The sequence below is a fragment of the Rhodamnia argentea genome, chromosome 2 (assembly GCF_020921035.1).
Source record: "Rhodamnia argentea isolate NSW1041297 chromosome 2, ASM2092103v1, whole genome shotgun sequence".
NCBI classification, from domain to species: Eukaryota; Viridiplantae; Streptophyta; class Magnoliopsida; order Myrtales; family Myrtaceae; genus Rhodamnia; species Rhodamnia argentea.
This window is the reverse complement of record NC_063151.1, coordinates 5,377,418-5,657,894: the sequence shown is the minus strand read 5'-3', so window position 1 is coordinate 5,657,894 and position 280,477 is coordinate 5,377,418. Positions and strand designations below refer to the sequence as shown.

At 41.0% G+C, this 280,477-nt stretch overlaps 33 protein-coding genes and 2 pseudogenes across 40 annotated transcripts; 19 read left to right on the top strand and 16 right to left on the bottom strand.

The window, feature by feature from the left end:
- Window positions 1-43: 43 nt before the first annotated feature.
- LOC125313925 (G-type lectin S-receptor-like serine/threonine-protein kinase At4g27290) lies at window positions 44-1,132 on the top strand. Its single transcript, XM_048275163.1, has one exon. The coding sequence runs from the start codon at window positions 44-46 to the stop codon at window positions 1,130-1,132; it is 1,089 nt and encodes a 362-aa protein (XP_048131120.1).
- LOC115732326 (G-type lectin S-receptor-like serine/threonine-protein kinase SD1-1) lies at window positions 1,124-27,634 on the top strand. The gene is given in 15 exon segments (XM_048275161.1): window positions 1,124-1,327; window positions 1,397-1,525; window positions 1,611-1,726; window positions 10,512-10,722; window positions 10,863-11,100; window positions 11,187-11,337; window positions 16,156-16,419; window positions 17,348-17,435; window positions 24,462-25,757; window positions 25,958-26,171; window positions 26,173-26,287; window positions 26,361-26,571; window positions 26,726-26,963; window positions 27,049-27,199; window positions 27,329-27,634. Coding segments are annotated over 15 exon segments (3,915 nt in total). The 5' UTR covers window positions 1,124-1,140.
- A 7,735-nt stretch (window positions 27,635-35,369) lies between these two features.
- Window positions 35,370-38,803, top strand: LOC115731835 (G-type lectin S-receptor-like serine/threonine-protein kinase At4g27290). The gene is made up of 7 exons (XM_048274294.1): window positions 35,370-36,739; window positions 36,962-37,087; window positions 37,205-37,327; window positions 37,402-37,605; window positions 37,780-37,972; window positions 38,054-38,204; window positions 38,344-38,803. Exons 1-7 carry the CDS (start codon window positions 35,455-35,457, stop codon window positions 38,650-38,652), a joined length of 2,391 nt encoding a protein of 796 aa, XP_048130251.1. The 5' UTR covers window positions 35,370-35,454; the 3' UTR covers window positions 38,653-38,803.
- Window positions 38,804-39,698: 895 nt separating this feature from the next.
- Window positions 39,699-40,407, top strand: LOC115733028 (calcium-binding protein KRP1-like). The gene has a single exon (XM_030663701.2). It carries the CDS (start codon window positions 39,922-39,924, stop codon window positions 40,264-40,266), a length of 345 nt encoding a protein of 114 aa, XP_030519561.1. The 5' UTR covers window positions 39,699-39,921; the 3' UTR covers window positions 40,267-40,407.
- A 727-nt stretch (window positions 40,408-41,134) lies between these two features.
- On the top strand, window positions 41,135-45,624 carry LOC115731417 (G-type lectin S-receptor-like serine/threonine-protein kinase At4g27290). 2 transcript variants are annotated; one of them, XM_048274288.1, is made up of 8 exons: window positions 41,135-41,423; window positions 41,552-42,910; window positions 43,022-43,135; window positions 44,039-44,193; window positions 44,277-44,487; window positions 44,587-44,824; window positions 44,913-45,057; window positions 45,144-45,624. In XM_048274288.1, the coding sequence occupies exons 2-8, from the start codon at window positions 41,638-41,640 to the stop codon at window positions 45,447-45,449; spliced, it is 2,442 nt and encodes an 813-aa protein (XP_048130245.1). In that variant the 5' UTR covers window positions 41,135-41,423; window positions 41,552-41,637; the 3' UTR covers window positions 45,450-45,624. The 2 variants fall into 2 exon arrangements, with proteins under 2 accessions (XP_048130245.1, XP_030517938.2); XM_030662078.2 differs by having other exon boundaries at window positions 41,135-42,910.
- A 2,922-nt stretch (window positions 45,625-48,546) lies between these two features.
- On the bottom strand, window positions 48,547-50,194 carry LOC115731416 (G-type lectin S-receptor-like serine/threonine-protein kinase At1g11330). The gene is made up of 2 exons (XM_030662077.2): window positions 49,581-50,194; window positions 48,547-49,159 (listed from the first exon to the last, which is right to left on the bottom strand). The coding sequence occupies exons 1-2, from the start codon at window positions 50,150-50,152 to the stop codon at window positions 48,547-48,549; spliced, it is 1,185 nt and encodes a 394-aa protein (XP_030517937.1). The 5' UTR covers window positions 50,153-50,194.
- Window positions 50,195-72,171: 21,977 nt separating this feature from the next.
- Window positions 72,172-78,075, top strand: LOC115749970 (probable disease resistance protein At4g27220). Its single transcript, XM_048275160.1, has 4 exons — window positions 72,172-72,328; window positions 72,987-73,593; window positions 74,564-76,512; window positions 77,416-78,075. Exons 2-4 carry the CDS (start codon window positions 72,993-72,995, stop codon window positions 78,073-78,075), a joined length of 3,210 nt encoding a protein of 1,069 aa, XP_048131117.1. The 5' UTR covers window positions 72,172-72,328; window positions 72,987-72,992.
- Window positions 78,076-81,921: 3,846 nt separating this feature from the next.
- On the bottom strand, window positions 81,922-85,589 carry LOC115749939 (organic cation/carnitine transporter 4). Its single transcript, XM_030686988.2, has 2 exons — window positions 85,020-85,589; window positions 81,922-83,180 (listed from the first exon to the last, which is right to left on the bottom strand). The coding sequence occupies exons 1-2, from the start codon at window positions 85,468-85,470 to the stop codon at window positions 82,015-82,017; spliced, it is 1,617 nt and encodes a 538-aa protein (XP_030542848.1). The 5' UTR covers window positions 85,471-85,589; the 3' UTR covers window positions 81,922-82,014.
- Window positions 85,590-87,691: 2,102 nt separating this feature from the next.
- Window positions 87,692-91,170, bottom strand: LOC115749938 (scarecrow-like protein 21). Of its 2 annotated transcripts, none has more exons than XM_030686987.2 (2): window positions 91,023-91,170; window positions 87,692-89,970 (listed from the first exon to the last, which is right to left on the bottom strand). In XM_030686987.2, exon 2 carries the CDS (start codon window positions 89,817-89,819, stop codon window positions 88,068-88,070), a length of 1,752 nt encoding a protein of 583 aa, XP_030542847.1. In that variant the 5' UTR covers window positions 89,820-89,970; window positions 91,023-91,170; the 3' UTR covers window positions 87,692-88,067. The 2 variants fall into 2 exon arrangements, with proteins under 2 accessions (XP_030542847.1, XP_048130270.1); XM_048274313.1 differs by lacking the exon at window positions 91,023-91,170 and adding an exon at window positions 90,894-90,996.
- A 5,806-nt stretch (window positions 91,171-96,976) lies between these two features.
- LOC115749940 (protein DESIGUAL 3-like) lies at window positions 96,977-98,982 on the top strand. Its single transcript, XM_030686990.2, has 4 exons — window positions 96,977-97,023; window positions 97,104-97,202; window positions 97,295-97,497; window positions 98,700-98,982. The coding sequence occupies exons 2-4, from the start codon at window positions 97,107-97,109 to the stop codon at window positions 98,911-98,913; spliced, it is 513 nt and encodes a 170-aa protein (XP_030542850.1). The 5' UTR covers window positions 96,977-97,023; window positions 97,104-97,106; the 3' UTR covers window positions 98,914-98,982.
- Window positions 98,983-103,380: 4,398 nt separating this feature from the next.
- On the top strand, window positions 103,381-104,311 carry LOC115750012 (probable histone H2A.1). Its single transcript, XM_030687100.2, has 2 exons — window positions 103,381-103,668; window positions 103,861-104,311. Exons 1-2 carry the CDS (start codon window positions 103,480-103,482, stop codon window positions 104,071-104,073), a joined length of 402 nt encoding a protein of 133 aa, XP_030542960.1. The 5' UTR covers window positions 103,381-103,479; the 3' UTR covers window positions 104,074-104,311.
- Window positions 104,312-105,248: 937 nt separating this feature from the next.
- Window positions 105,249-112,207, bottom strand: LOC115749971 (formin-like protein 5). 2 transcript variants are annotated; one of them, XM_030687026.2, is made up of 7 exons: window positions 111,378-112,207; window positions 109,742-110,450; window positions 108,945-109,647; window positions 108,644-108,846; window positions 107,618-107,853; window positions 105,816-106,678; window positions 105,249-105,714 (listed from the first exon to the last, which is right to left on the bottom strand). In XM_030687026.2, exons 1-6 carry the CDS (start codon window positions 111,555-111,557, stop codon window positions 105,836-105,838), a joined length of 2,874 nt encoding a protein of 957 aa, XP_030542886.1. In that variant the 5' UTR covers window positions 111,558-112,207; the 3' UTR covers window positions 105,249-105,714; window positions 105,816-105,835. The 2 variants fall into 2 exon arrangements, with proteins under 2 accessions (XP_030542886.1, XP_030542887.1); XM_030687027.2 differs by having other exon boundaries at window positions 105,249-105,717; window positions 105,821-106,678.
- A 2,844-nt stretch (window positions 112,208-115,051) lies between these two features.
- Window positions 115,052-117,326, top strand: LOC115749917 (21.7 kDa class VI heat shock protein). 2 transcript variants are annotated; one of them, XM_030686953.2, is made up of 2 exons: window positions 115,052-116,250; window positions 116,541-117,326. In XM_030686953.2, exons 1-2 carry the CDS (start codon window positions 115,944-115,946, stop codon window positions 116,831-116,833), a joined length of 600 nt encoding a protein of 199 aa, XP_030542813.1. In that variant the 5' UTR covers window positions 115,052-115,943; the 3' UTR covers window positions 116,834-117,326. The 2 variants fall into 2 exon arrangements, with proteins under 2 accessions (XP_030542813.1, XP_030542814.1); XM_030686954.2 differs by having other exon boundaries at window positions 115,555-116,250; window positions 116,544-117,326.
- Window positions 117,327-118,040: 714 nt separating this feature from the next.
- On the bottom strand, window positions 118,041-119,874 carry LOC115749916 (photosynthetic NDH subunit of lumenal location 3, chloroplastic). The gene is made up of 3 exons (XM_030686952.2): window positions 119,523-119,874; window positions 118,710-118,996; window positions 118,041-118,321 (listed from the first exon to the last, which is right to left on the bottom strand). Exons 1-3 carry the CDS (start codon window positions 119,806-119,808, stop codon window positions 118,223-118,225), a joined length of 672 nt encoding a protein of 223 aa, XP_030542812.1. The 5' UTR covers window positions 119,809-119,874; the 3' UTR covers window positions 118,041-118,222.
- A 1,024-nt stretch (window positions 119,875-120,898) lies between these two features.
- LOC115749912 lies at window positions 120,899-122,188 on the top strand. The gene has a single exon (XM_030686948.2). The coding sequence runs from the start codon at window positions 120,968-120,970 to the stop codon at window positions 121,970-121,972; it is 1,005 nt and encodes a 334-aa protein (XP_030542808.1). The 5' UTR covers window positions 120,899-120,967; the 3' UTR covers window positions 121,973-122,188.
- Window positions 122,189-122,203: 15 nt separating this feature from the next.
- Window positions 122,204-125,903, bottom strand: LOC115749911 (probable galacturonosyltransferase 12). The gene is made up of 6 exons (XM_030686947.2): window positions 125,578-125,903; window positions 124,521-124,576; window positions 124,239-124,394; window positions 123,472-124,062; window positions 123,095-123,397; window positions 122,204-122,741 (listed from the first exon to the last, which is right to left on the bottom strand). The coding sequence occupies exons 1-6, from the start codon at window positions 125,786-125,788 to the stop codon at window positions 122,457-122,459; spliced, it is 1,602 nt and encodes a 533-aa protein (XP_030542807.1). The 5' UTR covers window positions 125,789-125,903; the 3' UTR covers window positions 122,204-122,456.
- Window positions 125,904-131,429: 5,526 nt separating this feature from the next.
- On the bottom strand, window positions 131,430-135,393 carry LOC115749968 (annotated as a pseudogene).
- A 5,740-nt stretch (window positions 135,394-141,133) lies between these two features.
- LOC115749967 (ankyrin repeat-containing protein At5g02620-like) lies at window positions 141,134-144,332 on the bottom strand. The gene is made up of 3 exons (XM_030687023.2): window positions 143,623-144,332; window positions 141,845-142,374; window positions 141,134-141,760 (listed from the first exon to the last, which is right to left on the bottom strand). The coding sequence occupies exons 1-3, from the start codon at window positions 144,221-144,223 to the stop codon at window positions 141,134-141,136; spliced, it is 1,758 nt and encodes a 585-aa protein (XP_030542883.2). The 5' UTR covers window positions 144,224-144,332.
- Window positions 144,333-150,846: 6,514 nt separating this feature from the next.
- LOC115749966 (protein ACCELERATED CELL DEATH 6-like) lies at window positions 150,847-155,536 on the bottom strand. The gene is made up of 4 exons (XM_048275156.1): window positions 154,837-155,536; window positions 152,483-153,012; window positions 151,591-152,369; window positions 150,847-151,402 (listed from the first exon to the last, which is right to left on the bottom strand). The coding sequence occupies exons 1-4, from the start codon at window positions 155,534-155,536 to the stop codon at window positions 150,847-150,849; spliced, it is 2,565 nt and encodes an 854-aa protein (XP_048131113.1).
- Window positions 155,537-159,900: 4,364 nt separating this feature from the next.
- LOC115749964 (protein ACCELERATED CELL DEATH 6) lies at window positions 159,901-163,054 on the bottom strand. The gene is made up of 3 exons (XM_048275155.1): window positions 162,454-163,054; window positions 160,613-161,135; window positions 159,901-160,528 (listed from the first exon to the last, which is right to left on the bottom strand). Exons 1-3 carry the CDS (start codon window positions 163,052-163,054, stop codon window positions 159,901-159,903), a joined length of 1,752 nt encoding a protein of 583 aa, XP_048131112.1.
- Window positions 163,055-178,079: 15,025 nt separating this feature from the next.
- LOC125313924 (protein ACCELERATED CELL DEATH 6-like) lies at window positions 178,080-180,222 on the bottom strand. The gene is made up of 3 exons (XM_048275150.1): window positions 179,571-180,222; window positions 178,800-179,329; window positions 178,080-178,706 (listed from the first exon to the last, which is right to left on the bottom strand). The coding sequence occupies exons 1-3, from the start codon at window positions 180,169-180,171 to the stop codon at window positions 178,080-178,082; spliced, it is 1,758 nt and encodes a 585-aa protein (XP_048131107.1). The 5' UTR covers window positions 180,172-180,222.
- Window positions 180,223-183,978: 3,756 nt separating this feature from the next.
- LOC115749963 (protein ACCELERATED CELL DEATH 6) lies at window positions 183,979-190,877 on the bottom strand. Its single transcript, XM_030687019.2, has 6 exons — window positions 190,277-190,877; window positions 189,499-190,028; window positions 188,795-189,409; window positions 185,857-185,942; window positions 184,695-185,106; window positions 183,979-184,605 (listed from the first exon to the last, which is right to left on the bottom strand). Exons 1-6 carry the CDS (start codon window positions 190,875-190,877, stop codon window positions 183,979-183,981), a joined length of 2,871 nt encoding a protein of 956 aa, XP_030542879.2.
- Window positions 190,878-194,057: 3,180 nt separating this feature from the next.
- LOC115749918 (putative multidrug resistance protein) lies at window positions 194,058-200,033 on the top strand. The gene is made up of 7 exons (XM_030686955.2): window positions 194,058-194,240; window positions 195,245-195,299; window positions 195,419-195,606; window positions 195,768-196,225; window positions 196,365-196,905; window positions 197,309-199,272; window positions 199,473-200,033. The coding sequence occupies exons 1-7, from the start codon at window positions 194,058-194,060 to the stop codon at window positions 199,846-199,848; spliced, it is 3,765 nt and encodes a 1,254-aa protein (XP_030542815.1). The 3' UTR covers window positions 199,849-200,033.
- Window positions 200,034-200,874: 841 nt separating this feature from the next.
- On the bottom strand, window positions 200,875-201,684 carry LOC115749914 (protein NDR1-like). Its single transcript, XM_030686951.2, has one exon. The coding sequence runs from the start codon at window positions 201,668-201,670 to the stop codon at window positions 201,050-201,052; it is 621 nt and encodes a 206-aa protein (XP_030542811.1). The 5' UTR covers window positions 201,671-201,684; the 3' UTR covers window positions 200,875-201,049.
- Window positions 201,685-202,768: 1,084 nt separating this feature from the next.
- LOC115749962 lies at window positions 202,769-206,199 on the bottom strand (annotated as a pseudogene).
- Window positions 206,200-207,896: 1,697 nt separating this feature from the next.
- Window positions 207,897-210,906, top strand: LOC125312451 (polyubiquitin). 2 transcript variants are annotated; one of them, XM_048274326.1, is made up of 3 exons: window positions 207,897-208,001; window positions 209,159-209,283; window positions 209,512-210,906. In XM_048274326.1, the coding sequence occupies exons 2-3, from the start codon at window positions 209,159-209,161 to the stop codon at window positions 210,758-210,760; spliced, it is 1,374 nt and encodes a 457-aa protein (XP_048130283.1). In that variant the 5' UTR covers window positions 207,897-208,001; the 3' UTR covers window positions 210,761-210,906. The 2 variants fall into 2 exon arrangements, with proteins under 2 accessions (XP_048130283.1, XP_030542794.1); XM_030686934.2 differs by having other exon boundaries at window positions 209,159-210,906.
- Window positions 210,907-211,993: 1,087 nt separating this feature from the next.
- On the top strand, window positions 211,994-224,345 carry LOC125313816 (2S seed storage albumin protein-like). Its single transcript, XM_048274387.1, has 2 exons — window positions 211,994-212,491; window positions 224,226-224,345. Exon 1 carries the CDS (start codon window positions 212,046-212,048, stop codon window positions 212,469-212,471), a length of 426 nt encoding a protein of 141 aa, XP_048130344.1. The 5' UTR covers window positions 211,994-212,045; the 3' UTR covers window positions 212,472-212,491; window positions 224,226-224,345.
- On the top strand, window positions 214,478-214,930 carry LOC125313922 (2S seed storage albumin protein-like). Its single transcript, XM_048275146.1, has one exon. The coding sequence runs from the start codon at window positions 214,478-214,480 to the stop codon at window positions 214,928-214,930; it is 453 nt and encodes a 150-aa protein (XP_048131103.1).
- Window positions 220,633-222,807, top strand: LOC115749909 (polyubiquitin 11). The gene is given in 3 exon segments (XM_030686942.2): window positions 220,633-220,885; window positions 221,749-222,612; window positions 222,615-222,807. Coding segments are annotated over 2 exon segments (948 nt in total). The 5' UTR covers window positions 220,633-220,885; the 3' UTR covers window positions 222,699-222,807.
- On the top strand, window positions 223,769-224,221 carry LOC115749961 (2S seed storage albumin protein). The gene has a single exon (XM_030687017.1). It carries the CDS (start codon window positions 223,769-223,771, stop codon window positions 224,219-224,221), a length of 453 nt encoding a protein of 150 aa, XP_030542877.1.
- A 4,185-nt stretch (window positions 224,346-228,530) lies between the features above and the next one.
- On the top strand, window positions 228,531-230,437 carry LOC115749960 (sugar transport protein 8-like). Its single transcript, XM_030687016.2, has 3 exons — window positions 228,531-228,701; window positions 228,831-229,777; window positions 229,917-230,437. Exons 1-3 carry the CDS (start codon window positions 228,569-228,571, stop codon window positions 230,364-230,366), a joined length of 1,530 nt encoding a protein of 509 aa, XP_030542876.1. The 5' UTR covers window positions 228,531-228,568; the 3' UTR covers window positions 230,367-230,437.
- A 6,514-nt stretch (window positions 230,438-236,951) lies between these two features.
- LOC115749992 (AP-5 complex subunit mu-like) lies at window positions 236,952-242,996 on the top strand. 2 transcript variants are annotated; one of them, XM_030687067.2, is made up of 8 exons: window positions 236,952-237,167; window positions 237,711-237,854; window positions 238,398-238,712; window positions 239,378-239,658; window positions 239,768-240,663; window positions 241,260-241,316; window positions 241,926-241,973; window positions 242,690-242,996. In XM_030687067.2, the coding sequence occupies exons 1-8, from the start codon at window positions 237,100-237,102 to the stop codon at window positions 242,756-242,758; spliced, it is 1,878 nt and encodes a 625-aa protein (XP_030542927.1). In that variant the 5' UTR covers window positions 236,952-237,099; the 3' UTR covers window positions 242,759-242,996. The 2 variants fall into 2 exon arrangements, with proteins under 2 accessions (XP_030542927.1, XP_048130263.1); XM_048274306.1 differs by lacking the exon at window positions 236,952-237,167 and adding an exon at window positions 237,207-237,621.
- Window positions 242,997-245,037: 2,041 nt separating this feature from the next.
- Window positions 245,038-245,532, bottom strand: LOC115749959 (2S seed storage albumin protein-like). Its single transcript, XM_030687015.1, has one exon. It carries the CDS (start codon window positions 245,530-245,532, stop codon window positions 245,038-245,040), a length of 495 nt encoding a protein of 164 aa, XP_030542875.1.
- Window positions 245,533-252,064: 6,532 nt separating this feature from the next.
- Window positions 252,065-272,461, bottom strand: LOC115732367 (abscisic acid and environmental stress-inducible protein-like). Its single transcript, XM_048275144.1, has 5 exons — window positions 272,212-272,461; window positions 272,058-272,118; window positions 265,143-265,238; window positions 259,947-259,967; window positions 252,065-252,392 (listed from the first exon to the last, which is right to left on the bottom strand). The coding sequence occupies exons 1-5, from the start codon at window positions 272,411-272,413 to the stop codon at window positions 252,065-252,067; spliced, it is 708 nt and encodes a 235-aa protein (XP_048131101.1). The 5' UTR covers window positions 272,414-272,461.
- Window positions 272,462-274,867: 2,406 nt separating this feature from the next.
- LOC115749923 (protein N-terminal glutamine amidohydrolase-like) lies at window positions 274,868-277,241 on the top strand. Of its 2 annotated transcripts, XM_030686966.2 has the most exons (6): window positions 274,879-274,974; window positions 275,005-275,289; window positions 275,650-275,778; window positions 275,975-276,046; window positions 276,152-276,222; window positions 276,845-277,241. In XM_030686966.2, exons 2-6 carry the CDS (start codon window positions 275,147-275,149, stop codon window positions 276,934-276,936), a joined length of 507 nt encoding a protein of 168 aa, XP_030542826.2. In that variant the 5' UTR covers window positions 274,879-274,974; window positions 275,005-275,146; the 3' UTR covers window positions 276,937-277,241. The 2 variants fall into 2 exon arrangements, 1 of the variants encoding a protein (XP_030542826.2); XR_004016406.2 differs by having other exon boundaries at window positions 274,868-275,289; window positions 275,587-275,778; window positions 275,975-276,222.
- The last annotated feature ends 3,236 nt before the right edge of the window (window positions 277,242-280,477 follow it).

Below are 280,477 nucleotides of genomic sequence, written 5' to 3'. Positions count from 1 at the left end.
AGATTACGAGGAAAAGGTAGTCAGGCGTTAAGGCTTCAACAAAATGCAAGCTCCTTTCTCTACCTGCTTTTACTGTTCTATCATCTTTGTGTCGTTTGTGGGGGGCTTGTCATTTGGAGCTGACTCCTTGAGTTCAGGTCAGTCTATGAAAGATGGAGAGACATTGGTCTCTTCCGGCCAAAGCTTTGAGCTTGGCTTCTTCTCTCCTGGAAGCTCCAAGAGCAGGTACTTGGGGATATGGTACAAGATCACTCCTGAGACAGTAGTTTGGGTGGCTAATGGAGGCAACCCGCTAACTGATTCGAGTGGTGTTCTCACGTCTGGCCATGAGGGGACTCTAGCTCTTCTGAACCAATCGAAGGGTGTTGTTTGGTCTTCGAATTCGTCTGGGGTCCTAACCAATCCTGTTGCATGTCTCCTGGAGTCTGGAAACCTTGTTCTTTGGGATAACATCAGTTCAAATCCCGGTGATACCTATTCGTGGCAAAGCTTTGATTACCCGTGCGACACGCTTTTATCCTATATGAAACTGGGGTCGAACTTGAGAACCGGTTTCAAATGGTATCTGACCGCATGGAAAAGCGTGGATGACCCTTCCCCTAGCGACTACACCTGTGGATTAGACGACCAAGGGCTGCCACATATTGTTATACTCAGGAACGGTTCGACAAGGACATATCAGAGTGGTGTGTGGAATGGAGTCGAGTTCAGCGGTCTCTCAGTGGCTGCGAATTCCATCTCGAGGCAAATGTTGGTCAACAACCAGACGGATGTCTATTTCGCTTATCAAGCTCCGGGTGATGGGATTATCACCAGAGTCAGTCTGAATGAGTCCGGGTCATTACAACGACTTGTGAGGAAGAAAGAAAGTGCTAGTTGGATTGTCATGTACTCGCTTCCCAATGATTCATGCGACAACTACGCATTATGCGGAGCTAATGGTTTCTGCAGAAGTAACCTCTCCTCGAAATGCCAGTGCTTGCAGGGTTTCATACCCAAGTCACCGGAAGAATGGCAAATGCTTTATTTTTCTGGTGGCTGCATGAGGAAGGTGCCTGTAAATTGTTCGAAAGGAGAAGGGTTTTTCAAACTTTCAAGGGTAAGCTGCCTGATCTGGTTGACTACTGATTGAACAAGAGCATGAGCCTCAAGGAATGCAAGGTTGAATGCTTAAAGAATTGTTCTTGTACTGCTTTTGCTAATTCAGATGTTAGAGGAGGAGGGAGTGGGTGCCTCATGTGGTTCGCAGAACTAATTGATGTTTGGGACTTCGAAGATGCTTCTTATGAGCAGGATCTATATATATATCTATCCGAATCAGAATTAGGTACAAGAGCTATCGCTCGATGTATCGCTTTCTTCCTAATGTCATGTGAGGCACGAGTACGTATTCCAGATTCCTTTCGTAATCCAACCAAGAAGAGAAAGCTGGTCGCCACTGCTGTAGCTTCAGCCATTTCTGGATTGCTGTTGCTGGGCATTACCCTTGGGATTACAATCTGGAAGAGAGGAATGAAAATAGGAGGTAAAACAGTTTGTAGCCGCATAATGAGCCAGTTTATTTCTCTCAACTGTATAAGGTCTACTAACGGCAATGATTGTGTTACTAGGCTTGAGGAATGACATTGACTTACCACTTTTTGATCTTGATACCATTACTGTTGCTACTGACAATTTCTCTCCGAGAAATTTGCTTGGACCTGGAGGCTTTGGTTCAGTCTACAAGGTAACATGACCCGTGGGGCGTTAAATTCAGTTTATACACGAAGATGGCCTATTCTTAAGGAAAATTATGCAGGGAACTCTTTCCACAGACCAAGCAATAGCGGTGAAAAGGTTGTCAAAGGATTCTGGGCAAGGACTTGAAGAGTTTAGGAATGAAGTAGGCCTGATTGCCAGACTTCAAGACAGGAATCATGTCAGCCTTCTTGGCTGCTGCGTTGACAGAGACGAAAGATTGTTGATTTACGAATACATGCCGAATAAAAGCTTGAATAACTTTATCTTTGGTCAGTGCCTCTGAATTCTTTTTGGCTTTTGCCTTCATGTGTTCTGTTTGTATAGATTGATACCTCTCATAAGTCTTACAACTATGTGGTGCCTATATCGGAGGAAGGGATCGAACGCTTGAAGTTTATATGGGGTTGTTGAATGTCCACAGCTCATGACAACCGCATCTGGTTGGCACGGCATAGGCGCTTTGAGATTATCTTTGGAATTGGACGCGGAATTCTTTATCTCCACAAAGATTCGAAGCTTCAAGTCGTCCATAGAGACCTTAAAACAAGCAACATTTTGCAGGATGCCAACCTGAATCCCAAGATTTCCGATTTCGGATTAGAAAGAATCTTTGGAGGTGATAAAAAAGAAGCAAGAACAAGAAGAATAATCGGAACTTAGTGAGTTGATTATCTTAGTTCATATATTCAACAGTCAATGAGATTGAACCGATGGGCTAACTGAGTTATGATTTTCTTAATGCAGTGGATATATGTCCCCAGAGTATGCCTTCGATGGAAAATTCTCGGTTAAGTCTGACGTGTTTAGCTTTGGAGTGCTCTCATTGGAGATAGTTAGTGGGAAAAGAAACAGAGGATTCTACCGTCCAAGCCACCACCACAACCTTCTTGGACATGTTAGTTAAGCCTGTAACTAATAATGCTGCCTGCTATTTAAAATTTACTTTGATAAGCTGGAAGTCTGAGATTTCATTTCGATTCTGTTGCCATGGGTGGTCGAGCAAATTGGTTGATCCGCTATTTTGTTCCAGGAATGGTTCCTTTGGGATGAAGGCAGGGCATTGGAGCTTATGGATGATTCTTTGGCTGACTCCGCCATTACATCTCAAGTAGAGAGGTGCATACATGTGGGTTTGTTGTGTGTCCAGAAATTTCCTGGTGATCGGCCAACTATGTCTTTTGTGGTTTTCATATTAGCAAATAAAGAAGCAATTATGCCACATCCTAAACTGCCCGGTTTCTTCATGGAAAGAAGTCTTAACAAACTCAGGTGCAACTTCACCAGGGGAACTCTATACAGGCAATCTCATTACCATAACAATGCCAGAAGGCCGATAGCGACACTAGAGATTGGAATGCCGTCCGGCTCCTTCTCCCAAGTGGTTTTAGCGGGGAATTTCTATCACTTAAAACTCAGAACGCAGAGGATGACACCAGATGATATCAAATGACCGAAGGGACGTCTTGGCACAAGGAGGTTTGAACCTGTCTGTGGATGACGAAAGTATCTAATGTGGGTTCTTACAAGTGTATGGACAGATGATATCTATGGCAAATTTTTTATCAAAGGACTCGACGTTTTCAAGTGTTCACTAGACCCGGCTTCATTCAATGAGTGTTGAAAATCTAGTACATGGTAGTGTTAACCAACACGTGCAACAAAGGTAGAAGCATGATTGCCCGTTCCGATAGTGGCTGTGCCACCAGCGTATGCCTTTGATGGGAAGATTTCGCGTGAAACCGGGTATCCAGCAACAAAGCCATATGGCGACTGTGAATCTACTGCTTCGACAGCTAATGGGCACGGACCAATTCAATGTTGGCCATCTCTTGACACCTAAATTTTGATTTTTCTAAAATCATTCATTTCAAGCAAAAAATGAGAACTAGTCATAGTTCTCACCAAAAATAAATTTCTCATGCATTGCATATTTACTTTTCGTCAGTCGTGCGTATCATTGTATTCAAGCCAGAGAAAGTAGTTGAGCTTAAATTGACAAGCGATCGAATTAGGCATCACATGAAAAATTTGGCTAAGCATGGAGAGATTGCCGAAAATTCTAAGAGGGCTTGAACCTATTTTCTGATTTAATTCAGCCCATTTATGCTCATTTAAATGTTAAAGGCTCATAGTTAATTATTCATTTAATTAATTAAAGCCTAATTTGAGCCCAAGATTGTACGATTAAGCCTGCAAGAGTGGGAAATTGAGCTAGCACATGACAATTCCTCTTGTGGCGGAAATTATTGAGGAGTTTTAATGAGATTGGACTCTTAAAGATCAGAATTTTAATCCGATGGCCATTAAAGAATCCTACTTCAACTAGGATTATGCAACTCTTTAGTCTATAAATACCTCATTGTACCTTAGGGTTATGGGGCCGAAAAAAAATTGAAGACACGGCCATCGTTCATAGAGGGAGATATCTACGTAGAGAGAGAGAGGGGGGGAAGAAAGTGGTTTTTTCTTGGGAAAAGTACACTAGAAGTGCCATAACTTTTGTACGGCGTTCACTTGAGTGCCATAACTTTCAAAACGTTCACTTAAGTGCCATAACTTTTAAAAATCGTTCACTTAAGTGCTACGTCGGAGCAAAATTGTTCACTTAAGTGCTACAGTAACTTTTCCGGCGAGCCATGTCATCTTTCCGACGTGCCACGTCAGCTTTCCGGCGTGCTACAGTAACTTTTCCGGCTGCCACATCAGCTTTTCCGGCTGCCACGTCAACATGGCACTCAAGTGAACGATTTTTAAAAGTTATGGCACTTAAGTGAACGTTTTGAAAGTTATGGCACTCAAGTGAACGCCGTACAAAAGTTATAGCACTTCTAGTGTACTTTTCCCTTTTTTCTTGGTGCCTTCTCTGTGCACGTTGCAAGTGGGAATTATGGGTCAAGCTTATTGACTGTGCTTCACGTTGGCTGCCCAACCATGATCGCCACTCAGCTCCAGTACTTCTCTATTGATGATTGCAAACTCGAAGGCAAAACCAACAATACGGCCCTCACTGTGAGCAACACTAGCAAAATTTCTACCACACCGACGCAAGGTCCAATGAAGCACTGATCCGTATGCCACCGTCACCGCAAGCACCCATAGTTGCAGTGGTTGCAAGCTCGAGACCACCACCTCGCTGACCGACACACCCCCCTGCTGTCCAGCGTTGTTTAGCTACGATTCAGCCCTATTCGAGGTTGGTTTAGCCTCGTTTTCAATTGATATTTGATGGCTAACTTTTGTGTTACTTGGTGCTAGAATCCTTAGTGATTCGGAGTTCGATTCAACCTCAAATAAGCTCAAAAGGGGACTGTTTTAAGCGAAAATTCCGGCTTGCGCACGTGCAGAATTTTTAGCTTGGAAAAGGTAAAAATTCTCAACTTTTGATTGTTAATCTATGCTTGTTAATTTGGTAACTTGCATTGTTGTCCTTAGATCTCTTTGGACACACTGGTTTTGCAATTAAAACTAAAGAGTTCGAACCTTTTCCTATCAAAAATGGCTAAACCGAAGATCACAGTTTAGTTGCACAAAATTCTGATTTTTTCTAAGAAATTCAGTTTGTCCATGAATTGGCCGAATCTCACATGCACCCTTGAGGATTGATTTATTTTGATTGGGAAGTATCCTTTCTTAAGGTAACAAATCGTTTGGCATTTTTTTAATCAAGATTGAATTGGAAAAGGAATTGACTTTCGGTACCACCAAATTCGTATAGATGGATGATCATTGTTTTGATTTTTATCTCAATTGGTTGAGTTGATGTTGTCCCGTTGGTTGTTCAATCTTATCTCATGTGAATTGGATAACGATCATGTGAATAAACTTTATCTACTCTCTGGGAGTTTTCGAACCGGATAACATTTAACTTGTGAATAATTTTTTGCTTCGGATAGTTATCTCACATTCATTCCATTGGTTATATTGCCTTATCTTTTATGGATACTCATGTCATGGATAAGTTTTGTGTTTAATTGGATTTTATCTGGTTGTTGTGGATGACCTTCTTGATCTTAATATTTATATCTAACTTTTGAGTTGGCTGGATGGTTTACTATCCTATCTTATCTCATGTGGACTTTTTTGAAAACATTTGATTAGAGATAATATTTGTGTTCGACTGGATAATTATCCCATTTTTCGAGAATTATCTGAAATTAAATTTTCAAATCCCAAAGATAATTTCTCAAGTTAAAAGTGGGTCAATTTTTTTAGATGAGGGAATATGGACCCCAATGTCATATTTTTGGCCACCCCTCTCATATTTTCAAAATATCCAAAATAAATTGATTCATTTTATTTTATTTTTGTCGTGCTTGTTTGTTTTGATTTGTTATAAAGTTTGCACAATTTTAAACAAACATGCCCATAATATATGCCCCCTATATGCCTAGACCCGTCGAAAAAATAAATCACACACCTTAGCCACGATCTCGTGAAATGGGATGGTGATTTAGTATAGAAATTAGTGATTCGCCATTTGGCAAAAGGGATGTTGTTTTTCTATACACATATCCGCATACTAGTTCGAATCCTCGAGGATGTAGCAGATAAAATCTCGCTCTAACCCGGATCTTTGGGCATGAGAGGATTTTCGGAAAAATTGAAAATTAAAAGGTATATTATGGGCATTTTTGTTTATTTTTGTTCAGATTTTTGATTGCTTTTGAATGTTTTCTTTTGTTACCGAAAATAGCAAAAAATCATCCTTTGGGCGCATAACATATGGTCCTCATGTCACATTTTTCCAATTAATCATCAAATTCACATCGATCAATCAAAAAGGATTTTTCATGAAATTGGTACCGAAATGGCATTAATTTTTCCAATTAATGTAACCAAGTCTCCGAACCCATTTTTCTCTAGTGCGCAGAAATAAAATAGTTCTCCCTTTATTTTATTAAGGTTTCTAATCAGCCTTCCGTAAATGATTAGTGGCGGCTTCAATTGAATATCTTTTCATGAATAAACCTAAGTTGTGATTCAGTAGGACTTGGGAGGGTCCGAATTAGGTTAGTTGATTCAATTGACCTAATAATCTGTTAGCCTAGATTTTAGGTCGCGACACCATCTCGACACAAACATGCAAAACGGTTTCTCAATTTGGCGATGATTTATTCGTGTTCATGTCCGGCAAAAAGCGGGCCATGAGTCCAACTTGGAGATTCCGCTGGAGTTGGGTGGCATTGATCCATGAAAGTCTTTATGGAAGTTGAATGGAGATTGGCAATTCGAATTGCATGATCCCTCTTGTGTGATGGCTATTACAACATGATAGTAATAACTATTCTCAACATGTCCATCTCTTTTTCTCCCACTCACTCCAACAACTTTAGATTATCAATTCGGATTAAAATCGTATAAATTTAAACTAAATATATTTATACTATCTATACGATGATAACACCGATTCTACTTATTTCGGTATAATCACACGTTAGATTATTCATAAATGAAATAACAATTAATAATTACGTTATTTTGGTAACGTAATTATTATCCATAACTCGATAGTTAACATAATATTATTTGCCTAATGTTTGGGTCGATTACAAATGAAGGACCATCATTGAGGGTAATAAATAAGCATGCGTGCCATCACTTATCATAATTATAGAATAATTACGTAAGTGTATAATTACGTAAGTGTTAACTTTCTCATATTTTGTTCTCATAACTACATTTATAGTAAGAATAAATTATTGTCTACATGTGTAGCCGCAACACGAAGACGGCAAGTGAATTATTACCCACAAAAGTAAGCTACCGACATAATTTTTTTTTATCATCTATTGTATTTTCGTGGTATTAATCTTTAATTTACTAAGATTAATTTTTTTTAACGGTTGAGATTGACGTGAGGGACAGAAAAAGCAGGCATCTTCCATGGAGCAATACCTGAACTGGACTGGAGCCTCCAAATTACACGAGATACAAAAGAAAAAGGTCAGATGGACCGACTCTAGTTCCAAAACGGCAAGTGAACTGTGAAGTGAATAGATGACTCACCCCCCTCTCTCAGCTGCCTCCTTGAGTCGACGCGGCTTCAAGACTTCTTGGCGTCGCCCGTCACGTTCTCTCCAGTGAAACTCCAAGGACCGGCGATCCAGTCTCCATGATCTCAAGGGCAACTTGCAAAGATGGAAACAGACCTCTGACTTTACCCCTTCTTCCCTCCTCGAGTTTTTTGACCGTGAAGAGAAGGAAAGAGTAATCATGAGTGAATTACGAGGACGAGAGAGAGAGAGAGAACAGTGAAAGCTTTCGTGAAATGCAAGCTGCTCCTTTCTTGCCCTGCTTTTACTCGTTCATGATCTTTCTGTCATTCTTGGGCTTGTCATTTGGACCCGACACTTTAAGGTCAGGCCAGTCTATGAGCGATGGTGAAACACGGGTCTCTTCAGGCGGAAGCTTTGAGCTTGGCTTCTTCTCCCCAGGAAGCTCCAAGAACAGGTTGTTGGGGATATGGTACAAGATGACCCCTGAAACAGTTGCCTGGGTTGCTAATAGAGACAGCCCACTCAATGATTCAGGGGGTGTTCTCACATTTAGCCATAAGCGGAATTTGATTCTTCTCAACCAATCGAAAAAGTGTCATTTGGTCTTCGTATGCTTCCAGGGATCTAAGAAATCCAGTTGCACAGCTCTTGGAGGCTGGGAATCTTGTTCTCGGAGAGAGTGCCGTTTCGAGTCCTGACGATTATTCATGGCAGAGCTTTGACCATCCATCAACACCCTTTTGTGGGTTTTTTTCGGATTTTTTCCAAATTAATTTTTTTTAAAAAAAATATTTACAAAATTATTTTTTTAAAAATAAATATTTACACATTTATGCCTCGCTCGGTGATTGGGGTGCCGAGCAAGGCCCATACTGGGCCTTTTTTTTTTTAATTTCATATTTTTTTAATTATTGATACTTATAATATTATAATTTTTTTCTTGTGAAGCTTATCTTTATAACATAATTAGCAATAATTAATGTAAAAATTCATTAAGATCTATAATTAATAAATAATGTTGTAATTATGTAATTAATTTAAAACATTCATAAAATAAAATTTGTAAGATATATGAAAAAAAAATGAGATTTTCGTGATATATTCATCTATTGGAGAGGCAGAAACCCAACCGGAAGGCGAAACGGTGATGTGTCAAGAACCGGCGGATCGGGTCAACGACATCGGATCGGGTTCAAATTCGGTCGGTTGAAACGAAATGGCGTCCTAATCAATATTTACTGCCATTGGCAGTGATGAACGATGAATTTTTGCGATTCGGGATTGACACCCTAACCGCCGAGCGAGGCCCAAATGTGTAAATATTTATTTTTAAAAAATAATTTTGTAAATATTTTTTTAAAAAAAATTAATTTGGAAAAAAAAAACCCGACTTCAGAAGCGATACTGAAAGGTACCTGACCTCTTGGAAAAGCAGGGATGATCCGTCTCCTAGAGAGTATGCTTACAGGTTAGGGATTCATGGGTTGCCCCAATTCGAAGTAATCAACAATGCTTCGGTCTTGAAATTTCGTAGTGGTTGGTGGAATGCATCCAATTCAACGGTTTCTCCATCGGAGTGAACCCCATTTCGCGGCAAACGTTTGTTTATAACGGGACGGATGTGTATTTTGAGTATAACCTTTTAAAGGATGAGATCGTCACCTGAATCGTCTTGAATGAGTCGGGTTTGTTGCAGCGTCTGGTGAGGACAAAAGAAGGCGTTGGTTGGACTGTCATGTACTCCTTCCCTGATGATCCTTGGGACGGCTATGCGCTATGTGGAGCCAATGGTTTCTGCAGAAGCAACAGATTTTCTAGATGTGATTGCTTGCAGGGTTTTGTACCAAAGGTACCAGAGCAGTGGCAAATGCTCAATTGGTCTGGTGGTTGTGTGAGGGAAGTGTCTGTAAATTGTTCTAAAGGAGAAGCATTTTTCAAGCTTTCGCGCGTGAAACTACCTGATCTGATAGACTTCTGGCTAGACAAGAATATAGGCCCTGAGGAATGCAGGGTCGAGTGCTTAAAGAACTGCTCTTGTACAGCTTATGCTAATTCAAATGTGGGAGGAGGAGGGAGCGGTTGTCGAATGTGGTTTGGGGACCTAATGGATATCAGTGAATTTGAAGATGCCATCTATGAGCAAAACTTATATATATGTCTATCTGCTTCAGAATTAGGTACATGAATTTCATAACTGGTTGAGCTATTGCTTTTACATTTTGCTGTCTACCCAGGCTGCATCATAGAGAATCCTCCTCAATGCCAGATTGAAGTTGTAGTCTATTACATGTTTCTCAGTTTATAGGGATAATATCTAGTAGATACATTAAAAGTAGTTGTCATTTGGTACTCCAGATTTGAGCCAAATACCCACCAAAACCAAAAGAGTGGTGATTATCGCGGTGACTTCAGCCATTTCTGGAGTGCTCTTGCTGGGAATTATCCTCTGGACTGTAGCAATAACCTGGAAGAGAGTATCGAAAATATGAGCTAAACAAATGGATATTTCCTTCACATAGTGAAAATACACTGCCTGATCATTAGAAATTCTTTTTTTTTCATTCAATTTCTTCGTGTTCTGTTTGTAGACTCGAGGCATGCAAAGGATGACATTGAGCTTCCATTATTTGAGTTGGATACGATTGCTGCTGCTACTAATAATTTCTGTCCGACGAATATGATTGGATCAGAAGGCTTTGGTTCAGTCTACAATGTAACATGATTTTAGTACAGTTTACAGAAGATGATGGCATACGCTGAAAGTTATTCATGTAGGGAAACCTTTCAACGGACCAAGAAATAGCAGTGAAAAGGTTGTCAAAGAATTCAGGACAAGGTCGAGAAGAGTTCATGAATGAAGTAGCTTCAATTGCCGGACTTCAACAGAAGAATCTCGTTGGGCTTCTAGGCTGCTGCATTGAGAAAGAAGAAAGAATGTTGATTTACGAATACATGGCGAATAAAAGGTTGGATAATTTTATTTTTGATTCGATCCTCTTCATTCTCTCAGTTTTTTTCACTGCACGAAGATATTAGCCTTTCAAAATTGATTCCTTCCAGGAGTCATACATATAAAACAGCAAAGGAACAGACACTTACGCTTATATAGAGTTTGAATGTCCGCAGATTGCAACAGACCCTTTTCCTTGGAATGGGAAAAGCGCTATGACATTGTAATTGGAATTGGACGAGGGCTCCTTTATCTCCACCAAGATTCCAAACTTCAAGTGATTCATAGAGACCTCAAGACAAGCAACATCTTGTTGGATGCCAACCTTATTCCAAAAATTTCTGATTTTGGATTGGCAAGGATTTTTGCAGGTGATAAAAAAGAAGCGAGAACAAAAAGGATAATTGGTACTTAGTAAGTTAGCCGTCTTACTTCCTGAGTTCCAAAGTTCATACTTTGCACGGCATTAGTAGAACTGAAACGTGATTCTCTTAATACAGTGGCTACATGTCCCCAGAGTATGTCATTGGTGGAAAGTTCTCGGTGAAATCCGATGTATTTAGCTTTGGCATGCTTTTGTTAGAGACAGTGAGTGGGAAAAGGAACAGAGGATTTTGCCATCCAAGTCACCACCACAACCTTCTTGGACATGTAAGTTGAAGCTTACGATGAGTAATGCTATCGTCGTAGCACTTTAATTGTCTCGATGTCCAAGTCATTTTGTTGTTTTCTCAAAGAACAAAAGAAGAATTGGCAGCAAAAGCTGTGTATTTGCAGCAAGCAGAACGTATGGAAAGGAAAAACTGCTTCTCTTCATTCAGAAAACTGAAAAATACTTAAGTACAGACTAAAACTTTGTTTGTTGCCCACTAAACACACGTTACCCACTAAGCAACAGATTACTTGATTCATAAAAATCTGCAACAAACTAACAAAATAAATCCGCAACAAACTAACGGAATAGATAACATGCAACTAAACAACCCTACAAAATAGGACTCTAACAAAGCGACTCAACAGAAAATAGATCGTGCAGCCTTGATGCATCAACACTCTCCTCCTGGATCAAGTGCTGCACACTCCTAACTTTGCCCTGAGAAGTTCGAATCGACCAACATGAAACGACTTAGTGAATATATCTGCAATTTGATTTTCTGAACTGCGGTACACCGGGTTCACCTCTCCAGCCTTTTGCACTTCTCTCAAGAAGAAATACCGACCCATGAAATACTGGATTCCGTGAAATGGCCAGAGTAGCTTGATTGTCCACAAATACTTCTATGCCTTCTTCTTGCTCCAAATGCAGATCATCCATTAGCTTCTTCAACCATAATGCTTGATTCACAGCTGCAGTAGCTGCAATAAACTCAGCTTCTGCAGTTGATTGTGCTACTATTTCTTGCTTCTTTGAACACCAGGAAAAGCATGTCGACCCAAATGTAAAGCAATAACCTGAAGTGCTCCTCATATCATCCACTGATCCCGCCCAATCACTATCAGAATACCCCCGCAACTTAAACTCCTGAATTTTGTAGAACTTAATTCCATATGAAAGAGTACCTTTCAAGTACCTCAACACCCTCTTTGCAGCTACCATATGCAACCGACTTGCACAATTAAGAAATCTAGACAAGACACTTACAGTAAACATGATGTCCGGCCTAGTTGCGATGAGATACATTAGACAGCCGATCAAACTTCTATAAACTCTTTCATCTGCGGGTTCTAATCCATCCTTCTTTTGAAACTTTTCCTTCTGACCCATTGGAGTACTCACACTCTTGCACTCCTCCATGTTGAATCTCTTCAGGATCTCCTTCAAGTACTTCTTCCGACAGATAAAAACTTCATTCTGATTACGCCTAACCTCCATCCCCGAAAAATATGACATCTCACCAAGATCGGTCATTTCAAACATCTTCATCATCTCTTGCTTAAATGCAATAATCCGAGCACTATTATTTCCTGTCACCAGCATATCATCCACATAAAGAGACACCACCACTAAGTCGGATACTAACCTCTTGACATATAGAGTGGATTCACTAAGACTTTTCTTGAAACCTAGACCCAGCAAGTGCTCATCCATCTTACTATACCATGCTCGGGGAGCTTGCCTCATGCCATAGAGAGCCTTTTTCAGCAAATAAACTTTCTCCTCCTGGCCTGGTGTGACAAAACCTTCTGGCTGCTCAACATAAATCTCCTCCCGCAATACTCCATTCAAAAAAGTAGATTTCACATCTAACTGATACACCTTCCATCCTTGTTGAGCTGTCAAAGCAAGAGTCATTCTAATTGTATCTAATCTTGCAACAGGAGCAAAGGTTTCTGAGAAATCAACTCCCCAAACCTGTGCATATCCCTTCACCACCAACCTGGCCTTATGCTTATTCACCGAGCCATCGGGATTGAGTTTGGTTACGAAAACCCATTTTACTCCAATTACTTTCCTGTCTTCAGGCCTCTCCACTAGCTCCCATGTCCGGTTCTTTTCTATCATGGCCAACTCTTCCTTCATTGCATTCATCCACTTCTGATCACTTTTAGCTTCCTCATAACCAGCGGGGTTCCAAAACAGCCACACTACACCTCTGATATATATCGGTTAGAGATCCGGTACCTCTAACTGGAACATCATCTACCAGCTCGTCGGGTTCCAGTGAGAACTCCTTGTGCTTGTCTTGTGACTCATCTGTCCAATCCCATTGCTCATCTTCCAGGAACCGAACATCCCCGCTAGTGATCACCTTCCCCGTTTGTGGTTGATAGATCCCGTAGGCTTTTGACACTAAACTGTAGCCAACAAAAATTCTAGATTCAGCTTTCTCCCCGAGCTTGTCTCTCTTGGCCTGTGGAATATGAGAAAAACATAGACAACCAAACACCTTCAAATTTCTTAGAATTGGCTTGACAACAAACCAAGCTTCAAAGGGAGTTTTCTTCTCCAATACCCTTGTAGGCGACCTATTCAGCAAAAAAACTGTTGTGTTTTTTACTTCTGCCCAAAATTCTTTTGGCAGATTCTTTTCATGCAACAGACACCTAGTCATCTCCATAATAGTTCTATTCTTCCTCTCACTTACTCCATTTTGTTGTGGAGAGTAAGGAGCGGTAAGGCGATGCTCAATTCCAGCCTCTTCACGTAAAGAGTTAAACCTTTGCGAGGTGTATTCTGTTCCATTATCAGATCCGATGACCCGAATCTTGCAGCCACTTTGGTTCTCAACCCATCTTTTAAACTTCAGAAATACCTCAGCAACTTCTGACTTTTGCTTCATGAAGTAAATCCAGCACATTCTGGTATAATCATCAATGAAAATAATGAAATACCTGTTGCCATTTAGTGAAGGAGTCACTTGTGGACCACAGAGATCTGTATGAATCAGCTGCAGCTTCTCTGTAGCTCTCCAAGTGGATTCCTTGAAGGGAAGTCTTGTCTGTTTGCCCAGCAAACAAGCCTTGCACTTTGTGATTTGCTCCTCCAGGCTTGGTAACCCGGTTGCCATTTCATTCCTCTGCATGAACAGCACGCCTTTGTGATGAAAGTGCCCCGACCTCTTGTGCCATATCTACGAATCAACGGCCCGGCACTTGAATGCCACTTGCTCTTTCTCGAGAGGATTCGGAGAAAAAATCTTCATTTGCATCTTTATCTTGAACAGCTCCCGACCACTAGAGTCAAAGATTAAACACTTCCCCTCTTCAAATATCACCTTAAATCCCTTTTCTACCAACTGTCCCACACTCATCAAATTTTGATCAATCTCGGGCACATACATCACATCAGAAACCAGTTTAGTTCCAGCACAACTCTCTATTGCTACGGTCCCTTTACCTTTCACTTCTAAGTACTCCCCATTCCCAATCCTCACTCTTGACTTCAATGACTTGTCAAGGTCTATAAATAACTTTTCATCACTTGTCATGTGGTTTGTGCAACCACTATCAACAAGCCAACTTTCACATGGAGTACTAGAAGAGAAACAAGAAGCAACAAACAGTTGATCTACCTCTTGTTGGGCTGCGGCATGTGCCTCACCTTGCTGTTGATCTCCCTTCTCTTTGCGGAACTTCTCAATATGTCCAAGTTTATGACATTTTCCGCACTTTACATCTGGCCTCTTCCAACACCTAACGTGCGGATGATTTTGTTTTCCACAGTCTTGACATGAGGAATACCTTCCCCAATTGTTCTTGGAGTTACTGTACTTTGTTCCCTCTTGCGGTAGCTTCCGAACCACTCTTGCTATTCCATTTCTTCCCTTTCCACTTCTTGTCTTTCCCTCCTACATTCTGTTGTTCTTTGGCCCGCAAAGCTCCTTCCGTACTTCCTTCCAGCCTCATTAACCTCCTTTGCTCTTGTGCTTGCAGAGCACTAAGCAATTCTGCCAACTTGATCCGAGACAAATCCTTGGTATTCTCCAAAGAGGCAATGGTTGCCTCGAACCTTTCGGGCAAAGAGACAAGAATTTTCTGCACTAACCTATTTTCGGAGAGGTCGGTGCCGAGAACTCTTGCCTGATTTGCAATGCTTATCAACTTATCAGAATACTCCTTAATTGTCTCAGACTCCTTCATCCGCAGTCTCTCGAATTCTGTGATCAGATTTAGCCCCTTCATGCTTCTGATCCTCTCATCTCCTTGATACTCAGCTGTAAGGAAGTCCCAGATAGCTTTCGCTGATTCACAAGCCATAATTCTGCTGAAAATAGCAGGTGAGACAGCAGCATATAAACAAGACTTTGCCTTTGCCTTCCTTGTCGTCCTCTCCTTGTGAAACTTGATCCGATTGATGGTTGGATTGTCGGGAAGGGGAGCAACTTCATAATCTTGTTCCACAGCTTCCCAAAAATCACAACCCTCTAGATAGGCTTGCATTCTCACTGCCCGGGCTTGATAATTTTCTCCATCAAACACTGGTGGAGCCATTGAAAAAACACTCGATCCCGCCTCCATCTTGTCTCCGGCTTCTATGGATGCAGACACTCCTCTCAATCAATCTCACAAGTCACTCACAACCCCTTAAGATCAAGAAGGCTCTGATACCAATGTTGTTTTCTCAAAGAACAAAAGAAGAATTGGCAGCAAAAGTTGTGTATTTGCAGCAAGCGTAACGTATGGAAAGGAAAAACTGCTTCTCTTCATTCAGAAAACTGAAAAATACTTAAGTACAGACTAAAACTTTGTTTGTTGCCCACTAAACACACGTTACCCACTAAGCAACAGATTACTTGATCCATAAAAATCTGCAACAAACTAACAAAATAAATCCGCAACAAACTAATAGAATAAATCTGCAACAAACTAACAGAATAGATAACATGCAACTAAACAACCCTACAAAATAGGACTCTAACAAACTGACTCAACAAAAAATAGATCGTGCAGCCTTGATGCATCAACACATTTCATATAAGTTGAGTTGTCTACTGTGATTGGAGAGTGAGCTCCTGTTTGTGTTCTCAGGCATGGTTGCTGTGGAATGAAGGCAAGGCCTTGGAACTTATGGACGATTCTTTACCCGACTCCTACATTGAATTTCAAGGAGAGAGATCTATACATGTGGGTTTGTTGTGTGTCCAGAAATTTCCCGGAGACAGGCCAACAATGTCTTCTGTTGTTTTCATGCTGACTAATCAGGAAGCAATCTTGCCACAGCCTAAGCAGCCTGGTTTCTTTATGGAAAGAAGTCCAACGAGCTCAGGTAGGGACCGAGAGAACTCTATACATGTAATCTTGTGACGGGAACAATGCCAGAAGGTCTATAGACACACTATTGATTCGGCATTTTTGTTCATCTCCTGGAATTCTTTTTTAAGTAGCTTATCAAGGAAACCTCCAATTTAAATCCAAAACAACCAGGATGATGCTTGATGATGCTCAATGATCACAGGGATGTCTTTGCATAATGAGGTTCGCATCTATGTGTCGGATGGAATCTCAAATACGAGTACCGAGTGAGTCAACGATATATGCAAGGAAAATAAAATCTAGAACCCGTTCGATTGAAAGTGGAATCAGTTAATTGTCTCAAATTATTAGAGCGTAAGCAAATAATTCTAGTTATAGGCTTGACGCAGATGTCGAACATTAGTCTCGTTGAAGCCTTAACCAGCTGGAGAAATCATAATTTATGTGTTTGACAAATGAAATGATCTGAAAATAGGCACCACATCCTCTCTGATTAGCACTTCCCAAGTTCGTATTAATCGCAGTTTTTAGTCTTCTCTGTAATCTTCAGTCTTGGAAGTATATCGATGAACCAAAATCATCCATCGAATTTCAATTTCGGATGAATGTGTTCCCAAGAATTCTCAGGAGTATCTTCTGTTTCTGTAGTCCCTAATGAGAAGCTAATCGATACGTGCGATTTAGTTACAAAATTAAAACTTGAGAGATTTATAAGCGCATCTCTTGTGGGTTTTGTGAATTTTTGAGTCCATGATAATGTCATACAGTTCTTATTGAAATCAACAAGAGATTGCACATACAATCCCGAGTGGAAACTCGTTACACATTGTGCCGATCAAGATGGGTTCATAGACTTCAATTGGGGATATTTTGGACACGGAAATGGTTGACCATCTCCCCTCAGCTGCTAAACAACAAATAGTCATCAACACGTTCCTTCAGCATTCATTGCATTTTCGTCTGGCAGCTGGAAGAGCATTCGTCGGTCTCCTCCATGAGCATGGCTCAGTTTCTTCACATGCAGAAAATTCATTGGCGTGGAATGACCGGACCAGGTGGATCTAGAAACTCATGTTATGGACACAGTGCGCTTGTGCTAAACGTCCATTTGGGTAGTTGATTCAAAGAAGCAAAGTGGGATTTGACTTCAGACGCGCCATATCGCCCATATAATTTGACATTTATTTTGTCTATTCTTCGCCATTTGTGACATAATTTCTCCCTCGAGCGTTGCTATCAGCTATGCACAAATCGACACGTAGCAATGACTTATGTTGGGTTTCCTAATTGGTGAAAAGAACAAAGAAAAAAATTATGTCATCACTTTTTGTCCTTTCTAGCCAGTAGATGATATTTTCGGGGGGGTTTTTTGTAAAGACAAATGATAGGCAAATTGAAGAGAGAGAGAGAGAAAAAGTTTCACAGAACGTATCCGAACGAGTTGCAGCTCCAGAAACGTCAAGATAGGAACTATACTTAATCAAACCAAAACAAGTTTACGGAAAACCTGGTAAATCTACTTGAGCCCGAGGAAGCAATGTTTTTTCCATTAGGCCATCAAATTACATGATAGAGAGTGTTAAATATGTCTCAATTTTGAATCGTTTACGGATATAGATCGATTTGTTAAAATTGCAAGATTTTGACCGATTAAAGATATGCTGTAGTGGACTTCTTGATTTTGGGCAAAGAAGGTCAAATCTTTTTTCGTTTGACCGATTCTTGGTGTGGCGTCCAAGAGGAGATAATTCTTCTTTGGCGTTGAGAAGAAGGGTGGGGACCACGTTTGACCATTCATCAAGATTTGGGGACATATCTTCAACAGAAAAGAGATTTTGGTGGGTCCCAATCCAAAGAAAGCCTTCGTCAGAGAGGAAAGTAATAAATAAAAGGAAAGAAGGGTTTCTTTTTTTCTTAATGAGCACCCAAAAGAAGAGACCCCACCGTGCCGCACAAAATTGAAGAGAAGTCGCGAACAGGGGAGGCTCTGAGAAGGACGACTCGCGAAGACGAAAAAAAGGGTGAACGAAAGGTGACGTGCTCTTGATCGCGCGAGGAGCGTTGAGTGCAATAGATTTGTGCGTGAGTTTTCATATATCCAATTAAGTTTTATTTGTAAATACTTAGGGTTTGGGTATAATCTAGGTGCGGGAAACACGAGCGTATTAAGCGATTGTAATCGCGATTCTCCGATTATAGTGGATTGTTCTTGCTGGCTCTCCCGTGGATGTAAGTACCGATATTCGGACCGAACCACGTAATCTCCGGTGTCCTTTATTGTTCATCGTTATATACGTGGGGCTTTTCGCATTGATTTATTTGCAAGATCTGGATTAGTTTCCGCGCGTTATATTTCAACAATTGGTATCAGAGCCGGGTTCGGATACTCTAGATTGTGATTTGAGGCTTTTGCTTATCCGATTATTATCTGGATATCCTGTGATTGCAATTATGTCCGGAGTGAAAGCTGAAATTGAGAAGTTTAACGGGAGGAACAACTTTGGGTTATGGAGCCTCAAGATGGAGGCGTTATTGACAATTCAAGGTTTAGCAGAAGCATTGAAGGGCAAGGCTGAGTTGCCCGAAACAATGACAGATCTTGAAAAGGATGTGGTAATGAGGAAAACTAGAAATTTAATCTCGTTGAATTTATCGGATGAAGTGTTAATATAGGTAGGCGAGGAGAAGGATACCACAGCATTGTGGGCAAAACTTTAGGCGCTCTATGTAACGAAAAGTTTGAACAATCGCTTATATATCTTGAAGAGGATGTTTCGGTTCGGATACACCGAAGGTACGTCTATTAGAACCCATCTAGATGAATTTAATAAACTCATGATGGATTTGAAGAACGTCGGTAAGACACTTGATGATGAAGAGCGGGGCATGATATTGTTAGCTTCCCTACCAGAGTCATGGGAGCACTTTACCGATTCATCATTGTAGGGGCGTACTACGATTACCTCGGAAGAGGTAAAGTCCGCCTTATTTTCTAAAGAGTGGTAGAGAAAGTTGCGAGATGATAGTCTAGCGCAGGATGTAGCACGAGGACTAATGATTCGGGGTAGAGAACAACAGAGAGGGTCTAGTAGCAAGCGAGGTAAAAGCGGATCTAAGTCACTCCATAGAAAGTCCAAGGGACGCATAAAGTGCTTTGAGTGTCACGAGGAGGGGCACATCGGGAGAGATTGTCCTAAGTTGAGAAACAGAGGTGATAAGCAGAAAGCCACAACCAGTGTGGCGAACCTTGTTGAAGAGAGCACTAGTAATGCAGAAGCTGTCTTGTGTGTAACTGCGGGTTCGTCGGGAGATGAATGGGTGCTAGATTCGGGGTGTTCTTATCATATGACGCCTCATAAGAACTAGTTTACTACTTACCGGACTGCAGATGGTGGTAGAGTTCTATTGGGGAATAACGCGGCCTGCAAGGTTGTGGGGATAGGGACAGTTCGAATTCGGATGCACGATGGCGTGGTGCGCACATTGACGGACGTGAGGCATGTACTGAAACTCAAGAAGAACATTATTTCTTTGGGAACACTCGATGATATGGGGTGTAAGTACACCGCTGAAGGTGAAGTGTTGAAGATCTCTCGAGGTGCCATGACAATGATGAAAGGGAAGAAAGTAAGTTTTCTCTATCATCTACTGGGAGAGACCGTGACAGGAGCTGCTGCGGTTTCATCAGATGAGTCAGATTCTGATTTAACTCGTTTATGGCATATGCGTCTAGGGCACATGAGTGAGGCATGTATGATAATGCTGAGTGATAGAGGGTTGTTAAAGGGTCAGAAGACAAGTAAGTTAGACTTATGTGAACACTGCATCTTTGGAAAGCGGCGCAGGATTAAGTTTGCTACAGGTATTCATTCGACCAAGCAACCGGTAGAATATATTCATTCAAATGTCCTGGGCCCGTCTTCGGTTCCTTCGAAAGGAGGTGCTCGTTATATGCTGACATTTATCGACGACTATTCCAGGAAGATATGGGTATACTTTACGAAGCACAAATCTGATGTGTTTGATCGGTTCAAGAAATTTAAGGCATTGATTGAGAAGCGATCAGATAAATAGATCAAGTGCCCGAGAACCGATAACGGCATGGAGTTACGTGGTAAAGATTTTACCGAGTTCTGCGATAGAGAAGGGATTGTGAGACATCGCACGGTTCTCGGGACACCACAGCAGAATGGCGTGGCGAAACGGAAGAACGGAACTTTACTTGAGCGGGCTTGGAGCATGCTTTCGCATGCTGGAATAAGAAGGGAATTTTGGGCCGAAGTAGTTAACATGGCATGTTACCCGATTAATCGATCTCCATCATCTGCTATCGAGTGGAAGACTCCGGAGGAAGTATGGTCGGGGAAACTCGTTGATTACTCCGGATTACGAATATTCGGATGTCTCGCGTATGCTCATGCGAGTGATGGTAAACTTGAGCCGAGGTCGAAGAAGTGCATATTTCCGGGTTATGCACATGGGGTGAAAGGCTACCAGCTATGGTGCACAGATCCCAGATCACCCGATTTTCTAATCGGTAGAGATGTGATCTTCGACAAGACTGCAATGCTTCAACAGAGGAGTTCGGAGACACAACCAGCAGAGCGGACGGATCATGGTGTTAGTAGTGAGGTGGAGCTTCAGGTGGAGACTCCGGAGACCTCGGAGGTGACAGATGTTCAAACCGCAGATGAGGCCGCAGTTCCTAAAGTCGGTGATAGTGAACAACCGGTACAACTGCAGCGTAGTATAGCCGCAAACAGACAAAAAAGGCAAATTAAACCACCGGTACATTATGGTTATACAGATATTGCGTATGCTTTAACCGTAGGTAACGAGGTGGAGACAGATAAGCCTTCGTCTTACTTTGAGGCGATGGCTAGTTTTGAGTCGTCGCAATGGCTAGGGGCTATGAGTGAAGAGATGGAATCACTCCATCGAAATCGGACGTGAGAGCTAGTTAAAGTACCAAAGAGCCAGAAAATTGTTGAAAGTAAATGGGTCTACAAACGGAAAGAGGGCATTCCCGGTGTCGAGGCGGCGAGATATAAGGCGAAACTTGTTGCGAAGGGACATACCCAATGGGAGGGCATTGACTACAACGAGGTGTTCTCTCCCGTGGTAAGACATACTTCTATTCGTGTTTTACTTGCCTTAATTGCTGCACGGGATCTCGAGTTGGAGCAGCTTGATGTGAAAACGGTGTTTCTTCATGGTGAGTTAGAGAAGCAGATTTACATGAGGCAGCCGGAGGGATTTGCTATTCCGGGTAAGGAAGACCATGTTTGCTTGTTAAAGAAATCATTATATGGGCTAAAACAATCTCCTAGGCAGTGGTATAAGCGTTTTGATGCTTTCATGGCTAGTCAAAACTATTCAAAGAGTCAGATGGATAGCTGTGTTTATTTTAGGAGATTGGAGGACGGGTCTTTGATATATTTGCTATTATATGTTGATGATATGTTGATAGCGGCAAAAAATATGTCCGATATTGATGTGTTGAAGAGGCGGTTGAGTGCTGAGTTTGAGATGAAAGATTTAGGTGCTGGGAAGAAAATATTGGGTATGGAGATTTTGCGTGACAGGATTGCGGGATTATTACGTTTATCTCAAAGGAAATATATTGAGAAGATTGTAGCACGTTTTAATATGCGATCAATGAAATCCGTGAGTACACCATTAGCGAAGCACTTTAAACTTTCGGTTAAGTTATCGCCGCAGATCGAGGAGGAGGAGGAGCATATGTCTCGTGTTCCTTATTCTAGTGCCGTGGGTAGTATTATGTATGCTATGGAATGCACTAGGCCCGATATTTCACAAGCTGTCGGTGTAGTTAGTCGTTATATGAAGCATACGGGTAAAACTCATTGGGAAGCAGTGAAATGGATCTTCAAATATTTGAAGGGGACAGCAGACGTCGGTATAGTGTACCGGAGGGATAGTAATGGCGGTGAAATCACCGGTTTTGTGGATTCCGATCATGCGGGTGACTTGGATGAGTGCAGGTCTTTAGCGGGGTACGTGTTTACGCTTGCGGGTGGTACGGTTAGTTGGAAGGTGTCCTTACAAGACCACGTGGCCTTGTCGTCGGCTGAGGCGGAGTACATGGCACTAACCTTTGTAGCAAAAGAGGCGATATGGTTACAAGGTTTGCTCTTGGACTTTGGGTTAGAACAGAAAAGTGTTGATATACACTGTGATAACCAAGGTGCGATTTATCTAGCATATAATTCGGTTTATCACGAGCGGACAAAGCATATCGATATCGGGTACCACTTCATCCGAGATGTCTTAGCGAAGGATAAAGTTATTGTAAAAAAAAATAGCGACAATGGAAAACCTGCGGACTTGATGACTAAGCCTGTTTCTTTGGCGAAGCTCGAGCTCTGCTTGAACACTATTGGCGTCGCAGAAGAGTGATCGCCCATCGGGGCGATGAGAGAGCGACATGGATAATAAGCATTATTGATTTGGCTTCAAACATTAAGCCAAGGTGGAGAATTGTTAAATATGTCTCAATTTTGAATCGTTTACGGATATAGATCGGTTTGTTAAAATTGCAAGATTTTGACCGATTAAAGATATGCTGTAGTGGACTTCTTGATTTTGGGCAAAGAAGTTCAAATCTTTTTTCGTTTGACCGATTCTTGGTGTGGAGTACAAAAGGAGATAATTCTTCTTTGGCGTTGAGAATAAGGGTGGGGACCACATTTGACCATTAATGAAGATTTGGAGATATATACATGGGAGAGCAGCATGGATAATAAGCATTATTGATTTGGCTTCAAACATTAAGCCAAGGTGGAGAATTGTTAAATATGTCTCAATTTTGAATCGTTTACGGATATAGATCGGTTTGTTAAAATTGCAAGATTTTGACCGATTAAAGATATGCTGTAGTGGACTTCTTGATTTTGGGCAAAGAAGGTCAAATCTTTTTTCGTTTGACCGATTCTTGGTGTGGAGTACAAAAGGAGATAATTCTTCTTTGGCGTTGAGAAGAAGGGTGGGGACCACGTTTGACCATTAATGAAGATTTGGGGATATATACGTATCTTCAACAGAAAAGAGATTTCGGTGGGTCCCAATCCAAAGAAAGCCTTCGTCAGAGAGGAAAGCAATAAATAAAAGGAAAGAAGGGTTTCTTTTTTTCTTAATGAGCACCCAAAAGAAGAGACCCCACCGTGCTGCAGAAAATTGAAGAGAAGTCGCGAACAGGGGAGGCTCTGAGAAGGACGACTCGCGAAGACGAAAAAAAGGGTGAACGAAAGGTGACGTTCTCTTGATCGCGCGAGGAGCGTTGAGTGCAGTAGATTTGTGCGTAAGTTTTCATATATCCAATTAAGTTGTTTTATTTGTAAACACTTAGGATTTGGGTATAATCTAGGTGCGGGAAACACGAGCGTATTGAGCAATTGTAACTGCGATTCTCCGATTATAGTGGATTGTTCTTCTTGGCTCTCCCGTGGATGTAGGTACCGATATTCGGACCGAACCACGTAATTTCTGGTGTCCTTTATTGTTCATCGTTATATCCGTGGGGCTTTTCGCATTGATTTATTTGTAAGATCTGGGTTAGTTTCTCCTCGTTATATTTCAACAGAGAGAGCTCCAATTGCACTGAAAAGGATTGAAGTGAACATGCCAATTTTTTATGACTTTGTGGAGGCTCCAAGTCAGACTAGTATCGCGTGATGTAGACCACCAAGAGCTACTATAAGAATTTTCCTTATTGCTACAGTGAATCGGATGCTCGAAAACAGATGGACATCAAAAGTTTTCAGCAAGGAAATGAGAAAGACGAGCGGGGATAAAGATGGATTTGTCTGAGAGACATTTAAAGTAATGCAGAGACTCTTGCACTGACCGTAGTCTGGTGTGAGCCCGAACAAAATTATGAGAAGAGTTGATCTCTGAGTCAAACTTGACGCATACGTCATCATTCAAGGCTATTGAATTTAGCTTTGTTAATACCCCCGGCCAGTGACATTCCGGGAACCTCAGTTTGACAATATCACTCTTCTTGATCTGTGCCATCGTTCAGCTTGGACTTTACACCCATCTTCCTAGTCTGTCTTGAGGCTTCAATAAAATGCAAGCTCCTTTCTCTACCTGCTTTTACTGTTCTATCATCTTTGTGTCGTTTGTGGGGGGCTTGTCATTTGGAGCTGACTCTTTGAGTTCAGATCAGTCTATGAAAGATGGAGAGACATTGGTTTCTTCAGGCCAAAGCTTTGAGCTTGGCTTCTTCTCTCCTGGAAGCTCCAAGAAAAGGTACTTGGGGATATGGTACAAGATCACTCCTGAAACAGTAGTTTGGGTGGCTAATGGAGACTACCCGCTGACCAATTCAAGTGGTGTTCTCACGTTTGGCCATGAAGGGAATTTAGCACTTCTGAACCAATCGAAGGGTGTTGTTTGGTCTTCGAATTCGTCTGGGGTCCTAACCAATCCTGTTGCACGTCTCCTGGAGTCTGGAAACCTTGTTCTTTGGGATAACATCAGTTCGAATCCCGGTGATGCCTATTCGTGGCAAAGCTTTGATTACCCCTGCGACACACTTTTATCCGGTATGAAACTGGGGTTGAACTTGAGAACCGGTTTCAAATGGTATCTGACTGCGTGGAAAAACGTGGATGACCCTTCCCCTAGCGACTACACTAGTGGATTAGACGATCAAGGGCTGCCACAAGTTGTTATACTCAGGAACGGTTCGACAAGGACATATCGGAGTGGCGTGTGGAATGGAGTCGAGTTCAGCGGTCTCTCAGTGGCTGTGAATTCCATCTCGAAGCAAATGTTGGTCGACAATCAGACAGATGTATATTTCGCTTATCAAGCTCTGGATGATGGGATTATCACCAGAGTCAGTCTGAATGAGTCCGGGTCGTTACAACGACTTGTGAGGAAGAAAGAAAGTGCTACTTGGATTGTCATGTACACGATTCCCAATGATCCATGCGACAACTACGCATTATGTGGAGCTAATGGTTTCTGCAGAAGTAAGAGCTACTCAAGATGCCAGTGCTTGCAGGGTTTCATACCCAAGTCACCAGAAGAATGGCAAATGTTTTATTTTTCTGGTGGCTGCATGAGGAAGGTCCCCGTAAATTGTTCGAAAGGAGAAGGGTTCTTCAAACTTTCATGGGTGAAGCTGCCTGATCTGGTTGACTACTCACTGAACAAGAGCATGAGCCTCGAGGAATGCAAGGTTGAGTGTTTAAAGAATTGTTCTTGTACTGCTTTTGCTAATTCAGATGTTAGAGGAGGAGGGAGCGGGTGCCTCATGTGGTTTGCAGAACTAATTGATGTTAGTGACTTTGAAGATGCTTCCTATGAGCAGGATCTATATATACGTCTATCAGCATCAGAATTAGGTACAAGAATCTCATAACTGGTTGAGCTATTGCTATGATGTATCGCTTTCTTCCTAATGTCATGTGAGGCGCAATTACGTACTTCTCTTTTTATTAGAGCTTCTCTAGTACAAATTTTAACAGGCCACCAAGAAATTTGGGTTAACTGCTACAGAATATTAATTGAAGATATTTGAAGTCATCATCATTTGCTATTCCAGATTCCTTACGTGCTCCGACCAAGAAGAGAAAGCTGGTCGCCACTGCTGTAGCTTCAGCCATTTCTGGATTGCTGTTGCTGGGCATTACCCTCGGGATTACAATCTGGAAGAGAGGAAAGAAAATAGGAGGTAAAACAGTTTGTAGCCGCATAATGAACCAGTTTATTTCTCTCAACTATATAAGGTCTACTGAAGGCAATGATTGTGTTTCTAGGCTGGAGGAATGACATCGACTTACCGCTTTTCGGTCTTAATACCATTACTGTTGCTACTAACAATTTCTCTCAGAGAAATTTGATTGGAGCTGGAGGCTTTGGTTCAGTCTACAAGGTAACATGATCCATGCGACGTTAGATTCAGTTTACATGAGAAGATGGGCCTATTCTGAAAGCAAATTATGCAGGGAAATCTTTCCACAGATCAAGAAATAGCAGTGAAAAGGTTGTCAAAGGATTCTGGGCAAGGACTGGAAGAGTTTAGCAATGAAGTAGCTTTGATTGCCAGACTTCAACACAGGAATCTCGTCAGCCTTCTTGGCTGCTGCGTCGACGGAGACGAAAGAATGTTGATTTACGAATACATGCCAAATAAAAGCTTGAATAACTTTATCTTTGGTCCGTGCCTCTTAATTCTCTTAGGTTTTTCCCTTCACATGTGATTAGTTTGTATGGATCGATAGCTCACGTTAGTCTTACAACTATGTGGTGCATATATTAGTGGCAGGGATCGAACACTTGAATCTTATATGGGGTTGTTGAATGTCCACAGATCACGACAACCGCATCTTGTTGGCATGGGATAGGCGCTTTGAGATTATTATTGGAATTGCACGTGGAATTCTTTATCTCCACCAAGATTCGAAGCTTCAAGTCGTCCATAGAGACCTTAAAACAAGCAACATTTTACTGGATGCCAACCTGAATCCCAAGATTTCCGATTTCGGATTAGCAAGAATTTTTGGAGGTGATAAAAAAGAAGCAAGAACAAGAAGAATAATCGGAACTTAGTAAGTTGATTATCCTCGTTCATGTGTGCGAAAGTTAATGAGATCGAACAGATGAGCTAATTGAGATATGAATTTCTTAATGCAGTGGATATATGTCTCCAGAGTATGCCTTCGATGGAAAATTCTCGGTTAAATCGGATGTGTTTAGCTTTGGAGTGCTCCTAATGGAGATTGTTAGTGGGAAAAGGAACAGAGGATTCTACCATCCAAGCCACCACCACAGCCTCCTTGGACATGTAAGTTAACTAGTAAGATGCTGCCTGATATTTAAAATTTACTTTGATAAGCTGGTATTCCGAGATTTCATTTCAATTCTTTTGTCTTGGGTGGTCAAGCGAATTGGTTGATCCGCTATTTTGTCCCAGGCATGGTTGCTTTGGAATGAACGCAGGGCATTGGAGCTTATGGATGATTCTTTAGCTGACTCCTCCATTATATCTCAAGTAGAGAGATGCATACATGTGGGTTTGTTGTGTGTCCAGAAATTCCCTGGTGATAGGCCGACTATGTCTTCTGTGGTTTTCATGTTAGCAAATGAAGAAGCAAAATTGCCACATCCTAAACCGCCCGGTTTCTTCATGGAAAGAAGTCCGACAAACTCAGGTGCAACTTCACCAAGAGAACTCCATACGGACAATCTCGTCACCATAACAATGCCAGAAGGTCGATAGAAGTAGTCTGCAGCTTGTTCCTTGGATGCTCGCTAGTCAACTTCAGGATAGTTTCGAGATATGATTGTTTGATAGTGGCTATGCCACCAGCGCATGCCTATGATGGGAAATTTTGCATGAAATCTGACGAATGTGGATAGGGATTGCTTTTGTTAGAGATGGTTAGTGGTAAAAGGAATAGAGGATATGGATAATCGAAGTCACCACCGCAACCATTTTGGACATTCAAGCAGAAGAATATGATAGTAATGTTCTTTCTTCGATATGTCCATTTCATGATTTTGTTAACCTCTGGGGATTCATTCTCAAGCTATAGCTTCTGCTGCTGATTTTGAACTGAATGGAACAGGATTAAATGCGAATATAGGAGAAAGAACTGTTGACAAAAATATGGTCTTCTCTGTAATATTCAGTCTTGGAAGTACATCAATGAAACAAAATCGTCTATCGAAATCCAATTTCAGATGAATGTATTACCCAAAATTCTCAAGACTATCTTCTGTTTCTGCAGTCCTCTAATGAGAAGCTAATCGACTAGTCGTACCAGACGCCTAATTTAGTTACAAAATGAAAACTCGAAGTATTGATAAGCGTATCTCTTGAGGGTCTTGTAAAATTCAGTCCATGATAAGGCCATACAGTTCTTATGGAAATCAACAAGAGATTGCACATGCTGTTGGGAAAAACAACGGATAAATTTCCCTCTTTGATTGAACTTGTGAGAAAACAAATCGAACATAACCAATGGAAATATACGAACCAAAAGAAAAATGACACAATAATTTTTACGTGGAAAACTCCTCCAATGTGAAGGACAAAAACTACGAGACTGTTCGGAGAGTCCACTCGAATCTCCACTATTAATAGTTTAGGTACAAGACCTCACTGATTTCAACAACACTGAAATCCCAAAACTATAAGTAAAGAACAAGCATCAACATCACCTTTAAGAGAGAAAACGGATAAAAAAAACTCCAAAAACGTGATCTGAAACCACCCACAAAAAGCTGTAGTAGACACCTTCAAAACACGATCCAACCGTTCAGAATCAAGACCAATAAGTCCTAAAGCCGCTAATAAAACTTCAGCCTGATCGGACCACGGGTGGACTTCCTATCATCGAGTTGATCACTGCTGAACAGATTCGCTTTTCCCAGAAAAACTACAACTGTCCCACGTCTTTTGCTGCTGTCTTTTCACGTTTTTGGTGCTGATGTGTGTCACTAGGTATAGCCTAAGTAGCACCGACACCGACACGGGACACGACACGACACGACACTCCGACACGTCATTTTTAAAATATAGAGATTTTCGACACGTTAGGGACACGTCGTATATTAAATATATTTTTATATATGTATGATATATTATTATTTTTATATTTTTTTATAAAATAGAAAATTTATCAAAAGAGTTCTTATAATCAAAGGAAGCTCACACCATGAATACTCCAGTAATTTGATCCTAACCAGCCTAGAAAATAAATAAATAATAAAAAAAATCCTGTTATCCGCACACTTCCCCTCCTCTCTCACGTCTCCTCCCCTTCTCTCTTTACTTTTTAAAAAATCTCTGACACCTTTCTCCTCCTCTCTCTCTCTCTCTCTCTCTTCTCTGTCTCCCCTTCTTTTCTGTTTTCAAACTTTCACGTTCACCGAAAACCTCTCTCTCCTCTCTGCTGCACCCCCTCTGCCTCTTTTACTTCCCGAAAAAATCTCCCCCCCTTTCTCTCTATCGGTCCTCTCTGTCTCGCGAAGCCAACTACGGCATCGACCACCATGATTTGTGCTACTGGTTCTGTCCTCCGGCTCGTTCGCTCTCTCTGCTCCGGCGCACATGAAGGCCATGCTCTGCTTGGGCGCTCGCGTCTCCGGCTCCCTCCCTCATCTCTCTCATGGCCGGAAACGCTCCTCCCCCTTCCCCCACCGTTCTACGCCCTTCGGATCTGCTTTTCCCCGCCCTCTTCCCTCACGGACTGGCGTGTCCCCGGCGTGTCGCGGGCGTTGACTACGTGTCGGACCTCCGACACGCGTTGACCACGTGTCGAACGCGTGTCGGACCGTATCGGACGCGTATCCGGGTCCGACACGTGTCCGACACCGACACGCCGAGGGGTTTGGCGTGTCGGTGCTTCATAGGGTATAGCAGCCCTCTCCCACATAATAAGAAGGTAAGAGCTTACATAAATGGGCTGGACCAACTTAAATGGTCCAACAAATCTTCCTCTCCAGCCCATTGGGGGAGATTTTGATACAAAAAGAAACTCAACAGAAATCCATGTCCGCTTGGCGCCGGCAAAACTCATACTTCTCTCAAGTGAGAGCCTTTGTCATCATATCCGAAGCTTTATTTTTTGTGTGTACTTTCTCAAGTTCCAACCTTTTGGATTCTAAAGTTTCTCGTATCCAATGATACCTCACATCAATATGTTTTGATCTAGCATGAAAAGTGGAATTCTTCGCAAGATGTATAGCACTTTGATTATCACAAAGTAAAACATACCTTTCTTAAGTTAATGTGTGAACTCTTTCATCCAAAGCAATTCCTTGCATGCTTTGGTTGCTCCGATGAACTCTGCCTCTCTCATCGACAATGCAATACATTTTTGCAACCTTGACTGCCAAGTCACGACTCCCCCCGAAAAAGTAATCAAATAATCTAAAGTAGATTTCCTTGTGTCAACATTCCCTGCCATGTCTGAATCAGTATACCCAACAAGAATCGACTTCTCACTCCCAAATGAAAGTCTCAAACTAGAAGTGCCTCGGAGATATCGTAAGATCCACTTCAATGCATTCCATTACTCTCTACCTGGATTTGTCATAAAACGGCTAACCACACCAACTGCATGAGCTATTTCTGGCCTTGTACAAACCATTGCATACATCAAACTACCCACTGCAGAAGCCTAAGGAACCTTTTCCATGTCTTTCAGATCTTTCTCATTGGACGGACATTGTTTATAACTAAGCTTAAAGTGTGTAGCAAGAGGCGTACTCACCACTTTAGCTTTATCCATTTTGAACCTTTGAAGTACTTTCTCTATGTACTTCTCTTGAGATAACCATAACCTCTTCGCCTATCTGTCACAAGTGATCCTCATACCAAGAATTCGATTAGCCGGCCCCAAGTCTTTCATCAAAAAAGACTTGCTCAAATCTCGCTTTAGCTGGTCAATCCTTGAAGCATTCTGACCAACTATAAGCTAATCATCCATGTAGAGCAATAAAATAACAAAGTCATCTTCAAAGAATTTCTGCACAAGCACGTAATGATCAGAAGTAGTCTTCTTATAGGCTTGCTCGCCAACTCGAATTTTCTATACCATTGCCTCGGCGCTTACTTTAAGCCATATAAGCTTTTCTTCAATTTGCAAACATAATTTTCTTTACCTTTCACCTGGAAACCATTAGGCTACTTCGTGTATATATCTTCCTCCAAATCATCGTGAAGAAAAGTAGTCTTCACGTCCATCTACTCAACCTCAAGATCAAGACTATTTACTAGACTCAGAACAACTCAAATTGAAGACATTTTCGCAACCGGCAACAAAATTTCATCATAGTCAAGTCCCTTTTTCTTATTGAAGCCTTTAACAACCAGTCTGGCTTTATATCGAGGACGCGAAGTGGTCTCATCCTGCTTCAATCTATAAACCCATCGGTTCTTCAAAGCTCTTTGCCCTTAGGTAGTGCCACCAACTCAAAAGTATGATTGTCATGCAATGACTTCATCTCATCATGCATTCCATCGAACCATTCTTTTTTATTCTTATCTTCTTTTGCTTCTTCAAAATTTTCAGGTTCACCTACATCTGTCAATAAAACATATTCACGAGAAGAGTATCTATAGATAGGGTACAGTCTATGGTAGACCTCCTCAAAACAGTGATTGGTGGAGCTAATGGTGCACTCTCTTGAGTATCGGTGCCATATGAATGTTGCTGATCACCCTATATCCGATCTTGAACCTACTGATCATTACGAGTCCGACCCCGAACTTGTTGATCCGGAGTTTGACCTTGAACACCATTTTCAACCTAATCATACAAATGTCCCTACAACTCAAAAGATGGGACCGACCCAGTATTAACCGAAATATCATAATCATGGGAATCTGTCTTCTTCATCTTCTCAATATCCCAAATGTTCTCATTCTCAATGAATACCACATATCAACTTCTGACAATTTTCTTCGCAACTGGATCATAAAGTCTGTAGCCGAATTCATTAAAACCATAACCAAGAAAGATGCACTCTCGTCTCTTGACATCTAACTTGGACCTCTCATCCCCGAGAACATAAACATAAACAAAAACTTGCAGCCAAACACCTTTAGATGGTCATATGAAATATCATTTCTAAACCAAACTCTATCCGGAATGTCACCATCCAAAGCAATAATGGGAGAAATGTTGGTAACATGTACCACTGTACTCGAAGCCTCACCCCAAAAGGATTTTGACAATTTTGCATCCGAAATTAAATATCAGACTCTCTCAACCAATGTTCTATTCCTTCTTTCTGCTATGTCATTTAATTGGGGTGTTTTAGGAGGTGTCTTCTGATGTAGAATCCCCTCTTGCCTGCAATATTCATCAAATGGTCCGATCTACTCACCACCATTATCCGAGCGAATGCATTTTAACTTCTTTCTAGTCTGTCTTTCAACTGAAACTTGAAACTGCTTGAATGCACCTAACACTTGATCTTTTGTCTTCAAAAAATAAATCCATAATTTTCTTGAATGGTCATCAATGAAGGTTATAAAGTTGGTTGTCCCACCAAGTGAGAGTGGTTTTATTGGACCACAAACATCCGAATGCACCGGTTCTAGCAACTCTGATTTTCTCGAAGGCAATCGACTCTTCAATAGACTCTTTGTTGTTTTCCTCCTAAATAATGTGCACACTTCTCAAGTCTTGCACTCTTCACTCCAGAGAATAAACCTTTTTTAGCCAACAAACCAATAAATTTCTTACTTGTGTGACTAAGCCTCTTGTGCCATAATGCGGTTGCATTCTCATCTTCCACAACATTACACATGTCCTTAGAAATCTTGGCCTGAAACAAATACAAAGAAGATTGCTTCATGCCTCTAGCTACAACAAATGAGTCTCTCGTGAGTTTCCACCGTCCATTATCAAAAGCACTATAAAATCCTACATTTACCAATCGAAACCAGAATCAAACGAATATCCAGTACATGAACATGTTTTAGAATTAGTTTTGCTCCATTATTAGTCTCTAAGCACACGTCTCCTATACCCACAACCGTAGCCAAGCCGTCATTGCCCATCCTTAAGGTGCCAAAATTTCCCGACTTGTAGGATGTAAAAAACTCCTTCCTGGATGTGATATGAAGGGAAGCTCCACTATCAATAATCCAATTCGAATCATCGCAGGTAAAATTAACATTGTCATCATAGCAAACAATAACAAGTTCCCCAATAGCAGTAGCCACCCGATCATCATTACTGTTATCTCTTTTCTCATTATTGTCATTGCTATTTTTCTTCTCATTTTTCAGCTGAAAATAATTTTTCCTAATATGACCCATCTTACTGCAGTGATGATACTCAATAGTCTTTTTCCATGATCTTGACTTGCTCCAATTCTTGTTTCTAGCTTTTGGTGCTTTACTTTGACTTCAAACCCTGTTTTCAACAACTTAACTTTCAGAATGAGAGAAAGAGCCATGTGTTTTTCTTCTCATCTCTTCATTCAGAGCACCACTTTTTTACAAAATTCATGTTAACAATACCATCAGGTGCGCATTAATTAAAGACATACGAAATTTCTCCCAAGATTTCGGTAAGGTACACTGTAGCCAAAGTCCCCGCACTTCATCATCAAATTTAGTATTCTTGGCGAAAAGTTGGTCTATCACTCCCCGAAGCTCATTCAAATGGTCCGATATAGATTGGCCATCTTTGTAATGCAACTCCATAAATTGTTTAATCAAACATATTTTGTTGTTGCCATTCTTCTGTGCATATAATGACTCAAGCTTGTTCCACAAGGTTCTAGCATGTGATTCTTTGTTGATGTGATTCAAAACATTATCATTGACAAATTGTCGAATAAATCCACTCGCAATTTTGTGCTCAAGATTCCAATTGGCATCGGTCATGTTATCGAGTTAAGCAACGGCAAACACTAGTAAATGCCAGCACTTCACATATAGAAGATCTTCCATTTTTCCTCTCCATACATGATAATTCTTTCCATTCAAACCGACCATCCCGCTCCATTCGGTTCCATCGTTCGATCAAAAACAACGCTCTGATATCACTCTATTGGGAAAAACAACGAATAAATTTCCCTCTTTGACTAAACCCGTGAGAAAACGAATCGAACACAACCAATGGAAATATACGAACCAAAAGAAAAATGACACGAGAATTTTTACGTGGAAAACTCCTCCAATGTGAAGGATAAACACCACGAGATTGTTCACGGAGTCCACCCAAATCTCCACTATTGATAGTTTAGGTACAAAACCTCATTGATTTCAACAATACTGAAATCCCAAAACTATAAGTGAATAACAAGCATCAACATCACAAAAAACACCTCAAAAACGTGGTCCGGAACTACTCATGAAAAGCTGTAGTAAACACCTTCAAAACAAGTTCCAACCGTTCAGAATCAAGACCAATAAGTCCCGACACTGCTGACAAAATTTCAGCCTAATCAAATCACGGATGGACTTCCAATCGTCAAGTTGCTCGCCGCTGGACAGATTCGTTTTTCCCAGAAAAACTGCTGCTGTCCCACGTTTTTTGCTGCTGCCTTTTCACGTTTTTGGCGCTGATGTGTGTCACTAGGTATAACAGCCCCTCTCCCACATGATAAGAAGCTAAGAGCTTAGTTAAATGGGCTGGACCGGCTTAACGGCCCAGCACATACAATCCCGAGTCGAATCTCGTTACCCATTGTGCCGATTAAGATGGATTCATAGATTTTTTTTTTTTTTTTTGGTTTGTGTGTCTCGGGGGGAGAGAGGCGGGCGGTGGTGTGGTTGACCATTTCCCCTCAACGTGTTCCTTCGGTGTTCATCACCTGTCCGGGCTAGCAGATGTATGAACATTAGTCGGTTTCCTCCATGCTCACAGCTCGGTTTGTCCATACGCAGAAAATTCATTGGCATGGATTGCGGTGCAGAAATTGAACGGACCGGTCGATCTAGAAACTCATAGACATAGTGGGCTCGTGCTAAAACATTGACCGAGGATGAACAAGGTTTTTTTTAAGGAACTAGGAACAGGGATTTGACATTAGACATATCATATCGCCCATATACAATTTGACATTTATTATATACTTCACCATCAATGATACACTTTCTCCCTCGATTGTTGCTACCAGCTTTGCCCTCCGAATGAGTTGCACCTCCAGAAAATATACTTAATCAAACCAAAACAAGTTTATGGAAAACATGGTAAATCCACTTGAGCCCGAGGAAGCAATGTTTTTTCATTAGGCCATCAAACGACATGCTAGAGAGCCCCAATTGCACCGAAAAGGACTGAAGTTGACATGCCATTTTTTTCTGACCGTGTGGAAGCTCCAAGTCGGGCCGACATGACATGATGCGGACCACCGGTCAAAAAAGGCTACCATAAGAAACTTCCTTTTGCTACATTACCTTATCTGTCCCTAAAGTAAATGGGTTTAAGATGTATCGTTTACTTTCTCACGTATCTAAACAGTGTTCACAACTAAAGCAATCATCCTAAAGTTGCCCCGAAAACTTGCGTCGGTGAAGGCGTGGATACGGGGAAGAAGAGCAAGACAAAGTCATTGGAAGGCATTGAAATGAGAAGGCATCCTCTCTTCACCTTCTTGTGCCCTTTCATGGTTCTTCTTTCGGTTCTAGGCCCGTCATATGCGGGTGACACGTTAAGTTCAGGCCGATCCATTAGCGATGGAGAGACGCTAGTTTCCTCGGGCCAAAGCTTTGAGCTCGGCTTCTTCTCTCCCGGCAACTCCAACAACAGGTTCTTGGGGATATGGTACAAGATCATTCCCGAGACGGTCGTGTGGGTGGCCAACGGGAACGATCCGCTCGCCGATTCGGATGGTACCCTCACAATTACTAATGATGGAGCACTTGTTCTTCTAAACCGGTCGAAGAGTGTCGTTTGGTCTTCAAATTCATCGGGGATGCTTAGGAATCAGGTTGCTCAGCTTTTGGACTCGGGAAATCTTGTTCTTAGAGGAAATAGCAGTTCGAGTTCTAAGGAATATTCATGGCAGAGCTTCAACTACCCATCTGACACGCAATTTGCCGGTATGAACATCGGGCGGAACTTGGCAACCGGTTTAGAGAGTTACCCGACTTCCCGGAGAAGCGCAGATGATCCCTCCCCCGGAGGCTATATGTTCAGACTAAGCAATCGGGAGTTGCCACAATGGGAAATAGTCTCAACAGATTCGGGAATAAAGTATCGGACGGGACCGTGGAATGGAGTTCAATTCGGTGGTTCTTCCATGGCACCAAGTTCATTCTCCCGGCTTGCACTAATTTACAACGCGAGTGAGATATATTTCGTCTACGAGCCTCTATCAAATGGAGTCATTACGAGAGTCACTTTAAACCCGTCCGGATTAGTACAACGCCTCATGTATATGAATGGGAGCGCTACATGGGATACCATGTACTCGGCTCCAAATGATATATGTGACAATTATGCTGAGTGCGGTTCCAATGGTTTCTGCAGAATAAACGAGGCTCCGGTATGCAAATGCTTACAAGGGTACACGCCCAAGTCTCCGGAAGAATGGGACCTGCTTAACCGGTCTTCGGGCTGCGTGAGAATACTATCCCTTAATTGTTCGAAAGGAGAGGGCTTCTTGAAACTCTCCGGGGTGAAACTACCCGACCCGATAGATTTACGGTTGGACAAGAACATGAGCCTCGACGAATGCAAGGCCGAGTGCTTGAAGAATTGTTCATGTGCTGCTTATGCTAATTCGGATGTTAGAGGAGGAGGTAGTGGCTGCCTAATGTGGTTTGGCAACCTAATCGATCTTAGAGAATGTATTCCTGGAGTTGACTACGAACGGAACCTATTCATACGACTACCGACTTCCGAACTAGGTAGGTGCATCTTCAAACCGGCAGAGCTGATCTTGGTGTAGATTTTTTAGTCTAGTTGGATTGTTATTTGTGGGTGTTTCATACTCTTGTCACCTGCAATTGTTCCGGCTTCGGTTAATTGTTTTTTTTTTCCCTCCCAAATGATCATGAATCCGGACCCTTAGCTTATGGAACGTAATCTTAGGTAACATTACGTAATGTCCTCCATTCTTCTCTATCTAGATGCAATCCGAAGTACCAACAAGAAGAAAAGATTGATCATCATAGGGATTCTATCCATTTTGGGACTGTTCATTACGGCCGCAGCAATTTGGGTTATTTACGGGAGAAGAAGATCGAAAGAGAGAGGTAAACCTATTTATCAACCAAATCCAGTTTCCTTTCATTGAAGAGGATGTGATCTATTTACGTCGTAAGCCTATGTCATATTGTAGTTCCGTTGTGTCTGATTTCCATGTTAATTAGGTTGGAGAAGTGGAAAAGACGAGTTGGACTTGCCATTATATGATTTTGCTACGATTGCTGCTGCTGCTGACAATTTCTCTTGGAGGAATATGATCGGCGAGGGTGGCTTTGGCCCCGTCTACAAGGTAACTTGTGTACATCCGTAGCTAAGTGTTCGTGCAAAAGAGGCAAAGAAATAACTGGAATAATGATTATGCAAGGCAATCTTTCGGTGGATCAAGAAATAGCAGTAAAGAGGCTGTCAAAGAATTCGGGACAAGGTCTCAAAGAGTTTATGAACGAAGTAGTTCTGATCGCAAAACTTCAGCACGGGAATCTTGTAGGACTAGTGGGCTGCCGCACTGAGCGAGACGAAAGAATCTTAATCTATGAATATATGCCTAATGGAAGCTTAGATCATTTAATTTTCGGTATGACCCTCTTCATCTCGATCTGTTCAAATGAGATCTATTGCTTGAACAATAAACGGACGTAGCAAGTAGTTCAAAGATCGGTCATTTGAAGCTTTTGTGTCATTTGGTGACTTGCAGATCGGGCTAAAAGCTCCTCCTTGGCTTGGAAAAGAAGATTTGACATTGTTATGGGAATCGCGCGAGGACTTCCGTATCTACACCAAGATTCGAAACTTCAAATTATTCACAGAGACTTAAAGGCAAGCAACATTTTGCTGGACGCCAAGCTAAATCCTAAAATCTCGGACTTTGGCTTGGCCAGGATCTTCGGTGGTGATGAAAAAGAAGTGAAAACTAGAAGAGTGATAGGAACCTAGTAAGTTCATACCATCTCTTCTGAGTGCTCGAGTTAGTGCTTTAGAGAACTAATACATGAATGACGATGTGCTTCTTGCGGCGGCTACATGTCCCCGCAGTATGCTTTCGATGGGAAGTTTTCCGTGAAATCTGACGTATATGGCTTTGGAGTGCTCTTATTAGAGATTATAAGCGGCAAAAAGAATAGAGGGTTCTCCCATCCGAACCACCACCACAACCTTCTTGGGCACGTAAGTTGTGCTAGAAGAGAACATTGCTTGGGCTGTCTGGTGCATGTAACTATGTCTTTGTCTGATTCATACTAATACATTAATATAGTTTCTTCTTTCAATGACAAGCAAGCTAGTTGTGTAATTTGATTTGTCACAGGCATGGTTGCTTTGGACACACGGCGGGGCCTTGGAACTTCTTGACAAAACATTGTGCGACTCTGCCGACGAGCCTCAAGTAGAAAGATGCATCCATGTCGGGTTGTTGTGCGTCCAAAAGTTCCCCGCAGACAGGCCGGCCATGTCCATGGTCGCTTCCATTCTGGGAAGCGAAGGAACGGTTACGCCTCAACCTAAGCAACCGGGTTTCTTCATGGAAAGAAGCATGGAAAACTCAAGTTCAGCTTCAACAGGAGAAGATCATTATACAAACAATTCGATAAGCATCACAATGCCGGAAGCCCGGTAGATGCTCCATCGACTGTTATTGAGGTTTCATCCCGGACATGAGAAAAACGTCACCTAATTCGCATTTCAATGTCCTACAAGGTCATTTACGCATGTCTAGATTTTCTTGCTTGCATACTAGATCGAAGGAAAAGGCCTCTTGTCAATACTGCTACAGTGGGATTATGTAACCAATAGAGCAATGATAGAAATGAAGAGTGGATAAATATTAAATACACTGTTGGAGAGCTGGCCACCGAACTAAAGTCTGATACAATGGTCCGTACAACGGTTTCCGCAAACTTTAGTGATTCTCTTCCCTTTCAACTCTTCATGCTCCTCGCAATTAGAAGAGGAGATGTTAAAAGAAGACCATCTGCGTTAGTGCCGCTAAAATCAAGATCACAAAAGGTCTATCTAACCATGTGATGAGCCAGCAGAGCTCTCCGACCGCCAGAACAGTACTGCTCATGCACCACATATGGTCCAAACACCAGTATTCAATTGCAAGAAGTGGTGAAAAGACTCGAAATATGTACTAATCCCAGGAAATTGCAAAGAAAAGAATGGAACACAAAGGGCCACTGATCTAAGAAACGTCAAAGAGTAATTTGTTCTCATAGACATTGCACTTCAAATTCAAATTTGCCTCCTCGTCAAGGAAAAGAGTCAAGATAACAACGTCGCCCAAACCAAACGAGCAGACAGGGTAAAAGTCAACCATTGACTTTTCAATGAACGAGTTCCCACCAGGCCATCCCTCCTTGGAGGGCACGTGAGCTTTTTCCCTCATTGACCCATTAAAACTCCCGGGCCCACTTTTGAACAGCAATTGAGACCCCATTCCCATTACACATCAACTAAAAGAAGAAGAAAGAAAGAAAGAAAAGAAAAAAAAAAAGAATAAGGGCCGGCAAAAAAGGAATGGTTGGTCATGTGATGAATGCGAATACGACATTATGACATCATTAAAACCCAAAGTAAGTAAATTAAAATGCTTATTTTTGGCCGCCGCGTGAGCTCGCCAATGGGCAAAGAAGGCAAAGGAAGGAACTTCCCCTTCACTTTCCAAGAAACCAGTTCCTCAAAACCTAAATAGACCGACCTGGACCTTAGTTGTCTTCCATGGCCGCTCCCTTCCCGGAACTTCCATTGACCACCCTCTCTACTATATCTACACCCGCTCCCACATTGCCTCCTTCAACACCCATCTTCCCAATCTCTCGAAGTATCCACCTTTCTGCAGAAAGTTCGAATTTTCATCTTCAAACTGTTTTTGTTTCGATCTTCGATGGCGTCGCAAAGAACCGAGTCGAGCTTCCACGACTTCTTGCCCACCATGGCCCACAAACTGGGCGGCGAGGGCCTGATCGGGGAGCTGTGTAACGGGTTCAAGCTCTTGGTGGACGGCGACAAAGGGGTCATCACGTTCGATAGCCTCAAGAAGAACTCCGCTCTTATGGGCTTGCAGGACTTGAGCGACGATGATCTGCGGTGTATGCTGAAGGAAGGCGATTTCGACGGCGACGGCGCGCTCAATCAGATGGAGTTCTGCGTCTTGATGTTCAGATTAAGCCCCGAGCTGATGGAGGAGTCGGAGTTTTTGTTGGAGGATGCTCTTCGGAAGGAGTTCTGAGGATTTTCTTGATTTTCTTTTTGTTTGTCTGACTCTTATTGACATTTATATACTGCTCTTGTTGTATTCCTAATTGCTCACCGATTCTTGATCTGGAATGGAATTGTTCAGAGGTAAAACAGAATAAAAGGAATTACAGTATGCTTACTTTGAGCAGCTCCTCTCTTTCCCTTGATTTTGTTTTGTCTGCGCGTGGATGCCTGTGTGATCGTTTGGCGGCACATGATTTGGACATCCTTCACCTTGAAATTGAGTTACTATTTGAACTTGGATTCAGCTATTGGACTGCAGTTCATACGAAAGATCAATGAGCAATTGAGCCATTCGAAAGTGCCAATTCCTGGATGGCGAAGGAGACAATTCTAAGGTCCAACTTAGTTTATGAGACAGAGCTGGAGCTGGTTTGGCATCTAATAAGTTGCTGCAATTTTGCAAACAGCAATTGTCATTTCTTTAGTTGCCTCGAGTTTGCTTATTTTTTGTTGATTCTCGGTCATTCTGAAGGAAAAAGGGGCATTTTTTCATTCTTTCAGCCAAAAAGATGATCCTCAGATGAAGCTAAAGTCCTTAACTTGTTGTGCATCTTGTTGTTCCTCTTTTAGTTCTCGAACAATCTAGTTTACTGCTAAACAGTCCCTAAGCATTCCTTAGGATTGTCATTACTCCCTTCTGGCAGTGCCACATCCATAACCATAAGTAATGTTTAGCTCCACGAAATCCTCAACCACCTTAAATATTATGGGCCCAGGAAGAAAAATGTGCCATGGTATAGTCCTCATGGCGCCATAATTATTAGTGCAAGTGGGAACACAAGCATTCAATGACCAGTTGGACTCTATCTACTTGTTGAGGAGGACAAAAGCCAGAGACGAATTATTTCTTCTCTTCATTAGGAAAACTAAACATTGTTTTATTCATTTTAGGCCATTATTGTTGACTTTGGTCCTGGGTGATGCAATTACGGACATCCCACTTGACCATCTCTGAACGCGCGTTGACTCCTCTGGCGTGAAACGCGGTTAGAAAGTCCAAAACCTGAGTAGGCCACAGTCCATTTGCTTTCCCTTCTTTTGAAGAAAGCAAAACCTACCAAAAGATTCAATTTTTCAACACCAAATCAGTAGTGGTACCCGTACACACTGCAAATTCGTATTAAGGTATTAATATGTGCATCGTGGTGGAGGAATTCTGTCAAACCTGTCGTTATCCGGTGACCCTCTTTGTCAAGGGTTGATCTTTCTTTTTGAAAGGAGACATTCTGGTCCATTTTATTATCATTTGTCAGGTTTCCACTCAGTTTCTTTCTCTCGATTAATTGCCATGAAGATCTCTGTTCTTCTGAAACAGGGCTTAAAGCTGTAAGCGGGGAACATGGGCATCCTCTGTCTCCTGCTTTTCACAGAAAGCTTGATCTGGTTCTCGGGCTTCTCGGTCGCAGTCGACACAGTAAATGCATCTCAATCAATCAGTGATGGGAAGACACTAGTTTCGAGCGGCGGAACCTTCGAATTGGGATTTTTCAGTCCAGGTAATCTCCCGGATCGGTACTTGGGAATTTGGTATAAGAATGTTCCTGTGCGAACCGTTGTCTGGGTAGCAAACAGAAACCAGCCAATCCATGACTCTTCAGGCACGTTGATGGTTGTCAGCACAGGCAATCTGGTCCTCCTCAACCAGAATAGGAGCGTCGTTTGGTCAACTAACTCTACCGAACAGGCCCAAACTCCAGTTTTACAGCTCTTGGATAGCGGAAATCTTGTGCTGAGAGATGATGGAAATGACAGTCCGGATACTTATTTATGGCAAAGCTTTGATTACCCATCTGACACATTTTTGCCGGGCTTGAAGATTGGATGGGATGCAAATAGCAGTCTAGAACGGCACTTAACTTCTTGGAAGAGCCCCGATGACCCGTCTCCTGGAGATTTCACTTGGGGGATGGAGAGAAGTAACTACCCTGAGCTCGTCGCATGGAAGGGATCAAGTAAGTACTTCAGAAGTGGACCTTGGAATGGACTCCGTTTCAGCGGCGCACCACAGTCAGGATCCAATCCTGTCTTTTCATATGAGTTCATAAACAACGGAACTGAGGCGTACCATACATTCGCTGTGGAGAACAAATCTGAGCTCGTTAGGATTGTCGTGAATCAAACTAGCTATCTATGGGAACTCTCCACTTGGAATGAAGATTCTCAAAGCTGGATGCTCTTCCTTTCAGTTCCGAAGGACTATTGTGACAATTATGGCCTTTGTGGTGCCTATAGCAAATGCTTGACCGATAAGTTGCCGTATTGCCAGTGCCTGAAAGGATTTTCGCCCAGGTATCCTGACAAGTGGAACTCAAACGATTGGTCACAAGGATGTGCCAGGGATAAGCTTTTGGGTTGCAATGATGGTGATGGATTTATTAAACATACCCAGATGAAATTGCCAGCTACAACAAATACTTGGCTGGATGGCAGCTTAAGCCTCAAGGACTGCAGAACGAGATGCTTGAAGAACTGTTCATGTACAGCTTACTCAAACTCAGATATTAGAGGGAAAGGAAGCGGTTGTGTGTTGTGGTTTGGTGATCTTATTGATATGAGACAGTATCCAAGTGGCGGCCAAGACATATACATTCGGATGTCAGCTTCTGAAATAGGTATGGACTCTATGTGGCCACTTAAAAGATCTTATCAGGGAATGGATGGTTATAGTAAGTTCTTGATTAGTTTTGACGTATATGCTCTTCATGTGCAATTCAATGGAGCAGGGAAGAGTATGCAAAAACTGTTGATAACTGTCATTGTCGTACCGGCAATTGGATTACTCGCTGCCATGCTCACTGCCCTCTATTGTGTTTTCAGAAGCAGAATGAACTATGGAGGTACACGTGCTTCTTAAGTTGTCTGCAAGTTAACATTACTGCAGCCTTTTGTTTTACTCAATGTCTGAACAGATGAATGGCGACTTCAATATGTTTACTTCCCTTAGGTTACGAACAAAAGAAAGACCTATAGCAATCTTTGAGTTTGATTAGCATTTACAGAGTTCCATGATGCCCCATTGTGACAGTACTTTAGATTTTTTTTTGTCCCTTTACTAGGTGAAGTGTTTTTCTGGACATTTTACATAATAGAGAATAGTTGAGACATATTGAGCTGCTCCACTTATTGCATTACAGCAAGCAAATCTGAGGCAACAGTTGCCAAATTGCAAGAGGGTTCATCCTAGTGGCGGGACTTTCCTGCCTTACAGAAACACTCTGACTTCCATGCTCTGCAGATTACAGATTTTCTTTTTTATTTTTTAATTTCGGCGACATGAGTATTGGATCTTCAGTTTGCTGCTAATCAAATGTGCTTTAATGGAGTTTTCATACTTCCTCTAGTGAATATACTATGCAACCAGTGCATTTGTGTAACATCTTCCAATCATAGAAGTCAGGGTTGATTTGATACGTTTTTGGTTCTTAATCTACTGATATGCCAAAGGCACGTAAAGTGGGAACAGAGAGTAAAAATTGAAAAACGGAGCCAAATAATAATACCCTAAGATCATCTGCTGACTCTTTTGATTAATATCATGAATTGAGTGTTTATTCCCAACATAAGCTTCCCTGTTTTGCATTGATCAGTTAAAAAGCTGCCTCATTTAGGTCGTTAATGGGTACAAACTGCAGATCATGTTTTGCTAAATGAAATGGAGTAATTAGTGTTAAAATTACCCGAACTATTTATCAGCCTTCTCTTGTTTCTTGCATTACATAAATGAATCTTTTCCATTTCAGAGAGAACCGAAAATGTGACAGAGGTTATAGAAAAAGAAGGCCCTGAGGATGACCTGGAGCTCCCACTCTTTGATCTAATCACACTTGCCAAATCCACAAATAATTTTTCGACCGAAAACAAGCTGGGTGAAGGTGGTTTTGGACCTGTATATAAGGTAACTGGAAATATTTTGATTCGATGATCTGAAACACGGAGATGTAGTTACTATTTTAGATCTTGTGGTATGTGACATTTCAGGGTACCCTGGTAGATGGACAAGAAATCGCTGTGAAGAGACTTTCAACTCTCTCTAGACAAGGACTGAAGGAGTTCAAAAATGAAGTCACATTGATTGCAAAACTCCAGCACCGAAACCTAGTGAAGCTCCTTGGTTGTTGCATTCAGGGAGAAGAGAAGATGCTTATCTATGAGTATATGGCAAACAAAAGTTTGGACGCCTTTATCTTTGGTAATTTATTAACTATATTTGGTTCAAATTTGAATTTGTTGTTTTCTTTATTGTAAACATACTTGGAAATTGGACTGAAGTTGAATGACAACGTGCTAGATCCCACAAGAGGTAGACTATTGAATTGGAGTAAGCGGTTCCACATTATCTGTGGTGTTGCAAGGGGCCTTCTTTATCTTCATCAAGATTCAAGATTGAGGATAATACATAGAGATCTCAAAGCGAGTAATGTCTTACTTGATGCTGAGATGAACCCGAAAATTTCAGATTTCGGCCTGGCTAGAATATTTGGTGGAGATCAAACAGAAGGGAATACAAGTAGAGTGGCAGGCACCTAGTACGTATTGTTTCTGCTCATTTTCTAGTGTGGAAAAGTTATTATGCTTCCGTATTTAATGCTGTCCAATTTCGATTGTCCCCCTCAGTGGCTATATGGCACCTGAATATGCAATCGACGGGCTGTTCTCAGTTAAATCAGATGTCTTCAGCTATGGCATTTTGGTCCTAGAGATTATAAGTGGAAAACGAAATAGAGGATTATATCATTTGGAGAGCAACCTCATTGGACATGTAAGTTTTAAGTACTTGAGTTTATTGGTTTATCTGCTGACCAGAGTTGCCTAAAGAATGATTGATTTATCATTGGTGTGTTTTAGGCCTGGGAAATGTACAAATCAGGCAGATCGATCGAACTGATTGATGTGGACTCGGTAGATACATGCACTCTATCCGAAGTGTTGCGATGCATTCATATTGCTCTCTTGTGTCTGCAAGAGCACCCCGAGGATAGGCCAACGATGTCGTATGTCCTAACAATGTTCAGCAGTGAGAATGCACTGCCTGTGCCCAAACAACCTGGCTTCCTCGTGGACAGATATCCACGTAAAGAAAGTTCCTCATCCAGCAAGGTTGAATCATTGTCAGCTAATGAAGTTAGTTTTACACTTCTAGAGGGTCGATAGAAGACCCCATCGACGTGGTTCTGTAAATTCTTGTCGAGATTTATGACCTTGCTCTGATCGTTTTGATAATTTATAGTGTCAGAGAAAAAAAAAGGGGAAGAAACTGTGTATCTTGATGGTCAATGCATGACAGTAGCCGTATGCCTTTAGTTGATGGAAAAGAACCAAACTTGTGCAGAATGATGTGTTCCCTCTTCTCTCAGTAACATAGGAGTTATACAACACAATGTTTTGTTATTGAAGATCTCAGTTGGCAGATCAGATCAGAGGGTGAAATCCGAATCAAGTAAGCAGTATTGCTGGTAGTGCTTTATCAGAGTACAGTTGAGTTGCACCATGAAACTATTGAATTACTATCAAGACCTAAGAGCTGATCGTTTTCTTTAATAGAATTACGGAAACTACCCGGTTTACATCATATCACAAGTTTGTCAAGTGGTTTGGCCTGTACAAACCATTTACAGTTGGACAGGGTCAAATAATACCATGAATACTGAAGAAGTCATGTTGCATGTTTGCGAACTAAACAAGAACAGAAAAATGCAAAACTATGATGTGCTCCCGTCTTCTCATTGGGCCTCTGGAAGTGCGAAAGTGATTTCATTGACTCCTGACGAGTCGACACCAGAACGAGGAATTTCCTCTCTGCGGATTTCTCTCCGCAAGGAAACCTTTCTGTTTAGGCACAACCAAAGAGTTGTCACTACCCAAGTATTCGTAGATCAGCCCTTTTTCATCTCCCTGAATTTAACTCCCTTAGTCCTTGCCTAGAGCTACTTGAAAGTCTCTTCACAACGATTTCTCATCCATCAACAAGTATACCCCGAACCAAAAAAAAAAGGGAAGATTCAATTTCAATTGCAGGATCATTATGATATGCTTCAGATTATCCAGTCCAAGTTTTATTCTACCATGTATACAGGTCCTAAACCGCCTTCACCTAGCTTGTTCGACATCGAAAAATTATTTGTGGATTCATCAATTGAATGTAGGTCGAATAATGGGAGCTCCAAGTCATCGTTGGGGAGGTACTTTCTGCTATCTTCGAAATGGAAAATGGGGGAGGTACTTAGTGCAAGTAAAGAGAAGGCTTGGAAACATGTGATACTGTACGTTCCAATTCTAATCAAGCCAGCAAACAAGCTAATCTATGTGGTATCACCGTATCATGCAACTCTCTGACTATGCCAAATTTGTAGTTACCAAATTCAGACGTAATAACTCTCGTATTCTTTTCTCTTTTCCTCAACCACAATTTTGTTTTTGGCATGAAAAGTACGAATTGTAAGGAGAGTCATGAGAAGACGGTCCTCGAGAGCACAGATTTGTTGGTGACGCGATACATATAGTAAATTCGTCTTCACTACCAGAAAATGGAATTGGACCCTTGCGGAGGCGCGCCACTGCTAGATTTGTCCAATTTGGCACAAAGCTAAGCACAAATCTGAGCAATCGAAAGCAGAGGCGGAAGGATCAGTCGAGCGAGGGAGAGCAAAGCAAGGAGCAATCGATGCTAAACTGAGCGAAGCCAACCAGCAGTCGAGTGAGGGAGAGCAAAGCAAAGAGCAGCCGAGCAGGAGCGAAGCAAGAACGACGAGCGAAGGCGGAAGGAAAGGTTGAGAAGTGTAGGGTTTTTTCAAGGACGAAAAAGGCTACTGAGAAATTCATAAATTGATGCTTCTGTCGTTACGATCACGCCCCCTCGACTCGACGAGCAAGGAGCGAGAAATTCTCTCCCGGGAACCTCAGCGCAGGGATGATCCGGTGTGGTGCGCTCCACGATTGCTTCCGTGGAACCGCCAATCAGCTCCGCCCATTTCCACCGTTTACCTCGATTGAAAGGAAAATGGACGGCGAGGATCCGCGTGCTTATGGGCTCGATTCCACTCTTTCTCCTCCCTTCACTGCATCCCCTCTTAATTAAATTAACTGCACACTTCTCGCTCTTTCCTTCATTTCAAATTTCCCTCCCTCCCTCTCTCTCTCCTCTTTGAAGAGAACTTGAGTTCTTGCGTGACCCGCCCATAACGCGACAAATACTTCAACCGACGAGTTTCCATTTCATTGACCGTCCGTCCCCTGAAAAACCGATCCACCTCCACCCTCACCGCCTTCACCACCCCAGGGGACGCGTTTGTAAAGCCCATCTATATCGCCGGACCAAAATCTGCTCGGACAGAACCTTAATTGCGGTTCATAATCTTAAGAAAAGTTCATAAAACATCCAATATTTACATAGCGTTTAATAAATAAAGGAGCGTATTATTTTTCCTATACTCATGTTACGAGTTTGAAAGTTATTCAAGCCTAGCGCAGTCCGAGGATGATTAAAAAAAAAAACTCTAAAGACGATCGCCACCACAAGAGTTGTCTTTGTTCGGCATAATCATAGAACTAAAGTGCCGATTGAGCCGAAGCCTAGCACATTAAACAGAAAATATATTGTATGCTCATATTCAGCATAATCATAAGTATTGCGACTGGCAAATTGTATGATGGATCCTGGCTCTAGTGGTGAAGTGCAAAATAAAAAATGAAGGAAAGGAAGAAACAGACTTCTTGGCTAGAAAGAGCATTTTGCTTCTAGTGCACAAGGGCTGTTGTGCTCTGCAATAAGCATGCAGAAACTACAAATCAAATTGAATATGGCTTCACAACATCTTCGGTTACTTTAAACGCCTTGACTAAACAGGACATACTTAATACGCGTAAATCTCGATCATTGAGGTATAACCTGTCTCGGGATGTTCCCGAGGGCAAAGGAGACCCACATGGACACATCGTAAACCCTGAGATAAATTGGATGTGTTCGTCAAGCATGAATCAATCAATGGCATATTCGGTTGCCATATAGCCACTGAGGAGTAGAAGAAAGTATTGGAACGCGCATTAAAATGGAATGCAAACCACCCATTTCACTCTATACAGAGGATGCTGCAAGATACTTACTATGTCCCAACCACTCTGCGTTTCCTTCTCTCTCGTCTGCTCCGAATATCCTAGCCATGCCGAAGTCTGAAATTTTGCGGTTCATTTCGTCATCAAGTAGGACACTACTAGCTTTGAGATCCCCGTGGATTATCCTCGGAATTAAATCTCAATGAAGATAAGGTAGTCCCCTAGCAACACCACAGATGATATCGAACCGCTTGTGCCAATCCAACAACTTATGATTTCTTTTGTCTCCAGGCAATGGCTGCATTTTAAATCTAAACTGAAATACATCATCTAGGTTACCTATAATAGAGGCATCCAAGCTTTTGTTAGGCATGTATTGGTAGATCAGCATTTTGTCATCTCCCTGAACGGGACAACCAAGAAGCTTTACTAGATTCCAGTGCTGAAGCTCCGCAATTAGTATGACCTCATTTTTTAACTCCCTTAGTCCTTGGCTAGAGCTAATTTGGAAGTAGTATAACGTGAAAAATAAAACAATGGGAAGATTCAATTCCAGTTGCAGGATCATCATGCTTTGTTTCAGATTATCCAGTCCATCCAAATTTTGTTCTACCTTGTATACAGGTCCAAAACCACATCGCACATCTGTTTCCTCGTCCTTGGATATCTGAATGAGGCTCAGGGTACTACCCACTAAACAATGAGTTGTATCCAGCAATTTGATGTTCCAATACTTTATGATTCCAGCGGTGGTGCTGCAGTTCAGAGGCTTGCTCCGAACGCATCCTTTCGACCAATCATGGAGTTCCATTCATTCGGAATTTTAGGTGTGGCGGCAGCTGGTTAGTTCTGCATTTGCTGCAGGCATCACAAATGCCATAGGTGTCGCAGTAGTCCTTTGGAACAGTTGGGAAGAGCCCCCAGCTTTGAGTCACTTCACTCCACGTGGACCGCTCCCACAAGTAGTTTGCTTGATTCAAGACGGTCCTCGCGAGCACAGATTTGTTGGTAACGTGATACATGTAGTAAATTTCGTCACCATTGGACACGAAGTCATCCCAGAAAATGGAATTGGACCCTTGCTGCGGCGCGCTGCTGGAAGGCCATTCCATGGTCAAGTCCTGAAGTACTTCTCGCCCGGAGCCCTTCCATGCTATGACGTCAGGGACATAACTGTTGTCCATCCCCCAAGTGAAATCTCCCGGAGACGGGTCATCTGGACTCTTCCAAGAAGATAACTGCGGATCGAGACCTATCTTCAAGTCCCATCCAAGCCTCATTTCTGGCAAAAAAGTGTCGGTAGGGTAATTGAAGCTTTGCCACGCATAAGTATCCAAACTGCCATTCTTGTCATCTCTCAGCACAAGATTCCCATTATCTAAGAGCTGTAAAACTGTATTCAAGGCCTGTTCGGTTGTGTTAGCACACCAAACGATACTGCCGTTGCAGCTTAGGAGGACTATATTGCCTGTGCTATTGATCATCAACGTGACGCTGGGATCATTAATTGGGTTGCTTCTATTTGCAACCCAAGCAACAGTTCTAAACGGGACGTTCTTGTACCAAATTCCCAAGTAGCCGCCCATCAAATGGCCGGGACTGAAAAATCCAAGTTCAAAAGTTCCGCCACTCAAAGCTATAGTCTCATCGTCACTTAACGGTTGAGATGCATCAATTGTGTCAACTGCTGCAATGAAGACCAAGAAGCACAAAACCAAGTTTCCTGTGACCAGCAGAAGACACAGGACATCCATCTTCTGTTCAACGTTTAAGCTTTGTGTTTGGAGAGATAAAGAGACTGCCATCTGCGGTGATTAACGTAATTAATGGCCAAAAAAATAGAAGTGCAGACTTGGTGAATGGTTTTTAATTGAACAGAATTGCGTGTTTTCATCATGAAATATCAGCATTTGACTAACAGTAGCGGAAATGAGAGTGATGGTCACTGGTAAGATGTTCATTCTCTGGGCTGGACAGAGAATTCAAATTGCCCTTTTGCATCAGTCTTCGCACCGAAGCCTAGGGAGGAATGCAGTGTGTTCCAACCACCTTGCAATCCTTACAATGTCAAAACTAGTTCCCTTTAAGGTCTTGTTTAAATGCTTTCGGACATGTCAAACGACTACATATTAGAAAAGTCGTTCATAAGCAGAGAAGTTCAATCAGAGAAGTTCCGGTCCTGGACCCAATTCCCGGCGTGTTGACAGAGAAAAGTTGCTCATAAGCAGCGAGAAACTTCTTCACGTCGCCAAGAAAAGAGATGCGCAAAAAGCGCAAACAGTTCAGTTCCATTAAACTACATTATCTCATGTCTTTGTTCCTGTTTTTTTGGTCATTGATTAAGAAATACATTATGGAAGTCAAGCGGAAGAAAATATCGAGGAGGTTGGTCGCAGAGGTACAGGAAGCATTTCGAAAGCGGTCCGCGTTGAGCGATTGCACCGGCATTGTTGACCTCGAATGGAAGATTCTTTAGGAAATTTTACGTAGGATGAGTTATGTGTATGCTCCTCCAATTATTGGAGCTGGTTACTGGCCGGTATGGGCCGAGTTTGGAACAGATTCAACAGAACTTTTGAAGATAACTATTTATCCGGCCCAACATGACCAGTTAAGACATTGTGAGTTTCCTAGCACGTTCCTAGGATTACGAAAGCTGGACAGCCTAGCCTATTTATCTTATTGGACCAAGCTGGACATTTTTTAATAACTTTTAAATAATTTTTTTTATTTTTTCCCTCTTTTCTTTAGGCAAAAAATAGCAGAAACTTTACACAAATCCCCGATTTGAGATTTTCTCTTCTTACTCATTACCGGTTTAGTAATATTCTATTCATCTATTAATTGGAGAAATAATTCATAATCATCCGACTAGGATCAATCGAAAGCAACTCATTAATTATGTATACAATACAACATGCCAAGTACTAAATAACTTGCTAGAAGCACAAGACGGCCAATCAAAAATGTCAAGAAATCCCCAGCTCTAGGGGGATGTCATGTATTAGGATATATGTGGGACTCGAAAGAAATTTTCCAATACCACCAAGAAGAAAAGAGGAAAAAAAAAGAGAAACTGTAAAAAAAAAAATTTTAAAAATGCAAACGTCAATATTATTCATGCCATGTAGGAGAACCGGCATCCACAATAGTAATTTTTAGCTTAAATTGACCGATTAGGCTGAATTGGTGCCTTGTGAAAACGAACTAAATGAGTTCGATCGAAAGGTTTAAGATTGAATTGATACTAATATAATATACTGAGGACTTATTTTGTACTTTTCCCCATGATCAAACAGAAGCCCTAGACAAAGAGCACTCTAAACTCTAACGTGGTTATAAAACCCGAGCTCGCCTTCTTCAAAGGCAAGATCTCGTCAATTTCGCAGAAAGTTGCACCAAATTTTGGCAAAACAAGATTCAGGAGACACATATTTGCAGCATCACGATGACTCATAATACAAAACTTGTTACGAGTTGATAGGTTTGGAGCCCTCTTTCTTTTCTTTTCTAATAGCATGTCTTAAAGGCACCTTATTATCACAGAATTCAGACAAACATCAATTGTTTCTTCGATTTAAAGAGCATAGACTTGAGGGCAGACATTTTTCAAGCAGTGTGGCTTCAAATGCTCTGTTGCCTCGGCTGATCCTCGCACCATACCTCCAAAAAGTACAATACATGAGTTCATTCCAAACAGATCATATAGTTATATTTTGCAATGCAATTACTTTAGTTGCAAAAGGGCATCAACAAGATAACTATCATTTTACCTTACCAAAAAAAAAAAAAGATAACTATCATTTGACCAACAGAATAATCACTACAATCTTGTGAGTGAATAAGTAGTATCTTCTGATGAATGGCAAGCATCACCGAGTGGAAACCTAAATTTGGATGGGAAAACAATGAGGAAAATAATTTCTTGTTTCAGCAGGCATGACATATGCCTGCAGGAACGCCAAGATGCTAATGTGAACCATGACTGCCTTCGGAGCATAATAACATAGTTTGACATTGATACAGAGACCCAACACTCTCTTGTCATCCTTCAAACTAATTAGAGCAAGTAACCTTACAAGCTTTAGCGGGGCCACATGGGCGAGTATCGATTTAATTGCTCGGTTATCTGCACGAACTTCGAAGTCCATGCATGTCAATGAGCATTTGACTTGCACCTGACATTACAAATCACAACGCATGTAGAAGGCTGGTTCATCAAGCAATTAAATAATTATTGTATGAATTAAACTCACCAGTGCAACCCAATTACAACACAAAGGAGAGATAAGCATCATTTGTTCCATATCTTCACAAAATTCAAGTTTTTCCCGCCAGATTCATAAATAAAGATAAACTCTGAAGGGGGGATTAGAAAAGTCTCAAAATCCTTTAATTTGTTCGGAAATCATTATTCAATCACAGAGTGGTAGCGTGCCATTAATATGGTCTGTCCTTGTTTTAAAGCTTCTGAAAAAAGAAATAAAAAATAACAAAGTGGTGCTTCCCTACAATTTAAGGTTGGATAGGGATTTTATTCCCCATCCATAGTATGAATCTCCATCATGAACGTACTCTTTTCAGGAGCTAATGTGAGATATGACTGTACTTCAATAAAACTATGGATGCCATGTATCACTTGTGGCAAAACTCACTTACAGTTAGTTCAGTCGATACTACTTTTGAGGGCGTCAAAAACTAATAGGTCGTTCATCAAGTTTTCCATCCATGTTGCTCACAAACTGCAAAGCCGCGTAAGCAATCCAATCAAGTATCCAAAGCCACGTTAGCACCATGGAAGGTTAAAAATGATATATCAAGACACAACTGTACTAAAGATGACCGTCTAAGAGTTTCATTAGGAATGCTCCCACCACTGAAAGAACATTATCTCGTTCAAGTAAACCAAGGGATCTATCTTATGACGAAAACAATACTGCTAGACTTAGTAATACTTACTTTGTACAAAATTCACATCCGACTGTACTAGCATAGGTTACAAGGGATAATCAAATATCATTCTTGGGCATGAAATAACCATTACATGTTCAAAGTTTCAACCCATACCAATCACATGCTTATGTTAAGATGCATGTGTAAGTTGTGTTAGGGAATATCCACATCGGAGAACTAATATGGTGTGGTGTGGAGCAATTAACATATCCTAATTGGTCCATAACTCATTGGCTTAAGCTTTTGACTGAAGGTGGGTTCAACTGAATATGTTGACGAGCTAGGACTTGGTCTTCCAAGAAAGTGGGCGTTGTGGTGTAGCAATGCCATTCCGATGGTAGACTTCATGGTTTGGTCCGGAGATTTGGTTATCTCCCCAGGTGAAGGTATTGAACCTTCAACCCATTATTGTTTTATTAATTTAGATAATAAATCATGCTTTCACTTAATGATTTAAACCTTTTAATATCTTTGCTAGCCCCATGTATGAAATTTCACCCTTTTATTCTTTCAAAAAAAATTTGGTATCCTACTTCATTTATTTTACGCAGACCATATGATAGCTCTACTATTGTCATGATGGAAATCTTTAAACGGTTTTCAATTCACACTCTATGCATATCCCCATGCAGGAGTCTGGTTAAATTTGGCTTGCATATCGGGATGTAGTAGAAGCAATGCAATGTGGGATTGGAGGGATCTTTGTTAAGCTGAAACTCCCACCATTCACCCCATGGAAGCACAATAATAATATCTTCCCCGCAATGATAAAAACAACACAACAGTTAGATTATCTCCAACCATCCATTGTACTTCTGCAGCACCTGACCCCTTGCCAACATAAAGGAACAGAGCACTGTTGACACCTAAATTTTGACTAATTTATTTTTTGCATAAAAATTATAAAAAATCATCTCACATATTTATTTTTAGCGTACATTGCATTGGCATATAATTGGGCAAGCAGAACACTTAATTTAGCATGCGTCTAGACTAGGCACGGGATGGAAAAATACACCGAGAAGATTTGAAACTTCAGGGACTGTATTGCAAATACTTAAAACTTCGGGGACTGTATTGCAAATACTTGAAACTTCAGGGACTGCATTGCAAATACCAAAAGAAGATGGAGAAAGGAAGATGGTGAAGAGAAGATAATGAAAGGAAGATGGTAAAGAGAAGATAAAGAAGAGAAGATAATGAAAGGAAGATGGTGAAGGGAATATGAAGAAGGGAAGATGAAAATGGAAGGTGAAGAAATGAAGATGAAGAAGAGAAGATGAAAATGGAAGGTGAAGAAGTGAAGATGAAGAATGAAGGATGGAGAACTTTGCCTATAAGAGTGGAAGAGAATGGAGAGAGTTAAGGGGGGGGAGTGGAAGAGAATTGAGAAAGTTTTGAGAGAGTTTTTGAGAGGAATTTTTAGAGAGCAAAAAGAGAGTTCTTGAGAAAAATCAGAAGAGAAAATTCGAGAGTGAAGAAAAGAGTTTTAGTCGAGCATCATCTTCGACGAGTCCCGACACATATTTCGCCTCTCGCCACCCAACAACGCCATTGCTTGCCATTTTCGACGACAGCCGCGTTCTTCCAACTCCGAGATCTTGAAGGGAACTATAACGTGTATGTGAGTAAGATTTTGTGTAATAGAAGGTAATCATTTCCATTTCGATCTACAAAAATGTAATCGTTTGGTTTGAACATTTGTTTGTTTATTTTAGACATGCCACGTGTTCCAAATTTTAGCATTATTACATGTTAATTTATTTTTGTAAATACTCGTGATTGGCTGCGTTTTCTTTCTTTCTAAATCACCCATGGTGCATATCGTACAAAGTTCAATGTTTTACATCCCCATAAAAAAGAAGAAAAAACCAAAAAAATTGCATCTTTGAATTTCAAGTAAAATCCATCAAAATTGCCAAATCAGATATTTTTCATGAAAATGGTACCGAAAGGGCGTTAGAGTAATCTAGCGTAACCAAATCCCCGAATTCAAAATCTCCGGTTTGCGGAAATAAGATAGTTTTCTCCCGCTATTTTATTTAGGTTTCTAATCAACCTACCGAAAATGATTAGTGGCGACTCCAAATTCAAAACACGTTGCATGTTAATTATTTGAACCTTAAGTTGCGATTTGGTATGGACTTGGGAGAGTCCGAGTTAGGTTAGTTAATTAATTAACTCGATAATCCATTAGCCCGAAAATTAACTTGTTTATTTTTCTAGGTTGCGACAACTTGGCGACTCCACTGGGGATCCAAAGAGGACTTAGGCCAGATAATTTCATGAAAAAGAAATCACTTGATTTGGTAAACTTTGGTTGAATTCTCATTCTTAGGTGTTAAATGTTTTTGCAGATTGGGAGTTATAAGGGGAGGAGTGATCGGCTAACCCTTTGTTTTGCGAGCTTGGTGAATTGGAATTGTGATTTAACTTTTGAATCATTGAAGCGGTGTTTGCCTTTAATTGTTGTGCATGATTTATCGTATTTGCACTACACTGCACACAACCCGTGACCGGACCTGGGTCACACTAATAGTTTTAAGATGGTATTTAGATGGTTCTTTAACCTTGGCGGTAAGGTTTCGCTAAAGGTTATCCCATCTGGATCCCGAAAATTTTTTCAAAAAAATGGCTCAAGGGTCGTTCTCATACACGTGAGGCTACGATGCATGAGAATTGCCCTTGTCGACCGAACCAAGCCGAAGTGATTGGACCCGACTAGTCATGACTATTGTACGCGAGGTTGCGACTAGTCATGATGATTGCGCGCGAGGCTGCGACATGTCATTTCGTCCATCATTTCACTTTGCAAAAGCCTTTTGGATAGATAGAATAAGATTTAAACTCACGATTCATGCGCATGTCTTTGTGATTGACATTTTTTTCGTATGAGAGGTAATTTCTTGTCTCTTGTACCCTGTTATCTCATTTTTATTTTGGGCCGGTCCATGGTTTAGGTTGATTGTTTAGAAGTTTCATTGTCTTATTTCCAATTTCGCACTTTGCTTCCGTAGCTTTTACAATTTCATCGGTTGTCCTCAATTCTGATTTGGCTTATTCCTGCTGTGCGATTTTTACTAAATTCTACGATCGAGCTTTGAATAAGTGCCAAACACAAAAGTTGTAGACCTATGTTTCAACTAATATCTTGCAAAATTTCAGAATTAAATTCATAATTTAAGATGGCCCTTCGTTTTTTCAACAACATGCGGTTATAATAGTTTTCTGAACATGATTTTTTTGGAAAGACACATTAAACTGATTTGATCCACGCATTTCTAGTCCGATTGGCCAACATAAAAGTTGTTCATCATCTTCTCAACTACAAGCTCGTAAAATTTGGACATGTTTTGATCAACGTGCGAATTAATACGAATTTTTTCGTAAAAGCGAACAAACTGAAAATTACATGTTTCAATCCTTTGGTCATAATCACTTTGTTCGTTTGAGTCTAGAGAGATGTCATGGGCCGGCTCGCTATTCTTGCTCCCTGTACTCATTTTGGGTTTGTTACTGCGTACGGGTAATTTATCACGGATCCTCCACATATTACTCGATCGATCGCAAAGAGGATGGCCGACATTAACGCTGCCGTTAGTGCTGCCCTAGACGAGAAACTTGGCTCCTTGACCGAGCGCTTTGAAGGGATGATGTCCCGAAAGATGGAAGAAATGATGGCCGCCTTCACCACCAAACTTCAATCATCCGCCGCCAGCCCGCCGCTTCCTGCTCTAGTTCCTCCTACGGACAACTTTGGTAAAGCCCCGGAAGCTACTCCCTATCCGACAATGCCGCTAGAGGATGTGATCATCACAGGCGCAAACTCGAGCACGCCGCCCATAGTCCCAATCCCCCAAGCCAACCCTACGGCCCCCGGATTGAATGGTGATACGGCCAAGCTGTTGGCCCAAATGGAACAGAGGATCCGAGAGGTTGAAGGGACTCACAACATACCCCAGATTGACCTGTCTGTCTTTTCAAAGGTCACAAGGTCTGGAGAAGTTCAAGATGCCCGACTTTGAGAAGTATGATGGAACTTCCAACCCGGTTCAGCACGTCCGGATGTACCAGGCAAGAATGAACAAGTATGCGATCAACGGCCCCCTAATGGTCCAGAATTTCCAGGCTAGTTTAAAAGAAGCTGCCATGAGATGGTATACGGACTACGAGATCTACCGGATGGATGATTGGGAGAAGGCAGCTAATGCTTTCATCAAACATTTTAGCTTTAACTTGGACGTGCTGACCACTAGAGAAGATCTTAAACAGCTTGAGATGAAGAGAGGAGAAACAATCAAGCAGTATGCTACCGGGTGGAGGAACGTGGCATCTCAAATGAAACCGGTCCCTCCCGAAAGGGAGCTCATGAAATTGTTTGTTTCCACTCTGCCGCAAGTTATGAGAACCCGAATTTTGGGATCCGCTGCCACGTCATTCAGCCATCTCATCGCAATGGCTGAAGAAATCGAGAACGGTATGAAGAAAGGCTGGTACGATGATATCACCACAACGAATAAGAGGTTTGCGGTAAGAAAAGACAAGGAGCCGGCCCCACAGGTCAACATGACCTACGGCCAAAAACCCACGACCCAAACGCCGGTCGTACGGGTTCCAAATCAGCAGCAAGCCAATTTCGGCGTGCAACGACAAAGAGAGAATCAATGGTCCCCTCGGCGGTTTACCCCTCTACCAGGAACCCCGTCGCAAGTACTTGCGGTTCTACGTAAGAGAGGTTTACCGACTTCCGAGCCTCTACGACCCAGTAACACGAGCTCGCCAAGATATGATCCATCAAAGAAATGTGATTACCACTGCGGGGAGCTTGGACATGACACCGACAACTGTTTCGTGTTGAAGCATCGGATCCAAGATCTTCTTGATTCTAAGGCATTCTCGTTCCAAGGCAACAAACAGCCAAATGTCCAGAATAATCCTTTGCCAGATCATTACGGTAAAATTAATACCGTATTCGGGCTGGGAATCAGACAGGTTGATGCTAGTAAGGATGAAGGAGTCTTCGATATCGCCGGTTGTTTTGATGATGTAACCATTGCTGTTATATCTGAAGACGGAGCGCATAAGGAGGAACCTTACCTGGCGCCTAAACCTTCCAAATCATTCATTAATGCCATATGTGATGATCCACTGGAGGGTTTAGATTCGGAGTAACATCTTTATGTTTATGCAATCCCCTACGTGGGACATTTTCTGTTTCCTTTAGATTTTTGAATTGCATTTGGATTTCTATTCTGTCTTGCACTCTTGGATTTTCTTTCCTAGAAGATGTAATTTCATATCAATAAAATTGCACCATTTTTCGAATCTTGTTGAAGTATCCCAAACCAACCCGATGACGATAACCAACGACCAACAAGTTTGTCATCATGGTAAGAACCGAGGGTTGGGCTTCTTCAAGAATTCATGTCCCACGGTTTTGAAAAAAAAATAATAACAAAAATAAATAAATAAAGTTCCAAAAAAAAAAAAAAAATCACACCGCAATTAAACCTTGTTTGTTTTTCTGATTTTGTTACTTTATGTTTTAGGGGGATACATGAGGAGGGAAACCTAGTGGATTTAGAAGTATACGACCTAGATGAGTCCAATCCAGATTATGAGGAAATTCGTCGGGATTTCAAACGACATGAGGAGATCAAGCCCTTGACAGGTGAACAAACTATCTCGGTCAACCTAGGCGATGCGGAAAACCCTAAAGAAGTTAAGATCGGGGCAAACCTGTCCAAAGAGATGACCGAGCGCTTGATTAAGCTCTTGAAGGATTACCGGGACATTTTCGCCTGGTCCTATGCGGATATGCCCGGTCTTGACCGTTCTATTGTCGAACATTATTTGCCGATCGATCCTTCGGCTAAGCCGATAGTGTAAAAGTCAAGGAGGGCCGGACCGCAATTGGTCCAGAAGATCAAAGAGGAAGTCATGAAGGCGCTTGACGTCGGATTCCTTGAGACTACAGAATATTCTGATTGGGTTGCCAATATAGTCCCAGTCATAAAGAAGGATGGACGTATTCGAGTCCATGTCGATTACCGAGATTTGAATAAGGCCAGTCCTAAAGATGATTTTCCCCTCCCACATATTGACATGCTCGTTGACAGATCTGCGGGGTTTGAATTATTTTCATTCATGGATGGTTTCTCCGGGTACAATCAGATCCCGATGAATGTCAATGACAAGTTGAAAACCACTTTCACCACACCATGGGGAATGTTTCATTACCGGGTGATGCCGTTCGGTCTCAGAAATGCTGGAGCTACTTACCAACGAGCCATGGTTGCCCTTTTCCACGACATGATGCATAATGAGATTGAGGTTTACGTTGATGACATGATAGCAAAAACAAGGCATGGAGAATTCCCGGGTGATACCGTTCGGTCTCGGATTGAGGTTTACATCGACTCCAAATTTTTTTGCTTGGCGATCCAGTATCGGTTGAAGTTTTGGCCCGGATGGTTACGTAACCTGGCGAAATAACATCCCGGACATACAATCCGATCCAGATGAGTTGATATTTTCAATTCAAAGTTCGCAAGGAATACGTACAAGGGTAAAGCGGTATCGTTTCAACTCGTTTAGGACATGAGAACGTACATTGATGCTTTCCCTTTTGATTTTTACGGGGGTCACTGCCTTTCCGGATACGGAAGTATCCATTCTCCCCGAAAAATTAATGAAATAAGAAATTCCTGGAGCCTTTGACAATCTCATGTCTCGAACCAGATAATGAAGTTTTGCAACTCATTTGCATGAGCAGGGGCAACTCCCAATCCACGCCCCTAAGAAGTTTCTTATGTGCTTGCGAATTCTGTCCACCAAGATAAAAAGTTGCTGCATTTTATATGCTCAAAAACACTCATACATTGCATAGTTTGCGCATGACTGTTCCTCATATTTAATTTACCAACTCTGAATAAGAAACATGAACTACATAAGATACATCGAATGTATGGAATGGGACAGGGCGGGATGATGAAAGGCAATCCTTTCCCAAACACGTCCCATTTTTTCGGGAGAGTTGAACGGTGGCTAAGTTCCGCATTTCACAAGGTAAAAGGTTTTCTCGTAAAAGGTACGATAGCCGAAATGACAGAGGCATTTAGTGTTCTATCCCAAACACTACAAGTTATCCATTGATTACCCCTTTTGAGCGGTGGTTTCATCTCTTTACCCCTGTCAAGAACCACCCCACATCGGGGTCCAGGCGAGTTAATTCTAGCAGCAAGACGAGGTAAATGGTTAGAAATTTTCTTGCTCGGACTAACATTAATCTTCGGGTGTTTCTTTGCATTTATACTCGAATTTTAATTCAAGTGCCTTAGGATGATGAAGAGCATTCATTTCTCTATCCTATGCACTTCGTTCTTTGCATAGCCCACTTGAGCCTGCAAATTCATTTCTTAAACCCCCGTTGGTGATCATTTGCTCATTCCAAAGACGAAGATAGCATTTTCCCAAGGATTAGAATTGGAGATGGTCGGGTCAACAGAGAATTCCCGAATGGACTCATTTCTTGTATGCTAGATTTTTTATGTTTACATAATTTTTCTTTGTAAATGTTTATGTTTGTTGTAATTCCTGGTTCAAAATCATAGGATTGTAAAAAAAAGGAGAGGCAAACTCAGCTTAAAGGAGAAGGGCCCGCTATCGAAAAAAAAAAAAAAAAAAAAAAGCAAAATAAAGAGATGTCGAAGAGCTCTCAAAGAAAAAGGAAAAGAAATCTCTTCTCGAAAAAAAGAAAAAAAAAGAAAAATGAGAGTCGAGAGTAAGAAAAGCAAAGGCCGATCTCATATGAAAATTTCAAGCATAGCAAAAGCAAAGTGCCTACCAAAAGTAAGGCTAATGCACATTCATTTGTAAAGTACTTCTGAATTTTGAATGTACATTTTTCCATGTTAAGTTGTAAATTCCATGTACATGTTTGCATTGTGTCTCTTACAAATCCTCGACAGACACTTGTTGTGAAGAAGACTCCCCAAGAAATCGGTTCGCAAAGTGCAATTTTCAGTAGAAAACTACCATCCCTCATTCAATGATGGTATTCTTTACGAAGACATTTCCAGAAGACCAAGATCGGTGACTAGTCAACGATGATCACCAACGTCAAGCCCCTTCTCATTTAATTTCCGAGCCAAAACGAGCCTTTTCGTTCCTCGGTCCCCAATCCTAGCCTACGTTATAACCCTCCAAAGTCTCTTCTGATTAGGGCACTTGAGTTAACGTATAGTTAAATGATTTTAAGCATCACTCGAAGAAGTTCGAGCAAGATTATTTCTCTCTCATTTTTGCGGGGCTCTTGAGTTGTAAATCCGGAGCAGATGATGAAGAAATTCATTTCAAAGACCTTAACTCAACTAGAGTCCCCTTTGTAAACCTTTGACCTATCTCTCATTACGGTCCTAATCAAGACCTCCCGATCGGCTCGATCGTATCAATTGCGAGATTACTTGGATCCTTATCGAATGCGATGATGGAAAGATTGAGTGATTTCTCTTGAATTCTGCAGACAGGATAAATAGCTTTTCTCGAGAGTGAGAGAAAGCCCTTTCGGATCGAAGTCCCCCCATTCAACTCACATTCGAGGTATTCGTAATGTGAGAACCTCCCTGGACAAAATTGGTAATGCAAACTTGACAGAATGGTTATGCATAGTATGAGTGATTGCATTATACTCATTGTTGAATATGTTTGTGTGTGTTACCTTTGACATTCTATGATAGGTAATACATTCCCGATGTTCGAGTTCCCTCCCAAGGTCTCGAAATTCATCCAAGGATTATTGAATGAGCAAGTTTTGCTGGCAAATGCCTACCGGTGCGATACGACAACTGTTTCGTTCCTTGATTAATCGTTTGGAGAACCCGGGTAAGTTTTCCGAACCCATTTTCAAATTAACAACTCTTCGATGATAGTTGTTATGATTCAATTCGAGCAATATGCCCCTTTTGTACTTATCGATTCCATTCGATGGTGCTCCTATCAAATATTGTTCAATTCGGGCAATATGCCTCTTCTATCGGGACGTGAAGACATATGCACTGGCGATCTTGACATCTTATCAAATCATAACGACATAGCTCTTATGATTTCGGTTTCGAATCACGAAGACGTATGCACCGGTGATCTTGACCTTTAGTCGGCTCATAATGACATAGCTCTTATGATTTTCGGCTCCTTTATCAAATCATGAAGACATAAGCACCCATGATTTTGATCCAAACCAAATCATAACGACGTAGCTCTTATGATTTTGGTTCCCCTTTGTCGAATCGTGAAGATATATGCACCGGCGATTTCGACATTTAATCAACTCACAACGACGTAGCTCTTGTGAACTCGATCCCACTTCTTTCGACTCACAACGACGTAGCTCTTGTGATTTCGAAGGGCACACATATCTCGCGCTGTCTCGCATTAGGAAGAAGTCTCCGATAACAGATAGGCCAAATACCTTAAGGTCCTCGTGTTTGCAAGAAACTGGGAAATTAAGAGAATCAGCAGCTTATGAGGTATTTGGTAAAACAGGTATTCTCATATGCGATCCATGTGCGGGTTTCTCTAACATGGAAAAGAGAAGTTTTAGCACATCATGCATCACTTCATAAAAAATGGGATTAAAACTCCCGCCAAAAAGTTCATCCATAATTTGCATCGTCAAAATTTAGGATTCAATTTTGTCTTTGAGCGGAACCTCTACGAGCCTCCACTCAAAGAGGGGCAGCTGTTGACGCCTAAATTTTGACAAATTTATTTTTTGCATAAAAATTATAAAAAATCATCTCACATATTTATTTTTAGCGTACATTGCATTGGCATATAATTGGGCAAGCAGAACACTTAATTTAGCATGCGTCTAGACTAGGCACGGGATGGAAAAATACACCGAGAAGATTTGAAACTTCGGGGACTGTATTGCAAATACTTAAAACTTCGGGGACCGTATTGCAAATACTTGAAACTTCGGGGACTGCATTGCAAATACCAAAAGAAGATGGAGAAAGGAAGATGGTGAAGAGAAGATAATGAAAGGAAGATGGTAAAGAGAAGATAAAGAAGAGAAGATAATGAAAGGAAGATGGTGAAGGGAATATGAAGAAGGGAAGATGAAAATGGAAGGTGAAGAAATGAAGATGAAGAAGAGAAGATGAAAATGGAAGGTGAAGAAGTGAAGATGAAGAATGAAGGATGGAGAACTTTGCCTATAAGAGTGGAAGAGAATGGAGAGAGTTAAGGGGGGGGAGTGGAAGAGAATTGAGAAAGTTTTGAGAGAGTTTTTGAGAGGAATTTTTAGAGAGCAAAAAGAGAGTTCTTGAGAAAAATCAGAAGAGAAAATTCGAGAGTGAAGAAAAGAGTTTTAGTCGAGCATCATCTTCGACGAGTCCCGACACATATTTCGCCTCTCGCCACCCAACAACGCCATTGCTTGCCATTTTCGACGACAGCCGCGTTCTTCCAGCTCCGAGATCTTGAAGGGAACTATAACGTGTATGTGAGTAAGATTTTGTGTAATAGAAGGTAATCATTTCCATTTCGATCTACAAAAATGTAATCGTTTGGTTTGAACATTTGTTTGTTTATTTTAGACATGCCACGTGTTCCAAATTTTAGCATTATTACATGTTAATTTATTTTTGTAAATACTCGTGATTGGCTGCGTTTTCTTTCTTTCTAAATCACCCATGGTGCATATCGTACAAAGTTCAATGTTTTACATCCCCATAAAAAGAGAAGAAAAAACCAAAAAAATTGCATCTTTGAATTTCAAGTAAAATCCATCAAAATTGCCAAATCAGATATTTTTCATGAAAATGGTACCGAAAGGGCGTTAGAGTAATCTAGCGTAACCAAATCCCCGAATTCAAAATCTCCGGTTCGCGGAAATAAGATAGTTTTCTCCCGCTATTTTATTTAGGTTTCTAATCAACCTACCGAAAATGATTAGTGGCGACTCCAAATTCAAAACACGTTGCATGTTAATTATTTGAACCTTAAGTTGCGATTTGGTATGGACTTGGGAGAGTCCGAGTTAGGTTAGTTAATTAATTAACCTGATAATCCATTAGCCCGAAAATTAACTTGTTTATTTTTCTAGGTCGCGACAAGCACGTTGGAAATAACCCACATGTGAACTTAAGTTTGTTAATCAAAGTATGCCTCAAGTAAAAGACATCACCGCATCGAACTCTTAACAGTATCAACATCATCGAGTTGCCACATTGAGTATAATGATCGTCTTGAAGTTCAATAGAAACAGTTCAGACAATGTCAAAAGTTTCTATGGGAGCACATAAAGGAATGACCTATTAAAATAGAGAAGATAAGATAAGCAACAGACATAGGGGTGTGACTAAAGCACAATTAAGATGCAAAATTGGACTATCTCAATGGGAACCATATATGTGAGAGAAGTCCATGATGTTACAAAAAGACAGCGGGGAGCCTAGTCGTCTTGCTCAATTTGTACAAGATGACCCTAGGATTAGAGAACATATAAGAGTGTTGTATGAGTATCTTTAAAATTGAGTGATAGATAAGCAAAGGGACATAAGGAGGAGTTGCAGAAATAATAACTCAAATGGGGTTTCAAATGTTTGAACGTTTGTCCGTCGGATGTCCGCATACGGGAACAAGGTGGACTATTCCAGTGAAAAATAAACATCAACTGACAGCCATGTTAATATTGTGTCTATGCAATTGATGTAGAAACTTGGATGAAAGGTCAAAATTCAAACACACACATGCATGTGCGCACACACCAAAAGCAATCTTCCAATGTACAACAACATTAGCCATTTATCTCAAATCATAGCCTCTTCGTTTGCTTGTTGCTTTGGCTCTGTGAGAGCGAAATATCTCAGCCGTCGGCCAATCATCTTCACAAAGCTTGATCTCTTCCTACTCTACCGAAAAAAAAAAAGGCTTATTTCTAACAAATTTGCCTATTGTCCATTTAAAGCCCGAGAGAGTCTTCAAGTTCTTTGATCAAGGCTTGTAGTTCCACTATTTTCTCTGGTGGCAAAGGTGCTCCATCTCGAAGTGATCTCATCACAAAATTGTATTATTGCAACATCTTCTCCATTTGGCGGTTAATGTTCTTCACCTTCTCTTCTCTTCTCTTGGCCACCAAGGATAAGTTGCTTCATTCTTCTTTGGAGAAATATAATACCTAGTAGATACTCCTATTAGGGATGGAATGGAGGCATGTGAAACAATGAAACCGAATGCAAAGAAAGAAGCTTTGGAGCCTGCTTGTGGAGCAGTACGGTCTCTAGCTGCGAAAAGATGCTGCCAAAAATAGAAGAAAGGTTGTGCAACCTATACTATTTTTCAGTTTCCATCTAATCAATCATCACATCCATTTCCAATACTTCAGCTACTAGATCCACAACTTTTATAAACTTTCGAATCATTGCGATTAGATTTTTAATAGTGAAATTAGTATGGCCACTCATTCGGTTCGATTATTTCGGAATAATTGGGATATGAGCTTTCTGTAGATATGAAAATCGAGTAAATGGGGCCTCTAACGAAAAACTTATGCTCGATTAAAGTTTGGTCAAATTTTGAAAAAAAGAACATAAATGAATATCATTTTGAATGTTTCTAATGATTTGAAATAACACTTTTCTTTTAAGTTACATTTTTTGGGATTAAAGAGCATTTTAAGTTGCAAAAGATTTAATTAATCTTGCAAAACCTTATCAAATGGTTCGATGGCCTTGATGTGCAAGGTGATTTTGGTCTTTTACCATGCCTAGCTTGTGTGGCTCCATCTACATTTTCTTGTTCGAGGTTAGTCAACTCAAAATTGCGTGGGTAAATCGATCATTTTAATTTCGACAACTTTTGAAAAATTATATCTATGTGCCTTTTACTCAAATTTAACTAAACATAACTATTCCTTCGAACCTCCCATTCATTCGATTTTTGCATCTACGGAAAGTCCTAGATTCAATTGTTTTGAAAATGTGATTCTCTTCTTTAAAAATAAAGTGACAATCAAGAATTTTCGAAAATTGGACCAAACCGATAGCATAGTATCGGTGAAAGCCACCTTTGTAAGGCAATCCATATCTATATCTGTATTTATATCTATAAACCAAGTTGAATAAGCAACTGGAGCGGTGTTCGCTTGAGCATGTACAACCAGCTGTGGAGAGCTGGATATGGGGATCCGATGGAGGCTGTGGAGCGGGCTGTGGAGTAGGCTATGGAGCCTTTGGAGCTTGTTGGGGTCGCGCAAAGAAGAGGAGCCTGTACAACCCACGAATCCTAACGCTGTGGAATCTCAAGTAGTGGAACAGTTAGCTGGAATTTAATTTGGTATCGATTTTTTGTTTCATCATTTATATGTGAGTAATTTTGTATATCTCTAGCTATCTGGCCCGTCCCATCAAGTGCCGAATAATTCTCCATGTGGCATTCCTGTTTACTGTAGAATATCTCCGACACCAAGGACACAACCATCTAACAACAACAACACGAACAGATTCCCACACTCTCTTTTTCATTGCCATCTTGGATATATTAATATGCAATCAAGACAGGGCGATTAACCAAAGAAAAATTTGGCATTCAAGAGAGCGCAATTAACCAAAGCAGATATAGTTTTGAACTATGTGACTTTTTACTCAAATTTGACTAGGCATAACTATTCCCTCCAACCTCCCATTCATTCGATTTTTGCATCTACGAAAAGTACTTGACTCGATTGTTTTTAAAATGCGATTCTCCTATTGGACCGAACAATAGCGTAGTACCTTCTTCCTTAAATACCAGTGATTGTGATTGACCTAAGTAATCTAGATGATTATTGGAGTGGACAAATGGAAATATTCAATTTCTCTACACCACTCCTTTTAAAAAAAAAAATGCAAACCACATTTTCGGAGTAATTGGGATATGGGCTTGCCATAGATAAAAAAATCGAGTAAATAGAGCCTACGACGAAAAAATTATGCTCAAGTAAAGCTCGGTGAAATTTTGATAAAAAATAAACGAATATCAATTTCAATGTTTTTGATGATTTGAAATAACACTTCTCTTTCGACCAAAAAAAAAAGATAATACTTCTTTTTCAAATTTATATTTTTTTGGGATTAAAGAGAATATTAAGTTGCAAAAGATTTAATTAATCTTGCAAAAGCTTTATCAAATGGTTCAATGATCTTACTAGCCTGAAGGAAGTAATATTACTACTCGCCTGAAGGACTAAAGCTAAGTAATAAAATAATATGGGCGAAGGACTAAAGCTTAGATAAAGGAAGTAATAAAGCTCGCTTGCCTATTGAATGACGAACTTATATATACAAGCCAAAAGGGCCATGTGCAAGGTCATTCTTTTACCATGCCTAGCTTGTGCGGCTCATCCCATTTGCCTGTCAAAGGTTGGTTGGCTCAAAATCGTGTGGGTAAATGGATCTTTCTTTTTTTCAAAAACTTTTGAAGAACATTATATCTATGTGACTTTTTGCTCAAGTTTGATTGGACATAACTATTCCCTCCAACCTCCCATTTGTTCGATTTTCGTATCATTCTTAACTCGATTGTTTTGAAAATGTGATTCTCTTCTTTAAAAATAAAATGACGGAATCCAGAATTTTTGGGAATTGGACAGAACTGATAGCGTAGTATCTTCTTCATTAAATACCAATCATCCTCATTAATCTAGATGATTATTGGAGTGGACGAATGGATATATTGCCGGAGAGATGGTTAGTCAAGTTTGCGCAATGATTCTTCGTCTATTCAGCATCTCCTGGTGACAATCCAAGAGTTTGATGGTTTGTTTGCTTGGTAAACTCGTTAGAAATCAACCAATTTTTTTATTTTTGGACAATAGGAAGAAATCAAGGTTTATGAAAGTTGTTTAGGTGACGAGTTAGATGTTTGGCTCCCACAGAGCCAAAGAGCCAAGGAAGTAAATAGACTATGGTTTTGAGATAATTGAGTGATGTTATTGGACATCAGCAGATTGTTTTTATGTTTGCGCTCATGCGTGTGTTGAATTTTTTGACCTTTCATCCAGGGTTTTTGCCAACATGCTGCCTCTGCAATTGTAATTGCGAAGTATAATTTTAAATCACTGCATCACCCATTGTGTCCACTTCCAACGCTTTAGTACGGGTTCCACAGCATCTTCCTGTTTCCACTGCATCAACCATCACATCTACTAATTCAAAGCGGTTGTGGATCTAGCTACGGAAGTGGATGCAACGGGGATCCGATGGAAACATAGGAAGAGGAGCTTGTACAGCCTGTGGAGGCTATGGAAGCTGAATTAGTGGGTTAGTTACTTGAGATTTTTTGTTTGGTCATTTGTGCTAGAGCAATTTTCTATATTTCCACCTTGCAGCGCCGTCTTCACCGAGTGCTCAATGATTCTCGTCGGGTATTCCTATCTACAGTATGATTTCTCCCACACCAACGATAGAACCTTGTGGCTAACAACATGAATTGCATTCCACAATGTAGCCTTATCCACCACCATCTTGGTTATATTAACATGCAATCGGGATAGCACAATGTGGTGTAATTTCTCCCAAAACTGCATGTGACCAACAACATGAACTCCACACTGTGGCCTTATCCACCACAATCTTGGTTATATTAACCTTCAACCAAGAGAGCGAAATTAACCAAAGTGGAGATCGATGATCTTTTACAAGATATTTAATAATATTAAAAAGGCAAGCAAACAACTTTCAATCATCAATCAAGCAAATAAAAGTACTAATTATACTAAAAAGGCAAGCAAACAATCATCAATCTAGCCACATTTTCAAAATAATTGAAATATGGTCTTTCTATAGATGCAAAAATCGAGTAATGGGGCCTCTAATGAAAAAAGCATGAATATCATTTTCAGTGTTTCTAATGATTTCAAATAACACTTTTCTTTCAAGTTATATTTTTCGGGATTAAAGAGAATTTTAACTTGCAAAAAAATTTAATTAATCTCGCAAAAGCGTTATCAAATGGTTCAATGGCCTTGCAACCGATCAAAAAGGGCCCTGTGCAAGGCCATTTTGGTCTTTTAACAAGCGTAGCTCGTACAGCTCCATCTCCGTTTTCCTGTCGAAAGTTGTTTGGCTCAGAATAGTGTAGGTAAATTTATCCTTTTTTTTTTCCGAAAAATTTTGGAAAACTATACCTATGTGACTTTTTACTCAAATTTGATTGGGCATAACTACTCTCTCCAACCTCCCATTCAGTCGATTTTTGCATCTAAGGATTTTAATATCTAAGGAAAGTCATTGACTTAAATGTTTTGAAAATGTTATTCTCTTCTTTAAAAATAAAGTGACGGAATCGAGAATTTTTGGGAATTGGACCGAACCGATAGCATAGTAACCTATTCGTCAAATACCAGTTATCGTGATTGACCTAAGTAATATAGATGATTATTGGAGTGGACAAATGGACATATTGCCGGATGGATTGTTAGTCAAGTTTTCATCTATCAATGTTCAAGAGTTTCTACATTAATTAAGAGTTTCAAATATTTTTTTTCTAAATTGAATGAAGCTCAAGGTCAATGTCAGTTTTCATTATGACCACCAGATCTTCAAGTTCTTTGCTCCATTCTTCAAGCTGAACTATTTTCTTGGGTGGTAGAACTTCTTCATCTGTAATTGCCCGCTCTAGAGTCAAAACTCTTCCCTCAACATCTCCACCTTAGATAATAAGGTGTCAATCTTATGTTGGGCAACAAGTGGGTTCGTCCACTATCTTTTTCACAATTCACATACCTTGTCTTCTCAAATCTTAGGCATAATTTGAAAATTCAGTGTTCTTTATACACCGTTTACGAAAATACTCACATTTGTTATGATTCCTTTGTTAAAAATGATGATTCTACATAGCATAATGTTTACTACCATTAAATACAACTTACTAGCGGACGGAAATTTTTTACTTTTCCCGTCTATACTTTTACGCTTTTTCTAATTATGGTACCTTTAATTTACCTGACTAAGCCCATGTACTATTACAAACTTTCTAATCTCATTGAACTAAAATAACAAAAATAAATCATTACTTTCATAATTTAGATGCATGTCAAATGGGCCACCGACAAAAGTGGATCCAAGAGCTATTCAATTAGGTAAATTCAACACTTAAAAGTTCAAAAAATATAGAGTTAATTTGTAAATTCTACTTTATTAGTTGGGGGAGCTTAAGAGAGCATGTTAAGATATATATATTTTTTCTTCTTGTTGCCTTTTGTGCTCTGACAAAAGACTCAGACCGTTGCAAATTAGTCTTTTCCTTTTTGAGAAATGAATACTTATCTTGTGACCAGCAAAAGATACAGGACATCCATCTTTTGTTCAAGGTTGAAGCTTTGCTTTCGGAGAGACAAAGTGACTGTCATTTGTGGTAGTTAACGTAATTAAAGGCGAAAAATATGGCAAAGTGTAGACTTGGTGAATGGTATTATTTTAATTGGACTAAATTCTTCGTTTTCAACATTAAACATCGGCATTTGAAGTTGTGAACTTTGAGACTAATGGGTTCCTTCTTTCCGCTTCTCTAGGGGTCATTATCTTATCTTTTTTCCTGTTCTTGGTCATTGATTAAGAAATACATTATGGAAGTCAAGTGGCATAAGATATCGGGCAGATTGGTCGCAGCGACAGGAAGCATTTCAAAAGTGGACCGCGTTTGAGCGATTGCACACAATTGTTGACCTACGATAGAAAATTTTGGAGGAAATTAGCGTAGGACAAGCTATGTCGATGCTCTGTGATTGTTGGTGCTTCTAACTTACTCCGTTAATGTGGGTAAAACGTGGTGAGTTTCCTAGCACACTCCTGTGATTATGAAAGCGGAACAAATGAACCGATTTGGAGAATTCCATGAATAAAGAATGGATAGAGCGTGTGTGTGTGAATGGGCCACACGTGAGTGAGGCTTGATAAACTAGACTTATTACCTTTATTTGACCAAGCTAGGCTGACTCTTCCGACGCGTAACTTTCGTGTCTCAATCACATCAATTGGTAAAGAACATATTAAGGGGGGATTGTATGATCCCTCAAAGAGGACGTCACGAAAAGTTTCATTTTTCTTAGGTGCATGTTGTGTTTCTACGCAAATGGGTAGGATCATTTTGATCATGTAGCCTAATTTGAGTGACTTGATGGCCAAAAGTCAAGGATCTAATTAGGCCGCTATAAAATATTACCCTTAAAGATATTCATTGCATTTCCAGATATGCTTTTGCTTAATTTAAGGGGCATGAGAATATCCTTTGTTTTCGATTATCTAATAAATCGCTTAATACAATGGTGGGTTAATCGGTCCGGGTTCATTTTTCGCCAAAAACCACATCTTAAAATCCACCATCACTTCCGACCCAAAAAAAAAAAATCCATCCTCGCTTTTCCGACCCAAAAAAAAAAAAACTACCCTCGCTTTGACCTATAAATATCCACCCCGCAAATAGGGTATGGGTAAAGAATTTTCCCTACATGCAAAAAAGGGAGGAGGAGGAAGAAAGAAGAGGAGGGAGGAGGAGGGGGTGTACCCAACTCGGACCAGAAATTTCCGAGTTGCTTCGGGTCAACCCACCTTGAGCCGACATGCGAATAATCCCTTTTTTATGTGCTTGAATCCTGATGGAATTTTGGAAATTAGGGGGTTGAAGTCGGCCGGGAGGGACAGAAGGAACCCATCAAGCAAACAATTGGAATCACATGGTACTACTACTACTTACCTTACCCAAAGGAAGGGGAGAAAAGGGTCATTTGACCCCAAAAATCCGCTGATGAAAAAGTAAATCAAAAAGATGTTAATTTATGTTTAGATGGGGCTGTGCATAAAGTTGCCTTGCCGCCAATCTTGACTTTGCACCATTGCCGAGTCTTCGTCCTCTTCAGCAGACCACCCGCAACTTCTCCCCACTTTCCTCTTCGTTTCCTTCTTTTATCAGAAAGGTTTTTTATTCATTTTTTCTGCCTTCGTTTGTGCAGCAACTGAACCAGAGCTTTAGAGTCCTCCTCCCGGGTATGTAACTCTTACCCTCGTGATCTTATGCTTGTCTGAATTTTCTGTTGCAACTCGTGATGCTCTATTGTAGGATTTTAACCTTGCTAATCTACTTAATTTCCCAGATATTCTGTATCCGTAAGAAACGAAGAACACCTCGGTTGTTTAATCGGCCCAATGCGGAACAGAAAAATAAACATTAACTCTTACCAAAATCATGTTTGGGTCTTGTTTCGGAAATCACTTGTTCTGGGTGTTTATTTTCTGGAACGCGTTCTCTATTAGATAGGATAGTTCATTTTTCGTGTGAGCAAAGAGCAAAGATCAGAGACTTTTGTTGCTTTATCGAACACTAATTACGTAATTAGCTGAGTGGTCAGTCAAGCGCTTGGTCCCTGATGCTATAGATCCATGTCTGAACCCCATCGTAAATCTCAACTCAACCTAGCTTTTCCAAAGAGAGGAGAACATTTGTGAGAATCATAAGAGAATTTGGCCAGCAATGATGGAGGGGTCACTGTAGTAGCCCTGACGCTATACTTTACCCAAAAAAGAGGTCGTCTCCCCTCCCATAAGCTCCTAAGTAACCGTGAAACTTCTGGTAGGATTCAAGATCTTCCTTGTTGGTATGTTGTCCTTTGGATGATTTATTGCTCTCATTCTTTGTGGGATACAGGGGAAAATGCCCAGAGAGAAGGACCCCTTTCGGGATTATGTAGAGTTCCTGCAGAACAACAAGTGGAAGTGGAAGTGTAACTTCTGCAACATTGAGTATCGTGGAAGTGTGACCAGGATCAAGGCACACTTAGCCGGATTTGGAGGATATGGGATCAATGCCTGCAAGAAGGTCGACCGCCGAGTGAGATCGAAAGCCCGAAAAGCATTGAAGGACAAAGGAGAGGCAGAGTCGAGCAACGGGTCGGAAGGCAATGTTGAAGAGTGTGCGCATCAGCCCGTGACTACGAACAATGAAGATGCTCCAAGAGAGACTTCAGTCCCCGCCATGACACACCTGAGCTTCAATGGTGCAAGTTCATCAGCCTTTCTTCCACTTCCTGGGACGAATTTGCCCAATCTGTCTCTTCCTGCTCAAGTGCCGATCCCGCAGATGGAACATTCGCTGTGGACACTGCCCCCTCAACATCATACTGGTGATTCTTACATTCAGCCGCGGAATTTGAGTGATCGCAGCAGCGGTGGAGACCTCGCACCTGAAGCTTGGACTAACATGCCAGGCCCAGTGGATGCCGGAGAGGGGGAACCCAATCCAACGTTTCCACAAGGTATGTGCATCTCCAGATTCACCATATATTAAAAGCTCGTGCAGGATGCTTAATTTGTCTCTAATCTTTCCCTAAGAATGGTGATTTAGGCAGGACTCTCAGATTTCTAATAGTAATAGAAAACACAGAATACTAGGTGTATACCCGTGCGTTCCCCGGTAACCAAGTAGAAAAGTGAATACTTTTGAAATCGAAGTTTTAATAACAAAGCTTTAAATCAAACTATGATAACTTGCCAGCTCAGTCCAAATGCAAACTGGATATTTCATCTATGTTTACCTAACCAATTACCAAATGTGTTTCCAAATCAAAAAAGAGGATGCATCAAAAGAGCAAGCATGTATTTGGTGAAGCACTTTTTCAGTTATTACTTCTTTTTTCCTCTTAAGAAAGAAAATCTTACATGTAGTGTCACATCATGTGTTACTAACTTTGGAAATTTTAAAAGTACTAAATTGGACAATTGTGTTGAAATTTGAGAACTATTTTCTTTTGAAGGAACTATTCACACTTAAACATGTATCCATATTTACACAAGTGGCTAATGAAGCTCGCATGAGGTTGGGCTACGCGGCACAGTCACGTGCGAACTTTACACTTTAGTTTATTTTTCATACTCCCTTTAATTTATATTAATATATAAAACGAACTTAGAATTCGACCTTGATTTTGTTTAGAACATTAAGATTCACGTGACATATGATATCCTTTTGAACGACTGATTTATGCTAAAATACGTACTTCAGTTTTTCCACATTTGTATATCAATGCAAAATATAGGTAGAACCGCTTTTCATACAGGCCCAAATATCAGTTCAACCTTATACTTTATCTAACTTTTTTTTTTGGTCGGATATACATTATCCAACTTTATTACGACATAATTGTTGGTTTCTTGTTTTCATAAACTCATTTTGTTTTATGAACATTATGTTTCCAGAAAATGACATGAGTAATTCCTTGATGTTAGATGCGAGGACAGATTATGCACTCATGGATAGTCGACCAAGTACTTGTGGCCTTGTCGGCAAGAATATGCCAACTCGGAAAAGAAAGCTGGAAGAACCAAGCAATGGAGAAGGAGACATGGATGAGTCGGAGACATGTTGTAGGAAAAGTTCACCCTTGGTAACAACAGAGCTAGTAGGCAAAGAAAGTAAGGAGGCAATCAAAAAGATTTGCGACTATTTAATGGATGCTGAGAGCGTCATCATTGGCATTTATGGAATGGGGGGAGTTGGCAAGACAGCCATTTTAATGCACGTCCATAACAGAGTACTCCTTGAGGATTCTGCCTTCAGCAACGTATTCTGGGTCAGTGTGCCTCAAAAGTTTAGTGTGTATGAATTGCAAGACAAGATAGCCAACGCGGTCGGACTTGACAGTCTCTCGAAGGATAAGGACGTGAAGAGGAGGGCGAGCATAATGCATAGGCATCTGGAGACGATGAAGAGTTCTATTTTACTTTTAGATGGCCTGTGGATGCACTTCGAGGTTAAGGATGTGGGAATTCCAATAAAAAAAGGTGGCCTTAAGTTGGTACTGACAACTCGATCACTAGATGTGTGCCATAAAATGCTCTGCCAAATGAAAATCAAAATTGAACCTCTATGTTGGGAAGAAGATTCTTGGAGCTTATTTCTAGAGAAACTTTGTTCTGCAAAAGAACTCCCTTCAGAAGTCGAAGAGATTGCGAGATCCATTTTGGAGATGTGTGGGGGTTTGCCACTTGGTATCATTGAGATTGCAACTCGCTTGAGGGGAGTAGAGAAAGTGCACGAATGGAAAGACCTGTTGCAGAATTTACAAGAATCGAGGATGGAACTTGACGTGTTAAAGGAATTGAAACTCAGTTACGTGGACTTGGGTAGTCCTCAAGTGCAGCGGTGTTTCCTGCATTTAGTTCTTTGTTTTGGAAAAGACGATGATGGAACTGACGAAGAGGAATTGATAGAGTCTCTCATAGATGAGGGGTTGCTAGGTGGAATTGCCACCCGGCAAAAACAGCACGACCAAGGTAACACCATATTGGACAAAATAAGAAACTCTTGCCTCTTGGAAGAAGCACCGTTTCGGCCTGTACAGCCCTTGATAAGGGACATGGCATTGCAAATAGCGACGAGCACGACTCACATGGTCAAGGCCCATATGAGTTTGGAAGAATTCCCAGAGGAAGAGTTGTGGACCGATCATCTACAGAAAGTCTTTTTACAAGGCAATGATATAAAAGAAATTCCATGCAGCTTATCACCGAATTGCCCTAAGCTTACAAGGCTGTCGTTGAATGAAAATAACAATTTGATAGCCATCCACGGATCTTTCTTCGAGCATCTGAAGGAGCTGAAGGTATTAGATCTCAGCCGCACCGGAATCATGGAATTACCGGACTCTATTTCCCACTTGGAGAGGTTGGAAGCACTGTTACTCCATGGGTGTGAGGAATTACATCATATACCTTACGTATGGAAGTTGGAATTCCTAAGAAAGTTGGATCTGAAGGGGTGTAGGAGGCTTGAAGTAGTGCCGGATGGGATGGAGATGTTGGTAAAGCTGACGTACCTCGACCTACGTGGCACACGGATCAAGACGTTACCAGAAGGAGTGTTGCCGAATCTGGTGAACTTGCAATTTCTAGCGATTGAAAAGGTGAGGGCAGGGGAAGAGAGAGAATTAAAGAAGGTGGAAGCGCTCTATTGCTCTGTTCCAAATGTGGAAACATTCAATGCATGCGTGAGGTTTCTCGAGCAAAACAGCTCCCGACAATACGATCTGACTTTGAATTTATCCGAAGAATCCTTCCCGGAGGCTGTTTACGAGAGGCGTATATTCATCGAGAGTGGCCATAGTATCAAGGCATGGGAATATGGAGGAATTGGTGGGGATGGCGGCGCTCTCCTACTTCCGAACAATGTACAGGAAGTGGAAGTAAGAGGGTGCGGTGGGGTGAGAAGATTGTGCGAGGTAGGCCGACTTGAGAATCTGGAGGTGCTGAGGATAAATGAATGGGAGAATTTGGAGAAGGTGGATAGCGTCAAATTCCCTCGCCTACAGAGTCTGACAATCACTGGGTGTCCCGGACTGAAGCGTCTATGGGACTGGGAGGACGGGCAGCGGTTTCCACGTCTGACCACTCTCCGGGAGATAACAGTCTCAGACTGCAAGGGCGTAGAGGTGATAATAGGAGGCACCGTTGCCAACACCACGCACTTCTCCTTCCCACATTTAATAGAGCTGACTCTATCGAATCTTCCGGACCTGAAGAGCATATGTGATGATGGTGGGGCCGTGAGTTGCGATTCCCTCGAGGTGGGTAGTGTCGACTTCCCTCGCCTAAAGAGATTGAATATCACTGGGTGTCCCAGACTGAAGCGTCTCTGGGACTGGGAGGACGGGCAGCGGTTTCCACGTCTGACCACTCTCCTTCCAAATCTGGAGAGTATTAAAATAAACAGTTGTGAGGAATTAGAGGAGATAATACGTGGGTCATTGCCAAGCGGAGCCCTTTGTGGCCTTGCATGTCTGGAAGTAAGTGGATGCAACAAGATGAAGAGGGTAATGCTGACGCGAGACACTTTGCTCCAGCTCCCTTCCCTCCGGGAGACAACAGTCTCAGACTGCAAGGGCGTAGAGGTGATAATAGGAGGCACCGTTGCCAACACCACGCACTACTCTTTCCCACATTTAATAGAGCTGACTCTATCGAATCTTCCGGACCTGAAGAGCATATGTGATGATGGTGGGGCCGTGAGTTGCGATTCCCTCGAGAAAGACGGAGGAATTGGTGGGGATGGCGGCGCACTACTACCTCCGAAGAATGTACAGGAAGTGGAAGTAGGAGGGTGCGGTGGGGTGAGAAGATTGTGCGAGGTAGGCCCACTTGAGAATCTGGAGGTGCTGGAGATAAAGGAATGGGAGAATTTGGACCCTCGCCTACAGAGTCTGACAATCACTGGGTGTCCCAAACTGAAGCATCTCTTAAAATGGGAGTGCCTGACCCCTGCTAGACTTCGTAACCTGAAGAAGATTAAAATAAGAAATTGTGAGGAATTAGAGGAGATAATACGTGGGCCATTTCCAAGCGGAGTCACTTGTGGTCTCACGTATCTGGAAGTAAGTGGATGCAACAAGATGAAGAGGGTGATGCTGACGCAGGACACGTTGCTCCAGCTCCCTTCCCTCCGGGATATAAGTGTCGAAGACTGCAAGGGCGTAGAGGTGATAATAGGAGGCACCGTTGCCGACACCACGCCCTACTCCTTCCCACATTTAATAAACCTGACTCTACGGAATCTTCCGGAACTGAAGAGCATATGTGATGATGGTAGGGCCGTGAGTTGCGGTTCCCTCTTTTCCCTTGTTATAGGGAATTGTCCGAAGCTGAAGAGGAGTCCTGAGCAGCTGCTCCTACTTGACAATGACAATGGCCTCCTCCTCCGTTCTACTCACCCCTTCTTCACTTCAACACTGGGTCAAATTTCATGATTGTAAGTCACCCCGAAATTTTGCTTTTCTTTTATCCTCTCCATCTCCCAACTTTACTTATAGTCGCTGAAAATTAGTTGCCATGGCATTGTTCAAAATGTTAAAGGTAAGATAATAATAATAACAAATCAATCCCTTCGCTTTCAAAGAATAATGACGGCGATGTTCAAATGCTTCTTCTTTTCTTTTTTTTGTGTCTTCCTTTTCCTTTTGTCCTTTTCTGTTTTACTTCATCCGGTACTTTTATATTTTCGATTTCAATCTCCTTTCTTATTTTTAAATTAACTGCTGTACAATCACCATAAAATTTAATTCAATTGTAAATTAGTCTCTCTCTTTTTTAGGGGCATTTTGTTTCGCGGAGAGTGAATGATTTGCAAAATAGTTTCTTAAAATAATCGTTTGCATTGTTTGCAAAAATTAAAGGACAAAAACTATTTAGACGTAAATAGCTATCGATGATGGAAGTCGCTGATTATCTCCAACGATTGCAACCTTTTAGATAATATTTTTCAAATCGTTCGTTTTTCGCAAAAGAATAATTACATATTTGCACGTCTTGAATTTTTCTTCCTTTTTAATTTGATTAAAGTTCGATTGGCTAGAGAAGTCCCTCTAATTTCTTGGGATTGTCTACATTCTTTCTCTTTAGTTTGATTTGCCAAAGAAGTCCCTAATTTCTCTCGATTGTTTTCTTTGGAACTCAGGAAAGCTTTGAAGGCTGAGATTTCTGAAGCGCGAATCTTGGACAACAATCCGGCAGAGGTTGGTGTCATCAAGCGAATGGGCCGCACATCATTTTTTTTTTTCCGTTAATAGTCTGGTGTATTGTGTAGCATGTGTAATGAGTACGTTTATTTCCATTGACATTGCTCGACTTATGATTCCTTTCTTAAAAAGGACGACTTTACGTAGCATGATGTTCGCTTCCATCATAAACAACTTGTCGGTCTGATGAAGAACTTCCACGTTCCGCCTCTGTACTTTTAAGCCTTCTCGAATCCTTGTCCTTTTGATTTATTTGATTAACCCCTTCTTGTCTCCGACATTGGATACCGCCGAATCCAGCTGAAGTGCCCTCGAACACGTCCTAGTATGGTGTGGATATAATGTTTATACTATACACGTCCACGTAAGTGTTTAAATTGGTTAAATTTCATCCATATTAAACTCTAGCGTTGTCTACATTGGTTATATGTTTCTTCTCGCACGAGAAGGAATATTGATTAGACCAATCTCCATTTGAATTGTGTTCACCATTTTGCTACCATTTATCATTCGACACTCGAGTCTCGAGATTGGACAATTGCCCTTAGGAAAAGGATGAAAAGATGTATTGCAAAAAACGCTAACAAATGCGTGAATTCAATCGTGAAATAGCGAAGGATGAAAGTATAAAAAAAAAAACGCACGAAACACGATATACGTGAAAAATCCAAAATGAAAAAAAGGAGAGAAAGAGAGGGAGGGGATTTCATTATCTTCAATAATGAGTACAAGCATATAATCAAATATCTAAAAATCTAACAAGAAAAAGTGAAAAGCAAAAGATTTCGGAGCAGAAGCGAAAGCGAGCGTTACAATGTAATATACAACATGCAACATATCCCTTTTATAGCCCCTCTAGAAAAATCCTAAAAGAAAAGTACATGGTCCAAGCTACCTTTATCTTTTATTTGAAAGTCAAAATATAACAAATCTCCACCTTGATTTCAAATCTCCATAAGAGCGTTTTATCAAATGCCACAAGACTTCTCTCTCTCTCACCACCAAGAGTGACCACATAAGGCCACCCGCCAAACGGCGTAATCAACAACTCACACCCCTAAGCCTATGTGAGCGTACACGATGTAGGAAGCAATGGATGGAACGCCACCAACTCCGCATAAGTAACTCAAACGGCGAAAATGTTAATCAAGTCCAAACAATGCTTGAACTTAGTCAAAGGAATTGGTTTGGTCAACATATCTGTTGGATTATTCGCCATAGGTACTTTCTTCATCGTAACGGTACCCTTAGCAACCTCATCATGCACAAAATGATACCGAATACGGATGTGTTTTGTTCTCTCGTGATATGTCGCGGTCTCGGTCAATTGGATCGCACTTTGGTTATCACAAAAGAAGGCTCCCTCCCGCTTCATCCCAAGTTGTGTAACCAAGCGCTTCAGCCAAAGAGTTTATTTTGCTGCTTCCGTTGCTGCTACGTACTCTGCTTCGGTTGTAGATAAAGCAATCGTACCTGCAAAGTTGCTCTTCAACTAACCATGAAACCACCAAGTGTAAAAACATAACTTGTCAAAGATCTCATTTTGTTGAGATCACCTGCATAGTTAGAATTAAATGAAGCCAACAACCAAATGCCCTATATCACAACCTCTATCAAAGACCAAACCAACATCCGAGATACCTTGGATATACCAAAGAATCCACTTCACTGCTTGCCAATGAGCTTAACCCGGATATGCTATGTACCTACTCACAACACTAACTGCTTGGAAAATATCTGGATGAGTGCAAATCATAGCGTACATAAGACTACCCACAACACTAGAATATGGAACTTGATACATCTCCTCTTCCTCTTTTTTCGTCTTAGATGAAAAAGAAGCGAAAAGTCTAAAATGGGATGCCCCGACTTTACAAAAAGAGTTGTCCTAATTATACAAAAATCTTGCAAAGACCGATTAACGACCGGAGAAAATTTTCACTTTTATGTCTATCATTTCCCCTAAAAAAAAAAAGAATGATATACCATTGTATGAAAGATGCTAAAGCCTAGAAAGACAAGATGTATATTTTCTTACAGTGTGTTTGGTTGGGGAAAATTTCCATGAAAAAGAAAAGTGATTTTTTGAAAATCATTTTTCCGAAAACGATTTGTTTTTCTTTGTTTGGTGATATGTTACCGAAAACATTTTCTAGTGTCTGTTTCACATTTGCAAAATAATTTCAATCTTATGACTTTTATTTGTAGCCAAAAAAAAAATCGAATTTTCAAATAATTTATTTATTTTTATGTTATTTCAATTATTTTTATTTTTATTTACTTTTTTCTTTTCTTTTTCTTTTTGTCTTTTTCTTCTTTCTCCGCCAGTCGTCAAGCCTCGATGAAAGCCAGCCACATGAGACACCCGGCGAGCTCAAACTTATTAGGCTATCGGTAAGGTCAAGCCTCGTCGGCCTCAAGTAGGCGAGCTTGAGCTCGTCGAATATGGCGAGGATCAATCTCGTCGTGATCTAGCAAGGCTCGACCTCGTGTGGCGACTTGCAGCTGAAGAATAAAAATAAAAATAAAAATAAAAATAAAATCAAAAATATTAAAAATTTGAGAGGAGTAATTCCACTTGTTTAGATTGGGGAATTCACTTTCTTAATTGTATGCATGAATTTTCTATTAACTAAAAAGTGTTTTTCATTAACTAAGTTATTTTCAGCGAACCAAACATGTGAAAGTCCATAAAATTAATTACAAAAAGACGCTTTCACTCAAACGCACTCTTAAATTTCATTTACCGCCATTGCTAAGGCATCATGCTCGATTAATGTTTAAGGTACCTCCTATACCTGTAATAACATGTCTTAATTTAAGACTGCTATTTTTTTTTTTATAGTAGTGATCAAGTGGTTGTCCGAGCTAACTTTCCTGCATCTTGATGAATCTATCTCCTATAAAGATCTTAAGGGCACACTTTCCTATATCGACCTGAAATATTCAAACAAACCTTTTTACCTATGAAAAGAAAACGAGAGAAAGGAAAGGCTAGTGGTGGTCACGTGTTCCTGGAGTCGATGCTGCCGCAATCTACCTGGCCCTTCAAATCTTGTACAAAGGAGGTAACAAAAATGAAGATAAAAAAAAGGAGGATCCTATCATCAAGAACAGTGATTTAAGTCTACATTACTCAAGTTTAGTTTAAAGTACGAGGATTGTGTTCCTTCATACGCTCTCCCCGCCTTCCATTCCGGCCATTGTATCATACAGAGGCCGATTTAACGTCTCCGGGAGGTAAAACGCTAGTATCCCACCCAGGATTGCACACGCCGCGAAGACCGCAAATGGGAGGCCGCCTCCTAAGACCACCACGAAAGGCGCCAAGATCGCACCCATTTGCGCCGCCTGAGTTCCACAGCCGAGAGCCGCATTCCTCACCACGGTCGGAAACAGCTCCGCCGTGTAGATGAAGAGCAAGTTATACGTGCCAGCCATGCCAAAAATCCCGAGAATTCCGCACGCCATCCTCACCACTTTCCACACCCCATGTGTCGTCATCAAGCTCCCAATGAGGCAGAAGAATCCACTGAACCACTGTGTTCCAATCGCCAATGGCTTCCTCCCGAACTTATCGAGCAAGAGCGCCGTTATCGTAAAGGCCGGCATTTCGGCCACCCCATTGAGGAACACGTTAAGGTAAAGGTTGGTCTGGAGATTGACGACGTTTAGGCTAATGCCATAGTACACGACCGAACACAGGAAGTTGATTGCCACGGCCAAGATAAGTCGAATCCGAGTGACAGGTGACTTCACCACATCAATGAGAGACCCCGTCATCACGTCCTTTGTGTCCCTCTGATCTTTACAGGATCGACCATCATTCGAGTTTTGATTCACTTCCTCATCAAGTGCGAGGATGACCCCATCGGTGAGGTGTTTCTTGTTGGCTTTGGCGATAGCTCGCATAATCTTCATGGCCTCGTCAACCTTCCCCCGGACAAGATACCACCGTGGGGATTCCGAGATGAAAGGGAGGACCCCCACAAGGAACAGCACGGAGGGAATGGAGGAAGCGATGTAAAGTTCTCGCCACGAGCGAAACACATAGGCAATGCCGGAGAGAAGAGCGATACCACACGAGAAGAAGTAGAAAGTGGACATTCCTGCCGCCCCGCGCTTCTTTGGGCCGATAGGCTCGGTGGATAGTACAAAAGCACATAGGCCGACCCCGCCAGTGCTGAATCCGGTAATGAAGCGGAGGAGGCAATAGGTCCAGTAATCTGGAGAGAATGCCGTCAAGCAACCGAAGATGGCATTCAAGATACAAACCACCGTTAGAGAGCCTTTTCTTCCCAAGAACGAGTCCGAGAGATGGCCAAATGTTCCGGCTCCTGCAACATACAGCATGAGAAGTCATGTAGTGCCTGAACAAGCAGATAGATAACGAGCTAATCCATAATGTTTCTAGTCGCTCCAGTTTCATAATGCATTCTCCTCCAGTTTCTTGCATGCGAAGGAAAACTAACTAGAAGAATCTAATTTGAACTTCGTGTTTGTCATTTTGCTTCCGTTTGTCACTTGTCACTCGAGTCGAGATTTGACGATTGTCCTTAGAAAAATGATGAATAGAAAGAGTGATCGAGTTCAATGCTCTTCCATCAACCACCTGAAGCAATAAAAATTATGCTGCTTATGGGAGACTGAAAAGTACTTGCTATGCAGCTTAAGCACGACCAGCCATGCATTCGACAAAGCACACACCCCAGTCATTTCGTTTGTGTTCAGTTAACTTGAAACCATTGCAACTCTTGTCCGATGCATGTTAACGCAATTTCATGTGCAGCATAGGAGTGCTTTTTTACAATAATAGAAAATAACATGAACGTGTTGGAGTAGCTGTCAGAAAGAGAGACTAAGTTCTACCGCTTATCTCCCTTTAAACACACGGTTTATTCAGGAATAGTATTGCAATGTCTGCGATAAACAAACAATTAAGAAAGATTAACGCATTAGTTTGTCCAATTAATTAATCATGCTCAATAAACTTTTTTTTTTTTAAGAAACTCGTTAACAAGACTAAAATAATTTTTTGGCTCACTTCTTTCAAGACAAACACCACGCTACACCGCCCAACATGATTGACCAATCCACAAAGTATGTAAGAGGTGTGTAGAGCAGGTCACGTGCATGGCTAATTGCCACTTGAAGTGAAGATGACATTGAACAAAACAATCCACAAAAATGTCTTTTCTTTTCCTTTTTTGGGTAAATCACATCCATTAAAATGTCGAGACACCCCCACCTATTTCATCGACGAAATCCAACCGAAGAACAAGAAAAAGTTCTGCTCTAAAGTCAGCAACATAAGTGAGAAAATAGTCAGTCAAAATCTACAAACATAAAGCATAACGCATGAAGAAAGAACAAGAGCAATGATCTGGCATCGCCATCCAAATATCCAACGATGAAGGGATCCAATGAAACGACAAAAAAAGACAACTTGCGACACTAAAGGCAATGTGATATTATTAAAAGGGTTGTGGTCGATAACAACCTCATACTTCCTTTTCTAGGGTCGACATAGAAATCCACATAGAAAGTATACAAAAGACAAAACTTTAATACCATGGTCAAAGATAAGCACTCTTCCCTAGTGGTGCCAGCATTTAATTTTCCCTATCTTTGTTTGTGCGACTTTCGCAGAAACCTCCAACACGGGTCTCAGATTTTGATAAGGATCATGTCGTTTTGTAATGTTGTCCATGAATATAGGATATACTCGGCATCAAGATTGTCGGTCCACATCAAACCCTAATGATTCCGACCATCATCCCCTATTATTAAATTCAAACCGCTTAGCGACAAGATTAGAGGACGACGAAACAACGAAGATAGACTCGAGAGTAGAGACACAAAAGGCGGAGACATGTGTGGCTACAAATCAGTCAAAGCTGAGAAGATGAGTGGCTACAAATCAGTCAAACCTTGAATGGAAAAAAAAAAAAACACCGTAAGGGGAAGTTCATCAGAAATATATGACATTCCATCTCTTATTACAAGAACCTAGAGCTGGCAAATATGAAATTACAGTCGATATATTGCAACAAAAAAAAGACTTAATACGATTAGATATCGGAAGCATGTAATAAGGTCTAGCAAGCAGAGAACGTTAGAGTGATTTCTGGAATGATTGATGAGAAAGAAGATGAATAAAGAAGATAGAGACGTACCAATCATGCACCCGCCAAAGAACAAGGCCTGGACCAACCCTACCTTGTACTTCTCCCCGCAAACCAGCCCCCACTCGCTCACCGTGGAGCTCCCGCCGCCCTCCGCCCACTCCCACGAGCCCGGCTCGTGCCCGCACACCCCGGCCGCCGCCCAGTCGCAGCCTTGGCCGGCCGCGGTGCACCGCCAGGCCGGCTCACGGTCCGCGAATATCATGACCATGGTGTGGAAGGCCTCGAGGGCCCAGGCGAGGCTGGTGAGCACGAAGTGCCTCAGCTGCCACGGCCCGAACTCGCCGCAGTACTTCTGGAGCATTCCGTCGATGCAAACCTTCTCGGGCTCGGATTTGGCGCGGGCCTCGCCTCCCGCCGCCGTGGCCCGAGGAGGAGGGAGGAGGAGGGGGGAGTGGAGGGAGTCGTCATGGGAGGCTGGTGGTGGTGCCGCGGAGGACATCGGTGCGGTTTTCTAGGTGGATTTTTCAGGGTTGGGGAGAAGGTTCCGCCACCCAACACCTCTCCCACTTCCAGCGGCGTTGTTTTCCAGCGGCGTTGGGGGATTTTGAGGATATGTCCCCGTACTTCCGCCTTTCAAACGAGTGTCGACGGGGAAGCTAATCGTGGATGATTGACACGTGGGACTGAAGAGTTGGTGTTGGCCGTTGGATGGGAGTGAATAGAATCCAGGGGAATGTTCTTTGTGGATCTCATGATGGGGTTGAGCCGGCGAATTGGAAAGCTATTCTGTTTTGGGGAAAAAGCTTAATTTAGACTTCTATTTAATCAGAGGATCACATGGTACTAATTGAGTGCGCCGGATTAAGGAGGCAAAGTCAGCATTTGGGAAGAAAATCGCTCCATTAATTTATTGAGGCGGCGTGTAATCTATTAATAAATACATATATAATTTCACGCTTGTTTCAAATTACGAATCAATAAACAAATAAAATACGTATCCTCTTTTCTATCTCTCTTCCTCCTCCGTCCGGCCACCGCCTTGCCCGAGCTCCGCGCTTCCCTCGGCGGTCACCACCGGTAGGGTCACCGGCACCGTCATTTATGTCGTCGGCTCCGTCTTCCCAAGCATGACCTCTATTTCACTGTTTTACGTTCTGGAGCAAATTTATTGATTCTCAAGTAGAATCTAGAGCTAGACCCAAAAAAAAAAAAGTAGAATCTAGAGATTAACATAGACAATATTGTAAGATGATCTTATCTTAATAAACTTTTACTTTTGTTGTGCATATCACCATCAAACCATTTCTTGTCTTGATATTTTTCAAAAACACTTCATGGATGATATTAATTTTTGTCAATCCAAAATGATGACATTTTTGTTATTTTATGAACATTATGATTTAATTACATTTCGTCTTTTAAATATTTACATTAGAGAATACAACTATGGTTTATTTTAGAAATTCTTTGCAGAGGTGCTTGTTTATTCATCGGTCATCCTATTATATGTATATGTGTATAAAAGACGGTTGATAAGAAAGAGTTTGATGGTGATACACAACAAATGTGAAAGCTTATAAACAAGTGATTGTGTTAAAATATGTCTATGTTAAAAATTTCTAGATTCAACTCAAATTTGTTAGACAGCGTTGGAAAGAATTAGGTTTTTTGAAAACTTCTCTTTTCAGCAAAATTAATTTCCACGCGTAAAATGTAACATAATTGAAAATTTAGTACCTCTAATATGCATGGGAACCCGTGGGAAAAAAAAGAAAGACATGTGAAATATTAATTATGGCATCTAGATCCTATGCAGAAACTAAAAAAATAAGGAAAGTAAATAAGTTTAGAGGGAAAATTATAAATAAAAAAAAAACATAAGCTTATTGTAAATGTGTCGTGGAAATTTTTAATAGTATTTTAATATTTTAAAAAAAATTATTTCTTTTTTTTTTCTCCTTCTTCATCCAATAGGTCACCGGCGACATCGGCCTCTCCATTTTGGGCAACACACGACGAGGCTTGACTTCATAGTGGTTGGACGAGGTCAACCTTACTCGGCCTCACCCAGCCATGGCGAGGCTTGGCCTCGTCGACCCTTGCCTCTGGCCGGTCTTTGATCCGACAATCAACTCGAGGAAGAAAGAGCAGAAAAAAAAAAAAAAAGGAATAAATTAAAAATAAAGAAAATATTAAAAATTGCCACGTCGGTGCTGCCCGGCCAAAGTTGGTCGGATAGAAAAAATTAGCACAATTACAAAAGGTATAGAATTTGTTGGTAATTTTTCCTAAGTTTGAGCCACCACTTCAAATGGTAATTAAATTATAAATGTTAAATTTCTTCTTGTGTGAAAATTGGGTGGATTTAGCTGTATAAAGGATGAAAATAGGGCCGCTCTTTTGTTATTTAATACATGTGTCAAATTGTAAGTGGATCCATCCAAAAAAATGCTCATGACCTTAGCTAGTACGTGGTACTCACAAACCACTGAATATTTTCTCCTATCGACTATCCTTTTATAGACTTTATTAGCTGAATTCTCTTGTGATGATGCTCGAGGTGATACGATTAGCATACTAAATCGGTTTATTATACTCGGCGCTTGGACATTTTAATCTCACCCCCAAATTGTTTAGGCCGCCATTAGCACGCCCGTGCCGCAAAAAGCCTTGATTCCGAAACTAATCAAGTATGTCGTTTGATCAAAGTGGTAATCACAAAGCACGCTCGACACATGTAAGGATATAAAAAGCCTTTAAATCCCATAGACAAGTAATTAAACACCACTAGCAATTAAACTAACAGGCACTTCCCACGCAGTGTGGCTGTACTCATTTTCTAGGACTTGGACCACACATGCAATTACCAAGCAGTGACAGGGCATGACCCCGCCACCGGCTAAAACTTCTATAAATATGGAGCTCAAGATATGGCCTGAATGTTCAAGCGTTCATTTTGAATACAGCATATCTTAATTCCAATCGCGGTATCGCTCGCTCAGAATAGCTCCCGCCACTCCGTCGGTGCACATACGAGGCAGCTTCGAAGATCAGTCAGCTCGAAAAGTCAAGTTACAGACATCAAACTTTATTGTATCAGTGCCAAGCAGAAACAGATATCAAGCTCCTCTGCTTCCAACCTAACAACATGGCTCCTTCCTTCTCTTCCACTGTGAAATTTTCCGAGTAACGCCTTAACAAGCTCCTAATCACTGAACTCACATAAGCGCTCAATGGGTATTGACCAAACCCGGCCATTCGCAACCTCGACCTCCACTTGCCGAACAGTTCGTGGCGCCCCACCCTTTCCTTTCCCTCGCGTGCAATGATGTCGATGATATCCCTCGCCAGGCAATGCGGCACTGTGTTAATCAGATTATTTCCGTCCCTTGGCAGTGCCACGTCTATGGACTCGAACATTGCCGAGTAGTAATCTAGAGTTTCGACGAACCTCGTGAAGAATGGGCTTGTGTTTGTATTTGATTCTTGCTCGATTAAAGTGATCACTTTGGGCGAAAGAGACTTCACCATCCTCAAAAGCCCGTCCCTTGGGTTGTTCATGTCGACGCTCTCATCTGGGGTGCGGTGGAGCTGCAGTGGAAAGTTCACGGCCAAAGCCTCCCCTGGCCTTATATCGAGCATGTCTCTAGTAACATCAGGGGAAAACACACTAAGTCCATTGAACTCCACAGGAATCCGGAATTGCTCAGATATTCCAGCCAACATCCTCTCCACTTCCTCCAATCCGATACGACGAGCATATCTTGATATAGGGTCGTCAATCCCCGTAATCCGTACATGTGGGGCCCCACCGGGCCTCGCCGCGAGTGCCTGAAGCAGAGTGACCCATTGAGTTCCCTGAGCAATTCGAAAGTCTATTATGTGGATGCAGTCCTCGTTTCTGCAAGCTTCTGCAATAGCTCCATTAGCTGCCATGTAACCGAACTTCAAGTAAGGGCAGATTTCATACAAAACATGCATGTAGGTGAGCGAGTCTTCACTTTGCGGCTCTTTACATTTAAGGACACGGGAGACCTGAGTTCCTAAAGATTTCCTCCTTGCCACGAGCCCTTCTACCATGTACGCACCTAGACGCTGAACGTGCCCTCCACATGTTGACACTGCAGTCCAAGCCTTCTTGGCCAACTTATCGAATTCATCTGTATTGTTCTCTGACAAGGCTTTTGCACACTCAATCAGCAAGTGCCTTATCTTGTCTTCTGAGACACCGCGTACCAATGATTCATCAATTGCTTTGTGCCATTTCTCCAACAGAGTATTTTCATTAAATTCCTTATGTCTCAAAGCAACAGATGCTTGAGGCTGACTAGACCTCGATCTATAGCACTGTTGGCTCCGCTTGTTAGGTTTTTGACCCTGCAGAAGTGGAATGCTATCCTTCCAATATGAAACATATGGCGATGTTACTACATCGTCAAAAGTAGCCTCTAATTCCTTTGTAGCAAATTTCATCTGTGGGCTACCGTTCAAACTCCCAGACAATGACGTCAAATCAGAGTATGACATAAGATGGTTTGAAAGAGGGTTAATGCAAAAGTCGGATTTTGATGAACAAACGAGATTGCTGTTGGTTTCAAGGGTGTACTTACAAGAGGCGCTACTTATAGAAAGATTTTCAGCAGAGCTCTGCTGCTCTCGATTGTCTCTCGGTGGAGGTAGGGTCTCACTTTCAAGTGGACTTGAGAAGGGCAAACAAGGAGAACTTCCACTATCAAATTTCAAGGAATTTAATGACCTGTTAGGTATTGATGTAATTGTAGGGTAAGAGGATGAGCACCATAAGCCAGCATCAGTCAGACCATATCCAAATAGCTGGTGCAATTCCATCCTGTGAGTTTATCATCGGGTGGCCATTTGGTCATAATCAATTACTTGTCACGAACAAGAGAGGTATGGAATATGGAGCTTGCAAAGAGGGTGTCGGCCACATATCTGGAATTACTTTGCTGGGACAAACTCCATATGCAAAGGCACCGGCCTGCAATTGATCCAGGAAACAGCTCATAATTCAAGTGATAAAAATAAGCATGGAAAGAGAGGGATCCAACCTGGGCTAGACCAAATGGACCAAAAACAGCACATCTGTGCACAGATACGTAAAAGGTAGGAGAGGCAGAGACATAAGATGTATAATAACTGCATCAGACCAAACACATCAACACTTGGTTATCATCACATTAATAGTATGTAGACAACTGACAGCTTTGTCACTGATGAACAGATGATTCTAGAAAATTTCCCTTCTTCTAACAACTTCAATTGGTAATAAACCAGAAAAAAAAAAAAAAAAACGATGCTATCATTGACATTAAGAATATACAAGAGCATAGGAAATATAAGCGCCAACGATTCAACAGACAAGCAATTTACCTCATAGAGACCTTTTACAGAGATGATATTCTATGAAATTGCCAATCAAAAATTGCAAGTTGTGGAACTCATCAATTCTTGAATCAAACACAAGGACTTCACATCAGCACATCCTATACTGAAGGACCCGAAACTTTTGGGGCCACTTAGTCCCGATAAGCTTTTCAGAGCATGGTTTTAACATCAAAATTAATTACAGAGGAGCTGCTATAACTAAAGAGAACAAGTTACTGGTCATAACACATGAAGAAGCCTCAATTCCACAAAACAGCATGTCTAATAGAATTATCAAATAGTAATAATCCGACCAACAACAGAAGTAAGTACTTATTGTCCATCAAGAAGAGATATTCGAAAGAGCAGGGTATATATAAAAAAAAAAAAGACTAAATTTTTAGTCTCTCCACTTGCGTTCCTGTGACCTCTTGCTGGTAAAGGAAAGACAACCCTTCATCCCACCAAAATAGCTCAACCCCAGAAGCAACCCGCAAAGAAGAAGAAGAAGAATCAAGCGAAACAAGAAAAGCAGACCAATTTCGACTCGGCTTTTCTCCTCCTGAGATTACAGAACGACCAGGCAAAGACAGGTGATACGAGCCAACCCAGGTACGAGGATGATGAGCTCGCACATGGAAGCACAGGTTGAGCAAGAATGATTACCGGGAGCTCCGCATAGAGAAGCCGAAGATTTTGGTGTTCTTGATGTTATGGAGAGACCGTCGAGCGACGACGATGAGTGTATATGGGACTTCGTCCTATGCTGTTGTCAGGGTATCGAGAATTTCATTTCTTCTGAAGAGTAAGTGCTTTGAAGATTCATCAGATTATATAGAAGACGAGAGGGTTGACGGATGTTTTGACGGGGATTTTAAGGGTAACGGAGAGAAGAACGATCGTTAAGTCGGGGGCATTTGTCAGGTAGATGAAAACTTGGGATGAATTCCATTTTTGGCATCTAATTTGTCGTTTATTCAATTAAGTCCTCAAATTCGCTCGCGATATGCATCACCAAGTCTATTTAACATATTACTTGTGCTATTGAGTCCTTTCATTATCATCGTCATTTAAAGACACTGATATGACTATTGATCTCACGTCTTTCTATAATAAAATTCAAAAAATAAGTAAGTACAAGAGAAGAAAAAAAAGAGAGAACAAATCATGGGTCATGAACGGAATTGCAAGAGACCATTGTCTCATATAGTTGTCGTCCCAAATTTGACATCTCGATATCATCGTGGCGGTCATCGTCCTTAAAATAAGTGGCGGTCGCACTCTCTAGGCGATAGTACTTGCCCTCTTTTTCTACACTTTTTTTCCTTTTCACATGACGGGGACCATTGTGATCGTCGTACTTTTGGGTCGGATGATAAGGTTGTCCTATCTTCTAGCAGGGCCGTATTGTAAGGCTCATGTTTATCTTTGTTAGAATCGTCCATTCGAAGCACGTGACCTAGCATTAAGACTTAGAACATCCCACTCAAGACAATATTAAATGAAAGGATGCACCTCTTCTATCATTTAAAATTCGACACATGGATTGGACTGTTCCTTAAAAAGTTCATCCACCAATGACTAGCGTACACGTGTCCGAGCATATGTGACTTGTATGGTCAAAAAGGGTAACGATAAGCATGTGCCTTAGATTTCATTTTCGTTCTCATCAGAAATACTACAATTTGTAGATCCCTCTTGATGAAAAGATAGAAAAATATATGCTATGTTTCCCAAATTCATGTAAAAAACAAGTCTGCAATGAACATTTTAAGAATTAATACCGCGCGAATGACACTGCATTGACATTAACGTGATGACAACTCCGATAGAGCCAATGACACAAAGGAAAAGTTCTTTCCCAAATAAATGTTCAAGTAATATCGCAAAACTTGTTTCCCGTCACTTAAAATTAATTAAGATAATCATAACACGATTATTAAAATCCTCCAAAATTTATAAAATTTCATTTATGTTGTTCATATTCGACAATATTTAAACTTATCTTGTCAAACTGAATTGAAAATTATTATTTTTTTAAGTTCTTATTTTTCTTCACGAGGGAAAGTTTGTGCCGTTTTGCCATTTGACATATTAATTGTACATCACGAAAATGTAGGAACGTCAGTGTCCATCCAAGATCTCATGACCCAATTTGATGAGAAGCATGCCATAATGATACGCGCGTGAAAAAGAAAACAGTTGGGAATATTTTGGACTCTAGCTTCTTCGCCATCACATGTCATATATGTTATCCTAAAAAATAGTTGGAGTCACGTTCAAGAGCCATTCGTATCGAATTCCATCGCCTTTTTTGTCCTTCCGAAACTTGATTACGAAAGAGAGAAAGAGATGGTTCGTATCTAATTTAAGGGAGATGCATGTGTGACTCGTATTAGAGAATTTCTACGCTGGAGAATTGAAATGGTATAAAGCAATCGATTATCAAAGTTGACTCATGATATATCAATTTGTATTTTTTAGCTAGTTGGGTCCTACTGAATATATTGACGGATTCATATTTGGACTCCCTGCTCTACTGTCTACATTCATAACTGTACGAAAAGTGGAAATTAAACTGGTGGTGTGTAGAGCGCGAGGACATCACATTCATGAACTTCAAACTTCAAAGAAGGAATCAAGTTCTCTCTCTTTATGCTTCACATCTATGAAAGGACAGTTTAGTCATCCCAATTGCTGCTTTTCTTATGTATGATGGCGAAAGTACAAAGGAAAGCACTAACATTGGAATTGGTTGGATGCGAGCGTGCTGTATGATTGCTTTTATCACCGATGCTCCGTTTACTTCGTGAAAGATGAATTATTCGACACATATTTTCTTAAAAATATCAATTATATTGCTCACAAAATCAATAAAAGAAAAAAAAAATTCATTATTTACAAAAATATTTAGACATAAATTATTGTCGATAATGAAGAACTTTTTTTGGGCAATTATTCCAAACAATACAAACAATCATTTTCGAAAACATATTTTTTAAATATCCATTTTTCGTGAAACAAATAGAGCCATAGCTTTCAGCAATTTTGGGAGCTTGTTTTCCCCCTAATTTACACTTGATAGTATTAAACTGTTGTCATTGGAGATTTAAAAATTATGTGAGTGGCAGCAATAGGGGTGAACTGTGTGAGTGAAAGGAGCATTTCATAAGTTAGTGTGTCGAAATCATAGCTATGAAATGATTATAATTGAGTAACATGGAGTTGCCCAAGTGATGTTGTCAAACTGCAGTGTCCTCACCACTTTAAAAGGCCTAGAAAGCCATGTGGCCTATTTTATTTCTCTAATAACTAAGATTTATAGCTAAGTAAGCATTGCTCTTAATCCCTCTCAAAATTATGCTCCTCAATACAGATTAGTCAAGCACTCGTAAGAGATCACAACATCTAGGATTCAATATATCCTATGGTTTTGGAGAACTTAAAACGTCATAGACAATCATCATAAGAATAAGATAAGATAAGGTACGAAAGCGCTACGTCCTAAAAAGATTGGAATTGTGCCATTCGGGTAGTCTGAAACAGAAACAAAAACAAAAAATTACTTTTTAACTGGAAATGATTGGGGATGATTTAAAATGTTGGTTGGAAACGAACTTGGGTTGTTGAACCAATGAGAGGCATGTCTCCAATGCCAGAAGTCCCCCATCACCAATCAAATTAGGAAAGCAGTGAGACCGCTTACGCGAGCAAGGGATGATTGAATAGTTAGAAAATCTTGAACATGAACAAGGGTAGGAGTGATTACTGATTCAATCACACCGTAGACTTTCACAGCTACTATCACTCTACGAACGGGTATTCATCCCGGATTTCCTAGGCAAAGAAAGTCAAGCGGGATCGGATTTAGTTCCCTTTCTAGCGGCAGTTCCTAATTCAATTGTAAGGGGTACTCTTGATCCAATTCCACCAAACCCGAAAACAATTCCAGAGGAGAGCTTACATTCGAGTCCTTTTCTTTATATATGATGTCACTTCTTTCCCTTGCTTTTAGTGAAGTTCCGAGCCTGAGTTCAATCCCAAAACCAAAAGTCCATCCCAGCTGTCAACGTATTTTTTTTTTTTTTCAAGGGTTCATGGTATTCCACATTAAAAATAAAAGTCTTGACTTTAAACTCTAAAAGCTTTTAAAAAGTCAGAAGAGAAGTAAAAGAAAAGATCAGGCAATCATGAACGAGGGGCCATCAACTCATTTCGTTCCCCTATTTTTGGGCATGGTAGGCCCAACAGGCCTTGATGAACTGGGCAAGGCCCAAAAATTAATGGGCACTTGAGGCTCGAGCAGTAGTAGGCCATGTAGCAGCAAGATCTCCCAGCAATTCCACGCCTACCGGACCTTGCCCGTACGGCCACTTCCAGCTCATTTACTCAATGCGTTGTCTTATATGGTGGATGGTTCCGAGGCTTTAAGGCTTTAAGGCAAAACCAGAGGCCTCATCGTTATTCAGCACTGATGATAAAAGCAAAAGGTGTGGCTGATTGGTGGTGAAAACATGGATATAGAATTTTTGGGAAAAATTATCAAGAAAAAAATACTAAACTTATTATAATTGTATCAATTTAGACATAAATCATTTTTTTTTTTTGCAAATTGAGTCCTAAATCTTTTCTATTTATACCAATTTAGTTCATCCCGCCAATTTTGGCCGGAATTGCGAATGTGAATGTTGGCCATCCCACGTGACGCAGACGGGGTTAACGTGGATGTTTTTTAATAATATTTAATATTTTACGAACTTTATGTTTATATTTTCTTTTCTTTTTTTTTTGCTTTCCTTCTTTCTTTTTCCTTTAGCCGGTCGCCCAACCTCGAGGACCGGCCAGAGACGAGGGCCGGCAGCGTCGACCTCGCCGGCCTCTGGCAAGCGTGCTTCCGCTAGCCCTCACCTTTAGCCGGTCAGGAAGACGGAGGAAGGGAAAAAACAAAGAAAGAAATAAATAAATAATAAAAATAAATAAATTGAACCGAAAAAAGGTTTAGGATTGAATTGACACAATTGCAATAAGTTTAAGACTTTTTATGCAGTTACTCCAAAACTTGTAGAGATGATCTGTGGGATCTTAGCTCGAACAATCTCCATGACAGCGAGCAAGCTGCTCTGTGCATGTGCGTTTGGTTAGTTCACCCGTGAGGTGATGGACACGGCCCCGAGGTCATTTGGGGTGAAAGATGCTGTAAACCAAACAAGGACTTTGCTGCAATCTAATTTAAGCATTCGCTTCGATCTGGCTGGACTACTCGCCACAGCCTGCGGTTGAAAATTTACCGTGCTGTCTCACTGTTGGGTCAAGAAAATTGCACCTTTCTGGTTGAGCTAATGCTTGGGACTGATCATTGGTTTGTTGTTCGTTCATGTTGAGAGAGCAGATCATCCCATACAGAGTCTGGAAAGCAATGATGCTCAACCCAGAAAAGTTCAGTCACTGTAAAAGATGAACAAACAAACAAACAAACAAAAAAGCAACGTGAAGAATCCAATAGCATCATCAAAAGGAAGAAAGTGAAAAAAAAAAAAAAACAGGTTCAAAGATCACTTAAAAGAAAGCTCTTGTTTCGACTTTTCCTCGACATGCAGTACCTAAAAGTCTTTCAAAATGTACGAACTTTAACAAATCTCGTGTATACATTGTATATGAACGGGAAAGGGAATGAGTGACTTTTTGCATGTGAGAAAAAGCAAAACCGAGAACACTGTAAATCCCACGAAAAGAGTCTGATTCGGCGGGGAAGACGATGGACATGATTGCACTGAACACAGATTTGTTTGGACAAAAAGTTGATCTCCTGAGTCCATCGCCATACGAGGTCATTCCGGAAAAAGGGAAAAAAGAAGAAGAAATAAACCAGACAAGAGAGGGCCGGTCATGATCGAGATTCGTGACTTTACCCTTTTGTTGTTACTTCGATTCGTCGTTAGATCTGTCAAATGGATGTGTCAGATTTGAGTCACGTCGGATTATAAATAATTCGATCCAAATCAACCCTTTAAATTGTCTATAATCCATTTATGCCTAGTGTAAATTTCTCGACCCATACCCGATCAATCCATATTGCTAAAACACTTCTATATTTAACACAATTTAGGAAAAATGTTTCTTATGATTTTTAGAAAAATTATATTGATAAAACCCTCCCACGCAATACAAACATAATGGATATTTTTTTCGTAATTTTTTTTAAATTGATTCTTTTTGTATTTTCATAATTTTATTCTATTTTTTTTTTCTTCTACAACCTACGGTGGTGACCGGTCAATGAACGACCGGTGATCGATCGACAACCCGCGACTGGCAGCAGGCAACGATCTGCCGGAGACCCTACCGGATCTTGTAAATGAAAAAATAAAATAAAATAAAAAGTAAAAAAAATAAAAAATAAAGAATAAAAAAATTATTGATGACTCACTTAAGATAGTTAGATAATTCATTTATTACTCATTTAAAATCCATTTAAAACCTATTAAGTTATTAAGTAATTCAATTATGATCCACTTAAGCTTGTTCTTAAAATTAAATGCAACCCGTTTATGACCCGCACTATTTAATATGTGTTAATATATGAGCTTTAGACCATTTCGCCAACCTCTGCTCACAGTGTCTCCTCACGTGAAACTCGCCGGCATAAGTCCCTCTGAAAGGTCCCACTGTAGCTCCCTTTCCTTCTTCTTCTTCTTCTTCTTCTTCATCTTCTTCAAGAAACTCATTTTCTTGATTTGGAGCAGCAAGGAGATGGCCAATGTGAGAGCATTTGTTTGCCTCTTGGTCGTCGCCATGGACATACTCGCTGGAGTTCTTGCTATTGAAGCAGAAGCTGCCAAGAACAAGGTACGGTACAGATACACTCACTTCCTCTTTACTGTATGTGGGTGCGTTTTTGGCGTCCCCAGTTCGACTAAGATCGTGTGATGAAAAAGCAGGTGCAAAAGAGCAGTAAGAGTTTGGCGTGCAAAGAGCTGAGGAGCCACGCGTTCGAGCTTGCGCTGGCGGCGACGGTGCTTCTCGCTCTCGCCCACGTCGCCTCGAACTTGCTCGGAGGGTGCATCTGCATTTGCTCCATGGACGAGCTCGAGAAGTCCACCTCCAACACGCAGCTCTGGTTCGCTTGCCTCATCGCCTCCTGGTACGTCCGAATCAAACTCCCACGTTCCTTCTTTGACCTTTCTTGTCTTTGCTACTTCGTCCCCAGTGTATAGGTTGAGGTTCTGACCAGCGCACTTGGTTGAGCTCTCGATATGTTGGCTCTACTCGAAATTTACCATTCAACGCTTTGAATTGCTTAATCCTTGAGGTCCAGCCAACGATTTTTTCATTGCACGGCTGTCGAGGGTAACCCGAAACCAGTTCGAGGCCGAGCTGAACCGAACCGGCTCGAACTTGAATCTAATGGTTCCTATGGCTCGATTTGATTCAAGACAATTTCGAAAAGTTATAAAAGGTTCAACACTCTGTGCCGAAATTGTTTCCGGAGAACTCGAGAATTGAATTATATCTCCTATATTTTCTTTCATTTATATCGAAAGCGACCTACCTCGTCTAGCTTAGATTTTTATTTTTTGGCCTTCATGGCTATGATTTTCGTATCGAAAACAAAGTATCAGTTCCTTTCACACATATGTGGGGGAAAATTACCAAAATATCCTAAACGTATCGGAATTATGCCAATTCAATCCTAAACTTTTTTTTTCCTATCAATCGAGTACTAAAATTTTGCAATTATATCAATTCAGTCCATTTGACCGACTGACACTAATGTGGACCATTTTAAATAAAATTTTAATATTTTTTCGATTTTTTATTTTTAAATAATTTTTTTATTTTTCTTTCTTTCTTTTTTTGTTAGGACCAAAGGACTTAACTTGACTAATTTGACAATTTTTATATCGAAAGCGACCTATCTCGTCTAGCTTAGATTTTTATTTTTTGGCCATCATAGCTATGATTTTCGTATGGAAAACAAAGTATCACTTCCTTTCACACATATATGGGGGAAAATTACCAAAATATCCTAAACGTATCGGAATTGTGCTAATTCAGTCCTAAACTTTTTTTTTCGGTCAACTGACTCCTAAAAATTTCGCAATTATGTCAATTCAGTTCATTTGGCCGACTGATACTAACGTGAACCATTTCAAATAAAATTTTAATATTTTTTGATTTTTTTTAAATAATTTTTTTTGCTTTTTCCTCTTTCTTTTTTTGTTAAGGCCAAAGATCTTTAAAGATCTCCCTACGAGATTATACAGTCTTTTATTTTTGGGCCTGAGTTGACTTTTACTTTCGAGCTCTGTAATCAAGCTCTAAGTACTGTTGCCAAACCGACAGGATCATCGCCGCCGTTGGATTCCCGATGCTGGTCTTCGGCATGTTAGAGAACTCCAAATTGCAAGAATCGTGCAGGTTCTCGCATCCCCATTTCCTGTCGATCGGCGGGGCTCTATGCTTTGTTCATGGCCTCTTGTGTGTAATTCTTTACGTCTCGTCGGTCGTCAGCTTCGAGAGAGACGAAGCCGGCGAAGTCGAAGCTCGCCCTCGATAGAAAACAGGACGTTTAAACAAGCCGGTCATATTCGAGAACCCACGAGAAATATGACGTGTCATTTTGCAAATCATTTTTCTCTCGAATAATTCTGGCTATGTTTTGTAATTAGTGTCATTGCCGTTTTTCATAGAAGCAGACCTTTGCTTGGTAATAGGGGTTGTAAGCTGAAGGCCCGCGATCCAAATGGGCCGACCGTAAATATGACCGAGCTACTTAGATGCAAACCCAAGGCCCACCGTAGAGTTGACCACCGAGTTGAGTTGTTTTACGTTGGTCAAGTGATGTACCTCATCTTGTCTAAATGGACTAAACAAAATGCGTCCTAAGACATGTCCAACTCGCCAAATTTGATAGCTCGCAGCAGGACATGCTTTTTACGTAAGAACTAGAGGTGATCACTGGTCTTAATAGCCGGTTGAGCCCATTCAAGCCTATCAAGATTTGAACTACAAACACACAGATGTTTATTTCGGGGAGATTTGCCCGATTAGCAAGCGAATTGGGATAAGATACTTTAGGCACGATCTTGTGTTCGATCTGTTGATGGGTCAATTGAGAACTAGATTTGATCAAGAGGAGAAAATCATCTAAAAAGTTCTTAATTCGATTATAAACCTTTCAATTTTGCTAACTGAGTTATAATCATCTTCACATTTTGTCAATTGAGCTCATCCGATCAATTTTAGCTCGAAATCATCGACATAGACACCAATAGTGCCACGTAGGACAGGCGACACTAGCTTGGACAATTTTTTTAAATTTTCTTTATTTATTTTCTTTTCTTTTATTACCAAGTACCGTCACCGGTCACAATTGACTAAAATGGGCTGGATTGACTCAATTGATAAGACGTGAAGATGATTATGACTCTATTATCAAATACATGCTTCTTTTAAAATGGACGGCTTGGGCAATTCTTTAGATTCGATCACCTCATTGCCAAGAAAATATCGACAAATTTTCTTTCCTTCGCTTGAGGATTTCGTCGCTTGCGTTTAACAATATGACTAGAGGTGGCAAAGAAGGTTGGGTCTACTCACCCATTTTGCCACTCTACTTACCAGGTTGGGTTTTAAATGGCTCAATCAAATTTTATGAGTGAATTGAAAAGAGTCATAAAAATTTAACCAAATGTAAAAGTGAGTCCAAATGAATTTAATTCTTTTGGTCAAAAAATGAATTTAATTCATATCCATATTTTAACTCGTTTTAATTGAGCTGCGTACTATTTATTAGTCATTGGGGCTCCATGTCATGGAGGTATTTAAGCTCGAAATACCGTGAACCATCCGAAAAGAACAAACATCTCTATTGAATTCTCTAGAATATTTTTAGAACAGCCAATCTTGTAAATGTACTATATTCTAGAGAGTTCTTGTAAATGCGGTTGGTTGCTAGGGAGGTGTAATGTAATTGGTGGATGGGGAGGTGTTGTAATTGATGGAGTTTTTGCATATATAGGGGTTATCTCCCCTTCACTTGTATCATTTCACAAGTTAATACAATTCAGATCTTCTCTCTATAAAGTTTCTCTCTCTACGATCCTTGTAAGTGTGAATAGGTGAGAAAGACTGTTTTAAGAAGAAGTTCCTAAGGCCACATGGGTAAGGGAATCGGCGCATGACATAAGAAACACTAGATCGACGTTGAGGAATGATGTGGAAGGGCCACCGAGCAATCAACCGTCAAGGCAAAGAGGAACCATGAGGGTTCGAGGGATATGGTGCATGAGGTGGAGACTCGTGTGGCGAAATTGAATATCACCATAGGGGGCGTGGTTGAGGACTTGTTTGACAGAGTCCAAGGGCTTGAGGCTGGAAAGGGGGAGTTCCAAGCCGAGGTGCATGAGCTCAAATCCAATATGTAAGAGTTTCGTGGATGTGAGATATTGTGGAATCATTCCAACTATTCTAAAAGCTTAAATATTATGGATATCATAACTAATATAAATATAACAATTTTAAACCAGCCTATGCAGTGGATTCCAAGTAGCATCAACCCACCAGCCATGCACTAAGGGGCTCTTGTTGTGGAGCGCTCCGTTGAAGAGAAGAGCTTGATGGAACCGACCACGGTCTCTTATTTATTTATTTATTTTTTTTGGACATTGAAGGGATTGATGGTTATGATCAAATGAGAACATACAACACATGAATATTTTCTCTGGCCGTCCTCTTGTGTAGCAGTTTCTTCTACAACCAGATGGGGGATTGATGAAGATGCACTGGATCAACTATCTCTTTTTATTCAGATGACCAACCGTATTAGTATGAAAGTGTTTGGGGGAGTAATGCTTTTGGGTTGGGAGAGTTCTCTCCTGTATTTGTTTGGCTTATGAGAGACTTCTATTTAAATTTAGTGGAAGATAATAGGAGAATAACATTACATCACTAACTGGAACTTTCTTTGAGGCCAGTTCAAGGTACTTAAAGAGATATAGCTGTCAAGAATGAGATTCAAGACTCTATTCGAGCTCTATTTCCATATAGAGAAGATTTCACCCTTGTGCGACCTTTTAATAATGAAAATGATCTCTAGCGACTCGATCAAATATAAATGGATAAATTGAGGCTTGAGTTTATGTCTGGGTTGGAGGCCTTGATTGATAGATTGTATCTTAATCTGAATCCGAATAATCACACGGATAATAGAAAAATAGATGACGCACGGTTTACTCGGGTTCTTCCTAGAATAAGATTACGTCATGCAAAAAGATTTCAATATGATTTAGATTTATAGCCGCACAATTCGTTACAATGATTTCTCATACGAACACAATATATATGACCTAAAAATGGGTCCAAAACCTAAGCCTATCCAAAATCCCTTTTATCCCACAATAAACGGGCCAACTTAAACACAAACCCAAACCCGTTATTGTTTCGGGGGCGTTGCCCCCAAACCCCCGCCCGCTCACCGGCGAGTAGGGCGGTCATCCGCTCATCGATGAGCGAAACCCCCGCCCACCGATCGGGCGGCGGGATCCCCGTTTCGGGAGCGTTGTCTCCGAATTCCCGCATTCGTATAATGTGCGGTGCCTACAGTACCACCTTCATGGCATATTGTTGAAGAAGCGGTGTGTCGTAGAGCTTATGATTTGGCTACTAAGGTTCACATGTCTACTTTTGACGATCTAAGCCATCGGAGGAAGTTGGCATGAGGGAGGCTCACGAGGAAGCAATACAAAAATCATTAGCTGTATTCATTTGTATCATCTCACATGTTAATACAATCTATACTTCTCTCTTCAGAGTTTTTCTCTCTACGATCCTTGTGAATGCAAGTGTCTGAGAAAGGTTGATTTAAGAAGAAATTCTTAAGGCTGCACGAATATGAAAACGCTAGATCGATCGGTCCATGACATCAACATGTCGTAGAATTTTCCTTAACTGATTTCTTTTCAAATTAAATTTGTGCATAACTTCACATTCACTATTTCCTTTTTTCTTTTGATTTTTTTTTATCTTTTATTATTGGATCATTTTACTTAATTTGATTTTTCTCATGTAGTAGAATTGCTGCAACTTTTTAAAGAATCATTTCTAATTTTATTTTTTAGTATAACCCTATAACGTACAATGAATTATACTATAAGATTAGGATAAGTCATGAACGAGCATGCATAAATCATCTGGGGCCCAAATGATTAACCTTTACTTCAGTGTTGTGGTTGCGTGAGGCCGGTCACCTCCATGGCCACCGAGTCGAGGCTCGGCTAAGTCAATTCACTTGATCTTCAATGCGAGACGTCAAAGCTCTCGAACGGCTATGGCCATGGCCGAGAGCTTAGATCTCGTGAGACCATGATCGCGAGGAGGAGCTAGAGAGTCGTAAATGAGAAGATAAGGCATAACCGCGAGTAAGAAAAGAGAGAACAAACAATCCATATTGTCGAACCGGGTTTGGATGGAGAAGCGGTTGCCGGCGACGTCGATACGAAGGCTCACCGTCGACTCCATGACGTCGTGAAACAAAGTACACCCTAAAGACTCTTCTAAGATTATCAGCAATTTATCTTTAATTCTTTTACTTTGTCTCCATTGGACAAACTTCACATGCCTTGTATGGTAATATTGACCCAAAATTTCATTTGATTAACCGTTTAGACCGGTCTAAATGTAGCCCACGTCATTTCTCTCCACGGAGAACGCTAATTTCATGCTGACATGGCAACTCTCGCGCGTCTGAGGTAATCGGCACAAGAGACGTAACGTAATCAATAGTTCAATACCTGAAAAGCGGAGGCCATTTCCGTCATTTTGATTCCCGACCCGAACCGGCCTACCCCTGCCCGTCAAGACCTCCTCGCGGAAAACGACCCTGGCCCCTGAAATCGAATCCTCACCGTCCCATTCTTCGGGATCCAACGGTTTTCGCCCTCGATCCGCGTACTTCACCCTCATTGGACCAATTTCAAATCTCTCGCACTATATATATATTCCTCGCCTGGCTGAGATCGCAGCCAAGCCACGTTATATTGCCTCGAAGCGACCTCTCCCCGTCGTTCAACTCCCACTTCGGTGTTCGCAGTTTCGCGATCCAGTCGTGCAATTTGCGGTTGCCATGGCCGGTAGAGGCAAAACCCTAGGTTCGGGAGCGGCGAAGAAAGCTCAGTCTCGCAGCAGCAAGGCCGGGCTGCAGTTCCCGGTGGGTCGTATTGCTCGGTTCCTCAAGGCCGGCAAGTATGCTGAGCGCGTCGGCGCCGGAGCTCCGGTCTACCTCGCCGCCGTCCTCGAGTACCTCGCGGCTGAGGTATGCCTTTGCTGATTTCTAGATTCGGCCTTCGTGCGTTCTTTTTTAGTTTGAGCATTCAATTGATTTCGGAAATCATTCAGGGACAAGTCGGTTAGGTTTTTGGGGATTGTTGGTGAATCCGGTATTGCTGTATCTGGGGTCCAATTTCATGGCCTAAAGGAACTTGATTTGTGGTTTTGGTCTCTGTAGGTTCTGGAATTAGCTGGGAATGCGGCGAGGGACAACAAGAAGACTAGAATCGTGCCGCGCCACATTCAACTCGCGGTGAGGAACGACGAGGAGCTGAGCAAGCTTCTTGGGGACGTGACGATCGCCAACGGAGGCGTCATGCCCAACATCCACAACCTTCTCTTGCCGAAGAAGACCGGGACCTCGAAGTCTGCCGCTGCTGATGATGAATGATCAAAAGTCGAAAGCTTCGAAGACGGCCGTCAGAAGGAGGGGTTCTTAGGTTGCTCCCTTATTTCAATTTAGGTTGTTGTAGGCTTTTTAAACTTTGTCAGTGAGTGAGTTTGTCTGGTAGAATTTGTGTTGGTTAGATTAGGGTGTTGGTGCTTAAGGGGGTTTTTTTACAGATTGTGAATACTTGTTCATCTTCTAGTTTCTTAATACAAGAAATTCTGGAGATTTTTGAGATGCACGTGTTCCTGGTACTTAACAAAGTTCCTCGCAACCTTGTCTCGTTTTTGTCTTTTCCATTGCTTCCTCTTTTATGCATGCATGAGGATTTGGTGACCGAATGTGCTGAGAACTGTTTGGCCGTCACTGGGATGAATTTGCTAAGCAAAGTAAGGTTTGGCTGCTGCGTGTCCAATTGTGGAAAGTGAAGCCATATATAAAGGGTGAGGTAGAATGGGGAATCTAGGGACTCTGCCGATGCTCCGGATTTGAGTTCTGTCGGTTCTTGAATCTGGATTTTATGCCATTTTCAGCTTGTTTTCTACGGCCAACTAGAGCTCCATCTAACATGTGTCCCTGGCTAGTAACTGCCACTCACCATCTACTGTCAGGTCCTGTATTGTCCAGTAACAATCATTCATTCACCCGCTTTTAAGGGAGAGTTTGAAGGGATCCTTAGATAAGAGGGTTTTTCTCACCGTTGATTAGAAACCCTTTTAATTCTTGGGGTGCTACGTTTGATTGTCTATGTTACGACACTTCCTTCAGACGTCTCTCGCATGGGAAGTAATGAACAAAGCCTCTTCTTGAGCAGAGTGCTCAAGTGATCAAGCATTCTCCCGAGGAGAAGCTTTGTTTTTCTTGCTTATTTTGGAACAAGCGAACTAATTGTTGTTATGGGTGGAGTAAAAAGCGGAACTTAATGGCTTATCCTGAACTCCTGGTCAAGTTCCTTCACGTTCCACAGGTCATTGCAGAGGGTAGTTTCAAGCATTCTCCTGAGGAGAAGCTCTATTTTTCTTGCTTATTTGGAACAAACGAACTAATTGTTATCGGGAGAGTAGAAGCGGAATTTAATGGCTTGTCATGAACTCCTGGTCAAGTTCCTTCACGTTCCACTGGTCATTGCAGAGGGGAGTCTCGGGACGAAGGACAAAACACATCTACACAGAGCATCGTTCAGCGTTGAGAAAATTGCATCAAATAGCATCGCAACATTCACATTTTAGAAGTTAAAAAAGCAAGTGAAGATATTCGTGTCACAAAATTGATGCCCATCTTCATTCTATAGGATTATTCCACTCCTATCCTGCTATTAATCTACAAATCATGATTATCGACAAAGCAATTTCCTACAAAGAATGCATATGAGCACGAAGGCACCATTTCTTTCGGTACTTTGGTGAAAAAGTCGGGCAGTTTAAATTCAACTCCACCAGATCGATCTTTTCGTGAGCTCCATTGTCAGTGGTGAAAGTGATTGGTGAGATCCATGTCAATCAGCTGGTTGTGAGCCCATGCAAATCACCTCAAGGGGGTGTGCGTGCAATGGCCTTGAGCTCCAAACAACCTCCCTGAAAGAATAGGCAGCGTCTAGCAGCATTGGTTGGCGTCTCTTCTGCTGAATTTCGCCGTGTCAACCACCTGAATAAAGGCCATGACAAGGCATTTTAAGAAGACAAAGTACAAATGCCTCCCTCGCCATGCAACAAAAATATCAGCTTTAACCAGAAGAACAAGAGTACCTCAGTCCAATGAAACCCCATCAAATTTCATCATCGGAGCTAGAACTATCTACTCGTCGTTCAGCAATCGCAGGGAAAAGTCGCTGGCGCAGATCAGGAGAAGCTGGTTGACGAGAATCTGACAAAGAGCGCACTGTGGGACCCTCTTTCCTCTGTGTTTTCGCTGGCCTCTTTGGCGCATCTCTCACCTCCTTGCAAGTCTTGTCTAACATGATCAGAAAATCCCTAACTATAACAAAAAGTCTTAAACCCTCATCCTTCCCGGCATTTCCGTGAAAGTAGTCGCCTGCGCTTTTCACCAGAGCCATTATCCTCTTCTCTTCCTCTAGCAACCATGTCACATCAATTTCAGCATTCTGCACGAAACTTTTCAGTGTTTGGTTAAATCCACTTTCTTTCTCTTCTGAATTCAAGAAATTGCGGGTCTTCATTAGTGAATGCCCTAATTTGGCAACGCCTCCTGTCAAGCTGTCTGCATCAATACATGCTGCTTTTTTGACGCTTTCAAGTTCACCACTCAAGCCTGAAACTACCTGAAGACCAAGGCCTCGGTAATACTCTTCTGAATCATGGGAGACATCCTCAAGGAGATCATCTGATTTCACACTGGAGAAGCTTTGGCTTTCACTAGCTGCACGAGCAGCTCTTACACCTTCTGATCTTATGATCTCCTGAACCACAAAATGCAGCAGCGTCGTCTTGCCATCGGTTCCTTTCACGTCTGATAATTTCAAAAGTGTGTCCAGCTTAAATGCTTGCGCGCCACCTCGAAATGTTCCAGTGTTCATGCGATTGCCAGTCTTCAGGACAGCTTCAAGCAGCTTGAGAAATAATCGGCTGTTCCGGAGTTCCTTGCATGCAACCTTTCAAGAAAATATACACCTCATTAAGTAGCTAAGCATAATTAGGCAGAAGGTTAAGGACACATCACAAATTACTGTCGGAGATTGGCATCAGCTGAAGTGGTCCATGTGCAAACCGGAGTTCTCTCGTAAACTATGAATGAGGTAGTGTACATGAAATGACCGAGAAAAGACTACTGAAATTCTCCTTCAATTTGTTCTCCCCAGGAACAAGGACCTCTATCTGACTACCTTGTTCTATGGCTGTCCGTTCATCAGATCGACATCAAACAGGGTGAGTGATAGCACCATGAACCACGGATGGACTCTTAGTTAAAGATAATAGGATAGACTGTTACGAATTGACGACAAGAAAGAGCCAACAAGAGGCTTATCCAATGGGCTGGTCGGGGTTTAGCGCTGACTGACTGGGGTTTAACATTGAATGACCCTAAGGTGACACCTAGTAGAAGGAAAAAGAAGAGCGTGATAGAAGTCCCAACATACAATTCATTCCATCATGCTGTTATACACTGAGCAATGATTTGGAAAAAGAGGCTGACTATTTCCCAAAATAGTGAGCTTTCATGTATGGAAGCAGCAACACCTGCTATAGCACATAATCACATCTAGTCACAGTGTAGTTAATCACCAACTGATTAGCAGCAGTATTGTCGAAAGGAGTCAAACAGCAAAAGCATCGTATGAAGAATTGCATTTTTCTTTTAACAGGGTCACTATCCACCCATGGGTTTCGGGTAGTATAACATCAACTACAGGAATGCCTAGGAAAAACCCATCCATTAGCACGAGCACAAAGAATGAACCTAATGTGCAAATCCCATAAAAAGACTGGCATTTTTAACCCCAGAAAATCTATTATTAGATAAGAGTATTACTTTCCTTGAGAACTGCAGCAAACTGGATGAAAAGGTCAGATTCAGACGTCTACTAACGTACCTCTAAGGTTGCAAAGGACTCCTTAGCTATGGAAACTTCCTCTTGTAGAGTACTCATGAAAAGCAACGCCTCCATACGTTTAAAAGCAAATGGAATGTCAACAAGAGCTTTCAGGAACCGATCAGCAGGACCAAGTTGAGAGAGTTCACCACTGTATAATCTGAGCTTCAGTTCTTCATCCGTTGTAGGAGCCATCTTCAACAAACTCTGAAGGAACTCGACTGGAAGCTCATTGCCTGGTCCAAAGAGAGTTTAGGACATGATTTTAGTGCAAGTGAACGTAACACTCAAAATAAACTACAAGACATTAGTCAAATGATGCCGAAAAAGTAACACGTCTGCCTGAACATATCATTAAATTGGATCGCTATCCAATATGGTGGCTCAGCTTTTTTGAGAAATGCCGATGCAGACATCAATCAAAAGGTTAGCAAAAAAAGATACCTTTGCATAACTGTTAATTCATTTTTCTTTACCAAATTCAGGGCATACAAACATGATAGAACTGGAAGCTTCGAATCGCTTCGACCATCTCAGAAATATTACCAGGATCTCAATAACGTGACAGCAAATCAACATTTACAGCTACTGAGAATTGAAGAGACTGTAAAGGAGGAGATCAAAGCAATTTAGCTAATCATGAACAAGGAAAAAAGAAAACATAAATCTCCCATTCCAAGTCAAAGATGACATTCTGAGGTAACCAATTCCGCATTTGACAGGAAAAATAAGGATTGCGCTGTCATAGGCTTTTCTGATAGATCAGGAGAATGTCAACCGTCAACTTTAGTCCTCAAGGGCAAAACAGAATTGTGGCAATTGTTTCACAAGTTGATTAAACAGAAATGAAACAAAAGGAGATAAACTGACAACGTTAAGACTTCTGGTGATCAAATCCATTCTTTACTCTACGCTTACCAAGAGTATCGTCATTTATCACTAGTGCACCAAGATAAACATAATTTACAAGGATGACTATGGCAAAGTGGCATATGAGCTTTTGAAAGTTAGCAAGAGAATGTTCACCTTCATGGAGGGCATCACAGACTTCTTCAATCGTTACATTTAACGCCCGCAAGAGAATGGATAAGTTCTGTGCTTTTTTAGGATCAATGATCTGTTTATACTGATTTGAAGGATCTTGTGAAGAAGACTCTTTCTTGAGTTCATTTTTGTTTTTCTCGGCTGGGGCATATCCAAACAAAGATTCAATCATCTCCTCATTAAACCTGTCCACGAGAGAAAACATAGTCAGCAGCTCATAAGCGATATGTACTTAATAAAAAAAACCATGATGGCATAGTCGGGCACAAGATTCTGCACTTACTGAAATGACCCCGACTTAATCTGATGCCAAACCATTGATTGTTCAGGGTTTGCCATGACCTTATCCCAGAAAAATGGCTTCAACTTGGCTTTTGGGGCATCTTCGTGCTCTGATCCACCCGCATCAGATGTATTTGCACCAGGAAGAGATGGTCGAGGTATTTTCAAACCTCCAGGAGGTTGAGGAGGCCGTGGTGGAGCTGTACCACCCTTTGGAGGTGGTGGGGGTGGTGGACCAGGTTTGGCTCTTGGAAGTCCAGGAGGTGGAGGAGGTGGTCCAGGAGGTTTAGGACCTGCACCCACAGCTGAAGGTCTTACAGTGGGAGGAGCTGGAGGTGGCAGTGGCGGTGGCGGTGGCAGAGCAGATGAAGGAGGAAGGCCTGTCATTCCAGGAGGCTTAGGAGGAGCAGGTGGTTCTGGAGGAAGAGGATCTGCCCTGCCTGGAGGAGGCTTTAGAAAACCAACAGTAGAACCTGCCCTTCCAGGAGGCGGCTTCAATGGAGGCAGTGGCAAGGAGTTCGGACTTAGATTTGCAGCATTGACATTGAGTTCTACTGAAGAGGTCTTGCCTGTGAAGCTATTGCGCACACTGGATTCAACGTTGTAGTTGCTGCTTAAAGATGATGGCTTCTCGTTATGGTATGTCTGTTGACCAGGCTTATCTTCCTTAATTGAACTTCCAAAAGCGTAAGGACTATAAGAACCTGTGAAACATAGTTTTAAGAGGAAATGTGATTATCACGAGTGAACTAACAATTCAGGAGAATAAGCTATCGAGATCCAGTTATTTTCTGTTACCAATGGAGTAGTCACTTAAGCTTAGGCTGAGGAGGGGCCTTTCGTCATTTCGGCCCACGCGAGAGCCAGCTCTGCATACTCGTTGATAGCATAAAAATAAAAGTGCTACAAGAACAAGTGTGACTGATGCTGTGACGACAACAGCAAGAACAACTGTTTTTTTATTATTCCGCTTATTTGATGGCGCACTTGAGCCAGAATCTTTACTTGCTGATGAATTATCATTGGCTGGAGATGGTGAGGTTGAAGCATCAGAGCTGCGAGGAAAAAATGGTGGACTTGGCGATGCACTAGGCTCAGGAGTACTAGGGGACGGTGCTGGACTGGAGGCAGGAGATCCTGATTCAGGTGACGCGGCAGGTGCTGAAGTGATGCTCTGGAGAGACTTGCTAGCCAAATACCTTCTAGAAGAGCCAAGCTCAGAACTCAAGGAACCAATATACTTGGTGTACCAGTTCTTGGAGCCAACATCTTCTCCAGAAACTGGGAACAGAAAGCTATGCTTTCTTAAACATTCTACTAGCCTGTGCTTTGCACGGGGATGGATATCCAAATATTGCTGTATCTTTTCTTTTGCAAATGATTTACATTCTAAAACGAAATCGTTATTATTGCTGGATGCTTCCTGTGGTATACATCCATCAAGTGCTTTGACGACGTCCTTCATCTGAATCAAGTCAGTCCTACAATTGATCAATAATTGCTCCACCTGCCATGTTAATATCAAAAAAATTGAGTGCCCATTTGTAAGGTAGAGCATAAGTTAATGGAAATCAAGATCTAACAGAAGGCAGTCAATATAGGCCTACCTACACCAAACATATTTTCTGCCATCATGTGCCGCCTGTTTTCATAGGATTCACTTTTTCAACCTCAAAGAAAGCCTTTACACTACGAACTAGAAATATCCATCTAGGATAGTTGAGACTAAAATCCGACATGTCATGCAGCATTATTTTTTTCCAGTGGACTTCAACACATTCTCATAACTCAGCAGGATATTTTGCCAAAGGATAAAAATCTGGTAGTATCCCTCCCACAAGAGAATAATGTATGCCCATTACTTTAAAATGTCTACCAAGTATGTAGCATACCAGGCACATTCACCTGAAATTTTATGGTAACCAGTTTTGACCAACAAATCCCCAATGGACAATTATTGCATTCCGTCTAGCATAACACAAGGATGCAGCAGTTTCAACGAGGTAGGAAACAGGTAGCTCCAAATTGAGGAAAGGGATTGGAGCTGCCTGTCCCCAAATAACAGCACAGAATTACTATGAAATCTAAGAGGCAGAGTACTAGTCAAATCTCAAGTAAGTAAAGAGAGCCATCGAAACTCTTAAAGATGCAAAACCAAGTGGGTGATGAATGCTTAGCGCAGTTATTTGACAGTGAAAATCAACCAACTTAGTTTGGACTTGGAGACAGCTTAAGTCATGACCCTATAACTAAACAACCACCATACAATGAAGAAAAGGTGCTAGTGATAATAGAACCTTAACTACCATAGCTAAAGCAACTTGCCAAACCCAGAAGAACATGATTATTTTCTTCGAGACTAAGGATCAAGATTATGAAACGGATAGACATTGCAACTACCAATGGACAGCAATCAAGAGATATAATTCCATACCAAGTCTTCATCTATTTCTCCAGACAGTGGATCTAACCCTTCTCTTTGAGGCACTTCTTCTCCCATCCTTTCCCTTTCTTTCGAGCAATAGACCACAGAAGAGCAAAGCACAGCCACCAAGACGATGAAGACTCCAATTTTCCTCGGACCCATTTTCCCTTGAATTATTCCTTTCGACATATGATGTCCTTCTCATTTGCTTGATGGCTAAAACCGCTCAGCACCTTTATACTTGCATCCCACAATACGCAAGTTCCAATGCAATCTTCACCCGTTGCAGCCTCTCCAACCCGCCAAACTCTCGTATCTACTGATCACGCGACCAAAAATTCTTCAAGCAAGAAAGCATACAGAATCAACCCCCAACAGAACCTAGAGAGCCTAAATTCACCAATCAGTTAGACTGCAATATCATTCCAATCGAACTAACAAACCAAAGAATTTCCGCTCCGCAAGGGGACAAAGTATTGAATCAAATTTCACAAATGAGGGGGGACAAAAGTTCCCGATGCACCGACGATCGGACAACAAGAGCTTCAGCAAAATTACTTCGGACCCAAGAGTCTAAAAAAAAAAAAGCCAGGCCCCAAGATTTCAAATTTGAATCGAATACGAATAGCTCCTTTCCGGGTAACTCCGATTCCGACCGCGGATCTAATCAGAAAATGGGAGACCCAAAAACGTTAGCTGTGAATGCAGGAGCAACGAAGAAGCTGCTGGCCCCTTAAACGGCGAAAAGCAGGATTTTTTCGCGTGGGAAGGCTTCGTGCGAAAGCGGACAAAGGGATTGAGCTGAAATTCTGCATTTTCGGATTTATAATTTCCGGGATTTCACGGGGCACAAGATTCAATCTGAGAAATATGGATGTCTTCGGACCGACGGAAACGCGTGATGGGCCTCGCCTGCAGAATCCCGCCGAGGAAAACGTCGGGACTGTGTCAAGTGGGGTCACCCACGATCCGGTCGGCCAATAGGACGGGAGCGGCCACGTGTCGGTAACCTCGCTTTGAAAATTGGGAGCGGGCCGTGACTTTTCATCCCGGAACGGTCGGCGAATCTTTTCGTTAACCCGATATTTTTATGTCGTCTGTGGAACAGTAAATTAATTCTTATGTGTTCCCAAAATATGACTTTTATTCAATCCGCTCTTAAATTGGCGCCTTTGGTCACATTTAGCTCAATATTAATTTTCCGTCTCGTAGAATTATCCCTAAACTAATTTTCGTCTCTAAAAAAAAAAAAAAAATCTCAAACCGATACCATTAACCCGGATAAACTCTCCTTGAAAATACATTATGTCTAACGTACATGAATTTTTCATATTGGATTTTTCATTTTCCGTCTTATAGTTTTATGCCATGGGCGTTCATATGTATGCATTTACCAAGGTATTGGACGGAATGCTAACAAAGAATAATGGCGTGTTTGTTTAAAAAAGCGAAAGGATTTTTATCTATTTATTTTTCTAGACTTTTCACGCGTTTGGTGTGCTGAAAATGACCAGTTAACGAAAAATCGTTTACGATCAAAGAAAACACGAATGCTTAAAGTTAGACAAATGAATTCCCCAACTTGAAAAAAGGAGAATACAATTTCCTGAAAAATGATTTTTTTTTTTCTTGAAAGCATTTTCTTTCATCATAAAGTTTTTCCCACGACAAAGACCATATATATTTATACATACGCGGGTGACATACATCAGTTCGATCTTTTGTGAGGCAAAAATTAGTTCGGGAACAAATTTGTCGTGGAAGACAGGTCCCGAGGTTTTATGCGCGAGAGGAAACCTAGTTTCGAGGTTAAAAGCGTCGTGAGGATACCGGTTCGAGATTTTTGACGGTATTAACGGCACTGTTCAATTACCGGTATGCAACCGGTCAAGTAATTCAATCGAGAAAAGAAAAGTCAAAATGATTTTGCATAGGGACGATTTGAACTCGCACAAAGCCGTCAAACGAGAATGCCTCCGCCCATTTGGTCCCTTCACTTCTCCTTTCTTCTTTCGAGAATAGATGATTTCTCCCGCAATCATTTGAGAGTTGTCACATCATCTTTCCCCAAATATTAGGCTAATTAAAGTCGCCGAATATCTTTAAGGAGGAAGAATACAAGCACAGGGCCAGCCAGGGAAGGCCTCCATTTCGTCCGATTGTTTAATGCAATTTCGCGTAGCCTTCCGCACGCTGCGCAGAGTGCACAAGCAAGCTCTTATTGACTCTCGTCGCCGGCTTCCTATTCAAAGCCACACCGGCGGCGAGGAATTACTGCGCGATTCGACAGGCCTGAGACTGCCCTTTACTCTCCCCGAGTTTCCATAAAAGCCGACGGCCCGGGACAACACGGTGTTATGAGTCCTTACGAACGAATTGAGTTGAGCCGTGTTGTAAGTCCTTAAGATTGATTTATGTGATGGAGCTAAGGGTGCCAAACGTATCATGTTGCCACACACTTAGGGTCCTATAGTTAGATGTCAAGCTAAAAGGGTCTTGAACAAGTTAGGATTGATACTAAGGGCGCGTTTATCTCACCAAAAACTCCATGAAAAATGAAAATAATTTCAGAAATATGGTTTATTTTTTGTTGTTTGGTAATATGTGACAGAAAATATTTTCTGTTGTTTTATTCTCATTTGAAAAATGATTTCAATCTCGTGACTTTATCTTAGGAAAAGAAGAATTTTTAATTTATATTTTACACTTCATTATTAATTTTTTTCCTTCCTTCTTCCTCCACTGCAAAGGTTGTCGGTGCCTACAAGCGAGCTTGAGCTCCCTTGTGATCGTCGCCATCCGCAGTCGGTCGTAGTGAAGGAAGGAGGAAAAAGAAAGAAATAAAGAAATAAAGAAAGAAAAAGAAACGAAACAATAAAATAAAATACAAAATTGAAATGTTAAAAGATAAAAAAATATTGTATTATCATATAAAAATATTAAAAAAATCGAGAGAAATAAATCCGGAAAGTATTTTTACCTTTTTAGATTTAGAAATTTACTTTATTTATTTACTTTCCGTTGACCAAATTATTTTGAGGGGTGGAAGTTTGAAAAATTAATTATGAAAAAATAATTTTTCTGAAACAAACGCAATCCGAAGTGTTTCACCTGTTTCCTGCTGCCTTCGATGTCTGAAGTTTTTGGTGGGGACTTTGTGGTTGACAGATGGTCTTTTCCTATGCCTTGATGAGCCGCAGCCTTCCAGTCTCAGACAGCCATCTCATAAAGAAATGGGCCTTCTGGATGCTGAGGATTTCAATGATTGCCTACTCCTCCAATGGTGAACAGGGCTGTTGGTACATGGGGACTTATGGCGTGCACCCATTCGGACAATCACACCTGCCTATTAGAGATAACTATTGAAACAGTTATCTATCAATCTTTTTTCAAAACGTAAAAAGTCACGTTTCTTAATATACGATAACAATAGACGCTCTCCCCATCGTTCTTAGTTTAGTGAGACGCACTCAAGAGAAACGACGACAAAACTCTCTCCTTCTTACTGTTGAATTGTGCTCGACTTGAAGAAACTCTTGAGATCGCAAAGGGGCACCTAACCTATGACAATTACGGTATGTCCTCGTGATATACTCGTTCTGATCAGTGACACAAGTTACGATTTGGGCATGTTTTCGCAATTAGATCTTAAATTGAATAAGGGTTCTGTATCGAACAAGGGCAATTCTCTTGCTTTCCCTCCTTTTTCTCTCAGTGATTCAGGCACTTCAATGGCTGAAAGTCTTTAGAACATTGATCAAAGCCGATGCCTATCTTGCTTTGCGAACCATTTTCTGGAAAAGGGAGATGGTTTTGGAATTGTCTATGTAAAGGGAGATTTCGCGGGAACATGATAAGTCACACCAAAATATTCTTTTCACACGCGCCTTTCGCCCCCGTGATGGGTGTTGTTGATTCCCATGTGTGGTCTTGCTCTCACATCAGGAGGAATCGGCATCTGCGATCGGTGGTTTCGTGCCGAATCTGGTGATATGTTGTGTAAACCCACCAGAGAAAGTAACGTTTCTGGAGAAATGATATGAAGCATTATGTCCTAGCTTCACACATGGCAAAGATCAGACAAGGTAGTTTCTGATAAAGAACAAGCACCGAGCTAGAGAATCGATGTCGAGAAGGAAAAGTGTGCTTCTCATTTTGCTCGATCTACCGCCGAACATATCGATAAGTTCATTGCGGAACCGGAAATGAAGCGGTTACTATACGAGCTGCATGCAAAGTTATACCTCAAACTGGTAAAATGTAGAATCAAGAGGCTAGGTGATGACTTGTAAAGGCCCCTAGAAGCTGTGTTCTTTCTCAGTTCTCCATACTGAGAAGCACGGAATCTACACGAATGGCCAGACGGCATCTTGCGTGCCTAGCCTGCCTGCCATAACTTCTTCTGACCCAATAGAAGAAAGGCGATGAGAAAAAGGAAATATTCCCGCTAGCTTTACAGCCCTCCAAATATTCCCGTTGGAACTTCTTTTCTTCTTTCCCACTATAAAAGGCAAGAATTCTCCTGAGTTGCCCCCCAAGAGAAGCCTGCTAAACATCCAAGCTAAGCTCTGTGAGATGAGCACTTGCAGACAGCTCGATATTAAAACCGACGATCATGCTCCCAAGAAGTGGTCGGTATCGCTGAACGAGGAGGTATTCAAGCAGTTCTTCAGCCAGGGTGGTTCAGTGGTCCACAAGGTTTTCGGCGAGGGGTTGCTGTTTAGCCCCTTTCTGTTCGGGAAGTTCTTCGATCCATCTGATGCTTTCCCTCTGTGGGATTTCAATTCAGATGTGTTCTTGTCCAAGTTTCGCAGTTGCGGCCAGAGCACTGTCGACTGGTTTCAGACTGATATTGATTACGTGTTGAAATCAGAAATTCCAGGTAAGTTTTGGGCCTTTCTTATGCCGTCCTTGTAGGTTAAAGCATAAGAACTAAGGAGAAGAAGCAAACCTATCATGATCATTGGGTTAGAAAACTACAGAACTCCCCTATTTCCCCGGAAACTTAATCTGCGGCCCAGTCCTTAAAGTACATGAATATGATCAGAAGCATACTATGAAAGAGTTAAGCATATAATGCAAGGGTTGGCCGTAAATTGAGACTACCTGTTTGTTTCGGAATATTGTTACTATAGTACGGTCGGTTTCGTGACAGTAACCATATGCTTAAAGCAGCTTTAGGGGAAAACAGTGTTCAAATTCATACCGACAACGGAAAGGTGGTGGAAATTAGTGGGCAGTGGAAGCCACAGAGAGAGTCCAATACCAAGGATTGGAGATGTGGGCACTGGTGGGAACATGGATATGTGAGGAGGCTCGAGCTGCCAGAAGATGCAGATTGGAGAAAACTAGAGGCAAAGTTGAGTAGTGACAAGTATCTAGAAATCAGAATCCCGAAAGCCAATTTGCATTCTGCCACCGGGCAGGGAAAGAACGGAACAGCGGATGTATCTGAACCGCTGTAAGTACTGATTAACGTGTACCGCCTCTGTAACAAAACATTACATCTGACCAAAAATTGCACTGTGCGAGTTGGATTATGCTTCTGCTAACTCGTCCTACAAGGGTTTTTGCCACCAGCTGCTATTGATGCATTTTTTTTTTTAAGCTTTGGCTATTTTAACTAACATCATTTGTCGCCTCATTTCAGTCGAGGAGAGTATAGACTGAATACCAACAACTAGTGCCGGATGTAGTGCTGGAAACGGGCCGGGGACAAGCAGGAAATGGTGTCTATTACTAGTAGAACTCTGCTAAAAGATCCATCATTTAAGCAACTGGTTATGCAATATCTGAGAGAGGGGGTGAGGGGGGAACTACAGTTTTTCGGTATGAGCCAATGGTCAAACCAATCCATCCACAGCGTCCAATTCAGAATGCTAATTGATCGGCATGGTATCCACGAAATCAAGACCTAATAAAGATTGCAGGTTCTTTCTTGAGAAAAACACGCCTATTCAAAAAATAAGCAACCAAAAGAGCAAGACTAGGCTCATTCAGCACCTAAATAGGTTCTAAACCAACATACATTCCCTTAAAACTGTAGCTTTGCCATGTGCAATTAGACAAGGTTTTGTTGTGCCAAACTGTGTCTGAGTGCACCTAAACCATAATGGTGTTGTGGGTAAGAAAAATTTCTCCATGGGCGTTTGTAAGCACATGGATATTGTAGGTCCTTGTGTGAATTATGAAACAGGGGAGTAGAAAGATGGTAGAGTGCTCGCTTAGCATGAGAATGGATTGATACCCCGCATCTCCACATTGAGAACAGTTATTTTCCTTTTCCCCAATGCTTTTGCGTACTGATGAGGTGAATTTCGGCTCCAGTTTTTCTTTTTCCAGTTCCAATATACCCGAGACTTCTTTTTTCATCTGCTAGAATCTGTAGAGAGTCTGCCTTGTTGTGATATTGTAATGGTTTTTGCTGTGGTCTGCAATAAGGGGTAGAATATACTGAAACAATTTGATGGATGCACTGCAACCATAGGCTGCTCCTAATTCATCTACATTACAGCTAAGAGTTCGAGCAAGAAAAGTAGCTCTATCGGCATGTGGTACTAGTTATACAGCCATAATTTTTTTTTACGTCATGCTTATAATTCTTGTTGACTATTAAATTCTGCTCATTTTACATAATTCAATCATCTGTTAAAACTAGAAACTTTTCAAACGGAGAACATGAAAATTAGGGCAAGTTTTTATCACCGCAATCGACAAAAAGATGTGGCTTCGCAATACAATACACAGTGAAAATGAACAAAGGAATAGAAATGATATTTCTAGAACCAACTGGAGCTAGTTTTCCCCTTGAAGTAATGATCAAAATCTCTTTTAGATTGACAATTGCCTCATGTTTAGGCCATTCTATCCATAACCTCCTGAAGAATGATACTAGTGTCTTGGTAACAAGACTGCGTCTCTGGCAAGTCCTCCTTCTTCACAGCATCTTCAAGCTGCGAAATCAAATGCAAATCACCATTCTTTAGACCTCAAAAGATTATGCGCCGTAAAAAATAAGCTGTAGTTCAAAAGACAACGCAGGTCTTTCTTATTAGATGCTTCCTCTGAGATATGAAGATTTTAATGCACAAACACAAATCAAAGATAGTTTTCATACTGAAGAACTTAAACTAGATGGGAGTAAATGTACGTTATTCTGATTCAGAGGACTCTAAAGAGATTAGAATATAGCAGATGTACTCCTGAACTTGCAAAAAAACCAGATGACCATTCCATTTCCCTTGTCTAAAGCAGTTCCTTAGAACCATTTTCCATGACCGATTCTGAATGAGCAAAGGTAATCCGATTGTCGCTTTGCGAACCGCATACAATTACCCTTACCTTCTCAAATTTGTCGAACAATCTGTTGGCCAAATCAGTGAGGGGCTGCTTATCAGAAGCGGAAGCAGCAGAGATCACTTTATCAAAGTCATAGTACATAAAAGTCCCCTTGAGCCTCAAATACTTCCTGACATAATTCAAAGCATCTTTCCCAATCAAGTCTCCCAAAGCTAGCAAATCAAACGCATACTTCCTCAGCCTGTACATGCTTCCTTTCACTTTTATGTCCGCAATGTAAATCCCGTTCCTCACGAAAGACCTTGTCCCAGTCTTCTCGTTCGCAATCTCTGTAAGTCCATGCGATAGGATTAGAAATCGAGAACGTATTTCTGGATAAGCTACTTAGTTTTGAGTGAAGTGCTTGAACGACGGTGATACATCCTGCATTTTTTCATAAAATGACTGCGATCCTCGGGCCCTAAGAAGGTTAAGAATATGTTAACGACACCAGAATGAAGGTGTGTGTCAATTGCTATCACTCTTTAGTGCCACGAAACTAATGCGACAGCATGGAGTTTGATCGGTCGCATTATGCGTTCCATTCGAATACGTGTCTAGACGAAAAAGCAACCTCAATATGATAAGATCTGAAAAACAAGTCCATCTAAAGTCCAACTGGTTCCAACAGGTGAAATGGTCCGTTCTAGTTCCAAAATACAGTTTTACAAATGCAGGTTGTCATCAGAAATTAACCCAGATTGAAGACTGCCGAAGGCAATTATCCCTAAATTTCAAGCCAAAGAACAAAATCGAAATTCAATTACAGAACCAGAACAGCACAGACGGAGATTTGGCGAAAAAGTGAATGATTACTATTGTAGATGGGAGGCACGGGGATTGGGCCGGTGAGCCAATAGCCATTATCCTCGGCGAGAGCAAATCGATTGCCGAAGCTCCCAATAAGGGCTACCGAAGCGAAGCCGAGAGCTGTTCTACGAGAAGCTTGCAGTGCCAAACGTTGTTCTTGAAGGTTGTCTGAAGTAAGGCCCAGATGTTCGTTCACCGTCGATCTCTTCCGAGTGGCTTGACGGATTGGAAGGGTTGGAACCGGCGAAGGCAGGGTCTTCGAGAGGCTGTTTAAGTTTGCGAGACGCTCCATTGTTTTGGTGGGAGCGAAGGAGGGAGGGGCTGAAGTGGAGGTAAAGAAGTGTGTGATGAGTTTGAGAAGGGAGAGAGAGCGAGAGAGAGAGAGAGAGAGAGAGAGAGAGCCGAGGTTGTGTTTTTGGATTTCGGTTTATATCCGTTTGAAAAGAGCGCGGCTTGTTGGTGACCACCGGAATGATATCCTTTCCCACGAGGATGTTTCGGTCATTTCCTCCTACTGAGAAAATTTGACCAGGGTGAGAAGAACGAGCTTCGTGACGAGAAGCAACGGGGTGAAAACGAGAAGGAAAAAGTTGGATCAGCGGCTGAAAGCCATGACTGGCACAACCATTCTGGCCTCCACCTCCGGCAATTCCTGCCACCTTCGCCCATCAAGGCCAAACTCCTGGGACCAAAGCTGGTGCCCTTCAACGGCTGCCGAACGGAATCGATTTTGTCATTGCCGGTGCTGTTACTTCTTCCTCAAGTCTTTCTTCGGTAGTTTGAGTGCTGGATGACAGTACGAAGTTGGAACTTCATAATGATAATGCTAGTCTTCAGTCCTCACATGTTAATTGTAATAAGTTCTGATGCCAATTCATTTCTCATCTCTGCTTTGTTTTGTGTTCTCTAGTCTTGGTTGCTAAGTGAACTTCATCACGTTTTGTAAACTACTCAGTTCGGTAAAAGGGTCTCCAGTCCAGATATTCCAGAAATGACTTCGAGTGGAAATTCATAACAAATCATTTTTGGTGAAGTTGTTGCCTTGTTCTCTAAAACAGAAATATGTCATATGTTATTATCTCTTAGGGATGAAATACTTGTTTGAATCTTGATCTACTCAGGATCATATCAATCGCAAGCAATGATCTCCGGAGGAAATTTCACATCGATTTTGATTGAATTACGAAAATTCTGTGGTAGATGAAACTGTTTCATCAGCAAATTTAGTAAGTGCCAAAATCTCTTGAAAATCATAATAATTTACTTTAAAAATGCACCTGTCCAATGTTAGTTCTTAACCATAAGCAAATTTTTCTTATTTTTCCAATTTTTTTTAATTCGAAGGGCTTATGACCGGCTATAAAATGAAACCTTATCTGGATCATGCATGAAGCTATTGTTCTCTGCTCTGGTGTACTCCCAAGGCTTTGCTCTTTCTGAAGTGAACTCAAATGGCTTCCACTCTTTTCGAAACTCATATTCGCACAAATCCTAGTCCACCAACGAGGTTGTCGCCCCAGAAAATCTCTTCCTCGTTTCTCCAACTTCCCGCCCACGAACGTAATTCCCGGATCACTCTCTGCCCTCGAACGCTTCCTCGGATACCCCAAACCGGCAAGCTCTCTCTTCAAGCTTCGCTCTCTTCTCCGAACCCACCAGCCTCAAGAGAAGAAGCCATAAAGCAAGCCAGGACTTGCCTCTCCACCACCTTAGAGAAGCCCCTCAACAATCCCAAACTCGCCGGCAAACTCAAGAAACTGAAGCAACCCAGGTTCAGAGTCGAGATCCCCCTGGCGGACGACTCGCCCGACTCGCTGTCCCAGCTCGTTTCGGACGTGTTCCAAGACTTGCCCGTGAAGAGAAAAGGCTCTCCTGTCAAGATTCTGTTTTTATGGCCTGACGAGCAATCTTCTACCAAAGGCTTTAAATCGAATATAGCAATTCAGGTGGAGCATACAGACGTGTCATCGGTCACAGAGGATGATGATGTCCAGATCTTCAATTCTGCTGATGTGGTGGTCGTTTTAGCTCCAGGGTCTTCGCAGTTGAATGCGGTGAAAAAATCGACTGAGATAGTGGGCCCGAAGCCGGTTGTACTGTTTAATCCCAAATGGGCATTTGATGAAGAGGACAACTTTGGTGAGCTCAGGAGTTTTGTGGGATCGTTTGAGGTAATTTATTCCTTCACGGGCTTGGAAGTTAAGGGGATTTTGAGTAAGAGGAAAGGAGTGATCTTTAAGTGCGTTAGAGATGGGGTGGTCAGTGGGGAGAGATGGGCTGTTCTTGTCGAAGAAGAAGAGGCAGGGAGTTTGAAGGTGGTTTCGAGGTTCAAATCTCGGCCATCCATTGGTGAAGTCGAAACCGTGCTGTATAATTTGATGGCCATCAATTCGCCTATTACCAAGTCTGCAAAGTTCTTGAAGGAGCTTGTGTCCAATGTAACTGGGAGAAAGTAGCATTTCTTTGTAGCAAAATTCTATTTTTGTCTGATTTCTCATTTATTCCCTGGCTGGTTATCTGAGAATAATTCCATCCTAAGCCTCCCGACCAGTGAAGAGTCCGCCCTACATTCTTTTGAGGATGCATTGCTTTTAGTATTCTTAATTTTTGTGTAATGTACTCGGGTTTATGTAAAGCAGGTTGTACAAAGAGGGAAGATTTTCTTTGTAGTCGTTGTGAGCTATTCCTTTGAAGACTATGCCTGGAGGGGGATCTTATTCGAAGACATCTTTCAATTGAAACCAGTAAGAGAGAGAACAGAGTAAATTACAAGGCACAAGAGAGATTCCAAAACTTGCAAGATGCTGAAGCTGTTCTTTCATATGCACCCTCAGTTGTGGTCGCTAAATTTGCGGACTTTCCCTTTTGTTTCTCTTGTCATGTACAGATACAATAGCTCTTATGTTCCACATGGTGAGGCAGCTTCCCTCCATCTGCATTCTAAGAAGCTCTAATATGACAGCCCTTGATTAACTTTTCAGAAAAATCGACGTACTTGGCCCACAGTGGCCGAAGTTTCGGAAAGGCTATGTCTAGCCAGGGTTTTGCTCTGCCATTGAAATGGATGACGCCCGCATTCTCTGCTTCTGCAAAACTTGTGTTTTCCTGGTATCCAAGCCCCAACATGTGCCAAAAGGGATCAATTATGCGAACATGACCGTGGAATGCTATTAGCCCAGGAGGTAATGTTCCTAGCTGCCACAAGCTTAGATCGGATTTCAAGTTCTGCACCAGAAGAGAGCACGAGAAAATTGAAGTCAGTATGGGTTGGAGAGACATTATACTTCAGGTTATTATCAGAAGAGAGGATGGGAAAATTGAAGGCAGAGTGAGTTGCAGAGACATCTGCATTATACTTTCAATTTATTATACAAAAACGTCCGAGAATATTCTGTTATCACCTCCTTCATTACAAGCTGTCAATTATTGTGTATCTGATGTAAGCAAGAAAGCTATATATGCGAGGAGTATATGTCTGTGCATATGCGATGTCTGTGCATATGCGATGTGTTGTAGACTGGTTAAATCACACAAACATAGCATGGCGCTGATTATATTCTTGATATTGAGGTGCTTACCTCTTCAAGCCAGTGATAGTAAGTAAGACTTATATTACTCTTTCTCCAAGCCTCTAGATCAAAAATGTTCATGCCATAAGCCCATGCACATTCGTTAGGATCAAAATGCTTCCTTATGAGAGGATGGGAGAAGTTCAAGTAGCTCTTTAATCGCTTTGACATCACGAACTTATCCTCCCCTTTACATGTTTGAACAGCTCCGTTGACCTTCCCATTCATATCGATATCCCAAAGGGGGGAAAGATCGGTTTGAATAACAATGTCATCGTCCAGGAAAACTACCTTATTTAGACTTGGAAACAGCTGCAAAAGATCAAGTAGAAGTAAGCATAAATTCATCGTATAGAAGAAAAAACCAAGAGTTGTGGTCTTCGTACCTCAGGTAGATGTATTCTTATGTGATTCATCATGGAATTGTATTTAGGACTCAGTGCCTGAAGCTTTGCTGCAACCACATAAGGCTTCTCACTGTTACTAGCTGTAATGGCTGATGACCCTCCTCTGAACTGTGACCTAACACGCTGATCTTTCTCCATTGCTTCCAACACAGGCACTTTTCCCTTGGCAAACCAGTCAAAGTGGTGGAGTGCCTTGACCTCGATTATGGCGGGTGATAGATGGTGCAAGGAAAACCACGCCTGCATTGGAGAATAAGTCTTCTTATCTGTTATTATGTGGAGGACTACCCTTTCAGGATGGAGTGAATTGTGGACAAGCGATGCTGCGACCACAGAAGCGGCTAAAACATTGTCTGAAGCTAGGACAAAGTGGAAATAAGAGTTGTCCACGAGAGCTGGGACAAACTCAGCTGATGGAAGCTGCAATCTGGCGGCAGCATTCGTGGAGTGTTCATTGGCAAGTTTTAAGGTCAGACAGTAAAGCTGTTTTGGTATGCTGCTAGATGCAACATGCCGATATAGATATTCTTGGATTTTAGCTGTTCGAGTCCTTTGCTCAAGTAGAGAGACCTGGAACATAAACACTTCTAATCAGCTAAAGCTCCAAATATATTACAGGGACATGATGTTCTGTTGACAGGGTAAATGTACACAAAATACACAAAATGATGAAACAAGAACAATTGTCAAGATTAAATATGTATCTAGGGATTACTGATCATGTGGAACAGACATGAGGTTGGTACCATTTCTCGAAGCCGGAGAGCAAAGGCTTTGGCATCTGATCTGCTTTCCTTCATCTCAGCGACAAAGTCTTCCAAGGTTTGGGGAATTTTGGATTTTCCTCTAAGTTCATCTTCTGAAACGGGTGTGTCTAAGATCTGGTATATTACTTCTGGAACCTGTAAAATCGTTCACAGTTATTATCTCTGGCAGCGGCAAGAGAGTTATTATTTTCCTTGATAAGCTTTGAACTGAGATGTGGAAGAAGATTTATTGAGCAATGAAGATGTTGGGAAGGAGATTACTGCTGGTTCGAGCCTTCGATGCAAAATTTTGGGTCCTAGTTTCTTCCCAAGGCAACCTGCCACCATAGAGGTAATCACTGAATAATCACGTAGAATTTCTGAGTAAGGTATTTAGTGACGCGACTTTCAGAATTGCTTGTGATTCATGTTCGTGTGATAATTTATAACCTGCTTTAACATAAACCCGAGGACTGAATTTTTCTGTCCTTGTTGAGACAGATTGTATGTCAGCCTTTGGTAAACTATTGGCTTCTCTGATCTATCATCTCTATGGAACCAATTTTACTGTCGGTACTGCATTATTTGAGTATGATAAGCTAAATCCCTCAGGGAAACCTTTTGGTTAAGGTGTGTCCTGGGGACCTTGTGCATTATGGTTATCGACTTCTAGGGACCGACCTAACGATTGGCAGAAGTTGATCCCAATTGGGGATACCACATAAAGGGAGCATAACATTTATTACCAGAAGATTCACATAATTAAACAATAAATGAATTTTTGTTCAACTCATCAAATAAGTGCCTTGAAGTCTCGATGCATACATGATGCGACCTATTAAAGGATCATCACATACTCAAGTCCTAGATGTCAGACCTCTGTTATGATTAATCAACTTGAGGGTACATTTCGTGACAGCTTAGGTAAAAATGAATGAATCGCTTTGTTTCCACTTGCTTTCTAATCTGAAGGGTGTCATGTTAGCCTGATTTTATCCACCTGACAACCGGAATAATCTTCATAGAACTACCAGATCATATACTACTCTTTGCACACCAAACCGATGAAAGATATTTTGGAACATTTTGATTTTGATGTCAGCAAAACTATGTAAACACGCAAATAGGTAATGCATTCTGCGTTTAATTTAGGAAATCTTTATGTTGCTTTGTCCTTTGTTTGCTTCTTTGAACAGAGAAAGAGGCTTCCGAGAGGTCATTAACGTTCTTGGCTGAACTGTGTTTCTTGACAGGCAGATATATAGTTCTACCTTTGATCCATTAGTTTCAATACAAACTTCAAACTTTATGCTAGAAACTATGACTAAGTAGGACTCACCTATAGTGGAGCACTTCTTTTCCCCGTCGATGCCGTCCACCGCCGTCATTACAAAGATGACTCGCAGAAGAAATGTGAAGAGCAACAGCATATAAAACAGCATGCGGTATGAGACCCGCCTCGACCCGACCTTGACATTGATGAACTCTCGCACTCCTTTGCCCGGAAGCACGGTCACGTGTCGCAAACTCGGCGAGATATGAAGCTGCATTCCTTTTTATTTTGCCCAAACGAAGGGATAAGTTAACACCAAGAGAAGAAGAGACACCCAGTTTCTGCTTTCCTCTCTGTCTTCCCTGATTCGTTTGGCAAGAATGGCCAAAACAAGAATGTTGTTGGCGAAGGAGTGCCATGCAGGCAAAAAGGTCAGGGGGTTTTGATGGGGGGTTTGAGGTAGCTTTCAGTCACCAAAACTTGCTTAGAAGTTGGGGTAGTAGAAATGGATGTGTCGAGTTCCGCGTTTGTTTATTTTACACATGAGGAGCGGGGGTTGTTGTTGAAGGGAAAGTGACATGGGACTCGAGAAACGAAGACTATTAATCCGTCAATTCCGTCACCGATGCGGTGGATAAACTCAATCACTGTAGAAGAATTAGATAAACACACCCGTCTTTCGATGATTGACTTGATGTAATAAAACAAGATTTGGCCACCGTACTTCTAAAAGAAAAAGATATAATTCTTATGTCTCGAGCAATAATCATCATATGTGCGGCGTTCATTCGCCATAACCTGAGTGCCCATGTGCGAAATACACGAACTTTACGCGAGTTAACGTGCTGTGATTGCCACTAACACAAAGGATTTTCAAATGGGTGTTCTGTTTTTTCCCCTCTTTTGTAATTTTGGCTTGGGGCTGAAGGAGGGAAGTTGATGGAAAGTAAGATGAGAGAGCATTGTCTGATGTCTGGTGTTTACTTAGCTTTGCCTCCAGACGACGACTTTTGAAGTATACCAGAGCCCTTTGGACTTTGACGGAACAGAGTTTCTGATCGGACAGTGACTCCCTCCCTGTCTCTTCGCTTCGGTTGTTGGAAGAGACTGAGAATGAACGGGGAGGGGTGGGGTTGGCAATGGCATTCCTCTCTAAAACTAAAAAATAAAGAACGAAGAAAAGCCCTGAAAGCTTTGGCTTCTTTTGCCGGGCAAAAGAAATGGTCTAACAAACTCATTCCTTTAAAAAAGGGGAAAAAAAAAACACGTTTTCCTCCTATTTGTTAGTTAGGGACTTCGTACTTCCACAAGTTTTATTAGTCAATAATTTAACCTGTTTCATGTCATATGAAGTCGCAGTTTACGTGAGTTCTTCCTGCTGTCGGATTTGATCGTCTTGGCGGAGTCATGGCTTGACGATCCCTATTGCGCAAGAACATTGGATTGGAAAGCCAATGTTGAACTAAACAGAGGATTGGGCTGTTAAGGATGTATAGAATATGTCCATCCCTTCAAACTATAAATTCATGAAATAACATGATTTACGCACCTCAATCGAGCATTTCTTTCTTTTTCATTTCTGTGTATTATTTTCTTACCGATGCTAAGAGTTAAGTAGAACTTCCGTTTCCGTGTAATTCCCGTCTTCCTGCTCAGAGGATAAGTAAATGGTCCTGCCTTTTCCCATGAGGTTATGTTGGGGCCGAAGTCTCCGTTTTTCAATTTCTAAGGATAGTCTACTTAGCATTTGAGTTGTCAGATTGGGCCAAGGCCCAATATCAACATCAGCGAATTGCCCCTCCCCAGTCTATGAATACTGTTGATCCAGTAGAATCATGACAAGTTCATTGGATTTGGAACCCCCTCTTCATGCCTCAACATCACGTTTGATCTGTCATGTTGGCAATCTGAGCATTCTAGAAGCCATCCGGTGGTCTTTCGTCCCGTGACGGTCGGAGTGATTACCAAGATAGAAGATATGAAAGATGGTCTCAATTATATCCGCCTTTATTAAGTCTCAATTCATGATCATGCTTCATGAAATAACAATTCAACATTGAATCACCATCAGTTTGAAGAATCATTTTGAGCGTTTAGTGCATTTACTTGTCTATGGTCATTTTGTATTCTGTATATGCTCATCGTCACCGGAGAAAGCTTCACTTTAGAACGTGGATAAGCTAGAGAAATCTCCGTCGTTGTTATGCCTAACTTTCAGCTAAATTTATTATTTGCATCTGATTGGAGCAATAACAACCGTCACTCACTGCGTTTACCTCTCAATCTAAGTCTGTGAATGGAATATCTTGCTATATGCAAAACCGGACCAACTCACCATATTTGTTCTTAAAAAAAAACCAGCTTTTGCCCGCAGGAATCAAGTCAAGTTGACAAAACATTCGATCCAAAAAGAAAAAAAAAAAATACTTGACAAAACGAACGAGGACGGTGCTTCCTGAAGCAAAGTCAGAAGCCAACGATGTCTCAATAGTCAATGTATTGCGCGTAACAATCCTTGCTTAATAGCTAAGGTTTTGATTTTGAAGATGAAGACCCTTGAAAAGTATTGTTGTAGTCGTCTTATGCGGGGATTTTACATCATTATCAAGTATATCTACACGGTGAAGCAGCGATGTGGCTATCCTGGTAGTTATATAAATGGTTAGTATCACGAAAAACTCCAAATTAATATATCTATGATAAATTTATCTTAAATTATTTTTTTGACCACTAAAAACCTAAAACTGGTACATCATTGACAAATTCACCGCAAACTAATACACTTATGATAAATTTACCCTCTGTTAGTTTTCGTTAAATTTTATCGTCAAATTACTGAGTTGGATGATACGTGGCCATTGCTGGATGTACAAGTTTGGAGTTTTTACATTTTGTTTGTTACATGTGTATCAATTTGAATCTTTCGTGGTATTAAATTAATTCAATTAACGAAAAATAATGGATGATAAATTTGTTATATGTATACAAGTCTGGGAATTTTGGTGGTCAAAAAAATAGTTTGGGGTAAATTTGTTACAAATGTTCAAGTTTGGGTTTTTCGGTGGTTGAAAAAAATAGTTTGAGGTAAATTTGACACAAGCGTATCGGTTTGAGATTTTTCGTAGTATTAACCTTTATATAAATGCTAGTGCAAAGCGACTTCCGATAACATCCACCGGTTTCGTAGATCCTTTCTGCCTAAACTCTCTAAAAAGCTAAAACACTGGTGCATCATTCTTTTTGAAGTACTGGTGTTCTTGACATGGAAATAGTTGCTTCGCTCATCGGTGCCGCTGTCGTTGAGTTAGAGATTATTGTGAAGCAAGAAGTTGGTTCCGAAGAAAAGGAAGGGAAATTACCAAAGGCTCAAGTAAAAAGAGTAGCTTGGCGGAGATTTGTCCAAAATCCATGAAGGCGAACCCTCTCAAGCACTCGACGGTGAGATGACGATTCAAGCATCGACTCTCGGCCACGGTAAGGAAATTTTTATATGTGTATATATATGTGCGCGCGCGCAAACAAACGTAAATTTTTATCTCTTGGTATACTTTCCCCATGTTGACCGAGTCATCCAACTTAAAGTCCACGTTGAACTTTGCAGATTCACTATCCAACAACGCTCAGTAAGGAAATTGATTTCCATTATTCCTTTTTTTGTTTTATTTGGAACTTTGTCCAACTGAAACTCCGCAAAACAGGAAATCTAAATTTCCATGACTTTTGTCTCGGCGTCCACAAAAATAATTTATCTTCGGCCGATTTCGCTTATGGGCTCAAATTCGAGAAATGTTTCAAACAGTTGAGGATTGTTTGGTCTTAAATGGTTCGTCCTTGCAAGGGGTGCATCACAAATCCAATCAACTTCATTGGAAAAGAGTTGTCTTCTCAACTATCGGGGCGTCAAATTCTTTCATTCTTCTTATAAACTAAAATGAGCTGAACTTGAACCGAGAACGGAATTATCATGTCGTGTCACCTCTTCGCAATGTACTGCCACGTTGGAAGAGATTCATATCCTTCTCATGCATGCACATCAAGCCCTCTTTATAATAACCTCAGAGTTTTATCTCGGTTAATCGAACACTGAAGCAGAAACAATGGTAAACTACGGTTCTAACGCTGCAGGCTTGTAAGCAGAAGCAATTCATAGATTAGGAAGGGACAAACTCTCAATCTCAGGGACTCATGCCATCATCTCATCTCATGAACCTGAACCTGGAATTTATCAGCAAATGTGCGGCGCAATCTATGCGCGCAAATTCAAATGATGCATAGACTTTGTGTGCAAACCTACGCGCAATATTGAGTCCTTTAGTAAGATCGTTACAGAGTTTTCTTAACCACATTGTCGCGGATAATGCAAACCGCACTGCTTTGAGTACAACTTGGTTTGTTGCCTTCTGCCAAACTTGCTTCAGTTTTCACCTCCGTACGATCTGAAACCCTCAAAGTATAAACACTTGCCTGATTTCATCAATTACCTTATTTATGAGTGATAGGATCCCGAAGGCTCCAGCCAAAGTACGATCAAAGTTTCTTCAAATGTTGGGTATCTAATTGAGATTGACATATATATTAAGTTTGACATGCAAAAATTAGAACTTTCTTTCAAGGAAGGTGTTATTTTTCAATGAATTACTTTATGCATCCTCATATTGCGTCGGCAGGAAAGTGATTTGTTGCTTCCAAGGATACATGGACTAAAACTAAAATGTGAAACTTTGGACCACAAATCTTGCATAGCTTTACATGGATGCCAGTGCCACCGGACCCAATTAGCCACTTGGGTTGAAATTTCTAATTCGTGTATGCGTGGTGTTATTGTGTAAATATATTTTTCCAATTGGGTTTCTTAAGTACATTTTATTCATTTAACAAGTACAGACTTGTTGACACCAGATCAAAAATCTAGACCTAAACATAAAGAAGCTAACAGCTCAAATGAGACAATAGCAATACACTAAATCAATAAGACCTACTTGATTAAATGCCTAAGCGAGCTCGTTGATCATAAATGTCACGGTAACCATCGATAGGTCTGAAGAGCTCATCGCTTGTGAGTTTTCAATGACACGTGCTAACGATTGATCGACTCGAAACATGTATGAAAATTGAAGTTTGAGTCGGGAAGGATAAGTCAGACTAAGAAATAACTATAGCTAAAGGATCTAAAGCGGTTACAAGTCATCCTGCATTAATGCGATATAGTTAAGAGAGCATTCCAAAGGCAAATTAACGTGCAAAAAAGAAAAAGAAAAAGTTGCCCATTAAAGATAAGGAGGAAATAAAAGTTTGCACACTTATGTACCCATGCACCTACCTCTCAAGACATTTCAATACTCCGCACAAGAATCTCCCTACATCAACCAGGGAGTCCATCAAGTTTGGAAGAAGATCATTCAGATTAGAGCTTTGCCTAGGGTTTGTATTGGATTGGATTACTGCTAAGTTCGGTGTTCGTCTTTGAGTATAAAAGCTTTCTTAGTCGAGTCTTACTTTCTCTACGCACTTTATTGATTCCCGTGGTCGGGCAAGCATGGCATCCAAGAATGTACTCTGTTCTGATTCAATCATATCCTTTGCAATTTCCTTATTTACTTTCAATTTATTTTTTGCTAATTTCTTTAGCAATTCGATTCTTACTTATGCAGGATACAATGGATGTATAACACGAACACACAAAGAAGAGAATTGTTTCAACTTTCACTACGAATGTTAAGACGACTTTGACTACGGAGATCACAACTAAAACCATGATGAATATGAGTTCCGAGTTTGGTAAAAAATCGAGACAAGTCAACAATAGCCTAAAATTCTGACAAAAAAAGAAGAAGAAAAAACAATAGCCTAAAATCAGCAACAAAGGAAGGAACACCGGTAGTGCTTGGGACGTAAACCAACCCTTACATATATGGATATCACCATGATCTGCGAGACGAGAAGCGATTCGTAAGTGGCCCCAAATAAATACCGACTGATTCATTTCGGTTGAGTATATCATCAATGGACGCAGATTCATTGCCGGACCTCTCACTCCGACTGAAACTCCAAAGCTTCTTCGAGCTCCCCTTGCTGAGGCGCCGATGAAGAAACACAGGAGTAGAAGTGAAGCTCTTGAACTCAAAATACTTTATCAGGAACGGAACGCTCAACCCGATGACCCACACGGCATACCCTAACCATTTGACGTCGGTCGATATGACGCTGACCAGTCCCGTCATGAAGGCTACCAAGGTCCCCCCAAGGGAGAGGTAAAGCAGATTCTTGCTGTACACGATGGCCCTCCTCAAGGCTGTATCGTCGGCAAGCATGGCTGCGATCAAGATGAATAGGACCGTCAGGGAAGTAGAGGCGGCCAGGACGTCGGCTATGATGAAGACCTTGAACGTGGGTTGGCGGATGAGGATAGGGTGGCCAGGTTTGAGTTGGCTGTCTGGAGAGTCGTGGAAGTTGCATAAGGGGGATGGCTGCGGTGCAGGAGCGCCAATGTTGTTGTCGTCAGGCGTCAAACCGCCGGGCAATGTGAAGGCGGCGGCAAAAGTGACAGTAGCAAGGAGGGTGGCGACGACAGAGAGGGCGTTGGCATGGCCCTTGAGGTCGGCGTTGGGCTTGTCCAGGGGGTGGGGGGATTGTTGGAGTGGTTCCAGGTGTGAGGCTTTCGACCGGGCGGGAGGGACTTCAGGTGTCGGTAGAGGAATTCCTGCAGAAGAGCAATTCTGATCAGCAGGAATCCCATCTACTTTGACATTTTTTCGAATTGTGGATTTGGTTAGAATTAGAAATATCATTTCATGGCGAGGAGCTAATAATTACCTGCTTCTTGGTGTATTGCCACCGGGACTCACAAATATCCAGAAACGTGCGGCCAGCTTTATTCTTGGCCCTCAGATCCACCTCAGGCATCTTCAGCAACCTCTTCACCATTCTGTAGTTCAGGTCCTCAGCCGCCACGTGCAACGGCGTGTTACCACTGCGGTCGGCTTCGTTCACCAGCCTCACCACCTCGGGCTCATTCAACACCGCCTTAGAGCGGCTCGGCTCACACTTCAGCGCGAAGTGAGCCGCATTCCGACCCTCCTCGTCGGAGATCTCCACCGTGTCGGGACAGTGCTTGAGGATCTCTCTCAGGACGCTGAGGTGGCCCAACGAGGCGGCTTCAAGCAGCGGGGTTCGGCCATTGACGTCCTTGACGTAGGCCGAAGAAGGGTCGGTTTGGAGGAGGCGAGCGACAATGTCCTTCGCATTGACTTTCGCTGCGAAGTGCAGGGGTGTTCTTCCGTTGCTGTCGTCGGGCTTGTTGATCATATTCGTTCCATCGAAACAGATGAGAGCTTCCACGCAACCTAGGACACGAGGAAGAAGAACTCGTTAGAAGAGTAGATGGAAATGTAATAAAAGGAATGGTTTCTTGATATGTGGTTTAACTAGGTCTAACATAGCATCTAGATGATAACTTCTCCCAATTATGATTGGTGGGAAGTAAACTAAATTTGGATTAAAGGATTAGGGTTCTCTTGGAACGTGCATTTTCTGGCCTAAGTCTAGTTACGGGTAACGCTGGAATGTATACGTTATAACTTAGAAGTAGGCTTGGACAAAGTGGTGACCAAACTAGTTTGAAGAATGCTATGATCTCAAATTGAATTACCTTACCTAATCATGAGAACAATTACCCATGCTCAACTGTTCACACTTTGAAAGTATAATCATGTTGCCGTATAAATATAAAGTACTTTGTTCTTGGTTGAAATTGAAGGTTGACTATGAGATCTTATGAGAAATTTATGAAGAAAGTCCTAAACCTATTGTATTTGTTCCAATGGAGTCCTAAACTCTTTGATTTGATCAATTTATTCCTAAAATTTTTGACAATTTTGCAAATTTTTTTTGTCACAATTTCCCAATTTAGTCCTACACTATTTGATTATTTGTCAATTTTATTCTAAACTTTTTTGACAATTTTTCGATTTATTCCTTTTGTCCAATTTTGGTCGGAAATTGTTGATGTAGCGGTATAGTCAGCGTTTAACGTGCCACATAGGACTGCTAGAGCTAACGCAGACTATTTTTTTTTTTATCAAAATTTAATTATTCTAAACTTTTTATCGTTATTTTTCCTTTTTTTCTTTTTCCTTTCCTTTCTTTTCTAACCCTAGGCCAGCGAGGTCCCCGACCGACCCTTGCTTGGTCTATACGTGGGCATCGTAGCCCTAGCTGGCCTAGGGTTAGGAAAAAAAGAAAATAATAGATTTTTCAAAACTTATAAAACTGTTTATGTCGGTATGATCGTGCTACGTAGTATGACCGATGCTAACTAGACTGTCTCGTTAGTGATTTTCGGGCAAAATTAATCGGAAACACTAAATTGGCAAATTGTCAAAATGCTTATGAATGTTTATAACGAAATTGGCAAATTATCAAAATGTTTAATACTTAATTGGCTCAATTGAAATGTTTAGAACTAAATTGATAAATCGTTAAAAGATTTAGGACTAAATGGTCACAAATCATTTGTGAATAGTGTTAAGGCCAGTAGACATGCAGAGTTTTTCCATATTTGTTAAATATTTTCAATCTATTAGTAGATTGTTATTTCCATTTTGATACTTTAAAAATCCATTTCCACAATGCTTTCGAGTTTCGACATATCTCATTTGACTTGTAAGCGTGCGACCAACTAACACGAATGACCACGGCAAATTATTCTAAAAGCTTAAGCTATTAGATGAATGACCAAAGTAAACTATTTTAAAAGCTTAAACTATTAGATGAATGCTTGAATCAATTTTTAATTGTTCTATCAAAATCATGGACGTATGCTTCATTTTTTGGATGATGACGTACAAAGAGAGAGAAAAAAATCAACTACAATAATCGTTATCATTAGATGGGATTGACCTAAAAAATCTGCATAATTAATGGGTACCTACCTTATTGCTTGCAACTTGCAAAGGTTAGTTATAGAAATAAGTACGTAGATTTAAGGCTAAAAGGAGAAAGGTTCGTGTCCTACAGTAATACTACACTGACTAATAAAGTGTATCAAGTCTAATTTACTATTCAATCTCCCATTGGCAGATGGATTGTATGCGTGCTTAACAGGCATGTTTAAGATTAATCTCTCAAAGAAATGAAGGACGACGAATTTAGCCATTTAAGCATGTAATTAGTTGACCTACCAATGCTTCCAGCAAGAACAGCAGCATGCAAGGGGTTTTGACCGTCCGGTGCCCTCAAAGGCCCATCCCAAACACGTGCTCCACCACCATGCCTCAAGTACTCCACCATCTTCTTCACTACGGTCTCAACCCCTAACGCCGCCGCCACGTAAAGCGCGCTCTCGCCGGACTCGTTCACGCTCCCCACCGTCTCTTTATCTTGTTCCCACAGGTACATCCCCATCTTCTTATCCCCGTTCCTCAGCGCCTCATGCAAAGCTGTGTTTCCCCCGTTGTTCTTTAATCTCAGCAAGCTGTTATCGGTCCCAGCCGTCCCCTCGTGCAGCTCGGCCATGGAGAGGATGGCCTCCATGATGTGATAGTGGCATGTCCGCGCTGCGACGTGGAGGGGCGTGTCGCCGCGGGAGTTGCGCTTGGCCGCGAGCTTGGGGCACTTGTGGAGGACCTGCTGGATGAAGTCCTTGTGGCCCGACTCCGCGGCGAGGTGGACGAGGTTGTTGCGATTGTGGGTCTCTAGTAGTAGGGCTTCTTCCTCGTCTGTATTGCCTCCGTGTTTCAGGCGGATCGAGTTTTCAAGGTAAGGGAAGTTGCCTTCTCTGGCTGCTTTGTACATGCTTGAGTCCATGCACTTCTTTGCCATCACTGGGGGTTTAACGTCCTCATCCATCTTCGACTCTTCTTCTTCTGGAATTGCAGGCTTCATTTTTAGCGTGTGGAGAAAACAAATGATGGAGTTATTGAGTTGTGAGGCGGAGATGAAGGGTGGAGTCGCGGTACCATAAGATTTATTAGGGTTCGTGTGTGGTTATGGGGGGCCCACTTTCTAGGTAAAGGTCCGGAGAATAAGCCTCACGCCTTTGATTTGCGAGGAAGACTTTAATCGTACCTCCAAAATTATCGGTTAGATTAGTCAACTAATCAAATCATCTAGACATGAGGGTCGTTTAATCTGCACATACCCACTCGATTGATACTATTGAGAAGGGAACTTAATCTAAGAACACGAGATGAAGAGATGGCCTTAGAAATTGAGGTTGAGAGGGGCTCGACGACGGGGACATCGACCGCGTAATCGCCCGCCGGAAACTCTTCGAACCTAGTCTTGCTTCTTTCCGGCATCGGAAACACGGGGTATAGTAGAAACACAGCATGCCTCTCTCTCTCTCTCTCTCTTCCTGTCTCCCCTTGTCCAGATTTTTCCTTCTTAGCCGCCATCCACTGATTTTTCTCAAAGAAAGATGAGCCGACAACTGGCTAATGTCAACTTACTTGGTAATAACGCCTTGCGAGAACACATTAGGTAGTCTTGGCTTGCCAATGCATTGGCGAGACACCCCATTTAATGATCAGCACATGTCCAGATTGGGCCCAAATTTCAATTTTTTTTGAAATTTATTTCTCATTCACTTTTCATCTTCCGTAAACACTCCCGTGATCCCACCTTCTCTCTGCAAATTCGCCGGCCAGCCAAAATTCACCGGATGGACTAAATTGGTATAATTGTAAAATATTTATGATTGAATAGGTAAAAAAAAAGTTTAAGACTGAATGAGCATAATTGTAATAGATTTAGGACTTTTTTTTATAATTTTTCCATACAATGGAGATTTTGGTACAAAAGCTTCCGCAGCTTAATGACTAAAGGCGTCAAATGGGTGGGTCGGATCGGGTTTGGGTCGGGTCGAATATGGTCCGACTCATATTGACCTGTCTAACCCGTTTTGACCCATATTCAATAACCCATACCCGACCCGACCTATAGCCGACCCAACCCGACCCATTTTGACCCATATTACTAAATCGTACTAATATTCTAATAAAATCTATATATCATATTCAACCTATTTTAAGCTCTTCACATGCATATGTTACTAGATAAAAACTTCATATCAAATAAAAAATAAAATAAAATAATAAATAATTAGTAAATAAAATAAAAATAATATTACTAAAACACTTTTATGCAATAAAAAATCAAGTGAAAAATTTTCCTATTGTTAAATTTTTAAATATTTTGTAATCAATTGAAATTTTTTCCTTTTAAAAATTTTTTCTATTTTTTCTAATTGTTTTATTTTTTTAAATATTTTCAATCAAGTGAAATTTTTTACCTTTTTAATTTTTTCTGATTTCCCTTCTTCTCCACCTTCCATCCCACACACGTTATCATCATCGTTGTTGGTAAAGAAAAATCGAGATTCGCTCTTAGATCTCCTCCAGCCTTCCTTTTTGATTCTCACTTCGGATCATCGGACTACGAACGATCTTCGCGCCTTTCACCACCGGATTCTCCCTCGCGATCGCCTCACGGCTGGCCGCCTTGTAGTCGTAGTTGCGGTCGTGCCGATCGAAGTACCAGTACTCCAAGCATAAGAGTTATCCGCACCGGCATCGGAATCCGGTGAGGCCTACCTTCATCCGGCATCCGAAGCACCGATTCACTTCTTGCCCGGGGTTTGACTCGGTCGAGGGAGGCGAAGCGGCCGTCTCTCTTCTACTCGTCCCCGTCGCAACTTGTGAATCTTCTCGGCGGAGAACTTGAGATCCAAGGTGCCGGCATCGGAGGAGGAGGAGGAGGACGAGGAAGTGGTGGGGGCGGAGGAGGTATCGGCGGTGGAGTACGACAGGAATCGGCGGCGGCGGGTGATGGGGTACGGCGACACACGGCGGCTGGCAGCGTGAGGGCGGCAGCGACCGGCGAAGGGACGAAGGAGTATAGCGGCGACCGGGCGGCGCCAGCGAATGGTCGGCGGATGGCGGCTGAATACGGTGGGGGTCGGCCGCACCGACGGAGGGTCAGCTTATAAAAATATAAAAATAATAACTAAGCCTTTTAAGTACTCTGGCCCATTTGCAACTTGTGGGTAGAGCTGTCGATAATGGGCCCAAAATGGGTCCGAAATGGGTTAGAAATGGGTTTCCCGTGTGACCCATTTTTGACCCATTTAATTTCACTTATACCTTTTCAACCTATTTTTTAGTGGGTTTCTAAAAGTTAATGACCCATATAAGACCCATTTTATACAAAATATGGGTCAGATAGGGTCAATTAGTCGCAATAGCGTGCCTGCTCTTTGTCAAACTTTCCAAGTGGGGAGAAAAGAACACAGACCAAGACTAGAACGAAGACCTTTCAACCATGTCATTGGCTCCGATTGCTTCTAGAAATTTCGATGATTCCCGACGGCAGTATTCAAAAACAGTAAACATGAGGAAATATCGGTTCCGATTGCTCCTCAACGCGAACCCAATGTTCCCATGATTTTGTACTAATCGAAGTAATTTTTGGGTCGTGTTAAAATCCGGAGATGATCGATGATGTGAAATTTGATGTGGCGGACGCTTTGGGAGTTAGACGGGAGCAAGCAATGTTATGAGCAAAGAACGGAGTTGGAGCGTGTGAAGTGAAGTTGGATCGAATGTTTCCGTCATGGATAACTACACCAGCGATTTGTGAAATTTGACCAAATGTGTAATGTTGTCTCTAAACTTTTAATTTGTTCAATATTATCTATAAAATTTTAGCTTATTGTGCAATATCATCTGAACTTTTAATTTACTCAATTAGGTCCCTGAATATTTCGTAAATGTGCAATCGGGTCCGTAGCCTATATAAAGAGATCCAATTTTATCCTTTCATTAGTTCAAGCTTAGGGGCAACATTAAAAATTTTCATGTAGTCCAGTGACTAAATTGAATATATGCTAAAAGTTTAGTTGAGTTGACAAAAATAACCTTGAAAGAATTAAGTGATCAAAAATCACAAATGAAGATGAGAGAATTGTAATTTATTGAAAATGCAAAAGCTACATGTATTCATGAAAATGCAAAACTGTCTATATTGATACAACAAGATTGTTTTATTCCACCGATTTCTATTATTTGCCGTTCTTTTTTGCACAAACTTCTTTCCTTCTCTTACTAAGGTGCTTAAGATATGCGAATTAGAGATTGAGAGAGGTATAACAGAATGCCACATGTCCAGGCAGCAACTAAACCTTTCCCCACTAAATACGAGTTCTAGATCCATCCCTTAATGTAGTATGACATTATTTTTGAGCTAGAAGAACTATGGGCTGGACCAATGATGAAGTGAGTCAAGTGGAGGTATGTATCATCTAATTTATCACGTCAGGTTCGCTGAATTGGCAATATAGTATACAAGAAAGGAAGGCTAGGTTATCATATAGAGGAAAAAATGTCCCGAAAGTCCTAAACTTATTGCAATTTGATCAATTGAGTTTATAAACTTTTAATTTGCCAATTGAATTATAAAACTTTTACCAATTTGCCAATGTAGTGTATCAGACCAATTTTGGCCGAAAGTCACTAACGTGGACACCGACCATCCTACGTGGCATGGTCGACACGGACGTGGAATTTTTGAATTTTTTTTCATTAATTTTTTTTCCTTTTTTGTATTGTTAAGGACTAGCAAGGGGCTGCCGGCCAATGGCCGAGGCCCAGCGACCCCCACTAGCTATTGGGCAAGGACAAGGGCTGCCAAGCCCTCGTCGGCAGCGTGCGAGGGCGGCACCCTTGTTGGCTCTTAATAAATTAAAAAATAAAAATAAATAAAAAAATTCATAAAATAGATTTAAAAATTAAAAAACAGCATTGTTTGTGTCACGTAAAATGATAGACGTCCACGTAAGCCATGTAGGTGCCGCTTTTAGAAAAAAGAAAACAAATTTATAAAATTCGTAAATAGATATACAAATTAAAAAAATTTACACGTCAAAGTCGTCAATGCCACGTAAGATGGCCAACGTTCATTGTCATAAATTTCTTGCCAAATTTGGTCGGTTGCACCATATTGGTAAATTCTTAAAAGGTTTAAGACTAACATGGCAAAATATGAAAGGCTTATGATTGAATTAGCAAAAACTGCAATACGTTTAGGACTTTTTATAATTTTAATATCATATAAATTTCCAGAATTAATTTCTGGTCAAAGGTGACGATCCACCAGTCTTAGCTCGTTCATACATTGTCATATTGTTTATTAAATTTGACAATTAGCTCGCAATTTTGTCATGCCACATCCTCTACATACGACCATACAGACTTTGAATATACGACGCAAGGATCATAAGGGAAAGAATGAGAATGGCCTATTGTCGTACGTCATCTACCAAATTCCCATAAGGTCATTCTATGACGTCATATGGTCTAAAGATTTTCTTTTTTCCCCTTTTCATGGACTACATGTATCGTTGAGAATGCAACTTCTATTTAGTTTATATTCGATAAAATCCGACTTGAGAACGGGCCTAACAATTTTGTTCCTAAATCCACCCATGATTTGGAATCATTACATTTTCTACCATTCATACTTTAGGCCTGAAGTTTAGGTATCTTTCGACTTGCCATGCTCGTGATCAAATCTAATTTAAATTCCTATTAAAAGCCCGATATCATCTTTTGGATTCAGCCCAATTCCATTTTACTTTGATCTCAGTTATACAGAAAACAAATTCAAGGAGGATTTCGACCTCAAACTTTGAACCAAACATTCCATGAATTGCCGATATCTTTCATTAAGATGTAATGTAGAAGAATGATAGTAACAAGACAACTTTTCCAAGTTGGACCAGTGGCTCCTTCGCCAAAATATCTTGGCATTTAATCGTTGATTTTTCCTCGCAGTTTATAAATAACGTGAGGACCTGCAGTGCAGTATCTAATGCGAATCCTAGGGCATGACTCTAGGACTTTGTAAAACATCTGGAAAGTCAATGCTAAGTTTAACATTCTTGAGGGGGGCTGGTTTTGAGGAGCCAAATCGCATCATCTTTCTAAAAGTTTCCACAGACAATGACATCTCCAGTCTAGATTCCGGGCGAGCAAATCCGAGCAGCTATACTTTGAATAGAAGGGCCGAGGTACCAAGTGAAAGTGATGTAAGAGTCAAGGTCAACCGTTCGACTGTGTTAGGGTTTTAATCATGATTTATCAGACTGTTTTATGTCCAAAAATTGAGAGATGAAGTCATTCCGTTGGACGATAGCTCTGAGATCTTCTTGAAACAGCTCCAAGTATTATAGAATTAGTTAAACAAAATAAGTAAACAATGCTTGGGATTCACTCAATCACTCAAGTGTTTCTCCACCTTACATTATGCTCAAAACAAACTCACAAGTGTTATTTTACAATCTCGTCACCGTGATTCAGAAACCTTACATAGATGAAAACTCATAATTACATCAAAAATAGGAAATCCATTTTAACTGACTCTAATTAGGAATCCAAATCCGACCAAGATTTGTTATTACTATATATGTTCGGGCAACCAAAACTCCTATCAGAATTTTCACAGATTAAATCACGTGGCCGGACTTTGGATCGCGTTTGGTCAAGGGTTCAAAACTACCTGCCATCCCAATAGAGAACTAAAATTCGTAATAGCAAACCAAAATCCATAATTTAACTATGGCATTGCTTTATTTCTTTGCTATTTGGGAACCGATGATGTACTTGAGCCTTCTGAGGCGGGAAATCAAGGAGAGGCTGATCTCATACAAGGAAAAAATCTGTGCCAGCCTGAAGAGAAACAAGCGGGTGATGGCATCGAAGGCAGTGCCAGCTATGTTAGTCATGGTGTGGACATATCTTTGATCGGGTAAAACAGCATGGAGAGCCGTCATGAACGATACACCGATCGATAGCAGCGCAATGTATGTGAGCACAGCCGCGATCACGTAGCAATGTACATAACGTCTCTTGCTGAAAGCGGCGCCCCAGAGTATGACGGAAGCGGCCATTATGGAGCAGGTCATTGCGATTGTGTCGGAGATGATGAACCGCTTGAGATAACGGCTTGATCGGAGAAGGGCCGCCCCTTGGCCGGGGCCAGCGTTGCTGTTATAACCGCCGGGCATTGTGAAAGCCGGCGTGAACGTCACAACTGTGATGAGTGTCGTGATCATCAACAAGGTCCGACAATTTTTCTTGTAACTTTTTTCTGAATCCAAGACACCAGCTTTTTGTTCATTTGTCCTGGGGGGAAATCCTCCTCGGAGATTCCAAAATTGAGGGAGGCCTGGTTGTCGCCAATTCATCATTGCGACCTGGAAGTGAAAGGAAGAGAATTTAGATTTCGAACCATGGTGAGGAAATTTCAGTGGATTACGGCCTGGCCATAGTATACTTACTGAGGGAATTACATGTGGTTCCTTGGTTGGGTCATCTATGTCGAAGGCTGTTTCGCCTTTTATATTCCGTGCTGTTCGATCAACTCTCGTATCCCACAACGGGTAAGCCGCAATCCAACTTCTCCTTTCCATGATACTTAGATGCAAAGGAGTATTACCGTTGTGATCGGGCATATTTATTTGGCCCTCGAGCTCGACAGTGTCCAATATATATCTGACAACATTTGCTCTTCCACTTAGGACTGCAACATGAAGAATGTTTTGGCCCTTTTGGTCTACCAATTCTCCAGCATCTGGGCATTGCCGAATAATCTCTTTTATAACCTTGGCATGTCCATTACTTGCTGCTGCATGAAGTGACGAAAGACCATCGGTATCCACCACATATGCGGTCGAGATATCGAGCTCTAACGATTGCTGGACCAATTTGTGGTATCCAGAAAAAGCTGCATAGTAGAGAGGGGTCCCGCCATGGTGGTCGGGTTCTTTGATCGGCTCCGGCTTTGCCCCGAGTAGGGCTTTCACTATATCTGTGATACATAAACAAATTATTCTTAAAAGCACACAGAAGTACTAGCAAGCATTAGGATTGAGCAATATGTAAAGATAGTTGAAAAAATTCGGACTTCGTACAAGCATATGCTAAAGTTTCCATCAGTAGATAGCGTGACTATGTCGTTATATCGGATTACATGATAATTAATATTGATATTTATATATAATAAATATATATCTATCTAAATTAACTAATATTTTTATATAGTCTATAGAATTCTAAATAATTCGAATTATGTTCTAGTTCTAAATTAATGAAGCGATTACTTATAGGAATGATTCATTAGAGCTATTATAAATGATTACTTATAGGAATAATTTGATTTTTTTTTTTTTTTGAGTTCTCTTATAGAAGGTACACTCTACTCGAAGGAAAGGAAAAGATAAGAAGAAAAATGAAAGATGCAATAAAGATAAATGCATTCCAAACCATAATGAATAAGACATTCCTATGTTGTCATTCAGAAAAGAGAAAAAAAAGTAATCCACCATTTGGGTATTCCAAATTGCACGAGAAAAATGAGAGTGAAAGAGACATATTTATATTATGGTGTATATAATATCCATCCACATTGAATTGCAGATAAAGAAATAATAGAATTATTTCTGATGGATCAAATGTAGGTCTCTGAAAGAGATAGAGATTAAAGAAGATAGAAAAGAAATTCAAAGAACGAGAAAACGCTTTTTCTATGGTTTATATTGAAAAAGAAAAAATCGGCATCTAATTCAAATAAATGCAAGATTTCAACATAAATAAAAGGGGGATATGGCAAAATTGGTAGACGCTACAGACTTAATTGGATTGAGTCTCGGTATGGAAACCTACTAAGTGACAACTTTCAAATTCAGTGAACCCTTGGAATTAAAGATGGGCAATCCTGAGCCAAGTCCTGTTTTACGAAAATCAACAAAACAACAAGAGTTCATAAAGCGAGAATAAAAAAAGAATAGGATAGGTGCAGAGACTCAATGGGAGCTGTTCTAACAAAGCGAGTTGACCACGTTGTGTTGGTAAAGGAATCTTTTTCTCGAAACTCGAGAAAGGAACGGATAAACCTTTGTACATACGTATACGTATTGACTAATGACGACACGAATTTTTTAGAAGGAAAGGATTGATGTGAATCAATTCTAAGGTGTTGAACTTGGTCCAAGAACTTAGCATCTTTGGCTAGTACTTCAGAGCATGATATCTTGCAGGTCAAGAAACAGAGAGTTACCAGAATGTCTCGTGCTTACAGCAGCGTGCAAAGCTGTCTGGCCATCTGATCCACCATGAGCAGATAAATGGCACGATGTCAAGATCCAGTTTACAATCTCTTTCATGCCCCCTCTAGCAGCCAAGTACAATGGGGATTCTCCTGCACGATTTTCGCAAAGTACAAGATGAGAATCGGCATTTATTAACAACCTAACCACTTGCGAATGGTTGTTTCTAATCGCCTCATGCAGGACTGTGTTGTTCATTTTATTTCCCCATCTCAGCATCTCGAACCTGCGGTCACAACCGTTTTCAATGTCCAGCTGAGAAGGAGAGGTGGATGTGATCTCTCTGACCAAAAACTTCACGACTGGAAGATGGCCAGCCTGTGAAGCTATATGCAGGGGAGTGTCTCCCTCGGAATTCCGCTGCATGAGAAGGGACTTGCATCGGCTGTAGATCTCCGCGATAACTGGAGTATTCCTAGATCTAGCAGCGACATGGAGGGCCGTGTTTCCTTGAGGAGTGCACCTCAGGAGTATGCTTGGATCTCTATCGAGAAGCTCCTTGAGGGAGTGAACATCACCGGAGTTTGCATATCGATACAGCCTCGGATCCATTTTCTTGGGAGAGGAATAAACTTATGTTGCTCCAACTGTATAGATAAAGATGATAATAATGTACTTCGACTTAAGGCTTCCAACATGGAGAGTAAGTATGCTTTCCAACCCCTTAGCACACGCTAGAAAGTCGATGTCAAGTTGAAAACGCTCGGCGTGTATAATGCGTAGAAAGTCTGGGTCAACGGGGGAAGACGACCGGGGAAAACAAAACAAATGTAGACTAGTCAACGAATCTAGAAAATGGGGACGCTCAGCTCTTATAAGGCCCAAAAATATGATTTCATTAATTCTAATCTTTGTTTAGACATTTAATTTAGGGACAGTGAAGAAATTGGCCATATAATTTTTTTATATATATATTTTGAACTTTATTCGTTTTTGTCTTAGCCATAAATCTGAGTTTGAGATGGCAGAAAATTTCCTCTTGTTTGAATGCACCACACTTATTCGATGAAATGCCAGAACCAAATTAGTATTAATTTATCTTTAATTTTTTATTACTTGAAGTGTGTTTCAATTAATCTTACGTCATAGGAACTTCCCGTTTTGCTGTTGCTGCTCTATTCCAATGTTATCGGGCAAAAAATAGAAGATATCTTTTTTATTTTATTTTTTGTTCTATGTTCTGTGTAGAGCAACAAAGCCCACCATCTGACCAAAAACAATAATAATAATAATAATAATAATAATAATAATAATAATAATAATAATAATAATAATAAAGCTCAATTTTTTATGGGTCTTAATGGGTCCGCACCAAATCCAAAATTGACCCATTTGATTTTTACGATCTTTTTACCTCCCCTGCTAGAGTTGAGCATTGTCCGGATTGATCCAGTTCTCTCAAGAATCGGGACTAGACTGGTGATCATGGTTCTCAATTTCTGAAACTTGAGATTGTCCGGAGGTACCTGGAATTAGTGGTCCAATAGAACCGGTAAAATTAAAATAAAAAGGAAATGCATTTTGAAAAATGGACTTGTTCGATATTCACATATCTACATATAATATTCTCGTGATTCACATGGAGGATGTTCATATCACAGTGAATATTGAATACAACGATATTGTATGTAATTATGTAAATCTCATTTCTACGTGCAATATTATATTTAACGAGAAAACATTTACTGAATTTTTTCCGATGTGCGAGATCTCTTTCTTTATCTAGAATCTCATTTCTATGTAGACCATTTATATTTAGAAAGTTAAAAAAAAATTAAAAATTTATTAGTTCATCGGTTCGATTTCCCCCTCAGAACTAGAAATTGAACCACCCGGACACTGGTTCCATCTTGAGGAATTAAGGACCGGACCGGTGACCTCAAAACCGGGCCAAACCCGTCGGTCCGGTCGAGACAGTCTATCTTGCTCAACCGTATCAACTGGTCCCAAAATGAAAGCACACAAATCAGACACAATTTGAGAATCTACGAAAACGCACAATGACCGATTATCAGCTGGTTCGGTGAGGGTGGGGAGTGGTCGTCGGGTTCAAAGAGCCTAGATAAGAAGAAGCTCTTGGTATGCTCTTTTAGGATGGCGAAGGAGGCGGTAATTGACCGAAATAGGGAATAGCGATTCCATGATGAATATATATGAAAATACATGTGCATGTGTGTGTAAATTGGAATTACCTCACCGACGCACCTTTTGATGTAATGGTAACTTTTTCTTTGGAACTCCAAAGTAAAGCATTCTCAGGTGAAAGCACTCATAGGATTAGTGACCTGTTAAAAAGGTGCTCACATGTATGCCAAATGATAAAATCGTAAAGCTCAATTTGGAATAGATGAAAGTGGACAATATTTCAAATGAATTAATCCAGAGTGTGACAATATAATATACCGAACATAGTAAATAACAAAAACCCTTCAGCGTTAAGGGAAACAAGTAAAACGTCAAACTCTCTCTCATCTTTTGCTAAACACCTCCTCCACCTCTCTCTAGTCTCTCTCCTTCCTCTGCTGTCGTACGTAGAAAGCGTGAACGGTGACATTGCAGTCGAGAGACGGTTGACCTCGTCAATGGGCGACTCCGCTGCGACCTCGTCGGAAGATTCTCGCACTCGGACAAGCCGCCCTCGAATTGACCCTCGGGCTCGGCGATTCCCGCCTCTTCAAGTCCCCGCGAGCCAGCCCCATCATCTTGACGGCCAAGGACTTGCCTTCGTTTCATCCTTGCCGCCTCCGTCTGCGTCACCTTCTTCTTCGTAACGTATGGTTCAAGCAAAATGGATGGTGGGGATTTTTCTTGAAGGATTCGTCAAGTGAGGTAAGCCCCCTGTGAAGAAGGAACGAACCAACAAAGGTGAAAAAAGAAAAAAAAAAAAAAAAGGGAAAAATGAGCATCTTTGGACTTTTAATTTGTTTAATATGGTCACGAACTTTAACCTAACGTGTAATATCGTCCCTGAAATATTAATTTATTTAACGCGGTCCTTGAACTTTTGATACATGTTCAATTTAGTCTGTGACCTATATGAAAATGTTTAATGACGTTTGTGAACTTGAATTAATGGGAGGACGACATTGAATACTATAAATGATCATGAATTGAAAGTTCAAAGACTATATTAAAAATAAGAGAAAAAAATTTGGAATCAATTTGAACCTTAGTTGCAGTTCGGATACCTAAAAAAAAAAAAATTTAGAATCTGATTTGAACCTTAGTTGTGGTTCGAGTACTACGTGGTTTGGGTCACTAGAAATGAGCATTGTTCATACTGGGTTCGGTTCGGCTATTAGTGTGAAACAACCCGAACCGAACTGTCGGCAACCTACTCCCAGCCCAAACTTTGTTGTGTACTTGCATCGGCTGTTGATCTCCGCGATAACTGGCGTATTCCTAGATCTAGCAGCGACATGGAGGGCCGTGTTTCCTTGAGGAGTGCACCTCAGGAGTATGCTCGGATCTCTATCGAGAACCTCCTTGAGGGAGTGAACATAACCGGAGTTTGCATATCGGTACAGCCTCGGATCCATTTTCTTGGGAGAGGAAAAACCCATGTTGCTCCAACTGTATAGATGAAGATGATAATAATGTACTTCGACTTAAGGCTTCCAACATGGAGAATAAGTATGCTTTCCAACCCCTTAGAACGCGCTAGAAAGTCGATGTCAAGTTGAAAAAGCTCGTCGTGTAAAATGCGTGGAAAGTCTGGGTCAACGGAGGAAGACGACCAGGGAAAACAAAACAAATGTAGACTAGTCAACGAATCTAGAAAATGGGGACGCTCAGCTCTTATAAGGCCCAAAAATATGATTTCATTAATTCTAATCTTTGTTTAGACATTTAAAACTTTATTCGTTTTTGTCTTTGCCATAAATATGAGTTTGAGACGGTAGAAAATTTCCTCTTATTTGAATGCACCGCACTTATTTGATAAAATGCCAGAACCAAATTAGTATTAATTTATCTTTAATTTTTTATTACTTGAAGTGTGTTTCAATTAATCTTACGTCATAGGAACTTCCCGTTTTGCTGTTGCTGCTCTATTCCAATGTTATCGGGCAAAAAATAGACCATATCTATTTTTTTTTTTACTTTTTGTTCTATGTTCTGTGTAGGGTAACTAGATGGCTCGCTTTTATGTTGGGTGTAAAAATGGGGACCCATACCATAACTTAAACCAAAGCCCACCATCTGAACCCACCCCCCTCCCCCCCCCCCCCCAAAAAAAAGCACAATTTTTATGGGTCCGCTCCAAATCCAAAATCGATCAATTTGATTTTTACAGTCTTTTTCCCTTCCCTGCTAGAGTTGAGCATGGTTCGAATTGATCCGGTTCCCTCAAGAACCGAGGATCGGACTGGTGATCTTGGTTCTCAATTTTCGAAACTTGGGATTATCCGAAGGTTCCCGGAACCAGTGGTCCAATAGAACCGGTAAAATTAGAATAAAAAAGAAATGCATTTTGAAAAATGGATTTGTTCGATATTCACATATCTACATATAATTTACTTGTGATTCACATGGAGGATGTTCATATCACAGTGAATATTGAATACAATGATATTTTATGTAGTTATGTGGATCTCACTTTTACATGCAATATTATATTTAACAAGAAAACATTTACTGATTTTTTTTTCCATGTGCATGTCTCTTTCTTTGCCTAGAATCTCATTTTTAAGCAGGCCACTTATATTTGGAAAGTTAAAAGAAATTAAAAATTTGTCGGTTCGAATGAGCAGTCCATCAATCCGGCTCATCCTCTAATGCTCAGAGGGATCGGAGCGGCTCTCATCCTCCTTTGACTATAGGGCTGCTGCCCCACCAAACCCTTCGGCGAAAATGAAAGCACAAACACAAGATCAAATTCATTGCCATGTCGCCATGAACAGATTGTAAACAACTTCAAAATTTGGTCCCAAAATGAGAGCACACAAATCAGACACGATATGAGAAACTACGGAAACGCACAATGGCCGATTATCAGCTGGTCCGGTGAGGGTGGGGAGTGGCCGTTGAGGTCAGAGAGCTTGGATAAGAAGAAGCTCTTGGTATGCTCTTTTAGGATGACGAATGAGGCAGTAATTGACTGAAATAGGGAATAGAGATTTCTAGATGAATATAAATGGAAATATGTGTGCATGTGTGTAAAAATTGGAATTATCTCACGGACGCACCTTTTGATGTAATGGTAAATTTTTCTTTGGAATTCTAAAATTAAGCATTCTCAGGCGGGAGCACTCATATGATTGGTGAACTGTTAAGAAGGTGCCCACATCTATGCCAAATGATAAAATTGCAAGGCTGGATTTGGAATAAATTAAAGCGGATAATATTTCGAATGAATTAATCCAGAGTGTGACAATATAATATACCGAACATATTAAATAACAAAAACCCTTCGGAGTGAAGGGAAACAATTAAAACGTCAAATTTTCTCTCATCTCTTGCTAAACAGTAAACACCTCCTCCACCTCTCTCTGGATCCGGATCCCCTACCATAAAGGTAGGGGTGACATTGATGGATCTGGGCCGTCCATTTCAAAGTGGACGGCCCGGATTCATCCACATCATCTTTTAAAAGGGAGGAATTTTTTTGCGGGAAATTTTAAAATTTTAAAAAAAGTGATGTGGATCAATCCGGACCATTCATTTTTTATTTGGACGGCCCAGATCGATCATGTCACTCCTAACATTGCCAAGCAATGTTAGGGAATCCGGTTCCTCTCTCTGGCCTCTCTCCCTCCTCTGCTGTCGTACCAAGAAAACGGGAACGGTGACATTGCAGTTGAGAGACGGTTGACCTCGTCAAAGGACGACTCCGCTGCGTCCTCGTCGGAGGATTCTTTGAGCTCGGACAAGCCGCCCTCGAATTGACCCTTGGGCTCGGCGATTCCCGCCTCTTCAAGTCCCCGCGAGCCAGCCCCATCATCTTGACGGCCAAGGACTTGCCTTCGTTTCATCCTTGCTGCCTCCGTCTGCGTCATCTTCTGCTTCGGAATTTATGGTTCAAGCAAATGGATGGTGGGGATTTTGGTAAGCCCCCTGCGAGGAAGGAACGAACCAACAAAGGTGAAAAAAAGAAAAAGAAAAAATGAGCATTTTTGGACTTTTAATTTATTTAATATAATCATGAATTTTATCATAATATGCAATGTTATTCCTGAACTATTAATTTATTTAACGTGGTCCCTGAACTTTTGATACCAATTCAATTTAGTCCATGACTTGTATGAAATGTTCAATGACTCTCTAAACTTAAATTAATGGGAGGAAAATATTGAACACCATAATGATCATGCATCGAAAGTCCAGAAGCTACATTAAAAATAAGAGAAAAAGTTTGGAATCGATTTGAACCTTATTAGTTGCGGTTCGGGTACCTAAAAAAGAACAAAACTTAGAACCTGATTTGAACCTTAGTTGCGGTTCGGATCGGAACTACATAGTTCGAGTCTCTAGAAATGAGCCTTGTTCATACTGGGTTCGGTTCGGCTGTTAGTGTGAACCAACCCGAAACGAACTGTCAACTACCTAGGCCCAGCAAGAACTGCACCATATGTCTTTAATCTTTACTGTATAGAAAGCAGATTCAAAGAGAATTCTGATCTCGAAAATCAATCCAAATAACGTGAGGACCTGCAGCTCCATATATCCAAGTAGGACCTGCTGCTCCTTAGCCAAAAAGTCCTGGTCGTTAGTTGTTGCTTTTCCCTTGCGGTATAAGAATAACGTAATGGCCCGCACTGCAGTATCTAATGTGATTCCGAAGGTAAGACTCAACGACTTTGAAACGCATTCGGGAAATGAATGCAAAAGTTTGACGCGTTGGGATGGTTTGAATACAAGTGTTGAGGTATCAAGTGACATCGATGCCAGAGTCAAGGTCAATCATTTGACCGCTTTAGTCACAATTTATCAGACTGTTTCCTGTCCAGAAATTTGAGAGATGAAGTCATTCTGTTGGACGGGGACACGGAGATCTTCTGGAAACAGTTCCAGGTATCATGGAATCACTCAAAAGCATACAAATAAACAATGGCCGGGTGTTATTGGCTTAGAAAAGAAAGAAGAAACAACAGAATGATGTTTTCCTGCAGATTTCACTAAATCCATAAGGGGAATAGCTGTCAGTAATTTCTCCAACATAACATTGCTGAAGAATGTCATCCGTTTGCTCCGTGGGAATTGATGATGCACTTGAGCCTTCTGAGGTGGGAAATCACGGATAGGCAGATCTCAGAGAAGGAAAAAATCTGTGCCAGTCTGAAGAGAAACAAGCTGGTGTTAACATGGAAGACACTGCCAACTACGCAACTCACGGTGCGCACATATGTTTGGTCAGGTAAAACAGCCACAAGACCCGTCACGAACGATATTGCAGTCGACTGCAGTGCGATGCACGTCAGCACAGCAGCGATTACGTAGCAGTGCACGACAGGTCTCTTCCCGAAAGCAGAGCCCCAGAGTATGAGGGAAGCGGCCATTGTTGAACAGGTCATCGCGATAGTGTCGGAGATGATGAACCACTTGAGGTGACTGCTTGACTGGAGAAGGGCCATTCCTTGGCCCGGGCCAGCATTATTGTTATAAGCCCCGGGCATTGTGAAAGCCGCTGCAAACGTCATGGTTGTGATGAGTGTCGCCACCATCAATAACGTCTGACAGTTTTGCTTGTAAGTTTGTTCTGAATCCAAGGCACAAGCTTTTTGGTCATCTGTACTGCAGAGGAGGAAAACCATGATGAATATGAGTTCCGAGTTTGGTAAAAAATCGAGACAAGTCAACAATAGCCTAAAATTCTGACCAAAACAAAAAAAAGAAAAAACAATAGCCTAAAATCAGCAACAAAGGAAGGAACACTGACAGTGCTTGGAACGTAAACCAACCCTTACATATATGGATATCACCATGATCTGCGAGACGAGAAGCGATTCGTAAGTGGCCCCAAATAAATACCAACTGATTCACTCCAGTTGCGTTTGTCATCGAATGACTCAGTTTCATTGCCGGACTTCTCACTTCGACTGAAACTCCGGGGCTTCTTCCAGCTCTCCATGCTGAGGTGCCGATGAAGAAACACAGGAGTAGAAGTGAAGCTCTTGAACTCAAAATACTTTATCAGGAACGGAACGCTCAACCCGATGACCCACACGGCATACCCTAACCATTTGACGTCGGTCGATATGACGCTGACCAGTCCCGTCATGAAGGCTACCAAGGTCCCCCCGAGGGAGAGGTAAAGCAGATTCTTGCTGTACACGATGGCCCTCCTCAAGGCCGTATCGTCGGCAAGCATGGCTGCGATCAAGATGAATAGGACCGTCAGGGAAGTAGAGGAGGCGAGGACGTCGGCTATGATGAAGACCTTGAACGCGGGTTGGTGGATGAGGATAGGGTGGCCAGGTTTTAGTTGGCAGTCTGGAGAGTCGTGGAAGTTGCATAAGGGGGATGGCTGCGGTACAGGAGCGCCAATGTTGTTGTCGTCAGGCGTCAAACCGCCGGGCAATGTAAAGGCGGCGGCAAAAGTGACGGTAGCAAGGAGGGCGGCGACGATAGAGAGGGCGTTGGCATGGCCCTTGAGGTCGGCGTCGGGCTTGTCGAGGCGGGTGGGGGGATTGTCGGAGTGGTTCCAGGAGTGAGGCTTTCGGCCGGGCGGGAGGGACTTCAGGTATCGGTAGAGGAATTCCTGCAGAAAAGCAATTCTGATCAGCAGGAATCCCATCTGTTTTGACATTTTTTCGAATTGTGGATTTGGTTAGAATTGGAAATATCATTTCATGGCGAGGAGCTAATAATTACCTGCTTCTTGGTGTATTGCCACCGGGACTCACAAATATCCAGAAACGTGCGGCCAGCTTTATTCTTGGCCCTCAGATCCACCTCAGGCATCTTCAGCAACCTCTTCACCATTCTGTAGTTCAGGTCCTCAGCCGCCACGTGCAACGGCGTGTTGCCACCGCGGTCGGCTTCGTTCACCAGCCTCACCACCTCGGGCTCCTTCAACACTGCCTTAGAGCGGCTCAGCTCGCACTTCAGCGCGAAGTGAGCCGCATTCCGACCCTCCTCGTTGGAGATCTCGACCGTGTCGGGACAGTGCTTGAGGATCTCTCTCAGGACGCTGAGGTGGCCCAACGAGGCGGCTTCAAGCAGCGGGGTTCGGCCATTGACGTCCTTGACGTAGGCCGAAGAAGGGTCGGTTTGGAGGAGGTGAGCGACAATGTCCTTCGCTTTGACTTTCGCTGCGAAGTGCAGGGGTGTTCTTCCGTTGCTGTCGTCGGGCTTGTTGATCATATTCGTTCCATCGAAACAGATGAGAGCTTCCACGCAACCTAGGACACGAGGAAGAAGAACTCGTTAGAAGAGTAGATGGAAATGTAATAAAAGGAATGGTTTCTTGATATGTGGTTTAACTAGGTCTAACATAGCATCTAGATGATAACTTCTCCCAATTATGATTGGTGGGAAGTAAACTAAATTTGGATTAAAGGATTAGGGTTCTCTTGGAACATGCATTTTCTGGCCTAAGTTTAGTTACGGGTAACGCTGGAATGTATACGTTATAACTTAGAAGTAGGCTTGGACAAAGTGGTGACCAAACTAGGTTGAAGAATGCTATGATCTCAAATTGAATTACCTTACCTAATCATGAGAACAATTACCCATGCTCAACTGTTCACACTTTGAAAGTATAATCATGTTGCCATATAAATATAAAGTACTTTGTTCTTGGTTGAAATTGAAGGTTGACTATGAGTTCTTATGAGAAATTTATGAAGAAAGTCCTGAATCTATTGTATTTGTTCCAATTGAGTCCTAAACTCTTTGATTTGATCAATTTATTCCTAAAAGTTTTGACAATTTTGCAATTTATTTTGGTCACAATTTCCCAATTTAGTCCTACACTATTTGATTATTTGTCAATTTTATTCTAAACTTTTTTGACAATTTTTCGATTTACTCCTTTCATCCTATTTTGGCCGGAAATTGTTGATGTAGCGGTATAGTCAGCGTTGAACGTGCCACATAGGACTACTAGAGCTAACGCAGACTAATTTTATCAAAATTTAATTATTCTAAACTTTTTATTGTTATTTTTTTTATTTTTCCTTTCCTTTCTTTTCTAACCCTAGGCCGGCGAGGTCCCCGACGGACCCTTGCCTGGTCTATGCGTGGGCATCGTAGCCCTAGCCGGCCTAGGGTTAGGAAAAAAAGAAAATCATAGATTTTTCAAAACTTACAAAATTGTCTATGTCGGTATGATCGTGCTACGTAGTATGGCCGATCTTGACTAGACTGTCTCGTCGCCGATTTTTGGGTAAAATTAATCGAAAACACTAAATTGGTAAATTGTCAAAATACTTATGAATGTTTATAACTAAATTGGCAAATTATCAAAAGGTTTAGTACTTAATTAGCTCAATTGAAAGGTTTAGAACTAAATTAGTAAATTGTTAAAAGTTTTAGGACTAAATGGTCACAAATCATTTGTAAATAGTGTTAAGGCCAGTAGACGTGTAGAGTTTTTCCATATTTGTTAAATATTTTCAGTCTATTAGTAGATTGTTATTTCCATTCTGATACTTTAAAAATCCATTTCCACAATGCTTTCGAGTTTCGACATATCTCATTTGACTTGTAAGAGTGAGACCAACTAACACGAATGACCACAACAAATTATTCTAAAAGCTTAAGCTATTAGATGAATGATCACAGTAAACTATTTTAAAAGCTTAAGCTATTAGATAAATGCTTGAATCAATTTTTAATTGTTCTATCAAAATCATGGACGTATCCTTCATTTTTTGGTTGATGACGTACAAAGAGAGAGAGAAAAATCAACTACAATAATGGTTATCATTAGATGGGATTGACCTAAAAAATCTGCATAATTAATGTGTACCTACCTTAATGCTTGCAAGTTGCAAAGGTTAGTTATAGAAATAAGTACGTAGATTTAAGGCTAAAAGGAGAAAGGTTCGTGTCCTACAGTAATACTACACTGACTAATAAAGTGTATCAAGTCTAATTTACTATTCAATCTCCCATTGGCCGATGGATTGTATGCGTGCTTAACAGGCATGTTTAAGATTAATCTCTCAAAGAAATGAAGGACGACGAATTTAGCCATTTAAGCATGTAATTAGTTGACCTACCAATGCTTCCAGCAAGAACAGCAGCATGCAAGGGGTTTTGACCGTCCGGGCCCCTCAAAGGCCCATCCCAAACACGTGCTCCACCACCATGCCTCAAGTACTCCACCATCTTCTTCACTACGCTCTCAACCCCTAACGCCGCCCCCACGTAAAGCGCGCTCTCGCCGGACTCGTTCACGCTCCCCACCGTCTCTTTATCTTCCCACAGATACATCCCCATCTTCTTATCCCCGTTCCTCAGCGCCTCGTGCAAAGCTGTGTTCCCCCCGTTGTTCTTTAATCTCAGCAAGCTGTTATCGGTCCCGGCCGTCCCCTCGTGCGGCTCGGCCATGGAGAGGATGGCCTCCGCGATGTGATAGCAGCCTGTCTGCGCCACGACATGGAGGGGCGTGTCGCCGCGGGAGTTGCGCTTGGCCGCGAGCTTGGGGCACTTGTGGAGGACCTGCTGGATGAAGTCCTTGTGGCCCGACTCCACGGCGAGGTGAACGAGGTTGTTGCGATTGTGGGTCTCTAGTAGTAGGGCTTCTTCCTCGTCTGTATTGCCTCCGTGTTTCAGGCGGATCGAGTTTTCAAGGTAAGGGAAGTTGCCTTCTCTGGCTGCTTTGTACATGCTTGAGTCCATGCACTTCTTTGCCATCACTGGGGGTTTAACGTCCTCATCCATCTTCGACTCTTCTTCTTCTGGAATTGCAGGCTTCATTTTTAGCGTGTGGAGAAAACAAATGATGGAGTTATTGAGTTGTGAGGCGGAGATGAAGGGTGGAGTCGCGGTACCATAAGATTTATTAGGGTTCGTGTGTGGTTATGGAGGGCCCACTTTCCAGGTAAAGGTCCGGAGAATAAGCCTCAGGCGTCTTTGATTTGCGAGGAAGACTTTAATCGTACCTCCAAAATTATCAGTTAGATTAGTCAACTAATCAAATCATTTAGACATGAGCGTCGTTTAATCTGCACGTACCCACTCGATTGATACTATTGAGAAGGGAACTTAATCTAAAAACACGAGATGAAGAGATGGCCTTAGAAATTGCGGTTGAGAGGGGATCGACGACGAGGACATCGACCGCCTAATCGCCCGCCGGAAACTCTTCGAACCTAGTCTTGCTTCTTTCCGGCCTCGGAAACACGGGGTATAGAAGAAACACAGCCTACCTCTCTCTCTCTCTCTTCCTGTCTCCCCTTGTCCAGATTTTTCCTTCTTAGCCGCCATCCACTGATTTTTCTCAAAGAAAGATGAGCCGACAACTGGCTAATGTCAACTTACTTGGTAATAACGCCTTGCGATAACATATTAGGTAGTCTTGGCTTGCCAATGCATTGGCGAGACACCCCATTTAATGATCAGCACATGTCCAGATTGGGCCCAAATTTCAAATTTTTTTTAAATTTATTTCTCATTCACTTTTCATCTTCCGTAAACACTCCCATGGTCCACCTTCTCTCTGCAAATTCGCCGGCCAGCTAAAATTCACCGGATGGACTGAATTGGCATAATTGTAAAATATTTAGGATTGAATAGGTAAAAACAAAAGTTTAGAACTGAATGAGCATAATTGTAATAAATTTAGGACTTTTTTTTATAATTTTTCCGTACAACGGAGATTTTGGTACAAAATCTTGCGCAGCTTAATGACGCAAGTCGATGGACCCAACTTGACCATTTCGGGTCGAATAGTCGCAATAGCGTGCCCGCTCTTTGTCAAACTTTCCAAGTGGGGAGAAAAGAACAAAGACCAAGACTAGAACGAAGACCTTTCAACCATGTCGTTGGCTCCGATTGCTTGTGGAAATTTCAATGATTCCCGACAGCAGTATACAAAAACGGTGAACATGAGGAAATATCGGTTCCGATTGCTCGTGCGAATCGTGTGATGAGACTCATCAACGCGAACCCAACGTTCCCATGATTTTGTACTAATCGAAGCAATTTTTGGGTCGTGTTAAAATGCGGAGAAGATCGATGATGTGAAATTTGACGTGGCGGACGCTTTGGGAGTTAGACGGGAACAAGCAATGTTATGAGCAAAGAACGGAGTTGGAGTGTGTGAAATGAAGTCGGATAAGAGGTTTCCATCATGGATAACTACACATGTGATCTGTGAAATTTGACCAAATGTGTAATGTTGTCTTTGAATTTTTAATTTGTTCAATATTATCCATAAAATTTTAGCCCATTGTGCAATATCATCTTAACTTTCAATTTACTCAATGTGGTTCCTGAATATTTTGTAAATGTACAATCGGGTCTGTAACCTATATAAAGATATCCAATTTTATCGGTTTATTAGTTCAAGTTTAGGGACAACATTAAACGTTTTCATATAGTCCAGTGACTAAATTGAATATGTGCTAAAAATTCAATTAAGTTAATGAAAATAACCTCGAAAGAATTAAGTGATCAAAAATCACAAATGAAGATGAGAGAATTGTAATTTATTGAAAATGCAAAAGCTACATGTATTCATGAAAATACAAGACTGTCTATATTGATACAATAAGATTGTTTTATTCCACCGATTTCTATTATTTGCCGTTCTTTTTTGTACAACCTTCTTTCCTTCTCTTACTAACGTGCTTAAGATACGCACATTAGAGATTGAGAGAGGTATAACAGAATGCCACATGTCCAGGCAGCAACTAAACCTTTCCCCACTGAAAATGAGTTCTAGATCCATCCCTTAATGTAGTATGACATTATTTTTGAGTTAGAAGAACTTTGGGCTGGACCATTGATGAAGTGAGCCAAGTGGAGGTATGTATCATCTAATTTATCACGTCAGGTTCGCTGAATTGGCAATGTAGTATACAAGAAAGGAAGGCTAGTTTATCATATATAGGAAAAAAATTGTCCCAAAAGTCCTAAACTTATTGCAATTTGATCAATTGAGTTTATAAACTTTTAATTTGCCAATGTAGTGTATCAGGCCAATTTTGGCCAAAAGTTATTGACGTGGATATCGACCATCCTACGTGGCATGGTTGACATAGACGTAGAATTTTTGAATTTTTTTCATTAATTTATTTTTTCTTTTTTGTACTGTTAAGGACTAGCAAGGGGCTGCCGGCCAATGGCCGAGGCCCGGCGACCCCCACTAGCTATTGGGCAAGGATGAGGGCTGCCAAGCCCTGGTCAGCAGCGTGCGAGGGTGGCACCCTTGTTGGCTCTTAATAAATAAAAAAATAAATAATTCATAAAATAGATTTAAAAATTAAAAAACAGCATTGTTTGTGTCTCGTAAAACGATTGACATTCATGTAAGCCATGTAGGCGCCGCTTTTAGAAAAAAGAAAAAAAATTCATAAAAAAAAATTCATAAAAATTCGTAAATAGATATACAAATTAAAAAAATTTACACGTCAAAGTCGTCCATGCCACGTAAGATGGTCAACGTTCATTGTTATAAATTTCCTGCTAAATTTGGCCAGTTGCACCATATTGGCAAATTCTTAAAAGGTTTAAGACTAATATGGCAAAATTTGAAGGGCTTATGATTGAATTAGTAAAAAACTGCAATACGTTTAGGACTTTTTATAATTTTCATATCATATAAATTTCCAGAATTAATTTCTGGTCAAAGATGACGATCCACCAGTCTTAGCTCGTTCATACGTTGTCATATTGTTTATTAAATTTGACAATTAGCTCGCAATTTTGTCATGCCACATCCTCTACATACGTCCATACAGACTTTGAATACACAACGCAAGGATTATAAGGGAAAGAATGAGAATGGCCTATTGTCATACGTCATCTACCAAATTCCCATAAGGTCATTCTATGACGTCATATGGTCTAAAGATTTTCTTTTTTCTCCTTTTCATGGACTACATGTATTGTTGAGAATGAAACTTCTATATAGTTTATATTCGATAAAATCCGACTTGAGAACGGGCCTAACAATTTTTTTCCTAAATCCACCCATGATTTGGAACCATTACGTTTTCTACCATTCATACTTTAGGCCTGAAGTTTAGGTATCTTTCGACTTGCCATGCTCGTGATCGAATCTAATTTAAATTCCTATTAAAAGCCCAATATCATCTTCTGGATCCAACCCAATTCCATTTTACTTTGATCTCAGTTATACAGAAAACAAATTCAGGGAGGATTTCGACCTCAAACTTTGATCCAAACATTCCATGAATTGCCGATATCTTTCATTAAGATGTAATGTAGAAGAATGATAGTAACAAGACAACTTTTCCAAGTTGGACCAGCCGTTCCTTTGCCAAAATATCTTGGCATTTAATCGTTGATTTTTCCTCGCAGTGTATGAATAACGTGAGGACCTGCAGTGCAGTATCTAATGTGAATCCTAGGGCATGACTCTAGGACTTTGTAAAACATCTGGAAAGTCAATGCTAAGTTTAACATTCTTGAGGGGGGCTGGTTTTGAGAAGCCAAATTGCAGCATCTTTCTAAAAGTTTCCACAGACAATGACATCTCCAGTCTAGATTCCGGGCGAGCAAATCCGAGCAGCTATACTTTGAATAGAAGGGCCGAGGTACCAAGTGAAAGTGATGTAAGAGTCAAGGTCAACCGTTCGACTGTGTTAGGGTTTTAATCATGATTTATCAGACTGTTTTATGTCCAAAAATTGAGAGATGAAGTCATTCTGTTGGACGATAGCTCTGAGATCTTCTTGAAACAGCTCCAAGTATTATAGAATTAGTTAAACAAAATAAGTAAACAATGCTTGGGATTCACTCAATCACTCAAGTGTTTCTCCGCCTTACATTATGCTCAAAACAAACTCACAAGTGTTATTTTACAATCTCGTCACCGTGATTCAGAAACCTTACATAGATGAAAACTCATAATTGCATCAAAAATAGGAAATCCATTTTGACCGACTCTAATTAGGAATCCAAATCCGACCAAGATTTGTTATTACTATATATGTTCGGGCAACCAAAACTCCTATCAGAATTTCCACAGAATAAATCACATGGCCGCACTTTGGATCGCGTTTGGTCAAGGGTTCAAAACTACCTGCCATCCCAATAAAGAACTAAAATTCGCAATAGCAAACCAAAATCCATAATTTAACTACGACATTGCTTTATCTCTTTGCTATCCGGGAACCGATGATATACTTGAGCCTTCTAAGGCGGGAAATCAAGGAGAGGCTGATCTCATACAAGGAAAAAATCAGTGCCGGCCTGAAGAGAAACCAGCAGGTGATGACATCCAAGGCACCGCCAGCTATGCTAGTCATGGTGCGGACATATCTTTGATCGGGTAAAACAGCAATGAGACCCATCATGAACGACGTACCGGTTGACAGCAGCGCAATGTATGTGAGCGCAGCCGCGATCACGTAGCAATGTACATAATGTCTCTTGCTTGAAAGCGGCGCCCCGAGTATGACGGAAGCGGCCATTATGGAGCAGGTCATTGCGATTGTGTCGGAGATGATGAACTGCTTGAGATAACGGCTTGACCGGAGAAGGGCCACTCCTTGGCCTGGGCCGGCGTTGTTGTTATAACCGCCGGGCATTGTGAAAGCCGGCGCGAACGTCACTGCTGTGATGAGTGTCGTGACCATCAACAAGGTCTGACAATTTTTCTTGTGATTTTGTTCCGAATCCAAGACACCGGCGTTTTGTTCATTTGTCCTGGGGGGAAATCCTCCTCGAAGATTCTGAAAATGAGGGAGGCCTGGTTGTCGCCAATTCACCATTGCGACACGGAAGTGAAAGGAAGACAATTTAGATTTCGCACCATGGTCAGGAAATTTCAGTGGATTATGGTGTGGCCATAGTATACTTACTGAGGGAATTACATGTGGTTCCTTGGTTGGCTCATCTATTTCGAAGGCTGTTTCGCCTTTTATATTCCGAGCGGTTCGATCAACTCTCGCATCCCACAACAGGTAAGTTGCAATCCAACTTCTCCTTTCCATGATACTTAGATGCAAAGGAGTATTACCGTTGTGATCAGGCATATTTATTTGGCCCTCGAGCTCGACAGTGTCCAATATATATCTGACAACGTTTGCTCTCCCGCTTAGGACTGCAACATGAAGAATGTTTTGGCCCTTTTGGTCTACCAATTCTCCAGCATCTGGGCATTGCCGAATAATCTCTTTTATAACCTTGGCATGTCCATTACTTGCTGCTGCATGAAGTGACGAAAGACCATCTGTATCCACCACATATGCAGTCGAGATATCGAGCTCTAACGATTGCTGGACCAATTTGTGGTATCCAGAAAAAGCTGCATAGTAGAGAGGGGTCCCGCCATGGTGGTCGGCTTCTTTGATCAGCTCCGGCTTTGCCCCGAGGAGGGCTTTCACTATATCCGTGATACATAAACAAATTATTCTTAAAAGCACACAGAAGTACTAGCAAGTATTGTGATTGAGCAATATGTAAAGATGGTTAAAAAAAATTCGAACTTTGTATAAGCATATGCTAAAGTTTCCATCAGTAGATAGCAGCACTCTGTCGTTATATCGGATTACATGATAACTAAAATCGATATTTATATGTAATAAATATATATCTATCTAACTTAATTAATATTTTTATATAGTCTATAGAATTCTAAATAATTTGAATTATGTTCTAGTTCTAAATTAATGAAATGATTACTTATAGGAATGATTCGTTATAGCTATTATAAATGATTAATGTGCATTACATATACAATACAATTTAATCAATATCCAATTTCTTTTTTTTTTTTCAGTTCTCTTATAGAAGGTCCACTCTACTCGAAGGGAAGGAAAAGATAAGAAGAAAAATGAAAGATGCAATAAAGATAAATGCATTCCAAACTATAATGAATGAGACATTCCTCTGCTGTCATTCATAAAAGAAAAAGAAAAAGAAATCGACCCTTCGAGTATTCCAAATTGCATGAGAAAAATGAGAGTAAAAGAGACATATATATACATACATATATAAATGTATATATATTATGATATATAATATCCATCCATATTGAGTTACTGATACTGAAACAATAAAATTATTTTTGATGGATCAAATGTAGGTCTCTGATAGATCTAGAGATTAAACAAGATAGGCAAGAAATTCAAATAACGAGAAAACGCTTTTTTCTATGGTTCATATAGAAAAAGAAAAAATCGGTATATAATTCGAATAAATGCAAGATTTCAGCATAAATAAAAATGGATATGGTGAAATTGGTAGACGCTGTGGACTTAATTGGATTGAGTCTTGGTATGGAAACCCACTAGGTGACAACTTTCAAATTCAGAGAACCCCTAGAATTAAAGATAGGCAATCCTCAGCCGAATCGTGTGTCATGGAAACCAACAAAACAACAAGGATTCATAAAGCAAGAATAAAAAAAGAATAAGATAGGTGCGTAGACTCAATGGGAGCTGTTCTAACAAAGGGAGTTGACCACGTTGCGTTGGTAAAGGAATCTTTTTCTCAAAACTCGATAAAGGGAAAGGATAAACCAATGTACATGTGTATACGTACTGAATACTATCTCAAATGATTAATGATGACGCAAATTTTTTAAAAGGAAAGAATTGTTGTGAATCAATTCTAAGGTGTTGAGCTTGGTCCAAGAACTTAGCATCTTTGGCTAGTACTTTGGAGCATGATATCTTGCAGGTCAAGAAACAGAGAGTTACCAAAATGCCTCCTGCTCACAGCAGCGTGCAAAGCTGTCTGGCCGTCTAATCCACCGTGAGCAAATGAAGGGCATGATGTCAAGATCCAATTTACAATCTGTTTCATGCCCCCTCTAGCAGCCAAGTACAAAGGGGATTCTCCTGCACGATTTTCGCAAAATAAAAGGTGAGAATCGGCATTTATTAACAACCTAACCACTTGCGAGTGACTGTTTCTGATCGCCTCATGTAGGACTGTGTTATTCATTTTATTTCCCCAGCTTAGCATCTCGAAGCTGCTGTCACAACCGCTTTCAATGTCTAGCTGAGAAGGAGAGGTGGATGTTATCTCTCTGACCAAAAACTTCACGACAGAAAGATGGCCAGCCCGTGAAGCTACATGCAAGGGAGTGTCTCCCTCGGAATTCGGTTGCGCGAGAAGGGACTGGCATCGGCTGTAGATCTCCACAACAACTGGCGTTTTCCCAGATCTAACGGCGACATGGAGGGCCGTGTTTCCTTGAGGAGTGCACCTCAGGAGTATGCTCGGATCTATATCCAGAAGCTCCTTGAGGGAGTGAAGATCACCAGAGTTTGCGTGTCGGTACAGCCTCGGATCCATTTTCTTGGGAGAGGAGTAAACTTATGTTGCTCCGATCGTATAGATGATGATGATGATAACAATGTACTTCGACTTAAGGTTTCCAACATGGAGTATAAGTATGCTTTCCAACCCCTTAGCACACGCTAGAAAGCCGATGTCAAGTTGAACACGCTCGGAGTGTAAAAATGCGTGGAAAGTCAGGGTCAACAGGGGAAGTTGCCCAGGGAAAACAAAACAAACGTAGACTAGTCAACAAGTAGAAAATGGGGACGCTCAGCTCTTATAGGGCTGAAAAAATACAATTTCATTAATTCTAATCTTTGTTTAGACATTTAATTTAGGGCTAGTGAAGAAATTGGCCATATAATTTTTTTTTTATATATTTTGAACTTTATTCGTTTTTGTCTTAGCCATAAATCTGAGTTTGAGACGGTAAAAAATTTCCTCTCGTTTGAATGCACCACACTTATTCGATGAAATGCCAGAACCACATCAGCATTAATTTGTCCTTAATTTTTTATTACATGAATTGTGGTTCAATTAATCTTAATTCATAGGAACTTGCCGTTTTTCTGTTGAATGTGATCTCTGCTCTATTCCAATGTTATCGGGCAAAAAATAGACCATATCTTTTTTTTTTTTTTCCTTTTTGTTCTATGTTCTGTGTGGGTTAACAAAATGGGTCGCTTTTATGTTGGGAAAAAATGGGGACCCATACCATAACTTAAACAAAGCCCACCATCTGACAAAAAAAAAAAAAACAAATAATAATAAAGCTCAATTTTTTATGGGTCTTAATGGGTCCGCACCAAATCCAAAATCGACCCACTTGATTTTAAAGGTCTTTTTACCTCCCCTGCTAGAGTTGAGCATTGTCCCGATTGATCTGGTTCTCTCAAGAATCAGGACTGTTGGTGGTCATGGTTCTCAATTTCTGATACTTGAGACTGTCCGGAGGTACTTGGAATCAATGGTCCAATAGAACCGGTAAAATTAAAATAAAAGGGAAATGCATTTTGAAAATTGAACTTATTTGATATTCACATATCTACTAATAACATTCTCGTGATTCACATGGAGGATGTCCATATCACAGTGAATATTGAATACAACGGTATTGTATGTAGTTATGTAAATCTCACTTCTACGTGCAATATTATACTTAATGAGAAAACATTTACTGAATTTTTTTTCCGATGTGCTCGTCTCTTTCTTTACCTAGAATCTCATTTCTATGCAGACCATTTATATTTAGAAAGTTTAAAAAAATTAAAAATTTATTGGCTCAAATGATCAGTCCATCGGTCCGATTTCCCCCTTAGAACTAGAAATCGAACCACTCAGACACTAGTTCCATCTTGAGGAATTAGGGACTGGACCGATGACCTCAAAACTAGGTCAAACTCGTCGGTCCGGTAGGGACGGTCTATCTTGCTCAACCGTATCAGCTGGTCCCAAAATGAAAGCACACAAATCAGACACAATTTGACAATCTACGAAAACGCACAATGACCGATTAGCAGCTGGTTTGGTGAGGGTGGGGAGTGGTCGTCGGGTTTAGAGAGCCTAGATAAAAAGAAGCTATTGGTATGCTCTTTTAGGATGGCGAAGGAGGTAGTAATTGACCGAAATAGAGAATAGCGATTTTGGAATGAATATATATATGAAAAAACATGTGCATGTGTGTGTAAATTGGAATTACCTCACGGACACACCTTTTGATGTAATGGTAACTTTTTCTCTGGAACTCCAAAGTAAAGCATTTTCAGGCGAAAGCACTCATAGGATTGGTGACCTGTTAAAAAGGTGCTCACATGTACGCCAAATAATAAAATCGTGAGGCTCGATTTGGAATAGATCAAAGTGGACAATATTTCGAATGAATTAATCCAGAGTGTGACAATATAATATACCGAACATATTAATAACAAAAATCCTTCAGCGTTAAGGGAAACAATTAAAACGTCAAATTCTCTCTCATCTTTGGCTAAACACCTCCTCCACCTCTCTCTAGTCTCTCTCCTTCCTCTGCTGTCGTACGCAGAAAACGTGAACGGTGACATTGCAGTCGAGAGACGGTTGACCTCGTCAATGGACGACTCCGCTGCGACCTCGTCGGAAGATTCTTGCGCTCGGACAAGCCGCCCTCGAATCGACCCTTAGGCTCGGCGATTCCCGCCTCTTCAAGTCCCCACGAGCCAGCCCCATCGTCTTGACGGCCAAGGACTTGCCTTCGTTTCATCCTTGTCGCCTCCGTCTGCGTCACCTTCTTCTTCTTAATGTATGGTTCAAGCAAAATGGATGGTAGGGATTTTTCTTGAAGGATTCGTCAAGTGAGGTAAGCCCCCTGTGAAGAAGGAACGAACCAACAAAGGTGAAAAAAGAACCCCCCCCCCAAAAAAAAAAGGGAAAAATGAGCATATTTGGACTTTTAATTTGTTTAATATGGTCACGAATTTTAACCTAACGTGCAATATCGTCCCTGAAATATTAATTTATTTAACGCGGTCCCTGAATTTTTTATACATGTTCAATTTAGTCTGTGACCTATATGAAAATGTTCAACGACGTCTGTGATCTTAAATTAATGAGAGGACGACATTGAATACTATAATGATCATGTACTGAAAGTCCAAAGACTATATTATTGGAACCTTAGTTGCAGTTCGGATACCTAAAAAAAAATTGAACCCAATTTGAACCTTAGTTGCGGTTCGAGTACTACGTGGTTCGGGTCTCTAGAAATGAGCATTGTTCATACTGGGTTCGGCTCGGCTATTAGTGTGAAACAACCCGAACCGAACTGTCGACAACCTACTCCCAGCCCAAACTTTGCTGTGTACTTTTATGTCCTTGCTCACGGTCAAACAGGTTCGACAAAGAACTTCTCCATGTCTTTAATCTTTACCATATAGAAAGCAAATTCAAAGAGGATTCTGATATCAAACATCAGTCCAAATAACGTGAGGAATGGACCTGCAGCTACTTAGCCAAAAAGTCTTGGTCGTTAGTTGATGATTTTCCCTTGCAGTTTGTGAATACCGCGAGGACCTACACTGCAGTTTCTAATGTGAATCCAAGGGTATGACTCAATGACTTTGAAACACATTCGGGAAATCAATGCCAAAGTTTAACACGTTGGGATGCTTTGAATAGACTTGTTGAGGTATCAAATGACATTGATGCCGGAGTCAAGGTCAATCATTAGAATAGGTTCCTCAATTTTTGAAACCTGAAACCCGAAACCTATCCTACATATTTTGAAACTTGGAACCGAACCGGTCCCCACAATTTTCGATTCCAAGTAATCGGTTTTACCCTGGAACCATGCTCACCCTTAGCTGCTACGTAAAACTCATGGCTCCTTCATATAGCAATCACGAAGGCAAAATATGACATTTTTGTCCATCCCCAAGCAAAATTTGGCTAAATTTGCAGTTGGGGCGAACTTTTCACTTTCTATACATGTTTCCATGAAGCAAACTTATCTGCTAAACAGTTAATAATAGACAATTCATGTCTTAATCACCCTAATTGAATACTAATTAACATGACATATCAGGTGCAATATCTACCCAAATAATAGCCAAACAAGTACAGTCGGCCAAGAGCAAAAACCATAGCAGCACAATTACCTCATCGCGAGGTCAACAAAGCACAGCGATTTTCATAAATGAGAGGATGTAATCCACAGGATGCAAAACTCACTGCAGAATTAGAAGATCAAAGCTCCCATCCCCCCATCCTTCTTCTTGACATACACGTATAAATAAGGACAAACTAGTTTAACTGCATGCAGGCCTGTGTAACAAAACAGAACCCATTAGCACCACTTCCCAAAAAGAGAAGCAAAAGAAATCAATCAAGAAACTTTACCCTTGAGTTTGCTAGAAAGCTCTTTCGATAAAAAGGCTCCAAATTTAATGTAGTAGTGCCCTACTACGACGGAGTAGATCTTCACTCTGGCTTCTTCTTCACTGTAATAGCAAGTAACAAATCGTCCCAGATTATCAATGACTATAGGCAAGGACTATCACTTCAAGAACCATTTGCACAGACCACTTTCGAGAAGTGTTCACTTCGCATGAAAGGGAAATATGCCACATCTAGCGATGAAAGAAAAAAGAAACAACGCCGTGATCCCACCATGTCAAAATCAATTCTATATCAAAACACAGCATCAATCCCGCCGCATAAAGTAGAAATATGTTATTTGCCAGAACAAGAAAATAGATATTCACGTACAGCTTTATTTCATAGGATTTTTACACCTCGTTTTCATAGGAAATTCTAACATACTAAAAATGAAAAGATTGAGTTTCTTCAAAAAGAATTTTCTGATTTTAAAGAAAATCATGATTTGCTCAAAAAGGAAGCTTTGGAACTTCAAGAAAATCATGATCTTCTCAAAAAGGATATTATAGAGATTCAAGAAAACCATGATTCTCTTTTAAAGGAAAACGAATCTTACAAATCTCAGATTTCAACTGTTTGCAAAAACTTTTCTCTTGGTTCGAAAACATTAGAACATATTCTCTCTATTCAAATCCCATACTATAACAAGTGCGGTCTTCGCTTTGAAAAGGAAACCTCTTTACAAAACGATTTTCCAAAAGCCAAAGAGAGATTAAGACAACTTCCTTCAAAAATTTCTTACAAAAATCATTTTCAAAAACAATTTATAAAAACTGTTGGCCACGAATTCTTCAAGTTTTCAAATTGTGGAGACAATAATCATTTCAAAAATGATTGTCCCAAAGTTTGGAGACCAACCAGAGGACTAATCGCAAGAATGGCAACTAACGTGAAAGGACCCAAGAAAATCTGGGTACCAAAGAAAGCGTGAATCTACTCATTCCTTGTAGGTACCAAAGAAGAAGAAGAACAAGTGGTACCTAGACAGTGGCTACTCAAGACATATGATAGGAGATCCAAGCAAGTTCTCAGAACTTATCAAAGTCAATGGTAGAAGTGTGTCTTTCGGAGGCACTAGCAAAGGCAAAATAATTGGCAAAGGCACAGTCAAGAGAATAAATGCACAGGTGTCTTGTCTCTATCAAAGAAGAAATAGATCTTTCGCATAGGAAATTGGAGCATATCATCTTTAAGCAAATGGCAAAGCTATCTTCCAAGATGCTTGTGCGAGGCCTACCCAAAGTGAAATAAGAAAAGTCATAAATATGTACATCATGTACGCTTGGCAAGCAACAAAAGCAAAACCTGGATGTACCCCTATAAATGGTGACATTCAAGAGCTTGAAAAGTCTGATTAGTCTGACTCTACACAAATCAAGTGGCTCTATTAACAGCAGAAGCAGAGAACACAGACAAGTGGTTTTACCACACGCATATGGTTCTATCAAAGGCAAGTGACTCTATTTTAAGACGTATCAAGTAAGTATCTCTTGCTCAAGAAATTATATTTGGAAGGAAATCAAGTACATATCCAAATTGTTTTCGAATATCTTTCATTGTCTGATTGATTAGATTGATTAATTGATTGATTGAATATTCAATTTGTTGTAGTTATCTTTCAAAATCCCTAAATTTTTTTATGGATTTCAAATTTATTCAAAAACTGCCCTAATTACAGTTTTCTCTTTCTCCAACATCTCAAAAACTACTACTTTTTTCCTCTCATTCAAAAATTTCGAACTTTTTCTTTGAAATCATTTCAAACCTTTCAATGGAATCCAAATCTAAAGGAGATCCCTGAGTATTGAAGGTCATTATGAGATAATAGAAGAGAGAGCAGTTTTGAAAAGAAGAAGCAAGCAATCTCACGAACAAAGAACAAAAGCAAAGGCTATGGCAAAAGCTAACGCCTAGGCTGATGCAGATGCAAAGGCATGAGTTGAGGCAGAAACGTTGTCTAAGGCAAAAGCTCAGACTAAGGCTGAAGAAGAAGATACTCTTGTCGTTGCTGGAGTAGCAGCAAATGAGAATGCGATAATAGAAACTGAGCAAAAAAGCTGTAAATGAAGAGTATTACAAAGAAAGGGAAGTTGAAATTCAAAACACCTTCTTGGAAAACAAGGAAGAAGCATTTGAAAGAAAATTCGATTACATCATTATTGATAGAAGGACTCTAGTGAATTTCTGGGAAGAGTTAGAACTCAGGGGGAGTCAGTTAGTGTACAGACAGATGCTGAAACAGACACCATTATGATGTTGTAGGACATCAAAGCTGGACAAGCATAAACGAAAGATGAAATGTTTTTACGCAACATCTAGCTTTGGCAGAGGAAATGCAGAAGCTTACAGAGGTTTTTGATAGAAGGCTGGGAAACCTGTCCTCACATGCTTTGGTCAAAATTCCTTGCGATATCATAAACCAACCACCCACCTCAGCACACTCATCCTAAAAGTCCTAAAAAAAAATTCATTTTTATTATGTTGTTTTTGAAGACTTTTTGGCGTGTTTTGCTAGCATTATGGTGTGTTTTTCACTATGCTTGAAACTTTCAGTACTCTATGGTGGTGTGTTTTCCCTTGATTGAATAATACTTGATGATGTTCTTAAATATATGAAATAAGTACACCGTGAGTGCCATAACTTGTGTACAGTGTTCACTTGAGTGTCGTAACTTTCAAAATGTTCATTTGAGTGTCATAATTTTCAAAAATCGTTTACTTGAGTGCTACGTCAACTTTTTCGGCGTCCACGTGAGCTTTTTGGGCATGCCACATCATCTTTTTAACATGCCAGGTCAGCTTTTCGAGTCTCTACGTTAGCTTTTCGGCATCTACATCAGCAATGGCACTCAAGTGAACGATTTTTGAAAGTTATGGCACTCAAGTAAACGCCGTATAAAAATTATGGCATTGATAATGTACTTATCCCTAAATATATATTTATTTATTCATGCCTATTTGTGATGTTGACAAAAAGGGGGAGAAAGCAAGAAGTTCAAGCAATGGCATCGTAGTAAGCAATATTTTCAATATCTATGCTTATGCCTTTAATACTTGTGTTCTTTGCATTTTAGGTTAGGATCAATAACTTTTCGTAGAATATTTTGTATTAATAATGTTTCGAAGTAGAAATTTTCAATCTGTTACTAAACGAATTTCTGTTTCAGAAGCAGAAATTTTATCATGTTATCAAACACATTTCTTTGATTAGAAATCAACTTCTGAAGCGGAAGTGAAAGAATCAACTTCTGCTTCTGAAGTTATTTCTAAAGCAGAAATATTGTCATGCGCGTCCTAATCTTTTTACGAGAAGGGAAGCCATCCGGTATGTCCATGAACAACATCCATGATTCGTCGGCACCAGACCCAATCTTAGTGGAATATTTCGGGTTAGGCGTAAGATATGAAAATTTCCTTTCCCAGGGGCCTAGGGGCCACATCATGCCCGTGGGTTCCATCGGTGGCGGAAACATAGTAGAGTACCAATGAGGTACATAAGAGAACACCTCAACTACAACACGGCGCGGCGCAGATACTGGATATTAGCCTTGAATTTAAAATACAAATATCATGCAGAAATTAGAAATACTTACGATAGTAATTGTTGACGTCGAATCCCCAGTGTTGAAAGACCCTTACTACTCCAGGTTTTTGCTGGAGACGTCTAGCAACATCCTTGTTATCCAGGCGCAAAAACTGCAATTGGTCGCACAGTATATTCTATCCTTGTTCAAGTAGGGTTGACAAGACGACAACAAACCAGTCGTTAAGGGCGCATGATAACACTTCCGGCGCAGAATTTCTGCTTTAGAAGTACTTCTGGAGTAGAAATTCGTTTGGTAACGTAATTTCCGAAGTAGAAATCCGTTTGGTTTACAACTTTAAATTTTTACTTCTGAAATAACTTTTTACTTTGGAAGTTATTTTTTGGGAACTTCTGAGAAGTAAAAAAAAAGTTACTTCTGATGATATGAAGTCATTCTTATCCTTTTATCCCTTGCTCTTCACGTTTTCTTTTGTTTACGAAGAAACTCTTTCTCTTCGAAACAGAGTGAAGCACTAGCTCAAACTGATGTTCTTTGGACGAGACGTGCTCCCAGCGGTCATCGATGCCCTTCTGCGATAAGTAGATCAATGTGAAGAAGGAGAGGGCAATGAGGAGGACGGCGACGTATGTAGCGACGGCGCTGAGCTTTCTCCAGTAGAACCTGAACCTCCTCCCTCTGCTCCTCGCCATTTTTCAGAGCTCCTGCTCACAGATCTTTGGTTTTATTGACGTGATCTTCTTCGCCATCTCGATATCCATCGATGGTAGATTGGGTGCTCTTTGATGTGTTTCGCCAGGCCCCAACCATGAAGCTCTCTACGAAGCTCAGCCGTCGATTTGAATCTCCCAATTGTGAAGCTATCTGCCAAGCTCGACCTGAATCTCCTAATCATGAAGCTCGACCTCAACTTCAGTGCACGCTGATCCCCAAGTTAGATCTGTTGGAGGTTAGGGTTTTCTCCCTAGTGTTACGATTGAATTTATCTTGAATTCGATTTTAGGCTTTTCATATGTCATCCTCAACAACCATACACTGATAAATTGCCCTCGTAAGCTAGCCAAGCTATTGCATTTACGCTGATTCTCTCTCCCTTTCACTTTTTCTATGGTCGATTCTTCTTCTTTTTTGCCTTCGCCTTTTTCTTCTTCACTGCACAAACTTGACCGACTCGCTGATTGTCACCTGCTCTGCTTTCACCAGGTTCCCTAAGTCAGCCCCTTCTTTTGATGCCGAATGCTGACCCTTCATCACATATGCTTGTAGTTATGCTTTCTTTTCGTTCTTTTGTAGGGGAGTTTCGTGGGTAAGATTGGTGGGTTTGAAGTGTTGATTGCGTTGAATTTTATGGACCTTGAGTGGTGCTGAATTGATTGCCGTCAAGTTTGAATTCGTCTGATGTCAGGCGTTTTGCGTTTGTGTTCCTTTGTTTAAGATGTTTTAGCATATAGAGTCGCGTATGGTAATGAAATGATCCATGGTTGTTAAATCATAACTAGAAAGAAGCTAAAAGGGGAAAGAAGATAGCGTATTTGAGTGAAGAATCACATCCAAAGCTAATTGTTTTTTGTTCCTCGCGTAGTGAAAAACCCGTGCACGATGCTACCTAAAACCTTTCTCTAGCATAAAGCTAATCGGCTATGTCATTTGTAGCTCAGTAGAAAAGGTTTCCATCGAATGCTCCCTTGATGAGGCAAAGAATGCAGTGTTCAATAGTTCATGCACCCAATCTATGTTATGCACCTTGAAGTTGCAACCATTGCAAGAGTTGTTGGTTTGCTGCTACGAGAAAATCAGTTCTTACAAAACATTTTTATTGCTCAAATATCCTTTAATGTCGGTAACTCTGAGATCAACACGGTTGGCTCAATCGCTATGGACCCCCCTTCTCATGCACTAGTCTTGCCTTTGGATCTCACCACCGTGTCACCACTTTTTTGTAACTTGAAAGTGAAAAATAGAGAAGCCTATTTTGCTGGCTCAATGAGCTTTTGGATTTTTTATCATCTCACGCGTTACTTTTGCTACCTTTGTTACTACTACTAGTGCCATATGTATGTCGAGATACATAAACAAATTTGCTGACAGCTACTATGATAGGATGTCACATAAGACGAAAGATTTCTTTGGCTTGTACTTGGCAGTTGTCTAGTCTAGAGTTCTGGGGTTCAACAAGACACTCTCCAAAATTACAATTCCCAGAAACAATTAACCACTCGATGTAGTTCTGCATATTCCTCCATTTTTCTGTGATTGTTTTCTATGTTCATCACCATGGACAGGTGCAAATTTGGCTCCATCTAAAGTTGCTAGCTCGAGAATTGGTCGGATTCGCAGGTGCCTCATCCCAATGCGAGTTTATTGGTGTAGATCTCACTAGAATTGTAATTCCTATATGTAGACTGATGCATATGCAAATAGGAAAACATTCTATCTGTATTTCTTGGGTCTAAACATGCAATAGACAAATCGGGGTTTAATTGCTTTGATTTTCTTGTTCGTGCCTAAGAAGTTGCCTACATCTTCAAACAGATATACAATGCCCTATCACACCCAAGGTTCATAAGGTGGAGGCACTGTTTGAAGAGGAACCTTAAATGTGATATTTCTTTTGGCTTATAGAATAAACACTTCCATTAACATGAAGAGATCCTCTTGACTCACTCCTCTAAAAGTAGAGTTCTTTGCAGCTAGCTCGGCCCTAGACCTCGAGGCCCAGGTTGGGCCCACCTCCATTGAGCTCAAGATTAAATTAGATACTCAAATTAGGAAAATAAATATATTGAAACTTGAAAACCTATTTAAATTCAATCGGGTTTTCTTTATGGCTTGAGGTCTAAAAGAATGCAATGCAAGTTATATTTGCCAGAGGCTATTAAGATATAATCTAGAGTAATAATTAATGAAACCCCAAAATTATGAAAAGCGTGGGTAAGCGGGGTCTTGCATAATGTTTTCTACTTCTGGAACTAGTGCTTTGAGGGTTAGTTTCATTTCCAATACATATTAGAAAAGCAAACCAAGTTACGGGATTTGAGCAAAGCAATGCCCTGGATTTATAAGTTTTTTTTTTGGTCGAAAAGAATGCTTCGATTCATCGAGTAGTTCCACGATTACAGACTAAACATAGAAGGCCCCATCAAATTTTTGGCGGGTCCGCAACCCAGTTACTACATAAAATATTTTGCCTGTAGGCCTTAGAGACCCAATCAGCTACTTGATTTAAGCCAACGATTTAATAGTGCTCAAGTTATTTGTCATGATAAGTAGTCGAAAAGCTATCTATCGCTTGGCCATCATATTCATTAATACAATTTTCCCAAAATGACGTATTATACGTAAATCCGTCAGTATTTGCATTTAACTTTTCTTGAATAACATGCATTTTAGGTTATGATCAATAATTTTTCCTAGAATATTTTGTATTACTAATGTTTCAGAAGTAAAAATTTTCAACCGTTAGCAAACGAATTTCTGTTTTAGAAGCAGAAATTTTGCCATGTTATCAGACGCCTTTCTTTGATCAGAAATCAACTCCTGAAGGCGAAGTGAATAAATCAACTTCTACTTTTGAAGTAGAAGTTGAAAAATCAACTTATGCTTTTGAAGTTATTTCTAAAGCAGAAACGTTGTCATTCGAGCCCCAAGCTTTTCACAAGAAGGGAAGCCATCCGGCATGTCCGTGAACAACATCCATGATTCGTCGACACCAAACCTGATCTTGGTGGGGTATTTCGAGTTAGTCGTAAGATAACAAAATTTCCTTTCCTAGGGGTCTGGGGGCCACATCATGCGCGGGGGTTCCATCGGTGGTGGAAACATAATAGAGTACCAATGAGGTACTTAAGAGAACAGCTCAACTACAACAGGACGCGGCGCAGATACCGGATATTAGCCATGAATTTAAAATAAAAATATCATGCTAAAATTAGAAATACTTACGATAGTAACTGTTGACGTCTAATCCCCAGTGTTGAAAAACCCTCACTACTCTAGGTTTTTGCTGGAGACGTCTAGCAGCATCCTTTGGTATCGAGGCGGAAAAACAGCAATTGGTCGCCCAGTATATTCTGTCCTTGGCATCATCTTTGCTGCTGAAAAAGGAAGATGGTGAGTTAATTGAGTAGTGATCAACCCGATGGAGAATGAAAGCCATGAGAAAATTGGAGAAAAATACCTTCCGAGGGCTGATTGCAAAGTTTTAACGAAGCCAAAGCCAACCTCGTCTCAAGAAAATGGAATCCGATGCCATTTATAATAACGTGCCCGGTTGAATTCCATCTCAATGAGCCATAGCTCCTGAGGATCGATACGTCTCTGGGGGAGGCTCCTCCAGTCGGAGTTGCCATCACTGATTATGGAGTAGGAGTGGCACGAGGCCCTGGCTATGAGTGGGCGGCAGAGGGAGGGGAGCGAGCCGCGGAGGCTGGCGAGGGGGTGGACGAGGCCCGGGTAATGAGCGAACAGGGGAGAGAGGGGAAGGAGACACCGGCGCGAGACAAGGAGGCGCGAGCCTTCCGGAGGGAAAGAATTGCCATGGACGAAGGGTTTTGGTTCGAAATGGGCTCCAAGTGAAAATGAGAGGCTGGAAAGTGGCTAGGGTGTCTGTAATAGGATTTCCGAAAACTAGAATTCATACTCGAAATGCACTGCTTCTGAGGATTATGCTCGTGAAATTTACTTGAATTTAGAAAAAAAATTATTAAAAAAGTCATAAATCTAACATGGATAACAATTCAATTATAAATCTTTTAATTGGCCAAAAATAAGCTTGGCCAATTTAATAACAAATATTTGACAATTTGTCCTTGTAGGCTAAGAAATAATTGACATGGATGTCATATGTCCTATGTGATATGGCTGGTGCTGATATAGACAATTTCTGTAATTTTTTTTTTTTTAAATTGAAGTGTAATATACAAGATTTTTCAATTCTTCATATGAAAAATTTCAGGGTCGGCATTGTACATCGGGCTAAAATTCGAGGACCACATTTAACAAATTTAAAATTCCGAAATAACATTACACATTAAGCCAAAATTTATGGATCATTTGGGTTATTATCCTTTTAATATAAATTTTGCTACATGTTAGTGGAGTTGATCAATGGATGGGCTGACTCGAATCGAGCCCTTTGGTCGGGCTTAGTGACCCGATTAAGACCGTGATGGCTCAGTCGAAGCCTTTGAAAAGTGCCCTTCGAGTCTTTGTGATCCCGTTAGGCACGCGAAGGGTCAAATACGTGATCAAATCTCAATGGTAGGCGTCGATTGGCATTTGATCAATTCCTCGGTTATATACAGCTATTTTTAGTCCACGTCACATCAACTAATCATCGAGTCGTGCAAATCCATAATTCTTTAAGCCTAATTCCATAAATAAAAAAATAAAACACCAATTTAGATTCAGTTCTACCTTAATTTGTTTTATTTAAAGGCCCTAATTTAAGGTGTAGTCAAAACTACCCAAACTTTTTTATAAATAAATAACTTTAGGTCTAATTCCAAATTTGCTTCGACCTTTTTTGTTGTTTAAAAGAATCATTAACTTTCAATCTAGTCTCAAATATGCCCTTGTTAGCCTTCCATCCAAAAATTGCCCTTAGTCATTCATAATATCCTAATTTTCATATCAAAGAATGATTTCGTTTTGAAGATGATTATTCATGCCACCTTGCAAATGTGGATTAACGTGGAAATACCACGATTTTTGGATGGAAGAGACTAGTTTGAAAGTTAGTAATTTTTTTTTACCAAAAAAAAAGAGGCTGATTTGAGATTAGAGTTAAAGTTGGTGATTGAGAAAATTGTCCAACTAGTCCTTCACCTATTGCACTTTTGCCATTCAGCATTAAACATTTTAATTTTGATAGTTGAGTCTTAATCTTTTCTGATTTGAGACTAGGATATTTTGAACCATTTAACCGTTCATGATTTTTCTAGATAAAAAATATTTCGGAGCAGATTTTAAAAAATAGCTCAATCGCACATAAAATAAAAAATTAAAAAAGTGATTGTTGAAATTCACGCGGGAACATACACTTTCAATTTGAGAGAGCGGGTCTTTTGGGAATGCTCGGTTGAAAGGGACATTATCCGTTGAGCAACGACCCTTCCACTCGGCACCGTCGGATCACTAAGGTCCATGGAGTTTATGGCAGAATATTTCTAAGATGTTAATGAACAAGATTGTTTTGACCTTGTGTAGGCGGAGATCCGGTATTTTCTGAATCCTTATGTAAGGGAGAAATAATAAATAAAAAGAAAAAAGGAAGGCCATTTAATTCCGACATCCAGTGCCAAGGAATTGCCTTCATTTCATCCCTGCCGCCTCCGTCTGCGTCATCTTCTTCTTCGTAATTTATGGTTCAAGCAAATCGATGGTGCAGATTTTTCTTGAAGGATTCGTCAAGTGAGGTAAGCCACCTGTGAGGAAGGAAGGAACCAACAAAGGTGAAAAAAAAAAAAGAAAAAGAGAAAAATAAGCATCTTTGGACTTTTAATTTGTTTAATATGATCATGAATTTTAGCCTAATATGCAATGTCGTTCCTGAACTATTAATTTATTTAACGTGGTCCCTGAATTTTTTATACCTGTTCAATTTAGTCCATAACATATATGAAAATGTTCAATGACTACTCCGAACTTGAATTAATGGGAGGACGACATTGAACACTATAATAATCATGTACGGAAAGTCCAGAGACTATATTAAAAATAAGAGAAAAAAATTTGGAACCGATTTGAACCTTAGTTGCAGTCCCGGTACCTAAAAAAAAAAAAACTTAGAACCCGATTTGAACCTTAGTTGCGGCTCGGGTACTACATGGTTCGGGTCTCTAGAAATGAGCATTGTTCATATTGGGTTCGGTTCGGCTATTAGTGCGAACCAACCGGAACCGAACTGTCAACAACCTAGGCCCAGCCCAAACCTTGCTGTGTACTATTAGGTCCTTGCTTATGGTCAAACAGGTTCGACAAAGAACTGCACCGTACTGCACCGTTTGTCTTTAATCTTTACTATATAGAAAGCAAATTCAAAGAGAATTCTGATCTCAAAAATCAATCCAAATAACGTGAGGACCTGCAGCTCCATATATCCAAGTCGGACCTGCAGCTCCTTAGCCAAAAAGTCATGGTCGTTGGTCGTTGATTTTCCCTTGCAGTTTATGAATAACGTGAGGACCTGCACCGCAGCAATTAATGTGAATCCGAGGGTATGACTCAACGACTTTGAAACGCGTTCGGGAAATCGATGCCAAAGTTTAACACGTCGATGGTTTGAATACAAGTGTTGAGGTATCAAGTGACATTGACGTAAGAGTCAAAGTCAATCATTTGGCTGCTTTAGTCCTAATTTATCAGACTGTTTCCTGTCTTAAAAATTGAGAGATGAAGTACGGTGACACAGAGATCTTCTGGAAGCAACTCCAGGTATCATGGAATCAGTAAAAAATGGCCGGGTGTCGTTGGCTTGAAAAAGAAAGAAGAAATAACAGAGTGATGTTTTCTTGCAGATTTCACTAAATCCATAAGGGGAATAGCTGTCAGTAATTTCTCCACCATAACATTGCTGAAGAATGTCATTCTTTTGCTACGTGGGAATTGATGATGCACTTGAGCCCTCCGAGGCGGGAGATCACGGAGAGGCAGATCTCAGAGAAGGAAAAAATCTGTGCGAGTCTGAAAAGAAACAAGCCGGTGTTAACAAGGAAGACACTGCCGACTACGTGGCTCACGGTGCACACATATGTTTGGTCAGGTAAAACAGCCACAAGACCCGTCACGAACGATATTGCAGTCGACTGCAGTGCGATGCATGTCAGCACAGCTGCGATCACGTAGCAGTGCACAAAAGGTCTCCTCCCGAAAGCAGCGCCCCAGAGTATGACAGAAGCGGCCATTATTGAACAGGTCATCGCAATGGTGTCAGATATGATGAACCACTTGAGATGACTGCTTGACCGGAGAAGGGCCACTCCTTGTCCCGGGCCAGCGTTATTGTTATAACCCCCGGGCATTGTGAAAGCGGCTGCAAACGTCACGGTTGTGATGAGCGTCGCGACCATCAATAATGTCTGACAGTTTTGCTTGTAAGTTTGTTCTGAATCCAAGGCACAAGCTCTTTGGTCATCTGTACTGGGGAGAAATCCTCCCCAGAAATTCCAATGATGCGGGAGGCATAATCGTCGCCATTTCACCATCGCGACCTGCAAGTATAAGGCACACAATTAAGATTTCGAATCCTCATCTGGCCATATCAGAAATTTCAGTGAATCATGGCCTGGCAATGGTATACTTACTGAAGGAATTACACGTGTTTCCTTGGTTAGCTCCTCTATGTCGAAGGCGGTTTCGCCTTTTATGTTCCGAGCTGTTTGATCAACTCTCACATCCTGCAACATGTAAGCTGCAATCCAACTTCTCCTTTCCATGATAGTTAGATGCAAAGGAGTGTTGCCGTTGTGATCGGGCTGGTTTATTAGTCCCTCGAGCTCGACGGTTTCCAATATGCATCTGACAACATTTGCTCTGCCGCTTAGGACTGCAACATGAAGAATGTTTTGGCCCTTTAGGTCGACCAATTCTCCAGCATCTGGGCATTGCCCAATAATCTCCTTTAGAACCCTGGCATGTCCATTACTTGCTGCTGCATGAAGTGACGAAAGACCGTCTCTATCAACTGCATATACAGTCGAGATACCGAGCTCTAACAGTTGTTGGACCAATTTGTGGTATCCAGAAAAAGCTGCATAGTAGAGAGGGGTCTTGCCATGGTGGTCAGCTTCTTTGATCAGCTCCGGCTTTGCTCCTAGGAGGGTTTCCACTATATCTGTGATACATGAACAGAATATTCTTAAAACACAGAATGAGCGAGTATTGGGATTGAGCAATTTCTAATGGAAGTTGAAAACATTCCTACTTTGTATAAGCATATGCGAAATACTCCATCAGTAGATATCGAAACTCTGACGCTACATCAGATTACATGATAGTTGAACTATACAAGAACTCAGCATCTTTATTAATACTTCGAAGCATGATATCTTGCAGGTCAAGAAAAAGAGAGTTACCTGAATGTCTCGCGCTCACAGCAGCGTGCAAAGCTGTCTGACCATCAGATCCACCATGGGCAGATAAAGGGCACGATGTCAAGATCCAATCTACAATCTCTTTCATGCCCCCTCTAGCAGCCAGGTACAGTGGGGATTCTCCTGCACAATTTTCGCAAAGTACAAGGTAAGAATCGGCGTTTATTAACAACTTAGCCACTCGTGAGTGACCATTTTTGATCGCCTCATGCAGGGCTGTATTGTTCCTTCTGTTTCCCCATCTTAGCATCTCGAAGTTGCAGTTGCAGCCGCTTTCAATGTCTAGCTGATAAGGAGAGGTGGATGTGATCTCTATGACTAGAAACTTCACAACAGAAAGATGGCCAGCCCGTGAAGCCACATGAAGAGGAGTGTCTCCCTCAGAATTCGGCTTCATGAGAAGGGACTTGCATCGACGATGGATCTCCACAAAAACCGTCATTTTTCCGGATCTAGCAGCAACATGGAGGACCATGTTTCCTTGAGGAGTGCACCTCAGGAGTATGCTCGGATCTCTATCGAGAAGCTCCTTGAGGGAGTGAATATCACCGGAGTTTGCATATCGGTACAGCCTCGGATCCATTTTCTTGGGAGAGGAATAAACTTATGTTGCTCCAATTCTATAGATGATGATGATAACAACACTGTACTTCGACTTAAGGCTTCTAACATGGAGAATAAGTATGCTTTCCAACCCCTCAGCCAAGAAGCCATGGCAGTTTACTGTTTATAATAGTTAAGAATACCGTTAGTACCTGAAGTGCCCAATGTCAATGCCCCCAATTGACTTCCAAACACATGCTAGAAAGTCAATGTCAGGTTGAGCACGCTGGTTGCCTCAGGTTGGGACAGCAAAGGTTCAAGTCGTGTCCTAAACTTTAGAGCAGAGAGACCCTCCCATCATGTCCCAGTCAGCATGGCATGCGAATTCAAGGTCAAATGTTCCAACCTTTACGTTCAAAAGTTGAAAAAGAAGGCGCATAGGTGATGAAGGTGATCGTGCTGGATACGCTAGTTCACGTTGATTTTGAAAAAAATTGACTAAGCTTTTCGTTGAGATGGCAAAATGTGTCTATAATCCATACTTTAACCAATATTAACATGGGTCATAAATGTATTGCATTTAATTTGAAAAACAAGGTTGAGTGGGTTTAAATTGATTACTTAACTACTTAATTGATCTTAAATGGGTAGTCATAAATGGATCACCTAACTATTTTAAGTGAGTTGTAAACAAATTTTCTGATTTTTTAATTTGCTGATGATTTATAATTTTTATGTTTTCTTTTCTTTTACAAAATGGGGTGAGGGTTGTTGGCCCGACCCTCGCTGGCCATGATTTTTTTAATAGTCTTTCGCCGCGATCGGCCAATAACAGCCACAAGTGAGCTCGAGCCTTGCTGATTTCGACCGAGCCTCGAACTCACTAGGGTCTAGTCGCCCGGTCTCCGGAAGTCGCCGGTCAATCACCAACAATCGCCGGTTGCCAATCGCTCCGGGTCGATCGATGTTCATCGGCATGTCTCCTAACATCGCCGGTCGACAGCTGGCAAAGGAAAAAGGATGGATTTCCTAGGAAAAAAAAAGGAACAAAGACAATAAAGATGAAATATGAAAAATAGAACATTATGATAAACAAGTTTTTTTTAATTGGATTATATATGAAAGTGTTTTATAATTATGGGGTAGGTCCGGTCGGGTATGGATATGGGCCGCTAAAGTTGTATTGCATAGAAATGGATCAATATGAATATGACCATTTTCGATTCGATCCGCTCATTTGATAGGTTTAGTTTTTTGCCGTTTAGGCATGCACAGGCTAGAGATTAACAGCCATGCGTATAGGCTGTCAACGGTTTAGTTCAACATCCTAATGGTTCAATTCAATTTGATTTTATTGAAAAATCGAACCGAATTGAACCATTAGGATGTAAGCTTGAACGAGCCAAATCTCACCCCGAATTGAATATGAACCAAACCAACATTCTAGTTCGGTTTTCGATTTCTCTTTTTTTTTTTTTTTTTCATTTCTTTTTACTTTTTCGATTCAAAGCCGACGAAACCGCTAGCCCTTGAACAAGGGGTCGCGGCACCTCATTGATGCGGGCGAGGACCGCTACGTCCTCGCCCGCCTTTGCTGTGGTGTGGCGTCGTCAAGGGGTCATGATGCCATCTTTTGGCCAATGAGGGCTTCACGGCCCTCACCCAAGGGCCGGCGCGGGTCGACAACCCTTTTCCCCAAAAAAGCAAAAAAAAAAAAAAAAGATTATTTTGGAAATTTTCAATGCGATTTTGTTAACTGAGCTGACAAAAAAAAATGGTTATTTTTTAATTATCCGAACCAAAAACAAAGCGGCATCGAAATGCACGAAATTTTGACCCCCCTACATGCGTGATGGTAAAATATGGATAGAATTAGCCCTGGCGTTCTACAGTGGAGATGTTGCAAATCAGGATCACAAATATGGACACGTAATGATCTGTGGTGGCATCATTAAGTACTACTAGGTGGGAAATGAAAATACGCCCTAGAATTTGTGGACCTAAGATTGACATTGGTGATTATATTGAATTTGAAAGGAATCATCAATTATGTTAATTAAAATTGCTGTCGATGCAGCTATTGCAATTGTAGTTGATATACAGCCACACAACTATCCTGCTATTGAGGAACAAATGAAAAGGTTTTAAATGAAGGGTTAATACCATGAAAAACCCTAAACTGGTACACATGTGACAAATTTACCTTAAATTATTTTTTTGACCACGAAAAACCCCAAACCGGTACACCTATGACAAATTTACCCCAAACTATTTTTTTGACCACCAAAAATCCTAAACTGGTATATACGTGACAAATTTACCATAAACTAATTCTTTTGACCACGAAATACCTCAAACCGGTACATTTGTGACAAATTTACCCCCCGTTAAATTGATTTAATATCACGAAAAATCCCAAATTGATAAACATGTGACAAACAGAGGGTCAAAACCCTATATTGGTATACCCGTCAACCGTCACGTGTCACCAAATCAGCAATTTGACAGTTAAATTTTAAAAAAATTAACAGAGGGTAAATTTGTCACATATGTACCAGTTTATGGTAAATTTGTCACAGGTGTACCAGTTTGGGATTTTTTGTGATAAAAAAAATGGTTTGGGGTAAATTTGTCACAAGTGTACCAGTTTGGGGTTTTCCGTGGTATTAACCCTTAAATGAATTGCCCGGCCGAAATGGCCCGGTAAGAAGCACGACACTATTGGTCCGTGGGGGCCCATGGATCGTGCCAAGCTCCGCTTGGTGATGCAAAGGGCTGTGCCATGCCGTGTCAATGCCAATCGATTCGAGGAGTCAGTGGTATCTCTTTTTTTTAGAAGCTATATAATTCTTTTTTGACCAGAGTATATCAATTATTTTTTAAGATAATTCCATTTCTCATGGTGGTATTTGATAATCTAAGACTTGTCTTTACTAAGTACAAGAGGGTTTTCTACGTACTGTAAAAGCTTAACATGACTTCCTTATCCATGCATGAGTAAATAACAAAGATTAAGACGAGTCATAAATATAAAAGAGTTCGTATGCGTAATGACACTTTCTCATTTATTTAAATTGGTGCGACACACTCGATCAACATGCTTCTTACCTCGGATCAAAGGTACGAGGCTAAACGACAACAACCGATGCTTTGTCTAAGCTAACCCCACATTGCCTTTGCCGGACAGAATGATACAATATCTCGGGAAAAAATACACTAGAAGTACCATAACTTTTGTACGGCGTTCACTTAAATGCAATAACTTTCAAAAATCGTTCACTTGAGTATCATATTGACATGGACGCTGGAAAAGCTAACGTGACAGCCGAAAAGCTGACGTGACACTCGTGAAAAAGTTACCGTAGCGCGCCGGAAAGCTAATGTGGCACGCCGAAAAGTTACTGTAGCACGCCGGAAAAGTTACTGTAGCACTCAAGTAAACGATTTTACTCTCACGTAGCACTTAAGTGAACGATTTTTGAAAGTTATGGCATTTAAATGAACGTTTTGAAAGTTATGGCACTCAAGTGAACGTCATACACAAGTTATGGCACTTCTAATGTATGTTTCCCCAATATCTCGCGTTGAAAGGATATCCGTGAGGTGTTAATAGGATTAGTATTTGGCTGTGTTGATGTTGATCATAATTCATCAGACTGCTTTATGTCAAAAAATAGATAGAATAGGTCATTCTGTCGGATGATGGCTCTGAGATCTTCTGGAAACAACTTCAGGCATCATAGAATTATTAAAGAAAAAACTGGGTGATGTTTTCTTGCAGATTTCACTAATTCCACAGGTGGAAAAGTTGTCAGTAATTTCTCCAATACAACATTGCTGAAGAATGTCATCTGTTCACTATGTGGGAATTGATGATGCACTTGAGCCTTCTGAGGCGGGAAACCATGAAGAGGCAGATCTCAGAGTAGGAAATAATCTGTGCCAGTCTGAAGAGAAACAAGCAAGTGTTAACATAGAAGGCGTAGGCAACTATGGAAGCCATGGTGTGGACATATCTTTGGTCAGGTAAAACAGCCACAAGACCCGTCACGAACGATATAGCAGTCGACTGCAGCGCGATGCATGTCAGCACAGCCGCGATCACATAGCAATGCACGTAAGGTCTATCGCCGAAAGCAGCGCCCCATAGGATGAGGGAAGCAACCATTATAGAGCAGGTCATCGCGACAGTGTCAGAGATGACGAACCACTTGAGATGTCCGCTTGACCGGAGAAGGGCCATTCCTTGGCCTGGGCCGGCGTTAGCATTATAGCCGCCAGGCATTGTGAAAGCCGCTGCAAACGTCACGGTCGTGATGAGTGCCGCGACCATCAATAACGTCCGACAATTTTGCTTGTAAGTTTGTCCCGAATCCAAGACATCGGCTTTTTGCTCATTTGTACCGGGGAGAATTCCTCTTCGGAAATCCCAATGTCGAGGGAGGCGTAGTTGTCGCCGGTTCACCATCGCAACCTGTAAGTGAAAGGAAGACAATTCAGATTTTTAATCATGGTCTAGAGATTTCATAAATTGCAGTTGCGGTCCGGCAATAGTATACTTACCGAAGGAATTACACGTGCTTCCATCGTTGGCTCATCCATGTCGAAGGCGGTTTCGCCTTTCACATTTCGAGCAGTTCGATCAACTCTCACATCCCACAACAGGTAAGCTGCAATCCAACTTCTCCTTTCCATGATACTTAGATGCAAAGGAGTATTGCCGTTGTGATCAGGCATATTTATTAGGCCCTCGAGCTCGACAGTGTCCAATATATATCTGACAACGTTTGCTCTCCCTCTTAGGATTGCGACATGAAGAACGTTTTGGCCCCTTTGGTCTACCAATTCTCCAGCATCTGGGCATTGCCGCATAATCTCTTTTATGACCTTGGCATGGCCATTACTTGCTGCTGCATGAAACGACGAAAAACCATCTGTGTCCACAACATATGCTCGGATCTCTATCGAGAAGCTCCTTGAGGGAGTGAATATCACAGGAGTTTGCATATTGGTACAATCTCGGATCCATTTTCCTAGGAGAGGATGTGCTGCAATTGTATAGATGGTGATGATGATGGTTCCCGGAAATGGGAGGACTTAAGGCTTCCAACATGGAGGATAAATATGCTTTCCAACACCTTAGCCAGAAAGCCTTTGTAGTTTATTGTTAAGGGTGCGCATGAAAACATTTCTCCATGAGAAATCAACTTTTGATCAGAAGTTGATTTCTCTACTTCTCCTCAAAAGTAGCAGTTGATTTTTCTACTTCGCTCCCGGATTGACTTCTAATCAGAAAAATTCGTTTGATAACTGTTGAAAATTTATACTTTTGAAACATTATTAACAAAATCTTCGGCGGCGGTGGTCGGTGGCTGCGGCGATGGTTCGCGGTGGTCGGCGGCGGCCGGCGGCGGCGATCGGCGGCCAACGGTCACAGCAACGGTGGTCGACAGAGGCGGGTGTGGTGCAAGAAGTCATTCTGGAGCCGAGAAGTTAAAATTTTTTACTTCTCAAAATTAGCCAAAAATCCTATCAGAAGTGAAAAATCTTATCAGAAGTGAAAAGTCCTACCATAAGTTAATTTTTTTACCAAACGGATTTCTACTTCGATCAGATTTTTATCAAACACATTTCTCCGTTAGATGGGCTTCTGACAGAAAAATGGAATTTCTGAGGTGTTGCCAATCGCGCCCTAATAATCCCTTTCAGTTTGGCTTGTGAATACGGTTGGTGCCTGAAGTCCCCCAATGTCAATGCCCCCAATTGACTCGCGAACACGTGCTTGGAAGTCGATGTCTCACGTTGAACACGCTGGATGGCACAGATTGGGACAACAAAGGTTCAGTCATGTCCTAAACTTTGGTGCACAGAGACACTCCCATCATGTCCATGTCAGCATGGCACGCGAATTCATGGTCAAGCCCTCCAGCTTTTACGTTCCAAAGTTGAAAAGGAAGGCGCATAGGGGATGAAGCATGAAGGTCATCATGCTGGATGCGCTAGTCGACGTTGATTTTGATAAAAAATAAAAAAATTTGACTAAGGTTTTCGTTAGCGAGGCATGCGAAGACGTGACGATAAAATATGGATCGAATCAGCCTTGATTTTTTACGGTGGAGATGTTGTAAATCAGGAGCACAAATATGGGGTGGACGCATAATGGTCTGTGGGGGCATAATTACGTGTTGCCTGAGGTGGAAAATCAAAATACGCCCTACAATCTATGGACCTAAGATTGACATTGGTGATTATATTAAAACTTGAAAGGAATCATCAATTATGTTAAGGAAAATCGTTGTCGACGCAGCTAGTGCAATTTCAGCTAATATACGGCTACATAACTATCGGGCTCTTACGGAATAGCTATTAGGCCATGGTGGCCCATGGGTCTTGCCAAGCTCTGCCTGATGATGCTTTGGGATATGCCGTGCCGTGCCAATAGAGGTGATCGGTTTCAAAATGGGTTCGGCTTGTTGATACGAGAACCGAATCTATTCACTTGAGAACCGGCGGTCCGTTTTTGTTAGAAACTATGATTTTTTTTTAATTGGAGTACATTAATTCTTTTTGTAGATAATTAGATTTCTTATGTTGGTATTTGATAATGTAAGACTTAGCTTTTGCCAAGTATAAATGGATTTTCTTTTTAATGGGAAAACATAACATGACTTCCTTATCACTTCATGATTTTAGCTTTTTGCAAGTTTTGTTTGTGATTTTGGCGTTTGGCTTTGGATCTAAGCAGAAATTTCCCAATGCAATATTGCCTCTGGCCCCCAATGCAGCTTTACTTCTAGAATAGAAAAAAAAAATTAAAAGGAAAAAGGAGAACAAATCTACCAATCTTGTCGGTCCGCGCAAGGAACCGGGAACAACTTAGAACCTGTCGGTCCAGTTCTCGGGTCGGATCGAAATTAGTACTCAACCCTACGTTCCAATGGGCCAGGCCACCACCCCAAAGCATGGTCTATATTAGGTAGCAATTGAGATACACGTACAAAGAGTTCTACATCCTTTTATTTATAAAATTATATGACAATTCAGTCCTAAATTTTTTAATTTTATCAATTCAATCTTAAATTTTTTCATATTTTATCATTTAAGTCCATTCTTCTAATTTTGATAATCGCTGACTTAAACGCCAGCCTTCCTACGTGACGCTAACATGAACACTTTTAATAATATTTTAATAATATCGTGAATTTATTTATTCTTTTTTTTTTCTCTATTTTTCTTCTTTACTTTTTTATTTTCTTTTCTTTTTCCCTTTTTCCCTCCATCGGCCCTTGATGGGCATTGTCGATAGTCGGCAAAGGTCACCGGCCTTAAGCTGGCGACGAATCTTTACAAGCTTCCTTGGCGAAGGGTGGTGAGTCATGGGTTGGTGTTTGTTGTTGTAAATATGTAGCGGAAGGCATTCAAATCACCACTGAATAGCACCGGAGATGCAGGGGAGCATGGTGGCACTTTTGGCGAATTCCGGCGTCCGTTGGCGGAGAAATTTCAGGAATTGGCTCGTCTGAGGGTGACAAGTCCATTGGTGGTGTTGGTTTACCGAAATGAGCAGCGAAAGTATGCCAAACAGCAACTAAAGGTTTCAATCTTGATGGAGAACTGCCAACTACGCGGCCGGTGCGGCTAGTGCGGCTGGTGTTGTGGCATCATTATGTACTGCTAGGTGGGAAATCAAAATACGCCCTAGAATTTGTGGACCTAAGATTGACATTGGTGATTATATTGAATTTGAAAGGAATCGTCAATTATGTTAATTAAAATTGCTGTCGATGCAGCTATTGCAATTGTAGCTGATATACAACCACGCAACTGTCGCGCTATTGTGGAACAGTTGAAAAAGGTTTTAAATGAATTGCCCGGCCGAAATGGCCCGGCAAGAAGCACGACACTATTGGTCCATGGGGGGCCATGGATCATGCCAAGCTCCGCTTGGTGATGCAATGGGCTGGGCCATGCCGTGTCAATGCTGATCGATTCCAAGAGTCAGTGGTATCTCTGTTTTTTAGAAGCTACGTAATTCTTTTTTGACCAGAGTATATCAATTATTTTTGTAGATAATTCCATTTCTCACGGTGGTATTTGACAAACTAAGACTTGTCTTTACTAAGTACAAGAGGGTTTTCTACATACCGTGAAAGCTTAACATGACTTCCTTATCCATACATGAGTAAATAACAAAGATTAAGACGAGTCGTAAATATAAAAGAGTTCGTATGCGTAATGACACTTTCTCATTTAAATTGGTGCGACACGCTCGATCAACATGCTTCTCACCTCGGATCAAAAGGTACGAGGTGAAACGACGACAACCGATGCTTCGGCTAAGCTAACGTCACATTGCCTCTGCCATCCGGCATGATACAGTAGCTCGCGTTGAAAGGATATCCGTGAGGTGTTAATAGGGTTATTATTTGACTCTGTTGGTTTTGATCATAATTCATCAGACTGTTTTATGTCAAAAAATAGATAGAATAGGTCATTCTGTCGGATGATGGCTCTGAGATCTTCTGGAAACAACTTCAGGCATCATAGAATTATTAAAGAAAAAACTGGGTGATGTTTTCTTCCAGATTTCACTAATTCCACAGGGGGAAAAGTTGTCAGTAATTTCTCCAATAGAATATTGCTGAAGAATGTCATCTGTTCACTATTTGGGAATTGATGATGCACTTGAGCCTTCTGAGGCGGGAAACCATGAAGAGGCAGATCTCAGAGTAGGAAATAATCTGTGCCAGTCTGAAGAGAAACAAGCAAGTGTTAACATAGAAGGTGTAGGCAACTATGGAAGCCATTGTGTGGACATATCTTTGGTCAGGTAAAACAGCCACAAGACCCGTCACGAACGATATAGCAGTCGACTGCAGCGCAATGCATGTCAACACAGCCGCGATCACATAGCAATGCACGTAAGGTCTATCGCCGAAAGCAGCGCCCCATAGGATGAGGGAAGCAGCCATTATAGAGCAGGTCATCGCGACAGTGTCAGAGATGACGAACCACTTGAGATGTCCGCTTGACCGGAGAAGGGCCATTCCTTGGCCTGGGCCGGCATTAGCATTATAGCCGCCAGGCATTGTGAAAGCTGCTGCAAACGTCACGGTCGTGATGAGTGCCGCGACCATCAATAACGTCTGACAATTTTGCTTGTAAGATTGTTCTGAATCCAAGACAACGGCTTTTTGCTCATTTGTACCAGGGAGAATTCCCCTTCGGAAATCCCAATGTTGAGGGAGGCGTAGTTGTCGCCGGTTCACCATCGCAATCTGTAAGTGAAAGGAAGACAATTCAGATTTTTAATCATGGTCTAGAGATTTCATAAATTGCAGTTGCGGTCTGGCAATAGTATACTTACTGAAGGAACTACACGTGCTTCCATCGTTGGCTCATCCATGTCGAAGGCGGTTTCGCCTTTCATATTTCGAGCAGTTCGATCAACTCTCACATCCCACAACAGGTAAGCTGCAATCCAACTTCTCCTTTCCATGATACTTAGATGCAAAGGAGTATTGCCGTTGTGATCAGACATATTTATTAGGCCCTCGAGCTCGACAGTGTCCAATATATATCTGACAACGTTTGCTCTCCCGCTTAGGACTGCAACATGAAGAACGTTTTGGCCCCTTTGGTCTACCAATTCTCCAGCATCTGGGCATAGCCGCATAATCTCTTTTATGACCTTGGCATGGCCATTACTTGCTGCTGCATGAAGCGGCGAAAAGCCATCTGTGTCCACAACATATGCAGTCGAGATGTCCAGCTCTAGCAGCTGCTGGACCAATTTGTGGTATCCAGAAAAAGCGGCATAGTAGAGAGGCGTCCTGCCATGGTGGTCAACTTCTTTGATCAGCTCCGGCTTTGCTCTTATGAGGGTTTTCACTATATCTGTGATGCATGAACAAAATATTCTGAAAAGCACACAGAACGAGCAAGTATTGGGATTGAGCAATATCTAATGAAAGTTGAAAGGATCCGTATTTTGTATAAGCATATGCCAAATTTCCATCAGCAGATACCGGGACTCTGTTGCTACGTCAGATCACAGGATAGTTGAAGTCGGTACAAGAACATAGTAATTTTTTTTTTAATAATTCGGAGCATGATATCTTGTAGGTCAAGGAAAAAAAAGTTACCAGAATATCTCGCGCTCACAGCAGCGTGCAAAGCTGTTTGGCCGTCTGATCCACCGTGAACAGATAAAGGGCACGATGTCAAGATCCAATCTACAATCTCTTTCATGCCCCCTCTAGCAGCCAGGTACAATGGGGATTCTCCCACACGATTTTCGTGAAGTAGAAGGCGAGAATCGGCTTTTATTAACAACCTAGCGACTTGTGAGTGACCTTTCCTGATCGCCTCATGCAGGGCTGTGTCGTTCCTTCTATTTTCCCATCTTAGCATCTCGAAGTTGCAGTTGCAGCCGCTTTCAATGTCTAGCTGAGAAGGAGAGGTAGATGTGATCTCTATGACTAGAAACTTCACAACAGAGAGATGGCCAGCCCCTGAAGCTACATGCAGAGGAGTATCTCCTTCGGAATTCGGCTGCATGAGAAGGGACTTGCATCGACTATAGATCTCCGCGAACATTGACCTTTTTCCAGATCTAGCAGCAACATGGAGGGCCGTGTTTCCTTGGGGAGTGCACCTCAGGAGTATGCTCGAATCTCTATCGAGAAGCTCCTTGAGGGAGTGAATATCACCGGAGATTGCATATCGGTACAGCCTTGGATCCATTTGCCTGGGAGAGGATGTGCTGCAATTGTATAGATGATGATGATGCTTCCCGGAAATGGGAGGACTTAAGGCTTCCAACGTGGAGAACAAGTATGCTTTCCAACACCTTAGCCAGAAAGCCTTTGCAGTTTATTGTTAATAATGCCTTTCAGTTTGACTTGTGAATACGGTTGGTGCCTGAAGTCCCCCAATGTCAATGGCCCCAATTGACTGACGAACACATGCTTGGAAGTCGATGTCCCACGTTGAACACGCTGGATGGCACAGATTGGGACAACGAAGGTTCAGTCATGTCCTAAACTTTAGTGCAGAGAGACACTCCCATCATGTCCATGTCAGCATGGCACGCGAATTCATGGTCAAGCCCTCCAGCTTTTACGTTCCAAAGTTGAAAAGGAAGGCGCATAGGGGATGAAGCTCATCATGCTGGATGCGCTAGTCGACGCTGACTTTGATAAAATAAAAAATAAAAAAATTTGACTAAGGTCTTCGTTAGCGAGGCACGCGAAGACGTGACGATAAAATATGGATCGAATCAGCCTTGATTTTTTACGGTGGAGATGTTGTAAATCAGGAGCACAAATATGGGGTGGACGCATAATGGTCTGTGGGGGCATAATTACGTGCTGCCTGAGGTGGGAAATCAAAATACGCCCTGCAATCTATGGACCTAAGATTGACATTGGTGATTATGTCGAAACTTGAAAGGAATCGTCAATTATGTTAAAGAAAATCGTTGCCGATACAGCTGTTGCAATTCCAGCTAATATACAGCCACATAACTGTCGGGCTCTTGTGGAATAGCTATTGGGCCATGGTGGCCCACGAGTCATGTCAAGCTCCGCCCAATGATGCGGTGGGATGTACCGTGCCGTGGCAATAGAGATGATTGGTTCCAAAATGGGTTCAGCTTGTTGATACAGAAACCAAACCTATTCACTTGGGAACCGGCAGTCCCTTTTTGTTAGAAACTGTGATTTTTTTTTTTTAATTGGAGTATATTAGTTCTTTTTGTAGATAATCGGATTTCTTATATTGGTATTTGATATTCTAAGACTTATCTTTTGCCAAGTCTAAATGGATTTCCTTTTTAATGGGAGAACATAAGTATAATCTAGTTTTTTGCTAGTTTTGTTTGTGAGTTTGGAGTTTGGCTTTGGATCTAAGCAGAAAATTTCACAACGCAATGGCCCTCAATACAGCTTTACTTCTAGAATAGAAAAAAAAATTAAAAAAAAAAAGAAAAGAAAAAGAAAAACAAATCTACCAGTCCGGTCTTGCTCCGCTCAAGGAACCGGGAACAACTTAGGACCTGCTGGTCCAGTTCTCGGGTCGGATCGAAATTAGTACTCAACCGTACGTGCCAATGGGCCAGGCCACCACCCCAAAGCATGGCCTATATTAGGTAGCAATTGAGATGCACGTACAAAGAGTTCTACATCCCTTTATCTATAAAATTATATGGCAATTCAGTCCAAATTTCTTTTAATTTTGCCAATTAAATCTTAAATATTTTTATATTTTGTCAATTGAGTCCATTCAGCTAATTTTGTTGGGAAATCGCCAACTTAAATGCCTACCGTCCTACGTAACGTTGACATGAATAATTTTTAATAGTATTTTAATAATTCCTTGAATTTATTTATTCATTTTTTCTCTATTTTTCTTCTTTACTTTTTTCTGTTTTCTTTTTCTCTCCATCGGCCCTCGCTGGGCCTCATCGATAGTCAGCAGAGGTCACCAGCCTTAAGCTGGCGACGAATCTTTACAAACTGCCTTGGCGACGGGTGGTGAGTCGTGGGTTGGTGTTTGTTGTTGTGAACATGTAGCGGAAGGCATTCAAATCACCACTGAATAGCACTAGAGATGCAGGGGAGCATGGTGGCACGTTTGGCGAATTCCGGCATCCGTTGGCGAAGAAATTTCAGGAATTGGCTCGTCTGAGGGTGACAAGTCCATTGGTGGTGTTGGTTTACCGAAATGAGCAGCGAAAGTATGCCGGACAGCAACTAAAGCTTTCAATCTTGATGGAGAACTGCCAACGACGCGGCCGGTGCGGCTAGTGCGGCTGGTGTTGTGGCAGCCGCCATGCAGCAAACCCGATGGGTGCTCCACAAGTAACATTGGCTCTGATATGAAGTTGAGGCTTGTGGTTTGTGCTAAAGAGAGGAAAGTATAATGGATTCACGTTACCAAATGAAGAGAGGACAAGCCCTCCCTTTCGTATAGGGTGAGAACGCAATTAGGCTTAACTACGATTAACGTGAACAATAATTAATCTAATCTCAAATCTATACTTCCAACAGTCCTCTAGGACTGATGCCCGAGTTGTGATGAGGAGAAAAGATATGAAGACGGACAACGTTGATCGGGTGTCACTGCACTTCAACTGCAGTCCCTTGTCCTACAGCAAGTGCTATAGCATCTGTATCCTTTTGGACCGGACCGATTCAAAGAAAAACCTCGCTCCTAAGCGCCATCGAAACCCGCCAAACAATACTCAATCATCCGAGTCTAATGACAACATGGAAAAGGAAAGAAACAGACCTTGAGCTGAATAATTCAGCAACCTTTTGGAAACACACGAGACTCTTTCCAAAGGTACAGAATACAGATGTGGCGTCAAAGCCAGGAGGAAGGTACTTTTTCATGGCCGAAGTTGCAGGGAATCTTTGCAAAAGAAATACCAACTCCGGAAGCCAACAAGTTATTTGCAATCCTAGTTGAATAAAAAGGAATTATGGGACTTGTCTTGTGCGCCCCGCTTTACTATTTTAACGAAAGAGAATGATTCAACCAATGAAACGCCTGCAAAGATCATCCAAAGCACTGTCCTTGTCGCATACCACCTTAAAAAAAAATGGCGTTGTACAACATTCCAACATCGAGAACAGACCACGGTTCTTCCAATGGAATGCGGCATTGGTCTGCAAAAACAAAGCATAGGGACAGCGCCGGCTGATTTCATATTGGCATCCGCTGTTACTCCAGTTGGCATGGCCATAAAATGGTAAAAGAGTCCGGCCAATGTAAGAGATACCGGCCTGCAGCAGCACACAGCTGATTGGCCGGGTACCTCGCGTATAAAGAGAAAGGGGCTTGCAGCGGTCGATCGGAGAAATCGAGATGTGAGGCACGTCTTAAGTTCAGCTCGTCAAGAACGTTTGAGCGGATAGAATTATGGGGAGCAAAGACGGCATGTTTAGGTACGCCGATGGCCTCGACAAGTTATTGATGCTGCTGGGGACTTTGGGCAGCATCGGAGATGGATTGCAGTACCCTTTGACGATGTATGTTCTGAGCACCGTAATCAATCAATACGGAAAGGTTGGTGCTTCTGTTTCGGACCACACGGTGGACAAGGTAATAAACTGAGTTTTGCTGTCATGTTAATTTAAGGAGTATTTTACCGTATCATCAGTGTTGCATGCTCGTTCTTCTCACGGTTTAAACATATCGATTGGGTTAGATCAGGCAAACTTGCTCAAAAAGTCTTAAACCTGTTGTGTTTTTTGCCAATTTAGTCCTAAACCTTTCAATTTTACCAATTTAGTCCTAAACATTTTCGTAATTTGTCAATGTAATCCATCCGACCAATTTTGATTGGAAATTGATGATGTGGACCCGACTATCCTACGTGACACGACCAATGCTAAAATGAAATTTTCTTGTATATTTTTTACTTATTTTTCTGAAAATTTCATTATTCTTCCTCTTTTATTCTTTTCTTTTTTTTATTTATTTTCAATGGGTGATTGGGGCCCCCGGCTACCAGCCAAGGCCCACCGTCGGCCGCTGGGCTACAGCCTATGAGCCCTTGCCGGTGGCTGTCAATGGCTCGCGGCCCTCACTCGTAGCCGGTTGAGGGTCGCGAGCCTCGCCACCTGCCGGCGAGCTCCAACTAACCATTAACAATTAAAAAAAAGGAAAAATTAATTAAAAATATGAAGAATTCAATAATTTAAAAAAAAATCCACATCAACGTCCGTCCCACATAGGATGGCTAGCGTCCACGTCATCATTTTTTGGCCAAAATTGGCTAAATGGACTACATTGGCAAATTGTTAAAAGGCTAGAGATTAAATTGACAAAATTGAAAGGTTTAGAACATAATTGGCAAAAATATAATAGGTGTTAGGGCCTTTTGGACAATTTTTTTGGTTAGAAGGTTAGGATAAACCGGGTTAGTTCAAACGTTAGAAGAGACCTTTCACGATTCATACTTGCTACTTAGAAAACATGCATATCCCTTAGAACAGAGGATTTTAACCATTAGCATGGTTCAAGAATTACTTCTGCACAAGTCCAGGATCTTAAATTGGTAAAAGGAATTTCTCAAGTTGCTAACCACTTTTGTCACTTCACAGTATACTCTCAGGCTGCTGTATGTTGCAATTTGGGTCGGACTTTCTGGTTTTATTGGTAAGTTCTGCATATAGCTTTCACAGCATTCTACCAAACCATGAACCGAAATACTGTCAATGAAGAGAAACGTGAAAGTTCTGATGTGCTGCCATATTCGCCGCTATCTCCTTGAACAGAGGGAATTTGCTGGACGAGAACTGCCGAGAGACAGACTTCCCGAATGAGAATGGCTTACCTCAAATCCGTCCTCAGACAAGAAGTCGGCTTCTTCGACACTCAAGAAGCCGGTTCTTCGACAACCTACAAAGTCGTCTCCACCATTTCTTCGGATGCCAACTCGATCCAAGTTGCCATCTGTGAGAAGGTACAGCTGAAGACACATTTTATTTCTTTCGGTTTCAACAACAGCTAAAGATCCTTTTTGTTGAAGGAGATTATGTGAAATACCTACACGAATAAGCTAAACATCCATTTCTCATTTCTCTCATATCACTTTTCACTGAGTTTTCAGCATTCCTCCTGCAGATACCAGATTGCCTTGCATATATGTCCACTTTCTCCTTCTGCCTTTTAGTTTCGTTCATCCTTTCATGGAAACTTGCACTGGCAGCTATTCCATTCTCCTTGCTATTCATCGTTCCTGGACTAGTGTTTGGCAAACTCATGATGGACGTATGCATGAAGATGATAGAGTCCTATGGAGCCGCTGGTGGGATTGCAGAACAAGCAGTTTCTTCGATCAGGACTGTCTATTCATACGTGGCGGAGAATCAGACACTTGGTAAGTTCAGCAATGCACTCCAAAAGACCATGGAACTTGGATTTAAGATGGGTCTCGCGAAGGGCCTGATGATGGGGAGCATGGGTATCATATACATCGGTTGGGCATTTCAGACCTGGGTCGGCTCTATTTTGGTTAGCGAAAAAGGAGAAAAAGGCGGTAGCATTTTCGTAGCTGGGATCTGTGTCATCATGGGAGGAGTGTAAGTCATGCTCACCAGCACTTTACCGATAGAGTCATGCACACAGGCCTCCTGATGGTCTGTATGTTATTCGCAAGCTGTTATTGGCTTCGATAACTTGATCATGCAGTGACACTTAAGTTCAATTTTGCTATTGCAGATGCGTGTTGAGCGCACTCCCGAACCTAACTTCCATTGCAGAGGCAAAGACCACGGCTTCTAGAATCTTCGAAATGATCGATCGGGTCCCTACCATAGACACAGAAGACAAGAAGGGAAAGGCCTTATCATATGTGAGAGGAGAGATCATATTCAAAGATGTATACTTCAACTACCCATCAAGACCTGATACGCCAATACTCCAAGGGCTCACTCTCAGGGCTCCGGCAGGGAAGACTGTGGGTCTTGTGGGAGGCAGCGGCTCCGGCAAGTCCACAGTCATTGCCCTGCTTCAGAGATTCTATGACCCTATTGAAGGAGAAATCCTTCTCGATGGCCACAAAATAAAGAGGCTTCAGCTAAAATGGTTGAGATCACAAATGGGACTGGTTAACCAGGAACCAATCCTGTTTGCTACAACTATAAGAGACAATATCCTATTTGGGAAGGAAGGAGCTTCGATGGAAGAAGTGATGACGGCAGCTAAGGCCGCAAATGCACACGATTTCATTTCCAAGTTACCTGAAGGGTATGAGACTCAGGTAAGCTCCTCAGCTAATTGATATGTTCTTGTTTTTTATTTTAGGCGGGCTCTTCGCTAAATGATTGGAATTTGGTAGGGACTCATCAATGGAGGAAAATAGCATAATTAAGATATGCATGAACTGTAGGAATGTATAACACGAACTACAAAAACACCAAAAAAAAAAAAATGCTGGAGATGAAAAGATAGTAAAACATTTGAAATCCGGGTTATTCTGTTGTGCCACTAAACCTATCTCCCCCGACATGCAATGAGAGAAAATATCTCCTAAAAGTTAATTTGAGTTTCTGTCTGAGAAATACTGAATTATTCTGCTTTGTACTAGTAGTCTCGTATAAATCGCAAGTGTTTGTACGCTCTTTGTAGGATGTTGTAACCCCTGACCATCACAAATTCTATAGGTTGGACAATTTGGCTTTCAATTGTCCGGTGGTCAAAAGCAGCGAATTGCCATAGCAAGAGCTCTCATTAGAGATCCAAAAATCCTGCTCCTTGATGAAGCCACTAGTGCACTGGATGCTCAATCTGAAAGGACTGTGCAGGAAGCAATTGATAAAGCTTCTGCAGGGAGGACAGTAATCGTCATTGCCCACCGACTCTCCACAATTCGCGCAGCAAATCTTATTGTGGTTCTTCAAGAAGGAAGAGTAGTCGAATCAGGATCTCATGATGAACTCATTCAAATGAACAATGGAAAGGGTGGAGATTACCTTAGGATGGTTGAGCTGCAACAAATGGCTACTCAAAATGAAGATTCCAACAACTCCGGCTATCAAATTGAGGGAAGAAGTCCTCGCTGGGTGCACGCTGCACTGAGCCCATTAAGCATGAGATCAAGTGCTCAAAACACTCCAGCACTTAATCCATTCAGTCCTGGACTTTCTTTTAGTGCACCCTTCAGTGCACCCTACTCTGTGTCCGTTTATGATCCAGATGAAAGCTTAGAAGAAGATTCAGAGAACTCACCTTATCCCCCTCCTTCCCAGTGGCGTTTGCTAAAAATGAACTCTCCCGAGCGCGGCCAGGCTCTCTTGGGATGCTTGGGTGCCATAGGAGCCGGAGCTGTGCAACCAATAAATGCTTACATTGTCGGCTCCGTCATATCGAATTACTTCCGATCTGACAAGTCTGAGATGAAGTCTAAATCCAGGGAATACTCCCTCATATTTTTAGGGATTGGCGCGTTCCATTTTCTCTCCAACGTCATCCAACACTACAATTTCTCAATTATGGGAGAAAAGTTGACCAAGAGGGTACGGGAGAATTTGCTTGAAAAGCTCATGACTTTCGAGATTGGGTGGTTTGATCAAGACGAGAACACAAGTGCTGCTATCTGTGCAAGGCTATCCACAGAGGCGAATATGGTCCGTTCGCTCATGGGTGACAGGATGTCCCTGTTAGTTCAAGCAATTTTCGGGGCTTCTTTTGCTTACGGTCTAGCACTTGTGCTCACATGGAGACTAGCCCTGGTGATGCTAGCAGTGCAGCCAGTGGTGATCGGGAGTTTCTATGCCAGGACTGTCTTGATGAAAAGCATGGCAGCAAAAGCACAAAAGGCACAAAAAGAAGGAAGCCAGTTAGCTAGTGAAGCCGTCATCAACCACAGAACTATAACTGCCTTCTCTTCCCAAAAAAGAATGGTAGGGCTTTTTGCCGCCACCTTGAGTGGTCCTCGGAAGGAGAGCATCAGACATTCAATGTATTCAGGCCTGGGCCTGTTTTGCTCGCAATTTTTCAACACTGCTTCCTCAGCTTTATCTTTCTGGTATGGTGGGAGGCTTCTGAATCAAGGTTTGCTAAGTCCTGAGCACCTCTTTCAATCATATTTGACATTGGTGTTTTCTGCTTATGTTATTGCTGAGGCCGGAAGCATGACCTCCGATTTATCCAAAGGAAGCAATTCCATCAAGTCAGTTTTCATGATCCTCGACAGGAGAACTGAGATTGACCCGGACACCCCAAGGGGAGGAGAATTAAGGAGGGGTCTTAAGGGTCAAGTGGAGTTGAGAAATGTCTTCTTCGCATACCCAGCAAGGCCTCATCAGATGGTCTTCAAGGGGTTGAGCCTAAAAGTTCGGGCAGGGAAAACAGTTGCACTAGTTGGGCAGAGTGGCTCTGGCAAGTCTACCATAATTGGGCTTATAGAAAGATTCTATGATCCAATGAACGGATCTGTGTATATAGATGACCAGGATATAAGGAACTACAATCTGAAAACGTTGAGATCCCACATTGCACTAGTCAGTCAGGAGCCTACCCTTTTTGCTGGAACTATCCGTGAAAATATTGCCTATGGCAAAGAAGATGCTAGAGAATCAGAGATAAGAAAAGCTGCAGCTCTTGCCAATGCCCACGAATTCATAAGGTATGGCGAGCTCGGTAAATATGCTGAAAAGGGTTTTTACTTTCTACACTAAAATATGCTGTCTTATCCTTTCTTCAGAATCTGCTAGGATGGTTTAAAACCTGATAGAGGCAACAAGCTGTTATTCAAGTAGGAAGATTTCATAATAAGCTTAGACTTGGTTGTTCTATTTGTTAAGCGTGCATTTTCTCGAATCGCAGTGGCATGAAAGATGGGTATGACACATACTGTGGAGAAAGAGGAGTTCAGCTATCAGGAGGTCAAAAACAAAGGATAGCACTGGCTCGAGCTATATTGAAGGATCCATCAATCCTTTTGTTAGATGAGGCTACCAGTGCACTTGACAGCGTATCAGAGAGCTTAATTCAAGAAGCACTGGAAAAGATGATGATCAATAGGACATGTATAGTTGTTGCTCACAGGCTGTCCACTATACAGAAGTCCGACTCAATTGCCGTCATTAAGAATGGACAAGTTGCAGAACAAGGTTCGCATAATGAGCTGATATCCTTGGGACGTGGCGGTGCCTACTACTCTCTAACCAAATTACAGAGCGGCAGCTCCCCATATCGCTAAAAGTAGAGCACAGACAGAGTGATATCTATGGTCACATCTTGTTCTTGTAATCGATGAGCTTCATGGTATGACTATGCTAGTCTTTGTTTCTCATGTAGTATACTCAAGGCAAATGATGTTATTATTCGTCGAATGTGCCTTGTATACTTTCAAGCACCACTGAACTTCAAAGGGTCATCTTGTTCAATTCTGAGAGGAGTTGGCTCCGTAAAATGAGGTTAAAGCAAACTACAATTCAAATGAACAATGCAGCTTTCGCAGAAAAAGACACAAGGAAGAAATCCAAGGAGATGAATGACCAAACTCCCTTCATGAAACTGGGATCATCTCAGAGCCTAAGCATAAATATGTGTGTATGAGAAGGTCCAGAAGAGGTGACTTGACAAGTACCGCTTGCATGCGAAATCACAAAAATAAATAACAAATTGACCCTAGGAAGTATCCCAGTAAGTTCCTGACCATGTTCTTTTAGAAAGTCAAATGCATATCACCTAACCCAGTCCCTTCCCTATTTCCTGATCTAGCCTATCGGGGAGCTCACCTAGACAGCGGGAGCTCATAAGATAAGAATCACAATGCAATTATAGTATTAAGAACAAAGCATCAGACCTGTTTTCACTTAGGTTATAGACTGTTCCCGATGAATATGCAGCTGCAGCTGCATTACTGCTAATCTGATTCTGTAGAGAGTCTCGAATCGAGCTGTCCAATCTGGTAGTAACTTCTTGTGCAGCAAGAATCTCTTGGCAAGAATGCTATTGCTAGAACTTCTTTGGACAACAATGAAACCATGCATCATGCATGATTTGGCCTTTATCTGTCCCGGAATTGATAAGACACAAACACCAAAGACGTCACAAAAGTAAACATGACCAGATTCTCCTCTCGATGCAGTCTGTCCAGCGAGAATTGGATGAAGGTAAACAAAATTTACTCTGTTTGCAAAGACCAAGAATTTGAACCAGCCCGAAGAACTCACTGTAGAGATGGATAAGCACTGCATAACATGAGAACCAAACACCAGAATTCATTCGAATGTTTACTCAACTAAACCATCTGGAACCAATGATCTCTTCTATTCCATCAAATAAATTATTTCACAAGAAAACACTAACCAGCACCTGCCCACTATCAAGAAATACCAGAAAAATCAATCTCACTCTCGACCCTCCCCACACAAGGAAGAGTTTTAACTCAGCCCTTAGTCAAGCAAAATGATAGCTACAGCAACAACAGATATCCCCATCTGCCAAAAGCAACAACCCCCCGTATTCTTACCCACCCCAGACTTCAGCTTGATACCCTTCTTGGCCATCTTAGCACCCTCCGGATTGAGAGTCACATTAGCTCCCACCCTTAACTTATGCCTCTTGGTCTTCCAGAATATGATCTTGAACCTCACTGCAGTGGCCAAATCCACCCTAAAGACCGCAGACTCGTTCTTGGCCACAACATCAGTCCAATTCACCCCAAAAGTCTCCACACTTGCGTTCTTCTTGGCCGTCTTCTGATGCCCCTGTTTAAACCCAGGAATGGTCCTGAGCCACTTGGTCCGATTCGCATCGCCGTAGTAATAAACGGTGAGGTTCACGGCGTCGTAGTAGATGCCCTTGTCATTGTTGCCGTTGCTCAGCTTCACGTCCATGAAAATGGTGGTGTTCGTGGGAGTGCCCGCAGATCTGTTGAGCGCCGGGAGGTAGAATTGATAGATGGAGCAACTGGGCTTGGACGCGCGCAGGGTGAGCCACATGAAGAGAGACGAGAGGCCGGCGGTGAAGATGAAGCCGCAGCAGCACCGGCAACACGATTGGGCCTCCGACATGGTCGCCGGCGGCAGCGGAACTGGCGATCGTTGTCCTGCAGCGGAGAGCAAAGAACGAGCAAAGTGCGAGTGCGTCGAACTTGCCGCAGACAAATACAGACAGTCGACAGGGTCAGCTGTGCCCCGTTTACTTGGGGCTGACCATAACGTGGCGTGCGATTGGTGGGATAAACAACGTTGTTAAACTGTACCAACTGCAATAACGAGATATTTAAAGAAAACTGAAAGGTTGCCGATAACAAATCTAAGCGAAGCGGCCTGGTAATTACAATCTACGCAACGTAGCTCGTAAGGAAGCGACCATGACTTCGGATTAGGAAAAGTTTCGGGACCGATGATACCAATTCAGAAAGCTTCTTCCGAGCCATGTCGTGGCCGATCGAGGCCAACCATAAGTACCCATTTACGGACTTTTCGAACCTCAATATTCATTATTTACGCGTGTTTCGAGGCACTTTCTAATTTTTTTTGTCATTTTATAGCTGTTTTGTTAGGCTTCTATTTATTTTTCGAATTTTTCCAAGTTTCTTGTTGCATAACGTTGTCTTCGGATTTTCCGGTGTCGACTAGGGTTAGTGGGGTGTATATTTTCTATGTATCAAATAGTTTCGGGATAACGACGCAAATGGTACATGAATTTTCACTCAATTTGTGATGAAGCCCTTGCATTTATAATTTGTTCAATATGATTTTTGAACTTGAACCTAACATGTAATATTATCCTTACACTTTTGATTTGTTCATTATGATCCCTGAATTTTGGTACATGTTCAACGTGATTCATAAACTATATAAAGATGTTCAATATTATCGTTCTATTAATTCAATAGCAAGAATCATATTGAACAATTTGATTATGCACAAATAATTTAAAATTCACATTGAGCAAATTAAAATTTCATACATCGCATTGCACATTTGATCAAAATTCATAAATTTTTTGTGCCATTTTCCCATAATTTTCTGCTATATTTCACGTACTACGCGAAACAAAATTTCTCTATCGTATTTCCTTTCTTTTTGCTAGAACATTCTTCTGTCTATCGTTGCGTGTGTGGGCATGCGTGCCTCAGAGCCTATTGGCTGACGACGAATCCGTGTTTCATCATCACTTCTGCGCCACAACAAAAGAGCAAAAGAAGAAGAATCGAATCAAGAGTCCATTTGCAGTCATGCCGGATTCGGTTCGGCATAGAGCAACTGAATATGACGACTGAAATCTAAAAGCCTTCGGCATCAATACTCTCCCTCCAATACCAAAGAGAAAATACATCACTAAGAAGAGAAGAGAGGAGCTATTTGATACTCCCTTCCCTGAAACAGGGTGGACAAAAATGTCATAATGAACTGCAAACAGATGAGCTTATTCATCGTCTTTGTATGGGTACTCTTCCGGGGACCTGCTTCAGAAGTTTCGCCTGCAACTCATATGAATCGTCCCCTCGAAGCCCATCGTGGACCCATGTGACTTCAGTCCTCATGGATGCCTAGATATGAAAGTAATGCAAGTAGCATTAAATGTTAAGGTGAAGAGTAAGACCAAGTAACAATCTTTACCGTTGTTTAGGAATCGTAACATCATCTTCGAAAAAGTATATAGGTGCATCAGACCCACTCGAGCTACCCCAATGTTCAGATGAATAATCGTTAGTCTACAATGAATTGACCATTTATAACATTTCTCTGCTGAAACTAAATCAAACACGGTTTGACATAACTGAACTCTTAAGAAGTCAAAGCGACCAGTGGAAGTTTCCTAATGGATTAGGATTTAACAGTTTCCAGAATCCATACATAGCCCCCATTGCAATGCAACCGCAAAGTGTCAGACTGTGAGCGCATTTATGATTGCAAAGTACCGTTGCTATGGCGATTGTGCTTACCATCTCTAAGGCCCCTCTGATGACTCCACTTAAGACGTTGCAGTAATATAGGCCCCGGCATGTATCAGGAAGCTCCACAAGGTCTACCAGAGGATTGTCCTCCAAAACTTTACTGCAACAGGTTCCCTTGACATCCCAATTGGTCACGGATGCAGTGACTCCTAAGAACATCTTGAAACCCACCTGTACAGAACTGATTCAGTGAAACATAAACCTCAAAATGTACTTTCCAATTGTCAACAGTCCTGGTAGATATGCAAGCAAGGAAAATGAGTCATGTTGGAGAAAGAAACAGTCCCGCTACTACCCAATATTAACTAGTTAAACTACTGCAGCATAGTATATAGAAAACCGGGTCCAACCGATACTCTTCGTATGTCTAGAACTCATCTAGTATAAGCATGAAGTCTACAACTATTCTCGGGTGAATGAAACAGAGTAAACATTGGAACCTTAGCAATCATTTCAGCTGTCTCCTTGAAGTCAACACATCTGGAGATATTAGCCTTTGCTAGAAATTCATCAATCAATCTGGTGCCTATATTATAACCCCTGCAAGATGGGTAAAAAGTATAAAGAACATAATTAGTGAAGAACTGACAAATTTCAGCAATTTAGTAGAGTTCACTGCTAAGATGAATATCATGACAACAAGTATTTGACGCAAGCTACGACATTATAGTCTAGTTTTAAGACATTGAGCACTTGAGAACTAATACAAGACTGCTAAAAGGACAAAGAACATTATGAAGATGCTTTTATTTACATTAATACACAAGAAGTGCAAACACTGGTTTGCTGAGATTATGATAACAAAAAGAAACGTACATTTGATTGAGTTGTTTGTTGACTTCCTCAACCTCCTCCAGATCTGTAAGCAATTGACGCACAATTGCTCCATAGGTTAAAGTAAACAGCTCTGCATTCTGCAGCAAAAACATCTATCTAATTACCAACAAACAAAATGAGAAGTACCAGAGTTTATGTCCAATTTTGACGATTCTCTTTCACATACCGGAACACTAAAGGAAATGAAAGAGTCGCTCATCCCATAGATTGTCACCAAAACTCAAATCTAAGATAAATCTCAATCGCTTAGCCTCCTAAGAAAGCAAGAAACAAAGGTACAAATTAAAACTTATGCTAAATAGGGCACAAGAAACATTGGAGCCAACACAAGTGTTCTAGTAAAGGTCAATTTATGGAATCAATTCCAATATGAGTTACACAAGTAAAAGTAGAACCAATATCCCTAACTAATTTTAGGACCTGTCATCTGAGAAGTTGCAGAAATAGTTAAACGGAGTAGATTATGTACTTTCGGGTATAAGATCTACGTAGATGACCAGTCACCAGCGACTATAGAGCAGCAGATAATCCACTTCCCACGACTAACATTAGATTTTCTCCTCTCTTTTTTCCCGCTTTTTATGTTTATTGGCATCTTAGCAGCTTACTGGTTGGGAATGTAATACTCAAAAGATTTGCCTTACCACTCGCTCAACATTTGCAAAGATTGCATCACCAGATCGAGGGCCGACGGTGGGAATCGAGTGTTGAAGAGAGGTCAACTATGAACATCAGAGGTCTATTAACCAGCAAAACTAGCTCAGGTTGGATGATGAGTCACTAAAACCAGATTTGTTTGTATCATCTGCCAAACTGAAGGAGAAAAACTCCATTAGACAAACTGGAAGATAATGTGTCTCTCAGAGTATTCACGAATGAATGCTAGTCAAAATTTGCTATAGTGGCAGATTATGTATGGACTACTTCTCATAAAGCTTACAGATAGCACAACTGGCAACTGCCATGTTACAAAGACATAAGATTCCGTTCTTGGCATTTTCTTGGTTAACGATTTTCGCGGCTTCAATGACTCTGATTGAAGATTCTAAAGATCATCAGCTGCATGCTTTGATAGGATTTATGTTCACGGCATTGATGACAAGGTCCGTGTAAATTACTGATGATGCAAAACCGCCGGAAGAGGGTTGCAATTTTCTAATGAACTCGTCAAAAATTAAACTTTGATGAGATAATCACATCCCGGATCTGATGAAATAGGATGAGAAGAGACACCAATTACCCCACTTCACATTGTGAATAATGTCGAGCTGAACAACAGAGCTCAAGCTGAAAAACTGAAACTGAGAAATCCCAGTAAGGTAGTGGAATGAAAATCCCATGCGGAGGTTAACATCAAGAGAAATCCCAGAAACCTGAGGCATGAATAAGATCTCAGGAAAGGAGGAAAAAAACCTCAAAACGTTTCGAACCCGAACGGCAGTCGGAAAAAAGCTACAGGAATCACGCTTCAGATGTCGAGACGATCAGCAAATTCATCTTCAGTACTGAAATCTAGGACAACAAGACCACGCAGTTTTCGACGACACTGAAATAATCGAAGATTCGACTTACCAGCTCATGACCCGCGAATCCAATCCGAAAGAGATGATCTGCACCAGCTCGATCGACCGTAACCGTACGAATTTCGATTTCCCTCGTCCGGCGAGCGATGCTTCGGTTGGGCTTAACCGTGTCCCATAGAGATCCTGGGGCCATATGGCCCAGTAATCACCCATAGCCCTCTTCAACTCTTAATCCTTTTCGGACCATTCCGGGCGGCCTACAGTTTCGATATTGGATCGCACCTTATAAGGCGTGGTGTCATGTCGTATCGTATCGTGATATGTTTGAATCTCAACATCGAAAGTAACCCTTTCGGGGCCGCCTGTAGGCCTTGCGCCACAATAAATTGCCCAATTACATGAGCTTGAGTATTGGGCACAATCGACTCATGTGAGCCTAAATCATGTTGATTGTTAGGTCCAGCAGATCTCATATGAGTCCTACTGCGTGTATAATGGCAAATGTGGCTGGCTTTATTTCCTAAGAAAAATAATAGGCTTAGTAGGTCATCCAACCATCCAAGCTTCTATGAGCAAGAGAATGAATATTATGATTAGTGATAAATAGACTCGTCGAAATGGGTTGTGCGCTCTTTTTTTAATTCACATTTAATAGGTTGAGCTTATATTATATTCACTAAATAGGTCATGTACATATTTAGAATGGTAAAGTTCATAATAATAAGAATGTTAAGTGGATTCATAACTTACTTAAACAAAACCCACATTTACAACTCTCTTTCGTCCCCACTCAATCTCGCATTTGCTCGCTCTGCTTTCTCACTTTAGTTTGGGTATGTTTTTTCTTAGATTGAGTTAAGTATGGAAGTATTTTGGCAATATAAACCGGGTCGAATATGAATTCGGTAAGTGTTTGATCAGTTATGAGTCACCGAATTTGTATTGCATGAAAATAAGTCAAACGAGTTAAATAAACCAATTCAAGTTGGATCATTTTCAACCCGACTTAATCGATCGATTTTGGCGAATGTAGCAACAAAATTTCAGTACCCACCCATCGGTGGCCGCGTTGGTTTGAGCCTAGTTCCTTTCACGAGAGGTTACGGGTTCGAAACTCGTAGGCGTCGGTGATTTAAGCGGGGGGTCGTGGCGGTGGGATGCTGCGCTAGCCCCCCCGAGGAATAGTCGTGCTCCACCGCCGGTTTGAGCCATAGCTCGCCGGCCGTGCGGACACCTCGGTTATAAAAAAAAAAAAAAAATTTCAGTTGGTCAAAAGATATCATCAGCAATCTGAAATTACATAAAAGTTGTGGATGGTAAGATAACATCATTCAACAAAGGTCCCCACCGGCCACCATTAAAATGTGAAGATATGCCCAACTTTGTTTGGAAGGCAAGAATAGTTTCGAATTTTATACTCCGAAACTCGTCTTCTCTTTATTCGTTCCCGTAGCAATAAGAAAAAGTATCTTTTCTCTCATACTTGTTTGTCAAGAAAAGAGGAAATTGTCTTAAAAATCATAATTTAGGATGTGTTTGTTTCAGTAAAATTATTTTTTTGAGAATTGATTTTTTGTACCTTCACTAGTTTGGTTCCTCGAAAATGACTTAGTCAATGAAAAACATTTTCGATCAACGAAAAATTTATGCAAGAAATTAAAAAAACGAATCTCTATATCTAAATAGGTGAAAATACTTTCCAGAGTTGCTCCATCTCATTTTTTTTTTATTATACGATTTATTTTAAATTTATAATTTTTTACTATTATTTTAATGTGCAATTATGTTATATTACGAATTAAAATGGGGAGGTGTAAATTATCTGTACATTGGTCGATGGATACGATCCGCGCGTCGTGGACGTCCACCGCTAGGAGCGCGTGGGGTGCGGAAAAGCACGAGCCGGGTCTCGGAAACAACGCGCCGCCTCGGTCTCGCCGTAGAGAAGATGCTGGATTCTAAAGGCACTATAAATAGGGGACCCAAACCCCATCGGGGGGTATTCACAATTTCTTCGACGCCCTTAACAAAATTCTCTCTCTTCCGCCGATCTCTTGATCAGATCTCTTTTTCAAGGTAATTTCTCTCGATTCTCTCCTTCAGAATACAAAAGATCTTGATCTTGATTGTTTCTGCTATTTCGATTCAATCGTTTCTTCCTCTGGATCTAGAGAGGTGCCGATCTGCTTTTCTCATCTAGATGCTCGGCTTTCTGGTTTGGGATTAGGTTGTTCAGCTTCTTCTTCAGGTAGATTGGTGCTCCTGCGAGGCTCGATTCGTTGGCCTTGCGTGTCTCGGTCTTCTCTTGACGAATCTAGGCGTCTTCGAAGCTGGTTTTCTGTTTCAATTGTTTGTTCTTGTAGGTGTAGAGCGAGAGCTGTGCTAAGTTTTTACGATTGATTGAGATTTGGTCTCGCTTTTGCTTTGGAAGATGCCACCAATTGTATGCCAAGTGGATCCGATCTGCTTTCTCGTCCTGATGCTTGTCCTTCTTCCCCAAAATTGGGTTTTTGGAATTTTCTTTTTCGTACATCCGCACTCTTATGAAGGTTGCGTCTAGGGAATGCTTTGACCTTGGCTTTGCATGTGCCAACTTTTAAAAGGAAGCTGAGTTCGTAACCTTTGTTGATGATGTGATTTTAGCTAATCTCGAATGTTGTGTACACCTGTTGCTTGCGTCTTTCGTCTAGTTTCGATATCTGATGATTTTGTTGGACCCATGATGATAGTCAGGCCTTGTCATTTAATAACAGTACCTAGAGTATTGTTGTCTGAGATGATGTCTGTTTTGTTTATTTATTGGTTGGCGTTATAGATTGTAGCTCTTTGACTTCTTGTTATTACCTGCTGTTTCTTGCAATTATAGCACCACACATTGGGTTTGTGTATTTATATATTGATTTTCGCTATGGGATATGGCGTTTTGATCTGTCTTGTTTGGTGCTCCGAATTCGATAATTGGTTTCTTATTTTGAAGTGTCTTTGTGGAAGAATGTAGTTCTGCTATATACATTTCACTCAACAGTGTGGTCTTTTTATATTCCAATTAGTGCAGATCCTGCATGCGATTAAGTTGTACATGGAAGTAAAGCTTCAAAGAGTGTAGAACTGAATCCGACCTTGCTTGTTTACCTGCTGTTTCTTGCAGTTATAGCTTAACACATTGTTTTCTCTACTTGTGTGGATCTAATCTTGTTTCGTATATTGTCTAATTATTTCCTTGAATCTTTCAGATGCAAATCTTCGTGAAAACTCTTACCGGCAAGACCATCACCCTTGAGGTTGAGAGTTCAGATACAATTGACAATGTAAAGGCCAAGATCCAAGACAAGGAGGGAATTCCCCCTGACCAGCAGAGGCTCATCTTTGCTGGCAAGCAGCTCGAGGATGGGCGCACTTTGGCGGATTACAACATCCAGAAGGAGTCGACCCTACACTTGGTTCTTCGCCTTAGGGGTGGCATGCAGATCTTTGTGAAGACCCTCACGGGCAAGACCATTACCCTCGAGGTTGAAAGCTCTGACACGATTGATAATGTTAAGGCCAAGATTCAAGACAAGGAGGGGATTCCCCCAGACCAGCAGAGGCTCATCTTTGCCGGCAAGCAGCTCGAGGATGGGCGCACTTTGGCTGATTACAACATCCAGAAGGAATCAACCCTACACTTGGTTCTTCGCCTTAGGGGTGGCATGCAGATTTTTGTGAAGACCCTCACGGGCAAGACCATTACCCTTGAGGTTGAAAGCTCTGACACGATTGATAATGTTAAGGCTAAAATCCAGGACAAAGAAGGGATCCCCCCAGACCAGCAGCGGTTGATCTTTGCTGGCAAGCAGCTTGAGGATGGACGCACCCTGGCTGATTATAACATTCAGAAGGAATCCACACTCCATTTGGTGCTTCGTTTGAGAGGTGGCATGCAGATCTTTGTGAAGACCCTCACTGGTAAGACAATTACTCTCGAGGTCGAGAGTTCTGATACCATTGACAATGTGAAGGCTAAAATCCAGGACAAAGAAGGTATCCCCCCAGACCAGCAGCGGTTGATCTTTGCTGGCAAGCAGCTCGAGGATGGCAGGACCCTTGCAGACTACAACATCCAAAAGGAATCCACCCTTCACCTGGTCCTTCGTCTGAGAGGAGGAATGCAAATTTTTGTCAAGACCCTTACTGGGAAAACAATCACTTTGGAAGTTGAGAGCTCGGACACCATCGATAACGTTAAAGCAAAAATTCAGGACAAGGAAGGCATTCCCCCGGATCAGCAGAGGCTTATTTTTGCTGGGAAACAGCTAGAAGATGGTAGGACTTTGGCGGATTACAACATCCAGAAAGAGTCCACTCTTCACTTGGTTCTGCGCCTGCGGGGAGGGATGCAGATATTTGTGAAGACTCTTACCGGCAAGACTATCACGTTGGAAGTTGAGAGCTCGGACACGATCGATAATGTCAAAGCGAAGATACAAGACAAGGAAGGCATTCCCCCAGACCAGCAGCGGTTGATTTTCGCGGGGAAGCAACTCGAGGATGGCCGGACACTTGCCGATTACAACATTCAAAAGGAGTCGACTCTCCATCTTGTCCTCCGTCTGCGTGGTGGGATGCAGATATTTGTCAAGACCCTGACTGGAAAGACCATCACTTTGGAGGTGGAGAGCTCAGACACCATTGACAATGTGAAAGCGAAGATCCAGGATAAGGAGGGCATCCCACCGGACCAACAGAGGCTGATATTTGCCGGGAAGCAACTCGAAGATGGGAGGACTCTGGCTGACTATAACATCCAGAAAGAGTCGACCCTGCACTTGGTCCTCCGTCTCCGTGGTGGTTTCTGAGTTTGCATGCCACCAAATGGTTTTCATACGTTCAAGCTTGTCTGTCTATTTAGGTTCGTTTGCCATAGTTTTAAGTTATGATGTCTTCTGATGGATTGCTTTGGAACATATTGTGAGACTCTTTAGTGTGATTGCCTATTTACTCCCGTCGGTGCTGCTACAATCTCTCTTTTTGCGCCTTGGATCTTTCAGGATTTTCAGTCTCTACATCCACCTGCGGAAACAATATAGGGAGATGGTTTAAAATTTGTCATCATTTTTATGGAGGGCAAGCGTGAATATCACTGCAAAGTTGTCAATCAGAGTGTTTGAATAGGGACAGAAGTACGTCGCCGACAAGTCAGGTTTAAATTTAGGCGACGGGTTTAAATTTATCTCAAAACAAGACTATTGTATGGAAGTGCCAAAATAATAGAGAGATGCTTTTGGGCCACTAGTGTTCCAAAAATGTCGAGAAATAAAGTCTCTTGACAGTCTTTTTTATCTTAAAAAAAAATAGAATTTAATTCTATTTCTTGTATAAACCAAAATGCAGCGTCACTTGGTTAATATACAGTTGCAAATATGATTGGCTCCTCCTACTTTTCTCCATTACTATGATCGACTCACCCTACAATGTGAGTGAAAAGTTGTGATTTTACGTAGAGATTGTGAGTTTACCATTATTTTCTCTTCTCATAATCTCTTAACATTCGGCTATTCGAGCATACGAACTGATGAGACAGAGTATCCTTCTTTATTTGCTCCTTAACCAAAGGGGACCGGCTTCGACCAAAAAAAAAAAAAACGGGGGACCGGTTCTTTGGCGCCAATTCCACGTGGAAGTAGAGACGCAACAAAAGCGCCAATGAAAATGGAGGACCAGCTATAGCATCTTCACCTCCACTTCACTTCTTGTTTCATCCAATTCATTAACTAGCGTGTGGCTATTCAAACGCAAAAAAACTCACAAATGAAAATTCAAAAGATTAGGTCGAAGTGTACCTATTCAACCGGCGTCATCACTAGCTCCAACAGAACAAAAATCATAATTTCGACAGATTGATCTTTCGAGGTCAAACTTTAAACCATTCAAACGCATCGTTTTCTCCAACAAACCCGTTCCAAGAAAGAATAATATAACCAAACCCTAAAGCCTCGAAAATATCCCCGTGCCTTCGATGTACTACTCTACACGTGTGCAAATGCTACTGCTGTAGACTCCTCTATAAATACCACTGCTAGCCGCCTATCCTTCTTACCAAAACGGACAAAACCATCTTCACAATCCTCTCTCTTGTGAACAATGGCGAACTTTGCAACCCTAGCAGCTATCTTTGCAGGCCTCCTGGTGATGTCCCACGTCGCCTCGGCCCACCGGACCATAATAACCACGGTTGAGATCGACGAGGACGACGAGAGGCGCGGAAGTGGGAGCTGCCACGAGCAGGTCCAGACGGAAGGCCTCGAGCAATGCGAGCAGCTGTTCCACGACATTGGCCAAGGTGGTAGCCAACTGATGGAGTCGCAGCACTTCAGGCCGTGCTGCCAGGAGCTGCGGCAGGTGGAACAGCAGTGCCGGTGCCGAGGAATTAGGCAAGTCGTAAGGGAGGAACAGAGCGAGTTCAGACACCAGGGAATGCAGAGGGTGGTGAAATCGGCTCGGGAATTGCCTTCGGCGTGCGGTTTTTCGAGCCCTCATCATTGTGAGATCAGAGCCATTTGGTTCTGAAACCCTAATCAGCTAGCTTGCTTGCGTGGGCATTAGAAGATGGAGATGGTGTTAATAATGAGATCTAGTTCACTCTCATCTCTCTGTCTTTTAGAGTTAGGAGAGCTTTTAATCCACGCGATCGCGTGATAGTTTCGATTTGCATTTCGACCGGGAGCGGCAGGTGAGGCTTTTGTAGGTTCTCATCATCTCTCATGAAATAAAATGGGTCATTTTCTTTTGACGTGATTATTAGCTCTAATTGCTTATACTTGTCGACTTTGGTTGCTTCTATCGTAGCTCAACGATACATAAAGAAGTAGGTAATGAAATTTATATCATTATCTATGACATTATGCACGCACTTAACTCTAAAGAGTTGGATTATCTATCTATAAAGAAACGAGAGTACCGCTAGATATGCTAAGATTTTTTACTAAACCGTGTTTACTAAATGATGTGTCGATCGATCATTTGAAGAAGTGATTATTAACCGCATGTATGCTAGTTGTCTAAATTATCAATCAACGATTTGACACACTTGGTAATAAATATATTTTGATGAGAAGTATTTAAAACATCCATCACTATTCAGAAAGAAACTAGGTTTCTGATTATCCTTTACTTCTTATTCGTGTGGTTTGATAACTGGCATCCCCGTGGGTTCTTGTCTGAATTGTATCCTTTAAGAGTTATATATGATTCAAGGTTGGGATTGTTTGCTCAAGCAAGAGATGTCATTTGAAGATTGAATGAGGTTAGTGAAGCGTATCAAAAACTGAAGAAGACGGGCAGAAAAACCTAGAAAGCTTGCTTCGATAGCGGGTTTGAATCTTGATACGGTCCACCTTTCAAAACATCATGAGAAATAAGAAAAAGAATTTATCTAAAGAAATTAGAGTAAATCCGAGCAAGATGCGCATTGCGGGAGGAAGATGATGTACATCATATTCCTCAAGTAGTTGCCCAATGCAACATTTAACATGTTTACCGCATTGCAGGTTCACGTTTGAATTCATGGATATCATTGCGCATTGTTACGTACAAATTGTGTATTCATAAGGAAATACATCGTATTACTCAAGTAGTTACTCAATGCAACATTTTGAATGCAGCTTCTATAGAGAGAATTCACTGTCCGTCTATTAAATAATTTCCTAAACAGTATATTTATTTCTTTACGAAAGATAAATTGATCTTGATTTACTATGCTTTCGGCAATATCCTCACTTATTTGTTTTCCCTCTTAATCCTTGAGCGGAACTTGTGACATTAACTTGACTTGTCCGGTATCGATTGGTTAGCTTTACGTTATCCGACCGAATTATAACAGAGAAATGAATTTAGTCTAATACGCAAAAAGTTGACTCAAAATATCACCTAACTATTATACTAAAAAGAATGGATCTTTTACTCACTCCATTTCATTTAATATCTTTATAATGTTAAATCTCATGTAAGTCAAATTCTGAACACGGACAATGAGCGCGCAATTTTTTTTGCCCTTTAAGAATAACAGAAAAGCTTCTTCACCTCCATCCCCTAACATTTCTGAAACATGCTTCTCAATTTACGATTCACTCCATGAAGGTAAACATTAACAACAACAATAAGAATAACAATGATAAAGCTAACCTGCTTATGATCTCTTTACATTAAAAAGTAAGTCAAATGAATGTTGTTGCGGTTGTTTCCAGTCCACCAAGTGTGCAGCTCCCTTCTTTTGTCTGACCACTTCATTCGCTTTCTTTCATGCGAAAACTGCAGTTCAGCTACGAATTTGGAGAGTAAAGATGCTTACTCCAACTGATCAGCAGATCTTTAAGCTGATACCGAGTCAAAAAAAATGACCAAGCGAAACCCTTGCGAACCAAACTGATGACAAATTCCACCATCTCCGCGTAACTCCACATGTAAACCCTACAATCCATCCCCTATAAATACCCTCATCGTCTCTCAATCGCCATAGCAAACAAAACGTATATCAGATATCAAGATTTCTCGCTCTCGCTCTCTTGTGACAAACAATGACGAAGCTTGCGACCCTCGCAGCAATCTTTGCGGCCTTCCTACTGATGTCCCATGCCGTTGCGGCCCACTGGACCACGATAACCAGCGTCGAGATCGACGAGGAAGGACCGAGGAGTGGCCAGAGCTGCCACGAGCAGCTCCAGCGGCAAGATCTCGACCACTGCGAGCATCTATTCGAGGACATCGCCCACGGTGGCGGAGGGGGCGGCGAGAGGGAGCGGACGGAGCTGTCGGAGAACCTGTGGCCATGCTGCGAGCAGCTCAGGCAGGTGCACGAGGGGTGCCGGTGCGAGGGGATAAGGCACATCGTGAGAGAGCAACAGGGCGAGTTCAGCGGCGAGGGGAGCCACGAGGTGGCAAGGTCAGCTCGGCACTTGCCTTCGACTTGCGGGTTCGGTCCTCAGCACTGCGAGATCAGAGCCGCTTGGTACGGAGCCGTTTCGGTTTAGGAGATGAAAATGGGGCATGAGATGTTAATAATATACAGTTCACTCTAGTTCTCACGGTTTATAGTAATTAGAGTGTACGAGAGAGTTCAAAATTAATCCGCGCAATCATTCAGGGCTGTCATTTGGGTCGGTTCTCGAGTTTTCGTGAGGCTTTTGCAGGTTCTCATGTAATAAAAATCCGTTTCAAGTTATTCTATATATATATATATATATATATATATATATATATATCAGTCTTCGTTAATGTTTGCAACCTATCTCATGGGGAGTTAGCTGCACCCACGAATGTCTACTTGGTTATATCCTTTCGTTTTAAGATTAGCATTTTTCAACATTGTACCATGTGAGATCCACTGCATGGTACACAACCGAACCCCACATCTGATTTGATTGAAAAAAAAAAAAAATTTGATGACATTTCAAAATTTCCTTTTCAAAATTTAACAGCATTGATTTGACGAGTCCGTCGAAATCACTGATGATGCAAAACTGCAGGAATTTGTAAAGATTTAATGAATCGGAAAGAGGGTTTGCATTTTAGCACATTCAAATATTCAATTATTGCGCCTTCCTGATTTGTCGACGATGTCGCGCTGAACAACAAAACTCATGCTGAAAAAACTAAAAATTGGAAAATCCCCGTAACCTGATGCATGAACGATGTCTCAGGGAAAAGAAAGAAAACAAGTGTGTGGTTGGAGTAGGCTTCTCTTCCTCGCTGCGACCACCTACGACGTCCCCGGATCCATCAAGAACAACTAGACCCCGCCTTCGAAGGAATAGCTCCAGGCCCTCGAAGACTACCTCAAATCCGTCCGCCGCACGCCCTTGAACAAGTCCATCGGTTCAGACCCCACTTTCGATCTCGACCGAGAATTCATTTCCGATGCTGTCGAGATTCAGTGGGATCCGAGTTCTCGCGTGATTCGGAACAAAACCGCAAGGTATTTGTTTGCCTGAGGGTTTTCCACAGTGTAGGCAAGATTCTTTTGGCTCCGTTTTGTTCCGGCTCGTCGATGCAGGCGCCACGGCTAAAGCTAAACCCATTTTCAGCCACATGAAGAAGTGAGGTGATTCAATTCACATAATGTGTCTTCTCCTTTGGCCCAAAATGAAGGAAGGGATAAATAAAGATGATGGAAATTACGCCAGAGTGAGGACCAAAGCTCAAATTTTCCTCTTTTTCTTTTGTATTTATAAAGTGAATTAGACGCATAATGCCCTTTCATGTAAATGAGGTTTGGATATAAATGAAGTTGGTTTCTGGAGTCACTTTCGGATTGATTCAATTAGGATGAGTTGACTCTTGGGCATTCTAAGAGTTTGTGAATGTGATGTGTTGGATAATCTTCGTCCCCAGTCCATTATCGTTCATCTGGTTTTCATTTCTGTAAAGGGTTTTGGCCAAACCCAAGATAGGAGGAGCTTCTCGCTGTGCAAGCTGCGAAATGTGGAGTAGTTCGTGCCCAGTCTTTCAGGTTAAAGATGGAATTCTTTTTCCCCGGTTCACCTCCTCAGCTGCAAAATATAGGTAGGATGGCAAGAAATCGCAATGTTTTATCCGCATCATATTCTGGTTTTGATGATCAGAACTGTTTTTGACAGAATCCGATGGCAACTATCTATCTACGGAATAATTGTGATCATCGAAAAAATAGTTTTTTTTTCTTGACATCTATGGAACTGAATATGAGTACGAAGAAGGACAATTACATATTTTCATAAATCAAAATGGACAGCATCTTGGGCAAAAATAATTTGATTTGAACTCTCGAGATCAAACTTGGATGTGAAGCTGATACGACATTTACAAGCAGGGTCTCTAGTTACATAAGGACGATTACATATTTTCATAAATCAAAATGGACGGCATCTTAGGCAAAAATTCTCTAAAACAACGTACACAAAAGAAGAGAGAACTTAAAACCTGAAAGAAATCATAAAAAGACGCACGACCTAAAGTACCTTCCCAAGCGAAAAAAAAAGGCTTAGCAGAAATATTTTCCTCCACAGCTTGGCAGCTCAAACTACCAGTTCCAGTTTGACCCAAAAAAAAAAAAAAAAACTACCAGTTCCAGCATCAAAAACCCTGTTCTTGAAGTCATTGCTGCTTGAGACTTCACTTTCATCAACCCCAATAGCAAGACAACAATTTTCTGAAATCTTTCGTATTGCCATTGGACTTCTCTTCATGTAGGACCTTGTGGTGAGATGAAGCACTGTTCAGCGAGTAACTCTTCAAGAGTCTTGGCCGGCCCAACCCGCTTGTGATTGATAAATGAGTTATGGCACTCGTGAGAAGAATCTAAAATTTGAAAACACAGAGAAAGCAGGTGAGATCAAGCCAAGGCAAGAAGCGCGATGAATTCTACAGTAACTAGAACAGGGAACCAGAACCCAGAAACAAAAGCCGAAAAAGGAATGGAGGAATCAAACCAAACCCCGTTGAAAAGCCAAGTCCGTATCAACCGTCGCTCTCTCTGGCACACCCTCTAGTCCCCAGATTTTATAGATCTTTCGACTTGTTATCTGGGGCTTAAAAAATATGAGATAAAACCAAGTGCGATTTCTTGCAGCCCTTTTTTCAGCCTGACAACTATCAAAGGAGAGAGGGAAAAAAAACACATTTCGGTTTTCATCTTTTATTTTTAAGTTGATCTGCCACGTAACACGTGTCATATTTTAAATGGTGCTGGTAAACCACGTAGGATGATGACTTGATCATCACTAACCACTGAATAATGTCTCTTATAACACAGTTAGAAAAAGCTACAGGAATCATGTCTCAGATGTCCAAACAATCAGAGCAAATTCATCTTCAAGACTGAAGTCTAAGACCCCAGACCACGCATTGATCGACCGTAACTTGCATTCGATCTTGATTTCCCTCGTCCGGACAGCGATGTTATGGTTGGGCTCCAGTGTGTCCCGTAGAGATTCATGGGCCAAAAGGCCCAGTAGTCACCCGCGGCCCACTTCAACTTTCAGTTACATCAACCGTTGGATTAGGAGTGTCTTACGTGTGTCCAATCCAATCCGACGATGCGTGTGAATTAAAGTTACATGAGCCGAGTTGGTTCATTTCATTGTTATTTCGTCGTCTTGTCGACCTACTTCGTTGTCCGTGCATTTCATCAGTACTTACTTGATTATCAATATAATACTTCTATACAATAAGAGCCAAAGAGGCCAATAGGTCATCTAACCTCTCACGAGCGGCGATTATCAAAACAAAATCAAGGTTTGGCCCAAATATTCCCTAAATTTTAGGGTCGGGCCAAGCCGGATCAAGAAGGGTTAGGCCGGCGTGTGCCTTTTTGACAATCCTAATAAGAAGCCAGCAAATCATCCGACCTCTTACATGCCGCGATGGCAATTAGGATTAGTAATAAGGTTTTAGTTGGTCAAAAGTCATCATCACTAATTGTATATTTTTTTTAGGCCAAAAGAAAAGATTCCATCCATTAATCAAATAATAGCCAAGAGAGTTACATAAAATACTTCCAAGCTCCAAAATAACTCAATGAAAAAAAAAATACTATAAAGCAAATGACAAAGCATATTCTGCAGGCCATAGTTAGATGCACACTCTCATCCTTCAAAAAATAGAACCGTCACTATAAAACTTCGGTGGCCGATCATCAAAATCGGTGATAAGTACACATCGAGAACTCTCATATCAATTGCAACGGCTTGTGATACGTTTATAGGTTCGACATCCCTATCACCATCGCTGAGAAGTAAAACCAACATCGATATGTTGAAAGAGCACAGATTAGATACATACAAGGAACTCTCAAATTTTTATCTAGATCGAGAAAATAAAGTCCCTAAATCTAAATCTAAATCTAAATTAGAAGAGGAAAGCGACCTAATTTCAAAAAGTTTGTAGAGTCACATTACGAACATGACCAATTGCATGTGACATAACATCATTCAACCATGTCCCATCATCAAAAGTTAAGACGTACCAGATTTTGTCTAGCGGGTGGCAAAAATTAGGTTCGGAACGAATTTTATACTTGAAATAAAACCGAGCCGCTTGTCTTCTCTTTATATGTTCACATAGAAATAATAATAAAAAAATTGTATTACCTCTCATCGTGGTTCCCCGAGAAAAATCATAATTTTATTTTTTTAAATAGGAAGGGGCCCCACAGTAATGCCAAACCAACCAATCAAATTGATGACTTCTTACACACGGTGCTATTATAAATATAAAAAAATTGCAAAAAAAAAAAATTGGTTCGAAAAACGAAACTTTATTTAAGCGTTTGGAAATGATTTGTTTTGAAAAGTCGTCCAATTTTAAAGTTCTTCGGTTGGGTATAAGACAAGATAAGAGAACTTTCCAATTTTGCCCTCCAATCACGTGCCGAAAAGCTCCAGGGGTGCTGCATAGATCGTCACGAAATTATTGTTGTAATGAAGTTTTGGAGCTTTATTTTTTTCTAAGTCATTGTAAATGACAAATTTACACAAATGTATCCCTACAATGTATTAGACGGATGCTTTACTCTAGGACATTAAATCCAATTATTAATTTACTTAATATCCAAAAAAATAAATGAAGAGGCGTTTGAAATATACCAACGAAATGAAATTATGCTATAAGTCCAAATTTTGTATACTTTTTCTCATATACGTTCATATTTTATTAGGAATACAATGAGGAAGTATAAATTGTTTGTTCATATTTTATTAGGAATACAATGAGGAAGTATAAATTGTTTGTTCATTAATTTGTAGGAAAGTTTCAAATAAGGGCTTGAAGTACTTTTGTTTTCTCAAATAAGAACTTGTTGTAGATTTTATTTCAAATAAGAGTTTAAAGTACCCTCTCATTATTTCAAAAAAAGGGTCTAGCAAAAAGACATTTTTCGCCTTTTTTACTTTTTTGAGATATTTTTCCTTTTTGTCTTTTCTTTTTTCCTCCCCTCCCCCTTCCCCACACCAGCACCATAGCACGCGAATGGTGCTCGACATCTATTCTTTTCCGAGTTCCCAAAATGACCGCCATTGCGACGACGATGACGATGACGATGACGAAGCCGGACGTCATTCCCTCATCGGACTATCAAAGAAATCCTTAATGACTCGCTTTCCAATTATGATTCTTCTTCTCCTCCCCCACAACAGCGAACCCAACCATCCATCTGCCCCCGTGTCACCACCTCCACCCCCACCTCCACCACCTCGGCCCTCACTCTTACTTGATGATAAGCAGCCTACTTCTTTCGATTCTCGACTCAAATCTCTCGATTCCCTCATCCGGGCATCGTCTTCATCTAGGTAGCTGCTTTGCCGGAGGCCGATAATGGCTGGAGAAGGAGAGAGAAAAAAGAAAAGGAAAAAGAAAAAGGAAAAAAGAAAAAAGAAAAAAAAAAAGGGAAAGCACAAATAGAAAAAAATAAAAAATACAAAAAATAAAAAGACGAATATGCCTTTTATTAATGATAGTTTGAGCACTTTAAGCTTCTATTTAAAATAAAATTCACTTTAATTTTTATTTGAGGAAATGGTAGCATTTTAGATTATTAATTAAAAAATTTCCTTCGTCTTTGGATATCGGACAAGATGCGCGCGTGTAAAGTTAGGGGCGCGTGGGTGTAGAGGCAGCCCGGTCCACGGAAGGGAACCTAATCTTGGCGCGACTTGGATTCACACGGAACGACCCGGTCTCGGAAACAACGCGCCTCGGTCCCGCCGTCGAGAAGGTGCTAATCTTAAGGCGGCATTTAAGCCATATAAATAGGGGACCCAAACCCCATCGAGGGCTTCATAATATCTTCGACGCCCTCATAGAAATTCTCTCTTTCACCGATCTCTCATCAGCGTCTCCTCAGATCGATTTTTCAAGGTATTTCTCTCGATTCTCTCCTTCAGAATACGAAGATCTTGATCTTGATTGTTTCTGCTGTTTCGATTCAACCGTTTATTCCTCTAGATCGAGAGGTATACGAACTTTTCCTATTGATTCGAGGTTTGATCTGTTTTTTTCTTTCTTCCTCTGATGAATCTTCGGCGATGAGATTGTATCTGAAGATTACGCCAAATTACGGACCTCTGTGTGCTGAGTCGTATGATCTGCTTTTCTCTCATCTATCTGCGCGGCTTTCCTATTTGGGATTAGGTTCAGTTTCTTCGTCAAATAGATCGGTGCTCTTGTGAGGCTTAATGCTTTGGTCTTGCGTGTTTCGATATTCTCTTGACAAGTCTAGGTAGCTGGTTTTCTGTATCAATTGTTTGTTCTTTTAGGTGTAGAGCCGATTCGCGAGAAGTTTTTCTGATTCATCGAGCTTTGGTCTAAGCTTTTTGCTTGGAAGATGCCTCCAATTGTATGCCTAGTAGTGATACGATCTGCTTCCGTGTCCTGATGCTTGTCCTTCCTGCCTGAAATTAGGGTTTGAAATTTCTTCGTAAATCTGCACTCTTAGGAAGGCTGCGTCTTGGGGATTGTTTGACCTTGGATTTGCATGTGTGTAGATCTTTTAAAGGAAAGTGCTTCCATAGGGTTTGTGTGTTGGGAGCAGATGGTTGGTGTTTATCTATTGATTAGTGCTAGAGGTTCTGGCGTTTTGATCTGCCTTGCTTGGGTGCTCCAAGTACGATAATTATTTTCTTATTCTGGAAGTATCTTCCTGGAAGAATGTAGTGCTATAGCATTTCACTGAAGAGTCTGGTCTTTTTATATCCCTATTGGTGCAGGTCCTGCATCTAACCTGGCTTGTTGTTACCTGCTGTTTCTTGCAATTATGACATAACACATACAGCGTGTTTTCTATGTACATGTCTAATAATTTCCTTGAATCTTTTAGATGCAAATCTTTGTGAAAACTCTTACTGGTAAGACCATAACCCTTGAGGTTGAGAGTTCAGACACAATTGATAATGTAAAGGCCAAGATCCAAGACAAGGAGGGAATTCCCCCCGATCAGCAAAGGCTCATCTTTGCTGGCAAGCAGCTCGAGGATGGGCGCACTTTGGCTGATTATAACATCCAGAAGGAATCCACACTCCATTTGGTGCTTCGTCTGAGAGGTGGCATGCAGATCTTTGTGAAGACCCTTACTGGCAAGACCATTACCCTGGAGGTTGAAAGCTCGGACACAATTGATAATGTTAAGGCCAAAATTCAAGACAAGGAGGGAATCCCCCCAGATCAGCAGAGGCTCATCTTTGCAGGCAAGCAGCTTGAGGATGGCCGCACCCTGGCTGATTATAACATCCAGAAGGAATCCACACTCCATTTGGTGCTTCGTCTGAGAGGTGGCATGCAGATCTTTGTGAAGACGCTTACCGGCAAGACCATTACCCTGGAGGTCGAAAGCTCGGACACAATCGATAATGTTAAGGCCAAAATCCAGGACAAAGAAGGGATCCCCCCAGACCAGCAGCGGTTGATCTTTGCTGGCAAGCAACTTGAGGACGGTAGGACCCTCGCGGACTACAACATCCAAAAGGAATCCACCCTTCACTTGGTCCTCCGTTTGAGAGGAGGAATGCAGATCTTTGTGAAGACCCTCACTGGCAAGACCATCACTTTGGAGGTGGAGAGTTCGGACACCATTGACAACGTGAAGGCGAAGATCCAGGATAAGGAGGGCATCCCACCGGACCAACAGAGGCTGATCTTTGCCGGGAAGCAACTTGAGGACGGGAGGACTTTGGCTGACTATAACATTCAGAAAGAGTCGACTCTGCATTTGGTCCTCCGTCTCCGTGGTGGTTTCTGAGTTTCTGCGCCCGTGGGTCTTTTATGCAGTAAAGTTTGCCTCTTTCTCTAGTTGGGTTTCTTGGGTTGGTTTGCTATGGTTAAGTTATGATGTGTTCTGATGAAACAATTCTTCGAATAAATTTGAGCTCTGTAGTACTTTACCTATTCTTATAAATAAGTTGAATGATTAGTAGTTAATTCAATCTAATGATTTCTCTTCTTATGTTTTACGTATCACAAATCAATATATCAAAACTTTACCAAAAAAAAAAAAAAATCAATATATCAAAACATTTTCTTTTTTAGCATTCCCCGACCAATCGAAAATGACAGAAGAAATGTGTAACTAATTCCAAAAGAGGAAAATTAAGTTTTGATCCTCGACTTTCGTTCAATATGTCGTTCCGTGATACGCGCCGACATCGCTATGGTTATGAGGACAGCGGAAGACACCCTTCCCCGCGCGTTTAAGTGATTTTCTGTCATTATTAACCAATTTAGACCTGTTCAATGCAGGATTACTCTCTCCAACATCTGAAACTGAAATATCTGATCAGCCCCATCCGCCTTTGCGTTACGAGTTTAGCTCAAAACATGCCACCGTTCTCCCTCCATACAAGACGACACCACCGCATAAAAAAAAAAAAAAACCGACAAGAACCAAGATCCCGATGTCCTGACCATTTCGTTCTCCACGTAGTTCCCGTGCAATAAGTCACAAATTTGTTTCGTACAACTCATGAAAAAGCTTGTGACTACTCAAATGCAAAGAATCACAAATCAGAACTCGAGAGGTCAGGTCGAAGTGTACCTGTTGAAGAGGCGAAGTCACTCGCTTTAATAATTTTTTTTTCCTTAAATTTCGTTAGTCAAATGTTAAACCTGATCAAAAGCACCGTTTCCTCCGTTAGATCCGCCATCACAAAGAATCGGAAACTACGGAATCCTAAATGATCCGAAAATATCCCCGTATTTTCCGCTTACTCTGCCCATATGCACATCCAAAACCCATAAAACTCCCCTATAAATACCATAACTAGCCCACCCATCTCACTCACCAACAACACGGAAGCATCATCACAATTCTCTTCTCTTGTGAATCCACAAGCGGACCACCAACAATGACGAACTTCGCAACCCTCGCAGCCATCTTTGCAGCCCTCCTGGTGACGTCTCGTGTCGCCTCGGCCTACCGGACCACCATAACCACCGTCGAGATTGACGACGACAAAAACGAGAGGCGCGGAAGCGGGAGCTGCCACGAGCAAGTCCAAACGCACGGCCTCGAGCAATGCGAGCAGCTGTTCCACGACATTGGCCACGGCGGTAGCCGATTCGGCAGCAGCGAGAGGGAGCGAATGATGGAGTCGCATCACTTCAGGCCGTGCTGCCAGCAGCTGAGGCAGGTGGAAGAGCAGTGCCGGTGCCATGGGATTAGGCAGATCGTGAGGGAGGAACAGAGGGAGGTCAGGCGCGAGGGAATGCACAGGTTGGTGAGATCGGCTCGGGACTTGCCTTCGGAGTGCGGCTTTTCGAGTCCTCGTCAATGCGAGATGAGAGCCATTTGGTTTTGAAACCCTAGCTAGCTAGCTAACTTGCTTGTGCGGGCATTAGAAGATGGAGATGTTAATAACGATATTTAAGTTCACTCTCATTTCTCTGGCTTTTAGAGTTATGAGAACTCCTAATCCACGCGATCGTCCGATAATTTGATTCACGTTTTGGCCGGGAGCGGCAGGTGAGGCTGTTGTAGGTTCTCATAATCTCTTACTTAATAAACATATCTCATCTTCTTTTGACCCAACTATCGCTTTACTTGCTCATATTTGTCTTCTCTCCGGTTGTTTCTACCGTAGATTAACAATACATGAAGAAGTAGGTAATGAAATTTACAGTATCTAATGGTACGTCTAACATTACTTATCAATATCTCCAACTCCAAATAGTCGGCTTATCTACCTGTAAAGAAAAGAGTAACGCTAGCTATATGAAGACTTTGTATCGAACCGTATTTACTAAATGACGTGTCGATTGATCATTTGAAAGAGTCGAATGTTAAATGCGGTGTATGCGAGTGGTCTAAATTATCAATCAAAGATTTGGCACACTTAGTAATAAATTCATTTTAGTGAGAAGTAAGGTTATCTCTTTGCGGAAATAAGGTTATTCGATTTTGATTTACTATGCTTTCAACAGTGTTGTCACTTATTTGTTTTCCCTCTTAAGCCACGAGCAGAACTTCTGAAATTAACTCAACTTGTCCGATATCGATTGGTTAAATTTTTATTGGGTGACCGGATAATATGTGAAAGGCGAAATTAGTCTAGTGCGTAAAGTTGGCTCAAAATAGCATCCGATCACTGTACTAAAAGATAACTCTATAGTTTAACGCATATGCATAATCACTGTACCGGCATCGAGATCGATGAGGACACTTGTTTATGGAATTATATCCGACCGATTATTTTGCAATCCTTCTTAGCTTTTGTGAATGAAACTCCAAGAAGGTGAAAAGAAAGTGAAAAATAAAACGAACCTAACTACTATTTCTCCTACCAAAAAGAGCCAAATCGAAGGAACAAAATACCGACAAAATACTTCATTGTTTGGCCTTTTCCCGTCAAAATGCAAACCCTTCCCTCTGATCTCTGACCACTCCAAGGAAATATTGGTTACCCGTTGAGTGACACATGAGATTCATTCAAATCCATTCATCGGTTGTCGCATGTGCAAATTCATGTCAATTCACTTCATTTTCTTATTTGAGATGTAAATGTCACGTAAGATTCGCTCTACATAAAGATGCTTGGACAAGACGAAGAAGCTACTGCATGGCACACGACAGAACCCCACATCCAACTTCATAAAATGTCGCGATTACATTTCAAATTTCTTTTTCGCTTTCACAAAAAAAAATTTGGGTCAAAATCTTTCACGTTCACTTGCTCCATTCACTCTCTCTCTCTCTCCAAGAAGTAGGAGGAGTACATGAATTTTTCCAAATACTCCTCTAACACAGTAAAACATATTGGTCTGTGTGATCAGATTTTTTTATTTCCAGAAAGAAATTCTTGGGTTGAAAATTACTACTTCCCCATGCGAACACTAGATTTAGGCGGCGTCTTGGAGTCCAGAATCGCAATCCGAATGCTCGAGCGTCGAACTCGCGTCCCTCGGCCTTGGGGAGCTCGTTGAAATTTATTTTCTTTGAACATTATCAAGTATGAAGCAGCGCATGCTTACATTTGAATCACTTCCTTTCAATTTCATATAAGAGCGCAATTGCAACTATGTACAATTGAATGATTTCCCCCCAATGTCGTTTCTCATAAAAAGACATTTCCATTTTACGTTTTGAGGTTGTTCTTTTGGTATGTAGAGATAAGTTAGACAGGGGTTATTCTTATAGGTACCACACATGAAACATTATAGCCCTAGTATGACTACAACAATATTATTCCAAAAACCGTTCCTCAAATTATGTGGTAAAATTTTTGTTAGGTGTTTCAATACACCTACCGTCATTTTAGGAAGTAGGGTTTTTTAACCAGCCTGGCATTGCTAATAACCATCTCGTGGCTTGCCGGAACATGGCCGATTGAGGTGGGAGTTTGCTCGGCGGTCGCGAGCTCGGAAAAGACGAAGAAAAGAGATTTGAGAGAGAGGTGGTAGTGATTTTGTCTTCTTACTAGAGATTGACCATTTTGACTCTGTGTTATATGTATTTTATTGTCTACTAAATATCTGACTTGGCATGCCGGCAAGCCACATAGTCCAAGAAGTTAATAAAATATAGCCATGTTGGATTTTCGGCAACCCACATCGGAGTTGACACTTAATGGATCATTCTTTTAAAAGTGACACTTAAATTAATTCAAAAAAAAAATTTGGCACCAAAGTGAGCGCCGTACGAAACTTTTAGCACTTCTAATGTCCTTATGCCCATTTTAGGGCTTTCATAGTTAGTGCAATGCAATGTTAGTTTTAGAATGCATATAGATTTAGGGTAATCTATAGTTTTGATCAAATAAAGACCAAATAAAAAATATCATTAGGATTTCGTGTGGATTGCATATATGACCCATAACCTGCATGTCATACAATGCACGTCATTTAGTGAGTCACGTGATTTAAATGTGTGCCATGAAAAATACAAAAGCATTAGTATAGATTGCATTTTAGTTAGTCTTCATTTCATTCGCAATCATGCATCACATCCATGCATTTTGTGTGAATATTTTCTTGAGTACTAGTTTGCAGAAACTTCGTGATGATGGATAGTGCTCTTCTTTGATTAGCGCATCCAGGTTCTTTAAACTTTCTGTAATCTATTGGCCGTCTTGATTATTAGGTTACCCTCTTAATTGCGCACCCGCATGATCACCGATCTCATCTTAAGCAGCTTAGGACTAACATTGAGCAAAACTGTATTTAGAAAACATTTTTCTAAATAAAGAGAAAATTTACAGAAAAGACGTTAGATTAATTTAGCGTAATCAAATCTTTGAATCTATTAAATCTATGATTCGCAGAATTAGAATTTACCCTCACATTTTATGTGAGTGTCTAATCAACCCATAACCAATTAGTGACGGATCTAAAAGGTAAGACTAATTACATGACAGATCGAGTACTAAATTGTGATTGGTAGAGCTTGGGAGAGCTCGCACTAAACGCTAGCAATTTCCTCGTAAGAGGAACATTTGTTCCTGTTTAGCAATTTATTAGCTTTTCCCTAGTGGTTCACCACCGCAAATGTCAGGACATACATTGCTAACTTGTAAATCAAATTCCTAACCTTACACACACACATATATATTTTTTCGATTAAAATGCTCTATAGTTTTAGGTTAACAATTCTTATTTGAATGACTTATCAACATTTTTTTTTTGGTTGAAACATACCTAATTGACATTTTAAAATTACCAACTCTTATATGAAATTACCAGCCTTATTTAAGTTGCTTTCCAACTTTTTAATTGAGTTAGCCGACTAGATTTAACTTATCGGTTTCTTATTTGATGCACATATAAATGTCTATTTTCTCAGTCTAAAATTATTAACTTTTGCCAGTCTTCGTTTCATAACTTATTGACGTGACCACCTCTTATGTAAAATTATCAAACTTTTTCAAGTTGCTTACTATCTTTTTTTTCCGATTTAAGTTATTGACCATTTTTGGGTCATCAACCTTGTTGGCGCACTACTGGAATTGACCAGCTTTCGTAACAACTTACAAATTTTATGTCCACTGCTTATCGACGACATTTAGAAGTTATCAACTTGCCTATCAAATATCCAAATATAAATTGAGTTTCCAGCATTCTTCCCATAAGCTATCAACTTCACATTTCATCTTAATTGCAAGTCAAATTTGAATTTTCTTAAACAAAAAATTCTGCCCCTTATTTCTGTTTGTATATTCTGGGGTTAAGCCAAGTCTGCACTTAATTAGACTATGAGCTCTTTCCTCTCCTGGAAAACTCCAACCAGAAATGAATCCGCACTTCGTTGTCAATCTTGATTTAGTCTGATCAAAGAGATACAACCTTTCATTCCCACGTATGATTAGTTTCTATTTTTAGCATTTTCATTGAACATCCTCATCCTCTTCTGCGATGATTAGATCTCTCTTGGGTCAAACTAACCTGCAAAATCTGGTCAAGTTGACGAGGATGAATTATAAAAAGCCCGACAGTTAAGGGATGATTATTTCATCCACTTTTAGTTAAGAGCAAACTCACGTCACTATCCAATCGCAATTAGTTACCATTTGATCTTCATTTAGCTTGTCCCAGCCTTCTTCACGTGCTATAAATACTCCATCCATTGCAAGTAAAGATTTCATATTCAGACAAAATCTAAAGCTCTTCAATCTTACCCTCTCTTTCTTTTTCACCCAAAAAGAAGGCTAGAGAAAATGCCGGCTGTTATCACGACCCACGGCGGTCCTACGCCCGAGCATGACGGGAAGATAACTTTCTACGTCATTCTGTGTGTGATCATCTCGGCCTTCGGCGGGTTGTTGTTTGGATATGACATCGGAATTTCAGGTAGGAGAAACTTAATCTATGTAACGTGGAAAAGAATTTTTGTAAGATTGATATGATGGAAAGAACACGGATAGTCATTGTAAAATTACTAACTTTTCACAATGTCTATGTGGATTTGTTGAATTTCAGGTGGAGTGACTTCCATGGATGACTTCTTGATAAAATTCTTCCCGGCCGTGTACCAGAAAAAGAAGCATGCCCACGAGGATAACTACTGTAAATATGACAACGAGTACCTCCAGCTGTTCACATCTTCGCTGTACATAGCTGCTCTTGTAGCCAGCTTTGCAGCCTCAAAGGTGTGCTCCAAACTCGGCCGAAGGACGACGTTGCAGATCGGGTCCTTCTTCTTCGTCGCAGGGGTTGTACTCCAAGCTGGCGGCGTCAACCTTGCAATGGTCGTCTTGGGCAGAATCATCCTAGGTTGTGGTGTTGGGTTCGGTAATCAGGCGGTGCCTTTGTTTCTATCTGAATTAGCTCCTGCCAAAATCAGAGGAGCTCTTAACATTTGCTTCCAACTCTTCATTACAATCGGAATCCTCATCGCCGGCATTATCAACTACTTTACATCCAACATTCACCCTCATGGGTGGCGAATCTCTCTTGGCTTGGCTGGCGTCCCGGCCGTGATCCTCCTCGTGGGATCATTTGCCATCTGTGAGACCCCTACCAGCCTCATCGAGCGCAACCAGGTCGACCAAGGGAAGGCTACCCTGAGGAGGATCCGTGGCATCGATAACATTACTGCCGAGTTTGATTCGATTGTTGCAGCCAGTGAGGCCGCAAAGCGAGTGAAGAACCCATTCCATGAGCTCATGAGGCCGTCGAGCAGGCCTCCTCTTGTCATAGCCATTGTGCTGCAAGTGTTCCAGCAGTTCACTGGGATCAACGCCATCATGTTCTACGCCCCGGTTTTGTTCCAAACGGTCGGGTTCGGGAACAATGCCGCGCTACTCTCGACAGTCATCACCGGGCTTGTGAACGTTTTCAGCACATTAGTGTCAATCTACACAGTGGACAAGGCTGGTCGGAGGGTGTTGCTCCTTGAGGCTTGCGTTCAGATGTTCATCACTCAGGTAATTTCCATTGTCTTCGCATGTTTCTTCAATCGCGAACAACACAAAATCACATCAAAGTTGCGTAATTCTATTTGCTTAGAAGGAGAGAGGTTGATCTGATGCGTTGATACTTTCTAATGTTTTATTCTTGTTGCAGACTGTTATAGGAGTGCTCTTGCTACTTCACCTGAAACCAGCAGGATCTCTCAGCTCTACTGAGGCGATAGTTGTGGTGGTGCTGGTGTGCGTGTATGTAATGGGATTCGCATGGTCATGGGGTCCGCTCGGGTGGCTGATTCCAAGCGAGACCTTCCCTCTGGAGACAAGGACGGCTGGTTTCGCCTGCGCGGTGAGCTCAAACATGCTCTGCACCTTCATTATCGCACAGGCCTTCCTCTCGATGATGTGCCACATGAAGGCCGGCATCTTCTTCTTCTTCGCTGCGTGGATCCTGGTCATGGGGCTCTTTACATTGTTTCTCTTGCCCGAGACGAAGGGCGTGCCTGTGGACTCGATGGTCGAGAGAGTGTGGAAGCAGCATTGGTTCTGGAAGCGGTACATGATTGATGATGACGAGAACGACAATGACAAAGTCATCAAAGGATAAAGGAAAGTCGCGGCGGCTCGTCTCAACATTTGATGATATGCCTAGCGAAACGGCCGCGAGAGTAGCCAAAAAAAAAAAAAAGCAAAAAAACATAGAAAAGATCATGGATTTTTGGATCTTGAGCCATGTGTATCGTCAAATATCCACAGATATTCGGGAGCTTTGGCTCTGTTGGGGGTGGCCTAGCGCTTGGAAAGGAGGGTTCTCATGTTCGTATGGGTGCTTGTATTGCTTCAGTGCTTGAACACGTTAGTGCACACACCACATCCAATACTTTCTTAATAAGCACCTTATTGTTCGGGTGAGATGTTCGGAGATTGCACTATGTTTAATCCATAGTAGTTTCGAATGATTCATGATGTCATGCTGCAAAACCTGATGGATTGCTGCACTTGTTCTATTTGTCAAAATTTATCAAGAGAAAATGATGCGCCATGATAAAAGATCGTTAATGTTTACGAGAAGGTCATCAAGTTTAGAGGCTACCATTCCAATCTTACTCTCTCCTTGATGCATATGCAATGCTAAAATGATGTCGAGAAAAACCCTCTTGATTAGTGCGAGTTCTTGAGTTGTGTACTGTGCTTAATTAACCGCTAAAGACGAGGATGCATGTTCATGAGGTGGATAAGCTCTAATTTTAGGTCGAAAACAGAGACATTTGAACTTAGGATTTCCTTTTTACCATCTGCAGAACTATTATGGCGTTTCGGTTGAGAAAAGATGGTGTTTTCTTTTTTTTCTTCTTGTTGGTAAATTTCTATGGTAAAAAAGATTTATTGTCTGATAACTTGTGAGTTACCGACTCTTTTATGAAATGACCATTGTTTGTTCGATTGTCTCGATATTATTATCTATACAAATTACTTAACAAATTTATTTGCATAGCTTGACAATGATTTGAAACCTACAATTGTTTTATGAAATGAACAGCCTTATTTAAGTTACACACACCACGTTATTTCGGCTAAGCTATCAATTACTTTTAGGGTAATGAATTTGTTGATACCTGAACTTTTTGTTTAGTGTCTAATGGAGTCTCTCAACCTTTTCTTTAATGTAATCCCCCAAGTTTTGTAATCCTTCCAATAATAGTAAAGCCGCCTTTTGTCTATTTTTCTGATGTGAATTATCACATGAGCGGTTATTCAAAATAAGTATGTCGACTCCAACATTAATATAACATAATTTTAAGAACGTTGGCTTAGGCCCTTAGGGTGTTAATATTTTCAACCAAATGACTACATTTTTTGTCAAATCATTTTTTATAATACAAGAACTAAATAAAACAAAAATTTCAGAGACCATATTGAAAATTAAAGAAAAAGTTCGGGATCATCCACGTCATTATCCCTTATTATAAACTTTGTAACTTACTAGTGTTTATTTGTCTTTACTTAATGACGTTCTAACTTGTACCAAATTTAAATTGAATTATTTATCAATTTTTTCTAATAAAGTTGCCATTGAGCTTTAACTTACAAAGTATTATTCGAGTTGTTGACCACCATTTAAAGTTACCATCTCTCACGTCTAAACCAACCTTGAGTTACTTGTCAAGTTTCTCTTGATTAAGTTATCGACTAATATTTAAGTTACCAACTCTTATTTCAACTAGTTTCTGAAATATAAAATACGAGAATAGCAGGAAAGAGGGAGAAACAAATACTTGTTTATTTAGTTGTCTTTCATAGTTAACCAATTAAAGTTAGCAATTTATATATATCAAAATTACTAACCTTAATTTGAGTTACTTATGGATTTTTTCCCATAAAGCACTAAACTAATTCTAAATTATCAACTCCTATTAGGGTTGTTTAATAATACTTATTTGGTCATTTTGAAATCTCCATGTTTGTGATAACTTACCAACTTTTATTTTTGTGGTTTATTGACGTTTTGCATTGTTGACACCTAAATTTAACTATTCCACTTAAAAATTCATCGCATGAAAAATTAGAGATCGAATTTGACCCTTGAAAAAAAAAAAAAAAACAAAATACTTAACATTATGTTGGCTGTAGAAATTTTAAAACATGTCGGCAGAAATGAAGGCGACAGTGGAAGAATTTTGTATTCCCGCCTTGAGCGACGTCTTGTAGTGTTAGGAACACATACGCAAATTTCGTTGTCTGGTACATACCCCACCAAATGCTGTTTATTGTTTTTCACGGGATTTCCATTCGTGGAGCAATTTCCCAAACAATGACACAGCTCCAATGACGTCTACTGAAGTCGAACTGAACTTCGTTCCACAGACTCTACCCCATGAAAATTGAGCAAAAATCATATTCAGGTTTAACTTTCACAGAAGGAACGAAGTAATAAAGCTCACTCTCCTATTAGAGAGAATACTAAGTTGCAAAAGTAGCTGGGCGTTGCAAAAGTAGCTAGGCATTGCAAAAGACAAAATGGCCTGGGGCACTTTTGATCTGTTGCAAGGCCATTAAACTGTTTGATAAGGATTTTCTAAGGTTACTTTAATATTTTACAACTTAAAATTCTCTTTAATCCCAAAAATATAACTGGTAAGCAAAGAGTTATTTCAAATCACAAGAAAATTTAAAAAACGATATTCTTGTATTTTTTTAACCAAAAGTTGACTAAACTTTAATTGAGCATAAATTTTTCGTTTGAGGCCCCGTTACTCGATTATTGCACCTATGGAAAGCCCATGTATAATTATTCTGAATATATGGCTCAAATTTTTTAAAAAAAAATAGTGTCTAGAATATGTATTTCCAAGAATCGAACCGAATGAGTGGCCATAATATTTTCATTGTAAAAAATCCGATTGCAATGATTGAAAAACCTACATTTCACATTCTCTAAAAATCCAAAATATAAGAAATAACGTTTCAAAATCTGTAAACTACTATTTAAATACTTGATTTAGTTTAGAATAATGCTTCATGTGCTAACTAGATATACAAAATATTAGCATACTAGATGATGGGCTGCGCTCTATTTGCATGTAAGTTAAAAATGAATATGCGTAAGATAAGGATATAGCATGGGATAAAGAAACACATTTTCGGAATACTTAGGACATTGGCATTCCAGAGATAAAAGAATGATTAAATAGGACCTAAAACGAAAAGCTTATGCTGGACTAAAGTTGGGTCAAATATTGGTAAAAAATATACGAATGCCATTTAGCAAAGTTTCTTACGATTTGAAATAACACTTTTGCTTACAAGTTATATTTTTGAGATTATAGAGAATCCTAAATTGCAAAAGTACCACTGGCTAAGCATGGCAAAAGACATTGGACCAAAAAAAAAAAAAGCATGGCAAAAGACCAAATTGGCCTTGCACGGGCCACTTTGATTATGCTTTAACTTTTCGAGAGAAATGTCACGGAAAGCATGATGTTTCTCGAAAATAGGAATAATCATGTTGTTTGAGTGTTTCTTAGTAATTTGTCTGCTACATTCACTTTGAGAGGGTAAATCTTCCCGACAGTGAAACTCGTCTTTTCGACAAAAATTTTTATGGCAAAATTTGTTTTGATTACGCATAAAATTTCCCCCAAAAAGTCATGAAAAGCACGAAGTTTCTCGAAAATAGGAGGAATCATGCTATTAAAGCGTTTCTCTAGTCATTTGTCCTGTTGCATCTCTTGAATGCTGGATATTCTTTATTGCAAGGGACTTAAAAAAGATTTTGGTTTAATTCTAATGTTGTTTCGTTCGCCTAAATGTTACATTGGCAAACCACTGGCCTCTCATCCTTTTGACATGTTTAGGCTTCACGCTCATGAGCAAAATATAGGTCATTTGCATTGGTAGTTTGCTGGATATTCTGGACTAGATGTGATTTAGTTGGGTCTTGAGATTGTTTGAGGGCATTTTTGGTTGCAAATTAGTAAATAGACGTGCTATTCATTTCTGAAGAGTTCGCTCTCATTATTTTTAAAGAAAAACGTCAAATGTGTCCTGCAATTGTTGGTTTACTTGATGGTTGTTTCCTCTGGAATGTGGTCTTGAATAACGTTGGCTTAGTTTGGCTGTTGCTTTTGCTCATTCACAGTTGTGGAGCATATGTGTCGTTGAACGAACTTGCTTTGTTCTACCTGTGATGTAAACCTTTTGCTACTACCTCAGCATGAATGTTATGAATATGGGTAGATTTGTTTCATTTTGGTTATCCGATTACCCCGAGCAAGGCCATTTTGGTCCTAGCCAGTGGTACTCTTACAACTTAAAATTCTCTTTAATCTAAAAAAAATATTTGTAAGCAAAAGTGTTAATTCAAATCATAAGAAAATTTAAAAAATGATATTCGTGCATTTTCTTTCCAAAAGTTAACCAAAAGTTAATCTAGCGTAATTTTTTTGTTTGATGTCCCATTTACTCGATATTGCACCTTTGGAAAGCTCGTGTCCTAATTGTTCCGAAAATGTGTTTTGAAATTAAATAAAAAAAGTGTCTAGAGTGTGCATTTTCAAGAATCGAACCGAATGAGTGGCCATGATATTTTCATTGTTATAAATCCAATGCAATGATTGAAAATTCTAAATTCTACATCTTTTAAAAATCCAAAAGATAACAAATATCGTCAATAAGCAAGATGCATAAAGATAAGGATGTACAAAACCCATTTTCGGAATAATTAGGACACAGGCATTTCGTAGATAAAAAAGAGAGGGTAAATAGGACCCAAAAAAAAAAATTCTTAGAGTGTGGACTTCCAAGAGTTGAACCGAATGAGTGGCCATGATATTTTCATTCTTAAAAATCCAATCGTAATGATTGAAGAGTCTAAATTTCATGATATGTAAAAATCCAAAAGACAACAAATAATGTTTCAAATTCTGTAACTTTCTCTTTTTGGTTCTTGATCTAGTTTAGAATAATGCCTTATGCGCTAACTAGACATACAAACATTATAATGGCAAATCACCACACGCTCAAACCTGCCAAAATCTTCCAGAATCCTACTCAAACACAAGGATTTCCACGGCATTCCATTTCCCACAAAATCATCGGACAAAAACCTAGACTTGGAATCAACATTCCATTCCATTGCTTTGCCCATCATTTCCTGATTCCATTCCATTCCGCCGCACCAAACCCTACTTGACAGTCAACCAGAAAACCTCAAAAGTTCGTAATCAGTGACCAGCCCAAAATATTCACTCAAAACCAAACAGAGACCAAGCTAAAGCAATGCAAAAATTGAAGATGAACCATTATTTGAAGCGTGCATCTGCCATAAATCCTAGAATGGGAGGTTGACGGGAATATTTATGTCTATGAAGTTTTGATCGAATTTGGGTAAACAATTACACATGTTTTTCGAAAGTTATCTAGAAAATAAAATTGATTGACTCGCGCGATTTTACGCCAACCAATCTTCAATAGGCAAACGGCGGTGGAGTAGCACTGGTTAGACATGGCAAAAGACTAAAATGGCCATGCATGGGGCCCTTTTGATCCGTTGCGAGGCATTGACACTTAAGTGAATGTTTTCTTTTAAAAAAATTATATGGTTTTTAGAAGTTAAGGCACTTAAGTGATAAAAAAAAATTATGGCATTCAAATGAGTGTTGTATCAAAGTTATGACACTTGCGTTGTACTTATTCACTTTGCAACCAAAGATATTGATAGCTTGTCTTTCATGACGTTGCTTTATCTTTTAAGATACAATAATTAGATGGGAAAATTTTAAATAAGGGCCCGAAGTCCTCTTATTTTATCAAATTAGAGCCCTAAGTGAACCTTGTATCAAATAATGACCCGAAGTGGTATAGTATGTTTTAAATAAGGACCCAAAGTGACCACAATATTTCAAAAAAGGATCTAGCCTAAAGGGCATTTTTGTCATTTCCCATTTTTGATTTTTTGTTCAATTTTCTCTATTCTTTTCCTTTTTTTTTTAAGTGAAAAAAATAATAATAAAAAGCCACACAGGGAGGAGGGCTGCCCCTCCCGCCTATGGCTATCGGCCCACCGCTAGTGAGGGGTCGGCGGGGGTGGCGAAGGCCGGCCCGACAAAGGCTTCTGGCCCTAGCGAAAATTGGGAGAGGGCTAGCAACCCCTCCCCAAATCCGGGAGAGGGCCTTCTAGCCCTCACCTCTGGTTGGCGGGGTTGCCGGACTTCGCCGCCCTCCCGGCGATAAGGTGGCGGCCACAGGCAGGAGGGTTGCCCTCCCACCTATGTATGTTGTCCTTTTCTTTTTAAAATTTTTTTTGTTAATTTTTGAGAAAATAGATAAAAGAAAAGTCTAATAAAAAAGAAAAAAAAGTCAAATAAGTAAAAAGATTAAAATGCCTTTAAAATCAAGTCCTTTTTTGAGATTTTATACCCACTTAATATTCACTTTATATCCTTGTTTGATAAAATGATAGCGCTTCATGTTCTTATTTGAAACGAGGTATACTTGAGACTTTTATTTGAGGAAAAAAGAGGATTTCAGGCCCTTTTTTGAAATTCTCCCCAATTAGATAGCGGCGCTGTGCAAATTGTTGTTTCACTGTATCCTAAGACTTGTTAATTATATTCATAATTATTCAAATTTACAAACTATTTAAGATAAAGTTCAAGTTATATCCCCTGGCATATTTCAGACTGATAAATTGTCTGACGTTGCGCTGAAGGAGTTTCCATCGCCGATCACTGTGGGTGCCAACTCCGGCGCCAACCACCGCCGACGACGTCTTCAATTTCTCTCGCCTTCTCTCCCAATCCAGCGGAGCTAATCGCAGCGTGGGAAGAAGACGCCAAAACATGCCCACTGGTTGCAGCATCAGAGCTCTCTGGATCCTCAACAGCCACGACGCCGTCGTCTTCTCCAGGTCGCTCCTTTGTCGGTTTATGTAGTTTCATTCGAACTGTCGGGTGGGGTTACCAGTTTTCGATACCGATTCTGTTTAGAGGACTGCTCGCTTTGACTATGTATGCGCGTTTTGATGCTGGTGATTTTTCGACTTGATAATGCTGTTTATGGCGAGACTGGTTTACGAATTTGGTTTTACAAAGTGAATGATGGGACGGACACCTCCTGTTGGCCGCTTGCTATGATCCACTCGGTTAAATTCTCGGTTAAAGCGTGTAGTGGTCGCTTGCTGAGTGAATGCGAAAAGTTGTGTTAGTGGGGTTTGCGTTGTGGCTTGCTCGGTAGCTCTTATATTGTACTTAGAGAAGGCACTTGGATTTCTTGCGAAAGCCCGAGTAGTGTTAACCTCTGTGCTTTGTAGAATGGATTGAGTCAGGAACCACAACAATGACAAAAACCATCTCCCAGCAAAGGCTCTAACTGTAGAGTGCTTGGCCTACTGCTGTGGTTTCTTTTACTGGTGGGAATTTGATATTTCTTCTTTGACTGGATGTGATAACAGGAGGTTTCCGGTGGTGGAGAAGCAGTGGCGGGCGGCTTGCAAAAGTGAGAACGAGCGCAATGGCGGTAGTGTTGACAGTACGGCATTGCAATATTTGCCGTCTGATTCAGAGTTGGCCTCTTCATTTGCAGAGAGAAAGAAGAGGTTTGTAAAGATGTTGATACAATGAGTTGAGAGCTCCTTGGATGTTTGCTTATGTTTCTACACAAACTGAACACTTCTATAATTTTCCTATGTCAAAACTGCATTTGAACAATCATTTGCACGTTGTATCTCTATCTGGTCTCCAAGAATTAATGCTTGGCGTTTGTTCCCTTAATTGCTATAAAATTGGGTCATAATTTGCAGAGTAAGGAATGTGAATGTTTGGTGGACGCTAGTGTCCCTCTTGTCTCCAAGAAGTGGTTGCATTGTTGAGAAAAAATGCGTTGTCAGAATGGACAAAATAAGTGAGCTTTTGTTGTTCCAAGTCAGAGTTAATTTGGTTGTGATCTGTTAATAGTATCTGCATCACTCCGTAAAATTATGCACTGGTATTTCATACCTAAGTCTAAATCATGATAACAGGATTAGATGGTTATTGGTCTTGCATAGCTGTTGAGAATGCATTTTGCATTTTGCCTGTCACTACTGTCTTGCGACTTCAATAATGTTCTAAATAATTTGCCATCATCTATCTATGTTTAGAGAAGGATCTGTTCGTGGATTTGGCATACGTGTGTCTCAGTCTGCTGAAGGTTCAGATTCTTGGGTAGATGATCCAGTTACGCGTCATGTCATTAGCATTTACATTAACAAAGAAGAGACGAGAGAGAATTATCCGTTGTGGCCTTTGATCCTGCATATGAAGAGTCAGTTCTGCATCCTTGTACTGCCTTTGGTTGAGCTCGGACATTTAGATTCATACAAGGAAATATGCAAAAGATCTGATTGTGGCAATGCTGTTGGAGGAGTGGATGGAAGTTTATCTGCGCTTCTGCTTGATCTTCCATCAGTTACAGGGTATGGTAAGTTGCTCATTTTGTTAGTTAGGAGACATTAGAAATCCCTCTTTCACACTGTTCTGTGGCATCAAACGATCAGCATATTTGTACTCTCTTTTGTGCACTAGATAGTCAATAACCCATTCTTCTAGCTAATATATCTATCTAGCCTAACTAGCTTGTTCTATAAGTTAAAGGAAATAATTGAAGAATTCTTTGTATAGTTTAAAATGTTGAATGCAAAGATCATATCACTTGAAGACTTATGATCTAGGGGAGTGTTTTTCTTAAATTATGCTCTGTTTGGGCTATGCCTAAATTTTATTACCTTCCTTAAGCAAAAGGAACAGGTTTGTGTCACGTTGAACATTCAATAGGACATCCTATTCATTTGTTCTTTGTGAGGTTCTCTTTTCCTGTCCAGACATATATCATTAACAGGCATAGTTGTGCGTTAGGCTTGTAGCAGCAGAGTAATTGTCTCTAGATTGTGCCGGTTTATAATTTAGATCATCTAAAAATCAATTACGTGCCTTTTCTTTCGGTCTGACTACACTTGAATACCTGAATCCTAGTTGAAGCATCGAATGATGGTGACCCAGCATTGTCCATTCTCTCTCTTTTAACGATCCTTGTTTTTTTCTCTCATTGGCACTAATTGTTTCCACGTAATCTGTTTTGCAGGGCATTCATGGTAGCACATGCCATTGGTGAGATAATTTCTGGGGATATGGCTGAACCTGAAGTGATTGTGAATGCATCCCCATCCATGGGAGGGTTATTGGATTCCTTAACTGGTAGCATAGGCATATCATCAAGAGCAAAGCCTGTGGCAGCTCCAGTTGCATCTTCAACTCCCTCCAATACTTCCGTTGGTGCCATCTCATCAGATGCTATGAAAATTGGTTCAAGGCCATTGGATAAGGATGCATTAAGGACTTATATTAGTAGCTCGATGCCCTTTGGTCAGTGATGTTTACTCCACTTATGGCAGTGCTCTCTCTCTTCTGAACTGTGCTTTTCCTCTTTCTGGGATTGGCTAATGGTTCATTTTTTTCTATTCTTTAAATATAGGTACCCCTTTGGATCTCAATGCTTCCAACATTTTCACTATCAAGCTTAATGGTTTTTCTTCGGCAGATCTGCCTCCTGCAGATGTCAAACAGCCTGCATGGAAGCCGTATCTTTACAAGGGGAAGCAGAAAATACTTTTTACTATTCATGAAACTGTTGCTGCTGCCTTGTATGATCGTGATGAAATTCCAGATAGCATTTCAGTTTCAGGTCAGGTTAATTGTCGAGCAGAATTAGAAGGACTGCCTGATGTATCCCTTCCTTTGACAGGACTGAATAGCAGTCGCATCGAGTCTTTATCATTCCATCCATCTGCTCAAGTTCCAGAACAGGGGGCCGATAAACAGTCGGTGATGTTTTCACCACCTTTGGGTAATTTTGTTCTGATGCGCTATCAAGGATCCTGTGGGCTTGGACCTCCCATAAAGGGATTCTATCAATTGTCAATGGTTTCTGAAGATGAAGGTGCATTTTTGTTCAAACTAAGCTTGATGGAAGGGTACAAGGCTCCTTTGACCATGGAGTTCTGTACTCTGACAATGCCTTTTCCTAGGAGAAGGGTTATTGCTGTGGATGGAACTCCTTCAGTTGGAACTATTTCGAATACAGAGCACTCTGTCGAGTGGAAAATTTTAGTAAGTGGACGAGGTCTTGTTGGAAAAAGCATTGAAGCTACCTTCCCGGGGACAGTTAAGTTTGCACCATGGCAATCCCAAAGGTTCCTTTTTAGAAAATCATTTTTCAGAAGCACGGCGGAGGAAGATAGTGATGTCGACACAGAGCCCACCAATAATATGGTCAATGTCGAGGAATATTTGATGGCGAAAATGACCAAGGATCTCCCTCCAGTCGATTTAGAGGAACCATTTTGCTGGCAGGCATACAATTATGCTAAAGTATGAATTTCTGGGTTCACTTGGAAGTTAGTTTATGCAGTTAATTTTGTTGTGACGCATGCATTTAGGGCTTCACGTAAGTGGTTCTGTGTGCATCAACAAAAACCGTCCTTTCTTATGAAGAGAAACCCTAGTCATTCTTTCCAGAATAGATATTCATAAAATGGCTTTCTTAGCTTAGTACTGTTTGTCTACTTGAAACCTTGTCGGTGCACTCGTGACGGGACTGGACTGTTCAACTAAATAATCACTTGTTCATAGTGTGAATAGAAAGGGAACTCATTCATCAGTGAGCCACTCATATAACCAATCCCATGCATCTTCTGTTGGTTGAAATGTGAGGTGGGGAATTAATCATAGAGGAGCCTTGTTAGAGACATCATAGAGTCAGCACGCAACAATATAGCTTGCCTTCAGCAGTCTGGTTGCAAGAATAGCTAGTGTTCTAGAGTGGATTATTCTTGATGTTTAGGTGTATTGTTGATTTGCCACAAATGCTTTGTTTTGCATCCCCATTTCAACTAGTGCTTCACATATTTATTTCTCACGACTGCTGTGGGAAATTCTGTTACGGGCTATTGTTTGCATGATTGCAGGTGTCTTTCAGAATTGCTGGGGCATCATTGTCTGGGATATCCATTGATCCTAAATCTGTAAGTTTCTTTGCTACATCTTTCTAAGCTCCTTTTGGCTTACGGTGGAAAAGTGACTTTGTTGCTCTCCTGCTGCAAAAAGTTTGGTGTACCTGTAAGATTCTGATTTCACAGAGAGGTGCAGAAATGTACTGTTTGCTTTTTTAAATACCTACTCAGAATATATAATTTCATTCTTTTGTCATCGTCAGGTACTAAATAGTTGAATTTTCAATTCGAGAGATGTGCATGCTTGGTATGTCTCTCTTGTACATGCTCTTGTTCTACGAGGCACTGTGAGATTGGAATGGGCTGTCCCTGAATGAATCTGAACCATATTCTATAATAGGCAGCTATTTTGGCTGTTCAATTTGGAAAAGCAAACTGTATCTGCCCTTTTGTAGTTTTTAATTACCTGAGAAGACTGGCACTCGAGTTTACTGCTGTTTGCATATATTCGGACATCTAATATTTGGTCTGCTCTTTTAGAATCATATGGAACTTTGCATGATGAGCTGCTAAAAATACTCTAATTTTTTAATCATTTAGTAGGTCATCCTGTTCAGTATTGTGAGGCATGAGAAACGGCCACTAAGTTTCGCTTTGTTATCATGTCTTGCATAAATGCAGGTGAGCATATATCCTTCTGTTAAAGCACCGGTAGAGTTCTCAATTCAGGTAGCAGACCTCTTCTTACCAAAATCACAAAATTGGTTTTTTATTTCCAATTTGCTTGAGAGGGCCAGTGTAATGAAAAGAAAAATAATGCGCATTTTTGTCAAACATGTGATTCAGGCCATAACTATCAGTATCAAAGCAAAATGAACGTCTTATAGGCTGTTTATGGACTTTTTCATCTCTATATCTCGATTAAACTGTCATTGTTACTGTGATGGGGAGGCTTTCGCAAGTGGATCAATGCCCCTCTTATACATCAGTGAATCATGTGCAAGCAGTGTTTTCGCGCTGCTTGATGTTAAGCTCTCGAGGGTTTAACAATGGACAGTATGTTCTTTGTCATTGGACATGTAATGCATGGGTATGCAATACTAGCCAGAAAGTAGATAAGATGATATGGTTTACCAAAAACCTGTAAATATAAGTGGTTGGAGAAGGCAATTTTCAAAGAAATATGTGCTCTTTTGACTACCAAAGTGATACCTTCCCTTTGTGACTTAACCAATATGTGAAGGAAAGACAATTTGCTGCTCAGTTGCTTTCCTGGTCAACCATGGTAACACTCACATTTTGTGGACAGTGATCAGATATGAAAGTTTGCCTTGTACATTTTTTCAGGCCTCAAATCTTCTTTAAACAGCAATCAATTTTTTAAAGCCGTGTTTCTCATATTTTCACTTTCTTTTGTTGTAATCTTGTTTGCTTGCTTATAACAGGTGACTGCTGGGGATTATATATTGTGGAACACATTGGGCAAATGTCCCTCTGTAGCAATGCCAAAATAGGCCGAAGTCATGTAAAAACTGTGGATTGCTTACTTCCTCTCACGACTGTTGTGTGAGAACTCAGAAGGAACTTCAACATTGGATCTACAGGGGTTTTTTGATTACTGCTGAACCTACTTATCTGTTAACTTAATGGAACACAAATAGATTCAAACCTTGTCTATGATAATAATAACATTGGTCCTTGTCCAATATGCTGTATCATCTCTGTTAATTAGAGACATGGAGATGTCTAATATGCAGTGTTGTCCATGAAATTTTAAGCTGGTTCAGTTAGATCCTTAAAATTTTGTGGAATGTACAAATGTCATTCTGAACTTTCAATTAAGTGCACAAAGTTTTCTGTTGGTAGTAGAGATTGCAGTGTCGCTTTCATTATTCTTTTTGGCCTTTTCTAGTAACTTTGGGAGATACAAAACCTGAAATCATTGTTCAAGGGGATTGAGTTAACGAGAGCTTCTACTTAAGTCACGCTTTTGGTTTTTTCACGCCGTCAAAGACTCGAGTGAAGAAAAAGTTTTCAATTTAAAGTGTTCAAATACACATGTAACTTTCTCCATCCAACGTGAGTTTTAATAGATTGGTGTCCTTTTTAGCAAACTTCATTCGTGGTAATTAACAAGAAGATGACAGTGAACACTACACAGTAGTTTCAGAGATTTTGAATCAGTTGAAAGTACGGTATTACACATTAGCAACTAGTGGTGTCATTAGCCTGCCGATGGTTTTGATCAGATAGAACTAGAGAAAAAGAAAGGAAGAAGGGTGTAAAATTAAACCACCAGTGAAAAGAAATCCCAGAGGAATTCTTGTATTCAAGTGCAGATGAAGATGATTGTGATGCCTAATTTTGGTTCAAGTAGCTGAGTAGGCTTGAGGCTTGAGGCTTGTGGCTGTGACTCTGCATTCCATTCTTTTGCATGCTTGCACTAGTATGTATGAATATATGTAGTGGATCTATTGCATTACAAAGAGCATTGTCAAATACTTCAACTGTATTAGAAATTACCAACTCGGATGTACTCAAATGTGTGCTTTGGTTAGAACATGATTTGCTCATTTTATGTTCTTTGACCAGAAAATATGTGCAATTGATTGGTGCGGTCACCTAGGAAATCAAGTTTGTTCTGGTATCTTTCCTTGGCCATTAACTCCGATCTCTTGCTTTCGTTTCTTTTCCTCTCTTCGCTAATTGGATTGAGCGGATCTTTGACCAAAACCAAATGTATGCTATCTGAACGGATGAGTGAAATTTCTCATTTTTTATCTTTTAAGGATGATAGAGCTGTCATATTTGTGTTAAGGAAGCCACTAGCCTGATAGTACTATAATTATTTCTGACTCCATGATGTTTCAATTAATGAGTATTTTATGCAAAACACATGGTGATAGTATGTGAATCTATGATCGAAATAACTGACAGTACTGTCGGACTATCAAGAAAACATTCTCCTTTTGTTAATTCATCGATCGATCACCCGTCCCTAATCTTATCGGTTTCCAATTCATTCCTTAAAGTCAAAAACTTGACATATTAGCGACTGATATTCATTTTGCTTTATCTTTTAGCCTCATCTTGAAACAATGCTAGTCATAATCTTTTTTTTTTTTTTTTCATATGATACAGCTGAGAATCATAGCTTAGCGGAAGTAATAAGATCCATTTGGGCTTATATTTCCAAGGCATGCAATGTGTGATGCACTTTGGCCAACTAGAAAAAAGCCATGACTCAGATTCACCCCAAGAAGGATAAAGGGAAAATTGACTAAGACTCGGAGTAAATTTAGCAGGATGGGGCACACAATCAGATCAAATTGATTGCTTATGAGGGTATGTTCTGTCCGATAACAATGCTGCTAAAAGTTTAGGACTGAAAAGAAAATCCAATCAACGTGACACGTTCTCGCACTGCCCATGCACGTATACATGATAAATTCTTCTGCATACGTGTTATCGAGGTCACTCATCATTGGCATATGTATATTTATATATGTCATATATTAATTATGAACCAAAGAAAGCTAAGATCAGATTTTTATTTGGCTGGTACATAGCCGTACATACGGTCTCAAAACATACACGTACTTAAAACGAAAGATAAGACAAGATAAAGAAAACCACACGATGATGTGGTGGTTTCTTGTCTCTCTCCTCCTACTAAAAGTCTCCGTGTCTGGCGACTCTAGCCAAAAGACACATTCTACCTTTTCTTTATTGAAACGCCATTTAACGTGATTCTCATCTGATCTTTAGTTTTAAAGCTCAACCCTCGACTTCTTCAATCCAGCATGGCCTCATTGTAACAGGACTGACCAAGCCCACACATGTTCTGCAGGTTCCTCGTGCACCTCCTCACCTCGTCTTGCGATCCCCGTCCTCCGTACCCGCCCATCTGCTCTCTTATCACCTCCCTTAGTCCCTGGCACCGGCACTCATCGTCCATCCGCCTCAGCTCATTGCAGCACGGCTCGAAGTGCCTCGACTGCCTTAGCTGCTGGCCTGAGCACTGGTCTTGGCCTCCCCTTCGTCCGCTTCCGTAGCCGCCTCCGTACCGACCACCTCCGTACCGGCTGCCTCCCTGCATCACATCCTCAAAGAGCTGCTCGCAGTGGTTGAGCCTCTCAGCTTGCTCGTAGCAGCTCCCGCCGCGGCGCATCTGGTTCTCGGGCTCGTTGATGTCAACCGTGGTTATGGTGGCGCGGTTGGCCGCCACAGCGTGGGACATCACCAGGAGGACTCCAAGGATCGCTGCGAGGGTGGCAAGTTTCGCCATTGTGGGTTGTTTTCACAAGAGAGGGAGATTGATTCTTGGTGTGATTGTTGTGTGTTTTGGTGAGTGATGAAGGGAAATGGCGGGTGGTTTATATAGAGGAGTTGGAGGGGTCTGCAATTGCATGTGGAGTACGTGGATGGTGAGATGAGATGGTTGGTCAGGGCCAAAGGGTTTTGTCATTTTGGGGGCGGTGGCCTTGTGCATGGAGGAAACGTTGGGTTTGGACTAACACGTAATGCAAAAGTAGCTGTTGGTATTCACAGCTTGATCGAGTGAAGAGATGATCACGGGATCGCCACTTGCACATTTCGACTGTGACTCTGGTTTTTTGCAGTCCATTCGATGCATCTCAACCTCCACGTTGAGGTGGCCATGCAAATGCTGCCGCAGAGTTTATCTCCACTTTATGTGAAATATGGAATCTCACAGCACAGTTCGGGATCGATCTCTCTCTCTCGATCTCAAGTAATTATAGTCTCTGCAAGCTAGTTCTTGAGTCCGAAAAAGTGAATCTTCTCAACCGGTTTTAATATCTTCGGTTTTGACTGTTAAGACCGATCGAGAGGCAATAATCATTCATTTTGTAAGGATGCACTACTCATGTATTGATATTCGGAGGGTAAATAACCCCAAATGGATCATGAATTTAAATTTAATGTGCAATATGATTCATCAACTTTGGTCCAACGTGTAATGTCATCAATAAACTTTTAATTTATACAATGTGGTTCCGGAACTTTTGGTAAATATTTAATTTAGTCACTCAATTGAATGAAAATTAGAACCGAGCATCATGGATCGACCGAACCGAGAACTTCCCAGCTGGCCGATTTGATCCGATTCCCAAGGACTCCAGTCTGCTTCCCGATTCAACATAATTGGGACTGCTTATGGTTGGTTCGATTCCCGATTCCAAGGGGGAACCGGACCGGACCAAACAATTATTTTTTTTTTAATTTCCTAAACCTTAACTTAAACCTAAACCTAAAATACTTAATATGAATTTCAAGTTTAGTGACAACGCTGCGCAATTAATGAGAGGTGGTTTAATAAATATGTCATTAACAAGAAAAATTAAACAACAAATCATAGACAAAAAATGCGACCCATCCAATGATCGGATTGCTCGGGAACCGAACCGGACCAGCCAATCCTTGAAACTAGGAACTTGTCCTCCCATCCGGTTCTCGGATCCAAGGTGGGATCGGATCGAACCGTAAATCGATCACCTATAATGAAAATGTTCAATGATGTCCCCGAACTTAAATTAATGAAAGGACAATATGGAACATTTTTCAAGTACCAAATTAAACACATACCAAAAGTTTAAGGACCATATTGAATAAATTAAAAGCTCGGAGAAATCATTGTACATTAAGTTAAAGTTCAATGATCACATTGAACAAATTTAAAGTGCAAATGAACCATATTGCACATTAAACTAAAGTTCATTAATTATTTATGTCATCATCCCATGCATGAATTCTTGATCTATGTAAAGTTGTTTTGATCATGACTACTAAGAAGTATGCATAATATTAATGGATGTTCAGCTACAACTATGCGAAGCCATTTGCCATTTTAAGATACTCGAGATCGAAAATACATGACACGATTTTCATTTATTGTGATTCTTATATAACCAAACCTCTGTTGGTGCTAACGTTATTGCCTAGGGGGGGCTGAATAAGTTATTTCAAAGAATTATAGAAATCAATTTGGAATTTAAACAGATAAGCTCAGAGCTTAGTTCAAATGATGATCGCTAACAAGAACCGAGGTGTCCTTAGATTCAATAGCGTGCACAATTCAACTATCACACTATAATAATAAAGAGTTTAAGGGATAGAGAATTGGCACGAAAAGTTTATAGTAATTCAGCTTTGTTCAAACATACATCCACTTCTTTATGCTAGCAGCCAATCAGCTGGATTTTACTAGTGAATATTTCAGAGGTTACAATACTTGTGACGATTCTTGAGTAACTAGACTTTCCATTTAACACTCTCTTACTTGAATAAACCTCTAAGTATTATAGTGTTTAGATATAGAGTACATGAAAGATGTGAAGCTCTCTTGATCTTGAAATTTAAGATTTTGCTCTCTCATGTATTCACTTTTCATTCTTGAGGTCTCTTTTTATACTTCTCCATCTCCAACTGCCTGTTACAAGATCTTCCGAGAATCACTCTCCCAACTTTCCATTTGGACAAGATTGTATACAAATGATCTCGTAGTCGTTGAGATCAATCAAAGAAAGAATCTCCCATCAGACCAAATCAGCCATACAATTATGATTTAGGGTTTCCATAGATAGAGTTCTTCAAGAGGTGAGTCATCACCATCTCCCTTAATCCATGTCTTTGATTGATTTTCATAATTGATAATTTTTAAAAATGAATCCAGCTTGATTTGCTAATCGTTGTGATGATCTAATATGTCAATCAAATCATCTCGAAGATATCTCGTAATATTTTAGTCATTGCACAAGAAGTACTCCCTCGGAGCTTGAGCTACACAGCAATGTTTGAGGTATCCACTCAACGTCCGAGCTCTTCAAGCAACGTCCGAGACCTTCAGACATCGTTTGAGCCTTTCATGCCAGATTCTATCTTGTGTAACCTTTCTTTAACACTCGAAAATACATTAAGACAATCTGCAAAATAAGTATTTCATTGCATTAACTCAGATATTAGAGAATATGGATTGTTTTGGCAACTTCAAAATTAATTAGGGGTTTTTCCCAACAACCTTCCCCCTTTTTTATGATGGCAAAATTATCCACATAAATATACCAATTGTTGTATAATTGCATGTAATCACAATAACTTGGTTGTCAATGATATGTCACTTAGTGTAAAGCAAAAACAAGAGAAAGTTGTAAAATGAGGATTTGAATTCAGCCTTGTAGTATGATTCGGTTTCGCCTTCAGAACTTGTAGAATATGTATTAGAGCATCTGATAGTTTGTCATTTGGACACAAATAGGTTCAGAGCATCGAGTTCATATTCAAACTAAAGAACCTATATAGCCTGTATCAGAGCATGTGAATTATAATTTATTCACAGAAGAAGGTTCAGTTTTGAACGTCAGAACCTGTTCACACAAAATCATCATTCAGACTTGTTTCACCACATAACTTGTTCTTGTTTCATCATTCCGAACTCGTTTTACAACAGAACTCGTTCTTGTTCCTGCAATTCATTATCTCTCCCTTTTGTAACATAATATAAGGGAAATAAATATTTCTCCCCCTTTTTGTCAACAGTACAAAAGGATGGATCAAACTAGCATATGTATTGAAAATAAAGCATTGTAGATCAGCCCAAAATACATTAAAAAGTTTCAATGAAGCATTAAAGTACTTGTGTAGAATCAACGACCAAACTCAAAAACATCGAACTTTAAAACAGAACCAAATCTGATAAAGGGAATAAAAGTGAGTTCCATTTGGGAGGATTTGGGGCTGGAATAGATATGGATGGAGCTTGAGTAGATGAAGAAGGCTCAAGATTTGAAGGAAGTTGAATAAGAGCGAATTTAGAGAACTGTTCCAGCTTCTGATCGATTGCTGCTCTCATGTTATCCATTTTCTTCCCCATATGTTCCACCCCTATAAAGGCTAAGCTGGCGTTAGAAGACATATCTCTTCTCAGCTTCTAAAGTTCAAATGCCATTCTGTTCTTCATCTCATCCATTTCCACATGAATTGAGGTCCACATATCCTTAATCAGGTTTTGCAGTTCACCTTATCTGTACATGATATCTTTAAGCAACTCAGAATTTGTAACATCACTCATATCATCTTCATTTTGAACACCAACATTAGATGACTCCCCCTGAGTTTTAGCTTGCTTCTGAGTCAATGAAATTGTAGTAATTCACTATTCTTAACCTGGCAACTTCTTGGTTCATCATGCGATTGCAAGTGTCCTGCAGAGTAGGAACTGAAGCAATCCTGAGTGAGGAATCTTCTACACCAGCAGTATCCATGATTAATTGTTCATTATACTCCCCCTCAATATGAACTTCCACTGTGTCCATCTGAGCTACATTCTGAGTGCCTTCCTTCGGCAGATCAAGCACTAGTGTCTCATCCTGATCATTTGTTTCCTTGTCCTCATCTAGGATGGGTTGAACAACATCTTTTTCAATTTCCACATCCTGTGGACACTCTTCTTCTTCTTGTTCGATCTCCTCTCTTTCTTTCTCCTCTTCTTGCTGCTCCATCTGAGCTGCAATAGCATCCTCAACAGCTATTTTCACAACAATTTGAATAACATCTTCTATTTCTTTGTCTTCCTTGCCAGTTTCTCTAATTCAGTCCTCGCAACAGCTACCTTTTGCTCATGATAGTTCCATCTGAACTCATCATAGTTATTTTGCTCATCATCTGAAACACTTGCCAAAGAGCTCTTAGATGTATCCATTTCATATTCATTAAGGATTCTGTCAAGCATCCTCTGAGCAAGTTTTCTCCTCTGTCCAGGCCTTGTGGATTTTTGTGCAAACATCTTCATCCTTCTTTTTTGTGTGGGCCCAGATGATTGTACAGGTGAGGATTCAGTAGGTGCTGGATCTACAGGTGATGGTTCTGCAGACTGAGTTATCGATGCTGTTTCTGCTGCGGGATGATCAATCAACACTACAGAGTTCTTCCTGTCTCTCCACTGTCCAGCTGAAAACTTATAGCCCATCTCGATCATCATTGATTCATTAGTTATACCTTAAGGAAGTTGCAAAGATCTGATCTTCTTTTGTACATTTATATTCAAGCATTCACAGATTCTGGTAATTAGGGAGCCACAAGGCAGCTATCCCTTATTCTTCCTAACTGTTCTGAACATGTGAAGAAATATGATATAAGCTAGAGAAAGGGGCTTGCCATTCAATATGGCCCAGATGATCTTGGCTTCAAAACGAGATATATCTATTTTTGAAGAGCCTTTGGGTCTAAGACAGTTTATGACTACGTTATTCATAACAATACATCTTAGAGGGAAATGATTGTGTTCAATGTGAGGCTTGTTTGCTCTGGTGAGTTTTGGATTGCGAGACAGGACTTTATAGACAATATCATCTAAGATAGAAATAGGAGTGAAAGAAAATTTGTTCAGAACTTAGAATTTCAGAAAGTTCTAAAGCACTCGAAATATAGTCTTGATCAAAGCAAGAGAATTGAATATGATCTTTACTGGGCATAGAGAAGTTCGAATAGATATATGTAGTTAGCTCAAGATAACAAGGAATAGTTAGAGTGCAGAGGTTTTGTAGATGCAGATTTGACAGTAAGGATAGAATCTGAACACCGGCTTTCTCAAAATACTCAAAGTCCACTGGCCTATTGTTCATAGAAGTTCTATTAATTAGAGATCTAAAAGTACTCTTTATGAGCTATAGATCTGAACAACCGGTCCTTCTAACCTTGTTTAGCCATAAACTTCATATCAATGCTCTTAAACTGAGAATAGAGATTCTCATCATCATAATTCTCTCACATTTTCAGCCTGAGAGATCACTTTTCCTCCTCTAGATCTTTCTTTGGTTTTAACAACTGAAGCCTCCTCGGTTCTAGAAGGTTCTCCAACTTTCTCCGTTCCTTTTCTAAAGGGCTCAGATGATTTTGCCCTTTCTGCCTCAACTTCGTCTGCCAGTTCTCTAGCCTAGAGAGTAAAAATTGAATAGTTGCTTAAAAGGTTTAGAAGGAAGCGACGGTTCAGTGCAAAACTTTTGTCTTAAACACATTCGAAAATCGCTTCGAAACTTTTAGCTCCATTTCTCATAATTTAGGCAGAGGCGCTTCGAAACTTTTAGCGTCATTTCTCATGATGTCCCTCTCAAACTTCCCACATTGTCGTATCGACTTGACTTTCCCTTTAGACGCTTCAGCCATTTCGTTAGCTGCTTGCTTGCTTCAGGATCTTTGTACAGAGAGAACAAGTCTGGGGTCATATTCCAGGGCCCACATCATCCCAAGCAAGTGGTGGACATTTTAGCGTCAGAAATCTGTAAGGGTACTTAAGCATACCTCCCAAAAACATAAAAGAGTCTCACAAAAGGAGAACTCCCGACGGAACAAAACCATAAGCATGCGGAATGCGAAAAGATAGTCACCTCCCTCGAGTGTTTCTGTGCTCAGACATGAAAAGGTATTCATTTAGCATCATATAAAGATGGAATTCGGACATAATACAGGTAGAAGAAGGAATAAACCTGAAAAACAGAGTATCAAAGTGTCCATCTCCAATTGGTTGAGCTGGCACAGTTTATTATCAGGCACTAAACGGACTGGTTTTATTGACAAAAGGAAAGATTTTATTTGACGGTAGATAGCCGTACATACGCTCTCAAAACATACACGCAATAAAAACAAAAGATAAGACAAGAAAACCACGCGACAATGTGGTCGTTCCTAGTCTCTCTCCTCCTACTAAAGTCACCGTGTCTCGCAACTATAAGAGCCAAAAAGCACATTCTACCTTTTTATTGAAACGCCATTTAACATGATTCTTATCTGATCTTAGTTACTGCTCAAGCCTTGACTGCTTCATCCAACGTGGCCTCGTTGTAACAAGACTGACCAAGCCCACACATGTTCTGCAGGTTCCTCGCGCACCTCCTCACCTCGTCTTGCGATCCCCGGCCTCCGTACCCGCCTATCTGCTCTCTGATCACCTCCCTTAGTCCCTGGCATCGACACTCGTCGTCCAGCTGCCTCAGCTCATTGCAGCACGGCTCGAAGTGCCTCGACTGCCTCAGCTGCTGGCCAGAGCACTGGTCTTGGCCACCCCACCGCCCACTTCCGTAGCCGCCGAAGCGGCCACCATACCGGTCACCGCCATACCGACCGCCTCCATACCCGCCATAGCTGTACCGACTGCCTCCGTACCGGCCGCCTCCCTGGATCACATCCTCGAAGAGCTGATCGCAGCGGTCGAGCCTCTCGGCTTGCTCGTAGCAGCTCCCGCCGCGGCGCCTTTGATTCTCGGGCTCGCCGATGTCGACCGTGGTTATGGTGGCGCGGTTGGCCGCCACAGCGTGGGACATCACCAGGAGGACTCCAAGGATCGCTGCCAGGGTGGCAAGCTTCGCCATTGTGGGTTGTTTTCACGAGAGAGGGAGATTGATTCTTGGTGTGATTGTTGTGTGTTTTGGTGAGTGATGAAGGGAAATGACGGGTGGTTTATATAGAGGAGTAGGAGGGGTTTGCATGTGGAGTACGTGGATGGTGAGATAGTTGGTCAGGGCCAAGAGTTTTGTCATTTTGGAGGTGGTGGCCTTGTGTATGGACGAAGCGGTAGGTTTGGACCAACACGTAATGCAAATGTAGGTGTTGGTCTGCACAGTGATCAGCCAGCCTTTGGCTTGATCGAGTGAAGAGATGGTCATGTGATCGCCACTTACACGTTTCGACTGCGACTCTGATTTTTCGTAGTCCATTCGCAGCGTCTCAACCTCCACGTTGAGGTGCCCTTGCAAATGCTGCAGAAGAGTTTATCTCCATTCTTCGTGAAAAATGGAATCTCGCAGCACAGTCCGTGTTCTCTCTCTCTCTCTTTCTCTCTCTCTCTCCAGTTATTATAATCTCTGAAAGCTAATTATTGAATACATTCAAGGTTATTTGTCGGCTACATTTTTGATGTTCTCTACCACTTTTGATATCTTCGGTTTCGGACTCCCGTGATAGAAAGGTTGGAGCTAAAGAAAGAAGGAACCAGTGAAGTGGGAAATCTCACTTATTTCAAAAGTATTGTTGGCAGTTTGAGATATTTGGCTTCTACTAAACTAGACATTACATATGGAGTGGGAATTATCAGCAGGTTTATAAAAAAATCATACTAATCACATTTGCATGTAGCAAAAAGAATTTGATGGTATGTTAGTGGAACCCATGACTGTGGAATGTTATATTCCTTTTCTGACAATTTCAGTCTAGTGGGGTACGTAGACAGTGATTGGGCAGGCAATACCGAGACTCGAAAAAGTACTTCTAGATATGCTTTCTTTCTCGGACCAGGAGTGATTTCTTGGTCCTCAAAAAAATAGCAAGCTGTTGCACTCTTGTCAGCTGAAGTGATATGGCTTCGTAGGATGTTATATGAATTGATACATGAACAAATAGGTCCACGTTTTGAAGGTCTTCTTCTGAGTATTTATTTCACCTTCGAAAAATCATTTTTCAAATCACTTTTCTTTTAAAGACCAAGCCTAGACTTATTGTAGTATGGAGCTTGTATAGAAAGAAAATGCTCTAAGGTTTTTGAACCAAAAGAAAACTTTTTATTAACATTTGAAATTTCCTTTTTCAAAGAAGCGTTTTCATTTTTCAAAGAATCATTCACGATTTGTAAAAGCTCATTTTTCTTTGAAACCAAATCAGATTTGTCTTTGATTTGAGAAAAATCACTTTGAAGAAAATTTATTTTAGCATTTTGAGAAACATCACTTTGTTTTAAACACGAGATTTCCTTTTTCAATTCAAAAATTCTTTTAAGAACAATTTTGTAATATGAGCATAGTTCATCAATATATTCAAACTCCTCATAACGAGTACCAGAGTGAGTTACCTCAAATTCTACCTCGTAGTCCGAGTTGGCCATGAGACAGATGTTGCATATTCCTCATCGCTTTCATTTTCTGTGTCCCTCTAGGTTTCTACTTTTAAAGCTTTCTTGGATTTTTCATCCATCTTTTCTTCTTTAGAAGATGATGATTAGGTTTGATATGTCCCTTTTTTTTGCACTCGAAGAAAATCATGTCTTTGCTTTCTTCGTCTTTCCTACTAGATGATTTTCTCTAATCATGACGCTTAAAATCTCTTTTTCCTTTGAAATTTCTGCCTTTATTTGCTATTCTTCTGAACCTTTTGATCATGAGAGCTAGTTTCTCATCGTCTTCATCCTCGAAATTGGCATTAGACTTCAAAGTAATGGATTTCTTACCTTTTGAATGCGCTTCTTGATTGATTTTTTCACCCTCATAAGGTTGAAGAGTTCCAATAAGTTCATCCATAAATAATGCCATGATCCTTTAAGTCTCTCGGATGGACATTTTGATGTTATCCCATTCCTTTGTGAGTCCTCTCAGAAGCTTATTAACTATCATCGAGCTAGACACTGGTTGCCCATGATAGGTGAGGCCATTTAGTATTTCAATGAATCCGTCAAACTTCTCTTTCACCATTTCATTGGGCATCATTTGGAATGCTTCGTATTAGCCAAGTAGAATATTTATTTTGGTCTCCTTGACCTTGTCTATTCTCTCATAGGTTACGTGAAGCTTGTCCCATATCGCTTTTGAAGAAAGACAATCTGTAATACGTTTATATTTTGTGTGACATAATGCAATATAAAATGAATAAATAGATGTAGCATCTAGAGCATCTTCTTTTGCCAATTCGGTTATAGTTAGAGTTGCAGCGGGAGTATTGTTGTTATTGGTATTGTTGTCCCCTGCATTTGAATTTGCACCACCTATTATATTTGCAGTGGATCAATGTCTCTTTGTGCAACATCCCATATCTATGGATCTTGGCATCCGAGGGACGCCTTAAATTTATTCTACCAATCTATGTAGTCCTTTCCACCAAAGTAAGGTGGCTTGTTGTCGCTTCCTCCTCAATCCAAGTTGGAACAAAGTTACTAGTTATAGAGATCATTAGCTTAGAAGTAATGACACTTCAATAAACAATAGGAGCACTAGACTCTGATACTAATTATTGGTGCTAGCTTTAAAACCTAGAGGGGGTGAATAGGTGATTTCAAATAATTATAGAAATCAATGTGAAATTTAAACAGATAAGCTAAGAGCTGAGTTCAGATGATGATATCTAACAAGATTTGGGAAGTCCTCATATTTAGCAGCGTGTACAATTTAACTATCATAATATAGTAATAAAACTTTTAAGGGATAGAGAATTGGCACAGAGAGTTTACAGAGATTCGATTTTGTTTAAGCCTACATCCATATCTTCACGTTAGCGACCAATCGGCTAAATTTCGCTAGTGAATATCTCGGAGGTTATAATACTTGTAATGGTTCTCGAGTCACTAGACTTTCTATCTAGCACTTTCTCACTTAAATAGACCTCTATGTGTTACAATGTTTGGATCTAGGGTATATGAAGAATATGAAGCTCTTTTGATCTTGGAATTTAATATTTTGCTCTCTCATGTATTCGCTCTTCAGCCTTGAGGTTTCGTTTTATACTTCTCCATCTCCAACTACCCGTTGCGAGATCTCCCGAGAATCACTCTCCAAACTTCTCATTTGGACGAGATTGTATATAAAAGATCTCATAACCATTAAGATCAACCAAAGAAAGAATCTCCAGTTAGATCAAATCGCCTATACAATTATGTTCTTGGGTTTCCATAGAAAGAGTTCTTTAGTAGGCGAGTCATGCTTGTCTCCCTAATTTACGTCCTTGATCTTCATTATTGATAATCTTTAAGAACGAATCCAGCTTGATTTGCTAGCTATTGTGATTATGTACTATGTCACTTAAATCATTGCGAAGATATCTCGGAATATTCTGGCCGTTGCACAAGAAATACCCCCTCAGGGCGTGAGCTACATAACGTCTTAGCTCAAGGTCCGAGCTCTTCAAACAGCGTCTGAGACCTTCGGACATCATCCGAGCCTTTCATGCCAGATTCTATCTTCTGTAACCATTCTTTAACACTCGAATATACATTAAGACAATCTGGGGAAAAGTACACTAGAAGTGCTATAACTTGTGTATGGCGTTCACTTGAGTGCCATAACTTTCAAAACGTTCATTTAAGTGCCATAACTTTCAAAAATCGTTCACTTGAGTGCTACGTCGGAGCAAAATCGTTCACTTGAGTGCTACGGTAACTTTTCTGGCGTGCCACGTCAGCTTTCCGGCATGCCACATCATCTTTTCGGCGTGCTACAATAACTTTTCCGGCGTTTACGGTAACTTTTCTGGCTACCACATCGGCTTTTCCGGCTGCCACATTAACATGGCACTCAAGTGAACGATTTTTAAAAGTTATGGCACTTAAGTGAACGTTTTGAAAGTTATGGCACTCAAGTGAACGCCGTACAAAAGTTATGGCACTTCTAGTGTACTTTTCCCGACAATCTACAAAGTAAGTATTTCATTGCATTAACTCGGATATTAAAGAATAAGTTTTGTTTTGTCAACTTCAAAATCAATTAGGGGTTTTTTCCAACAACCTATGATTTTGTGTTTTCATAATGTGATTCCAATTATAAACGATTTGTATAAAATTGCAACCTTGGTGGCCTCATGAAAAATGTTTCTTTGAGTAGAATTTTATCTTGATCATAATTCCCCTGCGGCCACTCTCTCTTCGCTAGGAACGTCTGCAGAAGTATACACTTTACATGAAGAACCTCATGTTCTCTTGGTCGAATCAACGTTCAGCTCGTATAGATTTACGTTATTTGTGGACAAGGACGAGGAAAACTGTGTATTAGTCACTTTGGCTTCTTAGCCTGCAGAAACATGAAATGCAAACAAGCAAAAGCTAAAATGAAATGTTGATAAATGCTAAATCTCATGACTTGGTGAGAGGATAAATACTTAAAAGTTAACAAGCTCGTCAAAGAAGCGTTTCCACTAGAACCAATCAGTCACATTCGTACATGGAACAATAGACTGTATGATTCTTACAAGTTGCCAAAATCAAATTGAAAAAAATTGGCCAAACTATTATGCTCTAGGTAAGAAATTTCGTGTATCTTGAATATAGCAATAGAAATTGTCCAACTCAGACGTGGCAAAAAGGGTTGGGGTGTGGTTCACACTCCCTATCAATAGGAAAACACATGGTCCCGCTTATATATGCACTTTGTTTTTTTTGTAATAGAGTGATGTAACAGAGAGTTATAATGTGCTAATTATAATGGAATCCTCCTCTGGAAGTAGCCCTAATTTAAGGGTGAATCTGGATAAACATTTGCATCTCAATTTCTTTTTTTCGTTATTCTTTATTTTTATTGTGATTGTGCGCCGAATTCAAACCATGAAATATCCTTCACGGAAAGTCGTTCTTCAGCTTTTGATTAAAAGAGATGGGTTCTTGGGCTAATTCCGGGCGATAAACATCACATGCAGAGAGACAATAGCCAACTCGATTAGCACAAGAAAACATACATGTGCAAATCATGTTGAAATTGTATTGATGGCAAAGCTTGGTAATACAAAATCGATATCGTAACTAGGTGCACATAAAGTGCACTGGAATTTAATTGATGACACAGCTTGAGAATGCAGAATATTATGCCTGAATTTAATCGAGGACACAATTCCCAGGATAGAAATACAAGCCATAATCTAATAATGACGCGAATCTAAAAGTGTACAACTACAAAAGCTAAAATGCAAAACTGAAAAATAAAGTTAAATATAAATTTGCTTGATTTGTGCGGGGATCCTTCTAACGAAGTACTAGTGGTATTTGCAATGATCTTGTAGTAATTGCCTCCGGACATTTCCATATCTCTGTGTAACTTCCATCGATCACCTTTGTGCTCCTAATCCTCCATAGGGGATACATCAATGTTCCCTGAACGGTTGCCCTTGTTGTTTAACATCGGCTCCACGATCTTCTCCTTTGTTAACATGGTGTTGTCTTCTGACAATTCTTGGCGATTCCATCTCTTTGTGTAACTTTTGCTGATCACCTTTATTCTCCTAAACCTTCGTAGGTGACGCATCCATGTTCCCCAAATGATGGTCCTTGTTGCATGTAAACTGCTCCCCGATTCCTCTAATTGTTACCTCCAAAAACTTATGCCTTTGATCTTTATTGTCTCACTGATTTTGAATTTCGAGGGGCCGTAGGTACTCAAAATTCTTCTAAGTACTTTCGTCGCTATTATCCATGCCAGTGGCTACCGAGCAATTCGCCGCCATATTTGGACAACTGAATATGTGGTGTTGACAATCAGCAATCTTCATCTATTGGGCTAATTTGTGGATATCGAGAAATCAGCAATCTTCTGTCGATTGGGCTGATATGTGCAAATCGATACTCACCGGTCATATTGATGACTACCCTTGCTCGTGTGAAGCTCACGTGTCTATCCTTCTGCACTAGTCAAGCACGTGCTTGTTGACTTTTTTCGATGTCAACAAACATCAATTCAACCAAACCCGAAAGAAAAGCATTGTCAATTTTTAAATCAATATCTAGACACGACTATGAAGGCATCTTTAGGAAATGGAAAAAAACAAAGAAATAATAGTATTTTTCGAGATTTCAGAAGCGAAAAAAACCTATGAGAAATGGAGGAAGATTCTTACAGTAAACAGCCGTTTTTGTTTCCCCCAAGGTAACAAAGAAAATGCTTCAAATACGCCATCGCAGTCGAACAAACTCCCTCCTCTACCATACTTTGGAAAAGCATTATCCTTCTTTCTCCAAGAAGGACAACAAAAGCAAATTCAGAAACTTCTCCGACCACCTTAACGACATCATCCAGGCCTCGAGCTTCTCGCAGTATCTTTGAGCTCTTATCTTTTAAGACGCTGGCAACCAGAGGCACATTGTCATGTGGACTTGACCTTTCCTTTAGATCCTTCAGCCATTTCATTAGCTGCTTAAGGATCTTCGTACAGAGAGAACAAGTCTGGGTCATATTCCAGGGTCCACATCATCCCAAGCATACCTCCCAAAAATATAGAGAGAGTCACCTCCGCCGAGTGCTTCTGTGCTCAAGCACAGAAAACGTATTCATTTAGCATCATATAAAGAAGGAATTCGGGCGCAACACAGGTAGAAGAAGGAATAATATCTCCACAAACCTGAAAAACAGAGTCACAAAAATGTGCTTCTCCAGTTAATTATCAGGCACTAAATTGACTGGTTTTATTACCAAAAGGAAAGGTTTTATTTGGCGGTAGATAGCCGTACATACGCTCTCAACTCATACACGTAATTAAAACAAAAGATAAGACAAGAAAACCACGCGACAATGTGGTGGTTTCTAGTCTCTCTCCTCCTGGTAAAGTCACCCTGTCTCGCAACTCTAAGAGCCAACAAAAGACACATTCTACCATTTTTATTGAAACTCCATTTAACATGATTCTCATCTGATCTTAGTTCTAGAGCTCAAGCCTCGACTGCTTCAATCCAACATGGCCTCGTTGTAACAGGATTGACCAAGCCCACACAAGTTCTGTAGGTTCCTCGCGCACCTCCTCACCTCGTCTTGCGATCCCCGTCCTCCGTACCCACCGATCTGCTCTCTGATCACCTCCCTTAGTCCCTGGCACCGGCACTCATCGTCCATCCGCCTCAGCTCATTGCAGCACGGCTCGAAGTGCCTCGACTGCCTTAGCTGCTGGCCAGAGCACTGGACTTGGCCGCCCCATCGCCTGCTTCCGTAGCCCCCACCATACCGGTCGCCGCCGTACCGACCACCTCCATACCCGCCAAAGCCCCCTCCATACCGATCGCCGCCGTACTGACTGCCACCGTACCCGCCATAGCTGTACCGACCACCTCTCTGGATCACGTCCTCAAAGAGTTGCTCGCAGTGGTCGAGCCTCTCGGCCTGCTCGTAGCAGCTCCCGCCGCGGCGCATCTGGTTCTCGGGCTCATCGATGTCGACCGTGGTTATGGTGGCGCGGTTGCCCGCCACAGCATGGGACACCACCAGGAGGACACCAAAGATCGCTGCCAGGGTGGCAAGCTTCGCCATTGTGGGTTGTTTTCACGAGAGAGGGAGATTGATTCTTGGTGTGATTGTTGTGTGTTTTGGTGAGTGACGAAGGGAAATGGCGGGTGGTTTATATAGAGGAGTGGGAGGGGTCTGCAATTGCATGTGGAGTACGTGGATGGTGAGATGAGATGGTTGGTCAGGGCCAAAGGGTTTTGTCATTTTGGGGGCGGTGGCCTTGTGCATGGAGGAAACGTTGGGTTTGGACTTAACACGTAATGCAAAAGTAGCTGTTCGTCTGTACAGCTTGATCGAGTGAAGAGATGATCATGCGATCGCCACTTGCCCATTTCGATTGTGACTCTGAATTTTTCGTAGTCCAGTCGCTGCATCTCAACCTCCACGTTGATGCGGCCATGCAAATGCTGCCGAAGAGTTCATCTCCATTTTTCGTGAAATACGGAATCTCACAATACAGTCCGGGATCTCCCTCTCTCTCACACTCTCTCTCGAGTAACTATCTCGAGTAACTATAGTCTCTGCAAGCTAATTCTTGAATACAATTGAATCTTCTCAACCGGTTTTAATATCTGTTAGATTGCACATGGGAGTTGGGGGAGATTGTTAAAATGCATGTATGAGTTATGTTAGAGAAGTTCCGTATTGGAGAATTAATATGGTGTGAAGCGGTTAATATATTCAAGTTGGCCCATAACTCATTAACTAAAACTTTTGAGTAAAAGTGAGTCCAACTGGATATATTGACAGGCTCGAACTTGGGCTCTCTCTTGACAATTTCTCCATCCGAAGGTATTAGACTTCTGCTGCGTGCTCTTAACAATATCTTTTGTTTTGATTGTTAAGAACAATCGATAGCTCATGTATTGATATTCGAAGGGTAAATTGAAAATAACTTTGAATGGCTCATGAACTTCAGCTCGATGTGAAATAGGGTTCATTAATTTTGGCCCAATATGTAATGTCATCCCTAAAATTTTCAATTATATAGTGTGGTTCCGGACTTTTGGAACATATTCAATTTGGTCACTTGACTAAATTGAAAATTAGAACCGAGCATAATAGGCCAATGGAACCAAGAATCGCTCGGATCGGACCAAACCGGCCTATTGGGTCTAATCCCCAGGGCTTCGATCCGGTTCCTAATTGCATAAAATTGGAATTGGTTAGGTTTGTTCAATTCACGATTCCAAAGGAGAGCTGGATCGGACCAAATATTTTTTTTTATTTTTTTTTAATTTCCTAAACGTAAACCTAGACTTACACCTAAACCTAAGATGCTTAAGAATAGGATGCTTATTATGACTTTCAAGTTTAGCGACAATGTGATGCAATTAATGAGAGGTGGTTGGATGAATATGCCATTAATGAGAAAAATTAAACTTCAATCGCAAACAAAGAATGCAACCCATCCAATGATTGGACCGCCCAAAAATCAGATCGGATCGATCGATCCTTGAAACCGAGAAGTGATTTCTGCGGTCCTGTTCCCGATACTAGGGCGAGATTGGCTAGACCAAAAATCGATCACCCTTAATGAAAATATTCAATGTTGTTCCTAAACTTGAATCAATGAAAGGATAATATTGAACATTTTCATATAGTTCAGTTACTAAATTGAACATGTACCAAAAGCCCAAGAACCACGTTGAACAAATTAAAAGGTTATGGATAACAATGCCAATTGGGCTAAAGTTCAATGATCACAATAAATAAATTTAAAGTTCAGATGAATCATATTGCACATTGAGCCAAAATTCGTTGATTATTTGTGCCATCATCCCATATACAAATGCTTGATCTATGTAACGTTGTTTCATGATTACTAAGAAGTATGCATAAAATTAATGGTTGTTCGACTATAACTATGTGAATTGCCATTTTAAGATATACGAGATTCTGATTTGTATTTTCATAATGTGATTCCAATTACAAACGATTTATGCAAAATTGCCACCTTGGTGGCCTCATGAAAAAAGTTTCTTTGAATAGAATTTTACCTTGATCGTAGCTTCTTCTACAGTCACTCTCTCTTCGCTTTCTTCGCTGGAAACATCTGTAGAAGTTTGTACTTCACATGAACAACCTCATGTTCTCTTGGTCGAATCAACACACAGATTGTATAGATTTTCGTTATTTGCGGACAAAGACGAGGAAAACTATATATCAGTCATTTTAGCTTCTTAGCCTGCAGAAAAATGGAATGCAAATGAGCAAAAGATAAAATGAATTGTTGATAAATGCTAAATCTCATGATATGGTGAGAGGACGAAAACTTAGAGGCAAAGAAGCTCGTCAAGCAAGCGATTCCCACTAAGACCGATCAGTTACATTCGTTTATGGAACAGTAGACTGTATGATTCTTACAAGTTGTCAAAATCAAATTGGAAAAAATTGGCCAAATTATGATGCTTTTGGTTAGAACTTTCGTATATCTTGAACGTAGCAATAGAAATTGTCCACCTCAGACGTGGCAAAAAGTGATGGGTGTGGTTCACACTCCCCATTGATAGGAAAGCACGGGGTCCCGCTTATATATGCAATTTATTTCATTCGTAATTGAGTGATGTAACAAAGAGATATAATGTGCTAATTATAGTGAAATCATCTTGTGGATGTAACCCTAATTTAAGAGTGAATTCGGATAAACATTTACGTCTCTATTTCTCTTTCTCACTGCTCTTTATTTTTATTGTGATTATGCGCCAAATCCTAACAAAAAGAAGACTAAATTATCATCTTAGCTTGATGACATCCTGTCAAGCTAAAATTTCATACTAATCCAAGTATTAAAGAAGAGAGAGTAGATAAGATGGTGCATTTCTTAAGTACTTATTGTGTATTTCCATAGCTCCGCTTCACACCTTATTGGCATCTAGGTTACCGGTGACATCATTCAGTATCCGATTCAAGTCAAAAAGAAGTTGAACATTGTTTCACCGAAAATGTCTCCCACCATGAAATATCTTTCATGAAAAGTCGTTCTTTGGCTTTTAATTAAAAGAGACGAGTTCTTGGGCCAATTTCGGGTTGTAAACATCACAGGCAGAGAGACAATGATCAACTCAATTAGCACAAGAAAATGTACATATGCAAATCATGTCGGAGTTGTATCGATGGCAAAGCTTAGCAATACATAATTGATATCGTAACTAGGCACACACAAAGTGCACTGGAGTTTAATCAACGCACAGCTTGAGAACGCAAAAAAAATATACCGGAATTTAATCAACGACACAATACTCAAGATAGAGATACAAGCAAAAATCTAATAACAATGCGAATCTGAAAACTACACTACAAAAGCTAAAATACAAAAATGAAAAATAAAGATAAAGATAAATTTGCTTGATTTGTACGAGGATCCTTCTAACAGGCAACTAGCGGTATTTACAATGATCTTGTAGTAACTGCCTCCTGGCAGTTCCATCTGTCTATGTAACTTCCATCGATCGCCTTTATGCTCCTAATCCTCCGCAAGTGATGCATCCACGTTTCCTGATCGGTTGCCCTTGTTGTGTAAATTCTGCTCTATGATCTCCCCCTTTGTTCACATGATATAGCCTTCTGACGATTCTCGGCAATTCCATCTCTTCGTGTAACTTTTGTCGATCACCTTTATGCTCCTAAACCTCTGTAGGTGACACACCCATGTTTCCCAAACGATGATCCTTGTTGCATGTAAACTGCTCCACAATTCCTTTAATTGGTCCCTCCAAAAACTTGTACCTTTGACGTTGATTGTATCACTGATTTTGAATTGCGAAGGGTAGTAGGTACTCAAAATTCTTTTAAGTACTTTTGTCATTATTATCCATGTCAGTGGCTACCGAGCAATTCGTCGCCATATTTGGACAACTGAATATGCGGCATTAATAACTAGTAAATTTCGTCGATCGGGCTGATATGTGCATATCGATACTCGCACGTCATATTCATGGCTACCCTTTGTTGTGTGATGCTCACGTGTCTATCCTTCTCCACTTGTCAAGCACGTGCTTGTTGCAACAGCTTTGAGCTCGTCTTTTAAGATGCTGGCAACCAAGAACCAAGATATAGGCAGAGGCGCTTCCGAACTTTTAGCTCCATTTCTCATGATTTCCCTCTCAAACTTCCCACATTGTCGTATCGAATTGACCTTCCCTTTAGATTCTTCAGCGATTTCATTGGCTGCTTCAGGATCTTCGTACAGAGAGAAGTCTGGGTCATATTCCAGGGTGCGCATCATCCTAATCAACTGATGGACACTTCAGCGAAAAGAGAGTCACCTCCGCCGAGTGTTGCTGTGCTCAAGCATGAAAAAGGTATTCATTTAGCATCATATAAAGAAGGAATAATATCTCCACAAACCTGAAAAACAGAGTCTCAAAGCGTCCATCTCCAAATGGTTGAGGTAGCACAGTTAATTACCAGGCACTAAATTCACTGATTTTATTACCAAAAGGAAAGATTTTATTTGGCGGTACATACGCACTCAAAACATACACGTAATTAAAACAAAAGATAAGACAAGAAAACCACGCGACAATGTAGTGGTTCCTAGTCTCTCTCCTCCTACCAAAGTCACCCTGTCTCGCAACTCTAAGAGCCAAAAGACCCATTCCACCTTTTTATTGAAACGCCATTAACATGATTGTCGTCTCATCTTAGTTCTAGAGCTCAAGCCTTGACTGCTTCATCCAACATGGCCTCGTTGTAACAGGACTGACCGAGCCCACACATGTTCTGCAGGTTCCTCGCACACCTCCTCACCTCGTCTTGCGATCCCCGTCCTCCGTACCCGCTGATCTGCTCTCTGATCACCTCCCTTAGTCCCTGGCACCGGCACTCGTCGTCCATCCGCCTCAGCTCATTGCAGCACGGCTCGAAGTGCCTTGATTGCCTCAGCTGCTGGCCAGAGCCCTGGTCTTGGCCGCCCCATCGCCCACTTCCGTAGCCGCCACCATACCGGTCACCACCATACCGACCGCCTCCGTACCCTCCATAGCTGCCACCATACCGGTCGCCACCGTACCGACAGCCTCCATACCCGCCATAGCCATAACGACCGCCTCCGTACCGGTCACCTCCCTGGATCACATCCTCAAAGAGCTGCTCGCAGTGGTCGAGCCTCTCGGCCTGCTCGTAGCAGCTCCCACCACGGCGCCTCTGGTTCTCGGGCTCGTCGATGTCGACCGTGGTTATGGTGGCGCGGTTGCCCGCCACAGCATGGGACATCACCAGGAGGACTCCAAGGATCGCTGCCAGGGTGGCAAGTTTCGCCATTGTGGGTTGTTTTCACGAGAGAGGGAGATTGATTCTTGGTGTGATTGTTGTGTGTTTTGGTGAGTGATGAAGGGAAATGGCGGGTGGTTTATATAGAGGAGTTGGAGGGGTCTGCAATTGCATGTGGAGTACGTGGATGGTGAGATGAGATGGTTGGTCACGGCCAAAGGGTTTTGTCATTTTTGGGGCGGTGGCCTTGTGCATGGAGGAAACGTTGGGTTTTGGACTAACACGTAATGCAAAAGTAGCTGTTCGTCTGTACAGCTTGATCGAGTGAAGAGATGATCGCGCGATCGCCACTTGCCCATTTCGATTGTGACTCTGAATTTTTCGTAGTCCATTCGCTGCATCTCAACCTCCACGTTGATGTGGCCATGCAAATGCTGCCGAAGAGTTTATCTCCACTTTTCGTGAAATGTGGAATCTCACAGCACAGTTCGGGATCTCTCTTTCACACTCTCTCTCGAGTAATTATGGTCTCTGCAAGCTAATTCTTGAATACAATTGAATCTTCTCGACTGGTTTTAATATCTTCGGTTTTGATTGTTAAGAACAATCGAGAGCTCATGTATTGATATTTGGAGGGTAAATAAACCCAAATGGTTCATGAACTTTGGCTCAATATGTAATATGGTTCATTAATTTTGACCCAATGTGCGATACCATTCCTAAACTTTTGATTTATTTAATGTGGTTCCTGGACTTTTGGTACATCTATTCCCTTTAGTCACTCAATTGAATGAAAATTAGAGCTAAGCATAATAAACCGACGGAACCGAGAACCGCTCGGATCATACCGAACTTGCCGGTTGGGTCCGATTCCCTAGGCTCTGATCCAGTTCCCGGTTGCATAAAATAGAACCGGTAATGGTTGGACCAATTCCCGGTTCCAAAGGGGAGCTGAATGGACCAAATAATCTTTTATTAAAATTTCCTGAACCTAAACCTAAATCTCGGATGCTTAGGAATAAGATGCTTCGTATGATTTCCAAGTTTATCGACAATACGATACAATTAACAAGAGGTGGATGGATGAATATGTCATTAATGAGAAAAATTAAATGTCAAATCACAAACAAAAAAAGCGACCCATCCAATGATTAGACCACCCGGGAACCAAACCTACCGGTCCTTGAAACTAGGAGCCGATTTTTGTAGTCCCGCTCCCTGTTCTAGGGCGGGATCGGCCGAACTAAAAATCAATCACTCTTAATGAAAATGTTCAATAATGTCCCTAAAGTTGAATCAATGAAAGGACAATATCAAACATTTTTATATAATTCAGGTACTAAATTGAACATGCATCAAAAGCCCATGAACCACATTGAATAAATTAAAAGTTCAGCGATAACAATGCATATTAGGCTAAAGTTCAATGATCACAATAAATAAATTTAAAGTTCAGATGAATTATATTGCACATTGAGCCACAATTCATTGATTTGTGTCATCATCCCATATACAAATGCCGGGGTGTGTAACATTGTTTCATGACTACGAAGACATATGCATAATACTAATGGTTGTTTGGCTATAACTATGCGAACGTCATTCGCCATTTTAAGATATACAGGATCAAAAGTACATGAAATGATTGTCATTTAATGTGATTCTTGTATAACCAAACCTCTAATTTGTATTTTCCTAATGTGATTCCAATTACAAACGATTTGTGTAAAATTGCCACCTTGGTGGCCTCATGAAAAAAGTTTATTTGAATAGAATTTTATCTTGACTGTAGCTTCTTTTGCGGTCACTCTCTCTTCGCTGGAAACATCTACAGAAGTCTGTACTTACATGAACATCCTCATGTTCTCTCGATCGATTCAACATACAGCTTGTATAGATTTTCGTTATTTGTGGGCAAAGACGAGGAAAACTGTATATTAGTCATTTTGGCTTCTTAGCCTGCAGAAACATGGAATGCAAATGAGTAAAAGCTAAAAATGAAATGCTGATAAATGTGAAATCTCATGATATGGTGAGAGGACAAACACTTGGACGGCACAAGTTCGTCAAGCAAGCGACTCCCACTAGGACCGATCAGTCACATTCGTATATGGAACAGTAGATTGTATGATTCTTACAAGTTGCCAAAATCAAATTGGAAAAAATTGGCCAAACTATGATGCTTTTGGTCAGAACTTTCGTATATCTTGAATGTAACAATAGAAATTGTCCACCTCGGACGTGGCAAAAAGTGTCGGGATGTGATTCACACTCCCTGTCAATAGGAAAAGCATGGGGTCTCGCTTATATATGAACTTAGTTTCATTTGTAATTGAGTGACGTAACAGAGAGGTGTGATGTGCTAATTAGAGTGGAATTCTCTTCTGGATGTAGCTGTAATTTAAGGGTGAACCGGGATAAACATTTGCATCTCGATTTCTATTTCTCGCTACTTTTTATTTGTATTGTGATGGTGCGTCGAATCCTAACAAAAAAAAAAAAAAAGTCTAGATTCTCTTCTTAGCTTGATTACATTCTTTCAACTTAACATTTCATACTAAACCAAAAGAGGAGAGAGTAGACGAGATGGTACATTTCTTAAATACTTATTGTGTATTTCCATAGTTCCGCTTCATGCCTTATTGGCATCTAGGTTACCGGTGACATCATTCAGTATCAGAAAAGGGTCAAAAAGAAGTTGAACATTGTTTCACTGAAAATGTCCCCCGCGATGAAATATCTCTCACTGAAAGCTGTCCTTTAGCTTTTAATTAAAAGAGACGGGTTCTTGGGCCAATTTCAAGCAGTAAACATCACAGGCAAAGAGACAATAACTAACTCGATTAGCCCAAGAAAATGTACAAATGCAAATCATATGAGAATTGTATCGAAGGCAAAGCTTGGTAATATAGAATCGATATCGTAACTAGGCGCACACAAAGTGCACTGGAATTTAATCAACGACACAACTTGAGAACGTAGAAATATTATGCCGGAATTTAATCGACAACACAATACCCAATATAGAGATAAAAGCCAAAATCTAATAACGATGTGAATCTGAAAGCTAAAATGCAAAACTGAAAAATAAAGATAAAGATAAATTTGCTTGATTTGTGCGGGAATCCTTCTGACGAACAACTAGTGGTATTATGAATGATCTTGTAGTAACTGCCTCCTGACCGTTCCATCTCTCTGTATAACTTCCATCCATCACCTTTATGCTCCTAATCCTCCGCAGGTGATGCATCCATGTTTCCTGAACGGTAGCCCTTTTTATGTGAAATCTGCTCTACGATCTCCTCCTTTGTTGACATGATATTGCCTTCTGACGATTCTTGGCAATTCCATCTCTTCGTGTAACTTTTATCGATTACCTTTATGCTCCTAAACCTCTGTAGGTGACACATCCATGTTTCCCAAACGTTGGTCCTTGTTGCCTGTAAACTGCTCCACCGTTCCTTTAATTGTTCCCTCCAAGAACTTGTGCCTTTGATCTTGATTGTCTCACTGATTTTGAATTTCGAAGGGTAGTAGGTACTCAAAATTCTTTTAAGTACTTTCGTCGCTATTATCCATGCTAGCGGATACCGAGCAATTCGTCGCCTATTTGGGCAAATGAATATACGGCATTAATAAAGAGCAATCTTCGTTGATTGTGCTGATATGTGCATATCGATACTCACATGTCATATTCACGACTACCCTTGCTCTTGTGATGCTCACGTGTCTGACCTTCTCCACGTGTCAAGAATGTGCTTGTTGTCTACCGGATTTTTTTTTTTTTCGGTGTCAACAAACATCAATTCAACTAAAGCCGAAAGAAAAGCATTGTCAACTTTTAAATCAATATCTAGACACGACTATGAAGGCATCTTTAGGAAATGGAAGAAAAACCAGAGAAAAGCAAGAAAATCATATGGCCAGGCAAGGGCTTGCAGTCTTGCATTAACAGATCAATTAAATAATAGAATTTTTTGAGATTTTAGAAGTGAAAAAACTATGAAAATTGGAGGAAGATTCTTACAGTAAACAATCCTTTTTTCCCCCCATCGTAACCGAGAAAAAGTTTCAAAAATTAGGGATGAATGGTTTCCTAGAACTTGGAACATACTCGTTAGAACGGGTTTCTCATTTTTTGGAACCCATAACCTACCCATCATACTTTAGAACCTGGAACCTACCCTGTTACAAGTTCCAAGGTATCCAGAAACTTGCCAATTTTTTTTTTTTAAATATTGGTTAAGCGAATTGAGAGTAAACGCAATAATTGCTAAAGGGTCCATAAAAACAAATTGTGAAATCATAAGATTTTAATAGACACTGGATAACTTGCTGAAACATCATTCCCAATAAGTAATGACCCCAACAAAAGACCATAATGCAAGATTAATGAAACAAGTCTAACATGGTATAAGCATCATGCAAATACAAATTTACTAGTTTTTAGTATCTAGTGTTCAAGCGTGAAAAAAGGGTGAACGAAAACAATAATTGCAATCAAGTACAAAAAGGAATAGCCATTTGTTGTTACAATACACTCACCACAACTTATATTTAGATACACGAATAAATATGAAATTTTAACAAATTAAAAGTATCAATCATAAATATCACCGGAAATGGAAGCTCAAACTAATGGTTTTTTATTACACACTTATCATCGAACATCATGGAATACCATAGGGTTACACGAAGATATATACAAAAAAAAAAAAAAAATACAAAACACTTGTTAGAGGTTATAGATTATAAGTTACAGGTTTCGGGTTCCACCTACCTAGATCCTACCCGTTGAAATAAGGTTCCCAATTTTTGGAACTTGAAACCCAACCTGCATATCTTGGAACCTGGAACCAGATAGGTTCCTCTCAAGTCCAATTTCAAGTTCTAGGTTCTATCCTTAAACCTTGCTCACCCCTATCAAATATGCCATTGCACTCCCTCCTTTACCATACTGTGGAAAAGCATTATCCCACTTTCTCCAAGAAGGACGACAAAAGCAAACTTCTCGGACCATCTTAACGACATCATGTAGGCGCCGAGCTTCTTGCAAGAGCTTTGAGCTCTTATCTTTTACGGTTATTATCACGAAAAACCCCAAATTAGTATATCTATGACAATTTATCCCAAACTATTTTTTCGATCACAAAAATCCTAAAATGATACACTTTACACAAATTTATCTAAAATTATTTTTTCGATCACCAAAAATCCCAAATTGATATATATGTGATAAATTTACCGTAAACTAATTAGTTAGACCATCCAAAACCTCAAACTGGTACACACGTGAAAATTTTCCCTCCGTTAGTTTCCGTTAAATTGGATTAATACAATGAAAAATCCCAAATTGATACACATGTGACAAATAGGGGATAAAAACTCCAAACGTGTACATCCAGCAATTGTCACATATCATCCAAATTAGCAATTTGATGATAAAATTAAACGAAAATTAACAAAAGGATAAATTTATCATGGGTTTATCAATTTAGGGCAAATGTACCAAAGATATATCAATTTAAAGATTTTAGAGGTTAAAAAAATAAATTTGGGTAAATTTATTATAAGTGTACTAGTTTGGAATTTTTCGTGGTATTAACCCTATCTTTGAAGATGCTGGCAACCAAGAACAAAGATATAGGCAGAGGCGCTTCGAAACTTTTAGCTTCATTTCTCATGATTTCCCTCTCAAACTTCCCACATTGTCGTAGCGACTTGACTTTCCCTTTAGACCCTTCAAGCATTTCATTAGCTGCTTGCTTCAGGATCTTCGTACAAAGAGAACAAGTCTGGGTCATATTCCAGGGCCCATATCATCCCAAGCAAGTGGTGGACATTTTAGCGTCAGAAATCTGTAAGGGTACTTAAGCATACCTCCCAAAAACATAAAAGAGTCACGAAAGGAGAACGCGAACAAAACCATAAGCATGCGGAATGCGAAAAGACAGTCACCTCCCTCGAGTGTTTCTGCGCTCAGGCATGAAAAGGTATTCATTTAACATCATATAAAGAAGGAATTCGGACATAATACAGGTAGAAGAAGGAATAATATCTCCACAAACCTGAAAAACAGAATCTCAAAGTGTTCATTTCCAATTGGTTGACCTAGCACGGTTTATTATCAGGCACTAAACTGACTGGTTTTATTAACAAAAGGAAAGGTTTTATTTGGCGGTAGATAGCCGTACATACGCTCTCAAAACATACACGCAATAAAAACAAAAGATAAGACAAGAAAACCACGCAACAATGTGGTCGTTCCTAGTCTCTCTCCTCCTACTAAAGTCACCGTGTCTCGAGCCAAAGGACAAAGTCTCCCTTTTTATTGCACCGCCATTAACATTGTCATCTGATCCTAGTTTGAGCTCAAGCCTTGACTGCTTCATCCAACATGACCTCGTTGTAACAGGATTGACCAAGCCCACACATGTTCTGCAGGTTCCTCGCGCACCTCCTCACCTCGTCTTGCGATCCCCGTCCTCCATACCCGCCGATCTGCTCTCTGATCACCTCCCTTAGTCCCTGGCACCGGCACTCGTCGTCCAGCTGCCTCAGCTCATTGCAGCACGGCTTGAAGTGCCTCGACTGCCTCAGCTGCTGGCCAGAGCACTGGTCTTGGCCACCCCTTCGCTCACTTCCGTAGCCACCACCATATCGGTCGCCACCGTACCGACCGCCTCCATACCCGCCATAGCTGCCTCCATACCGATCGCCGCCATACCGACTGCCTCCGTAGCCACCGCCATACCGACCACCTCCGTACCCACCATAGCCATACCGACCGCCTCCCTGGATCACATCCTCGAAGAGCTGCTCGCAGCGGTCGAGCCTCTCGGCCTGCTCGTAGCAGCTCCCGCCGCGGCACCTCTGGTTCTCAGGCTCATCGATGTCGACCGTGGTTATGGTGGCACTGTTGGCCGCCACAGCATGGGACACCACCACGAGGACTCCAAGGATCGCTGCCAGGGTGGCAAGCTTCGCCATTTTGGGTTGTTTTCACGAGAGAGGGAGATTGATTCTTGGTGTGATTGTTGTGTGTTTTGGTGAGTGATGAAGGGAGATGGCAGGTGGTTTATATAGAGGAGTTGGAGGGGCTTGCAATTGCATGTGGAGTACGTGGATGGTGAGACGAGATGGTTGGTCAGGGCCAAAGGGTTTTGTCATTTTGGGGGCGGTGGCCTGGTGCATGGAGGAAACGTTGGGTTTGGACGAACACGTAATGCAAAAGTAGCTGTTCGTCTGTACAGCTTGATCGAGTGAAGAGATGATCACGCGATCGTCACTTGCCCATTTCGATTGTGACTGATTTTTCGTAGTCCATTCGATGCATGTCAACCTCCACGTTGAGGTGGCCATGCAAATGCTGCGGCAGAGATTTTTTTTTTTTTTTGTATCCGAGGATCTGCACGGCTTACGCCCGCGACTATACCTCGGGGGAGACTAGTCCAACAACCCACCGTCAGGGCCCCCCACTTAAATCACAAAACGCGGTCAGGAGTTTCGAACCCTCAACATGGACGAAGAATGGCACGCTCTTAACCAACCACGCCATGCGTGGGTGGGTTGCTGCCATAGAGTTTATCTCCACTTTTCGTGAAAAATGGAATCTCACATCACAGTCCGTGATCTCTCTCTCAAGTTATTATAGTCTCTGAAAGCTAATTATTGAACACATTCAAGGTTATTTGTCGATTATATCTTTGATGTTCTCTACCGGCATCTTCGGTTTCGAACTCCCATAATAGAATGGTTGGAGCTGAAGAAAGAACCAGTGAACTGGTAAATGCCACTTATTTCAGAAGTATTGTTGGCAGTTTGAGATATTTGGCTTCTACTAGACTAGACATTACATATGGAGTGGGAATTATTAGCAGGTTTATGGAAAAACCATACTAATCACATTTGCAAGCAGCAAAAAGAATTTTACGGTATGTTAGTGAAACTCATGGCCATGGAATTTTATATTCCTCTACTAACAATTTCAGTCTAGTGGGGTACATAGGCGGTGATTGGGCAAGCAATACCGAGACTCGAAAGAGTACTTCTGGATACGCTTTCTTTCTCGGATCAGGAGTGATTTCTTGGTCCTCGAAAAAATAGCAAGATGTTGCACTCTCGACAGCTGAAGCGGAATCCATGGCATTAGCTTCGGCGGCTTGTCAAGCGATATGGCTTCGTAGGATGTTGTATGAATTGATGCATGAACAAATATGTCCTAACAAAATTATGTGTGACAATAAGTCGGCTATTGCATTAGCCAAGAATCCAGTTTTTCATGACAGGAGCAAACAGGTCACCATCAAGTATCATAATATTCGTGAGCGAGTCAAAGATGTTGAAATTGACCTTAATTTTTGCAGATCAGAAGATCAAATTGCAAATATTATGACGAAACAAGTGAAAGCGGATGCTTGGTGTTGTTGATTATTGAAATTGATTTCAAGGGAGGCTGTTAAATTATTAATAAAATAGATTGTCGTTTTGACAATACTCCGTGAAAACAAAAAAGGAAGAAAAGAGGGACCTCGTTAAATGCTGGCATGCGGATGAAGAGGAATGAAGAAGAAAAGAAGGCCACGTTTGTTCTTGTAATGCATTTATTGGAGAATGGCTTGTGAAGCATGAAGACAAGAAGCTCCCCAAAAGCCACTGAATTTTTTCATGAAAGATACGAATGTTTTCTGATGGCTTGGATAGTGTGTTTGCCTTTCTTGACTTTTATTGTATGAAGGCTACGGATGGTTCAAGAGCATTTATTGTGTGGATTTTTTGTTGCTTTATGTTTGTAAGAAGACATGGGCGATGGCTCATCTTCATTGCCGTGTTTGTCTTGGCATAAAAGTCATAGGAGAATAGTTCCTTGAATAGTACAATTTTCGCAATAAATAGAGCACTTGTTCAGTGTTGTAAAAGAAGATACAGAACTCCAAGTGAGCTTCGAGTTGCAGTACGATTATTTTGCATTCCGATAAAGAATTTCTCCCTCTGATCTGTATTTGTGCCGTTATTCTAAACTTCCCATAGTCATCGTCATTATTTTGGTTCCAAGAACTCTTGGCTCCATTTCTCGTGATTTCCCTCTCGAACTTTCTACATTATCGTATGGACTTGACCTTTCCTTTAGATCCTTCAACCTTTTTTTTAGCTGCTCCAGGATCTTCATACAGAGAGATATAGGGTGCGTTTGGCAAGGGCTTTTCCAAGGAGCTTTGGACACCCAAAGCTCTTTGGGCCAAAGTGTAGGTGTTTGGGAATTTTTTTCTAAACATCCTTGAGTAAAAGTCAGCCTTTAAAAGGCTGAAAGCCCAAGGCAGCTTGAGCTGCCTTGGCTTTCTAGCATCCTCGGCATGCCACCCAGAATGAACAGTACATTTTTTTAATTTTGCCTTTATTATCCTCACGTGTTTTTTATAATTCCAAGTTTAACCCTTGCTCTCCCTTGAATGTACAAGCACGACGCCCCCACAGACCCGAGCTCCCTTGCGACCGGCCACGACCACCTTTCCTTAATATGGCGACCCAACCTCAGCCGAGGCGACGCCGAGGTCGCGTAACCTCGGGCGAGTGACGATGAGGCCGCCCAACCTCGGGTGCGCCTCTCTCGACTACGGCGTTAGGCAAGCCAGGCGGTAGATCCAAAGTCCTCCCAGTCAACAAGCAATCCATGGAAGACCCAAACTCTTCCAGGTCGGTTCGAGCACGAAGAAATGCAGAACGATGACGACGAGAGAGAGGGATAGGGATCGCGAGCTGTTGATTCCCGTCTCCGCCCTCCCCGAGAATGGGGGCTCCAAGTCCTTGTCTCCGTCGTCCTCGCCTCCATTGTTGTGGCACCCTCGTATCATCACTCCGGTCGAGAGGTCCTCTCTCTCTCTCTCTCTCTCTGACATCGTCACCACCATAATCATCGTCGTCGTCGTCATCATCGATGCTCTGTTCTATCTGTTTAGATCGCTAGTGTATGGGTGATTCCTTCGATCTGTTTCCTCTAGTTTTAAGCTGCACTTTCAATTGGTTCGATGAAGAAAATGCGTGGTTGGTTGGTTCCATGATTCAGTTTAGCTGACCTCTCTTTGGGGCGCTGGCAATCTTTGGATGAACCACGCTCACAATTTTGATCGGGATTATGAAGGCTTATGATTACCGTCATTATGCAGATTGATGCATTAGGAAAACAAAATGCTTTGTTTCTCTGCGTAATCTTGAATCTCGTGGAGCACAGAAAAAGCGACTCCTCTGTTGTGGTGTGGGATCCGGACTCTGCCCTCGAGTTTCCTTCTCCCTTGGCTTTCTATGTTTCAGAAACTACACGACCCTGGTTTCAGCTGTTCCCCGAGTATTAGAGGCATGTCTTTTCCCTGCAGCTATCGGACCTCCATGATAACTTAGCATTCTCGGTGATTTCGGCATGTTGTCCTTAAAAATTTCAAGTTTCCTATGATGAGTAAAATTTGCTTTATTAGGCCTTGGGCGAGCTAAGAGGTGTTGAGCAATGAGTTAGGTCAACAGTGTTACAATTTTTTTTATTCATGATCTGCATTTTAGGGCTCCAATGACAAAACTAGAAAACACTAGCATATGCCTTTCTGGAGTTAATGAGATAAAATCGAGGTCAAGTTAAGTAACATGACTTCATCCGACACGGTGTTCTTTTCCTTTCATAGTCGGGTTCTGCTGCATTGTGCACGCTCCAATATTTCTTCGTTACTTTGCATCCGATAGAAGACATATGAAAGAGCCCGATGGGACTCGGCAAGCTCAACCTCCAGCAAATGATCCAATTGTTGCTGAAGGTAAATGCTAAAATCTGAAACTCAGATTTTCATGCCAGTCAAACGAATATGATTGATTTCCCTGGTTTAGACAATGCCATGCGATTGGTCATACTCATAGCACAAGTATGTTATAGCCACTCGCTTGTCGGTTCCACGATGCACGACTTAAATTTGAAGAGATTAAGTCGTCGAAAGATCTAGCGTCTACCGGTATTTTCCTGGCTTGTAAATGCTCCATTATTTACTACGACTTCCATGGTATTTCTTGTATCTCCATGAAGTAAAAGTGAGCCAGATATTTAGTTATTTTATCCGATGGGAGCTCAAGAGGATGCTAGGTAGGAGAGAAAGGAATTCTATCATATTTCTTTAGCATCAAGCTTAGGAGTTCAATAATAAAACAAGCTCGAAATGTAATTAATTGGCATATGCTGAGTTAATAGGGAATTTTTCCTTTGACGACTATTGGCTTCCTTGATCATTACTCAGAATCAGAGATGTATATAGGAAGCATTGTCTCGATAAGGTCCTATGTAATTCATGCTCATTTAGCTCCCTTGGTAAGTAAAGGTTACTTATCTATGAACAATTCAAAAACCGCGGTATAAGGTCGTACCTTTGTTTGGATTTGTTTATGCAGATGGGACAGTGCACAATTTGAATGAAAACATTGAGATTAGAGCTGCAGATGCTGTTGAAAATGTGGACAACGAGGTGATTAATACAATCTGACAAACTTGGCATTGTTGTCAAAGAAACTCAGTTGGAACAATTCTTTACACATATTACATGATGTATGGCTGAGTTCTTTTTCTTCGAGAAGGCTCCTGGTATGGGTTGGACAATTTCATCCTTTTGATGGCATTGCATGGAATCGGATGCTAGCGGTGCACTTATGAGTGGAATTGCTATTGGTGAGTAGACAGAGTTGGCGAGTTAATTCTTGGAAGTGTTGGGATGTGGAAAAGTGTTGGACTACACACCCGAAACATGGTTAAATGTATGTGAAATTGAGTTTCTTGATGAGGTTGGGTTTGGTTTCTTGTTCTTTCCCGTCCGGGTTGAAATGTAGAATCCTGGTATGTTGAAGGTGTATATCAAACCCGTGCTTGCAGCTTTGTCTAATGGATTACACCATGAATATGTTTGTTTGTGTTCTTGATGCATTAGGAAGGCTTATGATTACTAGGTCCTCTTGTGCGCTCCGGGATGCTACCGATTATGAATTCTGATATTGGTTCTTATCTCATTTGTCATCACCAGTTTTATCTTTTCGATATTTTACCAGAAGATAGCAAGTTCATCAAAGGAAAATGCATATTGGATCACCGAAGATGTGGGTCTGTGGTCTTAATAGCTTCCACGAATTCGTTCCCGTTTGTCTTCGCCGGTCATGGGGATGGTGGCTTCTTACGATGACAGAGAGATCGAGGATGTTTTCTTTGAAGATATGAAAGTTTTGATTTTTTTTCTATAGACATGGTGATGTCCTCTCGCGGTTAAGGAAAAGTTCATTTGTTGATATGTTGGGAGTCAATTTCATCTATCAATGAATGTAATCTTAATGGAGCCATGCTTTTTTATTAAGTTCTTGTTTCCATTCCTAAACTTCTTTGCATGGAAAGGAGTTGAGTGTGAGGAGGCAAATCTGATGACAAGAAATTATACTTTACCATGGATATTCTTTTTTTTTTTTTTGGTTGAAATTATGGATATTCAGTTGACCATGATTTATGGGTTGAATTAATAGTTAAGGAAGTTTATAATCTTAAGGAGAACTTATTTCTAACTTATAAGTTTGTTCATAAGTGCCTTTTAAATTACTCTCAATGTCAAAATATAAAAATTACCGTTATTATTTTTTTTTCCTAATTTTAAATGAATTAAAGTTAAAAAAATAAATTAGTACACCAAAGGACTTTGTAAATGTAAGTTTGTCAAACAACATTTTCCTCAAAATTACATCTCAAAATTACATCTCAATGCACTTTTCAATTTCAATTTGCCAAACAGTATTTACATTTTACCAAATCCCTTTAAGCCAAAAGCATTTGCGTTTCCCCAAAGGCTTTTCCCAAAAGCCTTTCCAAACGCAGCCATAGAGAGTCACAAAACGAGAACTCCCGACGGAACAAAACCATAAGCATGCGGCATGCGAAAAGATAGTCACCTCCGCGGAGTGTTTCTGGGCTCAAGCATGAGAAAGGTGCTCATTTAGCAATTCGGGCATAATGCGGGTAGAAGAAGGAGTGATATCTCCACAAACCTGAAAAACAGATTCACGAAGTGTCCATTTCCAAATGGATGAGCTAGCACAGTTAATTATCAGGCACTAAACTGACTGATTTTATTACAAAAGGCAAAGATTTTATTCGGCGGTACATGCGCTCTCTTCTCCTACTAAAACAAAAGATAAGACAAAGAAAACCACACGATGATGTGGTGGTTTCTAGTCTCTCTCCTCCTACTAAAAGACACCGTGTCTCGCAACTCTAAGAGCCAAAAGAGACGGTCTCCCTTTTTATTGAAACGCCGTTTGACATGATTCTCATCTGATCTTAGTTCTAGCTCAAGCCTTGACTGCTTCATTCAGCGTGGCCTCGTTGTAACAGGACTGACCAAGCCCACACATGTCCTGCAGGTTCCTCGCGCACCTCCTCACCTCGCCTTGCGATCCCCGTCCTCCGTACCCGCCCATCTGTTCTCTTATCACCTCCCTTAGTCCCTGGCACCGGCACTCATCGTCCATCCGCCTCAGCTCATTGCAGCACGGCTCGAAGTTCCTCGACTGCCTCAGCTGCTGGCCTGAGCACTGGTCTTGGCCGCCCCATCGCCTGCTTCCGTAACCGCCATAGCCACCGCCATACCGACTGCCTCCATAGCCGCCATAGCCACCGCCGTACCGGCCGCCTCCGTATCCGCCAAAGCCATACTGACCACCTCCATACCGGCCACCTCCCTGGATCACATCCTCAAAGAGCTGCTCACAGCGGTCAAGCATCTTGGCCTGCTCGTAGCAGCTCCCGCCGCGGCGCCTTTGGTTCTCGGGCTCATCAATGTCCACCGTGGTTATGGTGGCACGGTTGGCCGCCACGGCATGGGACATCACCAGGAGGACTCCGAGGATCGCTGCTAGGGTAGCAAGCTTCGCCATTGTGGGTTTTTGTCCCGAGAGTGAGATTGCTTGGTGCTTTGGTGAGTGATAAAGGGAGATAGTGGGTGGTTTATATAGAGGTGTTCCGGGGTTTGCATGTGGAGTACGTGGATGGTGAGATAGTTGGTCAGGGCCAAAGGGTTTTGTCATTTTGGAGGTGGTGGCCTTGTGCATGGACGGAAACGGAGGTTTGGACCAGCACGTAATGCAAAAGTAGCAGTTGGTATGCACAGCTTGATCGAGTGACGAGATGATCATGTGATGTGATTGCCACTTGCGCATTTCGACTGCGACTCTGATTTTTCGTAGTCCATTCGCTGCATCTGAACCTCCACGTTGAGGTGGCCATGCAAATGCTGCCGCAGAGTTTATCTCCATTCTTCGTTAAAAATGGAATCTCAAAGCACAGTCCGTGATCTCTCTCTCTCTCAAGTACCATTGTCTCTCCAAGCCAATTCTTGAATACATTCAAGGTTAGTCAATTGAATCTTTGATGTTCTCTACCGGTTTTGATATCTTCGATTTCGATTGTTAAGACCGATCGAGAGGCATTAATCAATCATTTTGCAAGGGTGAAACTACTCACATTGATACTCGAATGCTTGATTTAAGTGTTTCGATCATGACTATTAAGAAATATACATTGCATTAATGGTCGTTCAACTATCGCTATGTTACCATTCACCATTTTAAGATTCACAATATACAGAAACGAGATTTTCATTAATCTAATTCTCGTTTAAACGAACTTGGGATTTGTATTTTCATAATGTCATTTCAATTACAAACGAATTGGATAAATTGCCACCTTGGTCGCTTCATGAAAAAAATATTCTTTGAACATAATTTTATGTCGATCCTAGTTTCTTCTGTGGCCACTCTCTCTAAACTGGAAACATTTGCAGAAGTCTGCACTTTACATGAACAACCTCATGTTCGCTTGGTCGAATCAATGTACAGCTTGTCCAGATCTACGTTATTTGCAGACAGAGGCGAGGAAAATTGTATATAGGTCAATATGGCTTTTTAGCCTGCAGAAACATGGAAGAGCAAAGCTAAAATGAAAGGCTTATGTTGTAGATATTTTCAATATTTTCTAGAGATATTTAGGATATTTTT

Excerpts from the sequence above, each read along its gene's own strand:
- LOC115749940 (XM_030686990.2), top strand. The coding sequence starts at position 97,107 with ATGGCCAATGTGAGAGCATTTGTTTGCCTCTTGGTCGTCGCCATGGAC. Across the intron at positions 97,203-97,294 it reads CAGAAGCTGCCAAGAACAAG|GTGCAAAAGAGCAGTAAGAG; the intron begins GTACGGTACAGA and ends ATGAAAAAGCAG. Across the intron at positions 97,498-98,699 it reads GCTTGCCTCATCGCCTCCTG|GATCATCGCCGCCGTTGGAT; the intron begins GTACGTCCGAAT and ends CCAAACCGACAG.
- LOC115749939 (XM_030686988.2), bottom strand. The coding sequence starts at position 85,470 with ATGTCCTCCGCGGCACCACCACCAGCCTCCCATGACGACTCCCTCCAC. Across the intron at positions 83,181-85,019 it reads CTTTGGCGGGTGCATGATTG|GAGCCGGAACATTTGGCCAT; the intron begins GTACGTCTCTAT and ends TGTATGTTGCAG.
- LOC115749992 (XM_030687067.2), top strand. The coding sequence starts at position 237,100 with ATGCCCACTGGTTGCAGCATCAGAGCTCTCTGGATCCTCAACAGCCAC. Across the intron at positions 237,168-237,710 it reads GACGCCGTCGTCTTCTCCAG|GAGGTTTCCGGTGGTGGAGA; the intron begins GTCGCTCCTTTG and ends ATGTGATAACAG. Across the intron at positions 241,317-241,925 it reads TATCCATTGATCCTAAATCT|GTGAGCATATATCCTTCTGT; the intron begins GTAAGTTTCTTT and ends GCATAAATGCAG.
- LOC115750012 (XM_030687100.2), top strand. The coding sequence starts at position 103,480 with ATGGCCGGTAGAGGCAAAACCCTAGGTTCGGGAGCGGCGAAGAAAGCT. Across the intron at positions 103,669-103,860 it reads TCGAGTACCTCGCGGCTGAG|GTTCTGGAATTAGCTGGGAA; the intron begins GTATGCCTTTGC and ends TGGTCTCTGTAG.
- LOC115749971 (XM_030687026.2), bottom strand. The coding sequence starts at position 111,557 with ATGTCGAAAGGAATAATTCAAGGGAAAATGGGTCCGAGGAAAATTGGA. Across the intron at positions 109,648-109,741 it reads CTTAAGTGACTACTCCATTG|GTTCTTATAGTCCTTACGCT; the intron begins GTAACAGAAAAT and ends TATGTTTCACAG. Across the intron at positions 107,854-108,643 it reads CTGTGATGCCCTCCATGAAG|GCAATGAGCTTCCAGTCGAG; the intron begins GTGAACATTCTC and ends TCTTTGGACCAG.
- LOC125312451 (XM_030686934.2), top strand. The coding sequence starts at position 209,159 with ATGCAAATCTTCGTGAAAACTCTTACCGGCAAGACCATCACCCTTGAG.
- LOC115731416 (XM_030662077.2), bottom strand. The coding sequence starts at position 50,152 with ATGGCAGTCTCTTTATCTCTCCAAACACAAAGCTTAAACGTTGAACAG. Across the intron at positions 49,160-49,580 it reads GGTCTCGATCCGCAGTTATC|AATGGAACTCCATGATTGGT; the intron begins TTCTTGGAAGAG and ends AAATTCCGAATG.
- LOC115749964 (XM_048275155.1), bottom strand. The coding sequence starts at position 163,054 with ATGGATCCGAGGCTGTACCGACACGCAAACTCTGGTGATCTTCACTCC. Across the intron at positions 161,136-162,453 it reads TGTGAGCAGGAGGCATTTTG|TGAAAGCCCTCCTCGGGGCA; the intron begins GTAACTCTCTGT and ends TCACGGATATAG. Across the intron at positions 160,529-160,612 it reads GAACCACATGTAATTCCCTC|TGTCGCAATGGTGAATTGGC; the intron begins AGTAAGTATACT and ends CTTTCACTTCCG.
- LOC115731417 (XM_048274288.1), top strand. The coding sequence starts at position 41,638 with ATGGGCATCCTCTGTCTCCTGCTTTTCACAGAAAGCTTGATCTGGTTC. Across the intron at positions 42,911-43,021 it reads GATGTCAGCTTCTGAAATAG|GGAAGAGTATGCAAAAACTG; the intron begins GTATGGACTCTA and ends TCAATGGAGCAG. Across the intron at positions 44,488-44,586 it reads TTTGGACGCCTTTATCTTTG|ATCCCACAAGAGGTAGACTA; the intron begins GTAATTTATTAA and ends ACAACGTGCTAG.
- LOC115749963 (XM_030687019.2), bottom strand. The coding sequence starts at position 190,877 with ATGGATCCAAGGCTGTACCGATATGCAATCTCCGGTGATATTCACTCC. Across the intron at positions 185,943-188,794 it reads GCATCATCAATTCCCAAATA|CGTGTTCAACGTGAGACATC; the intron begins GTGAACAGATGA and ends TGTGCCATCCAG. Across the intron at positions 184,606-184,694 it reads AAGCACGTGTAATTCCTTCG|GTTGCGATGGTGAACCGGCG; the intron begins GTAAGTATACTA and ends TTTCACTTACAG.
- LOC115733028 (XM_030663701.2), top strand. The coding sequence starts at position 39,922 with ATGGCGTCGCAAAGAACCGAGTCGAGCTTCCACGACTTCTTGCCCACC.
- LOC125313816 (XM_048274387.1), top strand. The coding sequence starts at position 212,046 with ATGGCGAACTTTGCAACCCTAGCAGCTATCTTTGCAGGCCTCCTGGTG.
- LOC115749938 (XM_030686987.2), bottom strand. The coding sequence starts at position 89,819 with ATGGAATTGCACCAGCTATTTGGATATGGTCTGACTGATGCTGGCTTA.
- LOC125313925 (XM_048275163.1), top strand. The coding sequence starts at position 44 with ATGCAAGCTCCTTTCTCTACCTGCTTTTACTGTTCTATCATCTTTGTG.
- LOC115749923 (XM_030686966.2), top strand. The coding sequence starts at position 275,147 with ATGACGACGAGAGAGAGGGATAGGGATCGCGAGCTGTTGATTCCCGTC. Across the intron at positions 275,290-275,649 it reads ATCATCACTCCGGTCGAGAG|AGAAAAAGCGACTCCTCTGT; the intron begins GTCCTCTCTCTC and ends CTCGTGGAGCAC. Across the intron at positions 276,223-276,844 it reads TGATCCAATTGTTGCTGAAG|ATGGGACAGTGCACAATTTG; the intron begins GTAAATGCTAAA and ends TTGTTTATGCAG.
- LOC125313922 (XM_048275146.1), top strand. The coding sequence starts at position 214,478 with ATGACGAAGCTTGCGACCCTCGCAGCAATCTTTGCGGCCTTCCTACTG.
- LOC115749918 (XM_030686955.2), top strand. The coding sequence starts at position 194,058 with ATGGGGAGCAAAGACGGCATGTTTAGGTACGCCGATGGCCTCGACAAG. Across the intron at positions 195,300-195,418 it reads CGGACTTTCTGGTTTTATTG|AGGGAATTTGCTGGACGAGA; the intron begins GTAAGTTCTGCA and ends CTCCTTGAACAG. Across the intron at positions 196,906-197,308 it reads CTGAAGGGTATGAGACTCAG|GTTGGACAATTTGGCTTTCA; the intron begins GTAAGCTCCTCA and ends CAAATTCTATAG.
- LOC115749917 (XM_030686953.2), top strand. The coding sequence starts at position 115,944 with ATGAGCACTTGCAGACAGCTCGATATTAAAACCGACGATCATGCTCCC. Across the intron at positions 116,251-116,540 it reads GTTGAAATCAGAAATTCCAG|CAGCTTTAGGGGAAAACAGT; the intron begins GTAAGTTTTGGG and ends ATATGCTTAAAG.
- LOC115732367 (XM_048275144.1), bottom strand. The coding sequence starts at position 272,413 with ATGGCGAAGCTTGCCACCCTGGCAGCGATCCTTGGAGTCCTCGTGGTG. Across the intron at positions 272,119-272,211 it reads GGATGTGATCCAGGGAGGCG|GCGGGTATGGAGGCGGTCGG; the intron begins GTCGGTATGGCT and ends GAGGCAGCTATG. Across the intron at positions 259,968-265,142 it reads GACCGGTATGGTGGCGGCTA|TGGCGGGTATGGAGGTGGTC; the intron begins CGGAAGTGGGCG and ends TGGAGGGGGCTT.
- LOC115731835 (XM_048274294.1), top strand. The coding sequence starts at position 35,455 with ATGAGAAGGCATCCTCTCTTCACCTTCTTGTGCCCTTTCATGGTTCTT. Across the intron at positions 37,606-37,779 it reads TAATGGAAGCTTAGATCATT|TTGTTATGGGAATCGCGCGA; the intron begins TAATTTTCGGTA and ends GAAGATTTGACA. Across the intron at positions 37,973-38,053 it reads AGAAGAGTGATAGGAACCTA|CGGCTACATGTCCCCGCAGT; the intron begins GTAAGTTCATAC and ends TGCTTCTTGCGG.
- LOC115749959 (XM_030687015.1), bottom strand. The coding sequence starts at position 245,532 with ATGGCGAAACTTGCCACCCTCGCAGCGATCCTTGGAGTCCTCCTGGTG.
- LOC115749961 (XM_030687017.1), top strand. The coding sequence starts at position 223,769 with ATGACGAACTTCGCAACCCTCGCAGCCATCTTTGCAGCCCTCCTGGTG.
- LOC115749911 (XM_030686947.2), bottom strand. The coding sequence starts at position 125,788 with ATGCAGCTTCATATCTCGCCGAGTTTGCGACACGTGACCGTGCTTCCG. Across the intron at positions 124,395-124,520 it reads ATCGAAGGCTCGAACCAGCA|GTTCCAGAAGTAATATACCA; the intron begins GTAATCTCCTTC and ends ACGATTTTACAG. Across the intron at positions 122,742-123,094 it reads ACTATCACTGGCTTGAAGAG|AACTTGAAATCCGATCTAAG; the intron begins GTAAGCACCTCA and ends CTTCTGGTGCAG.
- LOC115749916 (XM_030686952.2), bottom strand. The coding sequence starts at position 119,808 with ATGGAGCGTCTCGCAAACTTAAACAGCCTCTCGAAGACCCTGCCTTCG. Across the intron at positions 118,997-119,522 it reads CGTGCCTCCCATCTACAATA|AGATTGCGAACGAGAAGACT; the intron begins GTAATCATTCAC and ends ATGGACTTACAG. Across the intron at positions 118,322-118,709 it reads TGTTCGACAAATTTGAGAAG|CTTGAAGATGCTGTGAAGAA; the intron begins GTAAGGGTAATT and ends TTGATTTCGCAG.
- LOC115749914 (XM_030686951.2), bottom strand. The coding sequence starts at position 201,670 with ATGTCGGAGGCCCAATCGTGTTGCCGGTGCTGCTGCGGCTTCATCTTC.
- LOC115749966 (XM_048275156.1), bottom strand. The coding sequence starts at position 155,536 with ATGAAGCCTGCAATTCCAGAAGAAGAAGAGTCGAAGATGGATGAGGAC. Across the intron at positions 153,013-154,836 it reads TGTTCTTGCTGGAAGCATTG|GTTGCGTGGAAGCTCTCATC; the intron begins GTAGGTCAACTA and ends CTCGTGTCCTAG. Across the intron at positions 152,370-152,482 it reads GGCAATACACCAAGAAGCAG|GAATTCCTCTACCGATACCT; the intron begins GTAATTATTAGC and ends GCTTTTCTGCAG.
- LOC115749970 (XM_048275160.1), top strand. The coding sequence starts at position 72,993 with ATGCCCAGAGAGAAGGACCCCTTTCGGGATTATGTAGAGTTCCTGCAG. Across the intron at positions 73,594-74,563 it reads CAATCCAACGTTTCCACAAG|ATGCGAGGACAGATTATGCA; the intron begins GTATGTGCATCT and ends CCTTGATGTTAG. Across the intron at positions 76,513-77,415 it reads TTCCGAACAATGTACAGGAA|GAAGTGGAAGTAGGAGGGTG; the intron begins GTGGAAGTAAGA and ends AAGAATGTACAG.
- LOC115749912 (XM_030686948.2), top strand. The coding sequence starts at position 120,968 with ATGGCTTCCACTCTTTTCGAAACTCATATTCGCACAAATCCTAGTCCA.
- LOC125313924 (XM_048275150.1), bottom strand. The coding sequence starts at position 180,171 with ATGGATCCGAGGCTGTACCGATATGCAAACTCCGGTGATATTCACTCC. Across the intron at positions 179,330-179,570 it reads TGTGAGCGCGAGACATTCAG|ATATAGTGGAAACCCTCCTA; the intron begins GTAACTCTCTTT and ends CATGTATCACAG. Across the intron at positions 178,707-178,799 it reads AAACACGTGTAATTCCTTCA|GTCGCGATGGTGAAATGGCG; the intron begins GTAAGTATACCA and ends TTATACTTGCAG.
- LOC115749960 (XM_030687016.2), top strand. The coding sequence starts at position 228,569 with ATGCCGGCTGTTATCACGACCCACGGCGGTCCTACGCCCGAGCATGAC. Across the intron at positions 228,702-228,830 it reads ATATGACATCGGAATTTCAG|GTGGAGTGACTTCCATGGAT; the intron begins GTAGGAGAAACT and ends GTTGAATTTCAG. Across the intron at positions 229,778-229,916 it reads TTCAGATGTTCATCACTCAG|ACTGTTATAGGAGTGCTCTT; the intron begins GTAATTTCCATT and ends TTCTTGTTGCAG.
- LOC115749967 (XM_030687023.2), bottom strand. The coding sequence starts at position 144,223 with ATGGATCCGAGGCTGTATCGATATGCAAACTCCGGTGATGTTCACTCC. Across the intron at positions 142,375-143,622 it reads TGTAAGCACGAGACATTCTG|ATATAGTGAAAGCCCTACTC; the intron begins GTAACTCTCTGT and ends TATGTATCACAG. Across the intron at positions 141,761-141,844 it reads AACCACATGTAATTCCCTCA|GTCGCAATGATGAATTGGCG; the intron begins GTAAGTATACTA and ends TTTCACTTCCAG.